The 264,273-nt window shown below is 38.5% G+C and overlaps 24 protein-coding genes, 4 long non-coding RNA genes and 2 pseudogenes across 38 annotated transcripts; 10 read left to right on the forward strand and 20 right to left on the reverse strand.

Moving 5' to 3' along the window:
* Positions 1-323: 323 nt before the first annotated feature.
* On the reverse strand, positions 324-10,411 carry LOC110061772 (pyroglutamylated RF-amide peptide receptor-like). Of its 2 annotated transcripts, XM_020768619.2 has the most exons (5): positions 9,604-10,411; positions 6,804-6,995; positions 5,868-6,318; positions 4,957-5,161; positions 1,351-1,461 (listed from the first exon to the last, which is right to left on the reverse strand). In XM_020768619.2, the coding sequence occupies exons 1-4, from the start codon at positions 9,788-9,790 to the stop codon at positions 4,966-4,968; spliced, it is 1,026 nt and encodes a 341-aa protein (XP_020624278.1). In that variant the 5' UTR covers positions 9,791-10,411; the 3' UTR covers positions 1,351-1,461; positions 4,957-4,965. The 2 variants fall into 2 exon arrangements, with proteins under 2 accessions (XP_020624279.1, XP_020624278.1); XM_020768620.2 differs by lacking the exon at positions 4,957-5,161 and having other exon boundaries at positions 324-1,461; positions 9,604-10,330.
* Positions 10,412-10,844: 433 nt separating this feature from the next.
* On the reverse strand, positions 10,845-18,420 carry LOC110061770 (uncharacterized). The gene is made up of 3 exons (XM_020768617.2): positions 17,126-18,420; positions 14,556-14,738; positions 10,845-13,135 (listed from the first exon to the last, which is right to left on the reverse strand). The coding sequence occupies exons 1-3, from the start codon at positions 18,126-18,128 to the stop codon at positions 12,645-12,647; spliced, it is 1,677 nt and encodes a 558-aa protein (XP_020624276.1). The 5' UTR covers positions 18,129-18,420; the 3' UTR covers positions 10,845-12,644.
* Positions 18,421-21,054: 2,634 nt separating this feature from the next.
* LOC110061803 (uncharacterized) lies at positions 21,055-38,578 on the reverse strand. Its single transcript, XM_020768658.2, has 19 exons — positions 38,489-38,578; positions 36,663-37,019; positions 35,878-36,067; positions 35,409-35,629; positions 34,309-34,459; positions 33,343-33,924; positions 32,342-32,799; positions 31,917-32,047; positions 30,363-31,493; positions 29,203-29,302; positions 28,562-28,721; positions 28,375-28,438; positions 27,918-27,984; positions 27,476-27,573; positions 27,036-27,162; positions 26,421-26,555; positions 24,834-25,193; positions 24,395-24,557; positions 21,055-21,387 (listed from the first exon to the last, which is right to left on the reverse strand). Exons 1-19 carry the CDS (start codon positions 38,576-38,578, stop codon positions 21,218-21,220), a joined length of 4,755 nt encoding a protein of 1,584 aa, XP_020624317.2. The 3' UTR covers positions 21,055-21,217.
* Positions 38,579-42,154: 3,576 nt separating this feature from the next.
* Positions 42,155-58,159, reverse strand: LOC110061807 (adhesion G protein-coupled receptor L2-like). Its single transcript, XM_089298305.1, has 22 exons — positions 57,691-58,159; positions 57,514-57,553; positions 55,121-55,297; positions 54,111-54,417; positions 53,476-53,648; positions 53,072-53,160; positions 52,300-52,404; positions 51,130-51,304; positions 50,786-50,887; positions 50,485-50,575; positions 49,424-49,538; positions 48,411-48,466; positions 47,985-48,129; positions 47,487-47,590; positions 47,002-47,104; positions 46,565-46,718; positions 46,217-46,283; positions 45,654-45,720; positions 45,083-45,174; positions 44,088-44,256; positions 43,681-43,803; positions 42,155-42,915 (listed from the first exon to the last, which is right to left on the reverse strand). Exons 1-22 carry the CDS (start codon positions 57,724-57,726, stop codon positions 42,553-42,555), a joined length of 2,853 nt encoding a protein of 950 aa, XP_089154431.1. The 5' UTR covers positions 57,727-58,159; the 3' UTR covers positions 42,155-42,552.
* Positions 58,160-60,245: 2,086 nt separating this feature from the next.
* On the forward strand, positions 60,246-65,822 carry LOC110061813 (vesicular inhibitory amino acid transporter-like). The gene is made up of 2 exons (XM_089298311.1): positions 60,246-60,768; positions 63,097-65,822. The coding sequence occupies exon 2, from the start codon at positions 63,122-63,124 to the stop codon at positions 64,460-64,462; it is 1,341 nt and encodes a 446-aa protein (XP_089154437.1). The 5' UTR covers positions 60,246-60,768; positions 63,097-63,121; the 3' UTR covers positions 64,463-65,822.
* A 1,386-nt stretch (positions 65,823-67,208) lies between these two features.
* On the forward strand, positions 67,209-68,619 carry LOC110061758 (neuropeptide FF receptor 2-like). Its single transcript, XM_020768602.2, has one exon. The coding sequence runs from the start codon at positions 67,355-67,357 to the stop codon at positions 68,465-68,467; it is 1,113 nt and encodes a 370-aa protein (XP_020624261.1). The 5' UTR covers positions 67,209-67,354; the 3' UTR covers positions 68,468-68,619.
* Positions 68,620-72,726: 4,107 nt separating this feature from the next.
* On the forward strand, positions 72,727-73,675 carry LOC149118566 (uncharacterized). Its single transcript, XR_016209914.1, has 2 exons — positions 72,727-73,033; positions 73,458-73,675. It is a non-coding gene; the product is annotated as an uncharacterized LOC149118566 (long non-coding RNA).
* A 900-nt stretch (positions 73,676-74,575) lies between these two features.
* On the reverse strand, positions 74,576-76,485 carry LOC110061757 (neuropeptide FF receptor 2-like). The gene has a single exon (XM_020768601.2). The coding sequence runs from the start codon at positions 76,420-76,422 to the stop codon at positions 75,334-75,336; it is 1,089 nt and encodes a 362-aa protein (XP_020624260.1). The 5' UTR covers positions 76,423-76,485; the 3' UTR covers positions 74,576-75,333.
* A 2,639-nt stretch (positions 76,486-79,124) lies between these two features.
* LOC149118567 (trypsin-2-like) lies at positions 79,125-81,405 on the reverse strand. The gene is made up of 4 exons (XM_089298322.1): positions 81,317-81,405; positions 80,655-80,841; positions 79,841-80,105; positions 79,125-79,487 (listed from the first exon to the last, which is right to left on the reverse strand). Exons 1-4 carry the CDS (start codon positions 81,363-81,365, stop codon positions 79,215-79,217), a joined length of 774 nt encoding a protein of 257 aa, XP_089154448.1. The 5' UTR covers positions 81,366-81,405; the 3' UTR covers positions 79,125-79,214.
* Positions 81,406-87,173: 5,768 nt separating this feature from the next.
* LOC110061736 (trypsin-2-like) lies at positions 87,174-89,461 on the reverse strand. The gene is made up of 4 exons (XM_089298328.1): positions 89,373-89,461; positions 88,711-88,897; positions 87,891-88,155; positions 87,174-87,536 (listed from the first exon to the last, which is right to left on the reverse strand). Exons 1-4 carry the CDS (start codon positions 89,419-89,421, stop codon positions 87,264-87,266), a joined length of 774 nt encoding a protein of 257 aa, XP_089154454.1. The 5' UTR covers positions 89,422-89,461; the 3' UTR covers positions 87,174-87,263.
* A 1,348-nt stretch (positions 89,462-90,809) lies between these two features.
* On the reverse strand, positions 90,810-103,642 carry LOC110061810 (phospholipase A2 A2-actitoxin-Cgg2a-like). 3 transcript variants are annotated; one of them, XM_089298344.1, is made up of 5 exons: positions 103,504-103,642; positions 102,644-102,683; positions 102,014-102,158; positions 100,860-100,978; positions 90,810-91,058 (listed from the first exon to the last, which is right to left on the reverse strand). In XM_089298344.1, exons 1-5 carry the CDS (start codon positions 103,573-103,575, stop codon positions 90,913-90,915), a joined length of 522 nt encoding a protein of 173 aa, XP_089154470.1. In that variant the 5' UTR covers positions 103,576-103,642; the 3' UTR covers positions 90,810-90,912. The 3 variants fall into 3 exon arrangements, with proteins under 3 accessions (XP_089154470.1, XP_089154475.1, XP_089154468.1); XM_089298349.1 differs by lacking the exon at positions 90,810-91,058 and adding an exon at positions 98,858-99,106 and having other exon boundaries at positions 102,014-102,155; positions 103,504-103,636; XM_089298342.1 differs by lacking the exon at positions 90,810-91,058 and adding an exon at positions 98,858-99,106 and having other exon boundaries at positions 103,504-103,636.
* Positions 95,223-97,518, reverse strand: LOC149118568 (trypsin-2-like). Its single transcript, XM_089298335.1, has 4 exons — positions 97,425-97,518; positions 96,763-96,949; positions 95,940-96,204; positions 95,223-95,585 (listed from the first exon to the last, which is right to left on the reverse strand). The coding sequence occupies exons 1-4, from the start codon at positions 97,471-97,473 to the stop codon at positions 95,313-95,315; spliced, it is 774 nt and encodes a 257-aa protein (XP_089154461.1). The 5' UTR covers positions 97,474-97,518; the 3' UTR covers positions 95,223-95,312.
* A 2,111-nt stretch (positions 103,643-105,753) lies between the features above and the next one.
* On the reverse strand, positions 105,754-110,721 carry LOC110061776 (phospholipase A2-like). 3 transcript variants are annotated; one of them, XM_089298364.1, is made up of 6 exons: positions 110,387-110,721; positions 110,031-110,178; positions 109,694-109,806; positions 106,886-107,033; positions 106,307-106,419; positions 105,754-105,983 (listed from the first exon to the last, which is right to left on the reverse strand). In XM_089298364.1, the coding sequence occupies exons 2-6, from the start codon at positions 110,129-110,131 to the stop codon at positions 105,847-105,849; spliced, it is 612 nt and encodes a 203-aa protein (XP_089154490.1). In that variant the 5' UTR covers positions 110,132-110,178; positions 110,387-110,721; the 3' UTR covers positions 105,754-105,846. The 3 variants fall into 3 exon arrangements, with proteins under 3 accessions (XP_089154490.1, XP_020624284.2, XP_089154486.1); XM_020768625.2 differs by lacking the exon at positions 109,694-109,806 and having other exon boundaries at positions 110,387-110,693; XM_089298360.1 differs by lacking the exon at positions 110,387-110,721 and having other exon boundaries at positions 110,031-110,341.
* Positions 110,722-110,728: 7 nt separating this feature from the next.
* LOC110061783 (phospholipase A2-like) lies at positions 110,729-113,353 on the forward strand. The gene is made up of 5 exons (XM_089298369.1): positions 110,729-110,791; positions 111,257-111,273; positions 112,138-112,194; positions 112,610-112,725; positions 113,217-113,353. Exons 1-5 carry the CDS (start codon positions 110,789-110,791, stop codon positions 113,345-113,347), a joined length of 324 nt encoding a protein of 107 aa, XP_089154495.1. The 5' UTR covers positions 110,729-110,788; the 3' UTR covers positions 113,348-113,353.
* Positions 113,354-114,158: 805 nt separating this feature from the next.
* On the reverse strand, positions 114,159-116,136 carry LOC110061782 (basic phospholipase A2 3-like). Its single transcript, XM_020768630.2, has 3 exons — positions 115,760-116,136; positions 115,058-115,167; positions 114,159-114,693 (listed from the first exon to the last, which is right to left on the reverse strand). Exons 1-3 carry the CDS (start codon positions 115,858-115,860, stop codon positions 114,545-114,547), a joined length of 360 nt encoding a protein of 119 aa, XP_020624289.2. The 5' UTR covers positions 115,861-116,136; the 3' UTR covers positions 114,159-114,544.
* A 1,065-nt stretch (positions 116,137-117,201) lies between these two features.
* LOC149118569 (acidic phospholipase A2 S9-53F-like) lies at positions 117,202-122,163 on the reverse strand. Its single transcript, XM_089298390.1, has 3 exons — positions 122,037-122,163; positions 119,219-119,331; positions 117,202-118,109 (listed from the first exon to the last, which is right to left on the reverse strand). The coding sequence occupies exons 1-3, from the start codon at positions 122,138-122,140 to the stop codon at positions 117,967-117,969; spliced, it is 360 nt and encodes a 119-aa protein (XP_089154516.1). The 5' UTR covers positions 122,141-122,163; the 3' UTR covers positions 117,202-117,966.
* A 5,222-nt stretch (positions 122,164-127,385) lies between these two features.
* Positions 127,386-132,271, reverse strand: LOC110061775 (uncharacterized). Its single transcript, XM_020768624.2, has 4 exons — positions 131,961-132,271; positions 131,183-131,287; positions 130,261-130,375; positions 127,386-129,528 (listed from the first exon to the last, which is right to left on the reverse strand). The coding sequence occupies exons 1-4, from the start codon at positions 132,045-132,047 to the stop codon at positions 128,405-128,407; spliced, it is 1,431 nt and encodes a 476-aa protein (XP_020624283.2). The 5' UTR covers positions 132,048-132,271; the 3' UTR covers positions 127,386-128,404.
* Positions 132,272-136,204: 3,933 nt separating this feature from the next.
* Positions 136,205-140,510, reverse strand: LOC110061777 (phospholipase A2 A2-actitoxin-Cgg2a-like). The gene is made up of 5 exons (XM_089298382.1): positions 140,373-140,510; positions 140,008-140,035; positions 138,977-139,133; positions 137,667-137,779; positions 136,205-136,401 (listed from the first exon to the last, which is right to left on the reverse strand). The coding sequence occupies exons 1-5, from the start codon at positions 140,445-140,447 to the stop codon at positions 136,268-136,270; spliced, it is 507 nt and encodes a 168-aa protein (XP_089154508.1). The 5' UTR covers positions 140,448-140,510; the 3' UTR covers positions 136,205-136,267.
* Positions 140,511-143,891: 3,381 nt separating this feature from the next.
* LOC149118570 (basic phospholipase A2 homolog 1-like) lies at positions 143,892-147,352 on the forward strand. The gene is made up of 4 exons (XM_089288489.1): positions 143,892-144,064; positions 145,118-145,329; positions 146,277-146,395; positions 147,114-147,352. Exons 1-4 carry the CDS (start codon positions 143,966-143,968, stop codon positions 147,230-147,232), a joined length of 549 nt encoding a protein of 182 aa, XP_089144615.1. The 5' UTR covers positions 143,892-143,965; the 3' UTR covers positions 147,233-147,352.
* Positions 147,353-150,039: 2,687 nt separating this feature from the next.
* On the forward strand, positions 150,040-152,956 carry LOC110061740 (acidic phospholipase A2-like). Its single transcript, XM_020768584.2, has 5 exons — positions 150,040-150,230; positions 150,758-150,794; positions 151,122-151,278; positions 151,674-151,786; positions 152,737-152,956. Exons 1-5 carry the CDS (start codon positions 150,144-150,146, stop codon positions 152,856-152,858), a joined length of 516 nt encoding a protein of 171 aa, XP_020624243.2. The 5' UTR covers positions 150,040-150,143; the 3' UTR covers positions 152,859-152,956.
* A 1,166-nt stretch (positions 152,957-154,122) lies between these two features.
* LOC110061739 (uncharacterized) lies at positions 154,123-156,895 on the reverse strand. Its single transcript, XR_002298013.2, has 3 exons — positions 156,593-156,895; positions 155,825-155,981; positions 154,123-155,296 (listed from the first exon to the last, which is right to left on the reverse strand). It is a non-coding gene; the product is annotated as an uncharacterized LOC110061739 (long non-coding RNA).
* Positions 156,896-161,568: 4,673 nt separating this feature from the next.
* Positions 161,569-163,092, forward strand: LOC110061764 (beta-1 adrenergic receptor-like). 2 transcript variants are annotated; one of them, XM_089298437.1, is made up of 2 exons: positions 161,569-161,891; positions 161,990-163,092. In XM_089298437.1, the coding sequence occupies exon 2, from the start codon at positions 162,068-162,070 to the stop codon at positions 163,025-163,027; it is 960 nt and encodes a 319-aa protein (XP_089154563.1). In that variant the 5' UTR covers positions 161,569-161,891; positions 161,990-162,067; the 3' UTR covers positions 163,028-163,092. The 2 variants fall into 2 exon arrangements, with proteins under 2 accessions (XP_089154563.1, XP_089154566.1); XM_089298440.1 differs by having other exon boundaries at positions 162,022-163,092.
* Positions 162,865-169,407, reverse strand: LOC110061762 (CUE domain-containing protein 2-like). Of its 2 annotated transcripts, XR_002298014.2 has the most exons (9): positions 169,088-169,407; positions 168,862-168,993; positions 168,458-168,534; positions 167,325-167,583; positions 166,434-166,620; positions 166,271-166,362; positions 165,887-165,963; positions 165,379-165,439; positions 164,644-164,763 (listed from the first exon to the last, which is right to left on the reverse strand). XR_002298014.2 is itself a non-coding variant. In XM_020768612.2 (8 exons), exons 1-8 carry the CDS (start codon positions 169,159-169,161, stop codon positions 164,617-164,619), a joined length of 1,014 nt encoding a protein of 337 aa, XP_020624271.2. In that variant the 5' UTR covers positions 169,162-169,407; the 3' UTR covers positions 162,865-164,616. The 2 variants fall into 2 exon arrangements, 1 of the variants encoding a protein (XP_020624271.2); XM_020768612.2 differs by lacking the exon at positions 166,271-166,362 and having other exon boundaries at positions 162,865-164,763.
* A 38-nt stretch (positions 169,408-169,445) lies between these two features.
* Positions 169,446-188,344, forward strand: LOC149118571 (uncharacterized). The gene is made up of 3 exons (XR_016209938.1): positions 169,446-169,631; positions 187,731-187,815; positions 187,926-188,344. It is a non-coding gene; the product is annotated as an uncharacterized LOC149118571 (long non-coding RNA).
* LOC149118572 (uncharacterized) lies at positions 171,464-175,662 on the reverse strand (annotated as a pseudogene).
* Positions 177,917-178,745, reverse strand: LOC149118573 (uncharacterized). The gene is made up of 3 exons (XR_016209939.1): positions 178,599-178,745; positions 178,395-178,493; positions 177,917-178,161 (listed from the first exon to the last, which is right to left on the reverse strand). It is a non-coding gene; the product is annotated as an uncharacterized LOC149118573 (long non-coding RNA).
* Positions 181,722-187,119, reverse strand: LOC149118574 (uncharacterized; annotated as a pseudogene).
* Positions 188,345-188,718: 374 nt separating the features above from the next.
* On the forward strand, positions 188,719-209,677 carry LOC110061761 (uncharacterized). 4 transcript variants are annotated; one of them, XM_089298419.1, is made up of 17 exons: positions 188,742-188,953; positions 194,094-194,169; positions 195,205-195,253; positions 195,768-196,444; positions 196,802-197,005; positions 198,199-198,246; positions 198,322-198,412; positions 199,380-199,528; positions 200,701-200,798; positions 201,388-201,475; positions 202,420-202,569; positions 204,903-205,039; positions 205,651-205,744; positions 206,436-206,480; positions 206,803-206,877; positions 207,651-207,698; positions 207,952-209,677. In XM_089298419.1, the coding sequence occupies exons 1-17, from the start codon at positions 188,951-188,953 to the stop codon at positions 208,056-208,058; spliced, it is 2,139 nt and encodes a 712-aa protein (XP_089154545.1). In that variant the 5' UTR covers positions 188,742-188,950; the 3' UTR covers positions 208,059-209,677. The 4 variants fall into 4 exon arrangements, with proteins under 4 accessions (XP_089154540.1, XP_089154554.1, XP_089154545.1 ...); XM_089298422.1 differs by lacking the exon at positions 188,742-188,953 and adding an exon at positions 192,213-192,484; XM_089298428.1 differs by lacking the exon at positions 207,952-209,677 and having other exon boundaries at positions 188,731-188,953; positions 207,651-207,703.
* Positions 209,678-228,652: 18,975 nt separating this feature from the next.
* Positions 228,653-249,093, forward strand: LOC110061765 (uncharacterized). The gene is made up of 16 exons (XM_089298457.1): positions 228,653-228,728; positions 229,763-229,811; positions 230,320-230,996; positions 231,356-231,559; positions 232,462-232,509; positions 232,585-232,675; positions 238,743-238,891; positions 240,064-240,161; positions 240,751-240,838; positions 241,794-241,943; positions 244,312-244,448; positions 245,051-245,144; positions 245,824-245,868; positions 246,195-246,269; positions 247,043-247,090; positions 247,344-249,093. The coding sequence occupies exons 1-16, from the start codon at positions 228,659-228,661 to the stop codon at positions 247,448-247,450; spliced, it is 2,130 nt and encodes a 709-aa protein (XP_089154583.1). The 5' UTR covers positions 228,653-228,658; the 3' UTR covers positions 247,451-249,093.
* LOC149118575 (uncharacterized) lies at positions 233,422-237,908 on the reverse strand. Its single transcript, XM_089298405.1, has one exon. It carries the CDS (start codon positions 236,314-236,316, stop codon positions 234,124-234,126), a length of 2,193 nt encoding a protein of 730 aa, XP_089154531.1. The 5' UTR covers positions 236,317-237,908; the 3' UTR covers positions 233,422-234,123.
* Positions 249,094-264,273: the final 15,180 nt, after the last annotated feature.

Genomic DNA, 264,273 nt, shown 5'->3' on the forward strand with positions numbered 1-264,273 from the left:
TGCTCCACCCATGGTGCATAGAATCGGTCCACAGCGTATAGCTGATAGCTCAGAATTGGTATAACTGATTTCACTTCGAGATCTGAGAGGTGACGTGTTTTTTAACTCATAGCTGAGATTCCGTTACCCACGCCACCCTCAGAGCACACTGTGTGGTCAAAAAGAGGAACACTGCAGTCTTTTTCAGCTGGATTCTTGGTTAAGGTTCTAGTTTGTCAAACTAATAATAATGGCTTATTATTATTAAGGGGGAAAGGTTGCGCAGATAGTGGAGCTTCAAATGTAAGCAAATGCATTACTGCGGGACTAGCTGGGCACACTCATTTCGAAAATCATTGAAAACAGAGCTTTAATACATTCTTCCAATAATCTTTGTCAATACTTTGTTAATTGATAAGCAAATGCAAACGAAATATTTCACTTTATATATATTTTTTATATAATATATCAATCATGATAATCCCAGTTAACAAATCAACTGCATTTAAACTGCTATTAGTCCTATTACCATAATGTAGTAGGTGAACTGTAAAGTTGTTGTATCTTCATTTGTAATATTGTGACTGTTCAAAACTCAATGATAAGTTATCTAAAAAATAGAGTCCTTAACATAGAGGCGTCACAGGCTTCAACCAAACTGGTCAGATATTTTAAACACAATCGTAAACTTTGCAATTGTATTACAGTTTGCTGTCAACTCATAGCCAAACCCGATGTGCATGTTGAACATGTTAAAGCAACCCGCTTGCTCCAGTACACATACCAGTTTATATAATTACCGTTTTAGGCTTTTTTTTTTAAGTTGATTAACGCGAAATTTTATCAATCAGAATGGTTAATTGGATGTAGAAAATGTACATTGGTCAGGCCTACAACTTTACTGCGGATTACCACTTTCTACACTAAAGCACCCAGACATCCTAACCGTGACGTTTGCTAATCGAGTGCCTTTGAAACAAGTTCACATGGAGTGGTCATACTCTTTCGTATAATAATGTCATGGGTTTGGCATGTCTCTTTACATGTTACATCACTGAAAGTTCCCAAAGATATGATCCATGCAATATTTTATTTATTTTTTTAAATTCAGTTCTCGCAATAACTGTGTGGAAATGTTCGTTTCAACAATGAAGGAAAATACTGTCTGAAAACTCATTGTCTGGAAGACTGCCTTTTTTATTGTCTTCGGAAAGTCACATTTTCTTTGAAACGAGGCACTGAAATGAAGCTTTCCATACATTTCTTTCAAAACTGAACTGGTGTACTGTTCCGTTTCACCGGAAAGAACTCATACGAGAGCTCAAAGTTCGTTGAGGAGAGAATCCACTCTGGCTCCCACCGCGAATGGCTCTTTTAAAACCTCTCTTGAACTGGTCACCAAGGAACGCATACAGAACTGGGTTGGTTGCACTGTTACCGTACATAAGGACTTGGAAATAAGACTGTAACATGTACATGTACCTAGGGATTGAAAGATTAAAAATTGTTAAGCCACAGAACATTTAAGGCAGAAAAAAAAAACAACTGAAAATTGAAAATCATGTCCTACGGAGAAAATGACTGATGATGTAATAATAATAATAATAATAATAATGATAATAATAATAATAATGATAATAATAATAATAATAATAATAATAATAATAATATTAATAAAGATATTTTAACAGGACGCTCACGCTACATATGTGATATTCTTGACATGAATGGAGAGAAAAAAAAGAACATACATATAGCATAATTGTGTTTAGCTAGTTTTCTTTCGGGTAAAGTATGATTTGCTAACTGCAACAATGTTAATTTTCTTCATCGACGCTACGCATTTCTTCTAATATTAGGTCTCGGAATATGGTGGTATATCAAATTAATGGCCAGTGCCTAGCGGAGGACTTTATTACGCTATACTTGACGAATAGTGTGCTTGGGAAAGGAGAGATATGGATCACTCTCCAAAGAAAACATAGGTACGCAAGGCGTGCAAGAGTTATTTTTTTGTGAACTATAAGTCTCGGAGATAGCGGCATTCATGGAACTGTTTACAGTAATGATTTGGTTGATTTGACAAGTGTTTTGGTTGCGATGTACTGCAAGAAAGAAACTGGAAGTTTATGATGTACATACAATGTTACATCGGTAATGGTAAGATAACTAAATAGTAAGCCATAAAATGTTTGACTGAAGAAACTACAGTAATCTGACACGTCTACAGATTAATGTAGATACCACCTTATTTTCTAACAGGCAATTTTATTCGTTCTTTGATACAACCCACACTGATTGGTCGGACACTCGCACATGCATAACTCCCTCACTCACCGATCACGTAGCCCTTCCCCCCGGCGGAGGGACTCCCTTATATGGGCTATATAGGTCTGTGCGGCCCCGAAGGGTATGGTTTTTCAGCCGTTTTGGTCATAAATAGAGTATCGATTTTAGCTGATTTTGGCCATTTTGGTCATAAATAGGGTATGGTTTTTGCACTCTAGCCTTGATATGGGTATGCTTTAAGAAGAAGCCACTTTTTCATTATTATCGAAAAGAAAATCAGCAAAAGCCCTTCACAAATTTATATGCTTACGGTAATTTAACATTGGTTTGAACTAGGGAGCTAATTATAACGCAGGTCTGAAACAGGGTTTTGATTTGAGGGTCAGGTCGTAAATAGGGTTTCGAATTTTTGGTCAGGTCATAAATAGGGTAAGGAATATCGCAGATTTTGGTCATAAATAGGGTAAGGGTTTTTGGGAAGTGGGCCACACACCCCCGACCAATATTTCTGGGAGTACCCCCTCGGGAGCCCTTCCAGCCCCCAAGAAGAATTTTTGCTCAAAAATACTCAAGTAAGAGAACTTTTCGCATTTTATACGAGTCGTAAGTTTACCCTTTTTACACAACACTACTTCACCGAAAATTGAAAGAAAGAGAAAAAAAACCTCTGTGGCACGTTGAAAGTCTGATTTAATTAAATTGCACTTTAACTTGGTACTACACAGTCTTCAAAGAACATTTGAACAGTTTTCATACTTTTTACCTTTAAAAAATATCGGACTGAAAAGAATGTCATAAAATGCCCATCAAATAAAAATATTAAACTGCTACTGCAGAGACGTAAAAACCGTCCAGAAATGAAAGCTTCTTTTTTCTTTAATATTCTGGGAACAATAGCCGACAACTTGTAAGCTCTAATTGAATTTACTCCCATATGAAAAACAAAAGTGTCGAGTTACCATTTGTAACTAAAAATAGCAAACATCTCGTGGGAACAAGTGGTGACGATTCGTCAGCTCTAATTGAATTTAACACCTTGTGAAAAACAAGAGTGTCAAATTACCCATTGTAACTAAAAAGTAAAAATATCTCGTTATATTTGCATGCAATAAGAACAAAGCAATCGTTACCTGCACTTGCTATTGTAAACGTTAGAACTGCTTCAAATCTAAATAGTCTCGTCTCCTCTAAAACATGTCCTAAGAACTAGAACCGACGATTCGAGACCTCTAATTGAATTAACTCCTTGTAAAAAACAAAAGTATCAAGTTACCCTTTGTAATTAAAAATAAAAATATCTCGTGCCATTTGCCTACTACTAACTCATGAACTGCTTCAAAACTCAAGACTCATCTCGTTCATAACTAGCCGCCATTACACTGAAAATTATGCACTCTGAAACAACCCAATGTACGTATGTAACTGTCACACTCCCCTCCAAACCGGACTAAAAATCGCAAACCGGCAACATACACGTCACTCTTTATTTTTCAATTACCAAAGTCCTTGTGTTTATACATACCTTGTGTTTCTCACGTACCATTTACCTTTACAACAAGAAATTTGATTGGCTGTTCATAGTAGATCCAATCTGATTGGTGTGACATACATACATCTCTCACTCACTCACTCACTCACTCACTCACTCACTCACTCACTCACTCACTCACCCATTGACCCGTCCATAACATACCCGACGCGCCGACTAAGAGGTATTTTTTTTTACAAAAAAATAACTCAAAAATGGTTAAAGTAGTTTAAAGTGCCCATGAAGTAAAAAATAATTGCTGCCTATTTGAAAGGCTTTTCAAAGTAAAGAAGAATGGCGTTTCCCTTTTTGGAATATTTTTTTTCGTTCTAGAGATATTTACGTTTTTGTATTATGCAAATGAGGAAAGTGATGACGTCATAGGTGGTTCCACTTGAATAGTAAAACACTGAATCAAGAATATCTCTAGAAATATTGGAGCAGTGTTCTTCAAACTTGGCACCACAAATGTACGTCACAAAAGAAAAAGAATGACACCTTCTGTGTTGTTGCCATGGCAACACTTTTGGCTCCAGTCTCTTTCTGTGAAAAACCAAATATGCCAATTTGCAATTCTTTGAAAAAAGACAGAGGGTCTTGCTCGGAACACACATGATTCCCATATTGTCTTAACTCTACCCATTAGCTTGTTGGGAGTGGATGATCCTTGTTTAAGATAAAATCTGGTAATGTTAGTTTTAATTAAAACAGGACCAGCGGCATAACTGTTGTCATGGCGACGGCACGACGGGTGTCATTTTGTTTCTTTTGTGATGTACATTTAAATTTTAAAGAACACCGCCTTAATATTTCTAGAGATATTCTTGATTGAGTGTTGAACTGTTTTAGTGGAACCACCTATGACGTCATCACTTATGATACAAAAACGTGAATATCTCTAAAACGAAAAAAGGTATTCCAAAAAGGAAAATGCCATTCTTCTTTACTTTGAAAAGCCTTTGAAATCAGCAGCAATTATTTTTTACTTCATAGGCACTTTAAGGAGAAGTTGAGTGAAATTGGCGGACACCTGAGAGTACGTGAAATACAGAGTTATAAAAGTAAGCATGTGAAGTACCCAATGCAGTTTATTATTTTAAACAGCACTTACGTAATTGAAAGCTTTAGGTGTTTTGCTTTAATTACATTTATAGCTATACCTGACCGCTTTAAGTGTTAGTTGCGGAGGGTGATGACCAACCATTAATGGTTGACATCCTTGAGCTAAAACTCCTCCTAGTAGAAGCAATTGCTTGTTTGAATCCCAGTTTGAACTGATCGCCCATGAATGCATAGAGCACAGGATTGGAAGCACTGTTTGAGAACATTAAGACGCTCGAGAAGCTTTGAAGAATTGGATAGAACCTGCAGAGAGGGAGAGAGGCAAAAAGCTTCAAGTAAGTCAAGCAGGAACAGGTCGGCATGGTAGCCTGGCAGTGGGCCTGCGCTTACATTCAGAGAATAAGCTAAGTTAAAAGAGCAGCGAGCATTAGCTGTCAGTTTGCGGCTTGTAAAAAGGTGGCGCATTTTGATGCCGGGCAATGTGTTGTACGTTTGAATGATAAATGTTTTACTATCGAGGGACTCGAGCAACCCTTACATTTCGTAATTAAGGAACAACAACGTTACCTGCTCGATGGGTCTTTAGTACCCGGATTTAGTGATAAGACCGCCCAGTAGCGTTCTTAATGTTGTCCGATCAGGAAATAGAAGATCCACCATATGATAGCAGCTGGGCAAGCGTATTATTAAGTGATTTGGCTGGGTGAATATGGATAGTATAAGTTTTTGTAATTATAACCAGGTGGAATTCCTGGCGGAATTGGCACATTGTAGCTGGCCAACATACTGAAACACGACATGTTTTATCTATTCGACTAGACGAGGCACTTGATCCGGCCCCGCTCATAACAACACTATGTAGGCTTTCAGCATCCTTTTAATGTACAATGATATTACTCGTATTTTTATTCACGTAAATATCCCAGCTCCTCCCACCCAACTGCTACATAAAGAATATAATCGGTTGTGACCAATAATTTACTAAAATAAAACAACAACTTGAACTTACGTGGATTTATATCCTCCGAAGTCCATCATGAAATACAAAGTGTGAAATGGAAGGAAACACAACGCATAGCACACAACCACGGCTGCCAACATTTTGATAATCCGCTTTGTAGCTTGGGCCTGAGTAAAGCCCGGCCTATCAGCTGCCTCCTTGATAGCTTGACGAAGTTTTATGCCGATTTTTATGTAGATGAATATCATTATTGGAAGAGGGATGGTGTATGTCAACGCGAAAGTGCACAACAAGTATATTTTTGAGTACGGCATTCCCGTAGTTTGTGGCCAAACTTCCAAACATGCCACACCACCCGTTGGCTTGGGGATGATTGCCATGACTCCTAGCAGTGGGAATGCTGGCAGAAGAGCAGTTAGCCATATCAGCAACATGATGAGCTTGCCTTGGTACCTTGAAATGCGCATGCCGAATGGATGCACAATGGACTGATGACGATCTATGGAGACACATAAAGAGGCACATCATCGGATGATAAAGTTGCTGACTCGGTTCAATGTGAGAATTTAGAAGACTTGGAGAAAAAGGTAATAGGGACTACCAAACAAGTGTTTTTTTATTCATTATGCTGTAAGTGTACAGGTACGTTTGATCCTTACTACGTAACTGGTCTGCCTCCTGCCAGTGGGGATTTTTAACCATGTTATGTTTAGTTAGATTATTTGTTTTATTGTTGGTTTTCATTGGCCCTGATGGTGGTCAGTTAAGATACTTATTTAAGATGTTTATGAAGATTAAGTGCAATTAATTAGTATTTGACCGATCCAATTATATTGGTAAAGTTTTGTTGCGAAATGTTTTGCCTTAGGTACTGTCTACAACTATCATTCAGCAGGAGACATGCTGATATCATCTTAAGCGACTACCCTGCATGAATATCATTTCTTGTTGTTATATATAGGATGTTGTGAATAGTCGGCTTACCTATTGAAATGGCCAACATGGTTCCTACTGATCCCATGACAAAACAAGACATGAGTGCGGGAAGGAGTTTGCACATCACTGCGCCAAACGGCCAGTTGAAGTTGAGCTCAAAGTAAACAACAGTAAACGGAATACAGAGCATTCCAACTCCAAGGTCGGCAACGGCCAGATTTGCAATCAGAAACCCCGTTACTGCAGAGACAAAGTATTCACGTATTACTGTTGACACAGTTTCTACATATGAATTACCGGTCAACACGACATTTATCTTAGCTTCTGTATTAGTTTTCAAACTGGGAAGTTACTGAAATTGTTCTTCCCGGTGAACTTGTAAAAAACTGAAGGAAGTTGTAAAGAACTGTAAAATTTATGAATCACGATAGTATAAAAATTTCAAGACCTTCTAAGGAAATGCAATACAATCTGATAAACCAAAATAATTAAGCGTTGGTTCAAAATAGCAAAATATGTCTTATGAGAAGGGTGTCATAGGACGTTCTAAGAGACTTAGGGATCTTGAGATATTATCTCATCTTATTCTATCTTGCGATATACGGTTAAAAGTGTTTAAAGTGAAAGCTAATTTTTTTCGAAGACTGTGGCTTTTAAATTGGATAAAACTGAAAAATCAAGGATATTGCATAACACTACAGCTCGCGCGTAAATGGTTTTACATATGTAAACAGATGCTCATAGTCAGTTTCTGACTATGAGCTATTCACTTGACTATTCACTTCTTGTTAAAAGGTACAAATGATTTATAATCAGGATAATTATTTTTTCACACTACTTGGTGGGAGTTTTGAGTATTCGAAAAAATGTGTTACCTCAAATGGCACGCAGAATCCATTTTTGTTTGCAGTTCCAAATTCCTACAGACTCGCTTCAGTAACTAATGGTAGCCTGGACCGCAAGTTGACCATCAAGAGGATTTAGTTGAAAAGCCGTCCATTAGCGTTTTCAAGATTGAAAGGAAGTGGTCTAGGTAGTATCAGCAATCTTTTTGTAACACAGACACATGCGGGTGGTCAAGTAAATACACCTGTTTTCATAATTTTCCCAAAGAAAAGGAAAAAACTCAGGTTTGGCGATCATAATGATGAGGTAGCCTCACAAAAAAATATCATTCGTTTCCTTGCTGCCCACGTTATAGGTGGTCACTTCTTTGGCAAGAACTTTATAAGTGATGTTCAACACGATTGGCGAAATACTGAAACAGTTCAGAATTTGGTTGATTCATGTCATGACCCCGAGCGATCTCTCGAGAAGATTGCTGAATTTCAAAACAAGATGCCAAGTCTTTTTTAGAGATGACCGAGAAAGACTGAATTTACCTATGAAATGTGAAATAGTTATGAGAACAAAGATTAACAGTTTAAAAACTCTTTATGTCATGTATCAAAAGTTAGTATTTCGAGCTTAATCTGCTTTTCCAGGGCCTCAAACTGTGAGAAGAAAAATGTCACACTAGTACTCATAGGTCACGAAAAGTTAGCATGAAATTTCCTGAGGAAAATGCGACGGCGGACTGATCAAATTGTAATGCCACGGACGAACGAAGCGGACGCCTTTGGCCTATCTTTTTTCTTGTTCAGTAAGACAGTCTTTAACAAAAGACGGAGTACAACACACTCATTGTGTATAATAAACACATTAATCCAAAGTTCTTTGTTCGAATCAGAGGTAGCAGAAGGAAAAGTTAATGCTTATGCAGCAGGACATGTCTTTATTCAATACATTAATTGATTAAAACCAGCGTTCTTTAGCATCCGGTCATAATTAGTTAGTCCTTAATTAATGGCGGTTAAATTTTGCCTTGAGAAAAGATACGAAGAGCCAATCGCCCCAAAGTTCAACGAATTTGTAGTTGTGAAAACACTAAAACTATTTTGTTAAACGTCTTTGATTCAATAGATTCTTCCGTTGTCATTGTTCCTTTTCCTTCTTTGCTTTACGAGTGTTTGTTTTTCGTCTTTTGTGATCGGCAATTTCTACCATAATCGACTCGCATCTGAAAAAACGGGAAGGAAGCAGTCAATAGAAACGTATTGAGGTGCCGAGAAAGAGATTCTCAATAGAGGATCTCCTGGAAGTTCTGCAAATTAGATGCACGACGAAAATGTGAAATACCAGGAATGTGTCGGCTGCAGACCGATCAAAATGGAAAAACTAAGGTTAATGGAGTTAACGTTCAAGTAAGTATTCATGTGTACATAGCCAAGAAATGGGGCTGTCTTGTTTGCCTTTGAACAAAAACTTGTACACCTTTTCGTAAACGCGTGTGTTGATGCTGCGCGCTTTGAAGCTCGGCGGAAACACCACTGAGGCAGAACGTGGACTGAGAAAAGTTGCGTAATGAAGATTATTTGAGAGCCGATGATTACATTGCATTATTCTCAACTTAATCTTTCGTGCTGTATATTAGTAAAGTATACGAATTATGTATGCATCATTCGGCCGTGATTGTCGTTTATTCCTGTCAGCATTTAACCAGTTTACTATTTAGGCGCGACGGCTGAAAAGGGTGGACTCACTAGTACTGCATACCTTAAATTGTAAGAAGTACAATACTCTAAGGGACGTTTGTTTATAGTTGGAACCACTTTCAAAATACAATTTCCTATTTAATTTTAACTGTTTTGTTGGCAGCGACACCATAAGAAAGGTTGTATGAAATGTTTTTGGGATGACAAAGGGGCTTAATCAGCGGGGTACTTGGTTTATCATTCCTTTCTGTAATCCTCTTAGCAGCTTTCGTTAAAAATACCGTAAGTTGAAGCAAAGAATTGAAAGATCTTACCTGTATGCAGTTCTCGTGTTTTGTATACCACAAAGATAACGAGAGCGTTTCCAAAAGTCGCCAGCAGGAATATAATCACGTACAACGTTAGGCGAAAAATTCGAAGAGCCAGTGGTTCCACGATGTAGACCATTTCAGTTGGCCCTTCTGTAACCTCGGACTGGTTTGGTGCCAGAGAGCTATCCATTTTCCAGACGAAAATTAGTCTGCTTTGCTCGAGTAGTACTTATGATGATCCACGCCTGATCAGATGTCCCAATGACTTGTTTTCAAGAGAATTACTATTAGGTTTGTATATTTCATCCTTGGACCAACTTGGACTCATCCGTTTTGACATCTGCTTTGACGGGACCCTTTTAGCTCTCTACCTTTTAGAGAAATTATGGCTTTTTGTGTGTTGTAATGCGACCTCTGAGTTTACTTACATAACAAATAAACGTCCATTAAAGGAAACAGGTTAGATTTCTTTCCTGATTACAAGGCGTCAGAGGCATATTTTTGCCTTTCAACTTCAGCAGGGATTCAACTTTGAAGAACCTAGTGCTGAAATCTCAAGTTGGATCGTATTAAGAAACCCTTGGAGATGTCAGATCGTATCATTTTAATAGCTATTTAAAAAGCTGAGTCGGGATTGTTGATAAACAAAGAACATATGGGGCGCCAAATTTCACAAATGTGGATTAGCATTGTGAATATTTGATTGTCAAGATGAAAAAGAAAACATGAATGAAATTCAATTTGGCAAGGTCCTATCTCGGTGACCCCATAAAGCCATACGGCCATCTTAGACCGTATTGTCCACCCTTTTGGAGTCAAAACGCTGTATTCAATAATTGTCACGTAGCACTGTCAATCTCAAAAAGAAAGGACAGCGATTCAGCATTACCATCATAAAGAAAGGATCCAAACTAATTAATTTATTAGTAATTACGAAACTTAATACCACCACTTCTTCTGAGTGACGCACATCAAAGACATCAAGACACTTTGATGCCCGGAAACGTTCAGTTTTATAATTTGACAAAAGGTTTTCAGTGGTACGTCTGGCATGCCAACCTACACGTATTAAAATGAAGCTTACCAAATTGACATGATCCACTGGAATAGCTTGTTTCAAACAATGACTCGTGGCGTAGACTGATGGAAGTTGAATAAAGTACCAGGAGCACGTGCAAGGTATGCATATCGTGAAACTCATTCTAAACCAGCGAAATCACAAGGAAGCAAAAGAGAACCATCACTCTGAGCTGACATGGATTTATTGTCAAAACAAGTCTGTTTCTTGAATCATTATATTTGTTTTCAGTTCGTTGGTAACGAGTTTACTGCATTTATAATAGCCATCTGTAAGCGTAATACTGGCAAAATACCCATAAAGGTTGCATTATGGGTCAGATTAAACAGAGAGGAACTCGAAATACTGATTCATGGCTCGTTTCTATCGCTTCCGACGTACTGCTTTGGGTGAATAAGGCGGTTACCATCACAGGCTAATTGGTTGACATATTGTAGTAAGAAACTACAAGTACTAATTGCAATTGGTAATCAACTAATGAGTCATTGCGTAACCGACTGAGCAAATTTCCGTTACATAATTACCAAGAAAAAAATAATCTAAAACAATCAGACCCTAATCTTTCAAACTCCGCCGTATAAAGTAGCTTTGAAAATTAACACAAAAGGGGAAAACAAGAACGTTCCAGTTTGAGGAAACTATCTGTACGTAAACCAATTTGCCGTCATTGCTAATTAAGAGCGAAAAAGGTAGATGATTTAAAAGAAGGTATCAAACAGCTTACAAGAGGCAGAGCAAAGAAAACTATCACTAAAAGTTCCCTTTAATAAAGGATTTGATAACAACAGCCCTAGCTTATAGATCTAGTCGTTAATACACAACTTCCCAGTAGAAACAGCCAGACTTCTCGCTGGGAAGGTAGCGTCTAAAATAACATTTAACGACCCAGTTTACCAATTACAAGAGAGGCGCGGTGGCCTCATGGTTAGTGCGCTCGTCTCCGGATCGAGCGGTCCGGGTTCGAGCCCTGGCCGGGGACATTGTGTTGTGTTCTTGGGCAAGACACTTTACTCTCACAGTGCCTCTCTCCACTCAGGTGTATAAATGGGTACCGGCCAACTCAATGCTGGGGGTAACCCTGCGATGGACTAGCATCCCATCCAGGGGGGAGTAGAAATACTCCTAGTCGCTTCATGCTACAGAAACCGGGATAAGCTCCGGCCTGATGGACCACTTGGCTCGTAAGCAGACTTTACCTTTACCTTACCAATTACAAAGTGCTTGTTTGTAACTTATGACATAGTCTACACACGCACGCAGGTCCCCGGGACGCAGGTCAGCACTAAATAGTTATAAACATTAAAATGGTACAGAGCATAAATTATCAAATTCCTCAGAAGGAAAGCGAGACACGCGTGGCCGGCCACACCTGTCTCGTACTATGCGAGAACCTCTGCTATATCATAAATATTTTTTTCACGTCGTGAAGTAGTACTGTACATGTGTTCTGCTGGATATCCATACATATTAATTAACCATGCCACCTTTTCTGGATACTTATATATATACTGTACAAATAAATTATATAGATATATCTAAAAGGTTCCCACAAATATCATTATACTAAGTTATTAAATATACGTGTATTCTTTCTCTGTAAAAACTCTCAAATAAATTTATCAACTAAAAAAAAGACAATTTTAGGCTAACGAATGTTGTACGTAACTAGTTCTTTTAGTATCGTCAAACTATTGTGGATCATAAAAATACTAAAAATCCGGATCACATATCACTATCGATTTCAACGGCTGGAGGAAGATAAAATTAAATAAAAAGAGGGGGGCGGGGAAGGGGAGAAACGTTTCATCTAAGGTCCTTTTCAGCATTTGCATTAGGATCTGCAATTTGCCAAAGAACTCGCGTGATGACTACGCTAGTGTTTAATGCTTACGTTATTTTATAAAGATAAATTAGCTACAGTGCTGTCTGTGCCGAATACATGTATGTATACTATGTGTGACCATTTTCAAACGGTTTCTTCCTCCTCCCTCTCTTCCGCAACTTCATTGACGCGTTGATCCATCTTTAGGCGCCATCGCAGATGAGAGGGTAACGCTCGTTTGCCCAGATGGTTGCCTAAATTTGCCACCTCTCTTTCAAACTCTGCCAGTAACAGAACAGGGTCGTTAATTTGTGAATGGTGAGTGACTAGGCCAACGTGAATCTGCCCGCCATGATTTGTGATCGAGATTGACAAACCACTTTCTGTTTTTCTAGGCGTCCAGCAGGTCATCATTTTCGCCATTTTTCCATTAAGAAACACTGGCATGTTTGGTCCTGGTATTTGGGTCACTGTACATGACACCTTGTTTATCAGATAGTTGATCAATCGTCTCACCATAGGCAAAGGGAATAGCAACAGGCAAAGCTTCATGAAACCGTAGATGATAATACTTTCCAGGGTAAAGGAAAACTTGTCTATTCTACGCCTCGTTTCCCACAGTCGAGGCACAGCACCTTGAGAGATATAAACGTTAAAATGTCTCGTAAGCTAAGTAAATCTACAGCAGTCGGCCCGATTGCACTACTCATAGTTCGTAAGTAACGCGACTTATTCATACGTTAGACACAAAAGTGGCCCTGCTGTCGACACTAGTACTACCTCCGCATGGATGCAATGCTACTTCATCCCTAGCACATCGCAGGCCCACAGTGTAATTGCCGCGATTCCCTAACAGATCGCTGTTACCTGGATGGAAAAGGACCGCAAAGTACAAAACGGACAATAAGAGAAGACTATAAAATATTTGGCGCTAAAGTTCAACCTATAACTCATAGATCTGGAGTCTGTTAGCCTAAAACCTTAGAGAAATTAATAACAATGGGGATTAGTGCCACCTTAACTTATCTAAAAGGAGACTTCACCAAAACAAGGGGTGCCCAACACGGTACATGTAGGTCATGTGGGTTGGATACTTAATCAGATTGCTGCTTTTGTTGTTGATCTTTCAAAGTAAATGTATGTGATTTTTTGCTGTATCCAATGACTGAGAACACGTTGGCTTTTTTCTTGCCCAGAGAGGAGTAACATTGATACCCAGGATGACTAAACACCAGCTTACATGTTTTAGAAAATCATGATTACTTCAGTGTATTATTGACATTTGTTGTGAATCACTTTGATTTTGGTTTTCAGACAGTCATTGAAAGCCACTCAATTGCAACCGATTCACTTCTCTTTAATCACTTCCTTAGGTGTTTCATGAACAGTATGAATCAATTGTTCAAACAATCTAACTTATCTGCTGAAGTTCTCAGCAGCTGGAAATGTCCATAAAATTTCATTTATGAAAGAAAAACAAGAAATTCTTGATAAAAAAATTATTTTTGCATTATTAGTTTGAGTAGTTTATTCCTATTAATTAGTGAGAGGTTACTCAGACGAGTTATAGAATATTCCCTGCGGTATCATATTATAAGCAGAAAATGCTGCCAAAGGTTGAGGTGCATGCAAAAAGCTATGGAGGTTTACCATTTGTACGCATTGCGGGCCTAAAGCATGGTATATTAAGAATGTGAAAAAATTTCCATTGCCAACCATATTACCAGCACATTGGTGATCAGTCTAGCAGCTTAATTTAATGGACAACCAATCCAGGGGCTGATCCAGGATTTTCCTTAGGAGGGGGTGGCATAACTGACTGGAGAGGTAAACAAATATTAAAAGCAAATATGAAGAAGGCTTCATCTCAGAGGGGGCGGAGGTGCACCCCCTGCACCCTCCCCCCAGATCTACCCCTGATATCTGAACACACTCCTTCATGGCACTGGGTTTAAAATATCAGTTAGGGGATCAATTTACCTGGCTTCAACTAAAACTTGTTTTAACCCAGTACAATGATCAACATAGGAAAGAGGTTTGACATAACCACTGTACCTTCTGTTCCTACTGGAAGTTTGATAAATGCAAGAGAAAATTTGTTGTCCAGCTGGAGTTTGGTGTGTTGAGGTCTGACATCCGTCCTAATGCAGACCAGAATGTCATCAGGGTATTGCACTCTACATCTCTGAAGAAATGAACGGATTGCACCAGCCACACAGGAAAGGAGAATGATGTCCACTGAAACCAGAAAAAGAAATTTTTTAATCTTAATTTAAGTTTCATATTTGAATTTTTTACTTAAATAACAGTTTTCAGCAAATTATATCTCTTGGACACAATTCTTTCAATTAATATTTATGTACATTAAATAAATTTAAAGTAAAATGTGTTTAAAACCTAGAAAAGATGATGCATAAAGTACATTAACATTTGCATAACAAATATATCAGATTAAGGCTATGGTATAGTGTCATCTAGATATATAGTGTTTGGTTGCTGTGGTAAAAACAATGGTATTGTCTTGTGTTAATGGTAATGGCTTTGCTTTCTAATATTTTAATGTGTCTCATATCTTAGTTTTTAATATTATTGTTGCATATTTGAGAATCTTTCTACATTATTAATTTTTAATACGTTATCTTTTTACTCTGTAATATTTATATGAGGGCCACTGGTTTTTCAGTAATTTACTATTCTGTGTTACCCTCGTTAAATAAAGTCGATTATGTTATTATTATTATTATTATTATTAGTATTATTATTATTATTATTATTGTTGTTGTTGTTGTTGTTATTATTATTATTATTATTATTATTATCAAAAACTTGAAAACACATTTAAATAAATTTCCAAAACTGTTCAGTCTCCTAGTCAAAATATAAGGTCTACTGAGTAATTGTTGTTAGTTCATTCTGAATTTGTTCCTATATCAAGCAAATCACCTAATCATACAACATGTTCACAAGAAGTCATGATGAAATCTTTAAGTTGTAGTGAAAAGGCTCTATACAAGCAAGAATCTTAACCACAATCTTGCATAATACAGTATCCTGTTTCAGTCCCATAAAATAAACAGCTGTACATGAATTCAGTCAGTATGTTATCCTTGTGTAAGTTGCTTAGATGCAAAAGTAATAATTTGAATTTACTCTGGTTGACAACATCCATGCACATGTAAATGTAAACTTTACTTGTAAAGTATAGTTAACCACAAGAGCTTATTATTACTGTCCATCGATATGTCTCAGGTACAGAGATGCTATTCTGTTACTGTGTAAGTGCATTACGAACATGCCAAGGAACTTGATACCATAAACAATGGACACTACTAGCTATGTTGTCTCGGTATCCTTATTAACAATTAAGGCTCATGTCAATGGTATTAATCCTATCCATTACTATTGTTTGCTCATCTTACGTTATCAGTTTTACTATCTGTTGCATATCCGGTCTCAACAAACAGTACTCACGAACATGTTATGCTACACCAGTCTTTGTACCAGCAGCATGCTAGGCACATCAGCTATTTTTCCTTGGCTAGTGTACAGTGTTTCCTTTCCCTCCTCTACCCTCCCCATAAATAAACTTGGACAACTGTCCTGGGTGCACACCTTCCACTTAGCTATTGCCCGCGTCAGGCTGGGTGGGTCCCTTAGCCCACCTTATTCTTAGCTACCTAAGCAGCTAGGTTGGGGGGCTTCGTTCTCTGGGTGAGTGCGCTATCACCCCAATTCATTCAGTGGGTGTGTCCGCCAACCGCCCAAGTTTCTGCTTTGGGGTTTGTGTCTGCTAACCACCCCACATTGTGTTTATGCTTTGGGGTTTGAGTCCGCTAACCGCCCCACTTTGTTTGCAGGGTGTGTCCGCTAACCATCCAATTACCTGTCCAGGGTGTGTCGCTACCACCCACTCTCGTTGCTATCCCAGGGAGCACCCAGTGTCCATGGTCCCATTTACTGCCAGATTCGTCTTGTTTTTTTCTTTGTTCATACAATATTATTAGAGAGCTAGTTGATGTTAATGTTACATAATTATGATTAAAATCTGAAATCTGATCTGCATATAGTTAGCTTGAACAATGTGGCTGAAAATGGCTATTTTCAAACAGCTGTCCATGACTGCAATTGTTCTGTAGGCTCACAAATTATTAAGAATAAAAAGCAGCGATATTAAAGAATGACGTTTCGACGGCTCCATGCCATCATTCTCAAATTCAAATAAGATATCTTATTTGAATTTGAGAATGATGGCATGGAGCCGTTGAAACGTCATTCTTTAATATCGCTGCTTTTTATTCTTAACTGGCTCACAAATTTGTTCATTTATTTTTTTTGATAGCTACAGAGTTAATAACTCTACCAATGGCACCTTTGTGCCCATTCTATGGCTGTTAGCTTACCCTTACACTTTACACAACACAAAATTGCCTTTAATATTATGTAGAACTTGTTTAAAATAGTAGTTTCTCTACCATAAGTTGCTTATCATTGTACCAGTGGCAATGTAGCTGATGAATTTGTTTATTCTCATTACCTGTCTGCTTCACAGTAAACTGAGAAAGTAGATGTTGATTAATTCGTGAGATTAAAAGTATAGAAACAAATATTTCACAGATGTAAATTACCTTTAGTGCGAGTAATATCCTTGATCCTCTTGACAGACTTAAAATCTATGGGACCAGACCACGAGACATGAAAAGAATCGTTTATAGATGTACTTCCCTCGCTTTGATTGACCACAAAGAAATCATCTTGACTTTTCATGAGGAGTCTTTTGAGAATGACAAGTGGTCCAGTGAAGCAAGCACAGAAATATGTCGCTAATCGTCCCAAGAGAAAACAATGCCTCTTGAGATACACGGTCTTATAATCAAGAGAGTCTAACACAATTCTCATTAAAGGAAATATATCCGCAATGCTCTCATGTATTTGAAACAATACTCCAGTATCATTGCTGTCATTGAATTTCGGAAACAGAGTCACTCTCCACATTTTCTCAAGATCCTTGAAGTTCGATAGTTCAGTGATTTCTCTCCAATTCTCAAGGTTCGCAGACGAATTCTCTTTACTTTCAAGAACATAATTACCTATGTTTAGATTGTCAAATTCCTTCCATCCATACCCGCTTAGTACCCTCACGGGAGACTGTCTAAATTTTAGCAATCGCAAATTTCCATGCAAGATTCCTTGCTGTAGTAATTTGTCTCTGACAAAATTTTGAACTTCGTCGATGGTGACCATTCCCTCAAAAAGAAAGAATAAATTGTTCACTGGCGCTGTATTTACACAACTCGTCTGTAGCCACACTGCCTCTGATGTGGACATTTTGCTCAGCTTGCCATCTCGATGACGCCGAATACTGCAATAAAGAATAAGTTTCCTGACGAAAAAACACACAGGAACAACGAGAATCACGGCACAGAGAAACAACGCGAAAAGAGTAACGTTAATAATGAAGACAGTTAAAGATATGAAGAATCTTGCCAAGAAAACAGTTTCGGTGGGGTGCGTGAGCCGTTTGCTCTTCCCGTGAGATTTGTTTTGAGCCAGTGTTTCCTGTGGGGATGTCTGGTTCAAACGATGGATGCTTCTTGGAGATGCCCAGCATTTGTCGGTTGTAGAACACATAGTCTCTATGCCATAAACACGTGAACCTGTAGTTGACCAGGCCAATTTTTCACGCGAGTAAACCGCTCATCTCCCGTTGTCTCGTGTTCGTAAATTGCCATAAGCGTAATTCTTCCGTTCCAAGCCATGGTCATTTTGGGTAAAGGTCACATTGTCATTTCTTACTCGAGGCCGTTGTTCCTTTGTCGAATCGTCGATTCAAACGCTCATATTCTCGATTTATATTACGTTCCGTTTCTCGGGAAACGACGCCATGTTTGTTTACCTTCAGACCACTTACAACGACATTTGTGATTGGTTAAGAAACTATTACGTGGATTTTCATTGGCTTGTACTATTTATCAAACAGCCGGCGCGAAAATAATTTGACGTCGGCTAGTGAAACAACATTGACATCATCGGATCAGAATATTCTAAATTTATTCAGTGTAGAACGTGTCAAGTTGATGTGACATTAGGTGTCCCAAATTTTTAACAATGCTTGCTTTTTATTGCTTTACACCTGCCTAATGGTTGTTTTTTTCCGCGAAAACGATTATTCATACATATTAAAAATCTGAAAATAGACGGATTGAAAAGAACTCACGACTGCTCCAGGCCCGGCCGAAGGAAGACCGGTAATTCTGTGAAGTGAGTGAAATCGAAAAACAAAATATATATGTTATACTAGATGAAAACCAAATGCAAAACGTTTTCCAGTGTCAGTGCGTGAAAGTTTCTGTTCTCCCTTTCAAAATTTAAAATTAAGATAGGAGCATTTGTAACACTTAGCATAATAATTGAACAGGTTCACACGCAGCTTGCTATTTTTGACTGAATTGCTTTTCATTTTTTTTTCTTTTCCTAATTCTTTTTACGCAAAGTACATCAGTTCAGTTACTTTAACACTTAACTATTGCGTGGTTCAACCAGGCTGCCATTCTCCAGCCTCGCAGTATGAAAATTAAACAATGAAGGAAATTCCTTGTTTACTTTTTTTGAAATACAAATATTATCTTTGAATACGTACATTATTGATTAGAAACATTGCGTCAAGAACCGATGTCAAAAAAGGTTTGTCCGTATTTGCACCCCTGCATGGCTAAAAGCTTGATTAAGTTTTCATGTCTTATCTTTTTCATTATTATTTTTTTCGCTCAGGCTAAGAAAAAACAGACTGAATATAAACTTATATAAGTTTAGGAGGCAAATAAAAAAATATTGCGATTTACTGGTCTAGATAAGCACTGCGGTAGATAACACTGTTGTTTTCTCCCGCACGCAATAGCTTGGGAAATCCGCCGGTGTTTTTGCCGGGTCTAAATCCGTGATAGCTAAAATGATTGATGCCGACATTAAAACAGTGACTTTTAAGGAACAATAGCCTTCAAAAAGTATGACAGGCTTAAGTACAACTGGTCATCCATTTAGTGGTAATAACTTTCAGCCTTGATCCGGTTCTTAATTGCTTTCTTTGTGGAAGAAACATTAAGCCAACTCGTTAAAGAATCCGACTGAACAAAACATTTCTTCATCGTCCTTTAACATGGTGTTGCGATTTAATGTAGTGAAAATACATCAAGGAAGTACTGACAAAATTGAATTTATCCGCATGGCCCATTGACCAACAGGAGCATCAGTGACATAAGTGTTTGGGCACTACAAAATGCCTAAATAGTCCTGGCAATTACATTAGACCAATACGGAAAGATCTACCAATGAAAAAAAAAAAACTCTTCTTTATACGCCGTTTAATAGCAACAAATACTTTTTTTTTTTACTGAGGTCTAGGTTATTTTACTACTGTCATTTTTATATTCAGTGATCTGACAAAAAGTTGCCAGATATCTTTGTAACTGATCGACTACTGATAAGACAGGAGCTCATCACGTGCCATCGTCATTCCTTTTTTTAAATGAGGTTTTCGGCTAACATTTTGTAGAAAAAAGACTGCTAATAGTCAGTATAGACTCTAGCTGATCAGTAGTGATGTTAAACCCGAATCATCATCTCCAAGTTCTTCATGTTTCATACTAACCGGAACGATTTTTTTTTTTTTTCATGAATCCGAGTCAGTAGGCGGGCCCTGTACATGTTAGTTTATGTAATTATCTTGTCGTCCCGTCACGTTGGACCATTTGCACGCAGAATAGTTTTGCCATCCTCAGGTTTTTATTCAACAAACTGAACGAGATGGCGTGACGGTGATTGTAAAACATAAAGGGTGGATTGTGTACAATTTGTTGAAGTGACGGCTACAGACCTTGCTTGATAGGATGGCAAAACAAAGTGATTAAAATGCAGTCATATCTTGCTGGGAATTGTGGTTTATTTAATAATTTATATTCTCGAAAATCCTACCTTGTCCCTCTTTTATCACCCAAAGGAGATTAGCTCGTATTATGGGAGATGGTCGCAATAGCTGTTTTTTTTTTTTTTCGTAATCAAACTACTCAAGAGGTCATTTTCAAAGTAACAAATGCTGTTGTGTCCTAGCTCGACTTGACAGCAGCTATAAACTAGCAAAGTCGTGAACAATTATTGAGTTGGAATGAAAGCAATCTCGCCCAAGCAGTGAATATTTGTCATCGTATGGGGTACGACCAGATTTGCGTCCCCCGGCTTCCAGCCATCCGATTAGCTGATTGGGTTTCATCCTCTCTTGTCAGAGATGAATTTTCGACTGCTGTAAGCAATACGACTTTGATTCAATTGAAAAAAAAGAAAACACAATTTCTTTGCATGAATGTGCGTGTAATGACCACTATATCCTATCTTCATCCATCTCTGGGGGGGGGGGGGGAGGGGGGGGAAAGAAATTTTAAAAAAATTGTAAAAGTTGTAAAATAAAATTCCTGAGATTGTTCACGATGCAGCTGGGCCAACATTCATGTTGTGCAGCTCAGCGGTCGTTAAGCCGACCTTTCTATGCTCACGTTTCACAGAGTTCGGGAAAGGTTTCTCTTTATTCAATTGTTTTGGTCTTTCATCCACGATCGAGATACTTGGTTGCTTTCCGTCCTGGCTGCTATCTGTATTTTCCATCTTGAGCGGTTAGCCACGTGACTTCTGTCCGGCTTCAGATATTAATCCGAACATATATCACAGCTTCAACCGCTGGTGGAAGGTTCGACGTAGAGAACTTTTGATGGCCTGGAGACCTTTTTCCCCTTGGTTGTCTTTTTCTTGCCCACTGGTCTTTGGTTCTTTCGAGAGGTGTTGGGAGCTACTGTCTGATGCAGGGGCCTGGTGCGGACGTTGGGTGGTGGAGAGCTGAAAGCTACAGATCAACAAAGAAGAGACATGAGTTCATGTATTGATACAAAACGATGTACTCTTTTGTTGGAGTGACCTTTACAACTTATATCCCTCTCTATAATTGACCGAACGAAACAACAAATAAAGAACACAAACAATGCCCCTAAGCATAAGAACAAAAAAAAGGTGCCGTTTAACAAGAACGAAAGAAAATAGAAGTTGTAGAGCAGTGGAGATCAATTGACACATTCGGTTGACCTGTTTACATCCTTGATGCCGCCCAATTCAGATCACGTGATGATTCATTTTAGCGGTTACAATTGCTCTGTTTGCACATAGGACCATGCAACTGAATCAGTTGCGCGTGGCAAATTGCACAATTTCAGCCTCACAAACGAATCATCACAAGGTCTGAATAAAATAGCAGCAAGGATGTAAATTAAACTCGTGAGCCGAATCCGTCTGTTACATTTGTTTTTCCCACAGCATTATCATAACAAAATGTAAGCAGTGACGGTGACAGAGTTAAAAAAACCTCATTACTTCTTTTTTGAGGATAACATCTCGATTTTAATAACAGTGTCTTTAAGCCACAGGATCTAGACTACTTCTAAGACGCTCGTGTTTCCGCTACAGGAAATTAAATGAAAAGGACATTTATGAAAAAAAAAAAAAGCCACAGCCAAGCTATTTGTATTTATAGCAAACCGATTCAGTATCAACTAAAGCACTTCATGGATAGAAAAAAAAGTAATAAAAATAAAGCGTTCCTATGTAAACAGTAGATGCAATATTAGCTGACAGTAACATTGATAAAAAATGGCCGAGAAGATGCGTAACGACAAGCTAGCTAGAAATCTTCTTCACTCCCAAGGGTTGCTATAATTCCTTATTAAAATGTCAGCCTGGCCTTCCTGTTTGAACGAAAATGGTTGAAATTTAAAAAAAGAAAAATATGCGCTGACATGAAATGTCATATTATTCTGCAAATATAGAAAAGAAATGTTTTCAAATTTCCGATCGTGTTTAATTATAGAGAATCGACAACAAAAGAAAGTAAATAAACTTTGTATACATGGAGATATGTATGATATATTTTTTATCAGTAAAGCGAAGACTTAAAATACTGTAAAACAATACAAGGCACTTGCTTTCCCGTAATGATTACTGGGTTGATGAAAAAGTGATTACTCTTAAAACGTTGAGCGTATCGAACTATTCTTTGACAACACAAAAGAACAACATTAGTCAAACTGGGAGGCATATTATGTTCTTCAATGTACCCCTTTACGCGGTGAGCTTTTCCTATTTGCAAGGCAATTTCAGGAAAAAAAAGTACAGCATTGCCCGAAATTTACTCTCATATTTACACATATTGGTTATATTGTAAAGCAAACAACAAAAGCCAACCGTGAAAAGGAAAGAGCTATTAGAGTATTCATATTCAAGCCAAGAAAGTTTAACCACTGGAAAAAATACCACCTCCAGTGTCTCAAAGTAGGCTTTCACGTCTAATGAATGCACTTTCATAATTGAAGGTCGCTTGTTACCTTCCCGCTCTGTCACTTTGTAGTAGTATTAATGAAAGTATGCATGAGACGTGATACGTGTTAATTTAGCTGTTGCTTTAAAGAAAAGAAGATTGCAACATGTGAATTAATCCGATATTACGCCTTTACCAAGTTCCAATTATTTCAATGAATTATGCAAAATAAGGTCAGAGTACACAATTCCCAGGCTCTTATTGATTTTTAGGCTTTTTACTACATCATAAGTCGTTGGTATTTACTAAAAAGCACTATTGGGTTTACCATGTGTACTGCATTCGAAATGTTGATTTTTTTTTCCCATAACATTAAAGCAGTATCGATCGTAAGTTGTCATAATGGCCTACTGGAGGATTCCAAAAAGCTTTATGCATGATTACGTCAGACATCATAATTCACCCGCAAGCCTCGCTTGCGAGAAATTTTCTCAAGCCTCTTCAAGCTGTTTTTTTTTTGTGTGTGTGGATATTCTTTTCATCTTTGCTGCTTTGGAAATTTGTCCACGATAAAATTTGCAATTTGCATTTTTAAAGGGAGGATCGGTGGTGAAATTTGCTTGTCTAGTGTCACCACGCTAAAGGGCTATTGCTTCGAGAAAATTCGTGCCTAGTAACTTTGGATACTTAGAGGCTGTTAAATGTGTGAACAAAACCTTTTTACAGATGAAGAAAAGATTAGTTGTACTCTGGGTCTAGAAGGAAGTGAATACTGCTGAGGTGGAGGGTAAGGAGGATTACAGGAAATCGTCACAATTGCTGGTTTTCAGTGTCACGCAATTCAAAATAGATCAAAATAAAAATAAAAACCGGTCAATAGATAAAGTCCAGAATCTAGGAAATGAAAGAAGGTAAATATCCAAAGACTCTCGCCAAAATTCTAGTCACAGCAATTTTTCTTATGCGAGATATGCCGAGAATTTTTTTACCCAAATTTATAGAGATTTGTATGGAGAAGCCATGCTGGTGCCCATCCATAAGGGCACCAACATGGCGGCCGGAAACCAACAGAAACATCTGTCACTGAGTTTTGCTACAAAAGCGTGAATTTATCCCTCGAGGAACTCTAAAACATTAAAATAATACTTTTTCTAAGACATGAACTGTTCAGATAACCAAGTTCCCCGAAATAAGTCACTTTTTTAACCATCATGACAGCTCTCTAGGCCGTCATGTAAATGCCGCGTCAAGCAAAAGCTTAGAAATTTAAGCGTAGTGTATCACAAAAACCAAGAACCCATTCAGAGCGAAAATTTGTATGAATATTAGTTTTCAGCTGCTCTCATACATCATTTAAGTAAAATCTCAGGAAGATCAATAGTTTTGTACTTCGAATTTTAGTGACGTCATGTGAAAACCAGCTATAGCCTTCCACGTGGAGCCAGAAATCACTTTGCGCAAAAGAGAAGTCGGTTGAAAAACGTTTTGCATCATATTTAACGTGATTTTAAAACTAATCATGAAATTAAACAACAGTTTAACTCACCTGCAACAGGGAGATCATCTTTGTATTCGAAATGAACTGCCCTACTCCAGGATGGGGAACGTGGCTGCTGCGTACATGGTGATGGTGACCGCAAGCTCTTATCCCTGGGTGAAGATGGAGCACCAGCAGCATTTCGTTTAAGCGCTAAATCTTCTATAAATTTCTAAAAGAAATGAGAAAGCATGACATTTTGGGTACTTTCTATGATAAAAGCTAGATGTGTGGAGGGTTTTCAAACCCTTTTTCTGGTGGCAGTTTTGAAAGAAGCTCGATTGTCAGTGGATCCCCTCCCTCCCCCTGAAAATTACTTGGTTTGCTCCACAGCTCTTTTGTGCTTATTTCCTCTCGTACTGAACAGTGATGGAGATAAACGTCTTTTGCATCTTATGGTAGCAGGGGTGCACGCTTAACGAAGTTTACTTTCATAAATTTTACTGACCTGTGGGGGTCCTTGGGGGGTTATCTTCCGTCTTGGGACTGCCCCTTTGGACGACGGAGCAGTCTTCTTTTGTTTCGCGATTGGAGGAAGAGTTCTTGGGATGGAATTGGCTTTTACACCAGGCCAACTTGACTTTCGCGTTTCTTTCTTAATCTCGGGTTTAAGTGCTGTTTCGTTCTCAGGGTTTCTCATTTTGTTACTGGCTACTATCGAGGCAGCTGCCATTTTTGCTTCGGCCACTGTGTGTACGGTATTCGCGATGGCCTGACCTTGTTGTTCCCCTTGTTTACTCTCGTTCTTTTCTTGGTTATTGTTGTTCGTAGCTTTATTTTTGCCTTTTCCTTTCTTTTTGTCTTTGTCCTGAATTAAAAAGAGAAATGCCTCATCAGAAAAAAGTATTTGCATATACATGCACATTTACCACACAAAGGTGTACTTCTGCGGGTTATGCTGTTAGAACATGGGGGAGTTGTTGAATACTGGCCGATATTCAGTCTTGAGTTGTTTGTCGGGTTTTTTTTTTTTTTTTTCACTCTTCCTTCTTTATTTTTTGTTTCTTTTTCTCCATTTAGTAGTTAGAAGGTAACATTAATAGCATTCTATTGATTTTATATGTAATAAATGTCAAGTATAAGTAAAATGAATATTGTAAGCTACGGTATTGTGAATAGTATCAGTAGTGTAAACTACGATAGTATTTTGAGTGGCGGTAATAGTAGTGTAAGTAACGGTTGTATTGTAAGTAACGTCAGCAACGGTGTAAGTGATATTAGTATTGTATACGTAAGTAAGGTAAGTGCTGTAGGTAATATTATTGTAAGAAGTGTTAGTAGCGTAAGTAATTTTAGTATTGTATGTAATTAATTTATGATTAAAAAAAAAAGTTAGAAGGTAATAAAAAATAAATAAGAATTAGCTCAAATTTTAAAGCACGAGTCCATGGCAGACAGGTCATGTTGGGAGGTGATATTGGAGCTCAAGTTGAACCCGGTTATGTTTCTGAACATGGACCGTACAACAAGTGCGATTGTCTTTTCGAAAAACAATCTCGATATTAGAGGCAAATGGAACGAAAGTAGATTCATTCAGTTGTTTGAATTGACATGGAGATGAAAGTTTTAACAATCCCGTTCTTTTATTAATAAACGTTTTGTGTTATAAAAGATCGTGTGATTCATGGCTTTTGCATTAAATTTTAACCTCAGAATACGGTATTGCATGAAAAAAAATGATACTTAAATAAGAATTGTGTACCTTGTGAAACACTGACACTACACTGAATGGTAATGTGTGGAAAAAATATCAAACAAACAAAAAATTACCCCCCCCCCCCCAATAGCTAGCCTATTCAGTCTATCAGTTAAAGAACCGAAATATCTCAAAATCATTATAACAAGTAGTAAAATCTTTGTAGTTCAGCTAAAGACCAGATTGCTTCAGGTTAAACCTGTTAACTTTCTTGACGTTTAGTAGTTTTAATTGGCGTGATTTATTTTAGAGAAAATCATCACTTGCTGATGTGAAAGATAAATACTACCTAATGGTATTTTGGTATAAATAGACTGTCAGCTACATTTTCTAATGTACCTCTTCTTCTTCGATTTCAATGGCTTCATGTTCGTCAAAGGGTGTCACCAGAGTGCTTTTCCATTCCCAAGCGGCAAGAATTAGTTTACGCACTTCAGGGTTCAAGACAACATAAAACAAGAAGAATCCAAAACCCTGTCGACATAGCAAATGCAATTAAGTGTTTGTCCAAAAGCACGGCAAAGACTTCGTCTTAACCTGTTTTTACCATTTGTCCATCCAGTTAATTACATGATTTTATTTCATACACTGTAAATCAGTGTTTGCGTATAAATAATCACTGGACACCCCGCAGAAACAAACAAAGAACTTTACTATGTTCTCGTGTGTGCCTTACTAAGTTTAGTTCAGTACTAAACGTCTGCGCGGTTAGATTTCACTAGCTCATGAACATAACCAACATACGTAGACGCACTAAGTTGCTGTTAAATGTAAGTAGCCCCTCTTTGTTTTTTTTGAGATTTTCCTAGCAAAATTAAAGGAGGCCAACAATCCACATCTTTCTGAGTCATCGTATTTTGCTTATGCTTATTCCTATATGCTAGTGAAAACCAGGCTTACGACGGTCTACGCACCTAAAGTGCCTAAAAAAATACAGTGAAATAGAATCATCACCTGCAACGCGTTAAATATGGAGAAAAAGGTATGGTAGATATCACGATCGATGTTCAAGGAAAGTGATCCCAGAAGCCAGGTTAGAATGACACTGATTGTTATGCAAACCACTGTTTGTAAACCGGACCTATTGAGAGAGTTATTTCGTTTCAACAATTAGTACAAACCAGGAGGAAAGTAGTAGCTGATTCAGAATTGACTGTAGTATCAGTGATATAAGCAGCGAAATGCTTTAGTTTTGAGGCGAATGAACGACCTATTCGAATTTATTGTTGTTTGGACGAAGAAAGACGGTATCCTAAGAAACCTACAACGTTCTATTGGAACCAACCAGCGAATTATTTTGTATTCGGGAAAAAAAGGGTCCGTCTTTGATTGATCTGGTCGAAGTTCATTCATGTAAATTTAAAACACATTAATATAACTAACTGATGCCTTACTTGATGACACTTTTCTTGGTTTCATTTTCTTCAATGTCGCTGGACTTACGGTAAGTAATCAAAGCTTTCGCCAACAAAACAATGAGTATTAATTGTACCTGAAAACAGAAGAAGCAATATGCTCATGATTTTGGATATTTATTATCCATCAGAGTTAGGTGATAAGGAGACAGCCCTTGGCTCATTTCAGGCTCTCTGAGACATGAGTGTAGGCAGGCCTGAAGATGTGCACTCCGAGACCTGAGTGAAGGCAGTTTTCCACATCGGTCCCCGAAAAGAAAATCATGCATGAAAAATAGCCATACCTCGAGAATTTGATGTTTCATTACCACCAGGACGCAGTCGCGTCCCGGGTTGTAATGAGGATTGGATGGTCAGAGAGGCTGGTAGAAGAATAGCAGAAAGATCTCTTGAGATGCATAGCGATAGGTAATCTACTCACCATCCCTAACGTAATTATGGGTGTTGCCACTGACCAGCTCAACGCGTCAGAGAAGGAGATCCAGCAGCTGAAACAAAGGAAAACAAACACATAATTGATGTATTTGTTTAAATGTATCAAAAAGCCATCAACACAACAAAAACAACAATGAATAGAGCAGAAGAGTCTCCTTGAAAACGAGTTGTATGTCCGAAGAGTGATAATAGTAGTGAGCTGTATTTTAATGAGGAAGATATTTGAACAGTGAAGTGATGAAGTAAACGAAAAATCATAATCACTAAAAAAAGAAAAATGCAACGTTTTGTTTCAAGAAACTCTATCAATTCATCCTTTTGGCCCTCTGCCAGTGTCGGTCCTGTCAGCTGTGTCTATGTGTCTATGTGTCTGTCTGTCTGTTTCTTTACATTTCAATGAATATAGTATCGCAATGTGTTAATATAAACAGGGATTAACTCACTGTGGATGTTTATCGTACATCTCGTACTTAGAGGCAAGGACACATACAACAACAAGCGGTAAACCTGAACCAAAACCGCAGCAAAACATTAGTGCATTTTAAATCACATATTGCAATGCAATGTATATTTCACTGCTCAACTACCAACGTCGTATTGTAAAAGACTGTCCATGATAACTTTCCTTACCCCAAGCGCCTGCGTAATAGAGTTTTGTTTTCATTTTCTGCTGCTCCTCGCTTTCACGCTTCCTGGTGAAGGAGAAGAGGTAAAGGGCCTGGACTATAAGCCAACAGAGAGTTACAAGAGACAAATAGTTCATGGTAATGGCCACAACAACACAGGCAATCTGAAAAGAAATAAAACATCATCATCATCATCATCATCATAATAATAATAATAATAATAATAATAATAATAAACATTTGAATGGTTTAACTTATCAACAGTTATTTACAAAATATGTAAATGCAAAAATAATCATTAACGATCATTAGCACACCCTTTCACAGTCATGTGACAAAGTGAGTAATAGAAACTCACTTTACGTGTACGTGTCACTACAGAGCTAAAATCAGGCGATCTCTCATAGTGATCTTACTTTCTAAAACACTACAACTCGATCGTTTTTTAAACACTTCATTAGGAGATTTAAAGCTATGCAACTAACAATTATTTAATCAGTGTATCATTTTGCAAGAATTGATAAAAATATCACCAAGATTATTTTGGTTTCAGTTGCACTATATAACCTGTTTTGAAGGCGTATGTCATCCATTTGGTGCTCATTACGTCAAATATCGTAAAGGTATTCGATGTATTAAACCTACTGTGTCATCTCTAGCGTCAGCTCCGGCCAGGAATAAAAGCTGAGATAGTAATACGCAAATCGCTTGACTCATTTGCATATCTCGTTCAAAACGGCTGTCCCTGCATAGAGAAACGATTACAATATGTTACAACGAATGCTTGTTTTAGACGTTTAACGTGACATTCTGTCAGTCAATGGCTACATTTTGCACTTTGATTTGCGCTTACTCGACACACTCAGCGAGTCAGTGCTATACGGGCATTTTATAGCTCGACGAGCTGCCCTACACGGTCGTTCTCATATCTTTCTCATCCCGTGGATTACCGGAAGGAAAATGTTTTACAACAAGGTAACCCTTCATGAAAGTTTCCCCGGGCCTTCTATCTCAGGGGTCTAGTGCCCGGCAATGTGCGTATTGTTAGTTAAACCTAGCGGGGATCTTCGAAAAAGTGCAGCAGGGCTTTTTAAATCTCCTGCCTAAATAGCGGAATTAACTCAGGAATGAACTGTTATTGCCGAATATTACTGTGTGCATTGCCCCTTACATCTCTATCAAAACTCTGTTGAAACTGACAACCTGTAAGAAACGGTTACTGACCAATCCCCAATGATGACCACTTCATAAAAGTGTTCCTCGATCACATTCGATTCGATGCGAATTACAAAAATTGGTGTCCATATACTATGGATACTATTACTATTACCAAAAGTGTTAAAAACTATGTTCTATCTCGGCAATATCAAACTTAAGTTTCCACAACTCTTCCAGCCCTTTCTTTTAGTAATCCGTCCTTCTACTCCCATGGTTTTTTATGTTCACTCAAACGAGATGGAGACTAACTCGATAATCTCGCGGTTCTATTAGCCTCCATGCACAAACTATGTATCATTGTCACCTTTAATTGTTATATATGTATCTTTTTTTCTTTTTTATGCTAATATTGTAATTTCAAAATGTAAGTGCAAAATAAAGTGAAGTTGAAGTTGAAGTTGAAGTTGAAGTATGGAACACAATGCCTTCATCCTTATTACATAACAAGGTGTTACGACAGCAATAGTGCGCGAGGAAACGGTTTAGAAAAACATAGATAACAGCTTTTTTCAGTCTAATAAATTTCTTTTGAGTTTCTCACAATTGAACACAGTTAGCAAACATAGGAAGTACTTATAATAATTTACCTTATTTCTTGCGGATTTTTATCACTTTCCCCCTTTGCCTTGTTGACTGAATTTCCTCCGTGCTCACTTTCCAGGATAAAGTATGTGAAACAAGGACACATCGCTGCCATTACCTTACGCTTTGTGACTTTCCTTTTCATGCGGACTAGAAAACTAACTTTTTCAGTCTTCTCGACGTTATCACTCACTTCACGAGTTTCGGTTTTTTCAATGCCATTTCCTTCTGATTCTTCTTCAGCCTTTGAAGCCTTCTTAACTATGTTGTTAGATGAAGAGGGCTGCCATTGAAAGCAACAGATTGTCACTTTTTCTGGTTCCCGATGAGAAAAAGAACTGTTTGAATCTTGCGTTGTGTTCCCGTCATTTTGTTTCACGTTTTCACCTGTGGCTGCTTTGAGATCATTGCTCAAAAAATGGTTTTGGTCTTTGTAAGAATTTAGTGTTACAGCATCCTTTCTCTTTGGTTTAGTTTTTTGAAATACGTTTTCCGTGTCTCCAAGTCCTGTTAACAGCTTATCATAGTTTCGTTTCATTGTTTCGGCGCCAATCCTTCTGACCCTATCTTCGCCAATTGGAACCTTTTCTTTTTGAACTCCTTTTGATGTAACAACAGCTACCGATACACTTGTACTGGTAACCTGACGTTTGAAGCGAGCTCCCTCGACAAGAGAATCAGTCCCTCCAGAAACCGTTGTTTCTGTTGCCAGTGTTTTTTCTATAATTGTGTCTTCTCTCTGTAAATCATAAATCATCGAAGTCACCAGACTACCGTGACGCGAGAGTTTCCTTTGTCGACCTTCACTGGAACACGGGGAATTTCCTCGTGAGAATTCTTCTCCGTGCGTCGCGCGGCCGTTTCCTTTCTCTATATCATTTCCTTTTCGACATTTCTTCATTCCTGTCATAACATCAGTCTTCTCTTCGGTAACATGAACTGAACGCGTTTTTTCTTTCTTCAGATCACCGCTCTCTAGTAAAAGAGTGAGACTGGAGCGATTCTGACTGCTCTGTTTTTCATCATCGTCTCCTTCAAAAGCCTCGTTAACTACAGAGTTATTGTTCTTTTCTTTGCCTTTCCCTTTTTTCTTCTTAATCTTCGTGGAGCCTTTGAGTTGAAATTCGTTTGCGCATCTGCATTAAAAAGATGGATTGATCAATGACATTATACTGTCTACACTTACCGCCAACATTTACTCCACGCGCAACTATGATTCAAAATGAAAACTGTACTGTTGATTTAGGATCAGAATTAAACTCTGGATTACTATTCTGGAAAACTGTAGATACTTGACCATTGTTAACTCATCGGGGTAGCTATCAATTTCTAAATAAAGATAGACAGAAAACTAGTACGTAGATCGTCTTGTTCAAGAGATAATTTGACTGGAATTACGGAAAAAGTAAACAGACATTTTGTTTGTACTAGCTCACAATGAAAGTTATTGAAAAACTTTAAAAACTGACTTTGAGTATTTTATGATATCGTTAGATACTTGAATAAATAAAGAAAAAATTGGCAAAGTCGAGATTTTAGATTTGGAACTCCATACTTACGATAGCGTAACAGCAGCTGCTACGGCTGCTGTGGTTCCGACGGTCGCGACTGCTACTCCGACGAACACTTTCCTAGGAATCGGAAAGGTGGTGTCATTACTCTCTGAGACTCCATCCGTGTTGTTCTTACTCTGATCAATAGAAAATAGAAGCAATCTATTAAATGATGTATTTAACATGCGCCAATCACTCAATCATTTTATTGCATGTCGAACAAAGCAGGTTGCTGGCGAAAGAAATAATCATTACTGAGTTTTCGGTATAGACATGCGAGGAATTGAGAATGCCAAAGAATTGTAGAGACTGAAGTAAGCTGCAGGTGTTGTCTGCTTTATAAGATCTTTCCGCAAGAAGCAATTCTGGGTGTTGGTAAGATGAAAAAAGAAGGAATTCACAAATGATATGTGAAATGGAAAGCAACCTACCGTTATTCTGATGAGGTCCTTGAACAGTGTCAAACTGAACGTATTTGTCTCATTAACTCCCTCGACTGAGACATAAAACCATCTGCTAGAGCAAGCTTTCACGTAAATGATCAATCCTTCTGCAGCGAATTCCTCGTCAGATACAAAGCGGGGCTCGGTGCTGCCTCCCTTGGAAGTAGCATTACAAAATGTACTGTTTTGAAGGTCATCCAGTTGCCAAAGGGGATCGCTATCAGCAAGCTTAATATCTCCATGGAACTCACAGGATCCAAGGTTGACGTGATAATTTCGGGGATTCCTGATGCTTGTAGAAACTGAGATACCAGCACTTCCATGGGATGTTTGCAGGAATACGGTCTTTATCCCCGTCTTGTTCAACAAGTCGTATTTATAATATTTTACAGAATTTTGTACCACACTGGACACTACCTCTTCTTCTTCCTCGAGCAGAGCAGGTTCTAAGAAACAATGCGTAAGGAAAAATAGTGTAGTAATTAATTGTAAAAGAAGAAATGACTGCGTTTTTAGAAATGACTTTAAGCAATGTGTGTTTACTCACGAGGGAAAATGATGTCATCTGCCGATTGAGCAAATGTATGGCGATATGCCACGTGGACGTATGTTGTACTTGACCGGTTTAGTCATGCATGGGAACCCAAAAATTTGGAAATTTTTCGGTTTAAACTTAGAAATTGCTTACAATTGTGGAAATGCGTTTTTGCCGCTGGAAAGCAGAGCTGATTCTTGATTCCTTCAGTATCGTCGAACAGCAATTGATCGGCAAACCGAGATTGTTGCTTACGGATTAGGCTGGAATTTGATATGGGGCTTGCTTTTTGACATCACTGACCTACTATCCCACTTTAAAATGTAGGGAAATAGTTTTTCCTGAAACTGAAATTCAAAAGATGACAAAACTTACATCTTTGAGTTGAAGCTAGAGATGAAAGGACAGAAGAGAAAGCCGGATCACAGCGAAAATAGCACGGCAAAGCACTCACCATAACACGAGCTCTCTTGAATGTTTCCTACCAGGGAATTTACGCCTGCAAAGGTTTTGGAAGAAACTACATGATGATCATCAGGATCACTGGCAATGATATTCAACTCATTCTTGTTTAGTCTCTGACCAATCCCTATAACAAAAATGTTTACCCCGTCTCCACGGAGCAACTCGGATGGTGTGATTACCGAGCCCGTCCCCAAGCTAGCTCTTCCGTCAGTAAGAAGAACAAGCACTCTCGGAATACCCAATTCTTTAGCTCTGACTCCGTGATCTGGGTTTCCAAACAGGCTTGCATGGGCTTCTAAGAGAGCTAAGTCGGTGCGGGTCAAACCAGGTTCGTAAGGTACCGATCCAGTTGCACTAAGGACGTCTTGCTTGTTGGCGTAGGTGTTAAAACGAAACATTGTCGTCGGAACGTCGCTGTATCTGATGAGAGCCACTCGAGTGCCATCAGGATATGAAATGTTGAAATATTTGCAAACCTTTATGATGAACTGGAGTCCAAGTTGAAAGTTGGATGGATTGACGCTGGTAGAGGAATCCAATACGAAGGCTAAATCGATCGGATTTTGACAATCTAAGGAAGATAATTGAGATAAATTAACTATTACCCTATTCATACATATTTTTGCGTGTGTTTTACGCGAATGGACAAAAATTGTTAAGGCGCGCACAAAATTAATGTTGTGGCTGACTTATTCCACTATTAATGAAACAACTTTTCGTCTAAGAATCAATCAATGAGAAATCTAGAGGAAGACAGAGCTACGATATCTTCGAAAAGGACATTAATATGACCTTATAATTAATATCTCGAGCGCGGTCTCTGCCAATGCTTTTTTTTAATAGCATGTCCACTGTACGGGAAGGAGACTGTGTTTCTAAATGTTCTCCATGTTGAAACCGTCATCTACTATGTGTGACTGCTTTTATCATTTGTTAATATTGCCAAAGTCATTACCAAGACAGCATGTGACCAGCGAGGTTGCAAGAGGACAACCCGTTGCAGAATGTTCACCCTTGCAGCTTGTCACCAATTTGCACCTTCCACTTCTTCCATCTACCGAACACCTTGGCCCATTCCCATCTGACGGACATAGGAGACCAATTACCTGTTGATAACAAGATAAAGACTTACAACTGTTTCTTAACTACAGAATACAGAACAATCTCTGAAACGGGACCTACTCCTGTCTCACTTTGTTCACTTCTGTACATAATCCAGGATAATAGGCAGGGCTGTTCCTGTTTGGAACCTGGTTAATTTATTGATCATGACCATCACTGGCTTCATCCAAATAACGTCAATAGAGAGAATCAAGCGGCTGGGAGTATTGCTACTCCCCCGAGCTGGATCCTATTCCATCACGGGTTACACCTCAGCATTTTGTCAAGTGTTCTACCATTTTACCGATACCCATTTAGACTCCTGGACGGAGAGAGGCACTGTGAGAGTAAAGTGCCTTGCTCAGAAAGTCAGTGCAATGAGCCGGCCAGGGCTGATACCTGGACCTGACATCCCAAATCAAAAGAGGCAGCGGAATCGAAATTCCTAGAGAATTGCTGCCTACAGTCATAAAGCACTACAGTCGGTCAATAACAAAGCGGACCTTTGAGGGAATGAACAACACCAGCCATTTGGAATATTAATGACGAGCTAATAAAACCGATCCAACGTGTTACATGCGTAATCATGCAACCTCGTCCCCTGAAGAAGACTAGCGGCATAACAGTCTAAACACTGCGATCAATTATTGATACTGACTCCTTATCATGAGACAAACGATCAAACGTTCATTTGTCTATTTAACCACAGTGAACAAAAGCCACATCTTCTTATATAACACACAGCCTTTTTGTAGTGTGTGGACAAAAATAACTGCCGTCCATTCCATCGTTTGGTGGCACTAACAATTTTTTTTCAGGTTTCAGTTGCAACGGTCGTTAGATTGACAATGGTAGCCATCTGAATTTAACTTTGGCTTTTTTGTACCACTGAAATGCAAGAATTGAAAACTTTAATTTTAGATTAGGAGCTCAAGAAACATCAGTCAATCTTACGTTACGTGCATGCCGCCAGTGATGGAACAGTGTTTCGATCCTAGCTGTACTTTGTTGAACATTAATAGATAATTCCAAGAAGCTGTATTCTGTTCCTTTGCAGAACTTTCCCAAGTTCCCAGTCGGTAAGCTGCTGTTGTCAGCTGAACTATATCCAGTAGTCCATAGCCAAGCGGCAACCTTAAATCCTATCGATGGGAACGCCACAATCTCCGGTTGGCCTGCAAGTGAAGTTGATAGAAACATTTTGCTTGGAAAAACTTCGCAAAGCAATTCCAAAAGAAGGTAAGAAAGTATGAAGACGGAGTTTATTTGCGTAACATTATTAAGACGCTATAGTTCACAAATCTTTCAGAAAAACTTTGTTATACGAGGCGGGGGATCCTTTTCTAAAGAAGAAGAAGAAGAAGAAGAAGAAGAAGAAGAAGAAGAGGAAGAAGAAGAAACAGCTGCCTGTAACCAAACTTACGGATGATATTGCTGTTGACAGATAAAGTTGCAAGATGGTACATGTGTTTCCCAATTAGAGGTAGAAATCCTCTACCGATGTATTTACGTCCATCAGCCTCTTTAGAATTTCCCAAGCTTTCCTTTCTTTCGTATTCCTGACCGTTGGAGCTCTCCTCAGAAAATTTCATTCCTGATGTCTGATATAAGATCTAACGAAAATGTGTATCACAGAAATGTTAGCTGGCATTATGTGTGGTAAAGTTGGAAAAGTTTAACATTTTACTTCTTGAAGGGACTCGTCCCTAGTAATCTTCAGCGAAAAACAAAAGAAACAAGCAAGGAATGAACCGGAAAAGGAGCCATATTTTCTCTCTTCGAGATCTTTATTTCTTTTTTAAATTATAAGTGACCGATGCACTGACAGTGGTGAAACGCGCATTTCGAGTTCAGTAGTGAATCGGACAGCTAAAACGTATTTTCAGTGGTTCATGCCTTGCTTTCCTGGAATGGAAACAGAAAGTTAATTAAAGGGAGACCGTAATTGCATAAACCTGAAGATGCTGTGAAACACAACAGGTCATAGGTGCACAACAATAATGTCTGACTTGAAACTGATCGACAGGAATCCAGTAATCAAACATGACTAAGTACTATAAAAATTATTTGGTCTTACAATGTGAACAAATTTGTCAACGCCATGTTTTCAAATTCATCTGTAGCTGAACATTAAACAAGAGAGGACTTAGTTTCTTTTTTAGAGTTTTGACTTCGCAATTAGCAGGTTACAGATCTCTTTAAACTCACTTGAGCAGTAAATGCCGCTATGTGGCGTCTCCTGGTAATCCGAGCGTCACGTAATGCTTGCAAGTAAAATGGATACAGTGCCCTTGTCCTTGTTGTATCTCCAACCATGTCAAGGTAAGATTCCAGAGAAACACTGACATTCTGTGGGATCGAAGGGATTATGGCACTATCCAAAATACAGCAAACAATGTTTGGGTCTTTGGTGGTTGAATTTCTTAAGGTGGCTCCTGGGCAATCACTGGCTTCCATGAAGTAGCCACGGAAATATGGAGAATACTTTGAATAACACTTAATGCAGTTGACATTTCCTGTAACCAAAAAGGAAGAAAGCAATTTCGATAGGGACTCTACCGTTGCCTGTTATTAATAAAAACACTGGTCTGAGACATAATTTACCTAAAACGTGACAAAGGCAATTGCTGCTAAATGTGAAGATTCTTAAAGAGAAGTTATTTCAAACCAATAACAATTGAAAAGTCTCCAAGAAACAGAACAGTTGAACCGGCAACAAGAACAGTTGAAAAGTCTCGAAGAATTCTTAATGTTAGATCGACAAAGCAGTCTATTAGAAACTGTCGTCTACTCTGAGATGCGGTATTCTGATCCCTAGCATTAAATTAACTGAATGCGCCGGATTGTTTGCATTTATTATACATAGACCGCGCTCTAGGGAAGAATCCAGCCTTTGTCGAAAATGTGAATTACATCGTCGTTGCCGTTGCCGGAGCCGGCCTCGTGACAAAGCACAACTCAGTGAAGAAAACAACTGAACAAAAAAAAAAAACCGAAAGCCGGACATTTTACACAGGGTCAGACAAATTTGTCGGGCTTTTTAATTAACTAAACGTTTCAACAGTAAACAATAACATTACAATTAAACCTCGACAAGGAACTTTAGGAGAGGGTATGTCTTTGAAATCAAGCCTTTCCCAGACTCAACAACGAAAGTTCTTCAAAGTTAATTTATTACCCTTGTGTATCATTTGGCATTAATATGGCATTTGCTTCCATTCAAAGATGTTACGGTATAGTCAACATTTCTCAATTGTGGTTCTTGTTCGTAGTGAACAATGAAAAGTAGCATACCAATTTAACTTTGTGGTTCGTATTATAATTAATAACACATCGCTTTGGTGCGGCTAAAATAAGTGTGTTTCATAAGCTGTGCTTTTCTACCGTACTCTTCCCTTTACAAAGTTTAATTTCTGTTCAAGAGTAGTTTTCAAACTAAGAAAAAGCCTAATAGCGACCTCCTGCTGGTCGTAATTCATACTTTACGACTTGCCAATTTTCTCTAACAGCAGGATTCTCTTTTTGTTAAGATTTCTGTGACGATTTCACAGTGGAAACTGAATAAACAAATTTAGAAAGAATCCGCAAATACAAATGAAAAGTCTCCTAGAATACGACCGGACAAAAATAAAGTAAACGAACTCCTAAGTATGAAATGTTAAGGTATTATGACAATGATGCTAGTATACGGAGGGGCGTGAAACGTTCATGGCTCATGTACTTTTAATTTTGGTTCAAGGTTTTACAACCGAGTTTATCTTTAAATAAAGTCTGATAATGCAAACATTCATTTGGCAAGTTTTGGTCAAAACGGAAACATGATTCTATTTTCCTTTAGATGATACTAGCAAAAAAGTTTTAAGTTATAACCTCGGAGATCTAAATTCGAAAAAAATAGAAAACAAAATCAAACATCCAACCATTCCTTGTCCATTTCAACTCCCCGACAGCGCGCATTCTCAATTTACATTTGTCTCATACTCTGAAATATCTGTGTCTATTATTGCTTTTCTCTTGTGACCGTAGGACAATACCTCTCCATTTTGTTGTTTAACACCACCGACAAATGGTTTATTTTGTAAACAGTCAACATTCTTCTTTCTGTCCCCTGTTCTTTTCGACATTTCTCCTCTCCCTGGGAAAAGAAACTTTAAGTAAAAACTAGCTACCTACGTGCCATTTATAAATATTGTTGCTATTTTGAAATGTCTCCACCATTCTGTGTCGACGTTTGCCAGTTTTTGTTCTGCTTTTGTAGTCTTTATATCTATCATAAAATGTTAGAAGAATGTCTCTACGGCTTACCTTGCAAAAGGAACAAAGCAATAAAAAGAATTGCTCTTGCCGCCATTTTCACCAGACAATCGATTCAGCCTTGATCTGTTTGTACTGTACGTGAGAGAAAACACACATATAGGACATCTGAAAAGGTGTATGACAAAGCTCAGTTGTACGAATACAAACAGCAAGATCAAATACAAACTGATAATATCTATTTGATTTTCTCTTTTATCAAAAGACGTCAAAGATTCAAACATCACCTGGCAATCTTCTATAATCCTTTTTTCTTTACAGGCTGCACCAATTCAAGTAAAGATCAGATCTTATTGTTCCGACAGGGATCTACAAAACGTTATTTTTTATGGCTAGGCGAGCTGTTTTTACGAGTATGCAGCATATCGCTTTCTGTTAGGAATGATTAGATGAGAGCAAAATAGAAAAATTCAATAAAGCGGTCCCCGGCATCGCTATTACAATGCTACTCAGCAATGAAGTTATTAAAACTGCAGTTGAATTTTTATAAGCCTTTAGACACACGGACACACACAAGTCATAACAATTTCCGTTTTTATGCTTTGTCTGAAAGTGACGTATTATGGATTAACGTAATAAAGGCTTAATTTATCAGCTATAGGTGACTCAGCGATAGATCACGCCTGCAGGGATTCCTGAAATAAAGCAAGCTCCAAATATCAAAAGACCCGGAATTACGCTTCATAGTTTTATTCTTTGTTCTTTATTGAGGTTGACACTGAAGTTTGTCGAACGTGTATAATTCGGTCATGTTTACAATAAACTCGTTTCTACGGATCAGCGCCTTCTGCTGTGTGAATTGAAGTCAAAATAGAAGGAAGAGGAGGAGGTGCATTCATTCCAAAACTGGTAAAAAAGGAAATAGATCCGCCGTTTGTTTTAATCCCCGCGGGCACTGCAGCTGCATTACTGTGCTTCGATAAGTTGTCCTTACATACGTCTTTACATAAATGCCAGTTTATTTGTCGTTTTAGGTTGTTGGAGTGAGCTAGAGAGAAATTTTCTTACTACTTATCGAACAGCCTATGTGCTCTCAACACATTTCCTTTTGGTGTTTCCTTGGCGGCAAACCTTTACTGATGTATAAGGAACTAGTCATGAATTTTAATGTTTCAGTAAAAGTGGCTATGGACCTTTTGCCCATAGCCATATTTGTCCAATTTGTTGAGCTTTATTGATGTCCGGTACATAGAGCTCACGCAAGACAGCTGGGAAGGGAGTACTATTCTTGGGGCAGGCAGAGAAAGCACAAATTTTGTTATCATTAATTGAACCGATTGCTTTTATCAATTTCAAATAAGCATTATGATATTATCTTATTTTTGGGTCAAAATCCAAAACAGGGGCATAACATTTTTATTTGGTGACGGTAAATGCTTTTTGTGAGCGGGGCAACTAGAACGTTACACAAGCAAATGAATATTTATCTACCAGTAAGTTTTTTTTTTTTGTCTTTTACTGTTCAGCGGAACACTCACAGGTTACGGATCATTGCATATAGCTCGCTTTCGGTTTCTATAGCTTCCTGTAGACCTGACTGTCAAGTCTTTGAAATCTTTCAAGAATGCAATGTGAGATGAACGTTTTCGTCAACAACATGCAGGCTCTTAACTATTTCAATATTTGATCTAGAGGGCCACAACTTTATTAGCTTTGGCTATTTAGCGCATGTAAACCCTCTTTAAATAAAGTCTTTACCTACTTACTTATTTACTGGAGGCGAACCTCCCTTCTGTTTGGACCGGTACCAGGTAGCCAATAGTCAAACTAACGTAAGTGAATGATTCTCCAGCAGAAAGGTAGATCAAAAGTCTTTCCAAGAGAACTTAGACAGGTTCTCTTTTCACAGCTTTAATTTATAAACAGTCTCCCTTGTCTGTCTTGGCAACCGTTTTCGCTCACTGGGATGAATGAACTTCACTTCACTCTGACTTGAAACATTTTCATTTTATAGTCTCATTTTCTACAAGAACTTTGACTTGTAGTGATAGAGTCATTTCCCTAGTATTACAACTACAGGTAGAACAATTACAGAAAGGCGAGCTGCCACAGCATTGCACCGGTTTCTCAAAGGTCATGTGTTCGACTCTAGTCGGTTAGACAAGGATTTTTGTTGCTAAGTTGCTTCGTTTCTCTTCACATTCAGTTAAAGTTCACACTCTTTCACTATCGAACTGAATTAAGTAGCCAAGACTACAAATGGTGCTCTGAATATAATACTGAGTCAACCCAATAATTTATTCCAAACCAAATGATGAATAATACGAGTGCTCCTACGGTCTTAAAAATTTAGTTGTTGTTGAGAATCTTTCATCTTTCCTTAACTCGGAGAGATAATTGAATGATGTGAATTAAGGGGGAAAGGTCACTTAGTCGTTACTTCTAAAAACGAAGGACGGTTTCCATTTTTCAGTAAACGCAACCAATATTCGCCGACCATTCTCAGTAAAAAAAACCCCACACATCGTAGGCTAAGGCACAAAATCTCTACTTGATTTGGACGTTCAAATCAAATAAGTCAAATTTACCTGTTGATTTATTCCATAGCTGGTCAACTCGTCCTATTTAAAGCCATTTGTGACGCTTTTACCTTCACGATGGTGGCTAATAAAGCGGTTTAAAAACACTGCTATGAACACAGAGATGCTAATATGGTTGCTTAGGATGTTATTGAAAGGCAGGCTGTCATTAGGATGCGGAGCCATTAAGGGCATTGAACGCACTACAAAACAAAAAAGTCCCATGGGTAACCGACCACTGGCACCTATAGAGTGGTTTTGCACTCGTAATTAGCCTTTTTGCTCTTCGTGTTAAAGAGAAACAAAACAGTCTTTTAATGCGTTCGATGATAAATTCAGTAAATAAATATGAAATATTGTTTTGAAGGTGCGAAACGCTGTCAAATTACGTGGTGTTAACGGCCGACTGTGGTAAAGCGGAGTGATTTTTGAGGGCTTGTGCATTACAAATGCATGAAGGTCTTTGAGTCAGGGCAAATCTAGTTTACATAGCAAATGCAATACCCAACGCAGGAGTTTTGTTTCCGTCAAAAAAACCTTAAACGACCCCGGTCAGGCGGGGTTCCCATTTATTAAACGTCGAATTCATATTATCGAGGGGCCTGCATGGCACATTTTTCAATTTCATTGAACTTTGACGGTAAACCTTCACGTTTATATCTTTCAATCGATAACCAGAACATATCACACTCAGACAGCTAAATCAGAATTAGCACTGTTATAGGGATTCACAATAAAGGGATTGTAAAATTGTCTTGGTAGCGTGCACTGAAACAATGTACTGAGCCAAAAATAAATGCTGAAACTAGAGAGAAGGGCATTCGCGGAAAACATTTAACAAGTACCGGGATCGGTGCTCGAACGAGATTTGCACTAAGCTCTTTTGCTTTATTAGGCGTAAAGAAAATAGTATTCTCTTCTTAATATTTTGACTTACTCTGCCATTTTAAAAGTCGTTCAGACAGGATTAAATTATGTACAGGTGAAACTCACTCTCTCTTTGGCAGTTTAATGAAATGAAAAGATGAAAAAAAAAGGAGAACCTTCCCAGTATTCAGGATCATAAATAAGGGTGTATTATTTATAAATTGACACGTCACAGTTCATTTCACCACCGGTTTTAGAGTAAAATTTAGGTATATACAAAGGTGAAAGAGACAATGTCTTTAAATGATTATCCCCGAAAGGAACACTGCCATTCAAATGGGTTTTCATGTTTTGCAGAATGGTAGATGTTAAACAACAATCACGTTTTATCATCTTTCTCACGCGTTGACATTCGATTCGTTAGTTTCTTCTTGCAATGGTTCTATAACCGTAGTTAGTTTTCCTTTTCTGTTCTGTTTCGGGTTTTTGTTTAGGACTCGTTTCTGCTTTCTTTTCTTATTTGCTGGAACCGTCACAGGAGGCAGTTTAATTTTTGCAGATCCTTCGGTTGGTTCCTTGGAAAGCCAAGCTGGACAGTGCTCTCTGGCTGTTGGGCAAGTGCCACTAGGATTGACGTCTGCTTGTTTGTCCGATTCGTGAGGAGCGTTCTTTTCGGACACGGGACTGCATTCAATATTATCACCATCCACGGCGCGTTGGCTGTTAGTGGGGCCATCAGAGTGGGATATCATGTTCACGTCCTTAAAAATACATAAACATAAGTCGACTCTAAGCGCATTGGTCATTAATGTACCAGAAACATCAGCAGCAGCAACGGCAGCGGCGGCATCATCATCATTGTTTAATTGTTGCAAAAGAAGTATAAATTACTGACAATTGAATATACTACGTTTAACAGTGTGACTTATCCGAAGATAACCTGTCGAAAAAACTGGAACCTTTGGGACATAAGTTAAATAGACTACGAGTAGTCCCTCTTTCGTTTAGTCCGTCGTGCATGACGCGAAAGAAAATCACAAGACGAAAATGACCGCGCGAAATTTCGCGCGGGCATTTTTCCTCGCGGGTGTATTTACGGTCACGCTCGACGGAAAGCTAGAGGGACTACTCGTAGTCTATAAGTTAACATACACTCTATTATTAAAGACTGGAACAATGGATAATGCAATTTAAGAGTTTTCATTGGCTTATAGTATATGAACAATTACTAAAGTGGATTACTGGATAACGCAATTCAAGGGTTTTCATTGACTTAGTCATCGTGGTATATGAGCCACCATGTTCTACAAACACGGTCGAGCGTACGGTAATTCTTCGGCGCGTTTTTGTTTTTATTTTATTTTTCTATATGTTGGAGGCGTTTTTAATTAAACAATTATTCCACCCGCCCTTGTTGGATATGAGATGATTATAGCTATTTAATTACCATCCCATATCCAATGCGCGCTCGTGGAATAATCTGTATTTAGCGTAAGCACCACATAGCAAATATTAAACATGATTACCGATAGCGTAGCCCCATGAGATGTTGTAGCAGCAGCAGCCGACGAAGGAATGGTCGAAGAAGGCGTGAAGAAAGTTCGACGGCTGGACCAGATTTCTTTCTTTCGCTGCATTGCCTTTCGTACCTGAACAAAAAGCATGTTGAGAATCTCGAAAAAATAAAACTTCGGAATCTTTTTAGGACTCTGCAGACGAGAACTATTCGTCTGCTTCTTTTACTTTTCCATGCATTTCCAAGTGTTGTATGATTTCATTCTTTACCCAAGCGTGTTGCTATATCCATAATACATTACAACGTGACTCATGGATTGAGAAATTATAGAGGCAAATTACAAATCTTAAAAATACAATGAACGTTCAGTTTCATGCAAGATGCTGAGAAAAGAAAGATCCCTTAGTATTTCCTTACCTCTGAATTAAGCAGGCAGTGAAATATGAAAATGAAGAATCCCTGTAAAGAGTTGAGAATGGCAAAGAAGTACTGAAACACGATGGTCTTAGCGTCCAGTGCTAAAATACCGAACAGCCACGTAATGCCAAGTAAAGGAAAGAGAACGGTTGCTGACTTGACTCCGGACCTAATGATGTGAAATAAGAGGTGATCAGGTTCATTGGAATGTGGGTGGGGCATTTCAAGAGACTTCTGAACTGAGCAAAGAGTACAAATGCCACCTTCTGAATAATCAAATCTGATTTTGCTGCCATGTATTACTTTGCTGTTTGATTTTGCTATTATATAAGTGTAAATGTAGAGTATGTATGATGTAATGTAGTGTATGCAGATCGAGCTTAGCCATTAACTTGACCATGGCGGTGGCCAACAAGAAAGTTCTTGCTACTTTGGCCACCGCTCACATATAAATTTTATTTCTTTACGGCTCTATATATTTTTTTTACTAGTTTCATTACTTTACTTATAAAATGTATCTAAATGTCCTATATGGTGTAAATTGAATTGAACCTGTCCCCCAGGATGCCAACAGCAAAGAAGGTATTAAAACAGAAAACAGAAAACAGAAAAGGCTTTCGATCAAAAATGCAGTTAAGTAATAAAGCTCAAATACATGTAGTAGCGAACAAGGCCAGGGCAATAGCGCAAGATAGCCTTATGGCTATTAATTCCTCTCTCTTTCTGCAGAATTGGGCTGAGGATCTCCTTGCTTGTGCGCGGTTGTGTTTTTACTCCGAACATAAAGTTGTCATTTATACGGTGATATGTTTCTGGCCGTTCGATGGCTTCAGTAGCAATGGGGATCGACTGTTTGCCGGTCAATTACATAGAACTGACTAACAATGTTTCACATACTCTTAGTAAGACCTTTATTACCTAGACACGATCACCAGGTTCCAGCAAACCTCGTGAAACCAACTGCACTTTAAACAATTTAGTCACCATTTACTTACTTGACAAGATCAAACTTCGTCGAACGAGAGACTCCATTCGTTTGTACCTTAAAAATCTCCCTGATAACCATGACTAAAATTGCTGTATTCACCTGCAAACAAACTTACCAAAATTAATGAAAAATCTGCCTAATCGGGCAGCAGGTGCAGAGATTACAGTCATAAATACCTGTTACTGGCCGAGTTTGCGGTCCACAGTGTAATTGAGGGATCCCGGCAGGGGTATTTTGCTGAATGCAGAACGCCGAACGCCGAACGCCGAACGCCGAACGCCGAACGCCGAACGCCGAACGCCGAACGCCGAACGCCGAACGCCAAATGCATTGTTTACTTGCGATTAGTTTCACTCAAGTTTACTTGCGGTTATTTTTTATTTGTTGGAAAAGGCAGTATTTGGCTGGTGAAGGACAAGTGATGGTGCCGCTGTTTGGTGGCAGAATATGTGCCAATTTAACTTTTCAAATTAAAGTCAACAAAAAATTGACAACCCTGTGTTGTTGTTGTTGTTGTTGTTGTTATAAAAGTGGCCCACGACACCATCAGCACAACTCCTGCAAACATTTTCACTCACCAGGATTACTGCCAGTGCAGGTCCTACGAAAGCGTAAATGACTCCGTTTGTCACTGACAGCCAACAGCTAGAACAAGAAGAGTCTTATTTTGTTATTGTTTATCATTTGTATAATTTGATGCCTGATGACTAAAGTAGTTGGTGTCTCTTGTGTATAAAACTGAATTGCGTGTGTGTATGTTTCATGTTTCCCTTGAAGGGAAAACGTAAAATGCGTAAATAAACCTAAATTTAATGTACTTATTATAAACTGATTTTCCAAGGCGTCAATTTGACAAGTGCCTTTTCTGAATCCAAAATAGCTGTAAACCATGCAAAGCAAGCTTTTACAACTTAGAATGAAAGAGAGCCAGATTTCCTTGTAGTTATCAATAGTAAGACAGCCTAATCCGGCTGTATACATTGGATGCTGCTAGTAGTTGGTGAAGTCTAGTTAAATTTTCAATAGAAAAAACGTTATTAGGAAAAGTTTGAAATATTGGTCAATACTGATGAACCCCAGTTGGTCTAAAAACAACGTGATATCCAACCATGTGGCTTCAAACAGTAATTTGACTTCATACCGGGAGTCTGTACCGTAACCATCATGGGCAACACTGGCAGCAATAAGAACAACAATTCCAGGCAAACCTGTTAAGGAAAATTTAAAACATAAATTCATACTGTTTCGACTGGCATTGTACAACTCGCTGATAACTATGAATCTAGAATGGTGTGGGTCAGTTGGAATTTGTGATGTTTGATCATCAGTCTAAGACTTATACATTGACACAATACTTTATTTATTTGGAACATACGCTTAACTTTACGGTTTAGTTTAAGAAAACTGACGATGCATGTTTTTCGGCCAGGTTCCGATCAACGAGAAACTCCTTTTTTATTTATAAGACAATTTCAATAGATGGTCTCACCGTATGCGCATAATCCGTATATACGAAGTTGTTCTTTGCTGTTTTCAAAAACAGTGACGACCATAACATAGAGATGGACGCCTTCAATTAACATCCATGCAAATGAAACCAACAAGAAATAGTGAAGTAACACCGCTACCAACGTGCAGGCAACCTGCAAAGAAATGGAATACAACTTCGAAATCATTTCTGCAAACTAAAACTGCATCAGTTACGGTCAATTAATTAAATTGAAGTAAACAGCACGGAAAGGCGAAGAAGAAGAAGAAGAAGAAGAACAACAACAACAACAACAATAACAATGACAACAATGACAACGACAACCACAACAGGAGCAGAACGCAACGTTAACAAATTGAAAAAAAAAAAGAAGAAAAATACAAACTTTTGTGGATAAAGAGTTATTGTAAGTATTCTTTGTTTTCCGGTTAACAAACCTCATTACTAGTTGCTTCAATTCCTGCCAGGAAAATAATTTGAAAGATGCCGATAGACAGCGACAGGTTTACATGAATGAGGTTCCTCTCTGAACGCACACCGCTGTGGAGTTTAAATGAAAAGTTCCAAATTATATTATATTGTTAAAAGTGTACAATTTAAATGATGACCACCCGAAATAAGGAAGCTACGAAATCACTACAACGTACACGAATGGATAACTAGCCCAAAATTATTTTATTTTACGTTGTCAGACAAGGTTAGTGATCATGAAACCCGGCAGCGTGAAGTGGGCAAAGCCTGGGTGGCATGCCAGTCGATTTTTGGTCAGGAGGGGCACTGAAAGAACACATCAGTCCGGGGTCCAACGCACCATATTTTTAAGCGACATTATTAAGATTTAAGCTCAGTTTGATTGAATCAGATCCCACAATTGATTGGAAGGGATCTCTGAGATTAGTTGGATAACAGTATCTGAACTTACGACAAACATATGATGATGACGACTGTAAGGGTAACGCCAATCAACGACAATCCACAGCCCACGTAAGTGATGATTTCTAATGCTACAGCATGGGACTCATCAACCTAATAAACGAAAAAGCGTATTTTAATGTATCATCTATAGCTAAAACAACAAATGGACAGAAAGCCTTTTAAGTAGTAAATTTTCATGTACATGTAACACACAACTGTAAAGATGTTGAACAACTTCGTCTTACAGGAAATTTTGTCCGGTCATGCTAATTCGCAAGTAACGCTACATTTTCTCTCTTTGGTAAAACATTCCTGGAATAGAGAATTTTGGTTGCAGAGGGCCACACGAGGCACGGAAAACTAAGTCCACCTTTTCTATTGCGGATCTTTCTCAGTCAGGAGCTACAAGCACTACTAATATCTATTAAATCTGGCGTGCCCTATCGTCTATTTCCCTCGTACTGCCCTTGCATTGTCTTATCCCTACTGTGAGGACATAATTTACCTCCAGGTCTGAGTCCGATTTGATCTGCATCAGCACTGCAAAGTTAGTGAGGTGGTCACATTTGCAGACTGAGTGGGTTTCATTTGAAGCAGCAGTATCCACGTCACACCCTTTGGTCGACCATAGGCCAGTGCTGTTTACGCCCCTAAAGATGTTGTTAAAGTAAACCATAATTAGACTTTGATTTGTTTTTAGTAATGCAGTGAGTGTGAGAGAAATTTAGAGATTCTATATAATAACGTTCAATTTTCAACCTGTGATATGTCAAAAAATAGCATAATATCCACATTGGCAGTCATATGATTGTTTGCTAATCTTGAGATAACATCTTTGCTTAAATGTATAAGGAAGTATCCATTTTGATTTCCATAAGAATTTTCATGTTGCTGTGCTTATGTGCTTGTTTGCTGATTCACTCGTACTCACCCAGCAGTGAAGTCCCACCACACGCACATTGGTACCTGAGTGGCATTTGATTTGAACTGAAAAGAAAGATAGCATCTTATAATGCCAGTCACTAACTGCTTACTGATGCGTGTACTGGACAGGTAATTTACTCGATGAAATCAATACAACATCACATGTGGTTATATTATTGCTACTAGTAGTTTTCTAGTTTTCACACCTCTTTGCATTTACTGTAAGGATGATGAAAAGTCCTTGAAAAGTCACTTGTTTTCAGTGCTCATAAATCACCTTTTAGTTCACTGAGTACGTTGTAAACTTGTATAATAATAATACCGTTTGACACGGTATAACCAAAACTTTAGATTTACAAATAAAGATACATTTTTTAATGTTTCATCGGAGGAAGAAGTCTCTCATGCATGTATCCTCTTTCATGTCGAACAAAAATAAATTTGTGAAGTATATATGAAATAATTCATATAAGAACTGCGGCTGTAGATGAAAGTGAAGAATGATCACCGTAGTAAATTTTCCAATTTAAGCAATTGGAAAGAAGAAGCCTGAAAAAATCAGGGCTTCAACGGGATTCGAACCCGTGACCTCTGCGATACCGGTGCGATGCTCTACCAACTGAGCCATGAAGCCACACATTGGGAGCGAGGCCAATCAATTGAGTTCATATCTTCTCGTTTACTACGATGATGATTCTTCACTTTCATCTACAACCACAGTTCTAATATGAATTATTTCATACATACTTCACATCATTTCACTCCTCATGGGAAAATGTGAGCTCAATTAATTGACCTCGCTCCCAATGTGCAGCTTCATAGCTCAGTTGGTAGAGCATCGCACCGGTATCGCGGAGGTCACGGGTTCGAATCCCGTTGAAGCCCTGATTTTTTCAGGCTTCTTCTTTCCAATTGCTTAAATTGGAAAGTTTACTGCGATTATCATTCTTCACTTTTAAAAATAAATTTATTTAATTTCGTTACAGGTGCCTTATTTGGTCCGCGCCAAGTAGGACTTACCTTTAAGTGCTGGAGAGTAACACGGACATCCAGGTTTTTACCAGTAGCTGACGGCGTCACAAGACTTCCAATGATGCGACTGTTAAGCTCGTAATTCGTTTCGTTGCCTTTTTCTCTGAAAAGCGAGAAACGCAGATTTTACGCTAGAAGTACTTAGACATATAGTATGTTACACGGCGTTGCAAAGGTTTGAATTATATTTTCTCGTGGTAAAACAACATGAGAAAATAAAATTCATATATCGTCAAGCCATTGTGTAATTTTCTTTTTACCATATAGACCAACTGACTGCACAAGAAACCGTGAAAAGCGATTAATGATGTCATCAATATCCTCACTAATGAGACTGTGGAAAATACGCCACCCTAGTCCTGAATGTAGTTTCGCATGAATGTTACGCGCGGTGTATTTTCCAGTAAGTCACTCGTGTTTATATAATACTTGAATATACTGGCAGATCACCTCGTGATTTTATTTGCCTAAGTTGCACAGTTAAACGCGTGCAGTTAAACGCGTGCAGCATTTCAACGAGCACAATGCTTCACTCTACATTAAGGCCCCGTCCACACGTATCCGGATATTTTTGAATCCGCAACTTTTTCTTTCCGGATACGGCTTCCGTCCACACGCATCCGGCGAATTCCGCAGCGAATCCGGATATCTTTGAATCCGCTCTCCAGAGTGGAAAAAAGTAAATCCGCAGCGAGTCCGATAACGCGTGGACGGCGAATCCGGATATTTTTGAATCCGATGACGTAGAAACATCGCGTCCAGTCTCTTACCGAACAATAAACCAATATGGCAGCACAACGTGTAGGTCTAGTTTCCCTGGAGTGAATCCGGATACCATCGGATGCATGTGGACAGGCGAATTCGATTTGAATACGCTACGTATGGTCGGGGAAATTTCTGAATCCGGAAAGAAAAAGTTGCGGATTCAAAAATATCCGGATACGTGTGGACGGTGCCTAAGTCAGGAGTACAAAGAAGAATGTTTATAACTGGTCTTGGAGTGTTTGTATTCGTGGTCTGCTTGGTTGAACAATATCATCTATACTTACTTTCCAACCTTGGATGGAGACGATGGTAGCATTTCATGCAAACTCTTGTAAATGACACTAAAAGCCTTGGTTTTATCTTTAAGCTTGATTTCTGCAAGATAAATTACAAACCTTCAGCCCCTTTAACCTATTTAAATAACCCAAGTGCCGCGTTAAAGGTTTTTTTTCCTAAAAAAGATACAGTGACAACGGGCTTTGAATTTGAAAAAAGCATTGTCAACAACGGAACTCAAGAGTTGATCAAGAAAGCAAAGAATAATCAATCAAAGGCAATATTGGTAAAACAACACTTGTTTCTCACCCGCGACTTTTAAAGTGAGGAAATCGTTGATTTCTTTCCAATTTTTGTCCATGTTAGACACTGGAAATCTGTAGTCGCCAGACAACACTGATGCCTGCAGAACTAACACACAGCAGCAAAATTGTAAGCACAAGTGAGGCAACCTGAAACCAGGGTTTGTTATCATGGAACCTGTCGGAACTCTTCCCTGTGAGTTGATTTCAAAATCTCACCAACCTAGTGCACTCACTTACGGAACTAACATTGCTCAACAAAAGTAATAGTATTGTCACCGAATATGAGAGTAAAATTCTAACAATAAAGCGTTTGAATTAGAAAGGCCAATAAAGATGAATTCTGCTCACAAATGTTGTCCTCCGATGAACCGACTGCAGATGTTTCATTGGACCATTTGTCAGCCAACTCTTTACCAAACGACTCCGTGATCTCTGCAATCTCCATAGCTAAACTCGTATTAGACCGACGCCATTGCTCTTTTGTTTTTTCTACTAGTACATCGTTTATGGTCTTCGTGCTTTCCTGGCGAGAAACAATAAACGTTTGATGAAGCAACGAGACACACAACAACTTACACTCTTCTTTTTGTTCGATAAAGGTATGTGTTCTTTAGGATAGTCGTGTTAAGAAGATCATAAACTTTGCAGTAAATTCTAAGCCACCTGAAATTGTTGTTGGGTGGCGCGGTGGCCTCATGGTTAGTGCGCTCGTCTCCGGATCGAGCGTTCCGGGTTCGAGCCCTGGCCGGGGACATTGTGTTGTGTTCTTGGGCAAGACACTTTACTCTCACAGTGCCTCTCTCCACCCAGGTGTATAAATGGGTACCGGCGAACTTAATGCTGGGGGTAACCCTGCGATGGACTAGCATCCCATCCAGGGGGGAGTAGAAATACTCCTAGTCGCTTCATGCTACAGAAACCGGTATAAGCTCCGGCCTGATGGGCCACTTGGCTCGTCTGCAGACTTTACCTTTTTTTACCTCGTTCCATGGGGATCAGCACCTCTCTCGTTTCTCAACAGGTGAAACAGACAGACAGACGCTTTTATTTCAACACGGAAAATTTCTTCAATTACAGTGAATTGGTTTCCGAGAAAGCCGTGCTGAACGAGGAAAGGACAGTGATACATTGTCCGTACAAAAGTGCAGCTGGCAAAGTTCAGTTAAGTATGGACTTCATGGGATAGTTTTGAATAATAGTATAGCCTGTGTTTCAGGAGTAAACGAGGAATGGGGTAGGGAGGCGAAAAATGTTCTCTAACGCTCCTTCCCATTCTCCCCCTTTTTACGCCTGCTATGCAGGTTAGCAGTAGTAATGGTAGCCTGCGTGCAGACGTCTGCTATTTCCCTTGCTAAACGTTTGCAAACCGGCTTAAAAGCGCAGGCAATGTAGTAATGATTGTACTTCTGTTCCTGCTTCACCACACTTGGAAATCTAACTGATGTCCCATATTCCTCAATTGAACGACCGTCTGCTGAGGCGATGTTAGTTTGAGAATCATTGCAGATTGCAGTTTACCTTTGTGACTTGCGTAATTTGCTGGAGCGAAGCAGGGGATTGGTCTGAAGGTATTGATTTCAAACTTTTCGTCATCGTATCCATAGACTGCTTGAAGGTTTTGAGCTAAATTCAAAGTTGAAGAGGACCGTTAAAACACCTCAAGTCAACAAACGCATCGGAGATGGAGTTTACGGTAGCAACGTAAAATGGTACGAGAGGAACAAACACATTATTGGGAGTTCTTACAACGCAGTTGGCATTATCTCTAAAGACCTTTAATTGGATTTCGTTTTAACATATTTGTATTTTTAGCCCCCCCTCCTGCAATAGTTCACTTTATGGCTTCAGGAATAGGCCAAAAAGAAAGCACAAAATCGGTTTTGTATTAAGTAATAAGTCCCCTATTTTTACAAACAATATAAACAAATATAAGATTGAGTCCAGCCATAGGGAGTAGGAAGGATCTCTTAAAATTCGTTTCAGACTTGGAACAGTAATGGAATAACACTAGTACCTTTTAGCCAAAAGATATGGAAGAAAAACAACCAAAGTTGGAGAGGTTTTCATTAGCATGCGCTACGCTTTCTCTCTCCATCTCTTCCTTCTTCCTTCTTCCTTTCCTTTTACGGGGATACCTTTAGCAACAATAGTAGCTAGCTACTTGTTTTTTTTTTTTTTGCATTTTTTTTAAAAAGGACTATTTATATTTCGAGTTATAATGCATGCTAAGCCTAAATGAAAATTTGTAAAATAATAAACTGAAACTCTCCATGCGGGATAGCTTAGTTACCATTTCGTCTGGAGTTTTACAACGTTCTGCTTGACATTTAACATCTTGTAATCCTTGCTCACTTCCTCTGCAACCGATAAGGTCCAGTTCTGTAAAAGACATAATCAAATACACGGGTTAGAAATGGATCTAGATTGCTGTTTTTTTTGGTTTTTTTTTTGAAGTTCAAAACGATTCATTCACAATGCGAAATTATTCCTCCTTTAAAAATTCTTTAAGCAGGATCCAGCATGGTTTTCCCTCAGAGGTGTTTCCGCGGTGTTCGAGTTTTCTCTCTTTGTCAGTTGCATAATAAGAATAGACAGGGATTTGATAAAAATAGATCTTGTGTTCTTGCGGTAAATTGTCTTATGTTATACAACGTATTTAATACGCTGTAATGCGAAGACCTTTTAGCACCATACCTGTTCCTTCCATGACAAAATGCTTTGATGAAATGGGCTGCTGTTTCTTTTTTGTAGGAAATTTCGCTCCGACACACATAAAATCATACAGTATATCCTCCTTGTGTAATACTTCCATGTAGTACACGTTGTCCTCTTCAAGGTATATCTTTTCTGAAGATTGATCATCAGACCTAAGGGAAAACCCTTAATTAAGTTCTTAGAAATCAAGGTTACATGTAGTTCATTTAGAACGACACCCTTAAATATTGCAGGCAACTTGTGAAATGTCAGACTGTTATAATGAAAGAAATGAACCATACACCTCCACTCCAAAGAGTAGAAAACAAATCAGAAAACTATATATTTTCAAATCTGCTGCGATCCATACAGGCATGTTGCTCAGAAAGAGGGGCCAAGCAGAAAAAAATTTGTTTGGATCTTCTTGCTCGATCCAAGCTGTAACCGGAGAATTTCATGAGTGAAAAAATCAAATCTCCCAAACCCGTATGAAAAAAGCTTAGCCTTTTCACTTGTGGAGGAGATTACAGTGAGCTCTTCTAGTGAGAGTTTCCATATATCCTTGCTATGGTTTGCTTATTACAGTAACCCATCTGCATATGTGGCATAATGTGTCCAGTCGTATCGAGACGTACTTATCCCAGAGATGTCGTGTGTTATATTTGCGCTGATCAACGATTAGACGTTTCCCGGTGGGAAGTTCACTGTTGCTCATCCATAGCTGGCAGGCGTTATCACAGGAAGTCTGGAAGGTATAATTGCCTGTCTCAGGAGCTCGGAAGAAAGATCTTAACCGCTGACCATAATAATCGCCGCTGTCTGGATTGTAAACACAAAACGTGTCAATGAACTTCGTCTTCGAAGGAGCACAGGGATACAAACTGCTGGATTCCAAATCAGTCACTGAGGACCCTGGTACATTTGTCCAAAGTTCACGGTACACTGAAATAAAAACAGTTACGCATTTTTATATCTCTACATGTCTGACACACCACATCAAAACCACGTCATCTCCTCCCCGCAACATGGCCTAGAGAGAGGCCAAGCTGCAGGTGAGGGTACTATCAACTATTTGAGGGAGCAAAATGATTTTCTTCGATTTTTATCATATGACAATGTCGTGCACAAAAAGACATCTTACTTTTATACCAAATTGCTGCAGGATAGCAACATAAAGAACCGAACTTTGAAAATATTTTTCATTTGTACGCGTGAAACATTTGACGCTAACCACTACGTCTTATGACATCTCTATTTTTAATCTGACTCTGACATCGAATAGCTTTTTCTACGAGATCTGGTAAACTTAAGTCTCTCATCATACTTAATTGAGGGAAATGGTTAAGAAGCCCGGTAAACATCAAAGAAGCAAACAAACAGGCTCCGATTTATGTTTGGAAGGTCCTTGACTCTGCACATCTTTTGTTTTATGCTCATAGACTATGCATGAATGACATAATCGCGATACTCCTATTGGTTAGTTGTATGAGCAAACACCTTTTGTTTTTTACCTTGCAGGTTTTGTGCAGGGTCAACTCCCAAAAGAGACAACAAAAACATACAACAAAAAACTTTGCCAGGTTTGGAACCATTCCCTATATTAACCATGCTTTCATCAGCTGTATGATGATTCTTGCAGCCTTACCTTTTTTTACTGCACAGTTCATTTTCCAGGAATGAACGAATGTCTTCTTTTTTGGGTCAAACATAAGTCCGGTCGATAACCCTGTACGATGGCGTGTTTTGTCGTTATTGCAATCATAATAAGCTCTGCAATCTTCTGGGTCAGCGTGCAAACCAGACGATTTACCAACACAAAAAGCTGAGAGATCAAAACAGAGAAGATATAAGAACTAGCATTTTTAACAATGAAAGTGGAAAAAGAAAAGGAATTCATTAGAGAGACTTCTTATTGCAGCCCAGCACTCTAATTCTAAATATATGAATGTCCAGTGCTTTTTTTTCCTTTTCTTGTTTTTTCAGTTCTTAACAACAATACCTTACGTCTAACTTAAAAGAAAGAAATATGGCACTGGAGAAACGACTGGATGTGTTGATGACATTGAACACGTAATAGTTGGTCGTTATTTGTTTCTCGCGAATCTCAACGCTCTAGATTCGATATTCGTATTGTGTTACAGTATTACAGATTTCACTTTCAACGGCGCTCGTCGGTCAACATTCGCGGTAGCAGTACACTACAACCCTCCAACGTCAGATTTTGCAATGTTGCCCGCTCAAAGATTTTTGGCGGGAAACAGTTTTATGGCTGAATGAGAGAGCACGAGCTTTAGGATGAAAAAGCCTGCAATATAATGAATTTGCCTTCTTTTTTTTTTTTTCATGACACCTGACAGGGTTCCAACAATATTATTCTTTCATGTGTATCATATTTCGAGAAAGTTTTTTTTTCATTTTTTGCAAGGAATATCGGCTTTTTTGCGTTCCAACGGACAAGGCACTAAATGGTAGTTATTTTGCTCTTTCATCAAATTTCTAATTTATCGGTAATTGGATTGGGAAAGTTCTGTTCTGGGGTATTAAACGACCTTATGGTTCCCGTGAAGCGCTTTTAAAAGTGACTTAACGAAGAATAAAAACGAAGTTTCATATTCACGGCCTTTATGCACACAGAATTAAGAAATTCTGAATGATTTCGTAGTTAGCAAGAAACACTTTGCACTAACGAATCCACTCCGCTCTAATTTGAATCTGAAATGAATGATTTAATTACACCCTGTTAAGGGAAATGAACACCTAAGCTTTAGACACGAGACTGACGTGCGTCCTGTTAATGCTGTTAGCACCTCCAAATTAATTTTCTCTTTTGACATGGATTTTGTTTTCCTCAGAAAGAGAATAAATTAGAAACATAATTACCGTCAGATGGCGTTGGATAAACATGCTTTGTGCACTTTGTATGACAGAAAGAAAGCGCTCCCTAGGAACTGAATTAAAAGTCCATGAGTTTTATAATTACAATTTCCGTCGATAAAAATTGCTAAGTAATTGTGAAGCAATATATTTGGGTTAACATATTCATCTCGAAGCTTCTTACGTTAACTCAGGTGAGCAGCTGTATGCATCTACCACCTTCATTTACTCTGAAAGCATCAATGCAACCACAAGGATTTTCCGTTTTGTTTCTGGCGTAGACATAACCACCTTTATTAGTTTCAATAAAAATAACTTAATTTGAAAAGTAGAAACTGATAATGCTGAACTTAACAGTATCTCTGTTACGACCAATGCCAAATTTGAACCCCAATTAGATCGCTATTTTGATAACGACAACAAACAGGTCTAAGTATATGAAGTAGAACTTAGCCGTAGCTTAAAAATTAATCATTTACTAGGACATGCCCCAGGGTAGGAGAGAATAGAAAGCGCGCTGTTAAAGCGCGCATTTCTACTCTTACCCTTGGGTAAATATTCCCTTGCCTGGTACGCTTTCTTGCCAAAAAGTTTAATTAAGTGCGTGTCACAAAGACTAAATAAGGATATTTTAGCCCTTGATAATAACCTAAAATTATACGGATTTGAGTCAGTAGCGAATGCACATTTCCTGTCACGTCATAAATTGCACGAGAAGAGTTTCGAAACACGTTTGGAATCAATTCTCCATCAATCGCACATATTCGTTTCCACACTGTCATCACATACAATGAAAGGTCCAAACATTGTTTTAAGCCTGTTTCCTGGCATCATTTAACTAAAACACATTGTTCTGTATATAAATTTGGTTTGAGATAGTTGCATGTTTTCTTAGGTTAATGCGCAGTGTCAAAGATGTCTGTCTCAAGTTACGAATTTATAGTCGTGTACCGTTTAAAAAGATCGCTGAATGTAGCAAGAATTCTTCCTTTTAATTTCACAAACTACAAAAACGTCTTTACAACCATCTGATCCTTTCAAAATTCAATATAAGACGACTCTGGCATCTACAAGTATCATCAATGAATAGCCAAAGAACAATATATACCGTAACGAACCAGTCCTCAGCTTGGAGACCTCTATATTTATCGTACGTCTACTTACTTTTGTTGTACAAGTCTTTGGCAGCAGATGAAAAAGCGCACTGTCAAGACAAGAAATACCAAGGCATATGTTCAAAGCCAACAGCAAAGCAAATATGGAGCTTAACTTTTCTAACCGTGACAACTGCAGGACAGGTCAGGTAAAGGCAAATTATTTCCCCATCATTTAGGGTCCTACCTGGAGAAAAATCATGTAAATAGAACCAAAATTCATAGCAGAGCGTCGATTTTTTTTTTTTTTCACTGACAAGTTATGTCTGTTAGCTTTCCTTCTTCGAGTGGACTGTGTTCCAGAATAACCATAGCACAATGCAACATACAATGATTATGACTTGTCTGTCACCACTAAAAGATGTGTACTCAAAGGTCTTAAGGTTAACATCGGTGATTGGCTTGTATCCCAGCCGCTTTTGTTATTCTAATTTATCGATTTACGCGTCGCGAAAACTGTTTGCTTTACGCGATGTAAAGAGAAAAGAATATAAGAAATTATGGATGGATAAATACCCTATTTCGCTAGCAGGATATTAGTTGCTCATAGAAAAAAAAAAAGATTTACGCAAGGGTTAATCCCGACGAACTGTGTGTTAATTTCATTGCAATACACCTGATCAAATGAATATATATGTTGATCGACCAAAAAGACGTGACGGTCGTGTGATAAATTGGGATAAAATTAATTAAGGTAACAAAATATTGTTCATCCATGATGTATTTTCATCAATATGGAACCACAATTGAAGTATTAAATTTGAAAAGGAGGCGAAGTTGTAAAACATGTTAAGATAAGATGCGATAATTAAAAACTGGCATGATAAGAAAAACTCTTTTTAAATGATATCACGTCACATCCCTCTGTCATTTTATATCACCACATTATTGAAAATGCTTCCTCTCATCATGTGCAAAATGTTTCTTCAATCTGATCTATTTAAAGAGGGTTTGAAACATTTCCAGGACTTTCACTGTAAGGCACCTCCGTTACAGATTTTGTTCAAAGTAAAATTTTTTTTTTTTTAATTTTCTATTTTAAACTTGGCCAGGCTTAAAACTCCACCAGATACAACGCATATGTAAGTCTTAAATTTTCAATTGAAACTTGTACATGAATGGTCGAGCCACAGCCTGTTCGATCGAAGTGACCAAAGGAGGCTGCCTTAGTTGCTGGCTTCAGTTGACTTCAGCGTAATCAGGTGTAAGGAATAGAAAACGTTTAGCGTGTTTCTGTCGAGTTTTAGCAACATGAGTGTTTCCGTAACTCGAAACATGGAAGAAATATTTAAAGGGCTTCTTTTTTTCCATACAGTTCTCCTCGCTTCGATTTATCTTGTTATGTAAATTCCAGTCAGCCTATCGTAAACGCTTGGCCTCTAAAGGACACCAAGCATTCCTTGTCAAATGAACTGATCTCCGTTTTCAGTTGCGTGTACATCACTGAAAACACGTTGAAGCCTTCTTAACAAGCGTTCCCCCGTTTTGAGTTCGTGAAGACAGAGGGAAAAAAATAGCGATAGGGGGGATAGGGGGGGGGGGGGTATGCTATAACTGGTATGTTAAACTTTCTTCCAAAAAAAAACAAGAAAAATCGGAAAAATTACCGCAAAACCAACATTTACATCGACATGACCTAAGTATCAAAATACAAAGTAGTTGTCAAAATAGCAGTTCTCAAACTGAAACATTCCTTACCTGCATATCTGTTCATATCAGATTAATGATAGTCAACTATTGTTCGACGATACCAATTTCGAATTCATTGTCATCTTCGAAAGCCGCGAGACCTTCGAGAGACTGGCTCACGTAAACTGGAGAATGGTCTTGTGGTCGCTAGAAGAGGGTGCTAGGAAATTTACAGCTTTCACATAGAGTACGAAACGATCGAAATATGAGATTTTGCATGAGGCGGAATAACTGTTATGTGTATGCCAAGTAACGGTCACTATAAAGATGTAGCAAATTGCGAGATGCCTTTTAGTAGAAAAAAAAAAAATGGTTTCAAGTATTGTAATGATGTGTAAAGAGATTCCGCTATCGTGTTTACATCCTTGTTGCCACCCAATTGAGATCACGTGTTGCTTCATTTGGGAAGTTACAATTGTTTTGTTTGTACATACTCCCGTGCAATCAGTTGCGCCAGGCAAATTGCACAATTGTAATCTCCTAAATGAATCATCACATGGCCTGAATAGAGTAGCAGCAAGGATGTAAACACGTTAGCTGAATCCGTCAATTGAAAGAAAAAATTATTATCTAATTTAAGACAAGCCCTGCCTCTTGGCTAACCTATAGCCATCCTATTTTTAGTAGAAGAACTTGCGTAACAGATACCCGGCTCAAAGACTGACTCAGAACATAGTTTCAAATAGTCTTGTTGACCTGGAAGTGTCGCGTTCTTCTGTCGCACTCTGTAATTATCGCTGCACTTTTTGTAATTAAATCGTCGCACTTCGTAACACCTGTCTGTTTGTGTACTGGTCGCACTTACTGAAAAAATAGCTGTCGCACTTTGTAATGAAAGACTGTCGGCACCCTGTGATGATGGGCGTCGCAAATTTGTAACTTGCTTGGATGCTTCATAGTTTGTGGAAGGCCAGGGTCATTACCTACCCTCATCTCCTGATTACCCGCTTTTTGAATCCTTGTACCCGACTACCAATTTTATTTAATTTTTTGTGAATTGTAAACTCCGCTAAAATAGAAAACATAAGTCCTGGATGAGTTTATCTTTTTTTGTGAAATGCGTGGAACAATTATAAATTAAAATACCCGAATGCAAGGTATATCATTTCCGAATCGTTTGCATTTTCAGTGAAATGTCACGTACCATGGCCACAATGAAAAGTAAACTGGAAGTGTCAGATCTTCGCGCTCAGTCAACTCACCCCCAAGCCGTTTCGCGCGTGGCCTGAGACCAAGGGCATATTCATCCCGGACTCAACGAGTCACAAAGGTGTTAGAAACAGAACAGGTAAAAAGAAGTACGGTATATTCAAAACGAAATTACGTTACCATCTTATTTCGTGAAAAAGCCAGATTATGCTAGCAGTGCTAAATATACATAAAAGCTAAAAATTATGCTCGGTTTGCTAAATTATACCAAAGATTATGCTAGCACAATCGATGCTTTTTTCCGTGACCTTTGCGTAACTGCTTGACACCAGCAAAGACACTCGGAGCAAAGAAATTCGACGTTCCACTTCCCAAATAGCGACTGAGCAAATAGATTGACAAGGAAAGTTTGCGGCTGGTATAACAGGTAAGAAGCCTGCGTTATGTTTAGTTTGTTTCAAGATTACCATAAAGTACAATCAGTATAACGCAATATTTGATTGTGATCTGTGTCAGAAGTCAGCATTGGGAGAGCGACCGTCCTGTAGATATTAGAGTCGGCATTCATACAATTGAATTCCATAGCGCGACAATGTTCAAGCGTCCTGCTAATGTTATGTTATATTAATGCTATGTTGATATTAAGGCGTACAAAATCACGCACAAAATCACGAAACTAACAAGCTGCGGCTTGTAGAACTGCTTGTGAGTTTTGTGCTTAATAACTGAGTTCGACACGAAGCATACTTGCATATCGATTACCTAATTACATCATTATTGTTATTGATTGCTTAGTATTTTGGAAGACGAGATCAACATAAATTTCAATACATTTTTATATGATAACACTTTTTCGAACAAACAGATATGAATAGCTATGTAAATAAAAGTAAGACATTGTGCATAAAATCACTGTCTGATGTGGCTACACGATAGATAAAAGAGACCGGAAACTCAATAATAGTCAATCGCATTCATCGAGTTTCTTAAATAAAAATATTTTTTTTGTTGTTTGATAGATCGGTCGGTGGGTTATGCTAAAATAATTAGACAGCTCGATCGCGGTTTTTAACGAATTTGAGGATTGTCTTCAGGTTCCCCCAAGGCTCGATTTTCGCCTGGCGCTCTCTCGTGTCCGGTCGCGGGCTCCTTTCCCGAACAACGGCAAGTAATCGAGCCTAGGTTCCTCCCAACCGATATCCCAGCCGATAGTAAACTCAAGTCTATCTTGCAACAGCCTGTAGTGCAGGCGTTTTCTGTGTGTTCACGAATTAGCGGTATCAGCTCGCGATCAAGTAGATTCGCCACCATGTTGGCTTAGAACCCCCTCCCCGTTACTCCTCTTTTAGCCTAACTCCCACTCCCTAGAACGCCTTTCCGTCTCTCCCCTATCTCTCTCCAATCTCTCCTCTTCAATCCAAGATGGCGCTCGCTTGATCAGAATGCGCTCGCTCGCCAAAATACGCCTGCGTTGCAGGCTATCAGGCTATCTTGCAACCAGAGCCATCTCCCGTGGTGTGCAATCGATGGCAATCGATGATCGGAAAAACGCTCAATCAGTCAATCGATAAAATTTAATCAACTGGTATCGGTCATTCGATGATCACTCGATAGTCACTCGACTGGCAACAAAGGTCGCACGTAGTCAACATTTACTTGAAAACGGAAAAGATGGTAATCCCACGCATAGAGATTTCAACTTCTTCGGTCGGCATTACAATAGTTACAGCAAGTTACTCCCATGTACAGTGGTGCGAGGGGTGCAACGTGTTATATGCTTGGTGTTGAGAAGGTTTACGGTCGTTTCGATACAAAGTCGTTTCGATACAAGTCGTTTCGATACAAACGTCGATTCGATGAGGAACACGGAAACGCGTTGAGAGTAACTCCCGATGGTGGGCAGCTCGGCCACCTTCAACCCGAACTTGTGGATCCTCTCTAGCCAATACATACAAATTTCTCTGTTAAATGTCTCAAGAATTCATATAAAATCTGTTAACGATCTACATGTCCAAAGATATGATAGTAAGCGCTTATCCCCAACAGCCTGTCGGTTGTAAAGGGTGACGAAATTTGCATCCAAATGATACCAATCGATACCAGTTAGGCCATCGATTGTCATTGGAAATCGGTGACAATAGATAAAACGTCACACAAATCCTTTTCATCCATTGGTCATCGATTATCAGTATCAATCTATCAATCGATATCGATTGCCATCGATTATCGATTTCATCGATTTGACACCCCAGGAGAAAGCCGGGGGATCTGCCGAATCGTGTCAGCTCTTCCTTGAATTCGCCGTTCCCCAGAAATTGGCGAGAATCGAACAAGCTTTTCGAAGTTAATGAATGAACTAATTTAAGCTTTGCGCAAAGGGTTGGTGGTGTGCAATTTATAGTAAGATATTTCATCGGATTTTCATATTTTCACTCACCTTCATCTTCAGAAACGACTCCCAGCCGATTAACAATTGGCAATATATCGCAATTGAAGATCGTTATGGTATTAAGTTAACCAGGTCGACTTTAAAAGCATTGTTTGCTCACAAAAAAAAAAAAAAGAAAGAAAGAAAAGAAATATGCCAGCGCTCTGGACTTTTGTTCCCTTCTCATTACGTTTTTTCCTCTGCAACCGTTATAAATAATATAAATGCTACGTGTTAATCATTACACCGTACATCCATCAACTACGGCAGTTCCGATTGTTTTCGACTAAACATATTATATCCAACTCTCGTTTACTCTCTATTCAGGTCTGAGACTTGACGCAAGGATAAAATGTCACTTAATGAAAACCCCAACGTGTTCCAAACTATAACTTCGGCTGACGATCCCATAAACTACCAAGGAAATAATGTTGATGGTAACTGTGAGTCATCCTACGACGAGGAAACAAACGTTATAGATTCAGGAGAACGTGACACTATGCCAATGTGGAAGGCAGCAGCTAACTTTATCTGTGACGTAGAAGGAACAGGTCTTCTGAGTTTACCCTTCGCAGTTTTGAATGGCGGAGTTGCTGCATTGGCAGCATTGGTTATTGTTCCCGTGATATGCTGCTACACAGGTACGATCATGATACAATGTTTGTATGGAGACAGCTCTACACCCGGTGGACGGAAACCACGTCTGCGATCAAGTATTGAGGAATTAGGGGAAGCTTGCTGGCCTGGAATTGGAAGAAAGGTTGTTCTAGCACTGCAAAACACCGAGTTACTTATGCTGTCAGCCTCGTACCTTGTCCTTTGTGCAACATTCCTAGATTACGCATTCCTTACCCTGCCATTTACAAAGATCCTGTGGAGCTGCATTGGTGCAGCTGTGGTACTTCCCACAGTGTTTCTTAAGAGCCTCTCAAACGTAGCTTGGTTGAGCTTAATTGGTATCCTGTCCGTATTAGTTCCAGTGGGTTCTGTCATGTGGTATGGTATCAGCCACAGCTCTGGTTGGCAACTAAGCTCGATTCCACTTTGGAAACCGGAAGGGATTCCTGTAGCATTTGGGATTGTTTTATTCAGCAATGCGGCCCACAGCATTCTTCCACGGCTGGAAGGAGATATGGCGAATAAGGGGATGTTTAGAGTCATGCTAAGCATTTCATACATATTTATAACTTGCCTTAAGATTACATTTTCCCTCTGCGCGTTTCTGTCATTTACGACCGATACGAAGGACCTTGCTACAAACAACCTTCCCCCAGGTGTGGTTTATTACATTTCATGTGTGTTTCTTGGAGTAAACGTGTTGGCGTCTTATCCATTTCCCATTCTTATCGTTGTGAGGTCCATTGAAGATGCTCTGTCGCCAGATTGTTTTTTGGATAGACTGCCAATGGCTGTTCGGTTTGTTTGTGTTCGAGTGTCTTTGGTGCTTCTTACTTTGGGCGCTGCGGCGCTAATTCCACACTTTGCATTGATGCTGGCTTTTGTTGGCAGCTTGACTTCTTCCACAACGTGCTTTGTTTTGCCTTGCTTGTTTCATCTGAGATTTAAACATGGCGAGTTACGTTTCTATCAAAAAATCCTGGATTATTTCATCATTTCGTTTGGATTAGCTGCTGCAGGGTTCGGCATTGTTTTCTCTGGAAAAGCTCTGGTAAAAGCTTATGAAAAAACGTAAATAAAATTTTCACGAATGGTACGAAGACTATACCTATGTAAGAAATAGACTAATTTCGATATATTAAAATTCAGTCTAAAACGATAGACCTCAGCACGAGGCTCTGGGGAATAAACCCCACAAACTCTGTAGTTATTTTCCAGAGCCTTTTACTGAGGTCTATTGTTTTAGGCGGAATTTTAATGTATCGAAATTGGTCTATTAAGATATATTTTAGAAAATGGAAAGCCATTTGGATATATACAATCGAAAATTAATTAATGATTTATCGAGTTTAAACATAGGATATCATAACAATGAATGTGTTTGGATATCTAATTAGTATAGATTTTATGACGATTATATTTCTCTATTTTCACCTTAGTTTTAATTTGAAGTTAGGTTTTTGTTATTGTTATCGAGTTTCACTTCGCGTCGTAGTTTCAACTCTCTCCTTGCATTGGGATATGTAGTTTTGTGGTAGTAAACGGTCTCTTGCGTTCTATGCATTAAGCAAATTTTGACTAGCTAGTTGCTTATCTCAGAGCCCGTACACACTACGCGGGAGAAATTTAAAAACGCAGCTTTATTCCTACGGTTAGGCCTACCGTCCACGCTAATCCGTCACGAAAACGGAGCTTTTCGAAAGCGCTCTTCAAACCGGAGGAATTTGAAAACACCGGCTTTGCGTTTTAGTGTGGACAGAAAACATTTAGAAATCGAAGCTTTCCGGTAACGATGACGTCAGGACTTGTTTGTTTTTTTTTCCCTCAAACAGAACTCCAAAATGACCGGTGATCGTTGCGTTTTCAAATTTCTCCGGCGTATTGTGGACAGAAAACATTGTATTTGATATATTTTCAGAGTCAAAGCGCCGTTTTTACTTTTCTCCGGCCCCTAGTGTGAACGGGGCCTTGGGGTTTAGTTTAAAAAAAGCCAAATTCAATCGCCATTTTTGTCTTCAAACTGAATTTTGAGCAACGTTTGTCTCCTAACAGTTGAAATAACGCTTCGTTGGCTCTGAAAAATGATAAAATAACACGTTATTATTTTTTTTGACATACAGTATAAGGACCGGAGCATAGATTCCCGAAAATAAAGTTTCGATAATTCGCAACTGGGTATAGCGAGTGAGGTTGCCCTCTTTCCGGAAATTCTAGAAATGCTATTTTATTCGCCTCTGGAAATTTTCGGAAATTTAAACTGCACGTTTTGTTGAACTAGAAAGCGCCCGTAGTTACCGAAGGTCACTTGTGAATAAAACTATTAATTTTACCTTAATTACGAGACCCGTAGCGTTTAATTGTCTATTGCTTCACTAATGTATATAATTTAAAAAAAATAGATGGAAAAATAAAGAACTAAAAAACAGAAGGAGAAATCAGAGGGTACATGTCGAAAATAATTATCATCAGCGAAAGCGAAAGTTTTTCGGTAAGAGTAGTCACTTGATTTGAATTAAATTATTTACATATCAAGCAGTATAATATGTAAGTATAATATGTGCATCAATTATTATAGAGACACAATTAACGATAATAAGGATTGAAAGAAATATATTCATTTTGTCAAATGGAAAAAGAAATTAGGTTTTATGCTGATCTATGACGAACGAATGCCATATTACTGACGATAAAAGGTAGGTGATTTAATTTACTTAAAAAATTCTGCTCCAAAAAGGCATCACATGATTGTCATAACGTTGTCGTAGTATTCCGCTCATGTCAATGATGACGGTGTCATTTTTTGTTGTTTTGGTGACGAATGCTTCATTTGTATCGGTTTCCTTCATTAATTTCTGAGCCGACGAAGTTTGATTGGATTACTATGATGGATGTCTAGTAGCACGTCTTGAAGTAAACTTCCACATTGATCCGTGAATGGTACTGCACTGCGATGTGGCGCATTTCAAAGAGCGTTGTCTTAAAAATCATTACAGAGCATATTCCTATTAGGCAGTATTACTGAAGTCAGCAACTTAGGAAGGGGGCAGGGAAGGAAGATTTAGTTCAATGATAATCCATAAAAGGGCATGCGACATTAAACTCTACGTCTTTGACTCTTCGCATTTCAAGTTTTACAATCGTACACGAGTGGCTCTAGCTGTAAGACCCTAGATAAAAGATGAAAGGCTTTATCCGGCATCGTATACGTTGAACTGCCTAGCAAAATTACTAGACATTGCCCGCTGCTTTTAAAACTTTGTAATATAAGGTTTTGAAAGGGCAAGAGTACGTAAACCGATATCTTTTCGGGATAACTCCGTCAGCTCTTTAATTAAAACTGCTCTAGGCCCTTCTTAAAATTAAAAAAAATTAAAATTTATGAACCTTGCAATATGCTTAATGTGTTCAGGGCGGCTAAAAGATATGCAAATATATCACATATTTGTCACAAGGTAAAAGTGTACATAAATAAGCTACGATTCGACTAAACAAACCTTTGGAAAAGCTCATTTAATGTCAGGAATAAAAAATTCAAGGGTGTAATACAAATTTTGTACTACGTTAATATTCAGATCTTTACATTTTTGGAAGCATTGGACAACGTCTAACGTGTTATTATTTTGCATGACATCGACAAACTTTAAAACGCGCATTCAAACTTCTACCGTTAGCCACAAATATTTGTTAACAATTTCTCAGTGAACTGCTTATGTTCAACACGTGATTGTATATTGTTAGACATCTTTCCATCCCTAGTGTTGTGAAGGGCTCAGTTTAATATTGCGCTATTTTAAATGCGGTGAGCTATTTTCGATGGGTGTAAAACACCACCGGCAACAGAGGGACATGACGTTGTGTAAATAGAAGATTTTTAATTGACTTCACCCTGTAAATCAGAAACCAGCATTTGTTTTTTCAATCTTCTTTTTCGTTTGTATTGTTAGGGGCAGGCAATATTCAGAGGAAAATGACAAATGACACAGTTGATGCGGCAGTAAATATCTCCGCAAGTGCTGGATCGAAAGTCGATCACTTCCTTGTCCCGCAGCTAGTCAGCTTTGTTGTGATAATAACCATTACTATTGTGGGGAATTTCTTGATCTGTTGCGTAGAACTCAAACGAACATCACACAAGAGCAGTGGCTTTTTCATAATAAACCTTGCGCTGAGTGATCTAGCCGTTGGCTTTGTGAGTATTCCTCTTGACATCGCCGAACAGCTCACCAACGGCTGGCCGTTTTTTCGCTTTATGTGCAAAGTGGTTTATCCTCTTCAAACTGTTCTTATGGCTGTGTCAGTTATCACACTACTTTGCATGAGCATAGAGCGTTACAGGGCAGTTTTGACACCTTTCAAAGCTAAACCAAGTGGCAAATTTATCGTTCAAGTTATTGTCTCCGTATGGGTCCTGAGTATTCTGTTGGTGACTCCATACACGTTAGTGCTAAGAATGAAAGATGGCAATTGTATAGAGGACTGGCCAAGCCAAGGCCACGTTAAAATCTACACTGCCAGCGTTTTTTTGCTGTTATACCTTTTACCACTCACTCTTATCACTATTTGTTACACGAAGATTGGCATTTACCTGAACAAGGAAGCAAAGAAATGGAGGTCGATGTCTAAATATTATGGTAAATCAATACGTCAGGTGCGTCGATTATCAAATGTTCGACACATGCAGAACATCAGAATCATAAAAGTCTTTGTTGCTGCAGTAATGGTATTTGCAATCTGCCAGTTGCCCACTCATGTCATTTGGATTTGGCATGATTTTGGAAGTGGAAGCAAGTGGAAGTACTTGTACGACGTCTTGCCATTCTGTCATATTCTTACCTATCTAAACAGCGCCATTGATCCATTCATCTTTGGAAGCCTAAATGCACAATTATTTAGAAAGACGTTAAGGTCAATATTCACTTGTTTCAACGGAAAGAAGGAGCACCAGAAAAAAAGCAAAAATCCTAAGGCACTGCCGCCAGAGCAAGAAAATACGAAGAATAAACGCAAACTGATTCGAAAGAGTTGTGTGTTGCTGAAAAACAAAGGATCACAGGATTCAATAGTGGAAAGTAATATCTAGTCAAAAACATAAGTCAAGAAACAAGCCAGTTTCAAGACTAACAACGATACTTATTCATAATAATTAAAAGAGTCGACGAGGGTAGCATGGATGAAACTGACAATTCTGATGCACAATAGTCAGGACCTTCGTGCAGGTGCGTCACATGTAAATCTGCTGTAATTTTAGCAAGAGTTCACCAGACCTCTCGCTCGCTTGACATATATGCAGCGTTTACAAACTCTCAGCTCGTTAATCTCAGTAATCTGAGGAGTTTGATTGAATTAAACTATCTCCGACTGTCGTTCGCGTTTGCGTTTGACGGGACTTTAAAAGGGATCTGTTGAGGTTCGTAACGTCTATCTTGTATAATTCACAGTTCTAAACTTCTAATCGAAAAACATCTCGATCATCCTTACTACTTCAATTTATGCTATCCAAGATTCTAACAAAAGAAGAGGAAGAGGTTGTGAATATATATGTTATAAATTTACAGCTTTGGATTTAATATCTGGTGTACATATAGATGAAGAATCCCTGCCTCTTTTCAATATTTAACTACGAAGGTAAATTGAATTTTACATTTATTTTCAGCCGAACAGATTTGTTTGAAATAAAATGACAACTAAAAATTTCTACTTTGAGATAAATTTTGCGCTCATAATCTCCTTGACGTTTTCTTGTCCAAGACGTTTCGTTTGGTTTACAATATCAATATTTATCTCGGAGCATCATTCATTCTTTCATTTAACAAACTTCACTTCCAACAAAAGTTTAGTTATTAACGCCTTCCAAACTAAAATGTGGTGTTCCAATTTGATAAAATTCAGAGTAAATACTGAGAACCACTTCAAAAATGGCTACTTTTTCGGTGTAAAATAGAAACCTGTCTCGGAGAAAAGTTATTTTTACGTTGCAGGCTTGGAAGTTTCGTTGGAAATGAGTGCAAAATTGGCCTAAAGTGAAACGTAGAGCTTAGACGGAAATCTATGATTGCCATTTAATTCCAAAGACGATATTTGCAATATACTAAGAATCTTAAACTGGTGTTAAAACTCAGAGGAAAAGTTTCCCTGTTTGCAAGGAATGAAAAAATTCTTCCGAGCAATTTCCTATTCTTTATTTGAACTGAAATGTAATGTTTAAGTCACGCATAAGAAACCAAATGATTTTTTTGAATTTCTTGTCTCGAGAGGTACCTCCATAGAAAACGATTCAAAATTTCTGATCCCCCAAACAACACAAGAGAGGATTCAAAATTTCCGATCCCCCAAAGAACACTAGAAAGGGTTCAGAATTTCTGATCTCCCAAAGAACATTAGAAAAGGTTCAGAATTTCTGATCCCCCAAAGAACACTAGAAAGGGTTCAGAATTTCTGATCCCCCAAAGAACTCTAGAAAGGGTTCAGAATTTCTGATCCCCCAAAGAACACAGGAGAAGATTCAGAATTTCTGATCCCCTGCAAAGCCAGTGTTACATCCAATGTAGCCACATTAAATCATAACACTGAAGACAGGGTTTAGATCTTGCTGCCTGCCTGAACAATGTCTAATCAAAATATTTTTTCTTCATAACAATATTCAATTAGAAATTTTATACAAATATAGCATAATTCTTAACAGATTCCATACACTCAGATTATACTGAGAGAGTGATGAAGAACAATTTTCTTCACAGCAGTCTATTAATATAAGTAACTGTAAACATCACACATTGTATTACAATGATCTATGCACTTCAAAATTACAGTAGCTGTAAGTTTAAAAAAACAATATCAAACAGTACCTAAGAGGATAGGAAAGTTCAGAATTGATCAAAACAGTAAGATTACTCAAACTGCACAACTGTAGGCATAAATGCAGACTCCACTTTCTCTGTCAGAATTTGCCCACCTTATGTGAAAGAAAAATTTCTAACAATTTCTGTTTAACATGGAAACAAGGCACCTCACTGTTATAAAACAAAAAGAGCATTCAGGAACACTACAGTACATTACAGGGATGACAATTAAAGACTGCAATATACATGAACATTTAAATTTGCAGTTGATACATTTAAGTGGGTCAATGTACTCTACATACATGTATACAGTGTCCTCCAAAAACCTGTTGTCATATAGCAGAGGCCATGGACTTTAGCTTTGCCCAACACGTTTTTACATCTTCAATCTAACTTTTTGAGTGGGCTACCAGTTCATTCACACTTCAGTTATGCAACCAGTTTAACCATGCTCAAAGGAGAAGAGTGTGGGTAAAATTGTTTTTATAAAGACCTGACAGATATGGATGCAAGTATTGTAGCTAACGCTACAAGCAATTCTATTCTTTCTTTTTTAATTTGGCATACTCATCTTGGAGATGTTTCCTGGTAGCTGGCAATAGTTTGCTGTCCTCAGTTAAAGAAGCCCTCCCAAAAACAATCATATATTATTACTAGTTTATTACTAACTTCATGCTACTTGCAACTATCTCATTCCTGGTTGAGGGATGCAAATCTCTATTCTTTTTTCTATCCAAGAGGTTTTGTAGATAGAGGATAGCTATCTTTGACATGGCTTAAAGCTAACTAATATCTATCTATCAGATAGTTAGGAAATAGATTGACTAGCTAAAAACTAGCTTCCTGTGTAGATAGTCAACAGATACTTAGATGGCCTATCTATCCACTAACTTGTCTATCCAAAAACCACCACTAATGTAGTAAGCCAAAACCTAGGCTTTCTGAAGACTAGTCCTTACATTGAACAATAAAACACTATCCTATCTAGTAAAAAGATAGCCTATCTGAAAACTACCCATCACTCATATCACACTGTGATAACCTACCCAAAACCCAGAGATAGTAAAAAGGTAGCAGCCAATCTAAAAAATTATCCATCACTCATGTACATGCAGCACTTTAATATTTACCTAACCAAAAGCTTTCTTAGTCACAGGTGGTGAAACTATAGCTAACTATTGAAAACTCTTCATTATTCATTTTATATGGATCTTTGATAACTGCTCTTCAAATCCTAAACCTAAGTGAAATCTCTGTATTTACATAGGAAAATGTATAAATAACTAATAGTTTTATTTAAACCTGCTACAGTTGTACATTAAAATTTAATACCAAAAACCAGGCACATCCAGATGCAAAAGGAGGACAAAATCTGGCTGGAAATGAGTTTCCATTATGTTGCAATTTATCACAAAACTTACTTAAATTTAACATATATCTTTCTAAAATCCTGTTTGAAACACTTCTCAGCTACTTAAATTGGAGTCTAGTAAATGTTTACATTCTTCAGTAAATTTTCATGAAATGTAAACAGATTTCATGACCGGAAAAGCACAAAATATTCTTGACATGAATTTCAAATTTCAATTACAGTAATTTCTTCATGAAAGTATTTTTTTCAATTAATTTTATCCATGAATCATGGGTTTTTCAAATTATGGCAAGACTTATGTACAAAGGTCTGGAAGTGGTTAAAAGTAATTTTCTGTAACCTAGCTGTGAATTATATCTGCTGTTCTAAATAACCTCTATTTGCATAAAGAAATGCCAAATTATAAAGGACCTTTGGAACACTGCCCAATTAAAGAGAACTTCAACCACCCTAATGAAAATAACATCAGTCTTTTGCAACTCAAGTAATAAGTGGCAAACAAATGGTCTTGATAATGTACTATGCACATCTAACATAACCTCAAGAGCACCAACATCAACCTGAAAATCAAAAAGGTGAAGGATGTTGCTTTTTGATATCTTGTGTTTTAGGTGTTGTACACTACATATGTATGCCCAGTTGATCCTAGACAAGATATACACTAGATATATAAGAAGTATATGTAAACTACATGAGAGAGCTCACATTTATTGCACTTATTGTACTTTTACAATGAATGATTTTCCCAATACGAAATTGTTCGTATATTGTGGCGTTGAATACAGTTGCTTTCATAACTCCTTTAGGAAATGAACATTTGTATTCACGAAATCAACAAGACTTAACAGTGTGTTAAAGAATCTGCATCTTCTATAATCTTCCACGATCAATTTAACCGGCCAGAACGTTTCCAGTATTTTAAGAACCGTCACAAATTATGCAAGAAAATCAGTTTACCTTGGAAAGCTGCAGGAACCATAACCTTTCTGTAAACCTGACGAGTGTAAGAGAAACCGCCAGCTTCTGGCAAATAGTTTGATTGCCACACTGTTTTGCCGACGAAACTTCATACTTTTCCACCTTTACTGGGATTTGACTCAACTGGAATAACAACAGACATCTGTAAACAATTTGTGACTGCTTTCCAACGTAGAGCAAGGCTATATAATAACAGAGAGCTTTGTTATCGAATCCTAACAACATTGACCACGATCTTTGCCCGCCATTTTGGCGTTTCCGTCCGATCCCATAATCCTTCGGTCAATCTGATAAATGAATACTTTTGACCAGCAGATTCCCTTTCCAAAGGAGTCGGTTATTTGCGCGCAATTTCGAATCCAACATTGTCAATAGCAGCAAGAAGCATGGAATGATTTGTCCAAGTTCAAATGAGTATCTTGGTTGCTTCGGTGAAAGAAAGGCAAGTCGCAGAAAAGTAAGTATATCATAATTGTTGCTCAACATTACAGTTAGCTGCTCAATCTTTGAATCGAAATCAATGTTGTGGCTGAAGAAATTTCGTTGTTATATTTATTTCGCGATCACTGAAACACAAGAAAAACGTTTGTTCTCCTGATTTTATTAGCACCCGTAACGAAGAAATTATTCACAGGCATTTCCTATGTATGAAATGCTTGCACAATAGCTTGTTAGTGTGCTTTTTGAAGAGGTAACTTAAAGTTTACACTGAATTGATTTGAAGCTACAGATCACGCTCGATACACTTCACTAACGCATTGCCTACATACTGCTCACTATTCTTTACAAAAGAATACACTCCCGATCAATTGATTAATGAAAAACAATGTTAATTCTATCGCTATTTATAAGAATATTTAGCTTCAATTGCTTCATTGCAGAGCAGAGGGAAAAAAAAAAGGCAAGAATAGCGGCCCTCAATCCGAAACGAACACATTAAAGCAGAAAACGGAGGTGGCGCAGACGGCAGCTGAGTCCTGATTAAAATTCTTGTTATCTTTGATGTGGACTTTAAACAACAGCTCGTAATTCTGGAGCCTAAATTCATATCTTTTTGAATTGAAAATAAAACCTTTCACTGTCCGAAATGAAACTGCAATTTTTGTCTCGATCCTTTGGCGTGGTTTCAAATCGTTATTAATAATGACCTAGCTGTGAATATTTCATTTGTGTACTTTTCTGATGCCCTTTACTCTGTGATCCTTTTGTCTGTAATGTGTTTAAAGTTACTATCCAATCGTTACTTTTTAGCTATCAGACATCTAGTTAATTTCTTGTGAATTATAAATAGACGGCCATTTCTGTCCTGTCACCTGACAAGGGGGATCAGAAATTCTGAATCCTTTTAAGAATTATGGGTAGATGACCGTTTTGTTCTGATAAGTTATGCACTGGGGGATCAGAATTTTTGAATCCCTTTAAGTCATGTGGGATCAGAAATGCTGAAATGTTGTAGAATTATAAATCGACAGCTCTTTCTATCATGTTAGCAGATTTGGTGGGGGAGGGGGATCAGAAATTCGCAATACTTTTAGAACCATGAACAGATAGCCGTTTTTGTCCCGTGAGGTGACGGGGATCAGAAATTCTGAATGCATTTAGAATTATAAATAGATGACTGTTTTGCTCTGACGGGTTGTGGACTGGGGATCAGTTTTTTGAAACTATTAAAGTCTTGGGGGATCAGAAATTCTGAATCCTTTTAGAATCATAGATGGATGACCGTTTTATTCTGATAAGTTGTGGGCCGGGAGATCAGAAAATCTGAATCTCTCAAAAAAGGAAAGCGCGATGGGTGCACGATCTTTTTTACATTAAATTGTACATTTTGGTGAAATTGGATGTATTGTCCCTGGCGGACTCAACTGAACACTTCTTTTTCTCCTTCCAATAAGCCAAAACCTTTCGGAAACACAAACTTTTTCGGCATCAAATACCATTACCCTTCGGAATTTTTCCAAATTGGAATGCCACATTTTAGTTTGGAAGGCGTTTATTCCGGCTCACTAGTTAACGTGGAACTTCATGTTACCTTGACTACTTCTTTATGCACGTCATGTCGTGTCTCATTATATAACACGGTCTGGTGTAACAGGGGCTAGACTGGTGTGTTACATACATAGAATGGTTTCACAATGACTATTTACAAGACTAACATCTAATTTATTACCCTGGTCAATGAAATCAAACGGAAATAACGTACTGACCCAATCATGCAGAACATGAAACAAAAGCATGTAGCAGGTGCAGAGCTTGAGGTATCTCGTGTCCACCATGAGGTCTTCCTTGGATATGCAGTTATTTTGGACGGGCAATTGACAGTCACCTTTGAACCTCACGTGGCTTTCGTTTCCTTCGACATATTTCTTTCGTTTTGACCTTTTGTCATTCGTTCTATGCCGTAAATCCTATTTAAAGTTTTCAAAAAAGTGACTGGTTTCTCTCTTAAACCAGATGCCGTAAATAAACGTAGTGAGCGGACAAAGTGATCCAAAGTAGCTACTAAAGTCGTTGAAGAACGTAGAATGCCAAAGACTTGTGAAAAAGTCAAAACAAACAAGTTTTTATCTTTTCCGAGAGAAACTTTGGCTTGTCGTTTTATTAGGAATCAGCCATAGTTTGCTTTATCAATGTCCAGAAGTGTAGTTTCATAATGGAATACCTTTAATCACTAGGTGACGTATCCGCAAACGTTAGCCAATCCAGTTACTTGCAATTTTACCCGCTGACAAACCGCACTAATTTCTTACGCCCCCACTATACAACTGCTTCTCCCTCCTCCACCTGCCATTGCTGTTGCACTCGTTTAATAAAACTCGGACGAGACATTACGTCGGACATTTCTCGAACTCTTAGGTAAAATTTCGGAGCTTTTGAAGACAAGCGGGAGATTAGTGACGATTCACTACGTTTACGTTTCTTGTCTGAACCGTTGCAGCAATGGTTGAGTCGTAACTTTCCAAAAATAAATGGGTTGATAGCACTGTTTATATACACCATGATATGGCAAAAAACTACAACTTCATTGAAGTACTTGAAGTTTTTTCCATCACCAAAGTCGTGCCATAGCCATAGTACATGATTTGGTAGTAGACAGATAGCGAAAACCACAACTGCCGTAACAAACACTTTCACAACTCTAATATTTTGGTCAGCGCGCTTTTGGACGTGTTTGCATAAGCTGTGGTTGCGTCCACTGAATAGATGCTTTAGCCTTGTCATTTCACAGTTAAGCTTTTGCATGACAAGTACGTAGTTCCCCGTTATGGCCAAAAGAGGAACAAAGTAAAGCAACAAAAACACGCTCATCGTAAAGGTTTTGACATAAATGTCGCGCGGCCATTTTTCCAGACATTGTTCTCCTTCGAGGCGTAGTATGCTAGCGTATGGCGCCACGGCAGCCACAGAGACCAGCCATGTTGCCGTTATCATCACAAAAGCTGTCTTTGCTTGAATTTTAGGCTTTAAAGGTGAGACAATGGCCCTGTGTCTTTCTGTGCTCAAACACAGTAGAGTTAGAACTGAGGTGCCCATCAGCACTGTTTGGATTGGGTACACAACATGACACATCGTGGAGCCAAGCAGGAATTTCCCGCTCAAGAGTTCGGTTAAGTCCAGGGGGATGCTAAATATACTTGCACCAAGGTCCGTAAGTGCCAAATTAAGAATGAAAAATTCATTTGGCTTTCGTTTTTTCTGTAAATATATTGCTATGCACACAAGAAGATTTCCCAGTGAGCCTACAAAGGAGACCATTACATACAGAGAAAGTTGTATCACCTGTGTAATCTCGTTCCCAATATTCCCTACGCTCACTGAATCGTTCGTTTCACTGTTCAAATCCATGGTAAAGTACGTTCAAGAAACCAGACGGAACGTTTGAACGGCTTGTTATATGTGAGCTTTAAGTTCATTAATGCTGGCAGCATTTGCATCTCACGAATTAAGAGCCATTTCATCATTCGAAATAGCCAAAACAAAAGCGAATTTCCTATATTTTTGTAATTTGCAAGGAATAAACTTCTCTCTAACAGAAAAAATATTTTTGTTATCTCGTAAGTTTATTTTCAAACAATGCTATTGTAATGAAAAATAAAACACTTCAGGTAGGGTCTGAAAGCAACAAAACCCAATAGAAAGCATACAAAACATCAGTCATAAACAACAAGAAACATATCTTTAAAACACTTTTTTTAGTGGGATAATGTATGATTTTGTAGATACAGTCTTTTATTGTCATGCCGGCAATTCAGTTATCGTATAATGGGAATTTCTTTCTATATTATATTAGAACAATTGCTTTGTCGTGCTTTTGTGAATTAATGTGCGTCATATCAATATATTGACATTAATTAATTATCAAAGATAGTGCAGTCACGAAGATATCTAGAGCTTTAGTGCTTTTTTTTTCGTTAATATTAATGTGTTTTTAGAACTCTGTATTCTTAAACCATAAAAAAAAATCTCAAGGAAACATCCAGGTTTAAACCGTTTATTGATCGTTGTGGACTCAAGCCACGTGCATTTTTGATTCACCATCAAAACAATACTTCCTACATACACATTAGTCATTTTAATGTCGCCAACCCCCTGTGACTGTCAACCTGACTGTGTTTTAATTGAAGTGTTCTAAAACATGCGATGAGCTCTTCTCTAGACCAGCAGTTATCTCTGTATAGACCGCAATATAAACCAAAATGGGTTTTTCTTATGCCTTTCTTCGGGTGGTTTTGAACTCGATAGAACAATCATAAAAAGACCTTGAAGTTCTGTGAAAGAAAAGAAACTACAATTTTGCCGGCGATTTGGTAGTCGCCATCATGGCGAGAAATCATCATTTGCGCGTGATGCAGGTGAAACTTTGCCAAACTACGTCATAAACGTTTCGTCGGCGTCAAAACCAGAGGAAATTTTCATCCACACCGAATGTCATAAAAAAAAAAATCAGAAAAATCCTTCCAAATCGTTCAAGGCGAATCAGGAATAAAAACACATGGCATATAAATCGTTTTGCCCGCATTTTAGGCTAGCTTAAAAATGTATGCTTGGAAAAAAAGTAATTAAGAATTAAATAGTCAATTACGTTGTTACAATGGTAGTTGTTTGAAAATCCGTTTGAAAACATGCCCTACTTTTAATCGTTATTTTATCTTACGTTCAGCAGTTAACAGATTTACTTCATTTTATAAAAGAAAAAACTTTATTTGCATGTGCGCCCTCTCCTCGTGGGGATGTGTCAAAACAAGGTACCATTTGGAATTTGGACGTCATCTATTCACTATCGGAAAAGAGACGCAGCGCACGGCCAAATGGAATATATTTTTAAAATAATGCAAAACGAGAGGTAACTTTGACATTTCCTCCAGGTTTACTATGTGTACATAATAAATCAGTATTGCACGCGCGTGATGTGGGCTTTGTGCTATCTTGAGTTACAATAAACAGCCGAGCCGTGGATATTGCTGACCTGTCCAAACGTGCAATTTCTTGAAAATATGATAAGAACTTTTACTGTATGACGTTATCACTTGATGCGTGAATCATTTATCTATATAACAGCTTGGGAATTTGAAACAAAAATCGAGGGAAGCCCAACGCGCCAAAGTGAGTTCTGATAAATTCTTTCACGTTTATATAAACAAGTACCTGATATAACTCAACAATGCGCGCTCACGCTGGATTACTACTTCCTCGCTACTGTGCCGGTGTTAATATTAAACAACATCTCATGGGTAACTTGATGTTTCAGTGAACAACTTTTTTCAGGAGACTACTAATATAGTTCCTAGACCGGCTCATGATTTCCGATTGTAGTATTTTAATAGTATTTTGCGAGATTCTATAAAAACTGACCAGATTTCATTTTAACGCCATTTATGACAAAATGCTCAATTTTTCGAAAACAGAATAAAAGTTCCCACATTTCCCTAAAAGATCCTCTAATGTTTTCCTAACCCAAAGCCATTATATCAGGTTCATTTCTTTCGCCCCAATCTCTTTCTTTCCTTTGCCCTTTATTTGTCCGATGCCTCCACTTTGTAGCTTACATCAAATTATTTTAATTAAAAATTCTGATCCTCAGATGATGCATTACTAGCGTTCTGATTGGTTCCTAGAATCTCCAGCCTTTTTCCGGTTTTTGACCTTATTTGGAAAAAATAGTGCGGCAGCCATTAGCAAGTATCAGGTTTAGCGAGTTTTTGCCGCGGAAATGGAAAAAAATAAAAAATAATAATAGGCAAAGTCTTCCCGGAAACTAAAAAAATAAAATAAAATAGAATAAAGCAAAACACAGAATGTTAAAATTAACAACCTACGTAGCGGTTTGAAGTGAAATATTTCATTGAAACGGCTCTAATTAATAGTTCTTCCGAAACATTTTAACCTCAGAAAAGTCCCGTTTGAAACAAGATTTACTATATTTATTTTCTAGGCTTGTGATTTGTCAGTTTTATTTTGTTATCCTATGTGGATTGGAGAGACCAGGGGTTACTTTTGTCGCTGACTGTAAAAAGACTAAACTAAATACAAACAACAGGAAACACTAGTAATAGGCCCAACACTGAGCTATTTTATTCTATGATTCATTACATAGTTAACTATGTGAAGACATAGTTACAGCTGGGCCGGGCCTTCCTTTATATCCCCGTTACTCGCTCTATCCAGTCCCTTAGATAACGGACATCGGCATACACTCCCAGCTTATTCGCCCAGGCACATCCATCACCCCAGCTGACGACCCCCTCCAAGTACCATCTGCCATTCCTGTTTTTGCACACATATGGCCCTCCGCTGTCACCCTGGCACGCGTCCTTGCCACCGGCAATCAGACCTGCACACATCATGCTCTTGTGGGTCCTTCCTGGATAGGTTTTCTTACATGTACTGTACGGTACGATAGGTACGCTAACCTGGAAACAAGTTTTTAACAGGATTTGCTACCTTTCAGAACAAGAATTCATCCATACAAGGCCGCAAAACTTGCTAATTAATCGATTCTAGAGTGTATGATACAAAAATATTTTATCTCCCTAATTTGTTCATATGTTAAGAAAGAATCGCTTGTGATGCTAGTTGTTATGGCTTATCGGAGATAAAATAGCAGAAATTTAGACTTTTACAGCGAGATTTTCTGAGGGAAAACAAAACACGACGAGAAAAAAAACTTACATTGCGAAGGAGTTGCAAGCTGATCAAATATCGAGTAAAAGAGGGACTCAAACGCAATTTAAGAGCCATGTTAATAATTTCTTTTTTTCCTTACCTGCATGAGGTAGTCTGGAGAAGCACCAAGATGTTTAAGTCGACCCCACCCTGTTACTGTGCATTGTCGTCCCTGTTGGTCGCCTTTATTTGGTAGGCACACTGGTTGCACCGCACCGTTAATTTGGGCTGGTCGGTCCAGTCGCAGCAAGGCAATGTCATGAGCATACCGGACAGGGCTGTGGTAGCTAGGGTGGCGGTAGATTCGTCGTACATTGAAGTCTTGTACTTTGTTAGTCTTATAGGTCCTGTGGTGTGCTCCAAGCCTAAGTAACGACATTTAGTTACTTTAGAAAATAAGACTCTCATTTTTTTTCATTCAGTACGAGCTACGTCTTTAATTTTAAACTAGTGTTAATACGTACAATGAGCTCTCCGAGTTTTACGAAAATCGTTTACTGCTCACAATAATGTATTCCCATTAGATCTATCTTATGTTTCTTTTCATTAAATAGTTACTTATAATTCATTAACCAGGTTGATTGTTTATTAATCGTAATAGTAAATGGACAGCCGACCTGGGTTAGCTCTTTTAAGAAATTCAGAGTGCCCTATTACCAGACCCTAGTAATTAGATCCTCTTTTGTAAAGCGATCTGTTTGATTTTTCTACCAACTCGTGAAAGTAAATTGTTGCTATGGTGGTGGTGGTGATGGTGGTGGTTGCCGTGGAAATCGTTTTCGAAAAGGTCTCTGGTTAGCTTTCGGCAAACTTATATTATGATCATGCAGCGTCTTCAAATCAATGTAGAAGTTAATCTCCACTCTTTTCGTCGACTATTTCAGTTTTAAAAATATACGACCCGACGTTCTTACCTCACTTTGAAATCGCGTTCATTAATATTCTCCACGCAATGAGCTGCTGTCACAACCCATGTTGGACTCAATATTGAGCCACCACAAAATGGTCCTCTGGTCATGAGCATGGCTTGCCATGGCCACGAATTAGGGGCGGCTTGATATCCACCAACAATTCGAGAGCGGGGACGAACGCCACACCCATCTTGGAAAGGAAAGACGATTTATCATCGATATATTGGTTTATGGCTTTACATTGCATGTGTCAAGATTTGAGTGCTGTTTGAGATACATCACACGACAAATTTATATAACTCGTGATAAGTAAAGGATAAAAAAAAGATTCCTGCTACCGATAAGATGCATGTTTTGTTGTGTACCGTGAAGTAATTTTCACTTGTTTTATTCATCATGGGTGTCTAGTAACTCATATAAAAGCCTTGAATTGATATTTTTAAAGTGAACCTCTGAGAATATCATATCTTTTTGTTCAAAGGATTTTATATTACGATGTAAATTTCTATGGTACCTTTGAGTTGTGCAGTTAAGGTCCAGTAAAAATTTAACGGCAAATTCAGCTCTAGGCAAAACTGTTCTAAAAGGCCAAAGCCTTAATCTCTTAACTCTAAACTACTATTCAACAAGCTCAGAGGAAGCGTAATTCTAACAACTTTGCTCACCTATGAATGAGAGAAGTCCAAGGAATAAAATTAACCCAACAAACACCATCTTCGTACTTTGGACGTTTGGTGTAGAATGTTCGAGCTTTAAAGAAGCTGAACCGTTTATAGCAAGCTAGTACAAAATCTACGCTCCTGCAGACAAACACCTGAGTAAAGGTAATCAACAACGTCCCTACTGAGAATAAACAAACCATTATTTCAAAAGCAGGTGTCGGTAAACAAGATGGTAAAAATAAGAGATCCATAAAATTCAAATGTGCATACAAATGGAATTTTTATATAACACCATGCATCAAATATTGACCATGACTATTGGAACTATGCAGTTTGTGTAAAAAACGAGTTCTGAATAAAGGCTAATGCAAACATTTGTCCGTAGAAATTGCGCAGAAACTGCACCAGTTAAATTGTGTTTGCTCTTTCATCAGAATGATTGACTGAATTCATTAAGACATGGCGAAAGTTTTGTAAAAATGGTTTGCATTTCTCCTTCAAGTTATCTGTTAACGACAGTCTGAACAAGCTTCTAGCTTCTTGTTGTATTTTTGTTTTGTTGTCGTGCTTTTAGATAATTAAAAAAATTCCGGCCAGTAATCCCCATCCAGGATTTTAAAAGTTTCCACTTCTAAATCGCATGTCAAAGTATACAAATAGTATGTCTGTTCACCTGATTGAAAAAGTCAAAAATTGGGATTGAAGGCCGTTTTAAAAAAAACCCCTCCTCCCCCTTTCCCACTTCATTCGCTGTCCAGACACGACGTAAACCGTAATCTTAGCATAAAACTCTCCACCTGTCCATCTGTGGTTCGTACTAAATTACATCTCGCATTTTACGCGGGACATTGCCGGGTGAGAATACTACTTTCTGTCAATAAAGAACATTGTTCAGCCGGTTTTCCACTCGATAATAAATTTACAAAAAATTGTAATATAGGTCCATCAATAAGGCGTCCAAAACCTGACGTCAATCACTTGTTGAAAGGATCGAGGATAATTTTCTTTGTATAGGACGAAATTTGCACAGGAAAATGATATTTCAACATCTTGTTTGCTTTGGTAGACAGACACAGGATATTTCTTTTTCTTTTTACCTTTTTTGAGGAAAAGCGAGATATTTATCATATTTGGAATAAGCCTTTTGCATTTTATATGCCATCTGCTCATATCCTTGTCCAGTATAAGCAAATGGTCAATCCACAATTCTGTGTTGCCTCCTCTTTCAAACAAGGTGGTTTTTGTGATGGGAAATTTGACATCAATTTGCTCTTACATTGGCACAACGAGAGGAGAAAGAGGAGGAAGGAACCAAGTGATGGATGAAAAGGCGAAACTTCCTCGACCGTTGTTATGTCTTCTAAAACTAAATCAGATGTTTTTGCACGAGATTAATGAACTAAGTTCCCCACAGCAATATATTCTCTCAAAACACCACATTGAATTAAAATTTCATTTAATGTCCCTCCAGTCATTTATCTTGTTGTATTCCAAACAATCTACATTACTACATTTCTCGGGCATTACTGTTGTCATCACTTTCTAACAGGATGATTGATCATGGTTTTTGTATCGATTTTGGAATTGGGACTCGTACTTTTGGTAGCATCGTGCTGCCGCCCCATCGCATTCACACAGCGCCTTCTGGCAAGACGAGTTCCCGAAGAACCACCATGATGACTTTTTTGCTGTAAACGAGAAAGAGCAACAATGAGTGCCTGCTCACAAGCTACATCATGAGAACCAGCATGTATTTGACAAAAAGTGGCAGTAACAGCTATTTTCCTAGCTTAAGGAGAATATTTGCTGACGTCATTGTTGACATTTTTCCTCATTAACATGCTACTCGGTACAAAGAAGGCATCATGCTAGACACGAACTGAGTACAAAAATTTAAAGAGCTTATGAAACTTAGTAATTGGTGAAATATATGGCTCTTTGGGTGTAATATTCGAGGAGAAATTGGCTTTCAAAAACTGCAAAATATTTTAGGGTGGCAAAAGCGCGTATGAGTTCCCATAGTCCTTGTAAAATTCTCAATTTTTAAACCCGCGTCGCACAAAAAAAAATATATTCGATACATCGGGCTTAAATTCTCTGGGACAGTTAATCGTGCTATACCCTTTCAAAATTCAGAACTAATGTTCTTGTAGCTCCATCAAAAACTGTATCGCTCGTGCTAATGAGGCAAATATTGTAAACAAAGATTATCCTAGGTATGTTAATGATTTACATCGATTCTAACGAAGAAATGTGACTTTGAACTTCCTAAGCGGTACTAAGAAACGATTTTCAATCCATAACTTGTAGGACGACTTTCCCACCCGTCAACACTGTTTAAAGAGTCCTGCATTGTAGAAACCCACCACAACAACGGAACCAAAACAAGCAAACGTCCCCACGAATCAAATGATAAAACAAATGCATTCACTTTGCTTTCATTTCTACATCAGTCAATTAAGGCCCAGTTCAGACGCCGAACTTTTCATGAGCCGAACTTAATTCGAATTTGGACCGACCCAAATTATCAAAATTACACCTGTTGATTCAGAAGTCGAACTTAATTCGCCGAACTTTATTTAGTTTAAACCAAATCACATCGAAATGTCAGCGATTTTCAGGCAAAGTGAAAACCGCTTGTACAGTATGTTATAATGATTTAGGCAGTAGGTTCGGCTCATGAAAATTTCGACGTCTGAATCAAAGCCGTTCCAAAGCCGAAATTCCCGGCTGAGCTAGGCGGGAAGAACAGCTGGCCCGTTCCAAATTCAAATAGCCGTTCCTAATTGATTCAAACGCCGAACTTTTCATGTACTTAATTCAATGTATTTGGTTCGGCTCATGGAAAGTTCGGCGTCTGAACTGGGCCTAAGGGTAATTTTCAATTGCACGATATTTGGCGCCTTTGCAACTAAGGCTAATGCGTGAGGTCTTTTCGAATGCAAACGAAATTCACCTCTTTTTAGTGATGTTCCCCCACACGAGCCTCTACTGCAAGCTACAATGAGCGAAAAAATTGTTGAGACACGTCGAAGTAAAAGTCGATTTTCGAACGTCTTCGAAACATTTTCTCCCAAACCCCTCGCCCGTAAACAATGTTGATTTTTCCATTTCCCAGACGGACCACAGCGCCTACACAAAATTGAATTGGGGAGAGGTTGATGGGGAGGGGTGGTGGGGGCAAAATAGAATAAGAGGTTACCATCGAAAATCGGCATTTTATAAAAGTGTCTCAACTACTTTTGTCAATCATTGTAGATCGACAACCGAGAATTAGAATAGGGCCTAATATCGGTACATATTTCTGGGTCCATATTGAATGTCTCTCAATTCTAAGAAGCCATACTGTCCTCAAAATCATCATGATATCTAAAAGGCTTTACTCACCACCGAGCTTAATCATGCTGTTTAGTTTAGCATGAGTAATGAGTAATGCAATCTTACGGAATCTCCTCCCTCCCCCACCTCCCCGCACCCTACCCCTCTGTAATATTTAAGCAATGATAATGAAACTTAGAGCGTTTAAAGTGTATTAATAAAACCGAAATGCCATCTCTTATGTACGTAATTATAAGCAATGCTGCCTCTACTTTTGCGTTGCAAGTGTTTTTGGCTATGATGTCGTCATAACACTTGTCGTGGATAAGACAACACCTACAACAGCAAAGACGCGAAACCATTCCTTTGATAAGAATTGCTTTGGATAGCTTTGGATCTAGACTCATGAGGGTATAGTAGAGGAGGGGGGGGGGGGGGGGGGGCGTATGAAACCATGAGTCATCCTCGTATTTTTTTCCATAGAGTCAATCGCTCTTTTAAAATTTGAGCTCGACATATCACCACTTGCTAAGTAAAACTAATTTTACAGCTGAGGTTTCTGCCAAGGTAAAATGCTCCTGGAAATATCGATTATTCATGAGCTCAAAATAAGGTATCTCGTGAAGGAACTTCTTTGTATAAGAACCTATCTTTTTCGCACTATTCAGCCAAGGGGCCATTTCCGAGTTTCCTTGTGCCTCTGTTGCAAAACGGGTTTTACAGAAATGAGTTTGATTTGCATGAAAACGATCCTGTACGCTCAACTCGTTTTCATATGAACGGTTTAGCACGTAGATTCGTTTTGACAAGGAGGCAAAAGGCAACTCGGAATGGCCTATTGTCTTGACAGCTACAACAACAGAGGCATTCCAAAGCATGCAGTGCTGTTTTCGCTTCTACTAGTTGTCCTCAGCTGTTTCTTCAATGTGCGCACGAGCAGAAATTTATTCATTATGCAGAAAAACATCAGAGATAAGAAAGAGACTGCTCCCATTCAATGGACTACCCGATTTTAGGCTAGCTTAAAAATGTATGCTTGGAAAAAAAAAATAATTAAAAATTAGTCAATTACGTTGTTACAATGGTAGTTGTTTGAAAATCCGTTTGAAAACATGCCCTACTTTTAATCGTTATTTTATCTTACGTTCAGCAGTTAACAGATTTACTTCATTTTATAAAAGAAAAATACTTTATTTGCATGTGCGTCCCTCTCCTCGTGGGGATGTGTCAAAACAAGGTACCATTTGGAATTTGGACGTCATCTATTCACTATCGGAAAAGAGGCGCAGCGCACGGCCAAATGGAATATATTTTTAAAATAATGCAAAACGAGAGGTAACTTTGACATTTCCTCCAGGTTTACTATGTGTGCATAATAAATCAGTATTGCACGCGCGTGATGTAGGCTTTGTGCTATCTCGAGTTACAATAAACAGCCGAGCCGTGGATATTGCTGACCTGTCCAAACGTGCAATTTCTTGAAAATATGATAAAAACTTTTACTGTATGACGTTATCACTTGATGCGTGAATCATTTATCTATATAACAGCTTGGGAATTTGAAACCAAAATCGAGGGAAGCCCAACGCGCCAAAGTGAGTTCTGATAAATTCTTTCACGTTTATATAAACAAGTACCTGATGTAACTCAACAATGCGCGCTCACGCTGGATTACTACTTCCTCGCTGCAGTGCAGGTGTTAATATTAAACAACATCTCATGGGTAACTTGATGTTTCAGTGAAAAACCTTTTTTCAGGAGACTACAAATATAGTTCCTAGACTGACTCATGATTTCCGTTTGCAGTATTTTAATAGTATTTTGCGAGATTCTATAAAAACTGACCAGATTTCATTTTAGCGCCATTTATGACAAAATTCTGAATTTTTCGAAAACAGAATAAAAGTTCCCAAATTTCCCTAAAAGATCCTCTAATGTTTTCCTAACCCAAAGCCATTATATCAGGTTCATTTCTTTCGCCTAAATATCTTTTTTTCCTTTCCGCTTTATTTGTCCGATGCCTCCACTTTGTAGCTTACATCAAATTATTTTAATTAAAAATTCTGATCCTCAGATGATGCATTACTAGCTTTCTGATTGGTTCCTAGAATCTCCAGCCTTTATACCGGTGTTTGACCTTATTTGGAAAAACTAGTGCGTGAGCCATTAGCAAGTATCAGGTTTAGCGGGTTTTTGCCGCGGAAATGGAAAAAAATAAAAAATAATAATAGGCAAAGTCTTCCCGGAAACTAAAAAAATAAAATAAAATAGAATAAAGCAAAACACAGAATGTCAAAATTAACAACCTACGTAGCGGTTTGAAGTGAAATATTTCATTGAAACGGCTTCTAATTAATAGTTTTTCCGAAACATTTTAACCTCAGAAAAGTCCCGTTTGAAACAAGATTTACTATACTTATTTTATAGGCTTGTGATTAGTCAGTTTTATTCTGTTATCCTATGTGCATTGGAGAGACCAGGGGTTACTTTTGTCGCTGACTGTAAAAAGACTAAACTAAATACAAACAACAGGAAACACTAGTAATAGGCCCAACACTGAGCTATTTTATTCTATGATTCATTACATAGTTAACTATGTGAAGACATAGTTACAGCTGGGCCGGGCCTTCCTTTATATCCCCGTTACTCGCTCTATCCAGTCCCTTAGATAACGGACATTGGCATACACTCCCAGCTTATTCGCCCAGGCACATCCATCACCCCAGCTGACGACCCCCTCCAAGTACCATCTGCCATTCCTGTTTTTACACACATATGGCCCTCCGCTGTCACCCTGGCACGCGTCCTTGCCACCGGCAATCAGACCTGCACACATCATGCTCTTGTGGGTCCTTCCTGGATAGGTTTTCTGACATGTACTGTACGGTACGATAGGTACGCTAACCTGGAAACAAGTTTTTAACAGGATTTACTACCTTTCAGAACAAGAATTCATCCATACAAGGCCGCAAAACTTGCTAATTAATCGATTCTAGAGTGTATGATACAAAAATATTTTATCTCCCTAATTTGTTCATATGTTAAGAAAGAATCGCTTGTGATGCTAGTTGTTATGGCTTATCGGAGATAAAATAGCAGAAATTTAGTCTTTTACAGCGAGATTTTCTGAGGGAAAACAAAACACAACGAGAAAAAAAAACTTACATTGCGAAGGAGTTGCAAGCTGATCAAATATCGAGTAAAAGAGGAACTCAAACGCAATTTAAGAGCCATGTTAATAATTTCTTTTTTTCCTTACCTGCATGAGGTAGTCTGGAGAAGCACCAAGATGTTTAAGTCGACCCCACCCTGTTACTGTGCATTGTCGTCCCTGTTGGTCGCCTTTATTTGGTAGGCACACTGGTTGCACCGCACCGTTAATTTGGGCTGGTCGGTCCAGTCGCAGCAAGGCAATGTCATGAGCATACCGGACAGGGCTGTGGTAGCTAGGGTGGCGGTAGATTCGTCGTACATTGAAGTCTTGTACTTTGTTAGTCTTATAGGTCCTGTGGTGTGCTCCAAGCCTAAGTAACGACATTTAGTTACTTTAAAAAATAAGACTCTCCATTTTTTTTTTTTTCATTCAGTACGAGCTACGTCTTTAATTTTAAACTAGTGTTAATACGTACAATGAGCTCTCCGAGTTTTACGAAAATCGTTTACTGCTCACAATAATGTATTCCCATTAGATCTATCTTATGTTTCTTTTCATTAAATAGTTACTTATAATTCATTAACCAGGTTGGTTGTCTATTAATCGTAATAGTAAATGGACAGCCGACCTGGGTTAGCTCTTTTAAGAAATTCAGAGTGCCCTATTACCAGACCCTAGTAATTAGATCCTCTTTTGTAAAGCGATCTGTTTGATTTTTCTACCAACTCGTGAAAGTAAATTGTTGCTATGGTGGTGGTGGCGATGGTGGTGGTTGCCGTAGACATCGTTTTGGAAAAGGTCTCTGGTTAGCTTTCCGCAAACTTATATTATGATCATGCAGCGTCTTCAAATCAATGTAGAAGTTAATCTCCACTCTTTTCGTCGACTATTTCAGTTTTAAAAATATACGACCCGACGTTCTTACCTCACTTTGAAATCGCGTTCATTAATATTCTCCACGCAATGAGCTGCTGTCACAACCCATGTTGGACTCAATAATGAGCCACCACAAAATGGTCCTCTGGTCATGAGCATGGCTTGCCATGGCCACGAATTAGGGGCGGCTTGATATCCACCAACAATTCGAGAGCGGGGACGAACGCCACACCCATCTTGGAAATGAAAGACGATTTGTCATCGATATATTGGTTTATGGCATTACATTGCATGTGTCAAGATTTAAGTGCTGTTTGAGATACATCACACGACAAATTTATATAACTCGACATAAATAAAGGATAAAAAAATGATTCCTGCTACCGATAAGATGCATGTCTTGTTGTGTACCGTGAAGTAATTTTCACTTGTTTTATTCATCATGGGTGTCTAGTAACTCATATAAAAGCCTTGAATTGATATTTTTAAAGTGAACCTCTGAGAATATCATATCTTTTTGTTCAAAGGATTTTATATTACGATGTAAATTTCTATGGTACCTTTGAGTTGTGCAGTTAAGGTCCAGTAAAAATTTAACGGCAAATTCAGCTCTAGGCAAAACTGTTCTAAAAGGCCAAAGCCTTAATCTCTTAACTCTAAACTACTATTCAACAAGCTCAGAGGAAGCGTAATTCTAACATCTTTGCTCACCTATGAATGAGAAAAGTCCAAGGAATAAAATTAACCCAACAAACACCATCTTCGTACTTTGGACGTTTGGTGAAGAATGTTCAAGCTTTAAAGAAGCTGAACCGTTTATAGCAAGCTAGTACAAAATCTACGCTCCTGCAGACAAACACCTGAGTAAAGGTAATCAACAACGTCCCTACTGAGAATAAACAAACCATTATTTCAAAAGCAGGTGTCGGTAAACAAGATGGTAAAAACAAGAGATCCATAAAATTCAAATGTGCATGCAAATGGAATTTTTATATAACACCATGCATCAAATATTGACCATGACTATTGGAACTATTCAGTTTCTGTAAAAACCGAGTTCTGAATAAAGGCTGATGCAAACATTTGTCCGTAGAAATTGCGCAGAAACTGCACCAGTTAAATTGTGTTTGCTCTTTCATCAGAATGATTGACTGAATTCATTAAGACATGGCGAAAGTTTTGTAAAAATGGTTTGCATTTCTCCTTCAAGTTATCTGTTAACGACAGTCTGAACAAGCTTCTAGCTTCTTGTTGTATTTTTGTTTTGTTGTCGTGCTTTTAGATAATTAAAAAAATTCCGGCCAGTAATCCCCATCCAGGATTTTAAAAGTTTCCACTTCTAAATCGCATGTCAAAGTATACAAATAGTATGTCTGTTCACCTGATTGAAAAAGTCAAAAATTGGGATTGAAGGCCGTTTTAAAAAAAAACCCTCCTCCCCCTTTCCCACTTCATTCGCTGTCCAGACACGACGTAAACCGTAATCTTAGCATAAAACTCTCCACCTGTCCATCTGTGGTTCGTACTAAATTACATCTCGCATTTTACGCGGGACATTGCCGGGTGAGAATACTACTTTCTGTCAATAAAGAACATTGTTCAGCCGGTTTTCCACTCGATAATAAATTTACAAAAAATTGTAATATAGGTCCATCAATAAGGCGTCCAAAACCTGACGTCAATCACTTGTTGAAAGGATCGAGGATAATTTTCTTTGTATAGGACGAAATTTGCACAGGAAAATGATATTTCAACATCTTGTTTGCTTTGGTAGACAGACACAGGATATTTCTTTCCCTTTTTACCTTTTTTGAGGAAAAGCGAGATATTTATCATATTTGGAATAAGCCTTTTACATTTTATATGCCATCTGCTCATATCCTTGTCCAGTATAAGCAAATGGTCAATCCACAATGCTGTGTTGCCTCCTCTTTCAAACAAGGTGGTTTTTGTGATGGGAAATTTGACATCAATTTGCTCTTACATTGGCACAACGAGAGGAGAAAGAGGAGGAAGGGACCAAGTGATGGATGAAAAGGCGAAACTTCCTCGACCGTTGTTATGTCTTCTAAAACTAAATCAGATGTTTTTGCACGAGATTAATGAACTAAGTTCCCCCACAGCAATATATTCTCTCAAAACACCACATTGAATTAAAATTTCGTTTAATGTCCCTCCAGTCATTTATCTTGTTGTATTCCAAACAATCTACATTACTACATTTCTCGGGCATTACTGTTGTCATCACTTTCTAACAGGATGATTGATCATGGTTTTTGTATCGATTTTGGAATTGGGACTCGTACTTTTGGTAGCATCGTGCTGCCGCCCCATCGCATTCACACAGCGCCTTCTGGCAAGACGAGTTCCCGAAGAACCACCATGATGACTTTTTCGCTGTAAACGAGAAAGAGCAACAATGAGTGCCTGCTCACAAGCTACATCATGAGAACCAGCATGTATTTGACAAAGAGTGGCAGTAACAGCTATTTTCCTAGCTTAAGGAGAATATTTGCTGACGTCATTGTTGACATTTTTCCTCATTAACATGCTACTCGGTACAAAGAAGGCATCATGCTAGACACAAACTGAGTACAAAAATTTAAAGAGCTTATGAAACTTAGTAATTGGTGAAATATATGGCTCTTTGGGTGTAATATTCGAGGAGAAATTGGCTTTCAAAAACTGCAAAATATTTTAGGGTGGCAAAAGCGCGTATGAGTTCCCATAGTCCTTGTAAAATTCTCAATTTTTAAACCCGCGTCGCACAAAAAAAAATATATTCGATACATCGGGCTTAAATTCTCTGGGACAGTTAATCGTGCTATACCCTTTCAAAATTCAGAACTAATGTTCTTGTAGCTCCATCAAAAACTGTATCGCTCGTGCTAATGAGGCAAATATTGTAAACAAAGATTATCCTAGGTATGTTAATGATTTACATCGATTCTAACGAAGAAATGTGACTTTGAACTTCCTAAGCGGTACTAAGAAACGATTTTCAATCCATAACTTGTAGGACGACTTTCCCACCCGTCAGCACTGTTTAAAGAGTCCTGCATTGTAGAAACCCACCACAACAACGGAACCAAAACAAGCAAACGTCCCCACGAATCAAATGATAAAACAAATGCATTCACTTTGCTTTCATTTCTACATCAGTCAATTAAGGCCCAGTTCAGACGCCGAACTTTTCATGAGCCGAACTTAATTCGAATTTGGACCGACCCAAATTATCAAAATTACACCTGTTGATTCAGAAGTCGAACTTAATTCGCCGAACTTTATTTAGTTTAAACCAAATCACATCGAAATGTCAGCGATTTTCAGGCAAAGTGAAAACCGCTTGTACAGTATGTTATAATGATTTAGGCAGTAGGTTCGGCTCATGAAAATTTCGACGTCTGAATCAAAGCCGTTCCAAAGCCGAAATTCCCGGCTGAGCTAGGCGGGAAGAACAGCTGGCCCGTTCCAAATTCAAATAGCCGTTCCTAATTGATTCAAACGCCGAACTTTTCATGTACTTAATTCAATGTATTTGGTTCGGCTCATGGAAAGTTCGGCGTCTGAACTGGGCCTAAGGGTAATTTTCAATTGCACGATATTTGGCGCCTTTGCAACTAAGGCTAATGCGTGAGGTCTTTTCGAATGCAAACGAAATTCACCGCTTTTTAGTGATGTTCCCCCACACGAGCCTCTACTGCAAGCTACAATGAGCGAAAAAATTGTTGAGACACGTCGAAGTAAAAGTCGATTTTCGAACGTCTTCGAAACATTTTCTCCCAAACCCCTCGCCCGTAAACAATGTTGATTTTTCCATTTCCCAGACGGACCACAGCGCCTACACAAAATTGAATTGGGGAGAGGTTGATGGGGAGGGGTGGTGGGGGCAAAATAGAATAAGAGGTTACCATCGAAAATCGGCATTTTATAAAAGTGTCTCAACTACTTTTGTCAATCATTGTAGATCGACAACCGAGAATTAGAATAGGGCCTAATATCGGCACATATTTCTGGGTCCATATTGAATGTCTCTCAATTCTAAGAAGCCATACTGTCCTCAAAATCATCATGATATCTAAAAGGCTTTACTCACCACCGAGCTTAATCATGCTGTTTAGTTTAGCAGGAGTAATGAGTAATGCAATCTTACGGAATTTCCTCCCTCCCCCACCTCCCTGCACCCTACCCCTCTGTAATATTTAAGCAATGATAATGAAACTTAGAGCGTTTAAAGTGTATTAATAAAACCGAAATGCCATCTCTTATGTACGTAATTATAAGCAATGCTGCCTCTACTTTTGCGTTGCAAGTGTTTTTGGCTATGATGTCGTCATAACACTTGTCGTGGATAAGACAACACCTACAACAGCAAAGACGCGAAACCATTCCTTTGATAAGAATTGCTTTGGATAGCTTTGGATCTAGACTCATGAGGGTATAGTAGAGGAGGGGGGGGGGGGGGGGGGGCGTATGAAACCATGAGTCATCCTCGTATCTTTTTCCATAGAGTCAATCGCTCTTTTAAAATTTGAGCTCGACATATCACCACTTGCTAAGTAAAACTAATTTTACAGCTGAGGTTTCTGCCAAGGTAAAATGCTCCTGGAAATACCGATTATTCATGAGCTCAAAATAAGGTATCTCGTGAAGGAACTTCTTTGTATAAGAACCTATCTTTTTCGCACTATTCAGCCAAGGGGCCATTTCCGAGTTTCCTTGTGCCTCTGTTGCAAAACGGGTTTTACAGAAATGAATTTGATTTGCATGAAAACGATCCTGTACGCTCAACTCGTTTTCATATGAACGGTTTAGCACGTAGATTCGTTTTGACAAGGAGGCAAAAGGCAACTCGGAATGGCCTATTGTCTTGACAGCTACAACAACAGAGGCATTCCAAAGCATGCAGTGCTGTTTTCGCTTCTACTAGTTGTCCTCAGCTGTTTCTTCAATGTGCGCACGAGCAGAAATTTATTCATTATGCAGAAAAACATCAGAGATAAGAAAGAGAGTGCTCCCATTCAATGGACTACCCGATTTTAGGCTAGCTTAAAAATGTATGCTTGGAAAAAAAAATAATTAAAAATTAGTCAATTACGTTGTTACAATGGTAGTTGTTTGAAAATCCGTTTGAAAACATGCCCTACTTTTAATCGTTATTTTATCTTACGTTCAGCAGTTAACAGATTTACTTCATTTTATAAAAGAAAAATACTTTATTTGCATGTGCGTCCCTCTCCTCGTGGGGATGTGTCAAAACAAGGTACCATTTGGAATTTGGACGTCATCTATTCACTATCGGAAAAGAGGCGCAGCGCACGGCCAAATGGAATATATTTTAAAAATAATGCAAAACGAGAGGTAACTTTGACATTTCCTCCAGGTTTACTATGTGTGCATAATAAATCAGTATTGCACGCGCGTGATGTAGGCTTTGTGCTATCTCGAGTTACAATAAACAGCCGAGCCGTGGATATTGCTGACCTGTCCAAACGTGCAATTTCTTGAAAATATGATAAAAACTTTTACTGTATGACGTTATCACTTGATGCGTGAATCATTTATCTATATAACAGCTTGGGAATTTGAAACCAAAATCGAGGGAAGCCCAACGCGCCAAATTGAGTTCTGATAAATTCTTTCACGTTTATATAAACAAGTACCTGATGTAACTCAACAATGCGCGCTCACGCTGGCTTACTACTTCCTCGCTGCAGTGCAGGTGTTAATATTAAACAACATCTCATGGGTAACTTGATGTTTCAGTGAAAAACCTTTTTTCAGGAGACTACAAATATAGTTCCTAGACTGGCTCATGATTTCCGTTTGCAGTATTTTAATAGTATTTTGCGAGATTCTATAAAAACTGACCAGATTTCATTTTAGCGCCATTTATGACAAAATTCTGAATTTTTCGAAAACAGAATAAAAGTTCCCAAATTTCCCTAAAAGATCCTCTAATGTTTTCCTAACCCAAAGCCATTATATCAGGTTCATTTCTTTCGCCTAAATATCTTTTTTTCCTTTGCCCTTTATTTGTCCGATACCGCCACTTTTTAGCTTACATCAAATTATTTTAATTAAAAATTCTGATCCTCAGATGATGCATTACTAGCGTTCTGATTGGTTCCTAGAATCTCCAACCTTTGTACCGGTGTTTGACCTTATTTGGAAAAACTAGTGCGTGAGCCATTAGCAACTATCAGGTTTAGCGGGTTTTTGCCGCGGAAATGGAAAAAAATAATAATAGGCAAAGTCTTCCCGGAAACTAAAAAAATAAAATAAAATAGAATAAAACAAAACAAAGAATGTCAAAATTAACAACCTACGTAGCGGTTTGAAGCAAAATATTTCATTGAAACGGCTTCTAATTAATAGTTTTTCCGAAACATTTTAACCTCAGAAAAGTCCCGTTTGAAACAAGATTTACTATACTTATTTTATAGGCTTGTGATTAGTCAGTTTTATTTTGTTATCCTATGTGCATTGGAGAGACCAGGGGTTACTTTTGTCGCTGACTGTAAAAAGACTAAACTAAATACAAACAACAGGAAACACTAGTAATAGGCCCACCACCGAGCTATTTTATTCTATGATTCATTACATAGTTAACTATGTGAAGACATAGTTACAGCTGGGCCGGGCCTTCCTTTATATTCCCGTTACTCGCTCTATCCAGTCCCTTAGATAACGGACATCGGCATACACTCCCAGCTTATTCGCCCAGGCACATCCATCACCCCAGCTGACGACGCCCTCCAAGTACCATCTGCCATTCCTGTTTTTACACACATATGGCCCTCCGCTGTCACCCTGGCACGCGTCCTTGCCACCGGCAATCAGACCTGCACACATCATGCTCTTGTGGGTCCTTCCTGGATAGGTTTTCTTACATGTACTGTACGGTACGATAGGTACGCTAACCTGGAAACAAGTTTTTAACAGGATTTACTACCTTTCAGAACAAGAATTCATCCATACAAGGCCGCAAAACTTGCTAATTAATCGATTCTAGAGTGTATGATACAAAAATATTTTATCTCCCTAATTTGTTCATATGTTAAGAAAGAATCGCTTGTGATGCTAGTTGTTATGGCTTATCGGAGATAAAATAGCAGAAATTTAGTCTTTTACAGCGAGATTTTCTGAGGGAAAACAAAACACAACGAGAAAAAAAAACTTACATTGCGAAGGAGTTGCAAGCTGATCAAATATCGAGTAAAAGAGGAACTCAAACGCAATTTAAGAGCCATGTTAATAATTTCTTTTTTTCCTTACCTGCATGAGGTAGTCTGGAGAAGCACCAAGATGTTTAAGTCGACCCCACCCTGTTACTGTGCATTGTCGTCCCTGTTGGTCGCCTTTATTTGGTAGGCACACTGGTTGCACCGCACCGTTAATTTGGGCTGGTCGGTCCAGTCGCAGCAAGGCAATGTCATGAGCATACCGGACAGGGCTGTGGTAGCTAGGGTGGCGGTAGATTCGTCGTACATTGAAGTCTTGTACTTTGTTAGTCTTATAGGTCCTGTGGTGTGCTCCAAGCCTAAGTAACGACATTTAGTTACTTTAAAAAATAAGACTCTCCATTTTTTTTTTTTTTTTCATTCAGTACGAGCTACGTCTTTAATTTTAAACTAGTGTTAATACGTACAATGAGCTCTCCGAGTTTTACGAAAATCGTTTACTGCTCACAATAATGTATTCCCATTAGATCTATCTTATGTTTCTTTTCATTAAATAGTTACTTATAATTCATTAACCAGGTTGATTGTTTATTAATCGTAATAGTAAATGGACAGCCGACCTGGGTTAGCTCTTTTAAGAAATTCAGAGTGCCCTATTACCAGACCCTAGTAATTAGATCCTCTTTTGTAAAGCGATCTGTTTGATTTTTCTACCAACTCGTGAAATTAAATTGTTGCTATGGTGGTGGTGGTGATGGTGGTGGTTGCCGTGGAAATCGTTTTGGAAAAGGTCTCTGGTTAGCTTTCCGCAAACTTATATTGTGATCATGCAGCGTCTTCAAATCAATGTAGAAGTTAATCTCCACTCTTTTCGTCGACTATTTCAGTTTTAAAAATATACGACCCGACGTTCTTACCTCACTTTGAAATCGCGTTCATTAATATTCTCCACGCAATGAGCTGCTGTCACAACCCATGTTGGACTCAATATTGAGCCACCACAAAATGGTCCTCTGGTCATGAGCATGGCTTGCCATGGCCACGAATTAGGGGCGGCTTGATATCCACCAACAATTCGAGAGCGGGGACGAACGCCACACCCATCTTGGAAAGGAAAGACGATTTATCATCGATATATTGGTTTATGGCTTTACATTGCATGTGTCAAGATTTGAGTGCTGTTTGAGATACATCACACGACAAATTTATATAACTGGAGATAAATAAAGAATAAAAAAAAGATTCCTGCTACCGATAAGATGCATGTTTTGTTGTGTACCGTGAAGTAATTTTCACTTGTTTTATTCATCATGGGTGTCTAGTAACTCATATAAAAGCCTTGAATTGATATTTTTAAAGTGAACCTCTGAGAATATCATATCTTTTTGTTCAAAGGATTTTACATTACGATGTAAATTTCTATGGTACCTTTGAGTTGTGCAGTTAAGGTCCAGTAAAAATTTAACGGCAAATTCAGCTCTAGGCAAAACTGTTCTAAAAGGCCAAAGCCTTAATCTCTTAACTCTAAACTACTATTCAACAAGCTCAGAGGAAGCGTAATTCTAACAACTTTGCTCACCTATGAATGAGAAAAGTCCAAGGAATAAAATTAACCCAACAAACACCATCTTCGTACTTTGGACGTTTGGCGAAGAATGTTCAAGCTTTAAAGAAGCTGAACCGTTTATAGCAAGCTAGTACAAAATCTACGCTCCTGCAGACAAACACCTGAGTAAAGGTAATCAACAACGTCCCTACTGAGAATAAACAAACCATTATTTCAAAAGCAGGTGTCGGTAAACAAGATGGTAAAAATAAGAGATCCATAAAATTCAAATGTACATACAAATGGAATTTTTATATAACACCATGCATCAAATATTGACCATGACTATTGGAACTATGCACTTTGTGTAAAAAACGAGTTCTGAATAAAGGCTGATGCAAACATTTGTCCGTAGAAATTGCGCAGAAACTGCACCAGTTAGATTGTGTTTGCTCTTTCATCAGAATGATTGACTGAATTCATTAAGACATGGCGAAAGTTTTGTAAAAATGGTTTGCATTTCTCCTTCAAGTTATCTGTTAACGACAGTCTGAACAAGCTTCTAGCTTCTTGTTGTATTTTTGTTTTGTTGTCGTGCTTTTAGATAATTAAAAAAATTCCGGCCAGTAATCCCCATCCAGGATTTTAAAAGTTTCCACTTCTAAATCGCATGTCAAAGTATACAAATAGTATGTCTGTTCACCTGATTGAAAAAGTCAAAAATTGGGATTGAAGGCCGTTTTAAAAAAAAACCCTCCTCCCCCTTTCCCACTTCATTCGCTGTCCAGACACGACGTAAACCGTAATCTTAGCATAAAACTCTCCACCTGTCCATCTGTGGTTCGTACTAAATTACATCTCGCATTTTACGCGGGACATTGCCGGGTGAGAATACTACTTTCTGTCAATAAAGAACATTGTTCAGCCGGTTTTCCACTCGATAATAAATTTACAAAAAATTGTAATATAGGTCCATCAATAAGGCGTCCAAAACCTGACGTCAATCACTTGTTGAAAGGAGGATACGTTTCTTTGTATAGGCCGAAATTTGCACAGGAAAATTATATTTCAACATCTTGTTTGCTTTGGTAGACAGACACAGGATATTTCTTTTCCTTTTTACCTTTTTTGAGGAAAAGCGAGATATTTATTATATTTGGAATAAGCCTTTTACATTTTATATGCCATCTGCTCATATCCTTGTCCAGTATAAGCAAATGGTCAATCCACAATGCTGTGTTGCCTCCTCTTTCAAACAAGGTGATTTTTGTGATGGGAAATTCGACATCAATTTGCTCTTACATTGGCACAACGAGCAGAGAAAGAGGAGGAAGGGACCAAGTGATGGATGAAAGGCCGAAACTTCCTCGACCGTTGTTATGTCTTCTAAAACTAAATCAGATGTTTTTGCACGAGATTAATGAACTAAGTTCCCCTACAGCAATATACTCTCTCAAAACACCACATTGAATTAAAATTTCATTTAATGTCCCTCCAGTCATTTATCTTGTTGTATTCCAAACAATCTACATTACTACATTTCTCGGGCATTACTGTTGTCATCACTTTCTAACAGGATGATTGATCATGGTTTTTGTATCGATTTTGGAATTGGGACTCGTACTTTTGGTAGCATCGTGCTGCCGCCCCATCGCATTCACACAGCGCCTTCTGGCAAGACGAGTTCCCGGAGAACCACCATGATGACTTTTTCGCTGTAAACGAGAAAGAGCAACAATGAGTGCCTGCTCACAAGCTACATCATGAGAACCAGCATGTATTTGACAAAAAGTGGCAGTAACAGCTATTTTCCTAGCTTAAGGAGAATATTTGCTGACGTCATTGTTGACATTTTTCCTCATTAACATGCTACTCGGTACAAAGAAGGCATCATGCTAGACACAAACTGAGTACAAAAATTTAAAGAGCTTATGAAACTTAGTAATTGGTGAAATATATGGCTCTTTGGGTGTAATATTCGAGGAGAAATTGGCTTTCAAAAACTGCAAAATATTTTAGGGTGGCAAAAGCGCGTATGAGTTCCCATAGTCCTTGTAAAATTCTCAATTTTTAAACCCGCGTCGCACAAAAAAAAATATATTCGATACATCGGGCTTAAATTCTCTGGGACAGTTAATCGTGCTATACCCTTTCAAAATTCAGAACTAATGTTCTTGTAGCTCCATCAAAAACTGTATCGCTCGTGCTAATGAGGCAAATATTGTAAACAAAGATTATCCTACGTATGTTAATGATTTACGTCGATTCTAACGAAGAAATGTGACTTTGAACTTCCTAAGCGGTACTAAGAAACGATTTTCAATCCATAACTTGTAGGACGAGTTTCCCACCCGTCAACACTGTTTAAAGAGTCCTGCATTGTAGAAACCCACCACAACAACGGAACCAAAACAAGCAAACGTCCCCACAAACCAAATAATTAAACAAATGCATTCACTTTGCTTTCATTTCTACATCAGTCAATTAAGGGTAATTTTCAATTGCACGATATTTGGCGCCTTTGCAACTAAGGCTAATACGTGGGGTCTTTTCGAATGCAAACGAAATTCACCTCTTTTTAGTGATGTTCCCCCGCATGAGCCTCTACTGCAAGCTACAATGAGCGAAAAAATTGTTGAGACACGTCGAAGTAAAAGTCGATTTTCGAACGTCTTGGAAACATTTTCTCCCAAACCCCTCGCCCGCAAACAATGTTGATTTTTTCCATTTCCAAGACGGACCACAGCGCCTACACAAAATTGAATTGGGGAGAGGTTGAGGGGGAGGGGGGGGGGGGGGGGAATAAAATAGAATAAGAGGTTACCATCGAAAATCGGCGTTTTATAAAACTGTCTCAACTACTTTTGTCGCTCATTGTAGTTCGACAACCGAGAATTAGAATAGGGCCTAATATCGGTACATATTTCTGGGTCCATATTGAATGTCTCTCAATTCTAAGAGGCTATACTGTCCTCAAAATCATCATGATATCTAAAAGGCTTTACTCACCACCGAGCTTAATCATTCTGTTTAGTTTAGCATGAGTAATGAGTAATGCAATCTTGCGGAATCCCCCCCCCCCCCGCCCAACTCCTCCCCGCACCCTACTTCTCTGTAATATTTAAGCAATGATAATGAAACTTAGAGCGTTTAAAGTGTATTAATAAAACCGAAATGCCTGTTAAAAAAAAGGATGCCCTGGGAATATCATGTTACGGGCACAATGACATGTTATACCAAATTACCAAATATAAGTTAGATAAGTTTCAGAGTAAAGTCGTGACATTTTCTAGAAATATGTAGTTTTAAGCCAAAGTAGGCTACCCCGGTACCACCTACCCCCACCCCCTGCCCCGTTTTTGAAGTTTGCGGTAACAACCTTCAAAAATTATTTTCTCTACCATAGTGCTTCAAGTTTTAAATCAGGTTTGGTAAACATTGAGCAAAGTATAAGCGTGAACCACTTACCACAACCCGTACAGCCATCTCTTATGTACGTAATTATGAGCAATGCTGCGTCTACTTTTGTGTTGCAAGTGTTTTTGGCTATGATGTCGTCATAACACTTGTCGTGGATAAGACAACACCTACAACAGCAAAGGCGGGAAACCATTCCTTTGATAAGAATTGCTTTGGATCTAGATTCGTGAGGGTATAGTAGGGGAGGGGGGGGGGGGGGGGCGTATGAAACCATAAGTCATCCTCGTGTTTTTTTCCATAGAGTCAATCGCTCTTTTAAAATTTGAGCTCGACATATCACCACTTGCTAAGTAAAACTAATTTTACAGCTGAGGTTTCTGCCAAGGTAAAATGCTCCTGGAAATACCGATTATTCATGAGCTCAAAATAAGGTATCTCGTGAAGGAACTTCTTTGTATAAGAACCTATCTTTTTTGCACTATTCAACCAATAGGCCATTTCCGAGTTTCCTTGTGCCTCTGTTTCAAAACGGGTCTTACGGAAATGAGTTTGATTTGCATGAAAACGAACCCGTACGCTCAACTCGTTTACATATGAACGGTTTAGCACTTAGATTCGTTTTGACAAGGAGGCAAAATGCAACTCGGAAATGGCCAATTGTCTTGACAGCTACAATAACAGAGGCATTCCAAAGCATGCAGTACTGTTTTCGCTTCTACTAGTTGTCCTCAGCTCTTTCCTCAATGTGCGCACGAGCAGAAATTTATTCGTTATGCAGAAAAACATCAGGGATATCGATAAGAAAGAGACTGCTCCTATTCTATCGACTACCCAATAATTTTTGCTAAATTAGAGCTTTGCGGAGTAAGATGCCTCTGTCGGAAAAGCAAAGCTGGTACTACAGAAATATACTAGGGTAGATGTAATAGCCAATATTCTGACAAACAAAACTAGTCTTCCACAGGACCAGAGCCTGGGTGGCATTAAATCTTAAGGTCCCTTTAATTTCGGATACTTTTGGAAACACAGATCTTATCCACGTGCCTAGCTTATCTAGTCACCCACCCAAAGAATATAAGTACCGTAAATTAAGTTTAAAAAAAACGCTTAGCTCTGACAATGCACCCTGTCGTATGTGCAGGTATACATTTCCCATACATTATACTCTACAGAAAATGTGAACATGTAGAGGCTTAAGTTACCGATCAATTTCGTCCACAGGCTCTCCTTTTCCTCCTACTCCACACCAGCAGCCGTATCCATTGTAGTCTAGCGGGTTTCTTCCAACTTTACACCAAATCATGGCACCAAACTGGAGTGAATTTCGTTTCGAAAGTGGTCTGCCTGCTAATAAACATTTTACAAGAGCGTATGATGACCAAGCCATAAATAACTTTCTAGAGTACGTCTATTCGGTAACAACTCAGGAAAGATTGCTGCTGAATTGAAAAAAAGGTATATTAAAAATGTGTAGGAAGGAAATCCTGTTCTGAATTTGTACCATTAAAATCACTTTTTTGGGTATTTTAAGAACCAGCGATTACGGCTTAATTGAAAGTTGTCAATGTTTCGAACAGATGACACAAAACAGTACGAAGGATGCTTTCCAGAAAGTTTAGAATCTGTAAATCATAATGTATGATAGTGCACCTCTTTTGTGACATCATGATGCATCACGTGATGATAGGTTATGGTCTCACGAAGAAAGGAAATAAAAAGGGGTTTGGCATGCCGTTCTCTGAAATTACGGACATTTTAATAGTCATGTTATTTCATGAAGTTTATACGATTTGTCTAGATTATATATTCAGTTATAAATGTGCATATCATACCTTGTTCATCACGGTCGGCGTATATGGCACTAAAAGCTTCCTGATGTTCAAAGTATTGTGGTGTTCCGAAAGAAAACGGCAAATAGAAAATGCAGTTAAATTTACAATTATCATATACGGTAGAAACGGACAAGGCCAAAATCCTAATTTCCATAATAGTAATTCAGCGTTTCTCTTATGATTCTGTCTTGAAATCTTATGTTAAATCTAATATCCGTCCTAAATTCGCCATTTCATTTGTTTTTTTTTTATTCGTTTAATTCAAGGTGACACGCCTCAGATATAACGTGTATGAAATAATAGATGCAGGACAAAATGCAGAACTGTTCGTGTCATTAAATGTTGCATTCTTTAGCCCTACAAAAGAGCGACTATGAAATAACATATAACTAAACTGTAGGAAAAAGATTTAGACATGAGATATCTTGCATCATCATTACCTTTTTCGGCAACTGCCTAATTCGCGCACACCGCACTGCAATGATCTCTCGTATCTTTAAACCCTTCTGCGGCAATTCAAGCACACGATTTTTCCTATATCTACTTGCATAACTCATGGTCGTTGAGTAATCTTTGATCTTGTCTTGTCCTTATACACTCTTGATCGGTCCTTTTCTATTCCCGTGACTTAGAATGCGAAAGGGATTAATGATAGCTCACTATCAACCGTCTCCTTGCGCCGTGGGACGCATAAGGTCACTGCGGTTTCATTTAGAATATACCAGATTTTGTTTCGCGATTTGTTAACATATTATATAGCATACAAAGCATGGAATATCTAAAATAGTAGTGATATATATCAGAAGCATATCACCTCGACGATGTGATATGCTTCTGTTTATATATATGCATTTCTGTACCTTTCCTTCTGAAGTAGAAGAGTCTCCACCCTTGATTAGCGCCAACACAATAATGATTAATCTCACAAGCATTTTCAGTGGTAATCGACACCAACGACTATAGCGAATTAATCACGATTATCACAACAGCGTGGTTCGTGGTTCATTTGTAAAGAATTTTTGTTTGAGCAATTTATTATAAAAAGTAATCAATAACCTTTTGAAAATCCCGACAAGTCAATCTATGTTCGAATTCACACTGACGGTACATTTTTGACCTTTTTTTTCTTTCTTGACTAATAGTGAAAATAGTTTCCTGTTGATATTTATGGCGCGATCTCCAAACAGCTTTCTACCAGAGGCAAAATAATACCGAGAAAACGTTAAGTTGCCTAAGAGAATGTATAAATGGAATTTTTGAAAGTGGGTAGATCCACTTTAATTATTCAATGACGTAACATTGACGCAGCTGCTTAGACCAAAAAGAATGACCTTGGAAACTAACAAGCGTTGATCAGTCTTAAGGTTGGCAATGTATATCAAGTAAGTAAGCAAGTAAGTAAGTAACTACGTAAGTAATTTATTTAATGTCAATAACACGGGGAGTGCTTGGGCAATCTCTCGAGCCAAAGGCTCATGTTAAAAGTTCCTGACAATAATAGTAATAAGAACATGTATATATGAAGAGTAAGTTCAAACTGAATAATTAACAAGATTTTACCATTTCAGCTGAGTAAATAAGATTGAAAAGTATTTGCCAGGCAGTTTTTATATTGACACCCATTTAAAGCTAATCAAACTTGGAAATGTGCTGTTTGAAGGTTGATACCGAGATTGCAGATTACGTCTCTGATATTTAAATAATAAATTTTTGATCTTCCCCAATGGTTGAAAGCAAAATACCCTAAAATAAGGAAAGCAAAACGTTCATTATTTCTGCTTTAAACAGGGCCACTGGCTGTCGTTTTTCCAAACTTGTAGCCACGACGTCTTTTTCCACGAAAGGACTTAAAACAGAACTTACCCAACTCTTCATTATAATTGTTTTTTTGAGTTATGCTTATTCTCGATATTCCGCATTCTAACTGTACTGCCACACCGCGTTTACGCAGTAGCAAAAAACCCACAATTTTTTGTCACTAATCATTTCAAAAGATTACACCAAAAAGGTCACAGTTGATACTGTTCAAACAGCATAGCAGTGTGCACAATCCTCATAGCGAGTATAGAAGAAAATAGTGACATACAGACTCTTTTTACTTACTATCACTGGATTAATACAGACGCCACTCTCTAGCAAGCCATTTTGTATCAGTTCTCACAAACTGTGAAAAAGCCTTCCGAATTGTCAATCGCTTGTTCGAAGAAAGGTTGATGTAATAGCGCAATAAGATGGAAAATAACATATTTCAACAAATTATACGGACAAAGGTTTTCTGTTTTAATTTCAAATTCAGCCCAGTTATTTCTTCATAACCTGAATCCACTCTTCTCGACTCCGTTTGTCATAAATTAGTCAATCTCACGCATGCATTTGTAACTAGATTTCTGTTCCTATTATTATGCCTGAGTGAGACCAAATATGGCGAAAGAGAGTGAAAAGAGTAGCTGAGCTTATTTTATCGTGCTTAGAAGCGTTCCGTCGTAGAAATGAAAGAAAACAACTGACATTGGCGAGCTTTCCAACGCATAGATATAAGAAGTAATGACAATGCTATCCCGGAAGCAATGAAAAAGAAATAAAATGTTCATCATAGTGGCGCAACCACGTTAAAAACGAGTTTGATGCGAAACAGTTAATTCAATCAATCAATCAATCAATATATTTAACGTGGTCGATACGCTTAGCTAAAAAGCTAGTTTACAGGTACGCCACGAAAAAATAGAGAAATTGAAAACGCTTGTATGATGATGTCACAAGCGAATTAATGAAGAAGCTGCCATGAGTTTTGCAGGAAGATCCAAACAGTTTTCACGAAAAAGCGAAACAAATTTTCATCACAGAATTGAGACTCCGCAGTGTACCTTGGGATTCCTGTCGAACCTCCCCTGGCAATACAGTAAAGTTTGTTAGCTTACAACTGGGTCTAGTATACTTGATACATTTTGAGTTCGGTCGTGGATCCATAAACAGGTAAGCCCCTGTTCATTTATTTGACTTGCAAAAGGGATAATCGATGACAAGATGAGAAAGTCATTGGAAATTTAACATATCTATCTCCTCTAACACTAAAGAAAAGTGCTTTACCACAATATCTAACCAAATCTTGATCCGTGCAATCCCAAATGATTATTTTATTTGATCTTCCAGAACAATCATCTTTTATTTTTGTCAACAACATATATCACTGTATTTCTTTGTGTCTAGCATGATGATTTATCGTAGTTCTTGTATCGATCTTGGAACTTGGAGTCGTACTTCTTGAAGCATCGTGCTGCCGCTGCGTCACATTCACACAGCTCCTTCTCACAACGAGAGTTCCCAAAGATAGATATCTCAGCTATTGGAGAGAAGCACAAGATTAGGGAAAATAATAAACAAAACTGCAACGGAACAGGCTTAAAACCATCGACTGACGAACAACTTTCCAGTTGACCCTAGGATGACTAGCGCTCGGTTATCGAAATGTTAATCACTAACAGCAGTCCTTGTTTAGGAATTCCTAACCTCTGCCGCACGATTACTTGCGAACTTAAGTTTGTTCACAGTAGAAAGCCACGGCAAACAGATCAAGTAGCTAGCTTTCAACCGTTATTTTTAAGGCCATGATGAACTGCCAAAATATCCTAGTTTAAGGTTCATCCTCATGTTAGTATGACTTACCACAACGAGTGCAGTCTTTTCTCTTGTAGACATTAGCGTAAACTCCTATTTCGAAGGGGCAAGTGCCTTTCTCTGTTATGTTATCATAACATCGGTCATGTATATAACAACATCTACGAACAAACAGGAAAACATTAACGGTATTGTAGAAACGATGATGAAATACTTTATTTTCCCGCTATCCGGAAATTAGAAGCAAAGAATGCACCATGATTAGTCAAAGTGTTTTCGATTTACTGCATTTCTACCTTACTATCAAGGTAAGGGACTGCGAATAACAAGCATCGAATCGAAAATACCTATTTGTTATCATTTATTCCCACCATTCGAATGGTAACTAATCTTTTAACTCAGGATTAGCGAGATTAATTACTTCAGTTTTGCAACTTCTCGGTGAGGTTTGAGTAATCTCAAACTACACAACACAAAAGAAGTGAAATACATATTTATAAAAGAAAATTAATTAATACTTTGCTCAACTTTTAATCCTGGGTTAGCGCTAACCAGCTTTCGAATAACTTGACCCAGTTCTTTAGAAATATATAAAAATTAACGTTTGACATAATGTGCTTTAGTTACTGATCAATCTCGTCCACAGGCGTTCCTTTTCCTCCAAATCCACACCAGCAGCCATAGCCGATATAATGAAGCGGATTTCTTTTGGTTTCACACAAGACCATAGCACCAAACTGGCCTAAATTTCTTTTCATCGGCTTCTGGAACCTGCCTGCGTAATATATCACAAAAAGGGGATATAACCAGTCAGTAAATTCCATATTGCAGCCAGATATGTTGACAGTATCAAGATACCTTTAATTTTTTTTAGCGAAATTTATTGTGATTCTGTAATTCTACACAAGTGAGTCCGCTAACAAAAGGAGTACAGAAGAGGTGAACGACTTGACATATCTTATACCAGTCGTTACCCCCTCCCCCCCAAAAAAAAAACAAACAAACGTAAAGTTTGGTGGCTATCTCCACTCTAAGACCAAAAAAGGCTACGTCGTGCTCGTTCTTTCATTAGAAGGAATCTTTATCCACATGTAGTAATTTGGATTATATTCATTACATTCAATTTCGAGAGGATTGTGAGTTAAATTGAGAGTCAAACTGGCCGCTAGTATAAGCTATATTCTAGATCTGGTGCTTCTTTTCTCATCGGTAATAAACAAAGACAACGACACTTTCATGCATATTGAACAAACAGTTACTGCGATTCCAGTTATTGCAATAAACTCTCTTAGGTAAGGTCTAGAAACCACTTCCTTTAATTTATGCCAGGTGTGTTCATATATTGACTTGACACGTATTTCTGTGTGTGTCGCATGAAATGAAGCAATTCGCACCCGTAGTTTTGTCAGTTCCAGAAGACCGCGATCAAGTGACGAGTGTGCCAGATAATTCAGTGTTAATCTGAAAGTTTAATCTTCTGAAAACTTTAACATCAACTTCGACTTCTTTATTGTGCACTGTTTACAGGGTTTACATTAGTTAGTATTATAAATATAAACAGAGAAATATTTGTGACACACGTTTAGGGAAAAGAGGGAAATTTTTCCATATAGCCCCATACATAGCCTACGAAAACAGCCGTCCTTCTTCGCTCCCGGCGAAACGCCACTCGGGCGGGGAGCGAAGAAGGACGGCTATTTTCGCAGGCTACCCTATACATTTATTATGTATGCAGAATGATTAATTATGTATGTACTCTATTGTATTTGAAGGCAAAAGCAACTCCCTAAGGCATTGAATATATACATGGCCGATAATTACTACTTGCTGTATGAATAAAAGAGGATTTCATTGTGCGCTGTCTTTTTGCCGATTCTCTTCTTGGCTAAACTCCATTCTTCTCTCTTTTTCTCCGCCATACTACCCAGGGTCCTTACGAATTTTTTTTTTCGTTTTTTCTTTGTACTCATGCTGGTCTCGAACCCCTTACCTTTCGCATACCTCTCGCTTACCAGTCTCTCTTCTACAACACTACACTACGTGGCTCAAAAAATCATTTTTATTTTACTTGACTCGTTAACGTTCCGAAAACTTTACATCACAATCACTTATTCTTCTGTTTAAGCATGTTTTACGCTGCACGAAAACATGCATTGGATTTTTAATCAACTGGGTCCCTGGTGGGTTTCGTTTCTTCTTGGTCGCGTTCACTTGAAAACTGACCCGATTCTACAAGAGTAGGCTTACACTATCGTTTACGTCAAAGCCCTTTTCACCGCTGTAAAAACGTCTCCGTAATCTTCTTCTCGATTGTTGAATGCTCTACCTCAGTTAAAGGCTACGACGTCTTTGACTGTTTGTCCTCGTACTGTGCAAGTGGAGGTGCCTTCCTTTAATTTATATCAGCTGTTCACGAAAGAAATATAGTCGATACTGATACAGCGAACATCGAACCTGCTCGCTTTTTCTGTAACATGGGTTCGAGAAGGATGGATACAACGAACTTCAGGAATTTCATCGCTAGATGACTGTTCGTGTTCCCTCAGCGTTGAAAGAAACAAAATACACCGTAGCAAATGAAAGCGTAATGGCCGAGGCTACGGCTTCTCGCAAGTAAATACGACACCACACAACTGAGGTAAGGAAGTGGTTTGTTGCACTGGATTGTCTTTAATTTACAGAATCAAAATACTCGCTGACTTTAACAACATTTTATAAGTAACTGCAAGCCGCCTTTACTCAGGCCTAAATCGCTATTTTTAAAGCATTTTTAACTGGCGTATGGACCTAATTCGCTATTTTCAAAGCAGTTTTAAGCCTGCGCTCAATTTAAAAATACGATAAATGAGCCAAAAAATGATATTTCGCTTTCGTTTTTTCGTGTTTCTAACCTAAAAGTTCTTTAAGAAATCGTCTCGTTTTTCCGCCGTGTTTTAGACCTAAAAACCGAAAAATTATTTAAGTCATAAAAGAATGAGAATTTTATAGTTATTGAAAGCGGATAAGTCTCAAAGGAGTTCTATTGCTTTGGTTATTGTTTAGTTAAACAAAGAACTGTATGCATATTCACACAGTTTCTTCTGACAACGAGAGTTCCCAATGATGGATCTCTCAGCTGTGGGAGAGTAGCATGGACAAAAATATTAGAAAAAATAGTAAACAAAAGCACTGCAACGGAGAAAATTTTAACAGAATCAACTGACGAACGACTTTTCTTTTGAATCTAGGAAGACTAACGCTCAGGTATCGAAATGTTAATCACTAACAACAGTCCTTTTTCAGGAATTCCTAGCCTCTACTTGACGATTACTGGCGAACTTAAGTTTGTTTGCAGTAGAAAGCCGCAGCAGACAGATCAAGTGGTTTTCTGTCGTTGTTTTTAAGAACATAATGAACAAAAAGATCCTAGTTTCACCCGCTGCTAGTATGACTTACCACGACGCGAGCAACCTTTTACAATGTAGACAGTAGTATACACTGCTTCTTTGAAGGGACAAATCTTTTTCTTTGATATCTTACTATAACATTGGTCGTGGACATAACAACATCTACGAACAAACAGGAAAACATTAACGGGATGTACCGTAATTATTCAGTCAAAATGCTTTAGGTTTGCTTTTTTTTCTACCTCACGATCAGAGCTGCGACTAGCATGCATCGAAAATTCCTGTTAAGTATCATTTCATTCCCATCACGCGAAGGGTTACCAACCTTAAACAGTTTTTTTTTTAAGATATAAATATTAACGTTTAAACTAATGTTCTTTGATTACCGATCAATCTCGTCCACAGGCGTCCCTTTTCCTCCAAATCCTCTCCAGCAACCATAGCCGTTATATTCAAGCGGATTTCTCTTAGTTTCACACAAGACCATAGCACCAAACTGGGCTACATTTCTTTTCGATGGTGTCTGGAACCTGCCTGTGTAATACATCAGAAAAAACGAGGATATAACAAGTTAGTAGATTCCGTCTTGCAACCAAACAATGCTAACAGTATCGATATACATCTATCTCTACTGTTCAGCGAAATTTGGTGCAGTTCTTTACACGTGAGTCCAGAAACATAAGGAGTACGGAGGATATGACTTAATTCGTCTTCCCAGATAAAAAAAAATATATATACTTACGATTGCTGGTTTTCCCACTCCAAGAACAAAACAAAAAGAAGCAACAACTTCGTGTTCGTTCGTTCACTAAAAGGAATCTTCATTAACATATAGTAATTTTAATTATATTTAATTCCGAGAGGCTTTTTTCACCCGTAAAAGTATATTCCAATAACCTTTTTAAGAAAGGACTGGAATCACTCCCTTTCATAAAAGCTAGGTGTGTATATTTTTACTTGACATGCATTTCTGTTCATGAAATGAAACAATAGCGTCCTTTCCACGATTAATTTTTCTCATTTGCACTACAATGTATAATCCAACGTGGATGCGAGGCAATTTCGAGCTTAAACTACAAAACATATACAGCTGTTTCGAGAAAGGTTGTCGGATGAAAGTGTCAAGCTTACGCGACAAGACCGAATGGTAGTATTCACTGGGACTTTGCGTACTGAAGGAAATCTACAAATTTGTATTTTTGCACGCTAAGTATTAGCAAGGATACATCAGATATTCAAACTCATGAGAGAATTTTTTCTCTCACTACTAAATAACTTAAAGTTTAAAAATCTTCCAAAAGTCAACGTGGCGGAAAGTACCTTGGTTCCAAAAGCCTAAAGATAAAGAAAACCTAAGAAATGACGTTCGCCATGTTTTTACATCTGATGAAATATTCAGGGCGTTCAGCCGCTCTCTACTTCTACCCATAGTCAACTGTACTAACTTTCGGGGTTGTCACGAACTCTTTTACGTTTTATTCCGACCACCTTTTTCGAAACAGCCGTACAGCCCGAAATTGCTTCACATTCATGTTAGATTATGGTGTAATGCAAATGAGAAAAGTTAACCGTGAACTGAAAAGGCTATTCTCACTCGTGTTTTTCTTTCTAGAAGGCTGCACTCACGTGGTAAGTGCCGTCAAATAATTAAATGCAAATCTGACAGTTTAATTTTCCTCTGACACATTTTACGTTAGTTTTAACAGCTGCGTTCACAAATGATATGATTTTTAGTTTTGAACGATTAACATCTAAGAAAAAAAAAAAAGAAATTAAGGATAGAAAAATACATTTTTGATCACCCTCTGTTTTCACTGGCTTGAAACACGCTGCTAATTCCAGTTGGCATTAGGAAGATCACCCTCTATTAACATGCATGCACTTTATAACTTGCCTGTGTTATACATCTAGTATTAAGTCAAGGGAATTCAAATATATACTTAGTACCGATAGCCCTCTAATAGCACTTCACTGAGAACCTTGAAACCAAGAGGACTTTGGGAGGATAACCGTTCTGGTAGTTGCTCATGCCTGAACCTCACGGCTGTTTAGATGACACCCGGCAATCGCGGCCGATGAAAACGATCCAAACTGACCCTGCGTGTTAATCCACTAAAACAGGTTTCACAAAAAAGAGTTTAAACAAAATGAGTCTAGAACGCAACAGAATATGCAGAAGGTGGGAACCAGAATGGATACATGTAATAAACTAACTGCTAAACTCTTCCTTTCAACAAGAATGGAATAATGATTTTAAAGTGGGAATGATTATTGATACTTCACTGAAGTATCACATGAACTGTCTCCACTATAAGCTGTTATTAGCGAAGTAAAGGTCATTCTCGGAGTGTATTCAGAGTAGATTAAATCCTTACACGTGTCCTGCCAATAGCAGGTGTCCAACTTCTAGACTTTATATGCCATGCGTTGTATAATCAAACACTTTGTGAAGCAAGGAAAAGAATTTCATTTAATTTTAATTTAATTCCACAGCTACGGCTGCCACTGTGGAATAGGAGGAAGAGGAGAGCCTTTGGACGGAATTGATAGGTATAACTAAGGCATCTTTCTGTGCGTAAAAAAAACATACAACGAAAATGTGAACCTATAAGAAAGAGACTTCTGTCCCTTTGAAATTGTTGTTGAAATGTTTGGTGGCCATAATATACAAGGACGAATTCTTTGCATATCGAACTTCTTTTAATGCTTTTAAAACGGACTTTAAGGCAAAAAGGTATTTAAGGCTTCATTGAAAGCTATTGGAATTAGAAACACTATAAGGTATAATTGAACTACAAAAAAGGCGACTATATTATAATCAGTTTGTTCCGTTCCCTAGCGCTCGAGTCTTCGTTTCTTTGGGTTGCCGGCCTAAGAGAACAAGATTAATATGCTTAGTAATCTGGCTCAAGACAAATCTTAGCTCTTGGTCAAAATGCTTCTTTTAAAAATACCTTCTTTGCAGGTGTTGTCCTGACCATGACCAATGTTATGATGCCATCATCGACAACAAAATTTGCGGTTCCCTTAAAAGTGCCGTCTATCTAATCTTCTACTGGAGAAACGGCTATTCGAACTGTGGTAAGTCATACTTGGGAAATAAAAATACAAGTTAACCAAGAAAAGAGGTGCACACGGAAGGTGATTTCTGTTGCATAGACTTTCCACAGTACATGAAATGATTTTTATTGTCTTCTATGGCATGTTTCATGATTTCTCTTGACTGACTAACTGACTGACTGACTGATTAATTGATTGATTAATTGATTGATTAATTGATTGATTGATTGATTGATTGATTAAAAGATTGAAATGATTGATTGATTGATTGATTGATTTGTTCATTTCATTTCAGTGTTATCTTCCCACCACACTTTTTCCTAACACAAAGAACCTTTATCTACTTTCTTCCCATGAGTCATTGTAGTTTCGGACAAAAGTAAATTCATGCATTAGTCAATTACCAATGTATCATCTCCAAAATAAGAGAGTAATAAGTGTAGGAAAAGTTTATTATATTAATCTATTAAAAAATAGTTTGGAATAATTTTACTTTTTATTTTTCCTTGCAGCTTCAAGGCGTCTTAACACTGCTTGTCAGAAAGCTCTTTGTGAATGCGATGGTACGGCAGCAAGATGCTTTAAACGGAACGAGTTCTCATTCCATAGTCGAAGTATAAACTACAATAAATTACTATGCTGAAAAGTGTATGAAATATTGTCTTAGATACTTAATTGTGGCTCATTAGGCCGGTACATGTTTCTTCACTGCTAATCGATCGTTGTAGCCCTCTCATCCTAACTTTTAATCACCAGCGTGTTCGAACCTGCTACAATGTCAGTTTCAGATTATACTACTTCACACCTTCAAGTTTAAATTATTGACAAAAAAGGAAGGGAAGGAAGGGGGAATTGTTACCTTATTAATAACCAGAGTGATGCGGAAAATGATATTGTTTCTGTTGCCCTCAAATTTATCTTCATTGTAAGAGTGAAATCTCATATGCTGAAATGGCACACCGTGTTTCGCATGAGTGTACTGAACGAGCGTTGTAGCTAAATGACGATATCTTGGATAAATAACTGATCGCTTTCATTCTTGCTTTCGCGTTTACTTGATAGAGTAACAGTGTGACAGAATGAATTACTATCTGACTGACTGACTGACTGACTGACTGAATGGATAAATGAATGAATGATTAACTGACTGACTGACTGATTGATTGATTGATTGATTGATTGATTGATTGATTAACTGATTGATTTCTGAGCATTATCAGGGACGATCATGGCATAGAAATAACCAACAAATGGTCATTACTAGAACAATTTCTGGCTGTTGGCAAAGTTATATCCGTTCTATCTCGCAGAAGAAAATGTCGCAATTTTTCTTTCCCCGACGACTGCCCACAACTATATGTACTCTAAATTTGCAACACACTACACCTCTCAATTGGGCGGTTGGATGTGGTCGTTGGGTAAAATCGTCACCCTCACGTGGGTGGAGGGGCTTGGACGATTGAGAGACACAGCTGCGAACACATGCATTCTGCCCAACTAGTAGCTAATCCCTGTAAAAAACTCATCTTGTGGGTTAGGGTGAAGTTACATCAGGTGAGTACCTCTGAATTTCACGCCCGGCTCAGTTCAACTTCTTCTGGAAACCAATTTGAAAGCCTCTGAGAAGACGGGGTGAACTAGATGTTGTAGTTGCCAGTTGTGTTTAAAGTTTATTAATATTTTATCATTTATCTTTATTTCCTGTCATTTCAGTTTACAAAACGCATGTAATCCGCAAAAAACTGAATTAATCCAGCGCTTCAGTTACCGAATCCGAGATAAAACTCATGTCTAATTTGATTCAGAATTACTTATTCAGAACGAATATTCTTTATATCTTTTAACATTTTGAAGTATCATAGTTGTAATAAGATGCATTGTAAACGGCCTGGCTGAAACATAGTGCGGCGGCGCTGTCACATTCACACACGGCATTTTTACATTCTACGTCAACTTTGTCTTCCCACGAGGGGTAATAGGAGATGGGATCTGAAATGAATAAAAATAAATAAATAAGGAAATAAATAAGGAAAAATTAAAATCAATAGATAAATAAGCGAATCTACATTGACGTCACTGTTTACACTTTCCTCATAAGCATCTGACTTTCCTTAAAGGAAGCAACATTCTACATAGAAATTGAGTCAAAACATTTCAAAGAGCTCATGAAACGAGGCAATAAACGACACTTTTAGCTCTTTGAGTTTATATTGACGGAGAAATTGACTTCGAAACGTGGAAAAAGCGCTGATAAGCTCAGCCCACACGTCGCTTTTTGTTTGGAAAATTATGATTTTTCACCTCATGGCACACCAAAGTATATCATCTGAGTTTTTTTTATTCAGTTACATACCACACTGCCTGCATCTTTGGTATTGATAATACACGGTATAAACATGAAATGGGTAAAAACATTTGGTGTACATATGAGAGTCGTAACATTTATCATGAATCTTGCAGCATCTAGAAAACATAAGTAATAGAGAATAACACAATAAAAAGTCACTTAGCATGTTATTTCCCTCCAACCAAGAGTGATCAGAGCTTAGGTGTACAATCTAAATTTGCGATTAGCTAAACGTAAAATCCTTTGATACTATTTATTATGTAATTACCACAAATGTATTCTCTTCTTTACTTTGAATAAATCCAAAATTGGCGAGTCTAATACTTTTGAGGGAAAATGCGGGGCTTATTATCAATTCGATCCTTCCCTCAGTTTGTGTCGTGAAGTACGCTGGACGAAAAACACGGATCGTGATCTGGAAAAAAATTACCAAAAATTCCCATCTCTGGATGATGCTTTGATGGCTTCTTACTTTGATGGCGTCATGGGATTTTCGTACCATAACAGAACATAGGTAAAGCCTTCTGAATGTGATTGACCTTTTCTCTCTCTCTCTCTCTCTCTCTCTCTCTCTCTCTCTCTCTCTCTCTCTCTCTCTCTCTCTCTCTCTAAATAAGAGCAACTTTGATAAAGATACACTTCATTTATATTCCATGGTGGGATTATAACTCGATACCACTTATTCGTGTGTTTCTTATTTTTACATACTTGTCTACCTCATCCACAGGCTCTCCCTTTCCTTCCGCACCACACCAGCAGCTATAGTCACTGTAACTAAAGCGACTTCTGTTTGTCATGCAGTTCACCATGTTACCAAATTGGTACAAATTACGAGCTTTTATAGAAAATGAGAAACAAAAAATATTAATGAACACAGGTAAACAAGTGTCAAAAATCTCAAATTTGACCTCCGAACAAAGCAACTTTACATCATCCGGCAAGAGAAATACGCTGGTAGTATTACTGTACGAGTATCTTCAATTTAAAAGGGTTGTGGATGGTCGTCTTTTCGTTTAGGCGTGTGGTTATATCGTAGAATTTGGTTCACTATAAAAAAAAAAAAAACAAACAAAAACAAAAAAAAAACAAAACGAAACGAAACAAAACAAAACAAATACACAACATAACTTTTTCTTATTAAAACGGTCGCTCTTTGTTTTTCGGGATTCTTTCCGAGGTTAAAATTGATTTTAAAATCGACGTTTTGGAACGTTTTTACTAGCCTTCTTCGGGAATTGAATGTACCTTTTAACTTAACAGATGAGAGGTGGAAGTATCGGAGATAAAATTACGTTTTCTATATGATTGAGCAATTCATTCGACGCCTAAATAAAAAGTTGTTAATTAGTTTCATTTTGAAAACGTCATTGACAGAGATCTAACCCATACAAACCGAAACTGTCGCTACTAGTAACTTCTATTAAAGTTACCGCCTGAGTATGATCATAAAACTTCAAGCACTGTCCTTACCTTATTTTGGAGTGGAATACAAAGAACCACACAAGCTACAATGGCCAGTGTAACATACAGTAATTGTAGTGAGAGTATCTTGGGTATCTTTGTTCAAGAACAACAGACCTGCTTATGGCTCAGTTATAGACAGAACTAACTACAACCAGGTAGATAAGGGATGAATCACGTCTGACTACATGCTTGAGACAAAACTTTTTCATCTGTGATTTTCATATGGAAACTGGACATACGCAGAACTTAAAAGCCGTTATAACACCTGTCATACAGTTTAAACTAAACTGTTACTTTCAAATTAACACTTTGTCACTTTGACAAGTAAAACAAACCTTCCGCATACTTTTGTTTACAAAAGAGCATTTACTTTTAACAGTTTTCCTTTTTTTATATAGATCCATTTCTGTCTGAGTACCAATCTCTGGTTTATTTACTTCTCTGTTTTGGAGAGACGCAAATGATATATCTCTTTGATCATGAAAGAATACTAGTTTAATGAGTAAAAATCTGCTCACGTTTCTACTTTTTCTAAAGACATCATCGTAGGCATTCTAACTGTAATCAAAAGTTCCTAACAGAAATACATAATCACCTTAGATTTATATGTTGTTGATAAGCTCTATAATACCAATTTCTTCCAGTATTTCTTCTTTTTGGGGTGACTCTAGAGAGTACTTTATTGATTTCTTTTTTCTTTTTTTTTTTTGTCATCTTAGATGAAAACCATATAAAATTATTTACCCAGCCTCCTGACGTACATATATTTCGTACTTTGTTTATTGAGACTTTTGCTGAATCTTTCGTTCACGAGGGTTCTTTAATTTCATTTTATTTTTCATATATTTTTCACATTCCCTTTTTCTCTATGGAGAAAAACTTGAACGTAGGCTGAGTTCATTTCCCAACCGAAACTTGCCGAGTTTCATCGCTCAGTACAATTGTTGACTATCGCCAAAACGATCACCAGGATGTACAAAACCTGACCCAGATTGAGAGGTTTCCAGATCTCACCCAAATTGCATTCTTATCATATCACTTTATGCCTGAAGGATTTTTATATTTGTACAACTGAAAAATTGAACCGGACTGAAATCATATTGGTCTAGCTCAGCGAAAGAGATTCTCCTTTAATGTTTGTTTCGTTATTTGTTTGTCTTTGTTCTTTTTTTTAATTAAGTACTAAGAATTTAAATGTAAAGTAGACACAGTTTGCAGACTACATTGATCTTTTAAAATATTGGTCGAAAATTAAACCCTGTGACAGCATTTTGACTACAGCTTGAACACATAAAAGCAATTTGATCGCGGTAACCTTGGTTGGTTTATATTTGGGCTGACTTTTATTTTTGAAGAATAGCAGACTTCACAGTGTTTTGAAAGAAAATTTATTTTCTTTCATTTCATTTTGCTTTTTATCGCATGTGTTATATCTTATGTCGGAATTCAAGTCAACATTTTGAAGTGTCGTAGTCGATATATGCTGCGTCGAAGCTTTCTTTAGCGAAATATTCTGCAGCTTTGCTGTCGTATTCACAAAGAGCTCTCTTGCAAGCGGCATCCGGGTCATCAGGCGGATAGCTGGATTCGGGTTCTAAGATTGTAATTAAACAAACAAATAGATAAATGCAGGGCAAGTACTACCTTAAATAACTCTCTCTTTTTCCAGGGCACTACAATTTTAAAGTTTCCTGTTCTTCAACTTCCTGTTGTATGAGCTTCAGCTATAAAATAGTAAAACTGCCACCATTCTTGCATAAGTAAAGAGCCACGTATAAGAACCTACATTTTTCAGTACAGGTCAACCTGAATAGGTTCTTATATATCGGGTGTTTGGTTGGAACAACGCTGTTTAGGTTCTTAGTTAGGTTCTTATTTTATTCAGAGATTTAAAGGCAACTCAATACATCAAGTAAGAATTGAATTGCGCTGATCTTACAAATGAGAATCTGTTTCAAATTTCAGGCTGAATGGGTTTGTCTAATTTCAAAATTTCAGCCTGTACGTTCCTGGGATCCACTGGTTTCTTATGCGTGGATGTAAAGTGTATGACGATGGTTGAGAGCAAGCTGTGTAACAAGAACTATAAGTGGGCACAGGCTATCTTTATAACTTGTTGCGTTCACAACATGAACATGAATCAGTCATTAGTCACGGTCCAAGTCTTAAACAAAGTTATGGTCTTGATCTGCGTTCCAGCCAAGTGGTCATCAGGCAGGGACGGCGTCTATGTCCAGTTTCCGTAACATGAAGCGACTAGGAGTCCGATTTCTAATGGATGCTAATCCATCACAGGGTTGCATCCAGCATGCATACAGCTCGCCCGTAAGCATTTTTTTTTTTTTCACTTGAATGAAGAGAGGCTCTGTGGAAGATTGGTGTTTTACCCAACTTAAACACAGTAAAATGACCACGACAGGGCTCGAACCCGAACCGTTCGATCTGCAATCCAGGGCACTTACCATTAGTTCAAGGCGCCTTGAAGGTAAAGTACTTTGAATGAATTGAATTGCAGTTGTTTGTTTCAGTTTTTGTTCTTTTTAAGCTAGTGAGTCTAGTGAGAGTCGTATTATCTATTTGGCCCGATTGATTGGACTCGACCTTCCAAGGTGCTTTCCTTCCGGAACTAAATCATGATGTAGACTGACGTAAAAGGTTAAGACAACACAAAACATCGATTTGATCTGTAGGACAGTTTCTTACCACATGTATTACACCCAGTGTAAAGGTAAGTAGCAGAATATGGCATCCACCAATTAGAACAGATATTGTTTGTAACCAAATAGTCGTAACAATAATCATGTGTATAGCAACACCTGCGATACAAATAAGGACAAACCATTTAATAATTCATTCCCTGAAGCCTGGTTCACACTTGTGAGATAAGCATAACACAAGTGAAATAAGCACAAGCATAAGCACAAGAAAAAGAAACATGTTCCTTTTTTCTCGTGCTTGCGCTTATGCTTATTTCACTTGTGTTATGCTTATCTCACAAGCGCGAATCAAGCTTTAGTGAACAGTAAATGATCTCTTCGCACAATATCGATTCATCATAAAATAGAAACACCGCGAGAAAGGTGAGAAGTATATATTATTTCATCGCCTAGAGGAGAGATTGCTTTAAGAGCAGCTTCGCCTAAATATCAACTAGACTTGGAAATAGCGAAAAAATCGAATTTCTTCAAACTCGCCCAGAATGAAGCCCTACGGGCACTAGTTACAAAAATATCGTTTTAAGTTCGATAAATCAAAAATTATTTTTTTCCGCAATTTTTTCGTTTCGATGCCCCAAATCGGCCAAAATCCATCGAAAATAAGCGGCATATTCAGAGGCTCGTAAACTCAAAAGTAAAAATCTTCATTACAAACTGACTGCACGTCGTATTTGTACTTCCTTTTTTGTCTATTTAGAGCTAAATAGATCGTGATTTGATTAGAACTTAAATATTTGACGAATTTCCTAAATTAACGACCCAAGACAGCTTTACAAGAGGTCTACATTTAGCCTATTTTCAAATGCTAAAAAGGCGTTCTGGTACACGGCTTTTCCCAAAACGACTAGTTTGGTGTAAAAGAGCATTCTTTCTTCTTCAAATTAGTGAAATAAAATTTTTGGGTAAATAAAATCGCGAGCGCTGAGATAGCGAACTAAATGCAGCACTTCTTCCTGAAAACGTGACCTTTGACCCGAGCGTAACGAAACCGATTACTGCAAGAAAACCCGGAAGAAAAGCAAACGCTTCGTTATTTTGAAACAATTCCTAGTGATATCTCTCCGAAACCATGATTGCAAGAAACTATTTCCAGATATGAAATCTTACAGGGTCAAAAAAGGAGCTAAAGGGCGCATTTTGACACAATAACTCTGTTTGCTCAGTAACTACTGAGTGAACAAAGTAGAATCAAGCACTTTTAAAAGGTAATGGGAAACTTACTCAGTCTGCACGGTCTGCAGTGTTTTGGCGTGACCGATACTACGCAGTATTCGAACGTGACAGTAACTACTGAGTGAACAAAGTAGAATCAAGCACTTTTAAAAGGTAATGGAACTTGACTCTAGCTTCTAACTGTTCATGAAGACAGCCAATTTCACTTTACATTTTTGGGGATTGTTTATTTCGGGGTTGCCCATGGAAACTGTCAGTTGAGTTAAGTGAGTTTTAGGACAAACATGCGGTCGGCATGTGCATGGAATTTAAGCTAATTTATAGCAGCGGGCAGGTCACGGAACATTAAACATTTCTTCTTTTAGAGGTTTTCAAATCTGGATCCTGCTTCTTTTGAAGGTTAATCCAAGAAGACGACTCTTCTATTAATATAAATATTCAGGTAAGTATCGCCTAACATACTTCAAGTTTGCAAATTTCACTGGAATTCGTTAACGGTCATTGACTTCAATTTTCAGCAAACAGAGTTATTGTGTCAAAATGCGCCCTTTAGCTCCTTTTTTGACCCTGTAGGATTTCATATCTGGAAATAGTTTCTTGCAATCATGGTTTCGGAGAGATATCACTAGAAATTGTTTCAAAATAACGAAGCGTTTGCTTTTCTTCCGGGTTTTCTTGCAGTAATCGGTTTCGTTACGCTCGGGTCAAAGGTCACGTTTTCAGGAAGAAGTGCTGCATTTAGTTCGCTATCTCAGCGCTCGCGATTTTATTTACCCAAAAATTTTATTTCACTAATTTGAAGAAGAAAGAATGCTCTTTTACACCAAACTAGTCGTTTTGGGAAAAGCCGTGTACCAGAACGCCTTTTTAGCATTTGAAAATAGGCTAAATGTAGACCTCTTGTAAAGCTGTCTTGGGTCGTTAATTTAGGAAATTCGTCAAATATTTAAGTTCTAATCAAATCACGATCTATTTAGCTCTAAATAGACAAAAAAGGAAGTACAAATACGACGTGCAGTCAGTTTGTAATGAAGATTTTTACTTTTGAGTTTACGAGCCTCTGAATATGCCGCTTATTTTCGATGGATTTTGGCCGATTTGGGGCATCGAAACGAAAAAATTGCGGAAAAAAATAATTTTTGATTTATCGAACTTAAAACGATATTTTTGTAACTAGTGCCCGTAGGGCTTCATTCTGGGCGAGTTTGAAGAAATTCGATTTTTTCGCTATTTCCAAGTCTAGTTGATATTTAGGCGAAGCTGCTCTTAATAACTTCAATGTTCTGACCTACCAATTCTGCTAACGAAAAGGCAAATTTACATAACGAAAGACGTAACAGACTTATAATTTACGCTTGCTCTGCAATTTTGTTTTGGGGAAAAGTATGAAACACATAAAGAAAGAATTGCATGCAGAGCTTGAAAACGAAATAAAGCTTTCCAAGATGAGTATAGAGTCGGGTGGAGCTCTCAATCTCTGACTCAGACTCAGGCTCAGACGGAAAGACTAGGAACGAAATTGCTGATGCTGTTCGAATCTTACACATAGGCACTGTTTAATGCAGACATTCCCAACAGGAAAACGCTTGCATAACCTGGCAGAGTTTGCATATTTGCGTATTATTAAATACCTGTCAGTTTCATCCACAGGAGTTCCTGATCCTCCATATCCACACCAGCAACCATAATCATAATAATCCCAGGCGCTCCGGTTTGTAGCACAATCGATCATCATTGCAAACTGATACAGGTTTCGCTCTTTGAAATGAAGGAATAAATGTTACTTTTAAGTAACACAGTGTCAGACATTTAGTACCATAGCTTGACTTGAGCAAGATTATGTTTGTTTACGACTCACGTATGGGTTGACGGTCAGTTCAATTTTGTCAGGATTATTTTTTGGATATATTATTTATTTACTACTCACAAGTGCAAAATCATTTTCTAATTGACAATATGTCACTCATCAGAATATTGAGAGGGAAGACTCAGGAACCTTTCTGGGTTTTGGAGCACCCCTTTACTAAATGATAAGAACAACTCGGGCAAACTATGAAATTGCAATGAACTGTACATGTACTAGGGTTAGGAAAGTATTGTTACCCAATAATATTCAACAGAACAAGCAAAACAATACAAAAACGTACCAAATACAAATCTTACATTTCTGTACTCCATTTGTAACGGTAAAAGTGTGAAAATCGATTTACATCGGACAGGACGGAGTTTCAGATCGCTAGGCGAGGATCGCGAAAATCACCAAAAAGTGATGGACAACCTGGTTTCAAGACGGCCTAAAAATCTTATAGACATGTTTAGTGTAGCGAGCGAAATTTACCTAATTAAAATTTAAGGTTTTGATTTGATGTACAAAGCTATGTGCTTAAGACGCTGTCTCGATTGTTGCGTAGCTGTGTCGGAGTTAACGGGACTGCATATTTCGCCATGTTTTTATTTTTCTTTACTACGGCGTCCCGTCAACAAAGTTTAGTAGAACCCTGCCTTATGGTCACCTCGTTATTGCGACCACCTTTTCTTATCCCGGCGAAACGCCCGTGCATTTTTGGATAAAAAAAACCCGTTAATTTGGCCACCCCGTTAACACGGCCAACAGCCACATTCTGAAATCCCAACCTGTATGATTCTTTATAATTTTACCCCGTTTACACGGCTACTCAAACCAGTTATGTTCATCTTTCCTACTTAGTTAATATTTTATGTACTGATTGAAGTTTATTTGTTTTAAAAAAAAATTATATATCCATTCAGGATTTAAGAACAGTTGTTTAAAAGTACAACTGTGACATTTCTGTTGCGACGTCACTCAATTCAGACCAGTCAAGAAATTTGACTTACCTTGTTACTATGGCCCGTTGGTGACCGTATTTACGGGGTTCCACAGTATGAAATTTCTTCAATTTTTGCGATTCTTTTTTCGTGTGAAGGAGACTTGTGCCGGCATACTGTAAATTTACTCGGATTTATGTAAAATTTTCATGTGAAATTTGCTGAGTAATTTCAAGATCACCACTGTGTATCAATGCACCTACGCTGCCAGGCCAGTGTACAGACAGTCTTTTTCTATCAAGCTTACCGTGTTGTGTTTTCAACGGCGTCTTTTCACTTTACCCCTGCAAGCGAAACAGCGATGTAACGTGAATATCAACGGGTTAAACGATTAATGGAATGGCTGCGTCCATTTAATTTTAAAGTTTTTGAATGTAAACTGTATTTCAGCTTGTTGGAGATCCTTTGAGCAGATACATACAGCCGCGCTGCCTCAGATTAATTCGATTCATACCATATTTTTCATAATTACCGAAAATCGAAATCATTATTAATAATAAAATGTCTGCAAATTCTGAATCAAAAATGAAAACGCAAGAGACACCTTATAGCACGAAATTTCAAATTTTTTTTTTTCTATTTTCGTGGCTTTTCTAAGATCCGCAAAAAAAATTAATCGCCGCCCTCCCGCCCCCCCAAAAAAGAAAAGTTCCCACAAAAATTTCCACTGGCGAAATTATACATACAAAAATCACATGTAGAATCTTTTTGGTGCCATATACTGAAAACGTTCAGAAACAAAATGATGAAATTGCCCTCGGTATACTTCAGGCGCCGTAGTTATTCGCTGATCTATCAGGCAGGAGCAATCAGTCACGCAAGGGCAAGATGTAATCACAATACTGAGTAACACTGTTTACCGTGTTGTTGTCTCACTTGTCAATTGAATATATTCAAATCAAAAACAAAAATGTTGAATTGCAATTGAATGCGGCTTCCTGAAAATCGCAAAAACTGGTTCCCTGAACTGATACAAAAAATCGCCGATCCGCAAAATTAAACTCCCGCAAAAAAAAAAAATTAAGTGCGGCACGGTAACTCAGGCGATTGCAAAGATTTCAATACTTTTAAGTAGAAAATTTACGGAGACAAATTGTGCATCATTATTTTTTTCATCTATCTGTTTTTAGATAAAGGAGTTTCTTTAGTTTTCTAAAAAAGGGAATCGTATATCACTGGAAACATTCATTTTTGTAGCACATCACCTCCCGGGCCTGTAAAAGAACACATAGACAAGTCACTCTAGATGAAATAAGACCTTTCTGGCATTGAATATGAAAACTGGTAAATGATTTTCACTGGTCAAGAACTTTCTGACAAAGGCTCCGTGTGTAAACTCGACTAACTTGCTTTGAGTTTGCGCGCAATCTAACAAACCTACCTTGAAAAGAGATGCCAGGACAGACAAAACACATAAAGCAATGGAAACGAGAAGAAAAAAAGTGGGTACAAGTTTTGACCTCATTCTGCAAGCAAAGTTCGCCAGCAATGATAGATCGAGTAGTGTTCACGGACGTACGGCGAAAGCGGAACAAAAGCATGCGGCCGAAAGTAATTATCTTCTAGAGATCACAAAAACTAATTGGATGTATGAAGAGTATTTAAGCAACTAACAAAACGTTTTGTTTAAATTTCGCCTTTTTGGCCAATTAAAATCATATTCGCTCGAAATGATTGTCATTCGATATAGCCTTTTAATGTTTAAAAGACAATTTCTGATGGAGTTGAAATTTCACTGAGTTCTTATTGGCTGCTGGTAAAAAAGTAAATTGTTTGAACAAATCTGTTAAAATATTGTACACAACTTTTCCTTCCTCTTCTCTCACGTTTCATTTTATGTCAAGAGCTTGGATATATTCTCAGGTGTTTTCACGAATTGTTGCATCTCTCATTAAATGAGACACTAATGGGCACTTTGAAGATATCCATTTCCCACTTGCTAGACTGGTTACTTTCTCCATTCGGCTGCCCTCGGGCGGCATTTTTCTCACGCGCAAGTAATGGCTCATTTGTGGTAGTATTTGTTTTCTTTTTGTATGCAGTAGGTCAGTTTGGGATCACGCTAACTGCATGCTTGAAATTACAAACTTAAGTGAAACATTAGCTAACATTGAAGTCCGAAATGTTGTTTTTCATAATAACAGAATTATCTCCAACAGTGTTTCCTGATCACCGAATTAAAATTTTTTGTCGAAATAACAAATAATATCAAATAGAGTTATATAAATAAATTTGGGAATGAAATCAGAATGAAATTAGAGCAACCGTCAGCTTCGCGTTTCGTCCCAAGTGGAGCATGTATTGGGACCTAGTTACCTGAGCGTGGTTACTAAGTTCATGCAAAATGGCGGAAGTAGAGTCTCACATACCGGCTTTTTATTTTATCAAGGCTCTCCCTCTTTGGTAAACTTCGCCAAAATACGTGGCTACTCATCTTTGTAGCTGCCAAGCCACTGTTTCAAAAAGTGTTTTGGAGTGGCCGGGTATTCTGAGCTTTTGTTCTTATTTCGAAATAATTGAGCTTCCGCTGTCATGCATTAGGACAAAGAACGACATCGGCAAAGTTGCACGATAAAACACTAAAAACAGCTGATGTGTAAAACTGAGACTGCAGACCGGGGATAGAATGAGTTTATCCTGTTACCATTTCACTACGGTTAGCCTGAATAATACACAGGCTAGCCTGTTTACGACCAGCTCTCGTATATAGAAAATAGTACCACGATATACATAAATATTTAAAACGTCTACAATCTACATTTGTACATTTTACTCCAGATCTGCAGCCTGCATTTTACCCACAGACTGATATCTGCAGTAAGTATCTGACCGGATCCTCAGAGGATGCTATCGACATTTGTAATCACGCCCCCAAAACCCCCGGGGAATAGTGTGTAAATTCTCAAGAGCATCCTTTTTTTTCAATTTTAGAAGCTTTCCCCAGGCCCCAAGGCCAGATTCAAAAGTGATTGGCTCCACCCCTCAAGTAAGTGTGAAATCTAAGTCTGCAAGTCAAATAACAAGTTTTCGTGACTGAAATGTCAAAAGCAATGTATCAAAAACATGACCCGATCACTCCATGACATCTTTATGGGCATGTCAGGAAATAGCTAATGCTATTCTGTGTATTTAAACGAGTTAAGGTGTACAGAGTAACAAGGCCTTCACAGGCAGCTGATAAAGATATCTCTTTCAAAGTCGCTCTCGAAGGTGAACACAAACTTGTTTTTTGCTTCAATTCAGAGCCCAATTATTTGCTCACTCAATTGTGACATTGGGTGACCAGAATACAGCTTCTTATTGAATGTAAAATTTCCACAACATTCACCAACCAGCAAATTTATCTGCCACATGAGGAAGTTTGGCTGACCCAACAGGAGCATAGTGTGCATATTTTCTGCTAATCTTTCCAGGGATGGTGCAAGGAATTTATGCCAAATCTCTAACTATAGCGCAGTAAAATCCCCACTATCCGGGGTTTTGGGGGTCAGGATTACAATTGACTAGCACGTAAGTCCCTCCATTGCCAGTCCACTGGATATTTTTGTCAGCTCATGGGTGGGGCATTGTCCAAGGTCATTCTATCTTTTAGCATTTTTTTTTTTTTTAATATGTGCATCCTTTGTCATTTAATGGGTAAACCACTGGGTATTTGCACAAATATTTGCAACAAGAGCCATGACTAAATTATGCCAATCGTAATTAGTTTGTTTTCATCATCATCATCATCATCATCATCATTATCATTGTTATTATTATAACTATGATCATTATTATTATTATTATTATTATTATTATTATTATTATTATTATTATTATTATTGTGTTTGCATCAATGGAGATACACAGGCAATGTAAGTTTTGATCTGGTGAGCAATTTAATTTACATATTTACAATCATATGAACATGTTTCCGTAATTTAAACTTCCGCAGGTTCTTTAACCCAAAATTCCAAAATACAATGCCTCCAAGAGTGGTGAAAACTTGTCATTACAGATATCTAAAAGGGAGTGAGGATGAGCCCCTTTTCAGAAATAACAACACTTACTGATCTTAACCAGCCTGCTGGTTGCAACTTCATTTTGGCATAATTACAACTACAACTGATTTAAAAACACTTCAGTCCTGAATGTTACTTCACAAATTTTAATCATTGATTTTCCACTCAAAACTTGATTTTAAGGGGTTGATACACATTTCAACATCCCATATCAGATATTAGCAAGAACAACAAATTAGATTCTACAATTTAGCTTTCAAGCTGCATACTGTATGTACAATGTCATTTACTTATTAATTACTGGTATTCGAGCTCACATAATTAACTTCTTTTTTCATGAGGATTTTATCCAAGTATACATTTAAAAGTAACTTATATACAATAGAATGTACAGTAGGTGACTCTCTCTCTTGGTCTGACAAAAAGGCTTAGAGTCTTATCTACTGAATACACTCACTTCCTAGTGATATTTCATGTGCATTGCACACATATATCCACATTATTAGGACCTTTAATGAGGCAATATCCCAGGGGAGGCCCTCCTATGAAAACATCAGGAGAGTCAGTGCTATGTGTTGATTGGTACTGCACGAGTGTAAACCTTACTCATGGCTATACCTTTCAGGGAAATATTGACCTTAAAAAAACACACCTGCTTTTAATAGGGTTTTTCAGTTGCATCCATTGTACAGTACAGTTTAGAAACTTTATGAGAACATACCACTAGAGCAACGAAACTGCATTAGAAATTTCAATATGAAGCAGTTTTCTTGTGATCTGAAAAAATCATAACAAGGTTTGTGGACTAAGTGTCTTGAAAGCGTTACTGTGATTATTATTTTAATTCTTAACAGTTAGTGAACAGTTGCTCCACTTAAGCTTGCACAATCTAGATTGACATTGTGCCAGAAAAAAATTTAGCAGCTACAGTTTACCACTCTAATGCTTTTCATAGTATATAAATCCAAGGACCACTTAGCACTGAATGTAAGGTATAGACCAGAGACTAAAGTAAAGTCATCAGCTCACCCAAAAGGTTTTTACACCCCTGGCAATTACATACATTAAAATTTTGTGTCAAAGGAAACAGTGAATGTTTGGGAACAGACGCAGTACACCGCATACTGACTCTCCAGAGGGACATAAGTCAATTAAACACTGGTCAATAAATCTCTTGTTGCACTTTCATTCACTGAAGAAGGTTCATGTCCAATGTGCGTAGAATCAACATCCCTTGGTTTAGACTCACACTGCTTCTGAACTGACTCGTTCTTGGTATTTTGCATGCCATTCAGTCCTACCATGCCATTGACTTGGGGAGCAAAGGGAAAACTGGATGAGAAATGTGGAAACTGTGGATTCCCCATTCTCATGCAGTTAAGTGCTGTAAAATACCAATTAGGTATTGATTTCATTTCAGGAAATGGTGGCAAAGGAAAGCTCAGATGCAGAACCACTGGAATGAAGTGCGTACCAGATGGGTGAAGAGCGTAAGTTGGCAGAGTGTATGGATTAGGCATGTATGGGGTCCTTGGCGAAAGGGGTGTGGCCTGAATTGGCATATCTAGGCCAAGGTTGGGCCAATTACAGTTGACAGCTGTGCTTTCAGGTCCACATCCACCACCATCCATATTAGCTCTGTCAAAGATGTTGCTACCATCCTGCTTTAAAGAACTGGAAATCGCTTCTTTTTCTTTGTCTGAACCAACACTACTCCCTCCTGTGTTTGAATGAGCACCTTTATTTCCATCCCAGCCAGTACCAAGGGAAGCTTTTCTCTTTTCTTTTTTTATGCTGCTACTCACTGATTCTGTTGAAGTACTACTTCCATTACCATCACTACAAGAGTTCTTATCAGAATCAAGATGTGGTATTTTTGCAACTGGGTTTTCACAGGAAGTCTCATTTTGGATGTTGGAGTTTTCACTGTTCTCATGGATTCTTTTATGTCGCCAGGATTCATGACAAGATTTTGAAGGGGGCAAACTACTAATGTTTCCATTAGAAGTGGCACTCAGACATTTGTTGTTTTGATTGTCTTTGTGCTTTTTCTCTGAATCACTCACTTCTGTAGTTTCTCTCATAAACTGTAATTCATTCTGCAGATGGCCCATTAGTCGCTGAAAACAAGGCTGTTCAAGGTCCATGGCTTCTACATTGGTAAGGCAATGAAATACCTCTTTAATGCAGTCGCTAAAACCATTGTAGTAGTTTGAAGTCAGCTCCAGCTGTGCACTAGGAGGTTTACTATCTTTAGCTGTGGCATTTTGTATTTCTGCAATAACAATTAAGTATAATTGATAAGATCAAGTTGTTCCTTAACTGCATTAAAATGATGAACACAATGATTGTTGAACCCTACGATGATGATGACATACCATAACAGACTAAACAGTTTCACAAATACCAATCTTTGTTGCTCTTCTGGTCCCTAATACTTTAACTGGTGATAAAACAGGCTGAATTGAATCACAACTCATAGCAAGTTTCGTCTGTCAAAAGTCAACACTGCTTTACATGTACATGTGAACAAATTTTATTAGTGACCTGAGTTCATCTTCCACAGCAGTGTGAGGATTAAATATGGGACATGCATCACCTGATTAATTTTGAATCTCAAGTGTGTAAATAAGCAGATTGTCAGGTCACACCACACAGACCTCCCCCTACACACGAGGTTTGACATGGCATGAAAATACCAGTAGCACTGATAATTTGGACAGTGACATTGAGATAGCTGGTCAGTAATCTTTCTTCAATCAGGCTAGCAACATTTTTGGAGCAGGGAAAGATATCAAAAAACCATATTACTGTTTTACTTCATAAATCAGATACAGGCAAAGGTTTTCTGATAATACATTTAGAATAATCACTCTAAAATGCATGTATTTCCATTATGCAATCAAATTGTTGGAAGAGACATTACAATATTTTTAAACAAGAGCCAGCGAAGAAATTCTTTCACATTATACTGACTGTATAAGTTATAAATCATGAATCTTCTCACCATCTGAGTGTGAATTGTCAGTTTCACTCCTCATCCTCATACATTTATCCCCTGTGAGATCTTGAAGTTTCTTTATGTAACTTATTGTCTTTTCCAGAATTTCGGCTTTCTCCAGCTTAACAGCACATGTATCAAGGAACAAAAAGAATTATCCCAGGCAAAAATGGCACTATGTTTTTCCATAAGTTACAAAAGACTTAACACTAAAAAGTGAGTTGGACAGTTGCCCTAACACTCACAGGAACAATAGAGTTTTTTTACTTAGATCAATTACAAGTACAGACTGTACAGACAAACTAAGATTTCCCCTTTGTGAACACTAAGGAATGATCTAGACCTCGAGGGGGGAAGGGAATTTGCTTGCCTGGCCAGCGTTCCTCCCTTTTGCGATTTTTTTTTTTTTAACCCAAAATAAGGGGGGGGGGGGGCAAGGGGCCCCTCCCCTAGATCTGCCACTGCACATAATATAGAAAACAACCTTGGACAACCACACATACATGTACATGTACCAGATTTATTAGTGTGTTGATAATAAGCTTATTTCTCATATAATAGAATGGGATACGAGTGGCTGTCATATAGATATCCTCCAGTCTTGTTACTTAATTGGGGTTATGTAGTTACATAATTTAGTTTTGAGAAAACAAAACCTGTTCTGTTATTTTCAAGATGTGGTATTTTTGCTTTATCCCATAGTAAAAAAGGTTGAAGGAGGGAATTAAAATAGGTTGCCATTTCTATACAACAAGTATCCCTACCCACCCTTCTCACTAATCCTCTCTAACCGTGAAAGTAATCTCTCAACCAGTAGAACACACTCTATAATCTATGATTACTCCTGGTATTATACTAACATGTATCTTTGCTCTATACTTGGGTACTTGTAAATTGAACACTGCTGGAAAGGGTGTGCTGTACATACCTGTTTTGAGGCAGGCGAGGATGGCAACAACTGGGCTATTTCAGACATACTTATGTTCATTCGGTCTCTTCTCCTTTTCTCGGTGAGCTTATGAGAATATTCCGTCTGTAGAACAACAAGTAAGTTGTTACACATGCCTTGACATTTTAACAATTAGCAAGGGGTATGCCCGGGGGAGATATGTTGATGTTTGTAACTGACCGATACATAGCCCATAGCACTAACAATCACTACGCTCTCATCTGATTTTTGAGAGGTGTAACTATGCACATTGCACCCCTGTTTTTTGACCTTTTGCTTAACCCATGGTTCGCTCCCTCATGATCCATATAAAACACTCATATACATGTATATAACTCGGATATTTTCCCTCTTACAACTCATTTATACAGTATCTGTATAGGCATCGGTCAATATAATGGCAAGCGTCGCATCGAAACAAGTCGAAACATAAGCTACATTACTAGAAAACAGGGGCAAACTGGTGACAGAGTATGTAAGCTTTTTACATGTACATGAAATCGAACGTCAAGATGAACCAATTTAGAATGCAAACAAACATGGGAGAAATCGACATTGGAGAACTTAAATTACTTGCATTTTACACAAGTTAACTTAGCTAAAATATTTTTCCAGTTTTCGAAGAAAGCTAAATGATGTAAGCTTAATTTAACTTTACTTACGCTTAAGCATATCATCACAAGTTCCTATAACGTCACCTGAAACTGTCGTTCACTGCTTTACAGCGCGTTTGTTTAACTCAACACAAAACACCTACCTTATGTCCTTTCGACTTTGAGGAACAAGGGGAAACTGGACGGGAACGAAATATCCTTTCCTCGATATCTACAACTGACTCCGCCATGTTGCTAGATGTGCTGCATGTAAACGGCAGTCCAACAATTATGTATCGTAAAGAAATTTCCCAAACCTCGTTATGTGAATTTGTACACGTGCGGTGCTCCTTACATAACACACAAAAACATCGCACGTGAGGTGCCAACTAATAGTGTGGATATTGCTCAAGAAAGGCTTACAGGACCGCTTTTTCACGAGTTTGACTACTCTACAGTATAATTTCACTTCTTTCAAATATAAAAAGGGTTATGTACGTGCAATTTTAAAGTGTCTGGTATATTTTGTGCCTCGCGAATGAAGATCAATTAACTTCCGTTTCCGGTTGGCGTGAATCATACATTGCATAACTCCGCACGTGAGGGGTAGTGTGAAGATTCTGTTTCCTCCTCCCACGTTTATATTTGTTTTATAGTACAGTATTCTACACTGTTATGACCTTCACACTTCCTGAATTTCAGTTCATGTGCAAAACACGTGTACGGTCAACTGTCTCTTACGTGCCCTGCCGTTTTTCAGTCGTTTCACTGTAAGACGGACACCTCTCTAATTGACAATGGACACATTGAAACCATTATAAGCGCACATACACAGAAATGTAGCTGCTGAATGTTACACCAAATTACGATTTGGAGAAGGAAAATTCGTATTGCAAAGAGAAACGGACTTATTTGACCACAACGCCTTGTTTGAAACTGGGTTAAACTGTTTAGAAACGGACTTTTTTAATCCGCGCGTTTCGGTTCGATTCGGTAAGTCGTTAGATTAATTTCGATTGGGTTCAGTCCCTGAGGTTCAGCAACCGAACTTAATCGAACTCAACCAAACAGAAACTCTTTGCCAATCGAACACAAGCGAACTTTAGAAAATCGAACAACTGATCAATCGAACTCAATCGAACTCCAATCGTTTGACTGATTTGGATTGGGTTCGGCAGTCGAACGTAATCGAACTCTAGATTGATCGAACTTTTCCTTTTAGCCTGCGAACAGGCTCCCGGCGAGGACAGAAAAAAAAAATTAGGCTGGCGAAGCGAGCCGACGAGCGCGAAAGAATTTGTTGAGCGAAGCGAGCGGTCGAGGCGGGGAACCTCCCCCGCCCCGCGCGCAGCGCTCGCTTTGCTCGAATTTTTTTTTTTTTTTTTTTCGCCTTGATATTCCAAATCACTTTAATCCAGTTTCAAACAGGGCGTTGTGGTCAAATAAGTTTGTGAAGGCTTCGAACACTCTGGCAAGATGTCGGCTGTATATATTGCCGGTGTTGTGCAATGCGACTTCTAGTTTTTACTCAAAATTTACAACGAGGTTATGACAACACTGGTAGCGCTACACTCTTAGACAGAATAAAAAGGAACAGTTAACCCCCTTCTTCCCCCCCACCCCCCCCCCAAAAAAAAGCAATGATGAAGGCGCGAAGGAACAAAAACACGCCATTTTGGCAGCATTGAAATTGGGGGAGGGGTGGTCCAGGATGTTCCACTTATTGTGTCCAAGATTGCAATCTTGAACAGAACAAAAAGGAACAATTAACCCCCTTCCCACCCAAAGCAATGATGAAGACGCGAAGGAGCAAAAACACTCCGTTTTGGCATCATGGGGGAGGGGTGGTCCAAATGTTCCATTTATTTTGTCCAAGATTGTTTATTGTTTATTTTGCATATGCTGTACACCGGCTTAAGGACGGTGCCTACTTTTGTTAGTGCGCACACATTCTGCGCATCACACAAGGCATGGTTTAAGCGCCGCACGCGCGCTAGGGTTGACAATGACGCAATCATCTACGCTACCAAGTACACGACTAAAACGAAAGCAAAATTTTCCTACTGTAACCAAATCAAGTTTAATGAACCTGTACTTAAACCAGGAACACCACAATAATAGCATATCGCTAAGCACCAACTGTTACCGTCTTTCGGCTGAAAAACTATGTGTTATCTCCTCGAAAATTATACTGAAATCCAACTGTAAGCAATTACCTGCAGATGACGTGGAGGGCGCGCAAAACAAGTGCGAGATACGCAATTGTTTTACTTACTAGGGGGGTGCCAGGAAAAATGTAACGGACACCGTAAAAGTTTTCAAAAAAGATGAGTAACTTTAAAAAACTCGTGGTTACCCCTTCATTTTATGTTATGAAATGGAAGTGAGAAGCCTATTCAACACGTGATTAGTTTCTGGTTGTGAGCAAAAGGTGTTTAGACTGTATTTCAGCTGAACCCGAGGAAGGCTGTCAGAGACGCTAAAAGCGCTATTGCAACGATTTTGTCATTAAAAACATATCAAATATGGTTTTTATGTTACCATTTACCGTGCAGTTTTAAGGTCTTTATAAATGTGTTTGCTTTTCTGTATGTAAATATCATTTTCTAATTTTTTCAGAAAAACGGTGCTGTCAGCATTTTTGTTGAGATTCAAGGCTAATTATCTCCAAAAAATGCGTGGCTACCTCCAGTTTTCTTTGTGGATTCCAATAGCCCTTGAAAAGATCTACTTTTTCCGCATGGTCCTAACCTGGCGCAAAAACCTTTGTATTTGGTAGGCACCGTCCTTAATACAAGTTATTAATTCAACTTTATTATCTCAGAAGTATACTGGTTTCACGTGCAAGTTGCCTCAACCCTGTAAAAGCAGGACACCTCTCCATGACGGACAGTTGGGGCAGGTCCTGACGATGTCCGTTTTAGAAAGAGATGGGCCTCGTCGGTGGGTTTGGTTAATTTCTTTTGTAAGCTCACTTGGCAAAGAGTGATTGCCCGGGCCGAGACTATCGCATGGGTTGTGTACATCCCTCTCGGGAGGGGGACTCCCTCATAAAAAGGCGGACGGGGATGCTCGTCGGAAGTTTTGAAAAGAACCCCTAGGAGGTACCAAAATCCTGTTTTGCGGGCGTAGCCTTACTTTTTTTATCCCTTTTTTATCCACTCCCAGTGTGGATTCTTCGGTTCCTTTGACGTACCATGATCCCAGAGATCTTGGATTGATCTGTTTAGTAAAGAAACGCAAAATCCGTTTTTGTATTCTTTCGGATTTAAGAACCCAATCTTGGATTTTATTAAAGAAACGCACCCTAAGAGGTACTAAAACCGCTTTTTTGACCCCTAAAAGGTACGACAAGCAGCCCCGTCAAAATGGGAGCTCCCCCACCTCCCGGTGATCACTGCGCTGGTCATTCATGTCTTTGAACGCTTCTTATTAGGATAATTTGAGAGTAAGGAATCAAACACTCCTCGAGACAACACTTTGAGGGGAGTGATTAAGGTGATGGTGATTTCAGGATCAAAAATTAGTCGAGAGAACAAAGACAAATATTCAGGGAGCTGTGAATATGTGAAACTAGTCTAACGGGTAATTTTATTGCTGAAAAGAGTTTTCCTGGTCAGTTATCTTCTCGCCCCTGAATTACCACTAAATGCAGCTCTTTCCTTCTACTTTGATTGGTTTGAAAAAACATTTTAAAACAGACGGCATGAGCGACGAAACTCGACAGAGGCACGTGTTAGTAAGGTAATTCAAGCAATTCAAGCGGAAGTCCGTCATTTTCGGACTTTTAATCAGAACCCGACCATTGGTCAAGGAAGACGTGATCTGTCTACAGTCTGGAGAATTACCATATGTCCTCGAATAATAGCCGGGGGATGATTAGTCTTTTTTCGCACCAAAAGAGCAAATATTAGAGGGGGGAGCTACGGGGTGGGGTGATTTAACGAGTGGGCTATTATTTCAATATTACTCGGGAAGTTGTGACCTAAATATCTTATTGTATTTTCCCATTTTAAATAATCACATCACGTAAACTGATCGAAAAAACTGCCACAATTCCTCTGCTGTAGTAAATTATCTGTTAGGCTCCTATGCAGACGCTCTTTAGGATCGTCACGCAATCTTCCTTCCCCACGAGGAAGATTGCGTGACGAGCCCAAGTAGCGTCTGCGTAGGAGACTAATTATCTGTTTGCTTGTATCCTATCAAGGCGAAATGTTTTAACGTGATGGGGGAGGGGGGGGGGGGTGATGGATGATGTAGCGACGATGGCGTGGACTGGGAAGGTGGAGAGTGATTATTAGCTGGAAGTGAGGGGGTGGGGGCGATTATTCAAGGGAGGCTATGTCGCCTATTTTATTCGAGGACATACGCTTTAATATCATATTTCTTAATTTGCAGTTTCGACTTTTGCATCTTACGGGCATCTTTAATGGTTCAAGTAACTGTAAGCTAATTACAACTACAGTGTCTAACATTTGTCTCGTGAATAATTCATCAAAGAAGTGTTGAACTCGGCTCTTTTATAACACTGAACAGCTTCTGAGTCGCACTTACACAAAGCGTGGCGACACTCGCCGTAAAACCAGTAGTAGCTTGCGGGTTCTGAAAAAGATACAGCAAGAAAGTCACATCCACCTTTTTCCCGAGGGGGGGGGGGGGGGGGCGGAGGGACTGCCATATAAAAAAGACTGGGGCGCCCGTCATCCTTTTAGGGGTTAAAAAAAGCGGTTTTGGTACCTGTTTGGGTGTCCAGCCTCAAAAGGTCCTAAGCAGGAGCTTTTGCGGCACCTTTTAGGGTATTGAGCCGAAAAAATATGACAGGAGATATTGTGTGATGTAAGAATTGGTACCTCTTAGAGTGAACAAAGTTCAAGCCACGCCCACAAAACAGTATCTTGGTACCTCTTACAGGTTCTTTTCAAAATTTCCGACGAGCACCCCCCGCCCTTTTCATATGGGAGTCCCCCACTCCCGGGACATTTTCATTTAGGAACACAAGTATACCCGACGTAAAGTTTCTTCACTTTGAAGAACTTAGTAGATGCAGATACTTATTACGACTTACTGCCCTTACTGTTCAGTTTGTTTTTGGGCAGTTTTGATAAATGAAAAGCCATAGGTCAGCTCAATAGCACGTATGGACGAAGGACAAATGTTCATTTTCATCCGGGTAAACGTTTTAATGTCATATTAAGGTTGAATACACTCCTCCATTACAAAGAAACATCGAAAACTGTCTACTGAAGTTAAGAGTAAAGCTTCTAATTTTTCTGTTTACTCGTTATCGCACGGCAGGGAAATGCGGCAGAGAGGCCTGAAACGCTGCTATGATTTATTTTTATATATTTGGATTTCTATATAGCAACAAGAGCAGGTTAAGTATTTATGCGAGCCAAGCGGCCCATCAGGCCGGAACTTGTCCCAGTTTCTGTAGCGTCTAGGAATATTTCTATTACCCCCCGGATGGGGTGCTGGTGGTTAAATTCGCCGGTACTCATTTGTACGCTTGGGTTGAGAGAGGCACTGTGAGAGTAAAGTGTCTCGTCCAAGACCACAGCACGAGCCCACTAAACATATGCACGTAGCCACCGCGCCTCCACAGCAATAAGAGTACAATGTGCATGAATGTCAGGGCTCGTACCCAGTCCTCTCTAACCTGCGAACAGGCTCCCGGCGAGGACGGAAAAAAACTAAAACTTCGGCGAGCGAAGCGTGCGGACGAGCGCGAAGCGTCCGAAACTGAAGAATTCGGAGAGTGAAGCGATCGGGGCGGGACGCTTCGTTCGGGCTCCCCGGGAGCCTGTTCGCAGGCTATTCCTCTCAGTATGGACAATATTGTGATAGCCTAAATAGCCTTGAAGTCTTACCGCATCCATAACAGTCCTTTCTGCTATAAGGAATCGCGTAAATAGCCAAGTCAAATGGGCAAGACCCTGAGTTCTGTACAGCGGAATAGCAGTTGTCGTGAATTTCACAGCACCTGAATTAAAATCAAAACTGTAAGGGCCTCTGCTAGAAAACAATATAAATAACAAATTAAAATATATGTAAAAACAACTCTCTTGGTACATATAATTGTTGAATATAAATAAGCCGAATCGTAGTTTCAAAAAATAGTGCATTGGGTATGCGTTTTTATCCCTGATTTATTCTCTCTGTTATTTAAAAAGGAAACAAATTAAAAGAAGAGAATAAATTATGGATAAAAACGCACGCACACTTCATTAATTCTTGAAACTCCGATTTAGCTTATATCGTTCGCCTTGAAAGAGAGTGATCCGGCCTGAAATTTTAGTGGGCGCGTAAGGGCATGGGCATATTTTTGGTTGGTGGGACAAAGTAAACAGAGATGGCGAAACGGAATGCTATTCAGCTTTGGCATCCGTGTCCCCCAGATGGTCCCGCATCAAAAGCTCGGCCACATGCACGCAACAATTCAACAAAACATAATGCAACATTGTTGGATCGTGTCGAGAGATGTTGTGAAGGGACTGACCAAACATCGTGTTATATTAAACGGGATTGTCAATGTTTATGTGTCCCAGGTTCCTGTCTCCTCTCACCCAAGTTGCGTTCTTAAACATTATTTTTACCCCTAAATCGACCCTTTTGTTTCTAAGACCTTAATCCCTTGCCTTCATTGATCAGTGCGACTTTACGCTAATGCCCCACACTGTCAGGGACAAGCCTCTAACATGTCTGCAAAAAAAGGGGCAATCGTTTCGTCCACTTTCTCTCGTTTTTTTTTTTTCTTTTTATAACGTGCACAACAATTTGTGTTACAATATTGCGTGCTAAGTGCTCGCACCGCCACTTAGATTTTCAAAGTAAGCTACTGAAAAAATTATTTGCAAATAGTGCCAGCGCCTAGCTATGCTCAGTAAAAAAAAGCACTTGTCTTTAACAACATGTGACAAGTCATATACATTCCTTACATAAACTTGAAACGAGGGCCAAAAAGCATTCTTTGAATACTAATTACCAATTCCAGACAATTTATTTCAAATTTCATTTAACACCTTGTCGACTTTAAACCAAATATTCTTTTGCTTAATCTGAAGTATCCTCAGTCTTGTTGCGTTACTCTATTCGTTTGGGTCCTGTCCCCTCTCCCCACCCCCACCACAACTTCCCGTCATGTACAAAAAGGCCATAGGGGCAACCTTTGTTCCTTTACCTGTCTGTATCATCCAGGGGTGTTCCTTCTCCACCGAGTCCACAGAAACAGCCGTAGCCATTATAGTCTAATGGGCTTCTTTCAACCGCACACGAAATCATAAGACCAAACTCCAATACACTTCTTTTGTGAGATACTATAGGGGAATCTCTGGCTTCTGCAAGAAGTTCAAATTCTAAAATAAGTTCCAGGCGATGTAGGAATCGGTAAACTGACTGAAGTGAAATAAGTGTTTGATGCTCCATTTATAATAAAATGCACAAATCAAGTTGAACAATAAAGTCAAAAAATATCTACATTGCTGAGAAGTAGGTGAGCGGACGATCACAATAAATAACTAGACTGAGCTCATTTTAAGTTCAAATTTCGCCTCTAGGTTTTGCTTCAGCTGCACATGTAGTAGCGGCTTCTTTTGAGGTGTTTTTTTTTATAATCATTTTTTTGTGCTTTAAGGTTATTCCCCAGTATTGCATTGCGCATCCCTACTGCGCATAATTTCACGCGTGATTAGTGCGTGAAATTAAAAAATGGCGGCTTTTTCTTTACAGCTGGACCTCGCCATAGAGGTAAATCGTCATTTTCTTGCAAACGAGTATGGTGACCTATCATTTTTTTTTTCTGTTGTTTTGAATTGAGTAATAGATTTCTCTGTGCAAAATAAATATGGACCAATTCTCAGTGTAGAACAAAAAGCAACCGTCGGAAACGTGAATTTAGCAAGCAATCGTGACTACAATCATGGTGCTATTATAAGGATTTATATTGGTATAAACAAGGTGCTGTTGCTCCTAAACGAATATGGGGACCCCTCATTTTTATTTCAAAATTCAAGTTCCTATAATATAAACAATCAATAGGCAAAGTTTCACAAACATCTCAGTGCAGGTTCTATTTCAGTGAAATGACCTTAACGCTAACGCGAGTAAGAAGGAAATGCAAAGACCAGCATGGCTAGAATAACTAGGGAAAAAAGAGGCAGCATTATTTAATACTTAAATACAGCATGATAGGTTTAAATGTAGGCAGCTTACCTGGGGATGTATCGATCCTTCCTCGGTTCTATTAATAATAATGGGAAATGAAAGATAAGATAAGATTTATATATCACGGTATATTTCGTGGAACACAACCATGTAGTGGAGAGCTAGATCAGGCTATGGAAAAATGATATACCGGTTTAGCCAACTAGGTTTTCTTTTGCACTTGTGTACAGTTAGTCTAACGTACCTCAAGTTTCATTCGACTTTTAGAGGCTATTGCATGAAATGGGAAGCTAAGGGAGTATGAGGTACGAGGAAAGAAGACCTGAAGATTCCTTCAAGTATAACTGAAAGATATGTGAATATAACATTCGAAATTCTAATGTTCAACTTGTGTAACGATCTTATACACTTACCAAAGCATTACGACTCGCAGCCATTGAAAGCTGGGAAATAATGAGGCAACAGAAGAGAGTAACAAGTCGCTTCATCGTCTGTAACTCAGCGAAGACTGTCTTGTTTCTGGGAAGAAACGTTGATACTTCTATGGCAAAGGTTTAAGGTCCTTTATAGTTAGCGTCGGAGATTATTACGTGGTCTGAAATGGAAATTGAGGGCGTCGATGTGAATGAAACATATTTTCGGCTGTCTGATTTCTGTGGAAAAGTAAATGCAGAACGCCTTATGTAGCTGTTTGACATTTCCTTGTAAAGTAAATACACGAAAGGTCCTTTTCCGTAAATACACCAAATGTCCTCTTTTCAAAAGAGTTAAAGAATTCGAAGAAGGATAGGTTTTGAAAAACATTTAGCTATAAAAAAATGCGATAAAATATTTTAGAAACATTATAAAAAGGTAAAAAAGCTCCAAAGCTAGACAACGTTTCGACGTTTTTACAAAATCATTATCAAGTCAAAAAGTTAAGAAATTACAAATCTTGAAATACTAATAAGAACAATGGTTGCTAATGAAGGAGTAGTAACAAAGAGATGAGATGAGATGCGTTAGACTAACTGACAAAAGTACAAAGGAAAACCTATTTGGCTAAACCGATCTATTTTTTTCCATAGCCTGATCTAGCTCTCCAGTGCATGAGTGTGTTCTACGAAATGTGGCGTGGTTTATAAATCTTTAATAGTGCTTTCATTTTCTTTGTTACTACTTCTAAATTAGCAACCATTGTTCTTATTGGTATCTTAAAATTTGTAATTTCTTAACTTTTTGACTTGATAATGATGTTGTGAAACCGTCGAAACGTTGTCTAGCTTTTGGGCTTTTTTACCTTTTTATAATGTTTCTAAAAACTATTTTAACTGTTTTTCAAAACCTATCCTTCTTCGCGTTTTTTTTAGTAAAAAAAGAGAAAAACTGTAGATGGCTTAACAGTAGTTATATTAGAGTGGTGTTTCAAGGACGTAAAGCTTTTTTTTTTCCCTTCATTTATCCATTTCAGCATCCATATAAGGTCCCACTGATGCTTTATTTTTCAAATCCCGTAACTTAACAGCTTCTTTTCGCGCGAACTATCGCGCGAAAAGTAGCATTTCATTTCAACGTATTGTAACATCCATTTCAACGTATTGTAAAACCTTCAGTCGTATTGAGATTGGATACATTTTGTTGTGACAAAAAATTAAATTCTTCCCTTGTCCTGCTCAAACCAAGCGCAGTATCTATAATGGTACATTGTCTTTCTCCAGTCCATTGCAGTATTGACAACTGGTCGAAGTTTATTTCAAGTCGCTATAGGTCCTATAGTAATATTTTGGCACTGTTTAATTTTGTTTTAATTGATCGTCATCTTTAATTTCAGGCTTTTAGACTGTACTATTCGATGCATTCTGCTATTATGTATTTCCCTTTAGCAGAATTTAAAAAAAGTGCTTCAATCACTAGTAAAAAAAATGTGCGCTTTCTCAACCTCTAATTGTAGACTTGACTTATTAACGAGGGATCCACTATAATTGGCTAGGTTGAAGTGGTCTCCCTGCCTAATAAAAATTTAGCTATGTAAGTATTAAGTATTTTAGTTAGCCGAAGTTGAATAAATAAATATCCTGCTCTCCAAATCCGCAAACTGTCATTCCTTGATTTTTATAATTTGATTTTTTTCTGTTCTCTTTTTTGTTCCGTCTTTTCATCTTACGTTTAGTGTTTCTTTACTCTGCACGCCTTTAAAAGGAATTCAATTTCATTGTTTCTGGTTTTTTCCGAGCTAATTCTTTTCGGTCTCTATTTCGCTTGAGTTAATTAAGTCAATACTGTTAGTCGTTTCAGCTACTGTAATCAAATTGTTTTACGGGCTGAACTTATACTCCGTTCACACCAGCATGTTAAACATGTTTAAAAGTGGTTTAACTTAACACGGTTAAAAATTATCTGCTCGTACCGTGTACACCCCACAACTTAACAAGTTGAAAACCTGTTTGATAAAAATTTGTAAGCGAGCGATGGTTTGAAATTTGTCCTCTCAAAATGACTGCAAAGCACAATCGACTAATAAGAAAAACCTAAACCGGATTTAGTAAAACAAGTTTAGTTGGTGTGAATGGGGCATGAGATAAAAAAAGAGATGTTTAACATGCAGATTAATCTTTCAACAAAACTGCCATCTCCTCATGAGAAAAACAGTTCAGAAAGCTGCTTTGTATGTGTTGAAAGGTTTGAAACACAGAAAAGGTACTAACACCAAGAATGACAAAGCCGGTGAGGTGTCTTTAAAAATCTGTGTCACGCGAAATGTTCTGACCGTCTGTTAATTGCCTTCTCAAACTCATCAACAAGAATTCATCAAGTTAAAACAAAGAAAATCACAACCGTGAAGGAGGCTTGGATACCCGGTCTTAATTAGCATAGATTTTGACGATTTTACATCTCCTTTTACTCCTTAGTTTTTGTTTCGATTGCGAAGATATATCAAACTCTCGAGACAGTATTTTATCGGCTATCCAAACACCTCGAATTTCGTCAAAAATACTCCGCAGCGCGTCGCATTTTCAACTCTCTTCTCGGTGTTTGGATATCCCGATGAAACACTGTCTCTCGTGTTTGAAATATTACTTGAACGACTCCTCTTAGTTGTATTCCTTCACTGAAGGGCCCTATTAGCGTATACGTATGCACTTAAGTGGTGCTTATAGAATACGACGATTTAAACAATATTCTTTTATTGACTAGCCTTCTCCTTAGATATTGAAAGCCTCGTAGTTCAAGAGTTCCTTGCACAAGCTAATTAGTGAACACCAAAGAGGATGTTTCCTGAAAAAAACAACGAAGTCCACACAATTATGCAACTTTCATTTCAAATACACCTTTTAGCTTTGGTGTTTTGTTGCCCCATTTCAGACCATGTGATTATACCCTTTAGAATTCTCGATTTCAAATGTTCGAATAGTCGTGTGTATATGAATGAATAATTGTTAGAAGGATAAAAGAACAATTCTCTAGAGAATATCACGTGATCTGTAATGGGAAAACAAACAACCCAAGCTAGAAAGGTTTATTAGTAGAGGAAGATCTTAAACTCATTTTCTCTTATTATCAAGCTGATAAGTATTGTCTTTTCTCACCGCTCTTAAGTTTTAATACAAATAACTTAAATCTGGTTCAATTCCATTAGTGGTTGTAGATTTTGGACACCTTGGCCAATCAGGATACATTGTTGTCTATGTATGTTCTGTTCTATAGACGCATTTTACTCGATCTCGCAATTGTCCCTGTACGTGTTGTTGTCTCTCAAATAACAGATATGCCTACACACTGTCCTTTAGTACTCCAACCAAGGGGCCCTTGTATCTTCGATTAATTGTGTCAGCTGGAGCAGATGACCCGTTCACATCCGTGACAAAATGATCTAACCTTAAAAAAATAAAAGTGGCAGATAGATTACTCGAACTCGCTATAAAAAATCAAGTAAGATTATTTAAACCACACATTATCTGCATCTTACCAGATAGACAGAGTGCCTTGCGAAGTCGATATTCTGCGAAGTCTTGAACTAACTAGCGTCATGCAACAAATAATAGTAGTAAAGCTAATTTTATTAGCCTCTGCCTTCGCTTTTCCATCTCTCAAGAACCCGGGAAAGGTTAGTCACCCTAACAAACAATGAAATAGCTTGAATATCCTTGCTCTGCCTCCCAATCTTGGCTTAAAAATTTAAAATATAAAAAAATATATAAGCTTTATTTATCCCAAGCAGTGGTTATTTCGAACCTACTTAAACGACATAAGGTATAGTAACTCCGCACAAAGAAGACCAGGTGGCAAATAATTAAGATGTCCATTCAGTCGTCACGCAGCACGCACTTCTCCTTTGTCTTCTGTTTTTCTAACTTTAGTTCTTTTTGGAAATGACCAACGAGCGTCATTCTGCCTGTCAGTAGTCCGTATAGCTCAATTTCAAGTAAAATATATATCCGAGCAAGGTATGAATCTTGTGCAATAATGCCCATAGGTCATTTTTGTATTTGTGTTATATTTTGGCGGTTGCACTCCTCGAGGAGGGCGAACAACAGAAGGATAAGCCAGGTAAGAATAAGGGAAGCCTTGGTAACGATTTTGTTCGCGTTTTAGCTTCTTTTGATACGGTACACGTTTTAAACCGATATCCAAGGGCATCTTACAATTATCACCCCTTCTTCGTGAGCAAAGACTGATCAATACTTGAGCGCTGGTGAGAGAGGATGAAGAGTAATACAGTCAGTCAAGGGCTAAGGGTTTAAAAGGTGTGATCATTTTATAAGCACGATAACTTACTAATGAATGCTTCGAGAAGCATGGAATTAAGTTCATCCTGTCCATAAGTAGGTTGTCCAGGTGACAAATCTCTGAAAACAGTGTTTTGAGGATTTTATTCTCGTGAAAATGGGAAAAGGTTTACTAATATTAACTGTATTAACTGAAAACAGGGAAAACATTTCATAAATTGAAAATTGTATTAATTTACGACCTAGCTAATTGTGTTCTTTATACAACTTTGATATCGTGCTTGAAATATTGGTGATCTGTCTATTTGGTCTTTTTGAGAAATACGGTTTAAGTTTTAAGTTTTATTTTGGTCTCCGAGAACTCAAATTAGCCCTGTGAGCGGGGCGGGTTGGTCGAGTCACACTCACCCCGCGGCTCTACCTGTGTCTCGAGACAAACTGAGACACAATAGTCTGGCACATTTGTGAATGGTAGAAACACACATCTCATCAATCGCGTCATCTTTTGTTCTTTCGCAGAGGAGTTTGTCCGTACCCAGAGAAACCTCTTTCAGTTTCATAACATGATAAAATGTCCCACCGGCAGAAGCTCTACGTATTACAGTGATTATAGCTGTTACTGTGGGTATAGAGGGCAGGGTGCTCCCGTGGATGATCTAGACAGGCGAGTCGAATCATGCCAACCAATATTTTTCATCTCGTTTCAGAGGACTCAAAATCAAAGGGCCACTTTTCATGAACATAACTTTGAAAACGTCAAGAGTCAAAACACCTATTTACATTAATGGAAACTAAAACAATGGTATAGTTTTGCTACAAATTACTGCACTAGTGAATTGAAGCTGTAAGAGGGGTTTTGTCTCCCCTCGGGGGGGGGGGGGGCGGGAGGGAGGGCGTTGTCGTAAATTGTGCTGATCTAAAATCGAAAAAGTAAGGCAGACGTTATCAAATTTTGTTATATCGTAAAATGGCCCGAACTATTAATTACAATCTCTTCTTCCTGTGGGAGGCGCGGTGGCCTCATGGTTAGTGCGCTCGTCTCCGAATCGAGCGGTCCGGGTTCTAGCCCTGGCCGGGGACATTGTGTTGTGTTCTTGGGCAAGACACTTTACTCTCACAGTGCCTCTCTCCACCCAGGTGTATAAATGGGTACCGGCGAACTTAATGCTGGGGGTAACCCTGCGATGGACTAGCATCCCATCCAGGGGGGAGTAGAAATGCTCCTAGTCGCTTCATGCTACAGAAACCGGGATAAGCTCCGGCCTGATGGGCTACTTGGCTCGCATGCAGACTTTACCTTTTTACCTCTTCTTCCTGTAGCAGTATACTTAATATCGTCATCTTGGTGTTACATTTACATTTCGCGTATTAGAGATAATTTTTACGCCTGTTTCCTTAAAAGGCAGCAATATCACCGAGAAAGTGTCCCTCTAAGTGCCAAAACTGTTATCACGTTTTGAGTAGCCATGCCCCTGGCCATGCCCTATACCCTGGCGTGAGAAAAACGTTTGTGACATTTTGTTGTTGTTGTTTTACAACCTCATAAGTTTTATTGGTTTTGATTTTCTTGAGTGTGGATTCATGTCGCTGCGAAACTGATCAAATTTTCAGATGCTGTAAAGTTCACGATGAATGTTACAAGCGCATCATGAACGATCCATTTCTTTGTAGCTTTTCATCTGCTGTTTACTGGCAAATATACACCAGAGACGACACTCGCACTGGTTGTGGTAAGTTCAAATGCTTTCCACTGTGTTTATCAGTCCACTTTCATTTATCAAGTTTAACTTGGCACATCCAGTACCTCACGTTACCTGATAACCTCTCTTGAGACTAACACCCAGGAGTCAGACAAAACTGTTGAAGTGTATTGCGGCTAAAACAATGCTACTGTCTCAAAATGACTTTGCGCTACTGTCAGTTTAAAGACAAAGGTGAGCTGGAAAATGGGTTTGTTTTATTTTGTGTTGTCTCACAAGATAGACGGGTTCCTATCTAATCAGTAGACTTTCTAGGAATCGTTATGAAAGACAAGAGCTCTCACGATTATTCCATTTGAGGTATGGAGGGTTTTAGGTGGTGAAGAAAATGACTCAATACAGGAACGAACCAGCCATCAAGAAAACGAACTGTAGCCATTAGGGACGGACCATTATTTTTTTGAGGGAAGGAGGGTGGGCAATTTTGTTAGGCAATAGCCTGTGCAAGAATTTTTTAAATGTCAAACACACGGCCTGGATAGCGCTTGCTCGGTTTTTTCCTCATGGCTCCCCTTGCACGACTTTTAGAATTTTTAGCAGTTTTTCCTGTGCAGGAATTTTTTTTTTGCGAATTGCGTAACCTTTCTCCCCACCCCTCTTTCCTTACCCCCCTCAAAAAATTTAATGGCCCGTCCCGTATAATGTGGATAGACTAACTACTTCTTGTTTCTATTTGACAAACACTCAGTTGGCCAAGCCGGCACGTGTGAACGGGCCATTTGTGATTGTGATGGAGCGGCGGCCAGCTGCTTTGCCCAACATGAGTGGAACGAAGAGCATTGTGACTACCCACCATCTCAATGCTAGCAGAGAAGCAGCGGCCAATTGGAAACGAAACGAAAAACACATGGATGATTATGTTAGATTTAGTCCTGAGTCACAAAGTGTATCAAAAGTCATGATCATAATAAAGAGCGGTTTAAGATCGTTAAAGCCTCTGTTTGAGCTCAACTCTCACACGCTCCTCACCCTTCAAGGATGCCGGCGAGAATTTCCCTGGGTTAAATAATTTGAAAAGGTCGTCAATCAAGAAACTAACAGAAAGCGTCTTTCACAAGATGAAATATTATTTTGGATACTGCCCAGGAAGGTCACTCCTCTTTTATCATTCTTTGCACAATTTAAATATAAACATACATCCCGTTGTATATAAATCCCGCTTGCAAGAGGGACGAAAGCTTGCCAATCAGTGTTATCATGTATGGGTTTTGGCTCCAATCGTAAACAGTGTAGTTTTTGTCTTTTTTTTTTTTTTTTTTTTTCTGTGGCTGTTTTTCGGGGCGGGGGGGGGGGGGGGAGGGGGTTCGGAGAAGGCGAGATTGTTCGTTAACCACGGACGTCGAGGAAATTATATTGTGGCTGACAAACGTGTTTGAATAACTCAAGGTGGTTGCGAATTTCACGAGGAGATGAAGGGTGTGTGTGTTGTGCGGCGCCGCAATCTAGAAGGTCTTGGGGGTCCAAAATATACGAAGAGAAACTCTCGGAAAACACCAATAAGATTTCATGAAGAGGGAAGCAACAACAGCAGCAATGTTACAGCAGCCAAAGAAATTTTTCAGAAGAACCAAATTCCAGATAAGAAAACATAAAACGGGTGAACGTATAGGAATGAATACAAAGCGCAGCTCCGATTCGAAAAAGTGCAAACAGCTAGATAGAAAGATTCGAGATTAGACGAGGAAAAGCTTTAGAACAAACGTAAAATGTTTATGAGATATTTATACAGATAGTTCCCTTGTTTCAGATATTTAACTGTTTAACGTTTGGGAGTATGGGGTTTCATATGTACGAGTCGTAAATTCAATTCATGAGCTCCCCTCTTCCGGTCCCTGCTATTTATCCTACCGGACTTCAGTTGACTATTCAACCAGGTTCTTCAAATAAAGGCTGACGAATGACAAGAAAATCTGCGTTGCTACTGAAGCTGTCACCACTTTTCATTGCACAATAATGATGTGAGATATTACCAAGTCATCGCATCAAAACAGGCTGTTAGATCGTTCTGTAGAAAGTAAATGTGGGACTGCTTTTTGAGTGACGCGAATTCCTACTGAACAAATGATGCCGCTAACCAGGGATGATAGCGATCGAAGTGTCAATAATCCTTGCCTCCTGTGCTTCTTTTGCACTCCACATGTGGTTCATATATGTATTTTGTATCATTTTTCAGTCGAATTTGATTTTAGAATAAATTTTCCATGTGGTATTGTATTTTATATTTTTGATACTGATATGATTATTGTGGCAACGCAGTCTACGGTAAAATGTAGATAACAGAATTTCAGTATGATAAACCCAGAACAAAAAACGAACACTAGTCCTTAAGCACTTCTTTATATCGGATTCTTACTGTATATCTTTTTACTTATGTCAAGTAAAGGGATCTCAATATAACCTAACTTCAATTTAGGTTCCAACTTATAGACTGGCACTATTACCAGGTCTTTTTAACGTTTTCTTTTTCAAATCAGATTGTATTTCTTTTCATGATCAAATCTCATTGTTTCGCAACCCTCCTATTTTTACAAGAGAGCTAGAGAGGGGTTCAGCTGTCTAATCTCAGCTGTCCGATTGGCAGTGCTTGTCATTGTGCCTTGCAATCCAAAAATCATGTTTTTCGCAGAGTTCCAATCTGATTTATGCTATAATGATGGTTACTGTGTTTATAGTATTGTGGCGTCTAAGACGCTACATGTAGGAGTTACAAGCGCGATTATTACAGAAAAGTATGACGTTTGAACTGTTATTAGTATTGTATATGGACTGTTATTAGTATTGTATATGGACTGTTATTAGTATTGTATATGGACACTCAAGGAAAGCCATCCATCCATCCATTTCTTTCTTCAACTGTTTGCCTTTTACGAAATCAATCTGTCTCCTGTTTAACCTGTTCACATAAAAGTTTATTTGATATTACTAAAATCATGTTTCCTCGAAAAGACATCAAATAATTCTGGGAACGGAACAGCAAAGCAAAGTCATGCAATTAAATATATTTTTTTTCCAAAGTCTTCCTTTATATTCTTTGTAAACTTATAAGCCTCACACAAACAAAAACATGTGTGGTTTGATTTGTGCATGTCCCATGATCTTGAAGAATTGAAAATGAGAAGCTTTTTTTATTTTTTAAACCAATTTTATGCGCAATAAATCATATAAGTAGCCCTCTACGTTCCAAGCGTCGTATTTCATTTCAGCTTCACGATAGCCTTGATTTGAGCTAGGACTTCGTTTAAACCTGACTTCTAATGTTGAGATTTCTTGAGCCATCAAGACACTCCGTGAGAACAACAAGACAACCCTGTGATGAAATGTCACAGTCACGACCAGGAAGATCACCGATATTGAAAAATAAAATAAATGAAAAAGAGTTTAACGCCGGCTACAAGGGTCTGATTTGCTCGCTGTTTTTGAACACACGCTGACTTTTCTTCTTGATAATACAGCTGTGAAAAACGTGAGGTTTCCCTCATTCAAGTGGATCAAAGTTAACAGCCATTTAATACTTAAAAAGAAGAAATGGCTCTTAAGAAACGATTCTAGATGGTAAACGATAAAACATTTTGTTTAGCTGCTAAGTAAAATATTATTATATATTCAAATACTTTTCTTTGATTCACTTCAGACTAGCTGTTGCCTTCCACACGCCCTGATCTGTTTATGCAGAACGTAGTATCATTTTACCTGTATTTTGTTAAACGTTAAACGTGAGATGACAAAAATGAAGTCATTAATGCTCTTCACTGTTTTGCTCCCTTACACTTTTGTATGTGTTGTGTCACTTCCATCTTCCTTGAAGGTAGGTTTGATTTATTAAGGTACTAATCAATATTACACCTTAGAGAAGAGACCTTATTTGTTTACGCCTAAACAAGAGAAAATGTAGCACTTTGTAGTCATGTATCATATGCTAGCATGAAAATCCTTGCTAGCTCATTTATAAATTTCTGCTTTGCTCCCCTCTCCCTCTCCCCCTAAATAATCAGACAGGCATTATTTGTCAACATTTTTTAGGGATTTTTACAGTAATTCATTTTTTATTAACAATAGCAAAATATAACTTCAAACTGTAAACTATGGATTTCGAATATTATGGAACTTCCCATCAATGATGTTTTTAAAAAACGAATCGCTCTGACTAAATGCTTCTACTTATTTGATGCTAAATCTATGTGGATTTATTAACAAAATTTGCCTTAAAATTTGTTTAACATGTTTAATTTACGTTTTAAACTATGACGGATGTTTTCATCTGAGAGAACATATATTGCGTATTACCCGCTAGCAATCCTTCTTGTTTCTTTAATTTCATTTTGTTGCTCCCAGAATAAAGAAGGAACGGTGTCCCTGAACAGGGAACAAGGTGAGCTTATAATGAACATAATGTTTGTAAACTTACGTGGGAGATGTACTGATACGGCTGTGTAAATTTTTAAATTAAACCAGTGACACTGACCTTAGCATAGTTTAAAATTCGTCCTGCTGATAAAAATGAGAGCGAAAACACTTCGCTCAAAATGTAATCAGAATATATAACGTTGGTCGTGAATGTCCTTTAACATTATAAGTAAGATCTAAGATTTCTGCTGACGCCGAAGAGAACAATCTTTTTATCATTAATATTACAGAACCACAATATAGAGTTTTCAGATAAAAATCGAAGTTTCTCCCCAAACCGTCTCTGTTCCAGATGATCACGAGCACACCGTGGCCAGATTTCGGCGAAGTCTGCTGCAGTTTTACCAAATGATTTCATGCGCGACGAACAACGACCCACTGAAATACAACTTTTATGGGTGTTACTGTGGGCTGGGAGGCAAAGGAACACCAGTGGATGCCCTCGACAGGTTACCACTCTCAGTTTTTACATTTAATTAAAGAAGCGTGTTTTGCTCTTCTTGTAGTCATAAAATCGTATGTCCTCGCGACGACAAGATTTCGTAATAGGCGGTCTCACTATCACATAAGATGATGACAAATGGCATAGTGAACACGCATATATTTGTAAAACAGATTATCTTAACTGTTGTAGCATTGCAGAAGCAGATATGAACTTGGAACAAAGTGTTCAGCCAAGATTGATCATTGGCCAAAGGGACATTCTCTAGATGCCTTTATAGAGTTACACGCATTTAAAACCAAAGTAACTCAGTAAACTGAGTAACTCGTTAAAATTAAAAATTAATTCCACATTCATTATAACTAGTTTTCATGGTAAAGGAAGATTCACATCATATTGCAGATGTTGCGAGAAGCATGATGCATGTTACAACCAAATCAATCAGAACAAGCTGTGTAGATTTCCATGGCATATCTACACCAAATCGTACGATATGGAAGGATGCACTGGATGTGGTATGGAATACCTCTCAAGATTTATCTTAGTTTGCTTGCACTTATTAGGAACATTTGCACTCTGGAAATTAAACATAAAAATGATTTCATTCCCATTAAATTGATGAGCATCGCAGAGCTGACATTCTACGAATACCGATTATTTTTCGTCATTTTTTCTTAACAATTTCAGTTAATTCCAATCTCAATCTAAGAAACACAGTGGCATGGTTGGCATACAAACGTGCCGCTTGCGCGGGAATTCTGTCACGTGGCAGGTCGGTTTTTGATTGGTCAAATCAGACAAAGCCAATGAGAACGTTGTAACGATTCTTTAACAACTTTCTGGTTGGCAAGGATACTATAAAATGAAATAAACCATTTCTGCGACAATTAGTTCCTTTCTTGCCAAAGCAGCAACTAAACCGAATGATCAGACATAATTGCCACTCAGGGCTACCACGGAGTGACACCTGGGGTTGATTCAGGTCTTTTGTATGCGTAGACATACCACGTATGGAAATCTGTTTACAGTGAAGATAGCCATGTAACATGCAGCGTGACATTAAGGAGTGCTACCCCTTAATTGTAACTGGTCACCATTTTAAGACTGCTAGTAAGACGATACTTTGGAATTGAAAACGAATCTTCCAGGCTAAATGAGATAGGGCCTTCCTGCTCCTTGTGAAAACAGGAGATTCTGATGAAAACAGAGAAAAATCTTAGAGTAAACATACGACATTACTAGGAAGAGGTAAATGTAAAACTTTGTAGTTTTGTTTTCTTTTTGTTTGTTTGTTTGTTTTTTCGTTCGTTTGTTTGTTTGTTTGTTTGTTTGTTTGTTTGTTTAAAAAAAATGTTTCCCATCTTAGCTTCCCACGTCGACAACTTTCCGACTTAATGCAAATAGTCAAGACCATCACTGTTGAATCTCTGAAGCTTGAATTTAATAAATGTCTTCTCTCTTGCAGCCTCCTCTAATGACAAATGCCAGCTGGCCATCTGTAACTGTGACAGTGTTGCAGCTCAATGCTTTGCAAGAAACAAGTTGAATCCTGCATATGAAGACTATCCACAGAGCAAATGCAAATGAGCATGCCACAACCGAGATACATCTCGCAGTTTACAACTACTTTCATCACACATTACTAAATAAAGTTGCACCAAATTAAACTGATTCTAAACTGTTTACACTTGTCTCCTTCTTACCTTGATGTACGTTATACTGTCAAAATCTCAACACCAGCATTAAAAGAAAAGTAAAACCTAGGGTAACCATGCACTAAAGAGAAGTTTTAGCGCGAGCTTCAAAATGAAAGGTTTTCCTAATATGGTGTTCGAATTATATGTAATGCGATCATCACAGACTTGAATGAAAACGCGAAGAAAGCCAGGCTTCACTGGCAAACTCCGCTCGACATCAAGAGGAGATAGGCATACCCCAGAGGACATAAGCAGTCCAACAGGAGCAATGTTGAGAAAGAACGAATACATGTTATTCTCGACACCAGACCTTCGCTCTCTGGGCTCCGCCAGACAGGAAGTTTGGGGAACTCTGAGCGAACGAAGCCAAACTCTGCCTATGTTGATCACACAGCGCATGCTTTGCCCAAAACAAAATTAGTGGTGCTGTAGTTACACCATATAGGATACATCTTTTTATTTCATCAAAAGCCTGTAAAGACCTAAATTGTAGCTCAAAATGTTGTTAGCAATTAAAATTTCCCTTCAACCCGTAGTTTTTTATCCATGTATTTCTTTCCTTGTTCAAAGAGGACAATGGTTCAGACAATGGACTCCTTTTGGGACTAACATATAAAGTTCAACTTTTTTCTACACTATGAATTGATGTTTACAAATTTAATTAATTCTAAAAACCGTTTGAAAATTCGTCGACATTTTCTCGAGCCTCCGTATGTTCACGCGAAATTCTAAACTTTGGCATTGCCATGATCATCTTGGTGGGAGGCGCGGTGGTGTCATGGTTAGTGCGCTCGTCTCCTGATCGAGTGGTCCAGTTTGAGCCCTGGCCGGGGACATTGTGTTGTGTTCTTGGGCAAGAGACTTAACTCTCATAGTGCCTCTCTCCGCCCAGGTGTATAAATTGGTACCGGCGAATTTAATGACGGGTGTAACCCCTGCGATGGACTAGTATCCCATCCAGGAGGGAGTAGAAATACTTCTGGTCGCTTCATGGTACTGACACCGGAGATAAGAGCCGGTCTGATGGGCCACTCTGCTCGTATACAGACGTTTATACCTATGATCATCATGCATGTGGAATAAAAAAGCTGAGTTCGTCCTAAATGCAGTCCGTTGTTTGAGCGATTTTTTTTCTTTTTTCTTTTTTTTCAAAAAGGAACTGCATGGATAATGAAGAGCTTTCATTTTTTTCAAAGGAAACTAATCAAAACAGACTATTTTGCCGGGTTCTCCAGAGCTAGCCGCGCCATCAGACACGCTCAAAAGAGATTCACTTTGGGGTCGAGGAATAAGTCACTTTAATCTCACGCGAAAGTTTGAGCATGCGCCTAGTCTTGGCATTCGCCCTTAATGCCTCATTACATGGCAGATTTCAACCTGACTTCTGAAACAAATCCGCTTAAAATCAAATTGGCGATTAGGTGGAGAGGATTCAGCCCGGGCTGAATTTTTTTTTTTTTTTTTGGCTGAAAAATCGGAACGTAATTTCAGCGAGGTTGGACATGCCCAGTGATTTTGTTTTCTAGTAAACAAGATGGCTGCCGCTACGAAGGAGAAGCTATTTTAGTGGAATAAAGGAGATACAATAGAGAATCTTATTCGTTGTCTCGCTAATTTCAAAGCTCAGATGGAATATAAGAACATCGACTTCAATGCAGACAAGGTTAAACATTACGAGGCTGTCAGGGAAGCCATGGCTCGCATTTATATCTTCTCTTTCTATGCAAGTACGTCTTTCTGGCTGAAAGATATGAAGCCAAAAACAGATTTCGTTTCAGTTCCATCATCTTGTTGGCTGTTACCACCCCAAAAAGTTGAAAATTGAACGCTAACAAAAGGCCAAACTGCGAGAGAAGCAATGCGCCTATTTTCACGATACCTGTTCTCGGCGCCATTTTGATTCTCCTGAGACTCTTCGCGCGCAATTTCATATTTGGCGCCGAGGAAAATATTTCATGTAATCGCAACAAAATTTCAGCCCCCTTAGCCGAGCTAAAATTTCAGCCCGGGTTGAAATTCACCATGTAAGCAGGCCCTTAGCAAGAATTCAACAAAATTGTTTATTATCGGTAACAAAGTATAAGACACAGACATTTTCGACTGTTAACGTGTTTAATGCTTCAGTACTGAAGGCAAATTACAGCTGACATTCGTTCTTTTTGTCATAGCTCTTGTAAGAATTATTGAAAGTGTTCTTGCTCTTTATAAAACACTGCACAGCGGCTGAGTCGCACACACACAAGGCATGTCGACAATGTCCGTTTCGGAGAGAAACAAGTGCCTGACTTCTTTATCCCGTCATAGCATCTGTCGTGTATTTTGCGGCACCTGAATATCAAAATTGTTAGAACTTCTGTTAGGAAGCAAAACATATAAGAAATCTAAAAGTATGCGAAAATTGAAAAGGTCTCACCATTTCGATTTTATGTATATAAAAAAGTCTGCATACGAGCCAAATGGCCCATCAGGCCGAAGATTAATTATCCCGTTTTCTGTAGCAGGAAGTGACATGGAGTATTTCTACTCCCCACTGGATAGAATGCTGGTCCATCGCAGGGTTAACCCCATCATTAGATTTGTTTGCACCCATTCATATACTTGGGTGGAGAGAGGCACTGTAAGAGTAAAGTGCTTTGCCCAGGAAAACAGCACAATGTCCCCGAGCGTACTAACCATGAGGACACCGCGCCTCTCATCTCGATTTTATAAGCTCCTGATAATTCATTTGCTTTGAGAACATATCATAGATACGTTGCATATTAAACTGTCTGAGTTTGCTTCTGTTACCCCATTCGTGCAAGTTCTTCCCTCGTCAGTGTTATGTTCATGTCGGTTTTTTTTGTTGTTGTTGTTTACCTATCTGTGTCATCCACAGGGGTTCCTTGACCACCCAAACCGCAGTAACAGCCGTAGCCATTGTAATGAATCGCACTTTCTCCAGTTCCACACAAGATCACAACATCAAAGTCCACAATACCTCTTCCCGAAATTGTTGTGTTTGTATCTCTGGTTTCTGCAAAAAATTAATTTAAATTCAATAAATTTCACAAGACAAAAAGTCATTAAGGCACACGAATCGATCATTATATGGTAAGACAGCAAACGATTTTTCCGTCCCCACTACAACAAATCTAGCCTCGCTGTTCAAATAAATAATTCGAAACTGTTTTTTGCTCAATTCTAAAGATAATTTTCCTTCAGATAGTCAACTGGTTACTGGACAGTCTCAAGAATACGGTGTCAGAGATCGCTCTAACAAATCACGGCTCATGGGTCCTCATGATCATCGTCAAAAATCAGATTATGCCTTTGGATGTTACAGCTTGAATGTCATGGAGGCGCATTTTGGCATATTTTTCATGCTTTAACGGAAGCAGCAACGAGTCATCGAGAGACAGGAATGCAGTAGCATTGGTACCTTGGGATGCTTGGATCCATTTTTGCCTCTGTTGGTAATCAAAAAAGAGAAATCACCGTAGATATGAGGTCAGAAGTGGAGTCGCGGTCTCAAGGCTTGGCAGTGGACTACACTATAGCATTCCACCACCTTTTACTGGATAAATAACTTGAGTAATAATAACAATGTACAACGAATTGTACAACGATCATATGCTGTATACTTACCAGATCGTGAAGACTCGCTGCTATTGCAAGCTGGAAAATGGCTTGGCAAAGCAAGAGAGAAGCAAGCCGCTTCATCATCTGTAGAATCAAGACTGACTTGGCTTGCTTAAGAAACTTCGATGACCTCTCGGCAAATTTATGACTCTAAAATAGAAGTCGAGAGCCTAAGGGTCAATGAAAAACATTTTTAACGCTGGAAAAGTAAATACACAACGTTTTTAACACTATTGTTGTTGCAGTACATTTACGTTCAAGTTCAAAGTAACAACTTCGTGATTTTAACAACAGCAACCACAATATCTTTCTTTCGCTTAATACAATATCAAAGTACAATAAAAGGGATATTTAGGTTTATAATAGATAGTTTAATTAAATATCATAGAAATCGGTTGTTTTCAGTGTGATGGGAGACTCAATGTACGGTGACTAAGCATTGATGATACTCAAGTGGCAGGTGAAAAGCCGAGCACTGTTTTATGTTTCCCATTTGCAGGAAATTATATCAGAGAAAAATGGGGAAAAGTCTATTATACGTTTTCGGATGCTGTTTAAGTTATTTTTGTTCTGCTTCAAAGTCCTGGAAAAGGTAAATGGTTAAGCTAATGTCACATAAATTGACACGACAGGCCAAAACCAAGAGAGAATAATTTGTAACAGGCGAAAAGTATTGTGTTTTGTACAAGGTAAAGGCAAAAAAGGGCGAACAGAAACATAGTTTTAAAGCTAGAACAGACCTAATTTTATTTAAATTTCCTGAGGCAATTAGCCACAATTCACTGTATTTGAAAGAAAATCAGAATCTTTTGTATTTCATTTAATTCTTGCCGGTAGACCACAGAGTACCAAAGTAACCATCTTTACGTATGTCCAATTACTGACCACTTTCAGGCAATTAATGTGTGAATTTGAATACTGAAACGTCTTACGGTGTCCTGAGGTTGACGTTCAACAATAGGCCACGTTCGTTGTATCAATATTCTAACCTATGTATCACAGTCTCGTTTGGGAATTGTGAGACAAAAGAAAATTAAAAAATTTGCAATTTTGACTCGAAAGCCTCGGAGCCATGTTAGAATATTGATATAACTATCGAACCTGGCCTATGGAGGCTGCATTTGGGGGTCCGAGAATCCCACATACCGTTACTATTTGGCCTAGATATCCTTTACTCCGTTAAATCCAATTGCAAAAATTAACGATTTTCCCACTCGATATCCCGTTTCATCCGAACTAAATATCCCACATCCCATTAATTTTTCCTTCAAATTTCCCGCATCCCGTTAAAATCCCGTATCCCGGAAACCCTAAAAGTATCCTTTCCAGTATCGATGTTTTTAAAAACTTTTTAAAACAAACTCTGAAACGTTGTTGTGGGCGTAGGAATTTTTTTACTGTTAAAACCAAATGATTTGATCAAGTCTTATCCGCTCAAGCCACAAAAATAACGGCTCCGTTACTTTGATAAGTAGGCTAATGCTTAGCTCAATCGACTCAAAAACGCTAGCAAATGTAGAAGAGGGATTTCTCTATTTATAGCAAAAGTTTCTTGTCGAAAATGAAACTCAGAACGGTAATAAAACTTGAAACAAACTCCGACAAGCCTTTTGCGAACAACATTTGACGTGGAACGTTCATGCACTTGGTCACTTGTAAGATCGCGCGCCTGCCATCGTTAATAGCGCACACTAAATTTTTCCTTTTGATATTCATATATGCTGACACAACTGTGCAATTTTTAGCTTTTTGAACAAAATTTTCCACTTGGGCGGCACCTTGCATGGGTCCTTCGGTCTCGTTCGTGCTTGCCCCTTTGGGTATTATACCTTTTCTTTCGTTTGTTATTCTTTTTTTCCTTAGGATAGTGTTCTTTTTTTTCCATAATTATGTTTTAGGTAATTATGTGTAAGATAATTGAAACCCAATAAAGCCTTAAAAAAGAAAAATATATATATAGCCTCATAATTTAAGAGGGAGAGTTATTTGAGTTTCATTTTAATTAATAAGGGGGATGGGGCGCGGACTTAAAAAAAAATGTGAAAATTTGCCTTTTACAAAAATAGCTAAAAGGTTGTCCTCCAGATTTGTATTTTAGTTTTTCTAATTCCTAAAATTTTGAGGTAAGGTCGGAAGGGTTTAGTTTGAGAAAAACGTCACTAGAACTATTTTTTGGCTATTAATAAATAATTATTAATAAATATGACATACCTTTTGTATTGTTCAAGTGTCGCAGATGATGGTTAGAGGGTTAAGCAAGCAGTAATTAGAGAAAGGAAAAAACGTGTTGAAATATCTTAGTATAAAGTTAGGCTCTTTCACTCCCTCAAAGCCGTAGTAAGCCACCTTAATTTGCGAAAAGCTTTGATTATCCTGAATCCTCATTCTGGACGTAGTGAAGGAAAACTCGACTCTATCTGTGGTGCCGGGAGATCGTCTCGTCAATTGCATCCATGATTTTACAAAAGTGAAAAAAGAACACAGAAGACTGTCATGGAATAGTACAGTCGGCAACATGAATGAGTTCTATGGGCATATTGAACTAAATATCGTTTAGTCAGTTACTGCACTGGAGGTGGCTAAATGTCTCTCGTGTTCCACATGTTCTGTTGCTGTGATGTTTAGACCATGGAAGAGCTCTATTTTTTGTCTACACCTGACCTCCCGCGGAAACGTATTTGTTTGAGCGTGTTACCAAGAGAGAATAATAGAGATAATCCCCTATAGGCCAATATAGGGCTTATTCCCAAGGTAACACCTGTCAAGAAATTTTTAGATATGTTAATCACCAGTTCTCCCGCAGATAACGCTACCATGCGCTTTGCGTCGATGTTCTCGCGGAGCTGTAGCCACTGAGCTGCCCACGTGCCAGTAAGTAAAATTCGCGTGACAGGATCTGCTATCTGGGATTTCTGAGGCCAGATGTGATGTAAAGATAACTTGAGATGCATTAGCTTAGGACCAAGGCTTATATAGGGGATTATTTAATTATCTCACCCCCTTTCTCTCTTGGTATTACTCAGTGGCGGATCTAGGGGAGGGGCCCAGGTACCCCCCTCGCCCCTAATTTTGGTAAAAGAGAAAAAAAATCGCCGAGGGAAGAAAAGCCGGCAGGCCAAGTAACCCCCCCCCCCCCCACCCCTCCACCCCTTAGCTCAAGGTCTGGATCCGCCACTGTCAATAGTTTTTGGTTGGACTTGCTTACTTGAGTTTACAGAACTAAGCAAACCCCGAAACAGTGATTACGTTCGATTCAGTCAAAAAAACACTGTCGTCTAAACTGATTTGAAGTTTCAAGGGTCACTGTGTTTTAGACAACACTGTTTACTCCAAAGTAGACTTAAGTGTCCTTATACAAACGAAAGACAGAAAACGTTAATGGGCGCGTTCCAATTTGCACGTGAACAATGCAGTGCACTGCTGTTAGGAAAAGTTCTCATTTCTCAGCTGTTGATGAATTTATCGAGTGACGTTTAGAGTAATGCAAAGTAAGCAAAACAGTGCACCGATGAAGGGGCAACCCAAACGATCAGAGAGGACGGCTGGGGTCGAAAGAAAATAAGAGGTGTCATTGCATCAATTACGTGCAGGAAAGAGTGTTTAGAGGATTCTGGTTATGAGTCAGATGAATTTTTTAAGAGAGCTTCTGAATTAAACAAATGCAATAACATTATCACATTTTTCGGAGAGATAACACTATGAAGAATCAAACATTTTGAACACAACAAACCTCCGTCGAAGGCGATTGTCCTAGAAACCGGAGCAAATGTGAATTCTCTGATATGATTTTATATTTTCGAATAGGTACCTGCAAATGTCCAATCTTTATTCATCCTGATCATAAAATCCTGATATGAGGTGCCAGTGTTACTGAACTATGACGACGTTTGTGAAGCAAGCAGTCAGATACGATTTTATTCGTTGCGTGCAATTACCAGCGGCACCATTATCAGTGAATGTGTTTCTGGAAACCACTGTTAACAAACGGAGCCATCAATATGACGGATTAATTCGGTAAGCGGCATCTTTCAGCTGATGTTAACTTCAAAGTATATATTAGTACGCGTCAAGGGCAAACGTTGTTTTGCATTATTCCTTTTTATATATATCAGTGTTGATTTTGGTCTAGTTGTGTTGACCTCGAGTTAACTCACTAAAGGCAAACAGATTCTCATAAAACAATTATTAATATTAATATCTGAATCACTGAAATTAGTAATTTTGAACATTTTCAGCCAGCTGGCGTTTGTTTCCCGTAAATAAAAGTAAAACCATTAAGATAATAAGTGAAATTGCGGTTTATCAAAAAGCGACGGAAAGAAAAACTAAACATTAGAGAAGAAAAATACTGGATCAGTCGTCATTTCCTGATAAATGCCTCGCACGTCAGATGAAATAAAACTTTCCATTTATACGTAGCTCTCCTCGGCTTACGTTAACTAGAAAAGCCACAATGGAAGCCGAAATAATGGTTCGTGATACTCCATAAATTCATGTTATACAATCAAGCAATATTAATAAAACAATCAAGACGAGCGATGTTCTACTTTACATACATTTAGCTTCGCATGATTTCTTAGCAAAAACAAATCACTCTGACAACCAATCGTTTACCTTTTATCTAATTTTTTTCTTTAAATTAGGGCTCACTTTCTTTTATCACCATCGCAGGTTAAAATGAGATTTCACAAGGAAAGAGTGGTCGTCAGTGAGACGTTTTCTTCTCCACTCGATTGTATAAAACAATGTGATATTAGGGGAGGTAAAAAAAAAAGAACAAATTGATCGCTTTAATTAAATGAGGGTGAGCTACACATGTTGGCTTTTTGAAAACACTTTAAGACATATGTCCCATAATTGTAGATTTATTAGCGAGGAACCAGTTGCACGTCGTGATTTTTGAACTGCCGTGATTCATCTGAATCCGATTGTATAGATTCGTAAACAGAGGCTCTAAAAAATTGCAAAAACTAGAATCTTTTCGCAATGACAAATTTTTCCACAATTTACATTTTTGAGTACACCTCGATAATTAAAGGGCCAATATCCTCAGTTGTTTGTTTCCGAAACACGGCATTAACTGACGGACATGAGACTAATCCACCATATAGTGCTTTCTGAAAGTAAGCTGCTTACGTTAAACAAACCGCCACGATAGCTTTTTATTGGCTACCGCGTTTATGGCTTGCGTGAGCGTGCAAGGACTTCTCCAGCGTCACAGGTTGATTACCAATCCAACTTGGAATCGTTTAAAACGAACAAAACTAAGTTGCCGCGAGGAAACTGAGAAGCGAACTAAGCCGTGGTAAGTCGGTCGCAGTTATATAATCTGCGGTGAAATCGTAGTACTCGTATCTGATAACGCGTCGCTGCAATTCTTGGCTGTTTTTATCCTCGTTTCAGACAATAAAGATTCGCATCTATTTGAATTACAGTGCGAGAAGCAATCACTACTAGCATTAGAGGACAACTACAGTCGAAATGACGACTGCGAAAATTGTGATACCTATCAGCGTCTTGGCAGTTCTTGTTATAATCGCTAATGGCGCAGTCTGCCTTCTCGTGTGTATCAACAGGAATCTAAGAACTTACACAAATGGATTCATCGTTTCATTGGCGGTGTCGGACATTTTAGTAGGAGTGACTCTGTTCCTTCAGTACGCCTTATCAGTGGTGTCGCCTGTAGCGCTCAATATCTTATACACCACCGCCTTGGTAGGAAGCGTGGCCAATTTGAGCGCTGTAACATTTGACAGACACTTGGCTTGCATGAAGCCATTTAACTATGCAGAGATTATTGCGAAGTACTTTGGGACAATCGTGACTCTCTGTTGGCTTACAGCTGTGACCTCGGCTGTTCTTCCAGTCTGCTGGCTTGACAGCGATGTGGCAGCTTTAGCTTTAAAGATATACCAATTTTGTATCCTGATACTGGGCATCGCGGCACCTTATATTTGGATCTTCCTTTGCTACTTGCGAATTTTCCGTCAAGTTCGAAAAATCGTCAAAAGAGAGAAAGAAATCACCAACTCTGTACACGGGAGATCTCTCAACGAATCAACAGCTAATAGGGTATCCTCGGAAGCGAAAGTCGCTAAAGTGTTCGGAGTGATTGCCGTGATGTTTGTTTTAAGCTGGTTACCAATCATCTGGACCACTTTGGTTTACGCTGTTGGCAAGCCACATCTACTGCCCGAGGCCATAACTGTTCTTTCTCCATTTACCCTAGCTTTCGGTTCAATCATAAATCCCGTCATTTACTCATTTATGAAGCCGGATTTCAGAACCGTAGGTAGAAAGCTCCTTTATTCGAATGCATTACCTCAGTTTTCATTTAAAGATGAGATTTGTTCCCAGAACAAAGATGAATTTCTTGGTATAAGCCGAATAACAGTTCCTTCTATAGTACACTCTCAGTCTCTGGAACAACTAAATATTTAACAACTCTTTGCCTAATGCAAGAAAAAAAAAAAAAAGGTTAATAAAATTATGTAAAGAAATATAAATGGATTACAAGTCTATTTACGAATCTAAAGAAAGAAAACAGCTGGCGCAACGGCCAATGATTTGAATCAGTTCAAGGCCAGTTTTCAGAGCGCCACCATTACTTTTTCGTTTGCGCTACGTCGGTTGTTTTTACAGGGAATATCACAGCAGATCTATACTGGCACTTTATTTAAATCAATTTACCAAACGTTTTTCTTCAAAATAAAGGCAAAGGTGCCCATTCGACGGCATTAAGTTATTACCGATATGTTGAAATGCTTTTATCGGCTTTTAAATTGAGGTTTTAAAATGTGGTGGGTGCTTTATCATTAAAACTATCGTCAGCGAAGAATATAAATGCACACTTAAGGAAATCCACGTACAGCTGTATACATCCACAGCGCTCGTTCGCTGAATAGGGCAAAACGATTACCTGTCATAAAATAATTAATTGAAGCATTGAGAATATGCTATGTGACTTGTATACTACATCGTGATTGAGTTATGATATAGGTTTTGCTCACGCACAACTTTCCCTTGGACAAAGCAAGGATTCAAACTCGTAGTATGACGTGTAAATGACAAGTGCTAAGATGCAAAAAAGGTATTTGCAACTGCTGTTTCAACATTGGATTTAACCATAAAAGCAAATATGACAAGTTGTGAAAAAGCTGTCAAGGACCACGCAAGTCAGAGATAGAAATCACTTAAAAGTACCAAACGTGTGGGTTTCTTCAAGAGCCACGCACGGTGAAAAATCACTCAGTGATGTCGTAAATTCTGCGTTATCGCTTGTTAATAAGGTCCCTGAAAACGTACAACCACAAAAAGTGATAAATGACATGAAATAAAGTGGTTATAAACCAAACTAAAAACCCGCTACCCGGGCCACTACCACGCATTAAAATGCAATTACGTACAGGTAAAACTATTCAAAGTTGGTGATAAAGAGATAAACATAGTCTAACACGGTTTCTCTTGTTCAAAATGACACAACTCGATATAAAGTATGTCTCATTGGCACTAAGCTTTTCGAAAGCACCTTTATCGTCGTCCTTGCAGCGCGTGGAACGTGTAACATGTCAGCCACGCAATAGACACTCCCCCCTTGGCTTGACTTCGTTCCTTGTTTCGATTGTTTCTGCACAAGTATGGTCGAATAATATAAATTACGCTTTGCAACTGAAGTGGAGTGTCAACGTATTGTAAAGGCTTGACCAAACACACGTACATTTGTACATTGTAACATTTCTATGCAACATACATTTTGTATAGCAACAGTGTTGCCGAAGACATGTAATACACGTTTGGCCGCCTTCTAGCACCATGCTAAATCTTGCATAACGTTGTCACAGGGTAGACAAACTTATGCAACATGTTGTCCACAACAATGTTGCAATACGTTGATTCGAAATGTTTGGCGAGTTTGGGTGCGCCTTAACGTCTTCGCGGAGGTGTTTCCAGCACACGCGCGTTCAGCGCGCAGAATACGGAAATGATTATTGTTTCGCGTCTTTCATGATCACACGAGCAGAGTTCCAAACTCAGTGGAAGCGATATTTCCGCGCGGGTTTTATGTTCACGTACGTCTTCTTCATTTCTTCGGATTCCTCTTGTTTCACATGAGAAAACCGCTCGCCTTTGGTGCTTACAACTTGATTGTTGCGATATCGAACCAGTTTCTTTTCTCCCTGAAAACAGACGAATAATGCATTAACGATAAATTAGCTTGCTCTCAGCCAATCAAGATGAAATAATCTTCTCAGTCATATAGTAAACTCCAGTATCTCAATGAGACTAACTAATTATCATTTAGCGACTGCGCATGTGTGTGGTGATTTACGAGTTTCTCTGAAGAGAGGCAAATTCTGCATACGATCCGAGTGGCCCACCAGGCCGGTGTTTATCTCCAGTTTCTGTGGCATGAAGCGACTAGGGATATTTCTACTCCCCCCCCCCCGCCCCCCCCCCCCCCAAAACCTGGATGGGATGCCAGTCCATCGCAGGGTTACTCTCAGCTTTGAATCCGCAGGTACCGTCACTACTACTACCCATTTATACACCTGGGCACTGCGTGTGTAAAGTGCCTTGCCCAAACACACAACACAGAGCAGCCGGCCAGGCTCGATCCGGAGTCGAGGGCACTAACCATGAGACCACCGCGCCTCCCGCTTCCAAAAAGAGGGTAGTTGTAAAATAATCAAGGGACAAGAGTTAAAAAGGAGAGGAAAGTCTTGTCGCCCAGTGACTCGCAAACTCAGAGTCGATCCGCAGTGTCTAAACTCATGAAGGGTATCAGTAAATACCTGTTCGCGAAGCGTTGGTTGATGCGTTTTTTCTTCTTGGCTGACTTCAACATACCCATATCTAATAAAAACAAAGTAGTAGAAAATAAAAAAATCGTTAGTACATGTAAAGTCAATAACTTTGGTCGTTTTCTCACCTAACTCAGCGCCATCTAAAAATAGTTATGTCAAATGTACTCAGCATGCACTCACCCAAAACAACTTTTTCCCACCTTCAAATAATTCCAAACATTGTAGACCAATCAATTACTTGACGCATTTTACTACAGCTGCATGGCACTAGAGCAGCAGTTTGCCAGTTAGTAGTTCACAACCTACCTATAACTTGGTTTGGTGGAGTGATCATCACATGAACTCCCTGAGTTACTACATGCACATAAGAATCTCACAGACATGATTAATCTAAAAATTACTGTAAATAAGGATAATGAGAACTAGATTGCTTAGTCACCCTGGCATCAACACTGCTGATAAATGAATGTTGTTACACCTTTACAATACGGCATACCTTGCCATCATTTGTTCTTTGAGACTTTGCTGTTCCGCTTCCTGCAGCTCCTGTCTTTTTGAACTTGGACAGTGAACCTGAAAATTATACCATGAGGCTGGCGTGATTGGCAAGCAGGTGCAGTATAAGGTTCTGTTTAGCAAGTCAGCAACATGCAGTTTGCGTGATATTGTGTATTTTACATAGTCAAATTGACACTGCACAGTTTACAAGATATTGTGTATTTTACCAATTTTGACATATTGAATTGCATAGCAGGGATTTCATGAAGGGCTGGATACTGGGCAAATTGGCTGGCTGTGAGGATGATTTTGCTTGCCTGGTTTGACTATCTAGAGGAAAGTTTTTCTTACAAAGCAGCACAGTTCAAAATGTTTTGCCCACCTGTGAAAACCAGTTTCCCTCTTGTTGAAAATGCTACTGAATTCCCTCGCATACATGTAGCATTTAGTTCCACGGTTTACAACAGTCTGCAACTGAGCATTTTATGAAGATAAACAATGGCTTCCTCTACATGCTGAACACATGTGTACAAACTTACATGTACCTTTGGAGATAAATCTAGAACTCGATGATAATTCTCCTTGCCTTCATCATCAATGTTCTCTTTCTTTAAGAGCATCAGCTGCACTGCAGACTCAATGTCACCATTGGAAACCATCAGACAGTTCCTTATTTCTAATGAACTGGCTTCTGGAAACATCTCTGCTAGCACTAATACCTCTTCACTGTAACTAAAATTAAAACAACAGTAATTTTATAACATACATCATTGCCTAGTAAAAGCATCATTGCCTAGTAAAACATCTCCCTCTAAACTGGATGGTGAACCTGCAAAACTGGCGATGAATGCTCTTTTGAAACAAAATACATGTAGATCATTAAGTAATTATTTAATAAATAAAAAAATCTAAATAAATAAATTAGCTAATTCAATTGCAATGTCTATTTATGCTTTCAAAGCACTGTTGGTTTTAAGATTGTTTCAGGGTTGTCAAAAGACTCAACCGAGATCAAATTGTAATCTGCAGTGTTGGCTTTTTTGAGCAGGAAGGAAAGCTGAGAAAAGCAGGAAAACCCCTGAAGACCAAAAGACAAGAACCAACAAAAAAATTCAAGCTACATGTAGATCTGATGTCAGGTCCAAATCTCAGAAACCAGGACACATTGGTGGGATGCGAGCACAGCACTGGACGACTCCTGCTTTCCAATTTGTACATGACTAATACTGTATTCTCCTCAAAACTTATCAATCTCACATGATAACATATACATTTACCTGTAACTGGTTCTTGACACAGATTCAGTTCACCAATGAAGTGGTATAATCTTGTTAACTTCCGTGTTAAATTTTACATTTTACTGTATTTATCAAACTTCAAACACTAAGGGAGCTGATAAGTTTATTTTATCTCTCTTATTCAATTGCAACACTTACCTTCCATTATTTCCTGTACTTTCCCTCTCCACATTGTGCTCATTAATGCCAGTTTCTTTGTTGTTGTATCTGGAACTCAATGAAAGTGTAACCGTACCGCTTTCATCAAAATCGCTATTTATACAAAGTCTCTCCAAACTTAAGAGAACCAATGAATTCCCTGTTTGATCCTCTTTGACAGCATCATTGCCTAGTAAAACATCTCCCTCTAAACTGGATGGTGAACGGTGGCAATTTTCTTCTGTCATTAAAACAGCTTCTAAAGAGAGAAGAGAAAAAGATTTTGTGAGTCCCAATGTATGACTCACAGTAACATACCATTGTGCACATCCAGTAAGTACATTTACTGTACAAAAGGGCTAAAAGCAGTGTGACTATTGCTCCAAGAAACACAGAGCTGTCAAAAACTGTCAATAAAGTAATCCAGCCTGTAGTTTCATTAAGGGCTGGGCGCCAGGAAAATATTGACTGGATGTGACAATGATTTTGCCGACCTGGTTTGACATTAGGGAATGTTTTTCTTTTAATTAAGAAGTTCAGTTCTATAAGTTTAGCCCACTTGTGAGAACCAGTTGCCCTCCGGCTGAAAACATTTAATGAAGCCCCCAGATGATCCCAAGAGCAAAGAGAACAGTGATTTTCCCTGCTTTTTCTCACAGCACAATGTATCCTCTGTAGAGTTATTGTCTTATCCCTGTGACCCCTCAGTGGAGCATAGGGCATTCCCATTTTTATGCCCAGAGGCGTAGCCAGGATTTTTCAAAGGGGGGTCACACTGTGTCAAAGTGAGGGTACTCACTAGATTGTCATGTTGTTTTCGTCACCTGTTGTAGGTTGTTCGCTTAAAAAAAGGCTTACAAAAGGGGGGTCACGGGCACCCCAGGGCCCCCCCTGGCTACGCCCCTGATGCCAGCCAGCATGGCCCTGAGTGAGTTGGATATGTAGTCTTTGTCCAGTTCTCTATGGAGTCATAGAAACACTCACCTGACATAAAAGTCTGAAGAAGGTTAATCAACTGTGGAAACACCCAGAAATGCTCATGTTCACATGGTATTTCTAGTTTCCTCTCACAATAACTTTTATACAGGAAGATCCAGCAACGTGAAAACATAATAACAAGAATTCATATTTACCTTCAGTTAGATTACTTGATGTTCTGGCCTTTCCCAGTTTCTGTGCCAAGTCAAGCATCCAACTATAAACATGTTCCCTGCACAAACAAAACCAACAATCAAAACATACCATCTTTTACCACACCGTAGTTTTAAATTGACACTTACATTGCAAATGTAATCTGTATGGTTTCTTTGTCTTAATATTAATTATAATAACAATCTGAAATAAGGGCAGACCAAATATATAAACTTTTATTTCCTTTAATTTATTCATTTCATTTTCCTTTTATTTTAATACAAGGCCCACATTGATAACAGATTTATAACTAAAGTTGTTACCCTGTATAAATATTTCCAATTATTGTTATCATTATTATTAATCATTAATACCATAAGATCATAGGTGAGTTAAATGCAGGTACCTGGAGACTGTATCAAACCCTGGGATGTAGGCAGCCATTATTTCAGCAAAATCATCGACATCAAATTCTTGATCCTCTCCAAGTTCTTCAAGGACACTTGCAATATAACCAAGAACGATATCATCCACACAACTACAGAGGGAAGAAAATTACAGTCAGAACCAGAGGCCTTAATAATATTTTAGATAAAACTGTACCAAATAGCTTGCAGCTACAATTATCATACCTTAAGGATTCTGCAGATATGTTCTTGCTTAAAAACTGCCCTAGTTCGTCCTTGACAGCAGCCTCGACCATCATGACCTACAAGCTTAAAAAACCTAAATACTGATCGACGAACAGTGAATTGTGGTAAACAAAGCCTGTAGACTGAAACGTAGCTCGTAAATTTGGTTGTTTTGTAATCACTCTCGATTCTAGAAGGTACATCTAGAATGCGGCAATCGGTAGAACAATCAAAAAGTATAACATTTTATTTTATTTGCCGCCAAAACAAACTGTGGCTTGGTACTGAATATATGGTATATTGTAGTGTCCATCAGAAACACATGAGGACACTAGAAGTCAGTTATACATGACCTCGACGTCTCCCAGGTAAATCCGCTGATCACAAAGGTGGAGTCTTTGGACGAACATAGCCGTCAACGACTGCCGTCAACGAGATCGAGATGGAGTCGATGGTAGAGCTGTACAAACTGTAGGCGTGTAAACTCGACATACCATGTTGCATTTAAGAAGAAAAAAAGTGGAAGGATGCGAAACAAAAATAGGTAACGTTTTCTCCTTACACCTACTTTCAGTGTTACGTGCATAGGCGACATGTTTCGACAATCTTTCGACATGCCATCTTTCGACATGCTATGTAAACGGCTGAAAGACCGTTTAACTATGGGACTGGCAATTTTCCTGATTATTAGCTGAAGAAATGATAAATAAATTATAACTGCTGACCTCAAATGGCTGTGGACTTTGCGTATTTCCCGATTTACGGGATAATTCAAACGATTTGAGGGTAGAGTCGATCGACTCTGTTAGTGACTTCCTGTAGAAACGGGCCGCTACCTCTTTCAGTATTTGCAAGGTGAAAACCTTCAAAACAGTCGATTTATCTCTCACGGAATGGCTTCTTGATACTCCTAGCATTAGTTTAATGTCAAATAAATCCATCTTCCATCACTCAAAAGTGCTTACATTTTTGACATAGGCCAGGTTACGTGGCATGTCGACAAAGATTTCGCCTATGTACGTACAGTAACACTGAAAGCGGGTGTAAAATAGCGTTAAGAATTCCCCAGTAGTAAATTACATGTATGGCCATGCGTGACAATTATGACAAAATACTACCTCCAGCATCAGAATTCAAATCGTTACGTTTCAAGTGCACAAGAAATTTATCAGTCTAGGGCTGCATTTTCCCTTTTATTTTGACTTTTTCTTGCTAGAAATTTATGACAGTGAATAACATCCTGGCTTCTAGTTTATACATACCGTTGTGTTTTTAGTTCACATTGCTCAGTGGGACCGTTTGGGGCAGTTCTTTTGCCTCTCGAAACCAGGTGATGTGAGTAGACTACCCAATGGTGGCCTCAGACACTGACTCTAACACACTGAGTTTTAATGATTCACTGGCTGCAATGCATAACTGCTATATTTATTTATTTATTTATTTATTTATTTATTTATTTATTTACTTATTTATTTATTTATTTGCAAAAATATATAAATATGCACATGCAAATAGGGTGCCAACACTGACAAACTTAATCTTCATATAAAGCTGACACCCATATGTAAACTACATAGAGCTTTAAATAAATCTATTAATCAATATGTAGAATTCGTTTACAAATTTGACAAATAAATTTGTTATTTAACTCATCATCAATAGATGAGCTTGGGGAATGGTGCCTAGAAGGTGGGGCCAAGAGCAACCGACCATTCAATGGACCATTCAACTGAAAATTAAGGATGAAAATCAAATGGAATGGAAATTTCCAGGAAAAAGTTTTCGAAATTTTGGGTATACCTCGGGAGGTTGTCCTCTTTTTTGGAAATGATGTAAATCTGCAATATTGCATTCAGCGCTAGTTCTTTTGGCCGCGATCACAGCGAGTTGGATATCCCATGCAAAGATGACAGCAACACGTACTCGAAAAATGGATTAATACTTTACTTCAGAATCTTGCCACTTGGCCGTCAGTAAATACTAACTACATGTACGGTTAAAATCGACAAGAAAGCATTTAATTCAAATGTTTTGCATAGGTTGGCCGAGAAATGTACAAAGATTTATAACATGTGCAAAGCCATTGTACCACTCATTAAACCCTTTGTTTTTGCGACATTTTTGCTGCCGTTGTGGTTTGTATAAGCTTCCTGCTGTTGTGATGTACAAAAAGTCACCATGTCGACATATCAGTGTTCTGTTTACTTCTATATTTGCGATTCAAACTTTGAAGTCACTGAAAATATCCAAGCGAACTAAAGTGCAGCTTATCATTTTCCACTCTGGTGCAGTCAACCAAAAAATTCTGTTCCATTTGACTCAGGAAATTTCTGGAAATTCACACCAGAAGTTTTGGTCGAATGGAAACCGCCCAGATTCTTGGTCTTCTTGTTTCATTTGGACGAACTTTGATTTATCCATTAGATCTCCTTCGCTAGTCATGAAGTGTTCATGCAAGTGTTTGAGTATAACATTTGGTTTCTTCGCTTCTTTTTGTGATAGTTGAAAGCTGTGCATGAGGTTTTCGAGTTCTTCGTTACCAGCAATGGTGGGAGTCACTGAAAGCTGCCAAAGCTTTGCCTTTTGCCAGCCTAAAATGGCGCCGATAGTCCTTTCTTTTTGGAGCCCTGATAATGCAGTCATTCAAGTCAGCCACGTTTTCTAACGATGCCTTGACAAGGATATTTGATTTTCGACCAAAATAAACCTCGAATGGACTTTTCCATCCCAATTCTTCTCTACTTTCTTCGTTAAGAATGCGGTTGTATGAAGCGAGGTTAGAAGCCCAGTTTACGCCCTTCTTTCCTAGGTTAATAAAATCATACATGATCTTTTTCCTTAGGCTTCGGTGAGATCGCTCGACCTTCCCTTGTGATTGCGGGTGATAACGTCTTGATTTTATCATTTTGATCTTATAGTTTTTGCACATGGAGCGTCGTTTGCCTTCAAATTCTGTGCCGCGGTCGCGCTGAAGTCGATCTGGTGGACCATGTTGGTGATAAATTGGTTGTAACACTCGAACAACGTGGCTGCTTGACTTGCTTTCTAAAGGAACTAGCCATAAAAAGCGACTGAATATGTCCAAAACTGACAAGACGTATTTATACACTTTACAATTGTGTTTAACAGGATCCTTGCTAAAGTCAATCAGGCCAATCTGGTGTTGTGATTGGACGTGTTTTGCCGTAACTGGTTTGGGAGTCGCCGTGTTCGTGAATTTAGCGTTGTGAACTCAGTATTTGAATTCATTGTTCGTAACTTGAAGAATCTTCTTTTCACTTAAACCCGCATAACTGCTGGCCGCTCGATATCCTAGCTTTTTGCAGCCTCCAGATTTTGCTTGTTTGAAGGTATTTCCAACGATGGTTGATATTAAGGACTTCTTGACAACCTTTTTTCCTGCAAAATACAACGTAGGCGTTCTTTCCGGTCCAAGGTGAAAGGGCTCTCTTCTTCTCCAAAATCGAACAACCGTATTTCTTTGTATCCGAGTCCGTTTGCTTACCGGCACCTCACAAGTAACAACAGTGTGTCATAGACTTCATCATTGACGGGATGAATATACGCTTCCCGTTTCTCTCCATCTCTCGGCTTCGCTGTGTTGCAACAGCAAAAAAGACCAACGAAGAATATTGCACAAAATGAAGTCGCTGGTCATACCCATTTGTAAGCCATCTTTATTAATGTGCTTAAAGCGTGCAATGCCTCTGTCCTTTGTTGTGTGGGAAACTTTTCTTCTGACTGGCCGACGCATTGTAACTTATTTGATAAAGACATACCAGCGTGCATTCCTATGTTGCATGCGTCCCGATCCTGACGATCGTGTCTAAAAGTACACATGAGTGACCACGAATGTGGCAGCGGCGAAAAATGTTGAAACATATTCATGGCGGCAAGGTAGTCTTTAACGGAGAAAACGTGATTGCAGGATATGAGAAAACGAAACTTCTTTTATTCTGCTTTAATCCAATTCCAACGATCAATGATTCTCGTAAACTGAAAACAATGATTTTGTAACGAAAATAAACAACTAATAATACTAACCAAAGAATACAAACTGACGATTTGAACAATATAAATACAATACAACGAAGTAATTAGGTAGCTTATCGAGTAAAAACGTGAACAAAGTACAATCTTGTACAATTTGGGGGCGGATCCCGTAGCATAAACAATCCTCTTATGAAGGCATAAAAACATAGATTTCAAAGGGTTACATGCAGAAATAGACGAAAGAAACGGTTACTTAAAGGCAATACACTAAAAACAATCTCTTCTTATGAAAATAAGACACAGCGATGTCCTTATGGAGAGAATATAAATCACCTTGAATTAACGAAATTAGCTAAAAATACGAATATAAAGGAAAATAATCACTTACATATCTAACCCACACAATAAACTTCTTAGAGCATAGACGAAAACTTCTTAACTTCTTCAGTCTGGTATTCTTACGCGTCTTATGTAGTTTATGTAATGTCAACTGCTATGGATTGTCTTATCTGGTTTATCTTAAGCCAATTACTTGATGACGTAATGAAATAAAAGAAGTAATGAACAAAAAGAAACAAAATGAAAAGACAAAAAGGGAACAAACAGAAAACTTAGTGAACTTAACAACGAGTGACTACGAATAACCACTAGTGACCACGAATGACCACGAGTAGGAATTCATCGATATCTTTTGATGACATTGTAATGACCTCATTAAATTGTCCTTTTAGCCGCAAATAAACCGTTTTCTTTTCCGTTAGACACGTTCCTGACAACGTCAGTGCTGCAAACGGTCGGTCATCGGACATTGGCTGACTAAAAATAGCTAGTGTCCGACGAAATCTCAACTATGCCAATATTTTTTTTTAGCGTAAATCTTTTTACGAAGATGTCCATTACAAGGCCATTTCAATATTATGAATTTTGAATATGGAAAATGACGATGAAATGAAATCCCTCTACTTCACAGGTCATTACAAAACACGACAGAGTGTTATTACAATTTACGACAGCTCGGATTATTACATTTTACGACAGCATGTTATTGCAATTTACGACGGGTATGTTGTTACAATTCACGACACTTGTTATTACATTTCACGACAGGTATTACAATACACGACAAGTGTAATTACAATTCACGACAGGTATTACAATTCACGATATTATTACATTTCACGACAGCACACACCATTCGATAATGTGCATGTGCAAAGGAGATCGAACCACTGACAAACTACTGAACCACTGCTCTAGAATGGTAATCTTACCAACAGTTGTGATCCTTCTGGAAGTATAAGAATACATTACACACCCTGCATCATATGCGTGGCACATATGGAACCAGGGGTGGCCTATTCTTGGGAGCATCTTTGAATTGATTTTTATGAAATTTTCTAATTTTTTTGCTGCAAACAGCACAATTTCCCCTATTTTAAAGTATTTCTGGCATACGTGCACACACATTTTGGAGTCGCAACTCCTCGTTTTGTGGCACATTTGGGGTCTTTAGTTGGGTACGGGAATTCCCTATCAGACCCTCAGCCAACTCATACCTCATAGTCTAACACAACCCTCCCAGATCTGTTTGCTCCCTCCCTTTCACGGTATTCAATGATAAAAGCATTGTGAATTGTCACCTTCGCCTCATGGAAAAAACACAACAGTATAACTTCACTGTTTTCCTAATACAAACTGTGTAATATCAGAGCATTTTGATCAGCATGATCGACGCCACGTGTAATTATTGTAATCTTATAGTAGGGGCTGGAAAGGCACATCTCCACTGTCCCCTCCCTCTCCTGCTGCTCTTCGCCTAACAACCCTTGCCTCAGCAATTTCCCGCAGTGGGAATTCAGGGAGGTGAATGATAGACAAAAAGTAAACAGCTTTATTGTCTAGCCACACGAAAGCAAGAAGAGGCCCACACATTCGCCATTGATATGTACTCCTGTCCAAGCCCCTGGTTCCTTCAAAAGTAATTGCCTTTCAATTGGTAAATTCTTCCTTGAACTTTTGATGGTGCCGCAAGCATAAATCGTGTTGTCAAATGTTGATAAAGATCCACGCTTGTGTAAAAATTATCAGTGTATAAATGATAGCAAAAATCCTCTAATTCAGTGCACAATTCTTTTACACCCTAGTTGCTAGTCCCACATCTGCCCTTTTCCCTGGATTTCATCCTATATACAATCGCTGCATATATTATTTGCTTGCCAAATCCGCCAAGACCCAGACTTTGATGCCAAAACGGATTGGTTTACTTGCAATAAACTGGCGGAAGGACAGACGCCCCCTCCAAGGAATCATACCTTCATCAATAGAAATGTTTTCATAAAGGTTATAAGCTCTTTCAAAGTTGCGAAAAAGCAGTCCCAATAGCGACTTTATTTTGTGCAATTTCTCATATCCTGGTTGTCCAGCAGGAAGACACCTTGTACATACATTGCATGTACCACCAAACAATGCGGGAAAGTTTCTTCGTCATTACCTGGCCCATCAACAACCTTAGTTTCTTCCCATGCATTTCGACCAATGTCTTCATCATTCGGAGTATGATAGTCAAAGAAGTTTCTGTACATCTCATCAATGATCACAGTGTTAAAGGCTTAGCCGAAGCTTATTAGACAATACATACTCCACACTCTCCTACTTAAACTCACTACATTACTGAACATTTACCATCATGCTTCAGCACTTCATCAGTTGGAGGAAATTTCTGCAAAAATTATCACAGGAAAAGCAATAGAGATTCCAAATTGGAATATCATTGGAAATTAGCAAACCCAATGTTGGACCGTTATTGGGTCACCTTTTAGGTACCAATAAATTGCTTATCAATTAAATATCAATATTATTATAACAATTAAAACCATCCTTGGAACATCATCAGTAGGCTATTAGAAAGGTAACATATCACCAATATTGGGATATTGTTGGTTCTGCAATACCGTCCACTAATATGCCTACGTAACAAGAATATACCAGGATAAAGCCATCAAACAAGCCATTCTTGAAACATTATTGGTTGATTATTGGAAATGTAACATATTGAATACCTGTATTGGGATTCTGTTGGTTGTGTGATACCAAATATATATCAAAAAAATACCAGCATCAACCTAATAAACAAACCATCCTTGGAATATTATTGGTCAATTATTGGTCAATTATTGGAAATTTAGCATGGAATATGGAATACGAATATTGGAATGCTGTTGGTCTAAATACCATTCAATACCATTAATTTACCAAGAAAATACTAATATTAACCACACAAGAAATATTTTATTCAGAACATCAGATAATGTTTTATGACTCAGTTTATGTAGTTTGAGAAGACTCAACACATGTGCCAGTAATTTCAATGAAATGTGATTACAACTTTTGGTGGCACAGTCTTAGAAGAGCGAGCACGCCACCCGAAATGGACGCCATGGACACGCTCGTGAGTGAATTAAATGCAGGAAGACTTAAAGCTTGCTCGGCCAACTGCTCTTGCTTCACGGCGTTGGAGATAGTGGCCAGGAGATGGCTGGTCATGTAGGCGTGATGACAGGTGAACAATTAGGAAGATTAGGAGGAGCCATGCTAGAATCCAGTGTTGTATCATCAGATCGCGGAGGATTCCCTCAGAATCCGGCAAGAGAGACAAGGCATCGAGGCTGTTATGAGTGCTTCTGGTGTTCTTGCCGAGGACGTAAACTTTCAAATAGCATCACAGAGAGCAATAATCCGAGCAAGAATCCACAAAGATTCGCTAGAATGAGCTGCAAATGATCCGCAAAGATCAGCTACATATAACTGAACTGCACATGTAGTGCGTGAAGCCAAGGGTCCTGCAAATTCCCTGAGGGTCGCCCCATAGGTCACGTACTGTCAAGATGCATTGTCGGATGCATTGGTTCGAGTCTAACTTTGCCTAAATGATATTCAGCCACATATAAAAAAATGTTGTTTGAAACAAATAAGTGACAGTTGACATTTTATTTCATTTGATTCTCTGGGATATTCACGAGACCGGGAAAATACCCCTTTTTTAACTAAGTGAAGCCGGGGCCGTGGGTAAGGCTGCCAAGGGCATCTGGAAGAAAGACAAGGAATCTATGAAGCGGATTCGGTCATGCTTTCCAGCTATCAGTTTGGCGCCGTTTCTGATTTGCTCCACGATTCTGTGTTGCTGGTGGTACTCATCCATGATAGAGTAACCATCATACCCTTGGAAGTTGCGGGCAATTACAGTAACTGGGCACATGTCATCTTCTGTCAAGATGTCCAGCCACTCAAGAAAATTGTAAGCACAATGCTTACCTTAAAATTTCTGAAATCAAAATGATCCATCATCATTGTTAGTTTTGAGCAATGAGTAAATTGGGTTTGTGACATCTGGTGTTTCAAGTCAAAGAAGACATTCGGAAGGGTTGCTTTTCTTCATCCTCCTCTTCCCCTGTGTCCTTCCCATTGACGTGGGGTGTGCCCAAGCCAGCAGCAGCCCCTCTCTTGGAGAGCTTTTGACATCCCTCTTTTTCTTTGTTTTCTCTTCTTTCCTCGTCAGGACTCTTTATCACCTAAATGAAACATTATGGGTGCCTGCTTGTACATACTGCTTACTCGAGTGGCCTTCCACATAACTACACAGATGTTCCAATTGGTCTTTCAACCAACCAATAACTCAGAACAACTTTTGGCAGTCATCGCACTTGCACTTCCACTTGCAGACACATGACGTTTTAACATCGACGACTAAGGAGATGATTTTGTACACATTCTTGTCCATGGAATAGCTTCATAAATCATTTCTGTCATGTGTCTCCTTTTCAATTTTTTTTTCACACCTTTTTCTTAGTGAACACGATTTGTTGAATACAATTGTACCGTTGCTCTATGTAAAGTGAGCAGTGTAATTTAAAACCTGTGAGTGTTGTTTTAAATTTGATTCAGCTCTTCTGCTAAAGATATAGTGAAAATATGGTTTGCCTCTCAGGTTTTTATCGGCATCAGACTCTCTCACCTCTTAAAAAGTCATCTTCAATTGAATCCATTTCTTGTGCGGCACTCTGACTGTTTTCTGACATCAATCTCTGTTTGAAATTTTTCAAATAATATTATATGTAATATTTTATATGGGCAATTTTTTTCACCTTCTAGCAATTCATTTTCAACTGAATCCATATCTTGTGAAGCACTTGAATTCATTTCTTGCATCAATTTCTGTTCATTTTGGGCTTTGCCCAGTTGATCTCAAAAAGGTTAGCACAAATCAGTATTGGCATTTTCTGTACAAACTGTCAGTATGTGACTCAGATTCCCTCACCTCTCAAAGAGTCGTCATCTATTGAATGCATTCCTTGTGAAGTGCCTGGATGAATTTCTGGCATCAATTTCTGTTCATTATGTGCTATGTCAGCTGGATCTGATAATGCAACAGAAATGTATATTAGTCTTTTCTGTTTACTGGCAGTCTGTTCACCTATCCTTTGGATGCCAACTTGCGCATAGGGCATCAACAAAACATTACCTCCATTATTATTATATAACAAGACTTCTCCATTTCCGTTGGTCCTTGGCAAGCTGTGCGGCTTGCTCCAAGTTAAGGTTTAGGGCCTGAAGTTCTGCCTCTGCAGTCCTCCTGCAGGTGAATTTCTGGCATCAATTTCTGTTCATTATGTGCTATGTCAGCTGGATCTGATAATGCAACAGAAATGTATATTAGTCTTTTCTGTTTACTGGCAGTCTGTTCACCTATCCTTTGGATGCCAACTTGCGCATAGGGCATCAACAAGACTTCTCCATTTCCGTTGGTCCTTGGCAAGCTGTGCGGCTTGCTCCAAGTTAAGGTTTAGGGCCTGAAGTTCTGCCTCTGCTGTCCTCCTGCAGGTGAATTTGGGACGGCCTCTCTTCTGTAGTTTTTTGTCTGGCCCTAATTGATTTACCTCCATTAGCTTTTTATTCATTGTTAAGGTTTCTCACCTTTCAGCGAGTCATTGTTAACTAAATCCATTTCTTGTGAAGCGCTTGGATTCATTTGTGGCTTCAATTTCTGTTCATTCTGTGCTTTGGCCACTTGATCTGATAACGTAATACAAATCAGTGTTAGTGCTTTTTGTGCGACCTGTTATGTCACTCTTATTGTTATTTTTCTGTAATCTCCTTTTCAGTTTTTGCTCACTCTTAGTACATGTACAACAGAAAGTTAAACCCATCATAGAGTTGTTTTCTTCCACATGACTACAACATTTTGAAACTCGCCAATATTCTTTATACAGTTACGAATAACAGGCTTGCGGTTCAACTCTTCAAAATACTGGGACTGTTTATGTCAAAACAAATGAATGGATGTCCATGACAGTGCTACACAACGTACATTTTGTAGCTATGACAGCTATTTCTGTCTCAAATAAGACTAGTTGAAGAAAGAATCCTTAAAATAATAAAATGTAAGAAGTAAATGTGGTATTTAAACGATTGAAAACAAAATACATGATAATGATTATAGAAGAATAGCTATATACATGATAATTGATCTTTATTAAGAAGACACATTGTTTAAAATGATTAAAACGATTAGAATTGTTCTTAAATCTTTAATCATTAGGTGGTTCCTAATGAAACCTTTGTAATGAAAAGTGAACTCTTGCATTATTTGTCCTTTTGAATGTTTTAATGGACATCAGAATAAAACCAAGCATCTCGTTTACTGTTGATGTTTTAGTCTACTTGGCATGCCTACTTTATGGCTTTATCAGGTGCCAATGACTGGAGGAATTAAAACTTGCTGTTGTGGAGAGGTGGCCGTTGCAAATGATTTAGTAACAGTACAAGGAAGCTGTTAGTAGGGGGTTGGAATGTGATGAATGACAAATTCTGGCCGTTGAGGTGGGTGTTACAGAGAGGTGACCATTGGTGGAGTTATCGACTGTAACAATTTTTCTCGGTGCAATTAATCGTGTACTTCTTAATACAGATTGTCGTCTACAACGATTTCACTCCAGGATGATGAAATCAACTCAAATGGCCAGTTGTTGCTATCCTGAGTGCTGCATTAACTAGTGAGTAGTTGCTTTTCTTGCCTGTAGGAGTGTTTTTATTTCTACCTAGGTCATAAGCCGTTTCTTTTTTACTTGCAGATAGGTCAGTGCAGCATACTTGGATACAATAGAGTCGCTTTCTTTTGCCTTCTTGGATATTCTAATTGTAAATAATAAAACTTGCTAAATTCAGTAAAATATCATGACGATTACAAATCAAAAATGGCATCAAAGGGGGTGTTGACACTCAGCAAAGTGTGGCCTCTGCCAATGCCCATCAAATCCCGCTCAAAAGTAGATAACATGGCTTTGCTGTCCTCATACATCATGTTATATAAAAGTATATACAAAACAATGACAAAGCTACAATGCATTGGATGGCACCATCGGAGGGAGAGTCCTGTCCTTAATTCTATTTAGGTGGCCATCTCTTCTATAACTCCTATTTGAATTTTATCTTCTTGAAAAGCTTTTGCTTTCTTACTTGATTTTATCCTTTTAGCCCTTTCATCCTCCTTCCGCTTTTTAAATTTGTGAAATACGCATGTGTAAGATCACCATTACCATACTACATAAATTGTAACAAGAATCCAGTTTAGTTTCTATCATTTTGCCTCCGGTCGGAGGGGCTGTTCCCATTTGCCTTCTTTTCTTAAATAAGCCTTTGGAAGAAGCTTCGAATTTTCATCCAGTGAAAACCCAAAACAAATGATGCAACTATTTGGTAGCTGCTGTGTTCAAAGATGGTTTGCATTTGATCCTCTGCGAGCTGGAAATGGCTGTGGCGCCCCATTCCTTGTTGTAGGAACCCTTCCAGTGGCATAAACATGTAACAAAAGCCATCATAAATATTCTTGTTCTTCGGCCGTTTCAATTTATAAGAAGGAAAAAAAAATGAACAGCGTTTACAAACATTACCAATAGACAACGCATAGTCTGAAACAAATTTAATATTAACTTGACGTTTAGTATGTTACAACATACATGTTCAGAAGTGACAGTTACAACTATTACTGTTAGAAATCCACACATATGAGGACTTCACAATCTTTATTTCCTTCAATCTGAGGACTGTATATCTTCACAATCTCGGTACACTCTTGAACTATCAAGGTAAACAATCTTTTTGAAACACTCGTGCTTTTCTCTCTCATTCACAATCAACATCTCCCACATTCTCACTCTCAAGCACATGACTCATCTGTCAATTAACTTGAAGCTAAGCACGTGACCAGATACGTAACTCTACGCGTAACGCAATGCGTAACGCCAACTACGGATTTCGGACAATTACAAAAAAAGTGTAAATTTAAAAATAAAGGGAGGCTCTGGTGACAAGCTAGAAAAATAATAACAAAATGGAAACGTCCGGTAGATATTAATAAAGAGACGGCTTCTCGCTGCCAAAGGTTTCATCAAGTGAGGGTTTTAAGTCTGTGATCAACAGCGTGTCTTTAATTTAATACACTGTCATTGTCGTCAAATTGTTTCAAATTTCTTTCCTGCCGCACCTTAGGCAGAGGGGCCAGTATGGAGATGAACCCTGTTGCATCAAGTCCTCTGGATTTTGAAGAATCGTTTCCCAGAATTCTTGCTGACTTGAAGGAGTATGGCTAAAGAACTTCGGAATGTGTTTCTTCAGTCCTTCGATGTCTTGTTTTGATAACGTGGGTGCCACAAAGGCAATCTCGTTCCCAGGGTCTCTCATCTTCCCGCCCCCCTGGTGGGAGAGAAAAATACTTGAACGAAAATCTGCACCACTTGAGAGGCAGATAAAGCACAGTCAAAGGATAATCCACTGTTTTTTTTTCTTTGAGCTGGTCAGCAACAGGACTTAGTAATGCTTCGAAGAAGTCAACAACCTTCCCATGGCGGAAAATGTTCTCATAAAAGATATTTTGCCTGTTTGGGTTGGCAACTATCTCAAGAGATGTTTTAAATTTAGTGATTCTTTTATGGCTGCCACATCACTCTTACTGGCTGTAGCAGTAAGGGCCACCACAGGGACAGACCGAAATGTGGCACATAACATACCACATAACAAGATGCGGAACAAAAATTTATTTGGTTGGGAAATTTCAATACGTGTTTTATTTTTATTTTCCCTTGTCTTCTACGATTACAATAAGAATCTGAAACAAGTCTGCACATTTTCGAACCAAAACCAAATTTATAATAAAAAGATAAACAAATGACTCCAACTTTTTGCGACTTTTTTTTCCAGTCATTGATGAAATACAATAAAGAATACTAGCGTTGAAAACAACAGATGAATGAATACACCCATTGAAATCAGGAAAAGCAAAGCTTCAGCATATTAGCAACACTTAGCTTACCATTCTAAGATACAGTGGGCTTCATCAGCCACTATTGCTTTAACAACATGCTGATATGGTGCACTTTGGAATAGGTTCATCCCTTCCTTGCATGACAAGAAAGCCTCGGGATGCGTAAACACGAGATTGTAGTCAGCACTTTTCAAACGTGTGAAATTTGCTTCACCGACATCAACTTCCAAATCGGCTGAGTAGCGTTTCCGTGAAACAGTTAGAGCTGCCGCTTTCAATCTCCCCTGAGAAATTCTGTTGATCTGGTCTGTAGTTAGGGCATTTAACGGCAACACAACAATAACAACAGGAGGAATTCGAGAAGTGCTCGTCGATCGCCCACTCATGTTGTGCAGAAGCGCTGGAAGAAGATGAAAAATCATTGATTTTCCATAACCCTGTTTGGTTTAGGGAAAAGTATTTCTTTTGAGTTGTTCCTTTTTTATTATATAATTAATAGACAGAACTTATCCTTGTGTAGTAATTTAAATCATCGCTATTATGCCCATTATGTATTAAAACAAATTATAACTGATTGTCATTTTTTACCGTACTTTTATATGGCTAAATCCACCAACAAGGCAAGAAAACATATTATAACATTGTTTTTCTTCTCCCAAACACAATTGTCATGCTGAAGGTACAAGACAGGTGCCAAACCGTGAAATCGATTCCAACAACATCTTTTATTTAAACACGGTGGGTTTTTCAAGGACGCAAATGAGTGCATTGGCAGTGAGATAAGGATCATGTGGCCACTCAAATAAATCCAAGCATATAGAGATTTATTTTTATGGCTCGACAGGCCACTGTGAACTATTGCTTCAACTACATGTGACGTCTTCTTTAATCTTTTAACAGGTTACACCTTAAAACAGTGTAAAAAAAAAAACTATGCTAGGAAAATCACAAATACAGAAAATTAAATATTTAATATATACAAATTTACACAATTTAAAAGAGAAAATATATATTATGTTAGTGTTCATCACAGCTACATAATTATTAAAATTTGTCTAATCGACCAAAAACTTAAGGTTATTACATACAGGAATAACCCTTGGATAAAGTGAAAATTTTAAACTGTCAACAGTGCATTGTAGGTGGCTATGAGGATTGGGATTTGGCAGCCTGGTGTGTTGGGACAAAGGTTGAACTTCTGGTAGAAATTTTATTACAACCGTTCCGTACTTGATGTTATGGAACATCTGCAATTGATGAGGGTGCCTACGCTGCTCTAACGTGTCCCACCCCAAGTTTTTTTATCATAGAGCTGACACCACTGTACCTTAGGTAATCATTCCATACAAACCTTGCAGCACGGCATGGAACCATCTCGATCTCGTCAATATTCCTCTTTGTATGGGGATCCCATGCAGAAGAGGCATATTCTAATTTTGGGCGAACAAGAGATACATATGGTCTAGATTTTACTTCTGAGGAACTTGCAGCATTCAGCCTAGATACATTGGCGTGTTCCTTTGAAATCCTTCTTTCTCTTGGAAGATGGGTTATGCTGTTGACCATTCCATTCAGAATGATTGTCACGTACTTTTCTGGATGTCGCTTTGCCTTGTAATGGTGATGGTGGTTGTTTTCTGTTTCTTTGCTAAATGTGATATATTTTAAAATAGAAATTAGTACACTTTTAGGTATTAAAATCAGATCAAATGACTGAAAATATCTTTGTATTCTGACTGCATTAACCCAGTCTATGCTGCAATTTAAGAAAAGCAACGAATTAAAAGCTCTGTTTTGAATATTTTTAGATTCATGAAACATTTCAGAGAGAGCAATTTGCATATCTGACGGCACAGCTGAAATTAAAAAGAAGTGTGCCATTTTTAAAAAGAAATAGTTCAACTGATAGGGTGTCCGGAAAATATTCCTTGGCTGTCCCAATTATTTTTCTTGACTTTACCACCTCAACATTTGACTGCCAACAGAACTTACATGACCAATTTGAGGTGTTCTTCAAGTAGCTTGCGGATTTTCAGTTTTTTTCATTTTGTCCATGGTGTATTGTAGCTCAGTCCTTGTGTTTTTACGAATCTATTTTCCTGAATTAAAAATAATGGATAATTGTTAAAGCAAATTAGAGATACACCCAAACAAAAACATATTCAGAATGGCATTTGTTTTATGACCGTTATTGACTAAATAAACACCAACAATGCAAGAAAACATATGACATTGTTTTGTTCTCCCGAACACAATTGTCAAGCTGAAGGTACAAAACAGGTGCCAAACCGTGCAATCGATTCCACTTATCAAGGACGCAGATGAGTGCATTGGCAGTGAGATTAAGATCATGTAGCCACTCAAATAAATCCGAGCAAAGATTTCTTTTCCATGGCTTGACAGGCCACTGTAAACTATTGCTCCAACTACATGTGACTTCATTGTTGATCTTTTTTGACAAGTTGCTCCTAAAAACAGTGTAAAACACTATATTAGGAGAATTATAAATATATAAAATTAAATATTACATATTGAAAATAGAAAAAACTACACTTTCATCCCGACAAGCGTGTTTCGTGATCGCTCACTCTTCAGGGGATTTTAATGACAAGAATATTCATAACCATCAGTTAAATACTATAAAAGTTACATAATTACTGTTGCGGAAAATTTAAATGTTTAAATGTTTAGTTGTTACGTAGTAACACTTTGTTTCTTTGGCGGCAAGAAGATACAAGTTTGTTACGTTTGTTAAGTGATGACAGATCGGGTCGACAGATGATTAAAAATTTCTCTTTGAGACAGAGATTACATCTTTTACTTGAGCTGTTGTAGGACGAGCCAGATGAAATGATACGCCATGAAATAGAGTGGTCAATGTTGCTGTCTTTAAGAGTCCAGATGTGTTTGCTGAGTTCGGTAGAATTCCTGTGTTTTGCTTGACGGAATGAGACAGTGTGGTTTCTTCATCTTGTCTTGAAGTCGTTTTCTGTGAGACCGATGTACGTTTCGGAAGTGTTATTGTCATTGCGTGTGATGGTTGCTTGGTAGATAACTGATGATTGAAGGCAGTTTCCGTTAAGTGGGCATGTGATCTTTTGTCGCCAGTTGCATGATTTCTTGTCAACAGTGTTATCGGCGGTTTCATCAGTGTGTTTAGATGAATTCAAAACACACTTCTTGTGGTTGTTGATAATTTGTTTAGTGTTATTCATGTAACTGTAGCTGATCTTGATGGTATTGCGGTTGAAGATTTTTCTAACCCTGTGGTCTTTAAGGAAGTGTTTGTCTACTAGGGTGAGGAATCTGTGACCGATATTAGTGTTGACGTTTTTGCTGAATGGAGGGTTGTACCAGAGAATGTTGTTCCGTTGTCTGTTTCTCCGTTAAGTAGTCGTGGTTGGTTCGTAACGTAGAGTGTAGTGGTATCCGCTTTCGTCGAGTGCTTTTTGATATGGGGGGCGGCTTGGTTGAATGATGCTTTGTCCGATGAAAGGGATGACAGCCCGCTCTCACATTAATCAAGAGTTAATTTCTTAATGATCTTCCTCTTTGATATGGCCTTCCTCTTGCTTCTTTTAGCCGAAGAGGACCCTCTCAACTTTCATCATCATAGTAGTAGTCTTGCATTGTGTAGTACCTTTGCAAACAAGGTTCCGGGCACATTCTAACACCACAAATGGCACAGCTGTGTATGGTCTTCACTTTCTGGATATGGACCTTGCAAGTTGATCTTGTATCATTGTTCACAGGGTAAATCACGATTGAGTCTTATGTCAGGAATAGCAACAAGGGTTGGCATGAATCCTGTGTCTCTTCGAAAGCACTTGCCTTGAACTAACTCGCAACACATAGCCACTGGTGGATTCTGCAAGGGTGAAAGCCTTTATACCAAATCTTCCTGACTTTAAACTGTCTGAAGTGCACTTCATCTAACATTGTTTTGTTGTCCTAAGCACAGTTGTCAAGCTGAAGGTACAAGACAGGTGCCAAACCGTGCAATCGATTCCACTTATCAAGGACGCAGATGAGTGCATTGGCAGTGAGATTGGGATCATGTGGGTACTCAAATAAATCCAAGCATGCAAAGATTTCTCAAGTTTCTCCTATTAACAGTGTTAAAGAACTCTATTAGGAGAATCACAAATATAGAAAATTAAATATTAAATACGTACAAATTTATGCAATAATTTAAAAGAGAAAATATATATTAAAAAAATAATTTTATAGTGTTTATCGCAGCTACGTAATTAAAATTTGTCTGATCGGCCAAAAAGGTAAGATTATTCCAGACAGGAATAACCCTTGGATGAAATGAAACTTTTAAACTGTCAACAGTGCACTGTAGGTGGCTATGAGGAAGGGGATTTGGCAGCCTGGTGTGTCGGGACAAAGATTGAACTTCAGGTAACAATTTTATACCAACTGTACCGTACTTGAACTTATGGAACATGTGAAATTGATGAAGGTGCCACCCCAAGCTGTTTATCATAGAGCTGACACCCCTATACCTTAGGTAATCATTCCATACAAATGTTGCAGCATGGCTCTGAACCATCTCGATCTCGTCAATATTTCTCTTTGTATGGGGATCCCATGTCGAAGAGGCATATTCTAATTTTGGGCGAACAAGAGATACATATGGTCTAGATTTTACTTCTGAGGAACTTGCAGCATTCAGCCTAGATACAATGGCGTGTCCTTTGAAATTCTTCTTTCTCATGGGAGATGGGTTTTGCTGTTGTCCATTCCATCCAGAATGATTCTCCCCTACTTTTCTAGATGTCGCTTTGCCTTGTAATGGTGATGGTGGTTGTTTTCTGTTTCTTTGTTAAATGTGTTATATTTTAAAATAGAAATTAGGACACTTTTAGATATTAAAATCAGATCAAATGACTGAAAGTATCTTTGTATTCTGAGTGCGTTAACTTAGTCTATGCTGCAATTTAAAAAAAGCAACAAAAGCTCTGTTTTGAATATTTTTAGATTCATGAAACATTTCAGAGAGAGCAATTTGCATATCTGACGGCACAGCTGAAATTAAAAAGAAGTGTGCCATTTTTAAAAAGAAATAGGTCGACTGTGAGATACTTAAATACTTCCAAGTTAGGTTTCCAGAAAATATCCCTTGGCTGTTCAAATTACTTTTCTTGAACTTACCACCTCAACATATAACTGCGAACACTACTTGCGTGACTAATTTGAGGCGTTCATCAAGAAGCTTTCAGTTTGCTCTTTCTGAAACAAAAGCTGTGGTCTCCTTTGCACAGAGCGTAAACTTTAGTTTAATGACGACTTTCAACATTTGTCTCTTGTTTGACTCCATTTACACAGAGAAGGTTAATTGGCGCGGTAACAGATGCTGGAGGAGTATACTTATCAGGTTTCATCCGCCAGAAAGGATACCCAAATTCCAAAGGTGCGTGTTATGCTAACCAAATTGTTTTCCTAAAACTTTATTTTTTTATTTCCAATCGAAACGTATAATTACAATCATTGAATCGTTATCTTTAAATTCTTTTGTCATAGATTCTCTTCTGCTTACCAAGTCCACCACTGCCTACGTTGTTGGTCACTGGCGCATTGAAAAATTAAAGATGAAGCAAGGGATGGCTTATGTGAGGTTGCAGTTGAACGAAATGGAAAATTGTCAGTTACCTGAAGCATTGTCCATTTTTGAATTCTCTTTTCTGTTAAGGGTGTTTATGATAACTTTAAACATCAAAGACGAACGAAAAAATGATTCAGGCAAGTTCTCGGTTTGTCTCTTACAATACGGCCCTGCACTGTTGTCAATGTAGGCATGTGTAGTCTTTTGCATACATTTCTGAGATTGGCCAGAAATGTTTCAATGTAAGGACTTCATCTGGGGCGAACCAAAAAATTTTGACCAATCAGTGAACAAAAGATAGAACAAATGAATAAAAGGAGGCATACGCATGCATGCATTCAGTTGTAGTGAATTTTACATTTGTACAAATATCAGTTTGAATCAGGAGCCATAAGCGCCCTGGTTCTTATTCCCTGCCTGGCAACTCTCACCATTTGATCACGCAACATGGCAACATCCACCCGAGAACCCACGACATGTGCGTGGATCGGTGCGGATATATGTCGTCATGGTGACGTAATTTGTTCTTAAAATAGGAAAGTTGTCCCATATCATAGGTGCGCGCGGATCCCAAGACTTACGGTCTCCGTGCCCGATTATGGTTCCTGTTTGACGAGACATGCTCATTTCATTTGCAGTTAAAAGCAAAGTTCTATCTAATCTTTAATGTTGAGGACGTCCCCAAAGACAACAGGTCAAAACTTCATTTGACGTGGGTCGACATATTCTACATTTAGCGATGCAACTATAATCTTGTCAAACTAATCAACTCCTCAAGCCTCGTTCTCAAGTCTATATTCCTTACCAGTCCCCCGCAACAAAATATAAAGCTTGTAAATGCAGATTAAACTCAAATAACAGATCAACGAGAGACACATTAGAACGTTATCCAGCATTTGCAGCATTAGCCGTTTGCTCTCGTACATCAGTCACACAGGCTCAAATGGTAAGATTTTGAAATTTGTATCGCAAGATTTCTCATAACGTAGTTAAGTATCTTGAGTCGTTGATCAGCCTCTCACAGGTAAGAACATTTGCGGAAATAATTTGGACAGAGCAGGATGAAATTTTACACTCGTCGGGTATTTTATTCGAACGAGACGACATCTGCTGATTCTTGTAAACTACTCGGAAACAAATTGGTTTATTTTCCACCTCTTTAGATGAGGAATTACAAGAAGTAAGCAACATTTATGCGAGTAAGAGAGGCATATTAGTCGTCACCCTCTTCAAGGAAATTCCTTTATCAGGTGCTGAAGTAGAAACGTAAAAATAGCTCGAGATGACAGGAGTTCGAGATAATTAATGACTAACAAGCGACATCCAATGAGAAATTGTTTGAGTTGGAGATAGAGACAAGCTGGATAGAAACGAGTTCCAAGTTGCGAGAATAAACTGCACTAACAAAGTAAGTCATAACATTGAAGATTTGTTGATGTCCGAATACGAAACAAAACCGAGAAAGTTTCTATTGGTCGTGGAAATGACCTTAACAGAGGTCATCATTGCACGTGACCATGAGAGCAGAAGTCGGAAAGTCTAGTCGTTGTCGCGGATGTAGTCATGATAAGAGTTGCACCATTTTATGGACAAATGCGCCGTCTCAAGGAAATATTTGCGTAGACACCCAAGCTACTCCAGTGCTTTGGGCGAAGAGGCGGAGATGATTGACTGCCATTAAAACTTTTTTTTTAGATTTTTTTTCTCTGGATGTAGCGTGGGATTAAAAATCGCGGTTAAACTGTTTATAAAGGCAGGAGGGGTCACATGGAATGCTAGATTCGACAGCCTTTTCTAAACAAGTGAAGACTGCACGGAATTCAGACATGAGAAAACTTTTGGGCAGCACACAGCAACAACTAATAATCTTGTACAACTGAGCTTATTAATCGACCGGTTTCGTTGAATCCGTGAGCCCCGCTTACATTGCACATTTTCTAGCGCAGGATTTTAATCATATCCTGCACGTATTTCTTGTGGATGTTTTGTTGTTCACACCCTATAGTAGGAGCGTCCTCTGTACTGCAAAGGTTTAGTATAAAATAAGTTCCATCTTTGTATTTTGTAGTGTAATCCTGACGAAGACGATACCGGTCGATTAATAAACTCAGTTATACAAGATTATTAGTTGTTGCTGCGTGCTGCCCTAAAATAAGTCTTCTTATTTTAAAAATTGTCTAAAGATAAAGGAAGATCTTTTGCCCATTGAGTTTGAATGTCTGTTACTTTGCAGTCTGGCAACTAAATCGCTCTTTTAGAAAATAGCTATTTTTCGCCTGGTTGTTTATGGTGGAGGTGGTGACAAAAAAAACAAGCTTTGTTCTGCTCTTTACACCCAATAATGCATTCTTCTGTAACGTAACGTATTATAAACAACGCCTTTTTGATTTGGTAAGACAAGACTATTGGGTGTGATGTTTTTTCTTTTATAACTTGGGATTGTCGTCATGGGCAATCAACTAACCCTTTTTGGGTTCGATTCCCGAAATCTTTTAGACATGCTAAACGTTTCTTCTTTCACAGACAAAAGTTGTTGACAGATTAACTTAACAAGCTGTTTAGCCTTCGAACAGGCTCCCGGTGAGCCCCGATTGCTTTGCTCTCCGAATTCTTCTGTTTCGCGCTCGCCGAAATTCTTTTCCGTCTTCGCCGGGAGCCTGTTCGCAGGCTAAACCCACACAGATTGTTTCTCCTCGACCTTGGTTCTAAAACCCGAACCAGTTAATTAGGAACTTCCACGTTCCTGTTTCGTCTCGTGATATTATAAGCGGTATGACCTCAAGTTATTTCAATGAAAAGTCTTCGGGCGAAATTTCACCATCTAAAAGAAAATAATTTCCTTGAAGAGAATGATGATCACAATCTAGTCTCGGTCGCTCCTCGGGGAAATGGTCAGAACCTAACAACTATCTCTCTCACATGCATGAATTTTTCTTAGCATTTTGCGGTGTAGCCATCTAGCCATGCATAAGCACAAAATTGCAGACGGTCAACTTGATTGAAGTGTTAAGACAAAAGACTACCTAAAATAGATGCGACGCATTGTCTTTTAGGTAATAATAAGAACTAGTCTATGAATGTAAATATTTGAAGGTTTTGTAATGATTAAGGAAAAATTTGACTTATTTTCAACAAACGGCTTAAGGGCCCATTAACCGATCTTTTCGAGCCGTTGCTAAGGAAAATTCAGTCTCATCTAACCTCATTTTTAGTTAGTTCAGAGTTATTTCATGTGTTTCATGACCAGTAACACTAGTGATGACGTCATCAGGCCACGCCCATGGTCATGTGACTAATACAGAAAAAATGCAAAGGCTCCCAGGCAAATTTCTTTCTCGGGATTTTTTTCTTTGATTTAATATTTTAATTTAAATCCTCATTACGCTATGCATCGATTTTGTTTCATTTCTAAAAGGTCAGATGTTGAGAGCATTTCAAAATATTGAAAAATTCGTAGTTTTCTGAAAAAAGCATGATTTCGAAAAAGGAATGCATAGCTATGTTGCCAACGTTGACTTTAATCGAAAATCGTCGAAAAAGGCTGGATTTAATGAAAAACCGCGTTTCCTTTAGCATTTAAAGAAACCGGAAGTGCGCCCGATATTTATAGGAAGTTACCCTATCAGCGCGTGCGCAATTTACACTACCACCGCACTTCGGTGAGATCACACAAGGCCACACGGAGTTAGTTTTTCTCTTTCTATTGCTCTTGTTTTTCTGTCTTTCTCTTATTTTGTCTTTGCTTGTACTTTTTTTGCTTTGCATTTTGTGAAACACAAAGAAAAACATCTAAAATGTATGCGAATTTGCAAGCTTTTGAGTTGCTTTTATTTTCCGTGCTCAGGCTGACGTAAGTGACCGGAAGTGAAATTTCACCTCCTTAGCAACGCGCGCGAGCGCGCGCATGAATCGGTTAATGGCCCCTTAAAATGTCATGAGATATAAGTTCACTCACTATATTAGAAACAGTTCACAAGATTTGTACGTTGTATTACTGATCATTAGTGAAACTCATGAAATTTAACATGTAAAATAATGGCCAGACGCAATTAATTTTGCTATCCTCAAACTTAAAATCATGTCACCAGAGTGTCAATGAACAGACACAAATGTATTCACAGTGGTAAGTTATGAAAAAAATAAACTTGTAGTACGTTCATCAACCCTGTTAGGGTCACGTCATCACGATTTAATCAATGAAAGTGAACATTGTCAATCAACCTTTTCTTTGAGAGTTCCGAAACGCCGAAATGTAACGTAACGCTCATCGATTTAGAAGGCTTATCCTGTCAGTCATCTTGAAGAAAATCAAATATTTGCGCCAGATACATATTTTACCCGGAATTGTTATTTATTTCGCTTGCAAACAAATTGCTGGGCGCAAATTAATTTCTCTACCATCCAAAGAATTTCCACGCTGCTCCCAAACCTGTTCGTTGCTGAGTAAAGTCCAATACACGAGGAAACTCAATAACAGGTTAGTTTGTATTGTTTTCGTTCTCGTGTGCATGCAGTAACTCTATCAAGTCAATACTTCATTCCATTTGTTTAGCAAGCGAATTTGCCAAGTGGCAAGTTATGAAGGAGCCAGCGCCTCTAACTGCTCTTAAAACCATTAGTTCGCAAGGATTGAAGGTTACTGAAAGATCGCCTTGGGGCATGAACATTTCTGAAAGTCTGCTTGCACAGAAGGAGCGAACCCTTAATCTTGCATGTTCTTGTGATAATTGCTTAGTGGGTTTACATGCTGCATAGTGCATAGTATTTCTCCTGATATTTTAAGGTGGCTGAACACAGTTTTTGATACCTGTGTTTCATTCACCATTTTCTCTAAAACCCTTAATCCCTCGGTCGCCAAAAATGGCAGCAAGCAAGCTAACAACACAAACGTTGGTTTTTTGATGGTTAAGTTGACGTATGTGCCGTTGCCATGGCAACATGAATAAATATAAACATGCCTTTAAAATCGGTTTTGTTTATTTGTAGAAAATCTGGTCATTAGCTTTGCTTTATAATTTGCATGCAACAAGCTTGTAACGATTCTCGCAAGTTAAAGACATTTTGCTAATAATTTAACAGAGAGATCTTTAATTATCCGTTGTTGAAGGTTCACTGGAATATCTAGAATTTCCTTTGTTAAAGTTCAATTATTTTCAATACTCTAGTTACTTATTTCCTAAAGTATTTTCGTGCCAAATTTCGTGAAATTCTAATGAGTGGTTCTCGAGAAATAGGCGTACTTCTGAGAGTGCAATTTTTCATTCAATCGCAATTTTTTGACTTACTACGCATGCGCTGCATTTAACTGGCTTCTTTCGGTAACAAAGAAAAAGCTGAGAATTGCTGGGTTCTTTGCCTCGTTACCTTTTCTAACATATCTTTGTAATAAAAGACTAAAGCCATCAATACACTGCGTTCAGTTATAGAGAAAAATAGCACAGATAGTGCGGGTGTTGAGTAAATAAAATGATCGCTCTATTGACGGCATGCTTGTTTTTCGCAATCCTTGTGCGCGCGCTGAATTGCATCAGCAAAAGCGCGCGCGAAAACTGTGTTCGGCCACCTTAATATTAAGCCTAGATTCGAAAGGTACTGTCTTGTGGTAAATTAAGCGATTTTTAATCACCTTCAAGCAAGATATTTGATCGCGAATATTTTTTTTAAAATTACTATGTCCGTGACATAACAAATACAGCGAGCTGCGTGGCAACATTGGAATGCTTGCAATGAAAATTAAACTGCGACCCTCGGCAGCGCAATATAGTTACACCATGAAATTACCAAAACTATAACTGATTGAAAACCTTTTTAATAAGAAACTGAAGGCTTTTCAAATTTCTTTAAAGTTATTTATGGAAATACTCATGGAAAAATTGAGTCACATGTGATATTATGAAAGGTATCAAAACGACGACTTTAATTCGTGGTTTATCTGATCGTTGCCTGAGGTGCTTTGCTACTGAGTGTCACGTTCGCTTTGTAGTCTCGCAGCACTTGTTTATACGCTATTAGAGCTCTCTTTAGTTTGACTGCATGGTGTCGTTTTGTTATTGTTAAGTTGTTTATTGTGTCACCCCAAATTACAGATTTCTATGGAATACTGGAGGCCATTTTTCGTCGTGTTCTTTTGCAACTTCGGTTATGCTTTATGTACTCCTGAGGGTAAGTACACGCCTTGTTGTTTTGTTTTGAATTTGTTTAATTTTGATACTGTTTTCTCCAGCGTAGGAGAAAATCGATCCTTGAAGATCAAATAATCATATTCTTTAATTAGGATGTTTACTTTTTTAAAGTGTTTCTGTCAAGGAGGCTGTTGGAATCAAGCACAATATCCCAGTAGTCATTGTCAACTACGTAGCAACGGCAACAGAAAATGTTTTGTTGTTGTTGTTGTTGTTGCTGTTGTTTTGATATCATAATTTATTCAAAATTTTACAATACTCAACTTACCTACAAAAAAAGCGTTATCTACAATTTACTATTACTAACAACATTGCTTACAATACTAACACTACTTACAGTACTAACACTGATTACTAATTAACAATGCCATACTCATTACATACACTGAATATCTTCTAACGATACTTAACTCTACTTACATGTACAATACTAACAATAATACTTCTAATAAGGGCAAAACTTAAAATAATACCACTAACAAAAAATACTATTACACTACTACAGGTCTACTACACGAAAGAAAGTGTGCTGTGAACTGTGCAATCTTCTTTCAATTGTACCACGATGCACCATTTGCGCCTTTAATTTGTGCGTTTTATTTTTTAGTTCACTGGAAAAACTTTCTCAATTTTTCTCTGTTGACTGTTGAGAGAGTTTTGACACAAGCCGATCGCACAACATAGACAAAAATCGTGAACAAGCTCAACTTATTAACACGTATTTCTGCGACGGTACTGAAAGTACTGAGACACAAAAATAACAACGTACGTGATGTACGTAACTCCAGAGATTCCATCTGCAATAAATGCTACTGCTCTTAGCCAATTAAAATTAACTACTTTATTGCTGGGTGTATTTTTAATACTCCTGTAATCCAAACGTACTCCAGCAGATAAAAATGTACCGTTGGAATGTTCTAACCATCGTCCAAGGGAGGTAAACTTTGTAAGCGTGTGGGTTTTGAATTATTATTTGATTTAATCATTTTTTTATTATTATTTTTTTTTTTTTTAGCAAAAACAAAGCTGGGAGCTCATGATGAGGAAGATATTTCTTTGAACAGGTATGTTCACCACACCACACGGGATAACTAGGTCTGGCCCTGTAGAAGAGAAGTTATTAGCCATACAATTTGCCCTGGATTTTAGTTGGTTACTTTATATAGATTCCTCTACAGTAGTGGTGTATTATCGAGTAGTTGATAGCAGCTGACTCTGTTGTCCAAAGACGGAATACTAGAATACTACATTTCAAATTGCGTATAAAATGGGCATCTTCATATAAAACCCCGGCCTAACAATCGCAATATTGTTGGGCGCAACATGTTGCGCGCGTTTGACCACCCTGTTGCGACATGTTGCGACGTGTTGCGACATGTTAGGAGTTTGAAAATGGTCATATTTGAGCCAACAACACCCAAAAAGTCGCAACACGTCGCAACAAGGTGGTCAAACGTGGGCAACATGTTGCGCGCAACAATGTTACGTTGAAATGTTGTGATCATTTGGCCAGGGCTAACTATCAAAACATTTTTTTTCAATTGTCATAAATACGTGATTTTTTTTTTTTTTTTTTAGAGGCAAGCGATCTATATCAATCGTATACGACATCTACACACTGGATCACTTCATTGAAGTTGTGGAAAAGATTGAACGCCATACGACTACCGATGGCGATACCATCAACGAGATCGCAAACTACATCCGTATTCTTGGTTTCAACGTTGATTTGTGGAACATACTGTGTGGCCAGTCAGATCCTTTACCTGCTGGTATTCTGAACTCAGAAGAAAAACGCGTTCTCACTAACATGGTTCAATACAGCTATGATGACAACTCCCAGCGGGAAATGGGCGTAGTGCTGACACCTGACGGAGAAACCATAGCAATGGGTCGTGTCATGATGGGTATTTGCGCAGGCCTGAATCGTGATGATAGCCTCTCCCTCACGCAATGGACAGCCGGTGCTCCATTACGTGTCGACAATTTGTTTACCGCTACCATTGCTTACAACCTCGCGCGAAGCGCTTTGTATAAAGAAAATGGAGACACGTCAACTTTATTCGGTCCTTCTGGATATTGGAACCCAAACACTCAATGCCCCGCTTCGTATCGCTTAGCTGGGGCCGTGTCCAAGGCTACTGATGCAGAAATACTAGGTGACATTGACGGATTCCTTCTAGGGCATGGCATCCCCAAGTGGAAGAAGAAAGGAGTGCGACTTGGTCAGTTGCTGAGGATGTACTATGGATCAGGTATCTATGACTGAAAATGTAAACGCTAGACTAAACGGCAAGAGGACGCATCAGGTTGTGCTTATTCAAACGCCTCTCGTCTCCCGCACTTAACTCGTCAGTTAGGTTCGGCGCATAAGTGAAATGACGTTTGGAGCGGGGCCTAAGTCATAAGATAAATTATTAGCTTATTCGCTCTTGTAGCTGGTAGTGAACTAGTTTATAGACCTTTGACGTCCAAGTAATTCCTCTAGAAAAGTGTTTAGCTCATCCTTCTGTTTACCAATAAGACAACGTAGAGCGTTTTCATAAGTTCTTGAAATGACTTGTCATTGTCTTAGTCTTTTGATAGCTCTATGATTTGCTTTGTGTTAACAGGTATCCTGTATGACACATCATATGCCAGATGCAGGAGAAACTCCAAATTTAGAAACTTGGTTGACATAGAAATACTTCTGGAGCAGATCGAAGGATTCGCTTATGCCTACTATGACAAAAACTCCGCGCAGTTGCCTAATGTAAAGAAAGGCAAGATCGTGGACCTATCCAGAAACGTAAACGACCAGTTTTTTACATACTTGGGTGAGTTATCCTTTCTAGGTTCTTTTTTCTTTTTGCCCAATTGAAGTTGACAGGTTAATAGGTAATAGCCCTTCCCAAAACTCAATGCGTCCTTATCAAAGCTGTAACAAACTTCTTGAATTTCAGATCATTGGTCGTCAGCAGGCCCGATGTTTATACCTAATCGTACCACAAAGAACTCTAATCGAACCACGATATATACCACGAAGAACTCTGTCGGTTTTCGTTTAACCCACGGTTGTCTTTCCCTCAACATTTTTTTATAACCCATATGGTAACAACTTTCGAGATCATCCGATTTGTTGATCTTTCAACTTAGTTACTGTATTTAGCTATTTTGAATTTAAGAATTGGTTCATGCTTAGCGAGCGTGCGGTTATCGAGTTGCTTAAAGCGTGGCTGAGAACAGCTCTACAAAGTGTTTGCGAAGTGGTAGTGTTTATGATGCAGTGTTTTAATACTTTGTTCTGATACTACGATTATCAGTTGAGTAAGGCGGACGAAAGTTTGGTCACCAAGTTTTAACGTAAAAATCGTGTTGTTGTCACGAGCAACTGGCTCCGTATCCATTGGCAACTTGTCGGCCTTTGACGTCAATTGACAGCAAAGCGCGCGAAATTGTAGGCGACGCGACAGGCGACCAACGGCTATTGATATTGTTACCAACGGAAACGAGGTAAGTTGCCCGTGACAACAACACGATTTTATGTTAAAACTTGGTGACCAAACTTTCGTCCCGCCTTACTCAACTGATAATCGTAGTAAGTTAATTAATAATGGTAATAGCACTAAGTGGAGTCTGATTCGGTCTAAAATCATGTGAGTGATTAACAAAAGGGGGCAAACGCTAGCGTAAGTCCGATTAGTTGAATCACGAGTATGATTACAACAGAATTGGGAACGCGAAGTCCTGTTCCCAATCAATCAAACAAAATGTGAGGATCATATAACCATCGGTTAAACGTCTTGATAAAAATTACAAACTTTAACTGTTGAGTGTGTTTCGACCAATATGCCAAAGGAATCTATTCAAGTACATCTGTAGAAGAAAGGGCGCGCCCAAAATGGCGTGTACTGTCCAATTACAGCAGGACGCGTACACTGTCCTATTTAGGCTAAAATAGGGCCTGTCGATAGCCAATCAGATTCAGGAATTTTCTGATAGTTTTGATTATTTCTGAACTCATTTGCAGATGTGGTCACTGGGAATACTTCGTGCAGTACTGACGAAAATAATGAAGGTTAGAAACGTCATTTTCTTGATTCACTCTTTTTACTGTATTTCGCATCCAACGTTTCACTGTTACTTGTTTCAGACTGTGAACTTCCAGCTAACATTGTGTTCGTTATGGACGAGTCGGGAAGTATTAAAGAGGATAACCATAAAAAAGAAGTCAAGTTCGTAAGGTTGGTCTATATATTTTAAATCTGCCTCCATCGCTTAGCAACATTTTTGAAAGATTATCTTGCACAGTCCCTCTCGTGTAAATTTTTAGAAAACAGCCCTAAGAAAATACGCGCGCTGATTGGTTAAAAATCATGTTTCTATAACTCGATAGAACCAGCACGAGCTGTTGACGTGATGATGGCGCGAGCAAAGAGAATTTACATTTTGATGATCAAAGTAAACAAGTTTTTTCCCTTTTTTTCGTCGCGGTGTTTTCCAAAAGAAATAGAAAACATGTTCTCCGTGTTTCTATCGAGTTATAGAAACACTCGTGAAAGTTTGGGAGAACTCGAAAAGGCTGTGGCAACACTCGCCTACTGCTCGTGTTCCCACAGCATTTCTCGTTTCTCCCACACTTCCACTCGTGTTTCTATAACTCGATAGAAACATGGTACATGTTTTCTATTTCTTAAATATTGATGGTCGACGCCATAAGAAATTTCCAGGCAACAAAAACAATCGAATGTTTGCTGTGACGTCACTAATGACCACACATGCGTAGTGGATGACAGTTCTTTGAGGTGTCATTAGCCCTTTTCACGGCTAGATTTTCTGATTACTTGTGTTACAATGTAATACAACGTGGCCGATACTACAAAACTACCTGAAATTGCCTCACAACTGAGATGCTTGATTATAGTGTGAAGCAAATTAGAAAAGATAAACGCCAAAAGGGTTATTGAGGAAGCAAAAGTTTACTTTATTAACATTACTATTGTGTACCACTTCTCTAACACAGACTAAATCATTTCAATTTGTAAATCGTGTCCCACACAACCTTCATTTTAACATTAAAAGAACGTTAATGGATGAACATTCTCTGGTGAGAAAAAAACTGGAGGTGAAAGCAAATGTCAACGACGAATTCAATAAAAAAAAGTATCTTTCTTATTGTGTACTGACTAACACCATTTTTTATTCCCTCAGGGAGATTATTCAAACGTTTGACATTTCTCCTTTACAAGCTCGCGTGGCCATTGTCGAATTCTCCGACTCTGTTTCTCTGTCAGTCGCTCTTGACAACTATGGCTCCAAAACGAGGCTGATGTGTGCAGTCGATGAAATTCAATATAAAGGTATGGACTCATTAATTTAAAGTCAAACCAAGTGAAGCGTACCCCTCAAGATTACATTAATGAATTGATTATTGAATATTGAACCCGCGAGTCGTTTCAAGAATGCAATAATGAGTTGATTAACCGAATATTGAGCCCGCTCGTCGTTCCAAGAATACGGCTTCAATATACGGGTTCAATATTCAAAAAATTCAATTCATTGTTGCCCTTTTAAACGACTAGCGTGTTCAGTATTAGTAGTAGTAATCTTTAATGAGGATAACAACATCAAATAATCAACTCATTATTGCATTCTTGAAACAACTAGCGGACTCAATATTCAAAAAATCAATTCATTAATGTAGTCTTGAGAGGTACTCTTCACTTGGTTTGTCTGTAACTTAGACAACTTCAATTCCGCTAGGCCTGCACCTATCTCCTCCCATCTCGTTTCTATTACGTTATTTAAAATCCTTCAGAATAACCAAAACCCTAGCCGCGCATTTGAGTGTACTGAAGAGGCTCAGAAAAGGCTGCCAGTGATAATCAAGAAACAAAAAAGTGTCTTTGAACCGATTTCATTTTGAAATATAGGAACAAGTTAAAATTCTCACGTACCTTTCACGTGATGCCAGACATCAATCAACAGTCAATAAGCCAAATCGGAGTTTCAAGAATTAGCGCAGTGCACATGCGTTTTTATCGCTAATTTATTCTCTTCTTTGGTTACTTACTTTGCTACTTCAGTCTCTAAAAATCTTGACCTTTACCTTAAAAATCTCTCAAAGCTAATCCTAAACTCACCACAAATTTCATGTCAAGTAGTTCTGTTCAATGGCATAATTACAGTGGAATCCCGATTTTTCGAACCTTCAAGGGAAACGAAAATTCCTTCGAAAAATTGGATAGTTCGAGAAATCGGGAGTAAAATTCAGTGTTCGACCGAGGAGAGGGAAACGACTTTTGGTTCGAGTTATCGGGAGGTTCGAAAAAATGAGGGTTCGAGAAATCGGGATTCCACCGTATTGGCACAATGCAAACCAATGAAGACTTTTACTTCCCCGTATTGTAAGCCGTCATTTCCCACCCCAGCCACCCCCTCCATTGCACTTCTCGCTGCCGCTCCAATTCCTCCTCTGTCTCCTCTTTCTCAGTTCAAGTTAGGTGTTATTCACATTTTGAGTTTATTCTAGGGGGTTACACTTACACTGCTGAAGCTCTGAAGATTGTTCACTACAATGTGTTGAAACCCGCAGTGGACAATCCAGTGACCGATACAGAAACAGTTCAGGTACCACCTCACTTTGATTCCTTTAACATCGACTTTTCAAAAATACCATAGGTAAGGTAAAGGTTAAGTCTGCATACGAGCCAAGTGGCCTATCAGGCCGGCGCTTATCTCCGGTTTCAGTAGCATGAAGCGACCAGGAGAATTTCTATTCCCCCCTGGATGGGATGCTAGTCCTTCGCAGGGTTACCCCAGCAATAAAGTTCACTGGTGCCTATTTATACACTTGAGTGAAGAGAGGCACTTCAAGAATTAAGTGTTTTGCCCGATAACAACACAATGTCCCCAGCCAGGGTTCGAACCCGGACCACTCGATCCGGAGGCGAGCACACAATACTATAATCTTAATATATAAGGAACCTCTTTCCTGACAGGGAGCCTCAGACGATTTTAACGACAGAAATCACTGCAGGGCTCAGTAGAATGATTATCATTGAGTTTCTTAGTTTTGCGTTCGCTACTGTTCTTACGTATCTAGTTCTACTCTTTGGGTATATTATACCTTTCGGGGATTTTTAGTATTGTAGGTTTTATTTTGAGACATAGAATATTGACAGTTCGTCCAACTTACATATTTTTTTGTGCGTTTTAGATAGTCATTGTACTCACAGATGGAAAATCGAACGACAGGCAATTAAGTTTGGAGAAAGTCGTAAAGAAATTAAAGTCAGACATAAGCGGTAATTCTGTTTTGTGTTGTCTTGACTATTTAATAGTGAAATATTTATTTCTTACTTGCACCTAGCGCTTAGTTTCATGCTTTTTTGTCTAATTGGGTAGATGTGATTGCTTTATTTCCGCTTCATTGGCAAGTCGTCGAAACACACACACCAGAACTGCGAACGTTATCACGTTACTGTAACAGCAGTTGTCACAACATTTGTCAAGTATAAATGGATACAGATTGTGAAATAAAAGGCAGAACGAGTAGCAGTGATCTCTATGCGTTACGCAAGTTCTGGCGATCGTGTCGCTCAGATAATTTTCAGAACACGAATGCTTCTTGTTCCGCAGACTGATAGTCTTCTTGAGGTCGTCACGCAACGCTTCCTGAGAGGTAGCGTTGCGTGATGACCCCAAACGACGGCTGCAAAAGAGACTTTATCCCCCGGCGGCGGGGGAGGGGGTACACCGTGAAAAATTGGGCGGTGTGCGGCCCGCTACCCAAAACCCTTACCCTATTTATGACCAAAATCTACGATATTCCCTACCCTATTTATGACCATAAATTCGAAACCCTATTTATGACCTGACCCTTAAATCAAACCCTTGTTTCAGACCTGCGTTACAATTAGTTCTCTAGTTCAGACCAATGTTAAATTACAGTACACATAATTTGTGAAGGGATTTTGCTGATTTTCTTTTCGATAATGACAAAAAAGTAGCTTCTTCTTAAAAATATACCCATATCAAGGCTGGAGTGTAAAATCCAAACCCTATTTATGACCAAAATGGCTAAAATCAGCTAAAATCGATTCCCTATTTATGACCAACATGGCTGAAAAACAATACCCTTTGGGGCTGCACATACCTTTATAGCCCATATAAGGGAGTAACCCCCCCCCCGGGACTTTATCAAACTAAATCTAGTCTTTCGAAGTAATTTCATTGCTTGCTATTTCAGATCTGACTATGATTGCGGTGGGAGTCGCGAAGTACTCACTTTCAGAATTGAAGTTGATTGCTACTGACAAAAAGAGGCATGTATTCACCGCCAAAAACTTTGATAAGCTTCTTGAGCTGGTTACTTCTTTAAGAAGAAAAGCCTGTAAGGGTGAGTTCACTTGTATCAGTTAAGGTGGCCGAACACAGTTTTCGCGCGCGCTTTTGCTGATGCAATTCAGCGCGTGCACAAGTATCGCAAAAAACAAACATGCCGTCAACAGAGCAATTATTTTATTTACTCAACACCCGCCGTGTCTGTGCTATTTTTCTCTATAATTGAACGCAGCGTATTGATGGCTTTAGTCTTTTATTACAAAGATATGTTAGAAAAGGTAACGATGCAAAGAACCCAGCAATTGTCAGCTTTTTCTTTCTTACCGAAAGAACCCAGTTAAATGCAGCGCATGCGCAGTTGCTCGAAAAATTGAGACCGATTGCTTTTGCAGAAACTTGCGGATTTCTGACGATCCAGTCGTTAGAATTTCAAGAAATTTGGCGAAAAAATAGTTCAGAAACCACGTGAATGATCTATCGCAAAAAATCTGAATTTTGACATAGGGAATTTTTAATAATACAGAACATGCGGTGAAAACGATTTACGGCGAATTACGAAAATCGCCTATGTCAAAATTTTATTAGAACAGTGTTGACAGAAGGGATTTAATGTCAATTCGTATTGGGCAAAAGATGAAAAACATCTAACGACTGGATTTTTTTTAAATAAACAAAAACCATTTTTTAAGCCTTGTTTTTAACCAGCCCCGTTGCCATGGCAACAGCACACACCTTAGCCAAAATGCGAGAATAAACTTTTCTGTGGTTAACCTTGACTCTTGCAAAAAACGAGCGCCAAAGCATAAATAGCTTAAAAGTAATGGTGAATTAGGCATAGGCTCTTGAAAACTGTGTTCGGCCACCTTAAACAATTCCGCTAAAGTATTCACTTTCAGAATTGAAGTTGATTGCTGCTGACAAAAGAGGCATGTATTCACCACCAAAAACTTTGATAAGCTTCTTGAGCCGGTTACTTCACTAAGAAGAAAAGCCCGTAAGGGTGAGTTCACTTGTATCTGTTAAACAATTCCGCTAAAGGTTATTCACAATTTGAAGCAACTCAAACAGTATCCTTAAACCCGCTGCCAACTGCTTCACAACTAGCTGGTACAGACTTCGTATTGACCTTAGCACAAAGTTCATACGTTTGACTAAGTCTTTCCAGTTTGTACTGAGTTACACTTCAGCAGGTTAGCTCTCACTCTTATTGCCCATCCTTACTACAAACCTAATTTATTTTGCGCCAAATATGCACCAACCGTGCGCTCCAAGGAAGACATGCCAACACATATAGGATACCGGGAATAGCGTTACATAGACATAACAGAACGGTCTTTAGTGAGTTTTATCTCCGAAACAGGGACAGCCATTTGCGTTCCTAAAAGATCTAAAACGTCGACGGAACATGGGAAGGTTTGGGTGTCGTGATCGTCGAATCCCTGGTCAAATTCTGAAGACTGGCCCTCCCATATAGACCTTTTTCATAAATGGCTGCCAATTTAAAATTCATTTCTATGTATTTAAATCAGCCTCACTAAACTCGTTTGGGAGTAAAAATTCTTTTGAATTATCAACTCAAGAATGAGGTTAGTCAGGCTAATTTTAATACTTACAAAAGAATTTATAACTGGCAGCCATTTATGAAAAGGGTCTATTCAGAGCCAGTTACTGAAAGAAAAATACTTTTCGATGGTCATTTTTGAAGTATCACCATCATGTTCATTTTGCCGCGTTTTTGGTGGAAGCGTGTTAAAATCATGACTAAATACCTTTGCTCATACAAGAGATGCTCCTAAAACACCGAAATCCAGATATTAAGAGAATTGTCGAAGAGAATTTCAGTTTTGATATTACAACCTTGTCCATGTTAGCCTGCGTAGCAAGCGTTTCCCAAAAACTACACGAATTGAACGAAACTGCAAGCGAATGCGAAAAATAAGGAGCAGGGGAGGCAGTGATTCCTTTTCTCCCCACCCCTTCCCCCTTCTCACTCACCCCCTCCCCACTTCTCCCCAATTTTTTGCTCACCCTAGGCGCGCTCCTTCATCCGCCCGCTTGCTTGCTCGCTTGTTCGATAAGGAAAGACGGCTGCAATGCAGGTTATGTCCATGTTTAATCCAATACTAGACCACTATTTCCATGTTCTCATCAATGAAAATATGTCTTTTAGAATTATTCTCATGGTTGTGCCTCTATATATTGATACTGTCAACTCTCACAAAACTCCCATCTAGCTTACAGAGAGAGCTGTCATTAGATTTCACTGACGAATTCTGTTCAGGAGCTTTCAAGTTTCGCGGATGATTTGGAGGTGTCAGAGTCCTTTTAGATTTAATTCTTGAGTCAACAAGTTCCGACAAAGTGTTAACGCTTGACATGTCTTTGCAGCACCAGTTTACATGGGCTTGAACTTTACCCACGCAGGGGACACAACGGAGGTTGTGGCTTATGTTTCTCCCAACAAAGCACGATTTTTCACGTTATCCGCAGAGCACTTCTTTGGAGTCGGGGATATCTATATTGATGTAAGAACTGTATCTGTTTTATGTGTTAAACATCATTAGTTGTGGAATGGAATTGTTGCCCGAAATAGAAAAAATGCGTTACGATTAGCAACACTACCAATTGTTAGATCGGGGGGGGGGGGGGGGACTCCCATATAAAAAAAGACGTGGGTGCTCTTGGAAATTTTGAAAAAAAACCTTAAGAGTACCAAGATTCTGTTTTGTGGGCGTGGCTTAAAATGGTCTCCACCCATAAGAGGAACCAATTCTAAAGCAATACGTTATCTCCTGTCATATTTGTTTCGGTTTAATCATTATACCCTAAAAGGTACCGTGAAATCTCCCCCCCCCCCCGCCTCAACACCCTAAGAGGTATCAAAACCACTTTTATAACCCTTAAAAGGTACGACGAGCACCCCCCGTCCTTTTTATATGTGAGTCTCTCCCCCCCCCTCCCGGGGGGAGTTTAGATCATTGACGTTAAAAAGCGAACTTTTATGACAGTTTGAAGGTATGAAATATGAAAAGGCTTTTTCTTTTTCTCCATTGAAATTTGCTTAAATTTCTAAACTTTCAAACCACTAGTAATTGTCAATCGTCCAACATCTTATACCCTTCATTATTTATTACAGATTATACCAGAGTACGGTTCAGTATCGGTGTACGCGTCAAGAATAACCGACACTCCGGGCCCTGAGAATTACTCTCAAAAAGTTGGACCGGCAGGTATGTCAATGAAGTTTTCTTGGCGTATTCCTACGTTTCCAGGACGCTTTCCCAGCAAACGCGTCGTGTATGGTGCTCGGTACTTGCGATTTGACTCCTATCTACTGGTATTAGACTGTCTTGACCTCAATAAACAAAAACTTCATTGTATGGCTAGAGGATTTCTCTCACTGTGTTTCTGCAAAGCTTGACCTGCATGTCTTGGTCACCAGTTCAGACGCCTATAAATCCTAGCAGTGTACAAAATGGCCGTTACATTTTTGAACCTAATTAATTGACCCAGCTCCCCTGGGTCTCCTGTGCCTCATAGGAAGAGGGTCCGACTTGTGCAACAGGCCATTCGGTTTCTGTACATGAGGAGAACTCGTTATTCAGTTTTGCTAAAAGCCAGTAATAATAATAATATCTTTCTCCTAAAGGATAATAATTTACACTTTCACGTATTCTGGTGCCTAATAAGTCTTAACACACATTTCATCGCTGCTCATTAAATTCTTACATTGGAAATCTTGCACTGGCATCTTTAAGACCTATTTGAATGCCGGGTTTTAATTTTGCGCCTTCAACAACCAGATGTTGTTGTTGTTGTTGTTGTTGTTGTTGTTTGTTTGTTTGTTTGTTTGTTTTTGAACTTTATCTTCTGAGTAATTGCCATCTTAAGTTTTTTTTTTTTTTTCATTATTTTCTTAAGGCGAAGGAGATAACATGCAGATACAATTTACGAACCTTTGTGCCGGTAGGAAGTGCAAATTATTCTATTTTCCTTTTTGTTTCGTTTGTTTCCTTGTCCCTTTCTTTCTGTCTTTCTTTCTTTCTGTTATTGGGGCGAAGAATATTGTTCGTTATACCGAGGACTTGGCTACGAAGAGATTAGTTCAATCGAGGTTCCACTGTAGTATATTTTCTTCTTTCCTATCTTTCTCACTTCCTTTCAATGTTTACTATATTTTTATTATCGTCATTATTTCTTGGTGTGACAATGGCTGCTAGCTCTATCGAAGTTTATTGTGGGCGAGTTTGATGTTGACTAATCTTGTTATACAATGCGCTACTCGCAGGTTACAACTCATCTGACACTTGTCCTTCAATCAACATTGGAATTTATGGAGAAGCCTCCCTCCTAACTTGCTCAGGTTTCTCAACTGTTCAATATGTTTACTCCTGTAATTAAGAAATGTGAATTTTTAAATCTATGTTTCGCCTGAAACGTAAGGAAAAACAATGTAGACATTAACGCCATGCGTGCTACCATTATCCAGCGCATTACATTTCTAATTTCCAACGTGGATGGTTATCGAGGTCTTTTTCTACGAATATTATTGGCTCTTCCATTTCCTTTAATCCATTAAGGGCTGTAGCATCCAAGCTGAAGCCTCGGATTTTTGAATGACTTGTTCAGTCGGAGAACGGTTTTAATAGTTTTCCTTTTTTTCAATCTATAACTAGGAATGTCTGAAACATACTGAACAAACAGATTACAAAGCCAAGAGAGGAAATACCTGTGCCCGATACCTTTCTCTTTTTCAAGCTCATTCTTCCTATAAGTTAGTTTTAGGCTAGTCGCCCAGTCGTTTGTTCATGTAAAACAATCCGTTAATACAATTACACTAAGATGTACGCTACTATTAATTTTAATCATAGCGAAATATAAAACCGCAGTGAATCTGATTAAGGTTTTCGATGATCGGCAAATAAAATCGAAATTAAGTATCATGCTGACATTTGGGTTGGTTATTTCTTTTTCTTATTCTCAAAAGTGTAACCTTATTCTCTAGTCATGCTGAAAATCAGTGCTGTGAAGTAAGAGATCACATTATCGGAACTAGATTTCACATGTCAGTTATTTGAGCAATACAATGTTGTTATTGTTACTTTATACTAATGTGTCTGCTGTTGTCTTACCTAGAACGAGATTGCAGTCTTCCCAATCAAATCAAGTTCAGGATAAAACGAGGTTAGTTTATCACGTAGGATATGTGATCTGTCTTTAAATATTGGGTGCTATAATGACGGCCACAAACTCGACGAAATTCCGCTACAGACCAGTATCCTCCTTTGCGCTAGACAGTATTGCTCTCCATCTCCTCACAAGCCGTGTTGCCGAGTGCTAAAGCTAGGTCTCCCCGAAGTGTCCCGTGTGGCGAATAACATTTGTTACATTTCTCTAGAAATAAAAAATCAAACCTTTGTATCCTTTCTCCTGATAGGAACACCTGTGGTCAGCGGCACCGTTAAAAGCAGAGACCCTAATGTCGTTCTGCAGTTTGCGTTGCTCTTCAGCGTGGTTTTATTTGGTTTTTCAACTGTCAACTGATCATGGCTGTCTACGGAGCCCATTCTAGAAGTGATCAGAAGGCCATGGAATAATATTCTACCTTCTAGATTACAGTTTCCTGTTTTTATCGAGTCAGATGTGTATTCGAATTTTTAGACTAAACAAATGTTTTTAAATAGAAACCGCAAAACTTGAGTAACGTTTTGTGCGCTCAGGAGAAAAACGTAAAAAAATAAATCGTTGTTGCTATAGGGGGTGTACAACGTCCTTATTAAAAATATAAGCCTTGAACGAGCATGCCTTTTTGGGAGGACATGCTAATGTCCGACCTATGTAACTGAGAAGCGAAGTGCTCCTCAGGCAGGATGGATGGCTGTTCGAGCCGTGCAAAATGTTCTACAGAGGCTAGTGGGGTGGGGTAATTGTGTTGAAAAAATTATCCTAGCTGCTTTTAGACCCAAAAAGTTATTTACGAGCAAGTTGTTCTCGTGTTGCGTAGCTGTTTAACAGCAAGTTCTTTTCGGGTGGTGTGGCTGTTTACCAGCTAGTTCTTTGTGTGTGGCGTAGCTGTTTACCAGAACAAAACCTGAGTATATTTTCTTCTTCATCATAATTTGATTACAACATGCAAACACATTGCATCAGAGCGGGGATCGATACTCAAGTAGCACCTTACTCAAGTCAATATAGCTGACTTTGATCGCGTGCTTGATCGCACGATTGTGTGACTTTGATATAACCTTGGAGCATTTTTGAACAAACCTGAGCGAAATAATACCTGGTCTGCGTCGCAGATACCTATAACACAAAACGTACAGACTTGTTGTTGGCAAGCATAGTGTTTATTGAGCTCTCAGGGAGTATCGACGATGCTTCAAAGAAAAATTATGGTGTGCTATGCTGCTTTTGTTTTACTTCATATCGATTTATCTAGCAGTACTGAAATGTGTGAATCGTTATTTCGAAATAACGATAATGAATCCTCTCTGGCTTAGACAGATATTTTTTATCGTTTCTATAAAGCTTATATCCCTGAATTAAGACTTCGACTTGGCAGCGGTGTTGCCTGCGTTGAGACAAACCCAGCCCCAATTGCGACTGACTTTGATGTCAGTTTAACTATTTCTGCTGCCTTACTCACAGGGAAGACTGTGTAGCAAACTCTCTAATTTATATTGTTTATCAACAACCATTGACTGATCTCCAGTGCTGCTGCTATGGCTCAGATCTTACACAAAGGGGATTCTTTGTACAGCTTGCTGTCAAAGTGCACTCGGCAAACGTTTTTGCTTCGATGTGAATTACCATAGAAAGTGTCTGTATTTAACATTAATTTTAGCTTGCCCTTCAGTGAACGTTTGGCAGGGAATGTCAAAGCTCATTTGATATAAAAGAATTATTAATAAATTGTAATGATTATAATTCACACCCTCTTTTATACTGCTTGTAGGACACTGAAATGGTTACATGTTATTGACCTAGCCTACTTCACATTTTCGGCATAACAGACTTATCAGTGTAAACAAGTATAATTTGGCCAGATAAGGTTCCACAAGACAGTACATAATGACCTGAGTAGTAGAAATCATTCCATATTTGTACTGTCTGAGTTGTCATCTGAGCAAGCTTGCAATAAACGGTCTGTACTTGTTCTTTAATGACTCACTGTCTTTAAATGAATCCGTTTTAGTGGTTGGTTTTATATCTATATATGCATTGTTCATGTTTCAAATAAAATGACGAAGGATCACTGCAAAACTTATTACTGTTAATAAGGTAATATGCATGTATTGCACGTCCGACCATGTACGCACTGCGTACCTATTTTTTTCTTGGTCTGAGAAAATGCTTCATTGACTTTCTTAACAACTGCAAAACGAGCCTGTTGAAATTTCGTGGCGACAATGATTTTTCGCAAATTATTTCTACAACTCACGAAACTATCAAGTGAAACTTGCCGAAATACATACCATTACGTCTGAAGTGATGTAGTGCCTCTAGGTTTATAGCTTTCCTACAGAAAATTAAATTAATTAGAATTACGGTAACTATCCCAACACGGTGCTGGGAAACCCCGGGTGCGCAACACGTTCGTTATCCATCATAAAGCTTCGAATTGTCAATCACCAAACCCTTCCGTGCTTTACTCCTACATGAATAGAATTGGGTAATACATTGACCAATTGACCACAGTTGTCAAGAACTATACGTCCATTTAGGTACTGCTTTACGTTTTATCAGTTTGGTCTGTAACTTGATTGCTATGTCATAACATTATTATATGATCACGATAATCGTTACTATTTTACTTTTAGTATAATTTTAGTTTACAAAAGCTTTTGCAACACTGTATGTATTTATGGTCATGCAAATAAAGATAGTTGTTGTTGTTGTTGTTGTTGTTGTTGTTGTTGGGATTGTTGTTGTTGGGACAAGATTTGGGAGATCAGCTAATACCAAGCCTACCAACCAAAATACTAGATATGGACGATCTCACTGACCACAGTCAATAACAAGATTTGGGAGATCAGCTAATAACAAGCTTTGCTTTCTTTAGAAAAAAAATAAATAAATAAACTTTGTTAAATAAAAGTTCAGTGTTTGTTTTTCTTCTCTGTCTCTTTACATTTTATCAGTTTGGTCTTTAACTTGATTGCTATATCCTAACATTATCATATCATCGCGACAATCGTTACTGTTTTAGTCTTAGCTTTAGGTTATAAAAGCTTTTGCAACACTGTATGTATTTATGGTCATGCAAATAAAGCTAGTTGATGTTGTTGTTGGTCATCGCAGGTGATGCCACTCCAGCCACACTTGATGGTACTTTAGCACAGGCTGTGCACTTATAAATCTCTATGTATTAGTATCTCGAATTTTTCTATACATATTGTTGTCAGCTCATCGTAAGAAAAAACGTGAATTTCATAACTTCGGACAAACGTGCCTCACATGTTATGGCACTTCTGTGCGGGCGAAACCAAAACTATCACCTTATCCTAAGAAAATAACGTAGTTTTCGTAACACCCGACAAATTTAAATAAGGACCTTCGACAATATAAAAGTCAATTTATTGAACGGGTTCAGTACTTACAATCTCCTCGCCTTTTACGGAACAACTTAAAAACAGGATATCCAATACTACAAATTTCAATCTTCCTCAATCAAGTGTAAAAACGGGACACAACTTTCTTCAAGACAATAACAAACCCGACGCCATGAAGCTATTTTCTTTCCGCCTTTATCAATTCATATTTCTATTGAAAATGCTTCTTAACACAACTGCACAAGACAACGAACATGAACTCTCGCTACCTGCAGCTAAAGGAAAGGATCACATGAGAAATGTTGAAAGTCAAAAATTTAACCAGACCTGGTCATTCAAAGACGAGCGAACAGCAACTCAGGATAAGGATGCCGCCAATCCACCACAAATTCTGCTTTAATCCAGAAAGGATTATATTACTCAAAAAGACAATAACAAATCTAACAATCAATGGAGATCTACCAGACCACAGTCAATAACAAGACTTGGAAGATCAGCTGATAACAAACCTACCAATCAATATACTAGATATGGACGATCTACCAGACCACAGTCAATAACAAGATTAGGAAGATTAGCTGATAACAAACCTACCAATCGATATATCAGATATGGACGATCTACCAGACTACAGTCAATAACAAGATTTGGAACACCAGCTGATAAAAAACCTACCGATCAATATACCAGATATGGACGATCTATCAGGCCACAGTCAATAACAAGATTTGGGAGATCAGCTCATACCAAACCTACCAATGAATATAAAAGATATGGACGATCTACCAGACCACAGTCAATAACGAGATTTGGGAGATCAGCTCATACCAAACCTACCAATGAATATAAAAGATATGGACGATCTACCAGACCACAGTCAATAACGAGATTTGGGAGATCAGCTGATAGCAAACCTACCAATGAATATAAAAGATATGGACGATCTATTAGACCACAGTCAATAACAAGATTTGGAAGATCAGCTGATAGCAAACCTACTAATCAATATACCAGATATGGACGATCTATCAGACCACAGTCAATAACGAGATTTGGAAGATCAGCTGATAGAAAACCTACTAATCAATATACCAGATATGGACGATCTATCAGACCACAGTCAATAACGAGATTTGGAAGATCAGCTGATAGCAAAACAACCAATAAACATACCAGATATGGACGATCTACCAGACCACAGTCAATAACGAGATTTGGAAGATCAGCTGATAGCAAACCTACTAATCAATATACCAGATATGGACGATCTATCAGACCACAGTCAATAACAAGATTTGGAAGATCAGCTGATAGCAAACCTACTAATCAATATACCAGATATGGACGATCTATCAGACCGCAGTCAATAACAAGATTTGAAAGATCAGCTGATAGCAAACCTACTATTCAATATACCAGATATGGACGATCTATCAGACCACAGTCAATAACAAGATTTGGGAGATCAGCTGACAGCAAACCTACCAGTCTATATACCAGATATAGACGATCTACCAGACTACAGTCAATAGCAAGATTTGGGAGATCAGTTCGTAACAAACCTAGCAGTCTATATACCAGATATGGACGATCTACCAGACCACGGTGAATGACAAGATTTGGAAAATCAGCTGATAGCAAACCTACTAATCAATATAAAAGATATGGACGATCTACCAGACCACAGTCAATAACAAGGTTTGGAAGATCAGCTGATAGCAAACCTACCAATCAATATAAAAGATATGGACGATCTACCAGACCACAGTCAATAACAAGATTTGGAAGATCAGCTGATAGCAAACCTACTAATCAATATACCAGATATGGACGATCTATCAGACCACAGTCAATAACGAGATTTGGAAGATCAGCTGATAGAAAACCTACTAATCAATATACCAGATATGGACGATCTATCAGACCACAGTCAATAACGAGATTTGGAAGATCAGCTGATAGCAAAACAACCAATAAACATACCAGATATGGACGATCTACCAGACCACAGTCAATAACGAGATTTGGAAGATCAGCTGATAGCAAACCTACTAATCAATATACCAGATATGGACGATCTATCAGACCACAGTCAATAACAAGATTTGGAAGATCAGCTGATAGCAAACCTACTAATCAATATACCAGATATGGACGATCTATCGGACCGCAGTCAATAACAAGATTTGAAAGATCAGCTGATAGCAAACCTACTAATCAATATACCAGATATGGACGATCTATCAGACCACAGTCAATAACAAGATTTGGGAGATCAGCTGACAGCAAACCTACCAGTCTATATACCAGATATAGACGATCTACCAGACCACAGTCAATAACAAGATTTGGGAGATCAGTTCGTAACAAACCTAGCAGTCTATATACCAGATATGGACGATCTACCAGACCACGGTGAATGACAAGATTTGGAAAATCAGCTGATAGCAAACCTACTAATCAATATAAAAGATATGGACGATCTACCAGGCCACAGTCAATAACAAGGTTTGGAAGATCAGCTGATAGCAAACCTACCAATCAATATAAAAGATATGGACGATCTACCAGACCACAGTCAATAACAAGATTTGGAAGATCAGCTGATAGCAAACCTACTAATCAATATACCAGATATGGACGATCTATCAGACCACAGTCAATAACAAGATTTGGAAGATCAGCTCATACCAAACCTAGCAATCAATATACCAGATATGGACGATCTACCAGACTACAGTCAATAACAAGATTTGGAAGATCAGCTGATAGCAAACCTACTAATCAATATACCAGATATGGACGATCTACCAGACTACAGTCAATAACAAGATTTGGAAGATCAGCTCATACCAAACCTAGCAATCAATATACCAGATATGGACGATCTGCCAGACTACAGTCAATAACAAGATTTGGAAGATCAGCTGATAGCAAACCTACTAATCAATATACCAGATATGGACGATCTACCAGACTACAGTCAATAACAAGATTTGGAAGATCAGCTCATACCAAACCTAGCAATCAATATACCAGATATGGACGATCTGCCAGACTACAGTCAATAACAAGATTTGGAAGATCAGCTGATAGCAAACCTACTAATCAATGTACCAGATATGGACGATCTACCAGACCACAGTCAATAACAAGATTTGGAAGATCAGCTGATAGCAAACGTACCAATCAATATAAAAGATATGGACGATCCATCAGACCAAAGTCAATAACAAGATTTGGCACCACTTGAGAGGCAGATAAAGCACAGTTAAAGTATAATCCACTGTTTTTTTTTTTTCTTTGAGCTGGTCAGCAACAGGAGTTAGTAATGCTTCGAAGAAGTCAACATCCTTCCCATGGCGGAAAATGTTCTCATAAAAGATATTTTGCCTGTTTGGGTGTGCAACTATCTCAAGAGGTACTTTAAATTTGGTGATTCTTTTATGGCTGCCACATCACTCTTACTGGCTGTAGCAGTAAGGGCCATGACAGGGACAGAGCGAAATGTGGCACATAACATGCCACATAACAAAATGCAGAACAAAAATTTATTTGGTTGGGAAATTTCAATGCGTGTTTTACTTTTATTATCCCTTGTCTTCTACGATTACAATAAGAATCTGAAACAAGTCTGCACATTTTCGAACCAAAACCAAATTTATAATAAAAAGATAAACAAATGACTCCAACTTTTTGCGACTTCTTTTTCCAGTCATAAATACAATAAATGAATACTAGCGTTGTATATTAGCACAAATCGAGTGAAAACAACAGATGAATGAATACACCCATTGAAATCAGGAAAAGCAGAGCTTCAACATATTAGCAACACTTAGCTTACCATTCTAAGATACAGTGGGCTTCACCAGCCACTATTGTTTTAACAACATGCTGATATGGTGCACTTTGGAATAGGTTCATCCCTTCCTTGCATGACAAGAAAGCCTCGGGATGCGTAAACACGAGATTGTAGTCAGCACTTTTCAAACGTGTGAAATTTGCTTCACCGACATCAACTTCCAAATCAACTGAGTAGCGTTTCCGCGAAACAGTTAGAGCTGCCGCTTTCAATCTCCCCTGAGAAATTCTGTTGATCTGGTCTGTAGTTAGGGCATTTAACGGCAACACAACAATAACAACAGGAGGAATTCGAGAAGTGCTCGTCGATCGCCCATCGCTCATCTTGTTGTGCAGAAGTGCTGGAAGAAGATGAAAAATCATTGATTTTCCATAACCTTGTTGGGTTTAGGGAAAAGTATTTCTTTTGAGTTGTTCCTTTTTTATTATATAATTACTAGACAGAACTTATCCTTGTGTAGTAATTTAAATCATCGCTATTATGCCCATTATGTATTAGACAAATTATAACTGATTGTCATTTTTTACCGTACTTTTATATGGCTAAATCCACCAACAAGGCAAGAAAACATACCATAACATTGTTTTTCTTCTACCAAACGCAATTGTCAAGCTGAAGGTACAAGACGGGTGCCAAACCGTGAAATCGATTCCAACAACATCTTTTATTTAAACACGGTGGGTTTTTTCAATGACGCAAATGAGTGCATTGGCAGTGAGATAAGGATCATGTGGCCACTCAAATAAATCCAAGCATGTAGAGAGTTATTTTTTATGGCTCGACAGGCCACTGTGAACTATTGCTCCAACTACATGTGACGTCTTCTTTAATCTTTTAACAGGTTACACCTTAAAACAGTGTAAAAAAAACGATGCTAGGAAAATCACGAATACAGAAAATTAAATATTTAATATATACAAATTTACACAATTTAAAAGAGAAAATACATATCAAAAGAATAATGTTAGTGTTCCGTACTTGATGTTATGGAACATCTGCAATTGATGAGGGTGCCTACGCTGCTCTAGCGTGTCCTACCCCAAGTTTTTTTATCATAGAGCTGACACCACTATACCTTAGGTAATCATTCCATACAAATCTTGCAGCATGGCTCTGAACCATCTCGATCTCGTCAATATTTCCCTTTGTATGGGGATCCCATGCAGAAGAGGCATATTCTAATTTTGGGTGAACAAGAGATACATATGGTCTAGATTTCACGTCTGGGGAACTTGCAGCATTCAGCCTAGATACATTGGCGTGTTCCTTTGAAATCCTTCTTTCTCGTGGAAGATGGGTTATACTGTTGTCCATTCCATTCAGAATGATTGTCACGTACTTTTCTGGATGTCGCTTGGCCTTGTAATGGTGATGGTGGGTGTTTTCTGTTTCTTTGCTAAATGTGTTTTGTTTTAAAATAGAAATTAGTACACTTTTAGATATTAAAATCAGATTGTATTCTGACTGCATTGACCCAGTCTATGCTGCAATTTAAGAAAAGCAACGAATTAAAAGCTCTGTTTTGAATATTTTTAGATTCATGAAACATTTCAGAGAGAGCAATTTGCATATCTGACGGCACAGCTGAAATTAAAAAGAAGTATGCCATTTTTAAAAAGAAATAGTTCAACTGATAGGGTGTCCGGAAAATTTTCCTTGGCTGTCCCAATTATTTTTCTTGACTTTACCACCTCAACATTTGACTAACAACAGAACTTACATGACCAACTTGAGGTGTTCTTCAAGTAGCTTGCGGATTTTCAGTTTTTTTCATTTTGTCCATGGTGGATTGTAGCTCAACGATCCTTGTGTTTTTACGAATCTATTTTCCTGAATTAAAAATAATGGATAATTGTTGAAGCAAATTACAGATACATCCAATCAAAAACATAGTCAGAATGGCCTTTGTTTTATGTCCGTTATTGACTAAATGAACACCAACAAGCCAAGAAAACATATGACATTGTTTTGTTCTCCCGAACACAATTGTCAAGCTGAAGGTACAAAACAGGTGCCAAACCGTACAATCGATTCCACTTATCAAGGACGCAGATGAGTGCATTAGCAGTGAGATTAAGATTATGTAGCCACTCAAATATATCCAAGCATACAAAGATTTCTTTTCCATGGCTTGGCAGGCCACTGTGAACTATTGCTCCAACTACATGTGACTTCATTGTTGATCTTTTTTGACAAGTTACTCCTAAAAACAGTGTAAAACACTTTATTATATGGCAAGCTCCGCGAGCGGGCAAGATGAATCAAATCCTGCGCTGTGATTGGCTACCCGAGCGGGCAAGATGGGGCTATCTTGCCCGCTCGGGACTACCCGCCGTGTCCCGCAAGAAAAATTTCCCCGAAAGCCATATAATAAATCCTTTATTGACCAAGCTTGTTCGGTCAAGATGGCTGGATATTGGCCTCGTTCTTTTTTTGCGAGTTTATGGACCTCGACTCCGTCTCGGACCATAAACTCGCAAAAAAAAGAACTTGGTCAATATCCAGCCATCTTGACCGAACAAGCTTGGTCAATAACCCATATATATTAGGAGAATTATAAATATATAAAATTCAATATTATATATTGAAAATAGAAAAAAAAAAACTACACTTTCATCCCGACAAGTGTGTTTCGTGATCGCTCACTCTTCAGGGGATTTTAATGACAAGAATAATTATAACCATCAGTTAAATACTATAAAAGTTACATAATTACTGTTGCGGAAAATTTAAATGCCGGTTTAAATGTTTAGTTGTTACGTAGTAACACTTTGTTTCTTTGGCGGCAAGAAGATACAAGTTTGTTACGTTTGTTAAGTAATGACAGATCATGTCGACAGATGATTAAAAATTTCTCTTTGAGACAGACATTACATCTTTTACTTGAGCTTTTGTAGGACGAGCCAGATGAAATGATACGCCATGAAATAGAGTGGTCAATGTTGCTGTCTTTAAGAGTCCAGATGTGTTTGCTGAGTTCGGTAGAATTCCTGTGTTTTGCTTGACGGAATGAGACAGTGTGGTTTCTTCATCTTGTCTTGAAGTCGTCTTCTGTGAGACCGATGTATGTTTCTGAAGTGTTATTGTCATTGCGCGTGATGGTTGCTTGGTAGATAACTGATGATTGAAGGCAGTTTCCGTTGAGTGGGCATGTGATCTTTTGTCGCCAGTTGCATGATTTCTTGTCAACAGTGTTATCGGCGGTTTCATCAGTGTGCTTAGAAGAATTCAAAATACACTTGTTGTGGTTGTCGATAATTTGTTTAGTGTTATTCATGTAACTGTAGCTGATCTTGATGGTATTGTGATTGAAGATTTCTCTAAGCTTGTGGTCTTTAAGGAAGTGTTTGTCTACTAGGGTGAGGAATCTGTGACCGATATTGGTGTTGACGTTTTTGCTGAATGGAGGGTTGTACCAGAGAATGTTGTTCCGTTGTCTGTTTCTCCGTTAAATAGTCGTGGTTGGTTCGTAACGTAGAGTGTAGTGGTATCCGCTTTCGTCGAGTGCTTTTTGATATGGGGGAGCGGCTTTGTTGAATGATGCTTTGTCCGATGAAAGGGATGACAGCCCGCTCTCACATTAATCAAGAGTTAATTTCTTAATGATCTTCTTCCTCTTTGATATGGCCTTCCTCTTGCTTCCTTTAGCCGAAGAGGACCCTCTCGACTTTCATCATCATAGTAGTAGTCTTGCATTGTTTAGTACCTTTGAAAACAAGGCTCCGGGCACATTCTAACACCACAAATGGCACAGCTGTGTATGGTCTTCACTTTCTGGATATGGACCTTGCAATTTGATCTTGTATCATTGTTCACAGGGTAAATCACGATTGAATCTTATGTCAGGAATAGCAACAAGGGTTGGCATGAATCCTGTGTCTCTTCGAAAGCACTTGCCTTGAACTAATTCGCTGACCAGCTCCTTTCTGAACTGCAGTGCTCTTAGACTGGCATGATTCTGGGATTTGGTGTGGAGAGAGTGTGCATTTGATACACACACCTCTATTAGATAAAAAACACTTTTTGGTACCAGACTGACCCCTTCATAAGTCTGTCATTTGCAACAGTTTGCTAGTTAGACACATCTACACCAGCCATATAGGTGCTGTTAAGGTCAATTACACCTAGTCTAGAAAATTGCTTCTTCTCCCACTTCCCATTTACTTTTACCGATCGCTCAACTGGGTTCGAGTCTGTTGTACTGGTAGAAAGGGTAACCAACATACTCACTGGCTTTCTGTCACGCCATGTCACGCAAGTCAAATTTCCATTTTGCCTGTACAAACACTCTCCTCTTTTAAAATCTTTCACAACCTTTTCCTTCACACCACAAATCTCTCTCTGGCAAGGCTACCCTGTTGAACCGAACTGTGCCACATGCAAGGGCTTTTCTCTCTTCTAACTCTTCAAACAGAGCTACAGAAGTGTAATGATTGTCCATGAAGCCATAAAATCCCTTATCTAGACAAGGTTGAAACACAGACATAATTGCCTTCCTTCCTAAGTCTTTCTGAACTTCATTTTTCTCCTTGCCAGAATAAATCTTGCTATTCAACACATAGCCACTGGTGGATTCTGTAAGGGTGAAAGCCTTTATACCAAATCTTCCTGACTTTAAACTGTCTAAAGTGCACTTCATCTAACATTGTTTTGTTCTCCCAAGCACAGTTGTCAAGCTGAAGGTACAAAACAGGTGCCAAACCGTGCAATCGATTCCACTTATCAAGGACGCAGATGAGTGCATTGGCAGTGAGATTGGGATCATGTGGGTACTGAAATAAATCCAAGCATGGAAAGATTTCTCAAGTTTCTCCTATAAATAGTGTTGAAAAACTCCACTAGGAGAATCACAAATATAGAAAATTAAATATTAAATACGTACAAATTTATGCAATAATTTAAAAGAGTAAATATATATTAAAAAAATAATTTTATAGTGTTCATCGCAGCTACGTAATTAAAATTTGTCTGATCGGCCAAAAAGGTAAGATTATTCCAGACAGGAATAACTCTTGGATGAAATGAAACTTTTAAACTGTCAACAGTGCACTGTAGGTGGCTATGAGGATGAAGATTTGGCAGCCTGGTGCGTCGGGACAAAGGTTGAACTTCTGGTGGAAATTTTATACCAACTGTGCCGTACTTGAACTTATGGAACATGTGAAATTGATGAAGGTGCCACCCCAAGCTGTTTATCATAGAGCTGACACCACTATACCTTAGGTAATCATTCCATACAAATCTTGCAGCATGGCTCTGAACCATCACAATCTCGTCAATATTTCTCTTTGTACGGGGATCCCATGCAGAAGAGGCATATTCTAATTTTGGGTGAACAAGAGATACATATGGTCTAGATTTTACTTCTGAGGAACTTGCAGCATTCAGCCTAGATACAATGGCGTGTCCTTTGAAATTCTTCTTTCTCGTGGGAGATGGGTTTTGCTGTTGTCCATTCCATCCAGAATGATTCTACCCTACTTTTCTAGATGTCGCTTTGCCTTGTAATGGTGATGGTGGTTGTCTTCTGTTTCTTTGCTAAATGTGTTATATTTTAAAAAGAAATTAGTATACTTTTAGATATTAAAATCAGATCAAATGACTGAAAAGATCTTTGTATTCTGACTGCATTGACCCAGTCTATGCTGCAATTTAAGAAAAGCAACGAATTAAAAGCTCTGTTTTGAATATTTTTAGATTCATGAAACATTTCAGAGAGAGCAATTTGCATATCTGACGGCACAGCTGAAATTAAAAAGAAGTATGCCATTTTTAAACAGAAGTAGGTCGACTGTGAGATACTTAAGTACTTCCAAGTTAGGTTTCCAGAAAATATCCCTTGCTGTTCAAATTATTTTTCTTGAACTTACCACCTCAACATATAACTGCGAACACTACTTGCATGACTAATTTGAGGCGTTCATCAAGAGGCTTGCAAATTTTCTGTGGTGGATTGTAGCTCCCTTTTATAATCTGTACAGTCCTTGCATTTTGCAAATCTATTTTCCTGATTAAAAATAACTACATAATTGTTCAAGAAAAATACAGATACACACCCAATCAAAAACATATTCAGAATCACATTTGTTTTATGGGAATCTATTATTGGCTAAATGAACTATTGAACTACATTAATTTAAAGAATAAGCTCTCCCTTGGTGAACGCGCTTTCCAGAGCATAAGAAAACGAGGTAGAGGATGCCGAAGAAGTCGAAAACGCACGTGGAGGAAGTTCAAGCTTATTACATGTAATAGACATTACCAAAGCAGTTATTGGAAAACAAGATAGTGATTACATAAGAGAGGAGTTCAACTCCCACAGGATTGGTTTGGGACACTAACGTATTTACCGTTTCGTTGTTTAAGGGCCGTGACGTCAAGTGAAAACACTTTATATGGGGAAAATCCCAGAGTAGCCTGTTGAAAAATGACTGTAAGTGACTGGTTTAAAATCTCTGAGGGGTGCAAATTGCAAGATAGTACCTCAAACCCTGTTTTTTAAATGTTCAGCAATCTAAAATGTGTGGACTACCATTTCAAATGTTCTACGGTAATATCAAGAATGCTATATTTAATTGCTGCATGCTACAAAAAGAGAAAACACCGAAAATTCTCACTCTCTAAATTTTAACTTGCCTTTGGAATTTTAACTGTAGCGAAATGGGAGTTCCATAATTCGTGACAAAACTCACTGGTTTTTCACCTCTTGCGTTGAATTCTTTCTCCATCTCCTTCTATATGCCACCTACATTATAATATGAGGTCAAGTGGATACCTGGCATTGGTTATATTATTAGTCTGTGAAGTTGTTCTTAGTAGCTAATCGTGTCGGTGTTCTGACAAATTTCAAATGACTTTCCCTTTCAGTCGGCTCTTTCTGAAACAAAAGCTGTGGTTCCCTTTGCACAGAGCGTAAACTTTAGTTTGATGACGACTTTCAACATTTGTCTCTCGTTTGATTCCATTTACTTAGAGAAGGTTAATTGACGCGGTAACAGATGCTGGAGGAGTATACTTATCAGGTTTCATCCGCTAGAAAGGATACCCAAATTCCAAAGGTGCGTGTTATGCTAATCAAATTGTTTTCCTAAAACTATATTTTTTATTTCCAATCGAAACGCATAATTACACTCATTGAATCGTTATCCTTAAACTCTTTTGTCTTGGATTCTCTGCTGCTTACCAAGTCCACTACTGCCTACGTTGTTGGTCAGTGGCGCATTGAAAAATTAAAGATGAAGCAAGGGATAGCTTATGTGAGGTTGCAGCTGACTGAACGAAATGGAAAATTGTCAGTTACCTGAAGCATTGTCCATTTTTGAATTCTTATAATTTTAAACATCAAAGACGAACGAAAAAATGATTCAGGCAAGTTCTCGGTTTGTCTGTTGCAATACGGCCCTGCACTGTTGTCAATGTAGGCATGTGCAGTCTTTTGCATACATTTCTGAGATTGGCCAGAAATGTTTCAGTGTAAGGACTTCAACTGGGGCGACCCAAAAAGTTTTGACCAATCAGTGAACAAAAGATAAAACAAATGAATAAAAGGAGGCATACGCATGCAGCATTCAGTGTAGTGAATTTTTCATTTGTTCAAATATCAGTTTGAATCAGGAGCCATAAGCGCCCTGGTTCTTATTCCCTGCCTCGCAACTCTCACCTTTTGATCACGCAACATGACAATATCCACGCGAGAACCCACGACATGTGCGTGGATCCGCGTGGATATATGTCTTCATGGTGACGTAATTTGTTCTTAAAATACCAAAGTTGTCCCATATCATAGGTGCGCGCGGATCCCAAGACGTACGGTCTCCGTCCCCGATTATGGCTTCTGTTTGAATTTTACGAGACATGCCCATTTCATTTGTAGTTAAAAGCAAAGTTCTGCCTAATCTTTAAAGTTGAGGACCTCCCCAAAGACAACAGGCCAAAACTTCATTTGACGTGGATCGAAATATTCTACATTTAGCGATGCAACTATAATCTTGTCAAACTAGTCAACTCCTCAAGCCTCGTTCTCAAGTCTATATTCCTTACCAGTCCCCCGCAACAAAATATAAACCTTGTAAATGCAAATTAAAATCAAATAACAGATTAACGAGTGACACAGAACGTTATGCAGCATTTGCAGCATTTGCAGCATTAGCCGTTTGCTCTCGTACATCAGTCACACAGGCTCACATGGTAAGATTTTGAAATTTGTATCACAAAACTTCTCATAACGTAGTTAATTATCTTGAGTCGTTGATCAGCCTCTTACAACATTTGCGGAAATAATTTGGACAGAACAGGATGAAATTTTACACTCGTCGTGTATTTTATTCGAACGAGACGATATCTGCTGATTCTTGTAAACTACTCGGAAACAAATTGGTTTGTTTCCCACCTCTTTAGATGAGGAATTACACAAAGTCAGCAACATTTTTGCGTGTAAGAGAGGCATATTGGTCGTCAACCTCTTCAAGGAAATTCCTTTATCAGGTGCTGAAAGTAGAAACGTAATAATAGCACGAGATGACAAGAGTTCGAGATAATTAATGATTAACAAACGACATCCAATGAGAAATTGTTTGAGTTCGAGATAGAGACAAGCTAGATAGAAACGAGTTCCGAATTGCGAGAATAAACTACACCAAAAAAGTAAGTCATAACATTGAAGATTTGTTGATGTCCGAATACGAAACAAAACCGAGAAAGTTTTCATTAGTCGTGGAAATGACCTTAACAGCGGTCATCATTGCACGTGACCATGAGAGCAAAAAGTCGGAAAGTCTAGTCGTTGTCGCGGGTGTATTATAAGAGTTGTACCATTTTAGGGACAAATGCGCCGTTTCAAGAAAATATTTGCGTAGACACTCAAGCTAGTCCAGTGCTTTGGGCGAAGAGGCGGAGATGAATGACTGCCATTAAAACTCAACTTTTTTCTAGATTTTTTTCTCTGGATGTAGCGTGGAATTAAAATCGCGGTAGAACTGTTTACACAGGAGGGGGTCATATGGAATGCTAGATTCGACAGCCTTTTCTAAACAAGTGAGGACTGCACGGAATTCAGACAATTTTAAAATAAGAAGATTTTTGTGCAGCACACAGCAACAACTAATAATCTTGTACAACTGAGCTTATTAACCGACCGGTTTCGTTAAATCCGTGAGTCCCGCTTACATTGCACATTTTCTAGCGTGGGATTTTAATCAATCCTGCACGTATTTCTTGTGGATGTTTTGTTGTTCACACCCTATAGCAGGAGCGTCCTTTGTACTGCAAAGGATTAGTATAAAATAAGTTCCATCTTTGTAGTTTGTAGTTTAATCGTGACGAAGACAATACCGGTCGATTAATAAACTCACTTGTACAAAATTAATAGTTGTTGTTGCGTGCTGCCCACAAGTCTTCTTATTTAAAGATTGTCTAAAGATAAAGGAAGATCTTTTGCACGTTGAATTTGAATGTCTGTTACTTTGCAGTCTCGCAACTAAATCGCTGTTTTAGAAAGTAGCTATTTTTCGCCTGGTTGTCTATGGTGGAGGTGGTGACAAAAAAAAACTAGCTTTGTTCTGCTCTGTACACATGGAATGTTAGATTCGACAGCCTTTTCTAAACAAGTGAGGACTGCACGGAATTCAGACAATTTTAAAATAAGAAGATTTTTGTGCAGCACACAGCAACAACTAATAATCTTGTACAACTGAGCTTATTAATCGACCGGTTTGGTTAAATCCGTGAGCCCCGCTTACATTGCACATTTTCCAGCGCAGGATTTTAATCATATCCTGCACGTATTTCTTGAGGGTCTTTTGTTGTTCACACCCTGTAGTAGGAGCGTCCTTTGTACTGCAAAGGATTTGTATAAAATAAGTTCCACCTTTGTATTTTGTAGTTTAATCCTGACGAAGACAATACCGGTCGATTAATAAACTCACTTGTACAAGATTGTTAGTTGTTGTTGCGTGCTGCCCACAAGTCTTCTTATTTTAAAATTGTCTGAAGATAAAGGAAGATCTTTTGCACGCTGAATTTGAATGTCTGTTACTTTGCAGTCTCGCAACTAAATCGCTGTTTTAGAAAGTAACTATTTTTCGCCTGGTTGTTTATGGTGGAGGTGGTGACAAAAAAAAACTAGCTTTGTTCTGCGCTGTACACATGGAATGCTAGATTCGACAGCCTTTTCTAAACAAGTGAGGACTGCACGAAATTCAGACTATTTTAAAATTAGAAGACTTTTGGGCAGCACACAGCAACAACTAATAATCTTGTACAACTGAGCTTATTAATCGACCGGTTTCGTTAAATCCGTGAGCCACGCTTACATTGCACATTTCCTAGCGCAGGATTTTAATCATATCCTGCACGTATTTCTTCAGGGTGTTTTGTTGTTCACAACCTATAGTAGGAGCGTCCTTTGTACTGCAAAGGATTAGTATAAAATAAGTTCCATCTTTGTATTTTGTAGTTTAATCGTGACGAAGACAATACCGGTCGATTAATAAACTCACTTGTACGAAATTATTGGTTGTTGCTGCGTGCTGCCCATAAGTCTTGTTATTTAAAAATTGTCTAAAGATAAAGGAAGATCTTTTGCACGTTGAATTTGAATGTCTGTTACTTTGCAGTCTCGCAACTAAATCGCTGTTTTAGAAAATAGCTATTTTTCGCCTAGTTGTTTATGGTGGAGGTGGTGACAAAAAAAAAAGCCTTGTTCTGCTCCGTACACCCAATAACGCATTTTTTTGTAACATAACGCATTATAAACAACGCCTTTTTGATTTGGTAAGACAAGAATATTGGGTGTGATGTGGTTTTTTCTTTTATAACTTAGGGTTGTTGTCATGGGCAATCAGTCTTTGGGCGAAATTTCACCATCTAAAAGAAAAGAATTTCCTTGAAGAGAATGATGATGACTATCTAGTCGGTCGCTCCTCGGGGAAATGGTCAGAGCCTGACAACTCTCTCTCTCACATGCATGAATTTTTCTTAGCATTTTGCGGCGTAGCCATCTATTCATGCATAAGCACAAAATTGCAGACGGTCAACTTGATTGAAGTGTTAAGACAAAAGACTTCCTAAAATAGATGCGACGCATTGTCTCTTAGGTAATAATAAGAACTATTATTCTACGGCTAGCTCCCTGACCGGGTAAGATGAATCAAATCCTGCGCTGTGATTGGCTACCCGAGCAGGCAAGATGGAGCTATCTTAACCGCTCGGGACTACCCGCCTTGTTCCGCAAGAAAAATTTCCCCGAAAGCAATATAATAAATCCTTTATTGACCAAGCTTGTTCGGTCAAGATGGCTGGATATTGGCCTCGTTCTGTTTTTTGCGAGTTTATGGACCTCGACCCCGTCTCGGTCCATAAACTCGCAAAAAAATAACTTGGCCAATATCCAGCCATCTTGACCTCACACTTGGTCAATAACCCATTCGTCTACGGATGTAAATATTTGAAGGTTTTGTGATGATTAAGGAAAAATTGACTCATTTTCCACAAATGGCTTAATAATCAGTGTATCTACCTGCCTTCTTGCATAACTTCTGTACCTATACCATTATTTACTTTAGTGACCCAGTTATCAAAATCAGTTGAGAAAAATTTGGCTTATCAAAGTTTGTTGAATTTTTGCCACAAACACTCCATGCCCCTCTAAGGCCATTCAAAATAGAATTTTGAGCATAATTCATGCCATAAACAAACCAAATTGCTGACATGAAACCCTTATTCTGTGTTTGGTGAGTGAAAATGAATTGAATTGAATTACAACGAGCTGCGTGCCAACATTAGAATGCTTGCAATGAAAACTAAATTAAATGCATGCGACCCTCAGCAGCAGAATATTACAGAGGGGGACATGGGGGGTTCTGAACTCCGCAGCACCGCAAAAAAAAATTAACGAACGCCGCATCACCGCAAGAAAAGTCAACGAAACACCGTCACCGCAACACGTATTTTTAGCGCCATGATCCGCTCATCTACACTTAAAATAATATTTATATACCTCAACAATTTTCCACAAAATAAACACATCACACGCTTTTCATTGCGCATATTTCAATACTGCTGATGCCTGTAAATCAGTTTTCTTGCTCTTGTGAAGAAACCTTGCGCGAAGCTAGGAAACGGACAAAGAAAAAAGGAGGAGCCTCGAGAGATGGCCTTTACGTATACCCCAGATCCCTCTTCTTTTTCTTCGCTCACTTTTCCTGGCGTATGAACCCACTGACTGAAGCCCTATCTTGACTGAAAGTATTGATTTTCGGAGCTAGCTGTGTTTGCGTTCGATATCGATAATCGTTTGAAAAAATAGAAGGTCATGAAAGTCGCAGGACCTTGGAGCGGGTATAGACCGGTATCAGAATGACCTCTAGACGAAGCCAAATAGCAAAAGGAAAAAAATAGTAAACGTGTGTAAGTTACAAAGCCTCCTTAGCTTAGAAAGCCTTCTTTCTTCCCTGCCCACGCGACATCTGAATATATTTTGTGGCCGGTAGTTTTCGTCACCTTCTCCTTTTTTCGTAGAAAAAAGCTGCGCAGTTAATAATAAATTATATTCGGTCTTGGCGTTTCCAGAATTTCCAGGATTGTTTCTGTCCTCGCTCCTCCACGTGTCTACCGAACACTGAGCTCCGGGTGGCAGAGGTCGAGTTAGGCCATCCTCCCCCCCCCCCCCCCCCTTTGTTTTTTTTCGTTTATTGTCGAATGCGTTTTCTGATTTTGGGTCGGTCGGTCGGTCTGGAGCTAGGAGGATCGGTACCTCAGCATAATATCCGTGGAGCCTGGAAACAACAAGGTGTGGCTACAAAGTCAACATCGCGGCAATGGAGGAAGGAAAAAGTCGACGTCATTGTTAAAATCAAACGAGAACAGGGAAAAACAAAATCTGTAAGGCAAAAAATTGCTTATATTTCAGATTAAAGTCACAATTGTTTGAAATAATGTGTCATTGCCTGCATTGCACTCGGCGTAACTTTTTTTTTTTTTCTTTTTTTGAAAATGGAAAACGCGAAAATCTGGGTCGGTCGGACGACGCTAAACAGAGAAAAAAAGGGGATGGCCTAGCTTGTCAGGTTACCTATAAATGAAAACAGCTTCGGATTGGCAGCCGAAGCATATTGAAGATTGATTAGACAGTGATGGTCTGTATTTTGTTACAAATTATTAACCTTAATGGTACGTGTTTGTCATAAATTAGCACGTATTAACGAAGTTTACATACTAAATTTAGGTCAAATTTAGGTTTGAGAAAGGTAAATCAAAAAACCCCAGCACCGCAAACAATTTCATTTCACCGAACACCGCAGCGCGAAAAACACAAACATCGCACACCGTTTGGTTTGAGATCACCACAACACCGCAAGTTGAGATTTTATTCACCGCATCACCGCATTAAAAAAAACAACACCGCAACACCGCAAATCCCCATGTCCCCCTCATTACACTATGAAATTACCAAAACTATAACTGATTGAAAACCACTTTAATAAGAAACTGAAGGCTTTTCAAATCTCTTCCAAGTTATCTATAGAAATACTCATGGAAAAATTGAGTCAAATGTGATATTGTGAAAGGTATCAAAACGCCGACTTTAATTTGTGGTTTTTCTGATCGTTGCCTGAGGTGCTTTACTACTGAGTGTCACGTTCGCTTTGTAGTCTCGCAGCACTTGTTTATACACTATTAGAGTTGGTTAATTGTTAAGTTGTTTATTGTGTCACCCCAAATTACAGATTTCTATGGAATACTGGAGGCAATTTTTCGTCGTGTTCTTTTGCATCTTCGGTTATACTTTATGTACTCCTGAGGGTAAGTACACGCCTTGTTGTTTTGTTTTGAATTTGTTTAATTTTGATACTGTTTTCTCCAGCGTAGGAGAAAATCGATCCTTGAAGATCAAATAATCATATTCTTTAATTAGGATGTTTACTTTTAAGTGTTTCTGTCAAGGAGGCTGTTGGAATCAAGCACTATATCCCAGTAGTCATTGTCAACTACGTAGCAATTGCAACAGAAAATGTTTTGTTGTTTTTGTTGTTGTTGTTGTTGTTGTTGTTTTGATATCATAATTTATTCACAATTTTACAATACTCAACTTACCTACAAAAAAGCATTATCTACAATTTACAATTGCTAACAACATTGCTTACAATACTAACACTACTTACGGTACTAACACTGATTACTAATTAACAATGCCATACTCATTACATACACTGAATATCTTGTAACGATACTTAACTCTACTTACTACAATACTAACAATAATACTTCTAATAAGGGCAAAACTTAAAATAATACCACTAACAAAAAATACTATTACACCACTACAGGTCTACTACACGAAAGAAAGTGTGCTGTGAACTGTGCAATCTTCTTTTAATTGTACCACGATGCACCATTTGCGCCATTAATTTGTGCGCTTTATTTTTTAGTTCACTGGAAAAACTTTCTCAATTTTTCTCTGTTGACTGTTGAGAGAGTTTTGACACAAGCCGATCGCACAACATAGACATAAATCGTGAACAAGCTCAACTTATTAACACCTATTTCTGCGACGGTACTGAAAGTACTGAGACACAAAAATAACAACGTACGTCATGTACGTAACTCCAGAGATTCCATCTGCAATAAATGCTACTGCTCTTAGCCAATTAAAACTAACTACTTTATTGCTGGGTGTATTTTTAATACTTCTGTAATCCAAACGTACTCCAGCAGATAAAAATGTACCGTTGGAATGTTCTAACCATCGTCCAAGGGAGGTAAACTTTGTAAGCGTGTGGGTTTTGAATTATTATTTGATTTAATCACTTTTTTATTATTAGTATTTTTTTTTATAGCAAAAACAAAGCTGGGAGCTCACGATGAGGAAGATATTTCTTTGAACAGGTATGTTCACCACACCACACGGGATAACTAGGTCTGGCCCTGTAGAAGAGAAGTTATTAGCCATACAATTTGCCCTGGATTGTAGTTGGTTAATTTATATAGGTTCCTCTACAGTAGTGGTGTATTATCGAGTAGTTGATAGCAGCTGACTCTGTTGTCCAAAGACGGAATACTAGAATACTACATTTCAAATTGCGTATAAAATGGGCATCTTCATATAAAACCCCGGCCTAACAATCGCAATATTGTTGGGCGCAACATGTTGCGCGCGTTTGACCACCCTGTTGCGACGTGTTGCGACATGTTGGGAGTTTGAAAATGGTCATATTTGAGCCAACAACACCCAAAAAGTCGCAACACGTCGCAACAAGGTGGTCAAACGTGGGCAACATGTTGCGTGCAACAATGTTACGTTGAAATGTTGTGATCATTTGGCCAGGGCTAACTATCAAAACATTTTTTTTCAATTGTCATAAATACGTGATTTTTTTTTTTTTTTTTTTTTTAGAGGCAAGCGATCTATATCAATCGTATACGACATCTACACGCTGGATCACTTCATTGAGGTTGTGGAAAAGATTGAACGCCATACGACTACCGATGGCGATACCATCAACGAGATCGCAAACTACATCCGTATTCTTGGTTTCAATGCTGATTTGTGGAACATACTGTGTGGCCAGTCAGATCCTTTACCTGTTGGTATTCTGAACTCAGAAGAAAAACGCGTTCTCACTAACATGGTTCAATACAGCTATGATGACAACTCCCTGCGGGAAATGGGCGTAGTGCTGACACCTGATGGAGAAACCATAGCAATGGGTCGTGTCATGATGGGTATTTGCGCAGGCCTGAATCGTGATGATAGCCTCTCCCTCACGCAATGGACAGCCGGTGCTCCATTACGTGTCGACAATTTGTTTACCGCTACCATTGCTTACAACCTCGCGCGAAGCGCTTTGTATAAAGAAAATGGAGACACGTCAACTTTATTCGGTCCTTCTGGATATTGGAACCCAAACACTCAATGCCCCGCTTCGTATCGCTTAGCTGGAGCCGTGTCCAAGGCTACTGATGCAGAAATACTAGGTGGCATTGACGGATTCCTTCTAGGGCATGGCATCCCCAAGTGGAAGAGGAAAGGAGTGCGACTTGGTCAGTTGCTGAGGATGTACTACGGATCAGGTATCTATGACTGAAAACGTGAACGCTAGATTAAACGGCAAGAGGACGCATCAGGTTGTACTTATTCAAACGCCTCTCTTCTCCCGCACTTAACTCGTCAGTTAGGTTCGGCGCATAAGTGAAATGACGTTTGGAACGGGGCCCAAGTCATAAGATAAATTATTAGCGGCTATTCGCTCTTGTAGCTGGTAGCCAACTAGTTTATAGACCTTTGACGTCCAAGTAATTCCTCTAGAAAAGTGTTTAGCTCATCCTTCTGTTTACCAATAAGACAACGTAGAGCGTTTTCATAAGTTCTTGAAATGACTTGTCATTGTCTTAGTCTTTTGATAGCTCTATGATTTGCTTTGTGTTAACAGGCATCCTGTATGACACATCATATGCCAGATGCAGGAGAAACTCCAAATTTAGAAACTTGGTTGACATAGAAATACTTCTGGAGCAGATCGAAGGATTCGCTTATGCCTACTATGACAAAAACACCGCGCAGTTGCCTAATGTAAAGAAAGGCAAGATCGTGGACCTATCCAGAAACGTAAACGACCAGTTTTTTACATACTTGGGTGAGTTATCCTTTCTAGGTTCTTTTTTCTTTTTGCCCAGTTGAAGTTGACAGGTTAATAGGTAATAGCCCTTCCCAAAACTCAATGCGTCCTTATCAAAGCTGTAACAAACTTCTTGAATTTCAGATCATTGGTCGTCAGCAGGCCCGATGTTTATACCTAATCGTACCACAAAGAACTCTAATCGAACCACGATATATACCACGAAGAACTCTGTCGGTTTTCGTTTAACCCACGGTTGTCTTTCCCTCAACATTTTTTTATAACCCATATGGTAACAACTTTCGAGATCATCCGATTTGTTGATTTTTCAACTTAGTTACTGTACTTAGCTATTTTGAATTTAAGAATTGGTTCATGCTTAGCGAGCGTGCGGTTATCGAGTTGCTTAAAGCGTGGCTGAGAACAGCTCGACAAAGTGTTTGCGAAGTGGTAGTGTTTATGATGCAGTGTTTTAATACTTTGTTCTGATAAGTTAATTAATAATGGTAATAGCACTGAGTGGAGTCTGATTCGGTCTGAAATCATGTGAGTGATTAACAAAAGGGGGCAAACGCTAGCGTAAGTCCGATTAGTTGAATCACGAGTATGATTACAACGGAATTGGGAACGCGAAGTCCTGTTACCAATCAATCAAACAAAATGTGAGGATCATATAACCATCGGTTAAACGTCTTGATAAAAATTACAAACTTTAACTGTTGAGTGTGTTTCGACCAATATGCCAAAGGAATCTATTCAAGTACATCTGTAGAAGAAAGGGCGCGCCCAAAATGGCGTGTACTGTCCAATTACAGCAGGACGCGTACACTGTCCTATTTAGGCTAAAATAGGGCCTGTCGATAGCCAATCAGATTCAGGAATTTTCTGATAGTTTTGATTATTTCTGAACTCATTTGCAGATGTAGTCACTGGGAATACTTCGTGCAGTACTGACGAAAATAATGAAGGTTAGAAATGTCATTTTCTTGATTCACTCTTTTTACTGTATTTCGCATCCAACGTTTCACTGTTATTTGTTTCAGACTGTGAACTTCCAGCTAACATTGTGTTCGTTATGGACGAGTCGGGAAGTATTAAAGAGGATAACCATAAAAAAGAAGTCAAGTTCGTAAGGTTGGTCTATATATTTTAAATCTGCCTCCATCGCTTAGCGACATTTTTGAAAGATTATCTTGCACAGTCCCTCTCGTGTAAATTTAGGCCTCACGGAATGGTTTGCAGTACATCAGCAGGAAAAAATTTATGACATGCGCAGTTGAACCGTTTCTCGGAAACACTTGCTCCAGTCAAATTATTGTAAACTTTTTGGCTGAATATCGTCTTCCGACGCGAAGTTTTTGGCCCATAGACGTGCTAAGAAGGAAGAATGGGACACGGCTGAAAGTTCTACCGTTTTAATTTTTTCTCTTTCGTCGCGTAAGTGGCAGAAATACGTATTTTTTTACTTTTTTGCCGTCCTCAGCGGGCAGAGGCGGTGATATCGAAAAACCGAAACGGTGAAATTGGAGATTTGCCTTCTAGTTTCCTGGATAATGAAGGTCTAGAGGCCTAGACTGATTGCTCTTGAAGTTATTTCAACTTTTTCCCCGCGCGCCCAAGATATTGTAGTGAAAGAAATGTTGAATGCACTAAGCGCACGGAGACAGCTTGGGAGATGTTAAATTCGAGGCTACGAGAGGTGAGTTCACGCTCCATTCTTTCAGGTAAATGCAAATAGTTACCCCCTGCTAGTATTGATTAGTAAGCCACAACAACTGTTTGGTATTCCAGTAATGATTTTTTTCCAGCATAATAGGCACTTTCATTTTTAATGTTCTGAGTAAAGGTGGTCTTGTTTAGACATCCCGCTGTTGATAACATTTTCATATTTTGGGAGGGAATAAAATTATTCAGTCTGTTGTGCGTTTTATCAGTTACATCAGGTTTTAATAAACACTGCTCTGCTTTACTTTCCACTATATTAGGCTACTTTCGATTCCTTTCTACCTTGTTTTTTCTCTCATGCAACATGGTACCTCATGTACATTAGTACACTGCTTTATGTTATTTTATCTTATACAAGCTACACTCTTGTGTAATTTTAAGCAAACTTTACGTTAAAAATTACCAATACTTACATTTTTACTGTGAAAATTATGCGGCTTACTTATCATGCTAGTTTTAAACAACTGCCCCATATGAATGATAATGAAAAACAATTATGTATGTTCAAATCCATTGTAAACTGCCGACTGTACAACTTTACAGCAATCATGCATTATAATCACTCAGAAGTATTTTTATATTCACATTCACTGTAAACTGCTGACTGTACAACTCTACAGTAATCATGCATTACATTATAATCACTCAGAAGTATTTTGATATTTATGATCACTATTATTTACACTGCAACAATTGGTATTTTACAAATGGGTAAGACTCCCCACAAACTAATTACTTTATCTGAATCTCAGATAGAACATAGTTGAAGCGCATTTGTTTAGTATGAAATTGTTACAATTGAAAATAATCTTTTTGTGAAAGTACCTTTTTAGAAAGAGCCACCCCATATTTGACTTTCATTCTTCTTGTATAGGAAACTGGGTGGTATGCATGTCCAATGTGGATGGAAGATCAATGTTCAAAGACTGTACAATGTTTGGCAGGTTTTGTACGAAGAACTGGCATTCTCTTGGTAAGTCATGTGTTGAAAGTTCCTGTCCATAACCCCATACCTCAGTAGCTGCAAGTTGCATTAGAGATGGAACCTTTCCAGCTGTTCTGAATTCTGTAATGACAGTTGGCCGGAATGACCTCTGGTTTTCCAATTGTGATGTGCCTTTGGTGGAAGCTTTCCACTGCAGTTCAAGTTTGCGGCCTTCAGCTTTGAGGGACTGGATCATGCTTGAGGTGTTGCTATTTAGTTTCCTTGCTTCCCAAGCTTTGGGATATACATCTTTTGCAGTCAGTGGCCCATGGTTTTCACATTTTCGGATCATATTTAACTTCTTTCTTGCCTCTTGCAAAAGGTCTGAGCTCAGCATGTTTGCATATGCCTTCATTCTCTCTTCATGTACTTCTCTTGCTGCTTCAGTGGTGCGGTTGTTGTTTTTTCCACTGTGAAGTATGTTCTCAACAAATGTTATCGAGGCTTGTTTTGACAGCTCTGACATGTTGTTTTGAAGATAAAGTTGTGAAAGGTTGAACTGCCTTTCAGCAATTACATTGTTCACAGGAATACTGAAAATGTGTTTGGCATAGAACTCGAAAAGGTGGGGGTTAGCTTCTTTACTGATGAGACTACTCTGTGGTGATGTTGCAACTATTTTGATATCATTCAGTAGTTTTGGTTCCTTCAAGTTCCAGATTTCTGCCCATTTAACTAAACCAGTTCTGTCCTTACAAACCAATGTGTGAAGATTTTGTCCGTGGACATAGAAATTTTGCACTGACCTGCTTTCTTTTTCTCTTTCAGTTGACAGCATGACAGGAATTTCAAGAGCCTTCAAAACAGAATACCAGAAAGAACTTTGGTATCTTGGATCAGCTCCAATTCCAAATAACTTGGGGAAGGACAACCACTCTGATCCATGGTCTTTAACAACTTTAAGTGCTTCTTGCAACATTGGCCTCTGCACTTCCTGACGAAAGTGGTTGATGGCTGCAGGATCCTTCAGTGACATCTTCATCTGCTGCTCAGTTAAAGGAAAATATGCTGATGGAGACATCAACATTTTACTTAATGTTTCATGATGTTTAAGGACAGTTGCTGGCCATAATCGTGCCAGGTATCCACTGGAGAAGCCAAGTTCTTGATCTGTTGCTTGTGATGCATTGAGAGATGGAATAAGAAACTTGTCAAGAAACTCATACAAAAACTTAATTTCCACTTGAATCATTGGACAGGAGCTCAACTTGATAACATTCTGCCACACTGTGTAGTGGCTGTCTGACTTTGGCATTCTTTCCAGGACACTCTCTCCAAGTTGTAGACAGGCTTTACCATACTTCAAGTGCCATTGAAGTGTCTCATAATAGTATGTCCACCTCGTGTCAATAAAGGACTGGGGAAGGGGTGGCTCTTTACTTAAGATTCCTAGTGATACATACATTGATTTGTACTGACTTGGGCGTTCATGATGAAGCCAAGATACCTTATAAAGTAGTTGCAATACATGGTTGTTATTCATGTCACCCTTGGCCCCAAACCCAGCTTGGCACATCCTTCTTAACATAATGTTCAGGACGTGGGGGTAACATCCAACAAAGAACATGTCCTTTTCAAAAACCCTTGAATTATTTGCTATTAAACCATTAGCCTTCCCCTTCTGGGTTGAGGCATTATCCCCAACCAAACCTGAAACATTAGTTATGCCATATTCATCATGAACAACATGATATTCTACATCAGACTGGTGTTTTCCTGACTCACTCGCTGTCAAACTGTTACCAAGGACATATGCCCTGGGTTCATTGATCTCTGGGCACCAGGTGTGGACACCTACAATGTGCCGCTCTTTGCCACCTTTGTTGGAGTCATCACTCCATACATGGAAATCATATTGGCTACTTGCAAATCTTTTGCGTAATATCAGTTTATCGGCCTCCCCTAATAGGATATTCCAGTCTGCCAGTGTGGATGGCGAGACAACAACATTTGTTGGGGGGCTACAGTTGAATAAAATACTGAAAATTAGATGTAATGCAATGGGTGTCTTTTGGCTAGAAAGCAAACATGCATGCTGTAAATATCTCATGCAGGCCATAAACATGACTGTTCTACGATTTGTTCCATTTTTGCCATGAGAAAATGTGTCCACAAGGGAATACCTAGGTTTCTTTACATTTTCATCATTTTCCTTTAATTGTCTTTTCAGCTTTGTGGAAGCAGATTTTGTCCCTCGTAGTTTGTTACCGACTTGTTTCGTTTTCAATTCAGTAGACTTCAAAGTTCTTTCACGCTTCTTTGCTTCACTTTGTAACTTCAAGACATCTTTCCTTAGGTCATTGTTAATTCTTCTCAAAAATACTGTAAATATGAAAATGTCATAATTAAAAACTGTTCCTTACTATGATAAATAGGGCCTTACAAGTTTTACTTGTATTTTGTTTTTTTTTAAACAATAAATTTAAGGATAGAAAAACTTAAGTATACAGTGTACTTGTGTGGATTTCTGAAAGTTACTGTTTCCTCGGCGGTCCGCTTATATCGAGTCGAGATGTTGACTTGCGAATTTACAAAACGAAAGGCAGACAAACCCTTTGGGGAAAAATTGCATTCTCACAAAATTTACGACTAGACTAAAATTTGTCGGTCGCTTTTGGTTAAAAGGCTGTTAACATGAACCTACGAAAGTACCTGAAGTACTGGCGTAATACACGAAAGCCGGCCGGCCACAGAAAATTAAAAATAACCTAAATATCTATCTAATTTTGAACATTTTGCAATGGTTCGAGCAAGCAGACTTTTTTAAAAGAGCATTTAGCTGCGATTCAAATCTTGTTTACTGCGTACCCAGCTATGAAGGAGCCCTTTTTTGCGAAGCGGTGATATCCAGTCCAGAGTATGTTATTAAATTTTTGTCTGCTTCGGAACTCGGTGTCCAACTCGATCGCCAAAATCGCCGCTTCAAGTTTGGTATTTTGACACAGCCGTGTCCTATGTGACCATACCATTTAGTCTGCTTCATTTTACAAACTTTTTAAAACTATTTTCGTTTTAAGTATTCCTTGACCCCTTGTAGTGGTAATATATTATTACGTTAAATAAGTTTGAGTTTAAAAAATTTAGTGACAACATCGAAACTCGCATTAATTGACATCGCCACGAATTTTTAATGTATTTGTGGGAAAGCGGCTTTTACTGGTAATTCAGAAGCTTTAAGAAACACTTTTTAGGAGATTTATAGACGGCTTGATGACTACTTGAGCAGACACTTACCTATACTTCGTCGTAGGGTTTGTATTGTCCTCTTCAGGCCGGCACTTTCACACTGTAGGCGTTTACAGTCTCGCTCGAGTTTGTCGATTTTTTCCTCGCTCGACAGGTTTTTCAATTCTACTCGGACACTGCTTGCAGCTATTTTTTTCACGTTTTCATCGGTAATTTCTTTCTTCTTCTTTACTGACGGTTGATTTAACCGGGAAAAATGACTGCCGTGAACTCTTTTTCGTCCCATCTGCTCGACATTTTGTTGCAATTTTAAAATAATTTGCTTGAGTGAGCTTGAATGTAAACATCAGCGAGTTGAGCCCGCGTATCCCTACGAACAGCAGTTTCCCAAAAAAAAGTACTCTGCGCATGTCACAAAAAAATGGGCATCAGCGGTCCAAGGGGTAGGATACCGTTCCGTGAGGCCTAAAATTTTTAGAAAACAGCCCTAAGAAAATACGCGCGCTGATTGGTTAAAAATCATGTTTCTATAACTCGATAGAACCAGCACGAGCTGTTGACGTGATGATGGCGCGAGCAAAGAGAATTTACATTTTGATGATCAAAGTAAACAAGTTCTCCGTGTTTCTATCGAGTTGTAGAAACACTCGTGAAAGTTTGGGAGAACTCGAAAAGGCTGTGGCAACACTCGCCTACTGCTCGTGTTCCCACAGCATTTCTCGTTTCTCCCACACTTCCACTCGTGTTTCTATAACTCGATAGAAACATGGTACATGTTTTCTATTTCTTAAATATTGATGGTCGACGCCATAAGAAATTTCCAGGCAACAAAAACAATCGAATGTTTGCTGTGACGTCACTAATGACCACACATGCGTAGTGGATGACAGTTCTTTGAGGTGTCATTAGCCCTTTTCACGGCTAGATTTTCTGATTACTTGCCTTACAATGTAATACAACGTGGCCGATACTACAAAACTACCTGAAATTGCCTCACAACTGAGATGCTTGATTATAGTGTGAAGCAAATTAGAAAAGATAAACGCCAAAAGGGTTATTGAGGAAGCAAAAGTTTACTTTATTAACATTACTATTGTGTACCACTTCTCTAACACAGACTAAATCATTTCAATTTGTAAATCGTGTCCCACACAACCTTCATTTTAACATTAAAAGAACGTTAATGGATGAACATTCTCTGGTGAGAAAAAAACTTGAGGTGAAAGCAAATGTCAACGACGAATTCAATAAAAAAAAGTATCTTTCTTATTGTGTACTGACTAACACCATTTTTTATTCCCTCAGGGAGATTATTCAAACGTTTGACATTTCTCCTTTACAAGCTCGCGTGGCCATTGTCGAATTCTCCGACTCTGTTTCTCTGTCAGTCGCTCTTGACAACTATGGCTCCAAAACGAGGCTGATGTGTGCAGTCGATGAAATTCAATATAAAGGTATGGACTCATTAATTTAAAGTCAAACCAAGTGAAGCGTACCCCTCCAGATTACATTAATGAATTGATTATTGAATATTGAACCCGCGAGTCGTTTCAAGAATGCAATAATGAGTTGATTAACCGAATATTGAACCCGCTCGTCGTTCCAAGAATACGGCTTCAATATACGGGTTCAATATTCAAAAAATTCAATTCATTATTGCCCTTTTAAACGACTAGCGTGTTCAGTATTAGTAGTAGTAATCTTTAATGAGGATAACAACATCAAATAATCAACTCATTATTGCATTCTTGAAACAACTAGTGGGCTCAATATTCAAAAAATCAATTCATTAATGTAGTCTTGAGAGGTACTCTTCACTTGGTTTGTCTGTAACTTAGACAACTTCAATTCCGCTAGGCCTGCACCTATCTCCTCCCATCTCGTTTCTATTACGTTATTTAAAATCCTTCAGAATAACCAAAACCCTAGCCGCGCATTTGAGTGTACTGAAGAGGCTCAGAAAAGGCTGGCAGTGATAATCAAGAAACAAAAAAGTGTCTTTGAACCGATTTCATTTTGAAATATAGGAACACGTTAAAATTCTCGCGTACCTTTCACGTGATGCCAGACATCAATCAACAGTCAATGAGCCAAATCGGAGTTTCAAGAATTAGCGCAGTGCACATGCGTTTTTATCGCTAATTTATTCTCTTCTTTGGTTACTTACTTTGCTACTTCAGTCTCTAAAAATCTTGACCTTTACCTTAAAAATCTCTCAAAGCTAATCCTAAACTCACCACAAATTTCATGTCAAGTAGTTCTGTTCAATGGCATAATTACAGTGGAATCCCGATTTTTCGAACCTCCAAGGGAAACGAAAATTCCTTCGAAAAATTGGATAGTTCGAGAAATCGGGAGTAAAATTCAGTGTTCGACCGAGGAGAGGGAAACGACTTTTGGTTCGAGTTATCGGGAGGTTCGAAAAAATGAGGGTTCGAGAAATCGGGATTCCACCGTATTGGCACAATGCAAACCAATGAAGACTTTTACTTCCCCGTATTGTAAGCCGTCATTTCCCACCCCAGCCACCCCCTCCATTGCACTTCTCGCTGCCGCTCCAATTCCTCCTCTGTCTCCTCTTTCTCAGTTCAAGTTAGGTGTTATTCACATTTTGAGTTTATTCTAGGGGGTTACACTTACACTGCTGAAGCTCTGAACGCTGTTCACTACAATGTGTTGAAACCCGCAGTGGACAATCCAGTGACCGATACAGAAACAGTTCAGGTACCACCTCACTTTGATTCCTTTAACATCGACTTTTCAAAAATACCATAGGTAAGGTAAAGGTTAAGTCTGCATACGAGCCAAGTGGCCCATCAGGCCGGCGCTTATCTCCGGTTTCAGTAGCATGAAGCGACCAGGAGAATTTCTACTCCCTCCTGGATGGGATGCTAGTCCTTCGCAGGGTTACCCCAGCAATAAAGTTCACTGGTGCCTATTTATACACTTGAGTGAAGAGAGGCACTTCAAGAATTAAGTGTTTTGCCCGATAACAACACAATGTCCCCAGCCAGGGTTCGAACCCGGACCACTCGATCCGGAGGCGAGCACACAATACTATAATCTTAATATATAAGGAACCTCTTTCCTGACAGGGAGCCTCAGACGATTTTAACGACAGAAATCACTGCAGGGCTCAGTAGAATGATTATCATTGAGTTTCTTAGTTTTGCGTTCGCTACTGTTCTTACGTATCTAGTTCTACTCTTTGGGTATATTATACCTTTCGGGGATTTTTAGTATTGTAGGTTTTATTTTGAGACATAGAATATTGACAGTTCGTCCAACTTACATATTATTTTGTGCGTTTTAGATAGTCATTGTACTCACAGATGGAAAATCGAACGACAGGCAATTAAATTTGGAGAAAGTCGTAAAGAAATTAAAGTCAGACATAAGCGGTAATTCTGTTTTGTGTTGTCTTGACTATTTAATAGTGAAATATTTATTTCTTACTTGCGCCTAGCGCTTAGTTTCATGTGTTATATGCTTTTTTGTCTAATTGGGTAGATGTGATTGCTTTATTTCCGCTTCATTGGCAAGTCGTCGAAACACACACACCAGAACTGCGAACGTTGTCACGTTACTGTAACAGCAGTTGTCACAACATTTGTCAAGTATAAATGGATACAGATTGTGAAATAAAAGGCAGAACGAGTAGCAGTGATCTCTATGCGTTACGCAAGTTCTGGCGATCGTGTCGCTCAGATAATTTTCAGAACACGAATGCTTCTTGTTCCGCAGACTGATAGTCTTCTTGAGGTCGTCACGCAACGCTTCCTGAGAGGTAGCGTTGCGTGATGACCCCAAACGACGGCTGCAAAAGAGACTTTATCCTCCGGCGGGGCGGGAGGGGGTACACCGTGAAAAATTGGGCGGTGTGCGGCCCGCTACCCAAAACCCTTACCCTATTTATGACCAAAATCTACGATATTCCCTACCCTATTTATGACCATAAATTCGAAACCCTATTTATGACCTGACCCTTAAATCAAACCCTTGTTTCAGACCTGCGTTACAATTAGTTCTCTAGTTCAGACCAATGTTAAATTACAGTACACATAATTTGTGAAGGGATTTTGCTGATTTTCTTTTCGATAATGACAAAAAAGTAGCTTCTTCTTAAAAACATACCCATATCAAGGCTGGAGTGTAAAATCCAAACCCTATTTATGACCAAAATGGCTAAAATCAGCTAAAATCGATTCCCTATTTATGACCAACATGGCTGAAAAACAATACCCTTTGGGGCTGCACATACCTTTATAGCCCATATAAGGGAGTAACCCCCCCCCCCCGGGACTTTATCAAACTAAATCTAGTCTTTCAAAGTAATTTCATTGCTTGCTATTTCAGATCTGACTATGATTGCGGTGGGAGTCGCGAAGTACTCACTTTCAGAATTGAAGTTGATTGCTACTGACAAAAAGAGGCATGTATTCACCGCCAAAAACTTTGATAAGCTTCTTGAGCTGGTTACTTCTTTAAGAAGAAAAGCCTGTAAGGGTGAGTTCACTTGTATCAGTTAAGGTGGCCGAACACAGTTTTCGCGCGCGCTTTTGCTGATGCAATTCAGCGCGTGCACAAGTATCGCAAAAAACAAACATGCCGTCAACAGAGCAATTATTTTATTTACTCAACACCCGCCGTATCTGTGCTATTTTTCTCTATAATTGAACGCAGCGTATTGATGGCTTTAGTCTTTTATTACAAAGATATGTTAGAAAAGGTAACGATGCAAAGAACCCAGCAATTGTCAGCTTTTTCTTTGTTACCGAAAGAACCCAGTTAAATGCAGCGCATGCGCAGTTGCTCGAAAAATTGAGACCGATTGCTTTTGCAGAAACTTGCGGATTTCTGACGATCCAGTCGTTAGAATTTCAAGAAATTTGGCAAAAAAATAGTTCAGAAACCACGTGAATGATCTATCGCAAAAAATTTGAATTTTGACATAGGGAATTTTTAATAATACAGAACATGCGGTGAAAACGATTTACGGCGAATTACGAAAATCGCCTATGTCAAAATTTTATTAGAACAGTGTTGACAGAAGGGATTTAATGTCAATTCGTATTGGGCAAAAGATGAAAAACATCTAACGACTGGATTTTTTTTAAATAAACAAAAACCATTTTTTAAGCCTTGTTTTTAACCAGCCCCGTTGCCATGGCAACAGCACACACCTTAGCCAAAATGCGAGAATAAACTTTTCTGTGGTTAACCTTGACTCTTGCAAAAAACGAGCGCCAAAGCATAAATAGCTTAAAAGTAATGGTGAATTAGGCATAGGCTCTTGAAAACTGTGTTCGGCCACCTTAAACAATTCCGCTAAAGTATTCACTTTCAGAATTGAAGTTGATTGCTGCTGACAAAAGAGGCATGTATTCACCACCAAAAACTTTGATAAGCTTCTTGAGCCGGTTACTTCACTAAGAAGAAAAGCCCGTAAGGGTGAGTTCACTTGTATCTGTTAAACAATTCCGCTAAAGGTTATTCACAATTTGAAGCAACTCAAACAGTATCCTTAAACCCGCTGCCAACTGCTTCACAACTAGCTGGTACAGACTTCGTATTGACCGTAGCACAAAGTTCATACGTTAGACTAAGACTTTCTAGTTTGTACTGAGTTACACTTCAGCAGGTTAGCTCTCACTCTTATTGCCCATCCTTACTACAAACGTAATTTATTTTGCGCCAAATATGTAACAACCGTGCGCTCCAAGGAAGACATGCCAACACATATAGGATACCGGGAATAGCGTTACATAGACATAACAGAACGGTCTTTAGTGAGTTTTATCTCCGAAACAGGGACAGCCATTTACGTTCCTAAAAGATCTAAAACGTCGACGGAACATGGGAAGGTTTGGGTGTCGTGATTATCGAATCCCTGGTCAAATTCTCAAGACTGCTCTTTCGGAAACCATTAATAGAGTCGAAGGAGTGATTGATCCTCCCATATATAGACCCTTTTCATAAATGGCTGCCAATTTAAAATTCTTTTGTATGTATTTAAATTAGCCTAACTAAACTCGTTTGGGAGTAAAAATTCTTTTGAATTATCAACTCAAGAACGGGGTTAGTCAGGCTAATTTTAATACTTACAAAAGAATTTGTACTTGGCAGTCATTTATGCGATGAAAAGGGTCTGTTCAGAGCCAGTTATTGAAAGAAAAATACTTTTCGGTGGTCATTTTTGAAGTGACACCGTCATGTTCATTTTGCCGCGTTTTTGGTTGAAGTGTGCTAAAATCATAACTGAATACCTTTGCTCATACAAGAGATGCTCCTAAAACACCAAAATCAAGATATTAAGAGAATTTCAGTTTGATATTACAACCTTGTCCATGTTAGTATGCGTAGCAAGCGTTTCCCAAAAACTACACGAATTGAACGAAACTGCAAGCGAATGCGAAAAATAAGGAGCAGGGGAGGCGGTGATTCCTTTTCTCCCCACCTCTTCCCCCTTCTCACTCACCCCCTCCCCACTTCTCCCCAATTTTTTGCTCACCCCAGGCGCGCTCATTCGTCCGCCCGCTTGCTTGCTCGCTTGTTCGATAAGGAAAGGAAACGGCTGCAATACAGGCTATGTCCATGTTTAATCCAATACTAGACCACTATTTCCATGTTCTCATCAATGAAAATATGTCTTTTAGAATTATTCTCATGTTTGTGCCTCTATATATTGATACTGTCAACTCTCACAAAACTCCCATCTAGCTTACAGAGAGAAATGTCATTAGATTTCACTGGCGAATTCTGTTCAGTAGTTTTCAAGTTTCGCGGATGATTTGGAGGTGTCAGAGTCCTTTTAGATTTAATTCTTGAGTCAACAAGTTCCGACAAAGTGTTAACGCTTGACATGTCTTTGCAGCACCAGTTTACATGGGCTTGAACTTTACCCACGCAGGGGACACAACGGAGGTTGTGGCTTATGTTTCTCCCAACAAAGCACGATTTTTCACGTTATCCGCAGAGCACTTCTTTGGAGTCGGGGATATCTATATTGATGTAAGAACTGTATCTGTTTTATGTGTTAAACATCATTAGTTGTGGAATGGAATTGTTGCCCGAAATAGAAAAAATGCGTTACGATTAGCAACACTACCAATTGTTAGATCCGGGGGGGGGGGGACTCCCATATAAAAAAAGACGTGGGTGCTCGTCGGAAATTTTGAAAAAAAACCTTAAGAGTACCAAGATTCTGTTTCGTGGGCGTGGCTTAAAATGGTCTCCACCCTTAAGAGGAACCAATTCTAAAACAATACGTTATCTCCTGTCATATTTGTTTCGGTTTAATCATTATACCCTAAAAGGTACCGTGAAATCTCCCCCCCGCCTCAACACCCTAAGAGGTACCAAAACCGCTTTTTTAACCCTTAAAAGGTACGACGAGCACCCCCCGTCCTTTTTATATGTGAGTCTCTCTCCCCCCCTCCCGGGGGGAGTTTAGATCATTGACGTTAAAAAGCGAACTTTTATGACAGTTTGAAGGTATGAAAAATGAAAAGGCTTTTTTTTGCTCCATTGAAATTTGCTTAAATTTCTAAACTTTCAAACCACTAGTAATTGTCAATCGTCCAACATCTTATACCCTTCATTATTTATTACAGATTATACCAGAGTACGGTTCAGTATCGGTGTACGCGTCAAGAATAACCGACACTCCAGGTCCTGAGAATTACTCTCAAAAAGTTGGACCGGCAGGTATGTCAACGACGTTTTCTTGGCGTATTCCTACGTTTCCAGGACGCTTTCCCAGCAAACGCGTCGTGTATGGTGCTCGGTACTTGCGATTTGACTCCTGTCTACTAGTATTAGACTGTCTTGACCTCAATAAACAAAAAAAACAATTGTATGGCTAGAGGATTTCTCGCGCTGTGTTTCTGCAAAGCTTAACCTGCATGTCTTGGTCACCAGTTCAGACACCTGTAAATCCTAGCAGTGTACAAAATGGCCGTTACATTTTTGAACCTAATTAATTGACCCAGCTCCCCTGGGTCTCCTGTGCCTCATAGGAAGAGGGTCCGACTTGTGCAACAGGCCATTCGGTTTCTGTACATGAGGAGAACTCGTTATTCAGTTTTGCTAAAAGTCAGTAATAATAATAATATCTTTCTCCTAAAGGATAATAATTTACACTTTCACGTATTCTGGTGCCTAATAAGTCTTAACACACATTTCATCGCTGCTCATTAAATTCTTACATTGGAAATCTTGCACTGGCATCTTTAAGACCTATTTGAATGCCGGGTTTTAATTTTACGCCTTCAACAACCAAATGTTGTTGTTGTTGTTGTTGTTGTTTGTTTGTTTGTTTGTTTTGAACTTTATCTTCTGAGTGATTGCCATCTTAAGTTTTTTTTATTATTATTATTTTCTTAAGGCGAAGGAGATAACATGCAGATACAATTTACGAACCTTTGTGCTGGTAGGAAGTGCAAATTATTCTATTTTCCTTTTTGTTTCGTTTGTTTCCTTGTCCCTTTCTTCCTGTCTTTCTTTCTGTCTTTCTGTTATTGGGGCGAAGAATATTGTTCGTTATACCGAGGACTTGGCTACGAAGAGATTAGTTAAATTGAGGTTCCACTGTAGTATATTTTCTTCTTTCCTATATTTCTCACTTCCTTTCAATGTTTACTATATTTTTATTATCGTCATTATTTCTTGGTGTGACAATGGCTGCTAGCTCTATCGAAGTTTATTGTGGGCGAGTTTGATGTTGACTAATCTTGTTATACAATGCGCTACTCGCAGGTTACAACTCATCTGACACTTGTCCTTCAATCAACATTGGAATTTATGGAGAAGCCTCCCTCCTAACTTGCTCAGGTTTTTCAACTGTTCAATATGTTTACTCCTGTAATTAAGAAATGTGAATTTTTAAATCTATGTTTCGCCTGAAACGTAAGGAAAAATAATGTAGACATTAACGCCATGCGTGCTACCATTATCCAGCGCATTACATTTCTAATTTCCAACGTGGATGGTTATCGAGGTCTTTTTCTACGAATATTATTGGCTCTTCCATTTCCTTTAATCCATTAAGGGCTGTAGCATCCAAGCTGAAGCCTCGGATTTTTGAATGACTTGTTCAGTCGGAGAACGGTTTTAATAGTTTTCCTTTTTTTCAATCTATAACTAGGAATGTCTGAAACATACTGAACAAACAGATTACAAAGCCAAGAGAGGAAATACCTGTGCCCGATACCTTTCTCTTTTTCAAGCTCATTCTTCCTATAAGTTAGTTTTAGGCTAGTCGCCCAGTCGTTTGTTCATGTAAAACAATCCGTTAATACAATTACACTAAGATGTACGCTACTATTAATCTTAATCATAGCGAAATATAAAACCGCAGTGAATCTGATTAAGGTTTTCGATGATCGGCAAATAAAATCGAAATTAAGTATCATGCTGACATTTGGGTTGGTGATTTCTTTTTCTTATTCTCAAAAGTGTAACCTTATTCTCTAGTCATGCTGAAAATCAGTGCTGTGAAGTAAGAGATCACATTATCGGAACTAGATTTCACATGTCAGTTATTTGAGCAATACAATGTTGCTATTGTTACTTTATACTAATGTGTCTGCTGTTGTCTTACCTAGAACGAGATTGCAGTCTTCCCAATCAAATCAAGTTCAGGATAAAACGAGGTTAGCTTATCGCGTAGGATATGTGATCTGTCTTTAAATATTGGGTGCTATAATGATGGCCACAAACTCGACGAAATTCCGCGGCAGACCAGTATCCTCCTTTGCGCTAGACAGTATTGCTCTCTATCTCTTCACAAGCCGTGTTGCCGAGTGCTAGAGCTAGGTCTCCCCAAAGTGTCCCGTGTGGCGAATAACATTTGTTACATTTCTCTAGAAATAAAAAATCAAACCTTTGTATCCTTTCTCCTGATAGGAACACCTGTGGTCAGCGGCACCGTTAAAAGCAGAGACCCTAATGTCGTTCTGCAGTTTGCGTTGCTCTTCAGCGTGGTTTTATTTGGTTTTTCAACTGTCAACTGATCATGGCTGTCTACGGAGTCCATTCTAGAAGTGATCAGAAGGCCATGGAATAATATTCTACCTTCTAGATTACAGTTTCCTGTTTTTATCGAGTCAGATGTGTATTCGAATTTTTAGACTAAACAAATGTTTTTAAATAGAAACCGCAAAACTTGAGTAACGTTTTGTGCGCTCAGGAGAAAAACGTAAAAAAATAAATCGTTGTTGCTATAGGGGGTGTACAACGTTCTTATTAAAAATATAAGCCTTGAACGAGCATGCCTTTTTTGGGAGGACATGCTAATGTCCGACCTATGTAACTGAGAAGCGAAGCGGTCCTCGGGCAGGATGGATGGCTGTTCGAGCCGTTCAAAATGTTCTACAGAGGCTAGTGGGGTGGGGTAATTGTGTTGAAAAAATCATCCAAGCTACTTTTAGACCCAAAAAGTTATTTACGAGCAAGTTGTTTTCGTGTTGCGTAGCTGTTTAACAACAAGTTCTTTTCGGGTGGTGTGGCTGTTTACCAGCTAGTTCTTTTCGTGTGGTGTAGCTGTTTACCAGCTAGTTCTTTGTGTGTGGCGTAGCTGTTTACCAGAACAAAACCTGAGTATATTTTCTTCTTCATCATAATTTGATTACAACATGCAAACACATTGCATCAGAGCGGGGATCGATACTCAAGTAGCACCTTACTCAAGTCAATATAGCTGACTTTGATCGCGTACTTGATCGCACAATTGTGTGACTTTGAGATAACCTTAGAGCATTTTTGAACAAACCTGAGCAAAATAATACCTAGTCTGCGTCGCAGATACCTATAACACAAAACGTACAGACTTGTTGTTGGCAAACATAGTGTTTATTGAGCTCTCAGGGAGTATCGAGGATGCTTCAAGGAAAAATTATGGTGTGCTATGCTGCTTTTGTTTTACTTCATATCGATTTAATTAGCAGTATTGAAATGTGTGATTCGTTATTTCGAAATAAATCCTCTCTGGCTTACACAGATATTTTTTATGGTTTCTATAAAGCTTATATCCCTGAATTAAGACTTCGACTTGGCAGCGGTGTTGCCTGCGTTGAGACAAACCCAGCCCCAATTGTGACTGACTTTGATGTCAGTTTAACTATTTCTCCTCCTCACTCACAGAGAAGATTGTGTAGCAAACTCTCTAATTTACATTGTTTATCAACACCATAGGATGATTTCCAGTGCTGCTGCTATGGCTCAGATCTTACACAAAGGGGATTCTTTATACAGCTTGCTGTCAAAGTGCACTCGGCAAACTTTTTTGCTTCTATGTGAATTACCATAGAAAATGTCTGTATTTAACATTAATTTTAGTTTACCCTTTGGTGAACGTTTGGCAGGAAATGTCAAAGCTCATTTGATATAAAAGAATTGTTAATAAATTGTAATGATTATAATTCACACCCTCTTTTATTCTGCTTGTAGGACACCGAAATGGTTACATGTTATTGACCTAGCCTACTTCACATTTTCGGCATAACAGACTTATCAGTGTAAACAAGTATAATTTGGCCAGATAAGGTTCCACAAGACAGTACATAATGACCTGAGTAGTAGAAATCATTCCATATTTGTACCGTCTGAGTTGTCATCTGAGCAAGCTTGCAATAAACGGTCTGTACTTGTTCTTTAATGACTCACTGTCTTTAAATAAATCCGTTTTAGTAGTTGGTTTTATATCTATATATGCATTGTTCATGTTTCAAATAAAATGACGAAGGATCACTGCAAAACTTATTACTGTTAATAAGGTAATATGCATGTATTGCACGTCCGACCATGTGCGCACTGCGTACCTATTTTTTGCTTGGTCTGAGTAAATGCTTCATTGACTTTCTTAACAACTGCAAAACGAGCCTGTTGAAATTTCGTGGCGACAATGATTTTTCGCAAATTATGTCTACAACTCACGAAACTATCAAGTGAAACTTGCCGAAATGCATACCATTACGTCTGAAGTGATGTAGTGCCTCTAGGTTTATAGCTTTCCTACAGAAAATTAAATTAATTAGAATTACGGTAACTAACCCAACACGGTGCTGGGAAACCCCGGGTGCGCAACACGTTCGTTATCCATCACAAAGCTTCGAATTGTCAATCACCAAACCCTTCCGTGCTTTACTCCAACATGAATAGTATTGGGTAATACATTGACCAATTGACCACAGTTATCAAGAACTATACGCCCATTAAGGTGCTACTTTACGTTTTATCAGTTTGGTCTGTAACTTGATTGCTATGCCGTAACATTATTATATGATCACGATAATCGTTACTATTTTACTTTTAGTTTAATTTTAGTTTACAAAAGCTTTTGCAACAGTGTATGTATTTATGGTCATGCAAATAAAGATTGTTGTCGTTGTTGTTGTTGTTGTTGCTGTTGTTGTTGGGATTGTTGTTGTTGGGACAAGATTTGGGAGATCAGCTGATGACAAGCTTTGCTTTCTTTAGAAAAAAATAAATAAATAAACTTTGTTAAATAAATGTTCAGTGTTTGTTTTGCATCTCTGTCTCTTTACATTTTATCAGTTTGGTCTTTAACTTGATTGCTATATCATATCATTATTATATGATCGCGACAATCGTCATTGTTTTAGTCTTAGTTTTAGTTTATAAAAGCTTTTGCAACACTGTATGTAGTTATGGTCATGCAAATAAAGCTAGTTGATGTTGTTGTTGGTCATCGCAGGTGATGCCACTCCAGCCACACTTGATGGTACTTAAAGGCAAGCTGTGCACTTATAAATCTCTATGTGTTAGTATCTCGAATTTCTCGAAATATATTGTTGTCAGCTCATCGTAAGAAAAAAACGTGAATTTCATAACTTCCGACAAATATGCCTCACATGTTATGGTACTTCTGTGCGGGCGAAACCAAAACTATCACCTTATCCTAAGAAAATAACGTAGTTTTTGTAACACCTGACAAATTTAAATAAGGACCTTCAACAATATAAAAGTCAATTCATTGCACGCGTTCAGTACTTACAATCTCCTCGCCTTTTACGGAACAACTTAAAAGCAGGATATCCAATACTACAAATTTCAATCTTCCTCAATGAAGTATAAAAACGGGACACAACTTTCTTCAAGACAATAACAAATCCGACGCCATGAAGCTATTTTCTTTCCGCCTTTATCAATTCATATTTCTATTAAAAATGCTTCTTAACACAACTGCACAAGACAACGAACGTGTACTCTCGCTACCTGCAGCCAAAGGAAAGGATCACACTAGAGGTATTGAAAGTCAAAAATTTCACCAAGCCTCCTCATTCAAAGACGAGCGAACAACAACTCAGGATAAGGATGCCGCCAGTCCACCACAAATTCGGCGTTACTCCAGAAAGGACTCTCTTACTCAAACAGACAATAACAAATCTAACGATCAATGGAGAAGATCTACCAGACCACAGTCAATAACAAGATTTGGGAGATCGACTCATAGCAAACCTACTAATCAATATACTAGATATGAACGATCTACCAGACCACAGTCAAAAACAAGATTTGAAAGATCAGCTGAAAACAAACCTACCAATCGATATACCAGATATGGACGATCTATCAGACCAAAGTCAATAACAAGATTTGGAAGATCAGCTAATAGGAAACCTACTAATCAACATACCAGATATGGACAATCTACCAGACCACAGTCAATAACAAGATTTGGAAGATCAGCTGAAAACAAACCTACCAATCAATATACTAGATATGGACGATCTCCCAGACCACAGTCAATAACAAGATTTGAAAGATCAGCCGATAGCAAACCTACTAATCAATATACCAGATATGGACGATCTCCCAGACCACAGTCAATAACGAGATTTCAAAGATTAGCTGATAGCAAACCTACCAGTCTATATACCAGATATGGACGATCTATCAGACCACAGTCAACAACAAGATTTGGAAGATCAGCTGATAGCAAACCTACCAATCAATATACCAGATATGGACGGTCTATTGGACCACAGTCAATAACGAGATTTCAAAGATTAGCTGATAACAAACCTACCAGTCTATATACCAGATATGGACGATCTATCAGACCAAAGTCAATAACAAGATTTGGAAGATCAGCTAATAGGAAACCTACTAATCAACATACCAGATATGGACAATCTACCAGACCACAGTCAATAACAAGATTTGGAAGATCAGCTGAAAACAAACCTACCAATCAATATACTAGATATGGACGATCTCCCAGACCACAGTCAATAACAAGATTTGAAAGATCAGCTGATAGCAAACCTACTAATCAATATACTAGATATGGACGATCTCCCAGACCACGGTCAATAACAAGATTTGAAAGATCAGCTGATAGCAAACCTACCAATCAATATACCAGATATGGACGTTCTATCAGACCAAAGTCAATAACAAGATTTGAAAGATCAGCTAATGACAAACCTACCAATCAATACAAAAGATATGGACGATCTACCAGACCGCAGTCAATAACACGATTTGGAAGATCAGCTGATAGCAAACCTACCAATCAATATACCCTATATGTACAATCTACCAAACCGCAGTCAATAACAAGATTTGCACAATCAGCTAATATCAAACCTAGCAGTCTATATACCAGATATGGACGATCTACAAGACCGCAGTCAATAACAAGATTTGGAAGATCAGCTGATAACAAACCTACCAATCAATATGAAAGATATGGACGATCTACCAGACCACAGTCAATAACAAGATTTGGCAGATCAGCTAATAGCAAACTTACCAGTCTATATACCAGATATGGACGATCTGCCAGACCACAATCAATAACAAGATTTGGAAGATCAGCTGATAGCAAACCTACCAATCAATATAAAAGATATAAACCATCTATTAGACCACAGTCAATAACAAGATTTGGAAGATCAGCTAAGGGCAAACCTACCAATCAATATACCAGATATGGACGATCTCCCAGACCACAGTCAATAACAAGATTTGGAAGATCAGCTAATAGGAAACCTAACAGTCTATATACCAGACATGAACGATCTATCAGACCACAGTCAATAACAAGATTTGGAAGATCAGCTGATAGCAAACCTACAAATCAATATAAAAGATATAAACGATCTATCAGACCACAATCAATTACAAGATTTGGAAGATCAGCTAATAGCAAACCTCCCAATCATTATAAAAGATATGGACGATCTATCAGACCACAGTCGATAACAAGATTTGGGAGATCAGCTGATAGCAAACCTACCATTCAATATAAAAGATATGGACGATCTACCAGACCACAGTCAATAACAAGATTTGGAAGATCAGCTAAGGGCAAACCTACCAATCAATATACCAGATATGGACGATCTCCCAGACCACAGTCAATAACAAGATTTGGAAGATCAGCTGATAGGAAACCTACCAGTCTATATACCAGACATGAACGATCTATCAGACCACAGTCAATAACAAGATTTGGAAGATCAGCTAATAGGAAACCTAACAGTCTACATACCAGACATGAACGATCTATCAGACCACAGTCAATAACAAGATTTGGAAGATCAGCTGATAGCAAACCTACAAATCAATATAAAAGATATAAACGATCTATCAGACCACAGTCAATAACAAGATTTGGGAGATCAGCTGAGAGCAAACCTACCAATCAATATACCAGATATGGACGATCTCCCAGACCACAGTCAATAACAAGATTTGGGAGATCAGCTGATAGCAAACCTACCAGTCTATATACAAGACATGAACGATCTATCAGACCACAGTCAATAACAAGATTTGGAAGATCAGCTGATAGGAAACCTACCAGTCTATATACCAGACATGAACGATCTATCAGACCACAGTCAATAACAAGATTTGGAAGATCAGCTAATAGGAAACCTAACAGTCTACATACCAGACATGAACGATCTATCAGACCACAGTCAATAACAAGATTTGGAAGATCAGCTGATAGCAAACCTACAAATCAATATAAAAGATATAAACGATCTATCAGACCACAATCAATTACAAGATTTGGAAGATCAGCTGAGAGCAAACCTCCCAATCATTATAAAAGATATGGACGATCTATCAGACCACAGTCAATAACAAGATTTGGGAGATCAGCTGAGAGCAAACCTACCAATCAATATACCAGATATAAACGATCTACCAGACCACAGTCAATAACAAGATTTGGGAGATCAGCTGATAGCAAACCTACCAGTCAATATAAAAGATATGAACGATCTATTAGACCACAGTCAATAACAAGATTTGGGAGATCAGCTGATAGCAAACCTACCAATCAATATAAAAGATATGGACGGTCTATCAGACCACAGTCAATAACAAGATTTAGAAGATCAGCTGATAGCAAACCTAAAAATAAATATAAAAGATATGAACGATCTATCAGACCACAGTCAATAACAAGATTTGGGAGATCAGCTGATAGCAAACCTAAAAATAAATATAAAAGATATGAACGATCTATCAGACCACAGTCAATAACAAGATTTGGGAGATCAGCTGAGAGCAAACCTACCAATCAATATACCAGATATGGACGATCTCCCAGACCACAGTCAATAACAAGATTTGGGAGTTCAGCTGATAGCAAACCTACCATTCAATATAAAAGATATGGACGATCTACCAGACCACAGTCAATAACAAGATTTGGAAGATCAGCTAAGGGCAAACCTACCAATCAATATACCAGATATGGACGATCTCCCAGACCACAGTCAATAACAAGATTTGGGAGATCAGCTGATAGCAAACCTACCATTCAATATAAAAGATATGGACGATCTACCACACCACAGTCAATAACAAGATTTGGAAGATCAGCTAAGGGCAAACCTACCAATCAATATACCAGATATGGACGATCTCCCAGACCACAGTCAATAACAAGATTTGGAAGATCAGCTAATAGGAAACCTAACAGTCTATATACCAGACATGAACGATCTATCAGACCACAGTCAATAACAAGATTTGGAAGATCAGCTGATAGCAAACCTACAAATCAATATAAAAGATATAAACGATCTATCAGACCACAATCAATTACAAGATTTGGAAGATCAGCTAATAGCAAACCTCCCAATCATTATAAAAGATATGGACGATCTATCAGACCACAGTCAATAACAAGATTTGGGAGATCAGCTGATAGCAAACCTACCATTCAATATAAAAGATATGGACGATCTACCAGACCACAGTCAATAACAAGATTTGGAAGATCAGCTAAGGGCAAACCTACCAATCAATATACCAGATATGGACGATCTCCCAGACCACAGTCAATAACAAGATTTGGGAGATCAGCTGATAGCAAACCTACCATTCAATATAAAAGATATGGACGATCTACCACACCACAGTCAATAACAAGATTTGGAAGATCAGCTAAGGGCAAACCTACCAATCAATATACCAGATATGGACGATCTCCCAGACCACAGTCAATAACAAGATTTGGAAGATCAGCTAATAGGAAACCTAACAGTCTATATACCAGACATGAACGATCTATCAGACCACAGTCAATAACAAGATTTGGAAGATCAGCTGATAGCAAACCTACAAATCAATATAAAAGATATAAACGATCTATCAGACCACAATCAATTACAAGATTTGGAAGATCAGCTAATAGCAAACCTCCCAATCATTATAAAAGATATGGACGATCTATCAGACCACAGTCAATAACAAGATTTGGGAGATCAGCTGATAGCAAACCTACCATTCAATATAAAAGATATGGACGATCTACCAGACCACAGTCAATAACAAGATTTGGAAGATCAGCTAAGGGCAAACCTACCAATCAATATACCAGATATGGACGATCTCCCAGACCACAGTCAATAACAAGATTTGGGCGATCAGCTGATAGGAAACCTACCAGTCTATATAGCAGACATGAACGATCTATCAGACCACAGTCAATAACAAGATTTGGAAGATCAGCTAATAGGAAACCTAACAGTCTACATACCAGACATGAACGATCTATCAGACCACAGTCAATAACAAGATTTGGAAGATCAGCTGATAGCAAACCTACAAATCAATATAAAAGATATGAACGATCTATCAGACCACAGTCAATAACAAGATTTGGGAGATCAGCTGAGAGCAAACCTACCAATCAATATACCAGATATGGACGATCTCCCAGACCACAGTCAATAACAAGATTCGGGAGATCACCTGATAGCAAACCTACCAGTCTATATACCAGACATGAACGATCTATCAGACCACAGTCAATAACAAGATTTGGGAGATCAGCTGAGAGCAAACCTACCAGTCAATATAAAAGATATGGACGATCTATTAGACCACAGTCAATAACAAGATTTGGGAGATCAGCTGATAGCAAACCTACCAATCAATATAAAAGATATGGACGGTCTATCAGACCACAGTCAATAACAAGATTTAGAAGATCAGCTGATAGCAAACCTAAAAATAAATATAAAAGATATGAACGATCTATCACACCACAGTCAATAACAAGATTTGGAAGATCAGCTGAGAGCAAACCTACCAATCAATATACCAGATATGGACGATCTCCCAGACCACAGTCAATAACAAGATTTGGGAGATCAGCTGAGAGCAAACCTACCATTCAATATAAAAGATATGGACGATCTACCAGACCACAGTCAATAACAAGATTTGGAAGATCAGCTAAGGGCAAACCTACCAATCAATATACCAGATATGGACGATCTCCCAGACCACAGTCAATAACAAGATTTGGGCGATCAGCTGATAGGAAACCTACCAGTCTATATAGCAGACATGAACGATCTATCAGACCACAGTCAATAACAAGATTTGGAAGATCAGCTAATAGGAAACCTAACAGTCTACATACCAGACATGAACGATCTATCAGACCACAGTCAATAACAAGATTTGGAAGATCAGCTGATAGCAAACCTACAAATCAATATAAAAGATATAAACGATCTATCAGACCACAATCAATTACAAGATTTGGAAGATCAGCTGAGAGCAAACCTCCCAATCATTATAAAAGATATGGACGATCTATCAGACCACAGTCAATAACAAGATTTGGGAGATCAGCTGAGAGCAAACCTACCAATCAATATACCAGATATAAACGATCTACCAGACCACAGTCAATAACAAGATTTGGGAGATCAGCTGAGAGCAAACCTACCAGTCAATATAAAAGATATGGACGATCTATTAGACCACAGTCAATAACAAGATTTGGGAGATCAGCTGATAGCAAACCTACCAATCAATATAAAAGATATGGACGGTCTATCAGACCACAGTCAATAACAAGATTTAGAAGATCAGCTAATAGCAAACCTAAAAATAAATATAAAAGACATGAACGATCTATCAGACCACAGTCAATAACAAGATTTGGGAGATCAGCTGAGAGCAAACCTACCAATCAATATACCAGATATGGACGATCTCCCAGACCACAGTCAATAACAAGATTTGGGAGATCAGCTGATAGCAAACCTACCAATCAATATAAAAGATATGGACGGTCTATCAGACCAAAGTCAATAACAAGATTTAGAAGATCAGCTGATAGCAAACCTAAAAATCAATATAAAAGATATGAACGATCTATCAGACCACAGTCAATAACAAGATTTGGGAGATCAGCTAAGGGCAAACCTGCCAATCAATATAAAAGATATAAACGATCTATCACACCACAATCAATTACAAGATTCGGAAGATCAGCTGATAGCAAACCTACCAATCAATATAAAAGATATGGACAATCTATGAGACCACAGTCAATAACAAGATTTGGGAGATCATCTGATAGCAAACCTACAAATCAATATAAAAGATATGTACGGTCTATCAGACCAAAGTCAATAACAAGATTTGGGAGATCAACTGATAGCACACCTACAAATCAATATAAAAGATATGAACGATCTATCAGACCACAGTCAATAACAAAGTTTGGAAGATCGGCTGAGAGCAAGCCTACCAATCAATATAAAAGATATCAACGATCTATCATGCCACAGTCAATAACAAGATTTGGGAGATCAGCTGATAGCAAACCTACAAATCAATATAAAAGATATGAACGGTCAATCAGATCACAGTCAATAACAAGATTCGGAAGATCAGCTGACAGGAATTCTACAAATCAATATAAAAGATATGAACGATCTATCAGACCACAGTCAATAACAAGATTTGGGAGATCAGCTGATAGCAAACCTACCATTCAATATAAAAGATATGGACGATCTACCAGACCACAGTCAATAACAAGATTTGGAAGATCAGCTCAGGGCAAACCTACCAATCAATATACCAGATATGGACGATCTCCCAGACCACAGTCAATAACAAGATTTGAGCGATCAGCTGATAGGAAACCTACCAGTCTATATAGCAGACATGAACGATCTATCAGACCACAGTCAATAACAAGATTTGGAAGATCAGCTAATAGGAAACCTAACAGTCTACATACCAGACATGAACGATCTATCAGACCACAGTCAATAACAAGATTTGGAAGATCAGCTGATAGCAAACCTACAAATCAATATAAAAGATATAAACGATCTATCAGACCACAATCAATTACAAGATTTGGAAGATCAGCTGAGAGCAAACCTCCCAATCATTATAAAAGATATGGACGATCTATCAGACCACAGTCAATAACAAGATTTGGGAGATCAGCTGAGAGCAAACCTACCAATCAATATACCAGATATGGACGATCTACCAGACCACAGTCAATAACAAGATTTGGGAGATCAGCTGATAGCAAACCTACCAGTCAATATAAAAGATATGGACGATCTATTAGACCACAGTCAATAACAAGATTTGGGAGATCAGCTGATAGCAAACCTACCAATCAATATAAAAGATATGGACGGTCTATCAGACCAAAGTCAATAACAAGATTTAGAAGATCAGCTGATAGCAAACCTAAAAATAAATATAAAAGATATGAACGATCTATCAGACCACAGTCAATAACAAGATTTGGGAGATCAGCTGAGAGCAAACCTACCAATCAATATACCAGATATGGACGATCTACCAGACGACAGTCAATAACAAGATTTGGGAGATCAGCTGAGAGCAAACCTACCAATCAATATAAAAGATATGGACGGTCTATCAGACCAAAGTCAATAACAAGATTTAGAAGATCAGCTGATAGCAAACCTAAAAATCAATATAAAAGATATGAACGATCTATCAGACCACAGTCAATAACAATATTTGGGAGATCAGCTAAGGGCAAACCTGCCAATCAATATAAAAGATATAAACGATCTATCACACCACAATCAATTACAAGATTCGGAAGATCAGCTGATAGCAAACCTACCAATCAATATAAAAGATATGAACGATCTATCAGACCACAGTCAATAACAAGATTTGGGAGATCAGCTGAGAGCAAACCTACCAATCAATATACCAGATATGGACGATCTACCAGACGACAGTCAATAACAAGATTTGGGAGATCAGCTGAGAGCAAACCTACCAATCAATATAAAAGATATGGACGGTCTATCAGACCAAAGTCAATAACAAGATTTAGAAGATCAGCTGATAGCAAACCTAAAAATCAATATAAAAGATATGAACGATCTATCAGACCACAGTCAATAACAATATTTGGGAGATCAGCTAAGGGCAAACCTGCCAATCAATATAAAAGATATAAACGATCTATCACACCACAATCAATTACAAGATTCGGAAGATCAGCTGATAGCAAACCTACCAATCAATATAAAAGATATGGACAATCTATGAGACCACAGTCAATAACAAGATTTGGGAGATCAGCTGATAGCAAACCTACCAATCAATATAAAAGATATGTACGGTCTATCAGACCAAAGTCAATAACAAGATTTGGGAGATCAGCTGATAGCACACCTACAAATCAATATAAAAGATATGAACGATCTATCAGACCACAGTCAATAACAAAGTTTGGAAGATCGGCTGAGAGCAAGCCTACCAATCAATATAAAAGATATGAACGATCTATCATGCCACAGTCAATAACAAGATTTGGGAGATCAGCTGATAGCAAACCTACAAATCAATATAAAAGATATGAACGGTCAATCAGATCACAGTCAATAACAAGATTCGGAAGATCAGCTGACAGGAATTCTACAAATCAATATAAAAGATATGAACGATCTATCAGACCACAGTCAATAACAAGATTTGGGAGATCAGCTGATAGGAAACCTACCAGTCTATATACCAGACATGAACGATCTATCAGACCACAGTCAATAACAAGATTTGGGAGATCAGCTGAGAGCAAACCTACCAATGAATATAAAAGATATGGACGATCTATTAGACCACAGTCAATAACAAGATTTGGGAGATCAGCTGATAGCAAACCTACAAATCAATATAAAAGATATGTACGGTCTATCAGACCACAGTCAATAACAAGATTTGGGAGATCAGCTGATAGCAAACCTACAAATCAATATAAAAGATATGGACGATCTATCATGCCACAGTCAATAACAAGATTTGGGAGATCAGCTGAGAGCAAACCTACAAATCAATATAAAAGATATGTACGGTCTATCAGACCACAGTCAATAACAAGATTTGGGAGATCAGCTGATAGCAAACCTACAAATCAATATAAAAGATATGTACGGTCTATCAGACCACAGTCAATAACAAGATTTGGGAGATCAGCTGATAGCAAACCTACAAATCAATATAAAAGATATGGACGATCTATCATGCCACAGTCAATAACAAGATTTGGGAGATCAGCTGAGAGCAAACCTACAAATCAATATAAAAGATATGTACGGTCTATCAGACCACAGTCAATAACAAGATTTGGGAGATCAGCTGATAGCAAACCTACAAATCAATATAAAAGATATGAACGATCTATCAGACCACAGTCAATAACAAGATTTGGAAGATCGGCTGAGAGCAAGCCTACCAATCAATATAAAAGATATGGACGATCTATCATGCCACAGTCAATAACAAGATTTGGGAGATCAGCTGATAGCAAACCTACCATTCAATATAAAAGATATGTACGGTCTATCAGACCAAAGTCAATAACAAGATTTGGGAGATCAGCTGATAGCAAACCTACAAATCAATATAAAAGATATGAACGATCTATCAGACCACAGTCGATAACAAGATTTGGGAGATCAGCTGAAAGCAAACCTACCAATCAATATAAAAGATATCAACGATCTATCATGCCACAGTCAATAACAAGATTTGGAAGATCGGCTGAGAGCAAGCCTACCAATCAATATAAAAGATATGGACGATCTATCAGACCACAGTCAATAACAAGATTTGGGAGATCAGCTGATAGCAAACCTACAAATCAATATAAAAGATATGAACGATCTATCAGACCACAGTCAATAACAAGATTTGGAAGATCGGCTGAGAGCAAGCCTACCAATCAATATAAAAGATATGGACGATCTATCATGCCACAGTCAATAACAAGATTTGGGAGATCAGCTGATAGCAAACCTACAAATCAATATAAAAGATATGAACGGTCAATCAGATCACAGTCAATAACAAGATTCGGAAGATCAGCTGATAGGAATTCTACAAATCAATATAAAAGATATGAACGATCTATCATGCCACAGTCAATAACAAGATTTGGGAGATCAGCTGATAGGAATTCTACAAATCAATATAAAAGATATGAACGATCTATCAGACCACATTCAATAACAAGATTTGGGAGATCAGCTGAGAGCAAACCTACCAATGAATATAAAAGATATGGACGATCTATCAGACCACAGTCAATAACAAGATTTGGGAGATCAGCTGATAGCAAACCTACAAATCAATATAAAAGATATGTACGGTCTATCAGACCACAGTCAATAACAAGATTTGGGAGATCAGCTGATAGCAAACCTACAAATCAATATAAAAGATATGAACGATCTATCAGACCACAGTCAATAACAAGATTTGGGAGATCAGCTGAGAGCAAACCTACCAATCAATATAAAAGATATGAACAATCTATCATGCCACAGTCAATAACAAGATTTGGAAGATCGGCTGAGAGCAAGCCTACCAATCAATATAAAAGATATGGACGATCTATCAGACCACAGTCAATAACAAGATTTGGGAGATCAGCTGATAGCAAACCTACAAATCAATATAAAAGATATAAACGATCTATCAGACCACAGTCAATAACAAGATTTTGGAGATCATCTGATAGCAAACCTACAAATCGATATAAAAGATATCAACGATCTATTGGACCACAGTTAATAACAAGATTTGGATGATCAGCTGAATTGAAACCTACAAATCAATATAAAAGATATGAACGATCTATCAGACCACAGTCAATAACAAGATTTGGGAGATCAGCTGATAGCAAACCTACCAGTCTATATAGCAGACATGAACGATCTACCAGACCACAGTCAATAACAAAATCTGTGTAATCGGTTGATAGCAAACTAACATGTCGATATATACCAGATAATGACTTTCACCGACCGCAGTCAATAACATCAAGAATCCAATCTTTGATTATTGTTGTTTAGTGTGGGGAAACACTAAGATTGATAATTTAAATAGGCTCCTCAGAATTTAAAAACGTTGTGCCAGAGTAATTTTAGACGCTAGCATCTATGAAAGTTCAGTTGGCCTTTTCAAGAGGTTAGGCTGGATCCTCATTAGTGACATAATAGAGGTCAGGAAACTGTGTATTGTGCATAATATTATCCATAGGAAGTGTCCTGATCACTTTACTCATTATATTCGTTTTGTCAATAACATCATTACACAACTCGGACGTCAACTAACATGGACTTAACCACTCCTTTTTTAACACCAAGACCGGCAAACGTTCATTTTTTGCAAGTGGCACTAGACTATGGAACAATCAAGACAGTACTACGAGGGGCCTCAATCCCCTTCGTAAATTTAGAAATCCAGTATTCAAGAAATACAAATATCGGAATTCTAGAATTGACAACTTTATTATTAGTAGATATTTATAATGAATTTTCAATTGTATTATAACAAGATGTGGGAGATCAGCTGATAACAAGCTTTGCTTTCTTCAGAAAAAAATAGAAATAAAGAAACTTCGTTAAATAAATGTTCAGTGTTTTCTCTCTCTCTCTCTCTCTCTCTCTCTCTCTCTCTCTCTCTGTCTCTCTCTGTCTCTCTGTCTGTCTCTCTCTGTCTCTCTGTCTCTCTCTGTCTCTGTCTCTGTCTCTCTCTGTCTCTCTGTCTCTGTCTCTGTCTCTGTCTCTGTCTCTGTCTCTATCTCTCTCTCTGTCTCTCTCTCTCTCTCTGTCTCTCTCTCTCTTTATTTCAGGGCTGTTTTTAAGTAGCGTATATTAAAGGATTAGCAAAAGCAACATTCATAGACTCAGTAAGATGCTGTTTAGTAGCGCATTTTGGGTGGCACATTTGCCTTACAAATGGTGCTAGTTATCAACAATTACCGCGTCTGCGTATGTTGTATAAGCTCATTCTTTTGCGCTAGTGAAAACAGACTTTTATTAGTATCAATAGCGAGCATTTTGACGTTATGCGTAGAAAGCACATTCCTTGACATGAAGTGACATACCATGCAGATGTTCAGCGACTTGAGTTTTTCAAGGTTAGCAGAACTACAAAGAAAACAACATACATTTTGAATACAGCAATACAGGTCAGATAGGGGTTTGTGTCAATGGTATCTCCGAGGGCTCGTTAGCAATATCCTGTCTCCAAGAGAGCACAATAGCTTGTATAAAGAACTTGAAAAGAAATCCAGTATGTTTGGTAGAGGGCACCAAAAGATTTACTGAAATAAACCGCATTGTTAGTCTCGTCCCACCATACAAGCAACATGAAATCGTGTTGTTCGAGAATAAGAACTCATTTTAATTCCTGATAAAGTTCAGCTCTGCCGGTCTGCGGAGGAGCAAGAGAGGTAAGTGGGGAACAACTGAGTTTTATTATTGGGGAACAAGTGAGAAATTGACAAATTTTTAAGGGGACAAGTATTCTTCTCCCCCCGGAGGCCCTCTGCATTGTAATCGAAAACGTTTCCTCTCTAAGCTGTAATTTTGTAGAAACAAGGATATAACCAAGGCCGGTTCGTGGAACTAAGGAACAGCAATGTAAATGCTGACTATTTTTATTCATCAGCGGAAATAAAACTTGGTTATTGCCAGTCTCACGAGGGAGTTTGTTTACGATAAATCATGGATAAACCGACGCGCGAGTGCAAATGTCACAGAAGTTAGCTGATATTTGTGCTTCCCGCTTAGAATACTAGATATAACACAAGTATTTTTTTTAAAAAATTAGCTTTTATGCTTAAAAATTACCTCAAAAGTGAAAAGAAGATGTTTAGCATGAATTTTTAGGGCAAATGTTCCATTTAACTTGTGAGTTTACCGCAACTGGAGCCGTCACGCAAAGTGTCATCAAAGGTCATCAAATCGTAGTTCAGTAGATGGGACCTCTACTTGCTAATGACAAAGTAAAGAAATCAAATAATCTACAGAACAATACAATGGCGTAACGAGGAGGGTTCCTGGGGTTCCCGTTGACCCCCCTTTTGTGAGCCTTTTTTAAGCAAACAACCTATACCAGGTGGCGAAAACGACATGACAATCTGGTGAGTACCCTCCCTTTGACACAGTGTGACCTCCCTTTGAAAAATCCTCGCTACGCCCCTGCAATGGTGGCCTTTAATTTGTAAGTATGTTTACAT

The sequence above is a fragment of the Orbicella faveolata genome, unplaced genomic scaffold (genome assembly GCF_042242905.1).
Source record: "Orbicella faveolata isolate gen_17 unplaced genomic scaffold, um_ofav_v1 contig_1, whole genome shotgun sequence".
In the NCBI taxonomy this organism is placed as follows: Eukaryota; Metazoa; Cnidaria; class Anthozoa; order Scleractinia; family Merulinidae; genus Orbicella; species Orbicella faveolata.

Excerpts from the sequence above, each read along its gene's own strand:
- LOC110061772 (XM_020768619.2), bottom strand. The coding sequence starts at position 9,790 with ATGGATAGCTCTCTGGCACCAAACCAGTCCGAGGTTACAGAAGGGCCA. Across the intron at positions 6,319-6,803 it reads CATGTTGGCCATTTCAATAG|ATCGTCATCAGTCCATTGTG; the intron begins GTAAGCCGACTA and ends GTGTCTCCATAG. Across the intron at positions 5,162-5,867 it reads TTCGGAGGATATAAATCCAC|GTTCTATCCAATTCTTCAAA; the intron begins GTAAGTTCAAGT and ends CCCTCTCTGCAG.
- LOC110061770 (XM_020768617.2), bottom strand. The coding sequence starts at position 18,128 with ATGTGTTCTACAACCGACAAATGCTGGGCATCTCCAAGAAGCATCCAT. Across the intron at positions 14,739-17,125 it reads GGATATTACTCGCACTAAAG|TGGACATCATTCTCCTTTCC; the intron begins GTAATTTACATC and ends TTCTGGTTTCAG. Across the intron at positions 13,136-14,555 it reads ACTTCCAGTAGGAACAGAAG|GTGCTGTGCCTCGACTGTGG; the intron begins GTACAGTGGTTA and ends ATATCTCTCAAG.
- LOC110061803 (XM_020768658.2), bottom strand. The coding sequence starts at position 38,578 with ATGTCGAAAAGAACAGGGGACAGAAAGAAGAATGTTGACTGTTTACAA. Across the intron at positions 27,985-28,374 it reads ATGTACGATAAACATCCACA|CTGCTGGATCTCCTTCTCTG; the intron begins GTGAGTTAATCC and ends CCTTTGTTTCAG. Across the intron at positions 25,194-26,420 it reads TTGAAATCGAAGAAGAAGAG|GACAAAGACAAAAAGAAAGG; the intron begins GTACATTAGAAA and ends TTTTTAATTCAG.
- LOC110061807 (XM_089298305.1), bottom strand. The coding sequence starts at position 57,726 with ATGAATTTTGGTTCTATTTACATGATTTTTCTCCAG. Across the intron at positions 49,539-50,484 it reads TCTCCATCCAAGGTTGGAAA|AGAAAAAGGCAACGAAACGA; the intron begins GTAAGTATAGAT and ends CTCGCTTTTCAG. Across the intron at positions 46,719-47,001 it reads TTGAAGCAACTAGTAATGAG|GTTGCCTGCACGTTGGTAGC; the intron begins GTTTGTTAACCG and ends ATTTCTTTGCAG.
- LOC110061813 (XM_089298311.1), top strand. The coding sequence starts at position 63,122 with ATGTCACTTAATGAAAACCCCAACGTGTTCCAAACTATAACTTCGGCT.
- LOC110061758 (XM_020768602.2), top strand. The coding sequence starts at position 67,355 with ATGACAAATGACACAGTTGATGCGGCAGTAAATATCTCCGCAAGTGCT.
- LOC110061757 (XM_020768601.2), bottom strand. The coding sequence starts at position 76,422 with ATGGATTTGAACAGTGAAACGAACGATTCAGTGAGCGTAGGGAATATT.
- LOC149118567 (XM_089298322.1), bottom strand. The coding sequence starts at position 81,365 with ATGGTGTTTGTTGGGTTAATTTTATTCCTTGGACTTCTCTCATTCATA. Across the intron at positions 80,842-81,316 it reads TGGACTTCTCTCATTCATAG|ATGGGTGTGGCGTTCGTCCC; the intron begins GTGAGCAAAGTT and ends TTCCTTTCCAAG. Across the intron at positions 79,488-79,840 it reads CTCCAGACTACCTCATGCAG|GTTAGCGTACCTATCGTACC; the intron begins GTAAGGAAAAAA and ends ACTTGTTTCCAG.
- LOC110061736 (XM_089298328.1), bottom strand. The coding sequence starts at position 89,421 with ATGGTGTTTGTTGGGTTAATTTTATTCCTTGGACTTTTCTCATTCATA. Across the intron at positions 88,156-88,710 it reads GAACGCGATTTCAAAGTGAG|GCTTGGAGCACACCACAGGA; the intron begins GTAAGAACGTCG and ends GTCGTTACTTAG. Across the intron at positions 87,537-87,890 it reads CTCCAGACTACCTCATGCAG|GTTAGCGTACCTATCGTACC; the intron begins GTAAGGAAAAAA and ends ACTTGTTTCCAG.
- LOC149118568 (XM_089298335.1), bottom strand. The coding sequence starts at position 97,473 with ATGGTGTTTGTTGGGTTAATTTTATTCCTTGGACTTTTCTCATTCATA. Across the intron at positions 96,950-97,424 it reads TGGACTTTTCTCATTCATAG|ATGGGTGTGGCGTTCGTCCC; the intron begins GTGAGCAAAGTT and ends TTCCTTTCCAAG. Across the intron at positions 96,205-96,762 it reads GAACGCGATTTCAAAGTGAG|GCTTGGAGCACACCACAGGA; the intron begins GTAAGAACGTCG and ends GTCGTTACTTAG.
- LOC110061810 (XM_089298344.1), bottom strand. The coding sequence starts at position 103,575 with ATGCTTGTGAGATTAATCATTATTGTGTTGGCGCTAATCAAGGGTGGA. Across the intron at positions 100,979-102,013 it reads CCTGTGGACGAAATTGATCG|GTGTTGTCTTATCCACGACA; the intron begins GTAACTTAAGCC and ends TTGCTGTTGTAG. Across the intron at positions 91,059-100,859 it reads AGATGGCTGTACGGGTTGTG|CGAAAAAGTCATCATGGTGG; the intron begins GTAAGTGGTTCA and ends TCTCGTTTACAG.
- LOC110061776 (XM_089298360.1), bottom strand. The coding sequence starts at position 110,191 with ATGTATTACACAGGCAGGTTCCAGACACCATCGAAAAGAAATGTAGCC. Across the intron at positions 109,807-110,030 it reads CCTGTGGACGAGATTGATCG|ATGTTGTTATGTCCACGACC; the intron begins GTAATCAAAGAA and ends GTTTGTTCGTAG. Across the intron at positions 107,034-109,693 it reads AAAAGGTTGCTCGCGTCGTG|GCAGGTTCCAGAAGCCGATG; the intron begins GTAAGTCATACT and ends TATATTACGCAG.
- LOC110061783 (XM_089298369.1), top strand. Across the intron at positions 112,195-112,609 it reads CCTTTGGACGGAATTGATAG|GTGTTGTCCTGACCATGACC; the intron begins GTATAACTAAGG and ends CCTTCTTTGCAG. Across the intron at positions 112,726-113,216 it reads AAACGGCTATTCGAACTGTG|CTTCAAGGCGTCTTAACACT; the intron begins GTAAGTCATACT and ends TTTTCCTTGCAG.
- LOC110061782 (XM_020768630.2), bottom strand. The coding sequence starts at position 115,860 with ATGGTGAACTGCATGACAAACAGAAGTCGCTTTAGTTACAGTGACTAT. Across the intron at positions 115,168-115,759 it reads CCTGTGGATGAGGTAGACAA|ATGCTGCAAGATTCATGATA; the intron begins GTATGTAAAAAT and ends TATGTTTTCTAG. Across the intron at positions 114,694-115,057 it reads CCAAAGATGCAGGCAGTGTG|ATCCCATCTCCTATTACCCC; the intron begins GTATGTAACTGA and ends TATTCATTTCAG.
- LOC149118569 (XM_089298390.1), bottom strand. The coding sequence starts at position 122,140 with ATGATGATCGATTGTGCTACAAACCGGAGCGCCTGGGATTATTATGAT. Across the intron at positions 119,332-122,036 it reads CCTGTGGATGAAACTGACAG|GTGTTGCTATACACATGATT; the intron begins GTATTTAATAAT and ends TTTGTATCGCAG. Across the intron at positions 118,110-119,218 it reads CACTGGGTGTAATACATGTG|AACCCGAATCCAGCTATCCG; the intron begins GTAAGAAACTGT and ends TTACAATCTTAG.
- LOC110061775 (XM_020768624.2), bottom strand. The coding sequence starts at position 132,047 with ATGGCGGAGTCAGTTGTAGATATCGAGGAAAGGATATTTCGTTCCCGT. Across the intron at positions 131,288-131,960 it reads CAAAGTCGAAAGGACATAAG|ACGGAATATTCTCATAAGCT; the intron begins GTAGGTGTTTTG and ends GTTGTTCTACAG. Across the intron at positions 129,529-130,260 it reads TGACAATTCACACTCAGATG|AAATACAAAATGCCACAGCT; the intron begins GTGAGAAGATTC and ends TTGTTATTGCAG.
- LOC110061777 (XM_089298382.1), bottom strand. The coding sequence starts at position 140,447 with ATGAAGCGACTTGTTACTCTCTTCTGTTGCCTCATTATTTCCCAGCTT. Across the intron at positions 140,036-140,372 it reads CTGCGAGTCGTAATGCTTTG|AACCGAGGAAGGATCGATAC; the intron begins GTAAGTGTATAA and ends TATTATTAATAG. Across the intron at positions 139,134-140,007 it reads AAGGATCGATACATCCCCAG|AAGCCAGAGATTCCCCTATA; the intron begins GTAAGCTGCCTA and ends AACTTCTTGCAG.
- LOC149118570 (XM_089288489.1), top strand. The coding sequence starts at position 143,966 with ATGCAACAAATAATAGTAGTAAAGCTAATTTTATTAGCCTCTGCCTTC. Across the intron at positions 144,065-145,117 it reads TTAGTCACCCTAACAAACAA|TCTGGCACATTTGTGAATGG; the intron begins TGAAATAGCTTG and ends GAGACACAATAG. Across the intron at positions 146,396-147,113 it reads CGACACTCGCACTGGTTGTG|TTGGCCAAGCCGGCACGTGT; the intron begins GTAAGTTCAAAT and ends ACAAACACTCAG.
- LOC110061740 (XM_020768584.2), top strand. The coding sequence starts at position 150,144 with ATGACAAAAATGAAGTCATTAATGCTCTTCACTGTTTTGCTCCCTTAC. Across the intron at positions 151,279-151,673 it reads CCAGTGGATGCCCTCGACAG|ATGTTGCGAGAAGCATGATG; the intron begins GTTACCACTCTC and ends ATCATATTGCAG. Across the intron at positions 151,787-152,736 it reads GGAAGGATGCACTGGATGTG|CCTCCTCTAATGACAAATGC; the intron begins GTATGGAATACC and ends TCTCTCTTGCAG.
- LOC110061764 (XM_089298437.1), top strand. The coding sequence starts at position 162,068 with ATGACGACTGCGAAAATTGTGATACCTATCAGCGTCTTGGCAGTTCTT.
- LOC110061762 (XM_020768612.2), bottom strand. The coding sequence starts at position 169,161 with ATGATGGTCGAGGCTGCTGTCAAGGACGAACTAGGGCAGTTTTTAAGC. Across the intron at positions 165,964-166,433 it reads TTCTAGATTTATCTCCAAAG|GTTCACTGTCCAAGTTCAAA; the intron begins GTACATGTAAGT and ends TATAATTTTCAG. Across the intron at positions 165,440-165,886 it reads AAAGAACAAATGATGGCAAG|ATATGGGTATGTTGAAGTCA; the intron begins GTATGCCGTATT and ends TGTTTTTATTAG.
- LOC110061761 (XM_089298414.1), top strand. Across the intron at positions 194,170-195,204 it reads TGCTTTATGTACTCCTGAGG|CAAAAACAAAGCTGGGAGCT; the intron begins GTAAGTACACGC and ends TTTTTTTTTTAG. Across the intron at positions 201,476-202,419 it reads ATTAAAGTCAGACATAAGCG|ATCTGACTATGATTGCGGTG; the intron begins GTAATTCTGTTT and ends TTGCTATTTCAG.
- LOC110061765 (XM_089298457.1), top strand. The coding sequence starts at position 228,659 with ATGGAATACTGGAGGCAATTTTTCGTCGTGTTCTTTTGCATCTTCGGT. Across the intron at positions 244,449-245,050 it reads TCGGGGATATCTATATTGAT|ATTATACCAGAGTACGGTTC; the intron begins GTAAGAACTGTA and ends TATTTATTACAG. Across the intron at positions 245,869-246,194 it reads ATTTACGAACCTTTGTGCTG|GTTACAACTCATCTGACACT; the intron begins GTAGGAAGTGCA and ends CGCTACTCGCAG.
- LOC149118575 (XM_089298405.1), bottom strand. The coding sequence starts at position 236,316 with ATGTTTATGGCCTGCATGAGATATTTACAGCATGCATGTTTGCTTTCT.